The sequence below is a fragment of the Centroberyx gerrardi genome, chromosome 3 (genome assembly GCF_048128805.1).
Source record: "Centroberyx gerrardi isolate f3 chromosome 3, fCenGer3.hap1.cur.20231027, whole genome shotgun sequence".
NCBI classification, from domain to species: Eukaryota; Metazoa; Chordata; class Actinopteri; order Beryciformes; family Berycidae; genus Centroberyx; species Centroberyx gerrardi.
This window is the reverse complement of record NC_135999.1, coordinates 34923596-35189664: the sequence shown is the minus strand read 5'-3', so window position 1 is coordinate 35189664 and position 266069 is coordinate 34923596. Positions and strand designations below refer to the sequence as shown.

General features: G+C 40.9%; 2 protein-coding genes across 5 annotated transcripts; one reads left to right on the top strand and one right to left on the bottom strand.

Moving 5' to 3' along the window:
* The first annotated feature begins 76776 nt into the window (after nucleotides 1-76776).
* On the top strand, nucleotides 76777-94528 carry pmm2 (phosphomannomutase 2). The gene is made up of 8 exons (XM_071914432.2): nucleotides 76777-76993; nucleotides 78063-78174; nucleotides 81547-81623; nucleotides 83300-83391; nucleotides 86352-86451; nucleotides 87042-87117; nucleotides 92051-92166; nucleotides 93855-94528. The coding sequence occupies exons 1-8, from the start codon at nucleotides 76919-76921 to the stop codon at nucleotides 93957-93959; spliced, it is 753 nt and encodes a 250-aa protein (XP_071770533.1). The 5' UTR covers nucleotides 76777-76918; the 3' UTR covers nucleotides 93960-94528.
* Nucleotides 94529-113946: 19418 nt separating this feature from the next.
* Nucleotides 113947-243944, bottom strand: LOC139917980 (glutamate receptor 2-like). 4 transcript variants are annotated; one of them, XM_078282749.1, is made up of 20 exons: nucleotides 243845-243914; nucleotides 226951-227091; nucleotides 187500-187739; nucleotides 186714-186835; nucleotides 177191-177265; nucleotides 173435-173488; nucleotides 172833-172991; nucleotides 172120-172287; nucleotides 170978-171082; nucleotides 170680-170787; nucleotides 170398-170461; nucleotides 149773-149915; nucleotides 149129-149344; nucleotides 142086-142240; nucleotides 141802-142000; nucleotides 141090-141337; nucleotides 133642-133756; nucleotides 122629-122763; nucleotides 117274-117449; nucleotides 113975-114081 (listed from the first exon to the last, which is right to left on the bottom strand). In XM_078282749.1, the coding sequence occupies exons 1-19, from the start codon at nucleotides 243912-243914 to the stop codon at nucleotides 117279-117281; spliced, it is 2688 nt and encodes an 895-aa protein (XP_078138875.1). In that variant the 3' UTR covers nucleotides 113975-114081; nucleotides 117274-117278. The 4 variants fall into 4 exon arrangements, with proteins under 4 accessions (XP_078138876.1, XP_078138875.1, XP_078138877.1 ...); XM_078282750.1 differs by lacking the exon at nucleotides 117274-117449 and having other exon boundaries at nucleotides 113947-114081; nucleotides 243845-243944; XM_078282751.1 differs by lacking the exons at nucleotides 113975-114081; nucleotides 243845-243914 and adding an exon at nucleotides 118733-118770 and having other exon boundaries at nucleotides 117279-117348; nucleotides 226951-227083.
* Between the last annotated feature and the right edge of the window lie 22125 nt (nucleotides 243945-266069).

Genomic DNA, 266069 nt, shown 5'->3' with positions numbered 1-266069 from the left:
CGTTCACAATAAAGATGACATCTTCTAACGAGTTATTTATTTATTGTTGATTTCATTACACATTAAAGTATTTAAGCTGATATAAACTAACGTTAGACTGTAACAGTAACTTTAGGTAACGTTATAACCTAGCTAACATGAAGCAGGCTTAATGACATAACCTTCTCGTTTAGACTGTAAGCTAATGTGCTATAAAATAAATAATTTATTAACAGAACTTATTCCATACAAAATGTAATTTTCCAGGTGGGGGTCCACCTCCAAACCCTCTTTCAAATGAGGCAGTGATGGTAGCGGACATCATTGGTCGCAACTCACCTACCGTGGTAGGAATTACTGGCGGCGGGGAGAGCGGTGGTCATTTGGAAAGGTAACAGTTCAGTTTAAGGCTAATTAATGACATTACTATTAATAGTATGACTGTACAGTTAACCACTAAAACCTTCTCCAGTGAGCCAGATGAGGAAATGAGGGAGGAAAGTGATGTTGCAAGCACATCGACTGTCAGGCCTCGCAGCCCAGTGAACCCTCCAAAGACACCAAAAGTGTCCAAGTAAGAAGTTATTATTTTTTCCTATCAATTAAATTTTCGCAAAATCTTAATCCAAACATACTGTAAAATAAAGATTATTTTTTACTCTAACAAAGTATTCAATTATATTTCTTATTGCAGTGCAGTTAAAGTTCACATACATTTTAAAACTTTACTAGTTACCGTCTTGTGTGACCTTTTTGCACGCCGCTTAAGTTGCATTATCGCTTGTCCCCTCTTTTTCCATTACAGAAACAACGGAGACGGTCCATCTCTTCTGGCACTCCAAAAGGAAGTTTTGCTTCTCCAAAAAAAGAAATTAGAATCAGAATCAGAATCAGAATCAGGTTTATTGCCAAGTAAAGTTCACAATACAAGGAATTTGCCTTGGTATGTAGGTGCATACAATAAACATGGAGAAAAATAGGAAGTAGAAGTAAAAAGCACAACAAGTACTGTAGTCAAGTCAAGAATATAAATATAAAAAATAAAAAAACAAAAAGAGATATTTACAATACAGAATGTGAAAAAAATATATATAATAAAAGAAACATGTGCAATATATCTGCCATTGAAGTGTAATGGAAAATGGGAAAGCTGTACAGTTAGTGCAGGGATGTGCAAAAAATTGGCCAGAGGAATGTTTACTGTACAGAATGTATAAATAAATAATGAACGCATTGAGTCAGATGTGGAGACTGTACGTTTCTGTAGCGTGTAGTGCCTATGGGGGGAGGGGGCAAGAGTCCGTGTCAGTGGGGATCCTGGGCCTTGTTGATGAGGCCAGCTGCGGACGGGAAGAAACTGTTCTTGTGGCGTGAGGTTTTGGTCCTGATGGACCGCAGCCTCCTGCCAGAGGGGAGTTTTTCAAAGAGTTTGTGTCCAGGGTGGGAGGGGTCGTCCACAATCTTTCCTGCTCGCCTCAGGGTCCTGGAGGCGTACAGGTCCTGGAGAGATGGCAGATTGCAGCCAATCACCTTCTCAGCGGAGCGAATGATACGCTGCAGTCTGCTCTTGTCCTTGGCCGTAGCAGCAGCGTACCAGATGGTGATGGAGGAGGTGAGGATGGACTCAACGATGGAGGTGTAGAAGTGCGCCATCATCGTCTTTGGCAGGTTGAACTTCCTCAGCTGCCGCAGGAAGTACATCCTCTGTTGTGCTTTCTTGGTGAGGGAGCTGATATTCAGCTCCCACTTGAGGTCCTGGGTGATGATGGAGCCCAGGAAGCGGATGGACTCCACAGTGTCGACTGGGGAGTCTCTCAGGGTGATGGGGGTGAGTGGGGCCGGGTTCTTCCTGAAGTCCACAACCATCTCCACTGTCTTTACAGCGTTGAGCTCTAGGTTGTTCAGTCCGCACCAGGACACCAGGCAGTCGATCTCCCGCCTGTAGGCTGACTCATCCCCACCAGAGATGAGCCCAATGAGGGTGGTGTCGTCCGCGAACTTCAAGAGCTTGACAGACTGATGACTGGAGGTGCAGCTGTTGGTGTACAGGGAGAAGAGTAGAGGGGAAAGAACGCAGCCTTGAGGGGAACCGGTGCTGATGGTCCGGGAGTCAGAGACGTGTTTTCCCAGCTTCACATGCTGCTTCCTGTCCGACAGGAAGTCTGTGATCCACCTGCAGGTGGAGTCAGGCACACTCAGCTGGGAGAGCTTGTCCTGTAGCAGAGCCGGGATTATTGTGTTAAAGGCAGAGCTGAAGTCCACAAACAGGATCCTGGCGTAGGTTCCTGAGGAGTCCAGGTGCTGGAGGATGAAGTGGAGGGCCATGTTTACTGCATCGTCTACAGACCTGTTGGCTCTGTAGGCGAACTGCAGGGGGTCCAGGAGAGGGTCAGTGATGTTTTTGAGGTGTGACAGCACAAGGCGCTCAAATGACTTCATCACCACAGATGTCAGGGCGACGGGTCTGTAGTCATTAAGTCCTGTGGTCCTTGGCTTTTTGGGGACGGGGATGATGGTGGAGGTCTTGAAGCAGGCTGGTACGTGGCATGTCTCCAGTGAGGTGTTGAAAATGTCTGTGAACACCGGAGACAGCTGATCAGCACAGTGCTTCAGGGTGGATGGAGAGACAGAGTCTGGCCCGGCTGCTTTGCGGGGGTGCTTCAAATTGAGAACTTGGCCATAGAGAAAAACAATTTGGACATGCAGAATATTTTACTGCAACATAAAATGAGCAAGCTCTCTGAAGAAACAATCACATTTACTGTGGCTGATCTTGAAGAGGTTTAGGCTACAAAAACAAAGATTAGAACAAATGCAAAGGAAAGATGTATATTATTTATTTATTATTTATTTACATGTGTATTTGAGTTGTATTTGTATTTGAGTTGTCTATAAGTTGAAAAATGACCGAAATAAACCAAACTAAACTAAGAATAGATAGGCCATGTATCCACTTCATAACAAATAATTTAATAGGCCTAAATTAAATATTAATCATTAAATATTTATAATCATTCCTGTCTGGGCATATACGTTTCAATAACAAATAAAATTACTTAATTACAATAATTTGTGGAATCATTCTTTATTATAGCCTATTGTTTCTTTTAGCTGAAGAAATTGTTTACTATGGTCTCTCGCACAGTGTAGCCATTGTTTTCAACTCCTTCCTCCCCATCCTCCACGGCCTCTTCAGTGGTCTCATGCTGCTCATCCTCCTCTTCTGCGAAGTCCTTCGATAAGTTGAACAGCACTACACATGCAAGAATGATCTTGCATGCTCTGCCCGGATCCATACGAAGCTCAGCATGCAGGCAGTGGAAGCGGCTTTTCAACTGCCCGTTGACCCGCTCGATAATTGCCCGTGTCTTGCATAAACTGAAGTTGTAGTTCTCCTGTTGTGTGGGGAGACAGAGAGAGAGAGGGGACCGCATGGTACTATCAATTATTATCAATTACATTTAATCAATTATAAATTGAGGTCAAGCATGCAGCTGAACAAGGCAGGCCTACTGTATGTTACAATTTGGATACAATTAGACCACTTGCCTGAGATCTGTTGGCAGGATTTCTGAATGGTGTCATTAGCCATGAACGACATGGATAGCCACTGTCCCCAAGAAGGATGCCTTTATGCCTCCCTCCTCAAACTCCCTTGCGAGGATGCTCTCATCCAGTATCCGAGCGTCATGGGTACTGCCAGGCCATTGTGCTACAACGTTGGTTATTTTATTTTCATGATTGCAAACTAACTGGACATTGATTGAATGTTGATTTTTTCTGTTAACAAATTGATCTTCATATTGTACGGGCGCTGGAATCCTGATGTGGATCCCGTCTATCACCCCGCACACTTTTGGGAAGCCGGCAACATTAAAGAAGTGCGCTGCTATCTCATCCTCCTCTTGTTTTGACGGGAACTTCACCACGGTGTTCAGCAGACGGGTAAGGGCGTTTGAAACTCGGTGAATGACGCGGCACACTGTTGACCTGTGGACATGAAATACCTCGCCTATTACTGACTGGAAAGATCCCGTAGCATAAAACTGTTGGGCTTTGATAGGGGCAGGTTTGGTTATTAGCAATCAATAATTAATAATCGTGAAATTATTAATATTCATAGAATTATTGACGGGAGTCAATATTAACGGGGCACCACCCTGGAATCAGGGACCAATAACCGAACCTTCAATACAGTCTCAAAATGGCTGTTCACCCCCAAATGACAGTGGTTAAGTACCACTGTACATTTATGAGTGAACAGTGAAGGGTGAATTCGTACACAGGCCATCACAACCAGCCCTTATTGCAACACATATACACAAGGAATCACAGACAACTTCTCTTTAAAAGTATAACAGAGTTTATTTAACTTTAGCAATATCAATCAATAATCAATAACACTGCAGTTAATCAACAACTATTATACAACTATAACTATAGGTCTAACTAGCAAGCGTGCGTATGTGTGTGTGTGTGGGTGTGTGTATGTGTGTGTGTGTATGTGTGTGAGAGAGAGAGAGAGAGAGAGGGGGAGAGAGAGAGAAGGCAAGATGGCGGACGTGACCACGTGAGTGGGACGTCTCGCGAGAGTTCAAGATGGCGGCTGTGACCGCGCAGTTTGAACAAAGGGGCTTTGGAACCAAGATGGAGTTGGAGTTAGGCAGTTAAACCAACACCATCTAATTCTTAGGTAGCAATGAATGTGTAATGAGATGTGGGTGTGTGTGGGTTAGTAAGAGAGAGAGAGAGAGAGAGAGTAAGGGGGAAGCACTCAGGGTAAACCTAGAGATTCTACTCGCCGTCTAGAGACACAACAATAGCCTTTTACCACACAGGAACTCGGGGTACGACTTGGAAATAGTACGATTTGGAAATAGTATGCCGGGTTACTGGTCTTTGAACTGGTAAAATGCAGTATATTGGCTCTATACAGTGGCTACTAACATGGATGCAAGCTCAGCGGCATGCAATTGAACACAAATCAGCTTTACATTAACACAATCAAATTAAGCAGCAAGCATAATGATTGAGGTATTATTCATACAGCATAATATGGACGCGGCGGTCCGATGCGCTTCCCAATACGCACAATTACAGCTTCTGATCAGTCAAGCTTATTTAACACACCTATTCTAGTCTCTGCCCAGAACCAAAGCCTCTTACTTGGGAATCACTCTCGAGTGATTGGTGTGTGGTTGAGTCCGTCTTATCAATCCGAGGGGGTTTTCCCAGGCGAATCTGCGGGACCATTATCTCTCCGTGCACGGAACAACGGCCAGCTGGCTTTCCTCGTAGGCAGCGAAAGATGTCAGCCAGGAGTCGACCTGATTGAAGAAACGTATCCTTACGTTGTCTTCTTGGAGGGAAGGAGTGTCCGTAGCTGTATTCTCTTCCAGTCCACTTCTGCAGGTCTGCTACACGGCAGTGCGTGTAAGGAGTTAGAATGCCGGATGCACAAACAGCTAATCTAATCCTTCTGGATCCAACAGTGTTACGGCTAATACTAAACAGTCTGGTCTCGTCCCACGAGTTGAAGACTGCGCCTCGGCTAAACAAAAGAGCAGTTCGAACGTTTCAGGTACCACCTTGTTTAGCAACGGGGTCGCAATAAGGGGCGATGAGGAAAGGTATCTCTGGAATTTATACTCTTGGTGACGTCATGGGGACATACCGGAGCTCACCCGAGTCTCGTCCAATGAGAGACCAGAGGTTGGGTTTCAGCCAGTTCACACCTAGGTGTGAACTTCAGGGCCTGTTGGAATTTTGGCACTGCTTTCCTTTGTTTAAGGTCCCAGCCCAGCGGGTGGGCTCGAGTTCAGGTTTCTGATTCCCTTGCTAGGCCGGTGTTTTAGGCCTTTAATCTTACATGTAGGCCTTTCCTTTGTTTGACCACATGGCCTGGCCCAACACAAGTAAGTAATTACTCCATGATATTTTTCTATAATTACATAAATAAATCTGTCTAGATGAACAAATCTAACAGTAGTGTATCTTTTTGTTGTCTAACAATTTGTTTCAGGTGATAACAGCATGTGCCGTCCTCCATAACATCTGCCTCGGGGTTGGCGATGTCATGGCACCAGAGGATGAGCCTGAGGAAGACATGGATGAGGATGAGAGTGAGGAGTTGGAGGCAGCAAGTGGTGCTCCCTGGCGCAACCAGCTGTGTGCGGAGGTGTCCACCCTGGAGGAGGTGCCCCCTGACCATAATTATTTTCAGTAGGCAAGTTAAAGCACTAAACTGTTATAGTCCATCCTCCTGTGACCTCATGATCCCCTTTTAAATCACTAAGCTTCCTGAAAACACTATCTCAGAGTGTGATGTATGATTATCTCCACCCATCACAGTCCCAGTCACAATGAGGTCTAGGTATCCAACAGGGGAATCAGGGCGTGGATGCACAGCTATGTCTTATCTAAATTAGCAGAACTCAGTTGTTATTCCTACTTTGCCCTGTACACCAATGATTTACTTAGAAAGCCTTGTAGTAATTGTATTCTACCAATTGAGTGGTAACTGTATTTTGCCAATTGGGACAGACATCCCTGCCCTGATTCCCCTGTTTAACACCTAGACCTCATTTTGACTACAATATGATTGGTGGAGATAATCATATCACTTTCTGAGATGCAGTATTTTAAGGAAGCTTGGTAATTTAGGGAAGGTAATGAGGTGACTGTTTGTTTGTTTGTTTGTTTGTGTATTTGAAGGACTATAAAGCTGAACAGCAGCACAATATATGGCATATTCTTACATGGCAGTTAAGGTTGTATTTTGTATAGCACTGAGTGTCTCTTATTCTTGTCCCTTTTAGAAACATCTTGGAGACATGGCAGCCGTCGATTGCAGCATGCCAGCCCTGCAAACCCATCTCACTCCTTGGACGATGCGATGGACAGCCCAGAGGCATCCCAAACTCTTCTGGAGACCGCCCCAAATGATGTCCCGCTGACAGAGGGAGAAACACCAGGGTAACTGTTGTGGCAGCCCGTCCATGTCGCCGTTTATTAGTCAAGCAGCACCATCAGACTCCCTGCTCAGCTGACCACTGAAAAATTTAGTGTTTTTAGAAACATTTCCAAAATCAGTTCTTTCCAGGCCATTTTGTTGCTAGTTTGTTAATTGTTCAGTGTTTTTATTACACATTTTTATTAGTTCACTGTTCCTATTTACCAATCTATACATATGGCTTTAGTTCAATGTTCGTTGTTCCTATTTACCAATCTATACATATGGCCTTAGTTCAATGTTCATTGTTCCTATTTACCAATCTATACATATGGCCTTATTTCAAAGTTCATTGTTCTATTTACCAATCTATACATATGGCCATAGTTCGATGTTCATTGTTCCTATTTACCAATATATACATATGGCCTTATTTCAATGTTCATTATTCCTATTTACCAATCTATACATATGGCCTTAGTTCAATGTTCATTATTCCTATTTACCAATCTATACATATGGCCATAGTTTGATGTTCACTGTGCCTTTTGACATTCCAATTTGCATCAATTGCATGTTGTGCTGTGTAAATAAAATAAACAATTTTAAATAAAATATTTATTTAACATCAGAATTCATACTTTTTTGTTCATTGTTGAATTGAAAACAAGCGATCTGCTCTCACCCCACTCTCCTCTGCACGCTTTTCCTCCGCCTCCCTCTGGAACTTCATATCCTCCCTAATGAGCTCCAGCAACTCGTCGTCTGCCCTCCTAGCTCGCTTTGGTGGCCCTGGCTCAGATGCTCCTGCCTCAGATGTCCCTGCCTCTCCTTCCTCCTCCTGCTCCTCCACTGCTGCACTTGGCCCTGGTTTGTCCTCTTGGATAGAGGCAATGAGAACAGGGGAGGAAATGGAGTGCCTCTGTCCCAGCACCTCATACATGGGGACAAACCAGGGCCAAGTAGCAGCGGTGGGTTCTCCGCCGCCAACTCCCTCTCCTGACCCTGGACACTTGCAATCCTAAAATAGAGGATAATCTTAATAACATGACAGTCAAAAAACAATGTCACAACTTCAAGGCACATTTACAATAATGTCTTTATTAACTTCCATGATTGTAACAATTATTATTGCTTTCAAGTTACTATACAATATGCAAAATGAGAAAGTGGTGTTTTAGTTTAACAACCATTTTTATTTTTTTAGGCACTACAAATTTTGGCAAAATAAGTTTTCCAGCTGGTATGTGTTCTGATTAATTGTACAGCTCGATATAATCCCATGTCATTCTCTTTTTATGCCTCCGCGCCGGCGACAGCCGTGGCCGGAGGCATTATGTTTTCAGGTTGTCCGTCCGTCCGTCTGTCCATTCTTGTGAACGCGATATCTCAGGAATGCCTTGAGGGAATTTCTTCAAATTTGGCACAAACGTCCACTTGGACTCAAGGATGAATTGATTAGGTTTTGGCGGTCAAAGCTCAAAGGTCAAGGTCACTGTGACCTCACGTCCGTTCCATTCTCATGAACGCGATATCTCAGGAACACCTGGAGGGAATTTCATTACATCTCGCACAAACGTCCACTTGGACTCAAGGATGAACTGATTAGAATTTGGTGCTCAAAGGTCAAAGGTCAAGGTCACTGTGACCTCACAAAAGACGTTTTTGGCCATAACTCAAGAATTAATACGCTAATTATGACAAAATTTCACACAAATGTCTAATAGGATAAAATGATGAAGTGATGACATTTTATATCCAAAAGTTCAAAGGTCAACTTCACTGTGACATCATAATGTTTTGCTTACCACTGTAGCTGAGAAAACGATCTTGGGTCATTCTACAAAAATGGTGGAAGTGCTGTCACTTACTTTTGCAGACACCAAAATCCTTTAAGTTGACCTAATAATCACATTAATTATATATGTTCAATAAATAAAGACTGTCCTTGCAATGATAAAACAAAGTTTATTGGCGGAGGCATACAACCGCGAGGCGGTTATTTCTAGTTTGGACTTACCTTATGAACTGAGGTTGTGATACATTCTCTACTGAAAGACTGATGATTTTGGGGGTTGAACTAAATTAAAAGACTAAAACTAGGCTAAATACCTTCACAACCAAATACAACTTATTGGCAATACCCAGGACCCCAAATCACAGCCTTTCTGTTTGGAAGTGGGAATGCATCATACTTGTCTAATGTCACACAGGCATGACAAATCTACTAGTCTATTCGTAAAGTAGATTTGAGTTTGTACCTGCCCCTCCACCTATTATAACACACAGACCTACTGACATACTTACATACTTTCTAAGCATCATTAACTGACCATTTCTTAGAATCAGTCTAGGCTACATACTTTATATTTCTTTCTAAGGTTAGAAATTTTCAATTTTTTTTATATTTTCATTTTTCTGTTTTCTATTTGCTTTCTCCTCTTTCTCAATTTCATGTTAATAGTTATCCAAATGTTTGTCCACAATGTCATGAAATATGCATAACATTTCTATGCCAAATTCAGCTCTAAATATGATAGACCTAGGCCATTTAATAGTATAATTAATAATAATAATAATAATAATAATAATAGTATTAGTAATAATAATAATAATGGGTAGGCTATAATTCAGAGCCGAATTGTAATGAACTGTAAGTTATTGATGTATGAGATTGCTTTTTTTTACTGTTGTTTTGTTGCTTATGTTTATATATTTGTTGTTTAAATAAAATAGGCTATAAAAAGACCTAATAAAAATATGTGATCACAAAGGTTAGCTAATTAAAAGATCGACTAGCTGTTTATTAAATGCAAAAAAAAAAACCATGACAATGAATTTAAACCATTTGAAACAACGTTAGATTATAAGCGTTCATTTTACAAATATTTTACTGACAGTGCAGTCATTCTTTTACAACATGTTCTAGGCCCTATAAGTTGTTTTTGATATGATTGCGGACAAGTCGTCCACCGATATCTTCCAGGATGACAGGAGCAGCGGGGTTCTCATCCACCTCCAGCACCACTTCTCCTTGCGTCGGAAGGGGGATTCTCTTTTGAACACAAATGTTGTGCAACACCACAGTAGCAGCAATGATGACACAGATGCATTCAGGATGCATTCGCATTTCACTGTGGAGGCAGTGAAACCTAAAAAACAAGCATCAAAAATAGGCTAGTCAATACCATTTCACAATATAGGCATAGTTTCATTTAGTTATAGCCAAAGTCAAGTTTATTTATATTGCCCTTTATCACAAGCATGTCTAAAAGGGCTTTACCATATATATCAGGGCAAAAAAACAAAAAAACACTACATCACTATAGACGCTATAGACTATACACATTGCATATACCATACTGGTCTTTTTTATTTTTGTTAATGGTGTTTATGCCCATAAACTAGTTACTAACGTACGTTTGAGCACTCCAATGCAGCGCTCAACAATATTCCTCGTTGTTGCATGCTTTGTGTTGTAGTTGCGCTCTTGTGCAGTTCTCGCTGCGGTGACAGGTGTCATTAGCCACCGCTTCAGTGGGTATCCACTATCTCCGAGGAGAAGACCATTCACTCTCCCTGCCTCAAATGCCCAATGAAGGGCACTCTCTCTGAGAATGTGAGCATCATGGGTCGACCCAGGCCATCTGGCAACGAGGTCGACAATGGCCATGTCCGAGTTGCAGACAATTTGTACATTAATTGAATGGAAACCCTTTCGATTAACATACAAATATTCATAGTCAGAGGGGGCTTGGAGACGAATGTGAGTACCATCAATGCACCCAACAATACCAGGTAGTCCTGATTTTAAATAGAAGTCCTGCTTGGTCTTTGCTGCTTCTTCTTGGGTGGGTAGGTGAATATAATGCCTAAGGCGGCGTTGGAGAGCCAAGGACACTCTTCTAATAACCCGGCATGCTGTTGTCCGATGTACATTAATCATATCTCCCACAGTATTTTGAAAGGCCCCGTTTGCATAAAATCTGAGCGCAATCAGCACCTGCAGGGCGGGGGGCAGCGCTGCGTTTCTGTCCGTTACATGCTGTAGTTGAGGGGAGAGCCCTTCGATTAGCTCAAACAGGGCTTGCCTGCCAAAGCGAAACCTCTCAATCAGCTCACTGTCTGAATAGATGTCCAGTGGGTTTGTCTGATAACGGACGACTCTTTCTCGTCTTAATGCCCTTTCATTATTTATCCTGTAAACAAGACGCGCTGCCATCCTTGTTTTTCTTTTCTGGTTGTGTGATCATTATTTTTTCCATTACCATTACCGTTATTTTTTCATATTCCATTATTACCATGGATACTAGTCTGACTTTCCAATTTACACCTGCTCCATACTAGGCGTAAAAGTTACACCCAGGCGCAACACATACAGGGCTTAAGTCTAAATGGTGCACTAGTCATAACCTTAAGTTGGTCATAACTTTCAGTTCTAAGTCGGACGTAACGTTACACCCAGGCGTACGCCCAGCTGGTGCACTCGGCTCCTGGTCTCTCAGCTCCTCTGACGGACGATGACAATGACGATGGCAATGACGACGACAATCACAACATATTCATTGATTGTCTAAGTACTTTTAGTGATGAGAATGATGATTTTTTTCAGTGACCTTGACAGTGAAAGTGACACAGACAGCCAAACAGACAACTTCAATGATCTGCCAGAAGAACTGGCTCAATGGGCAGTACAATGTGGAGTGACACAAAATGCAGTTGACCGCCTTCTTACCATTGTAAGGAAACACATCCCCACCCTTCCAAAATGTGCAAGAACCTTGCTGAAAATATCACATTCTGCATTCCGTGTCAAAAAAATTGGTGGTGGGGAATATGTACATTTCGGAATTTTGGATCATCTGTCAGGCAACGAAGAGGGACTACTGTCACAAAATGACAGTGTCATGCTCCAGGTCAATGTAGATGGACTGCCATTATTTAAAAGCTCTGCAACACAGTTATGGCCAATTCTGGGCAAATTCCCCTTTGAAAAGGAGCCTTTTTAATTGGGGTTTTTTGTGGAGACAGCAAACCACATGATGCCAATCAATACCTTCAAGATTTTGTGGAAGAGGTTGCCCAACTGGAACAAGGGTTCCCTGTTGGTGGGAGGTTGTTCCACCAGTTCGTAGAATGCTTCATCTGTGATGCACCAGCAATATCCTTCATCAAGCAAACTGAAGGGCATGAAGGGTACAATGGGTGTGATCGCTGCGTTCAGGAGGGATCTTACTTGAAACATAAAATGACATTCCCTGAGACATGCTGTAGGCGTCGAACAGATGAGTCCTTTGCAGAACAGCTTGATGAGGATCATCATAAAGGCCGCTCTCAACTGAGCACTTTGACCTTGGGAATGGTGACACAATTTGTTCTCGACTATATGCATTTAGTTTGTCTTGGTGTCATGAGGAAGATGCTAAATTTCTGGGTCAAAGGGGACCTCAAGTACAGAATTGGGTATCAAAGTGTCAGAGCCATCTCCGAAAAACTGCTTGGAATGTCAAGATACATACCATGCAAACCTGCACGAAAGCCAAGAGCGCTCTCTGAGTTGGACCGATGGAAAGCCACCGAATTCCGTCAATTTCTTTTGTATACTGGTCCTGTTGCATTAACAAGCGGAGGAAAACTGCATAAATGAGCATTGGACTCAGTGAAGAGGTAAGTGACTATTTAGAATTGACAATTAAGATTAATAATTTAAAAAAATTGTTTAATAGACTGCACATAGGTATCTTTGGTAATGTTAGCTATCATGTCTTTTTATTTAGCATAATAGCTAGCAAGATAGACTTGTCTGCTTCATATAGGTAGATAGATAGATGATAAATAGATAGATAGATGATAACTAGATAGATAGATGATACATAACTAGATAGATAGATAGATAGATAGATAGATAGATAGATGGATGATAGATGGATAGATAGTCATAAGTTTGAGTTTGTCTGTTTGTGCACCCCTGTTACAAAAGAAGAGATCATTGTTGCTCTAACACTGGGATCATAAAATATAGTATAGATTGCTTAATTAATATTAATATAGTATAGATATAGAATCATGGGTTTTAATACTTTCAAATGGTGCATGACTAGACTGATTGATGTGTTCCACTAGCCAGAATAAGAATGAGACTTCTGGTCTGTTTTATTTTATTTTTATTATGCTTTTTTTTTTTTTCATAATAAAAGCATAATTTCTATAAATCAACAACACTCAAATATTGATATTCTGCACACAAAAAAACCCCCAAAACAAAATAAATTAAAGCTGCAAGCAGCGATGATCGGGCCCTTGCACCTTTGTGCACGTCGGGGTGTGCCGCAGCCTTTGGCAGGCTTTGAATTTTCAGTATAAAACATGCCATTTCCTTTTGCCAGTAGGTGGCGCTATGACTATGATTCAAAATTGGCCTGTAGATGTCTTCAGGCCATGACTCTCATCAAACATGTGAAGTTTGGGGCAGATTTGACCATGTACAGTCGAGTTACAAACCACTTCCTGTGTTGCCAGTAGGTGGAGCTATGACTACGATAAAAATTGGCCAGTAGATGTGTTCAGGCCGGGACGCTCATCAAATGTGTGAAGTTTGGGGCAGATTTGACCATGTACAGCCAAGTTCCAAACCACTTCCTGTGTTGCCAGTAGGTGGCGCTATGACTGTAACTGAATATTGGCCTGTAGATGTGCTCAGGCCGGGACACTTATCAAACATGTGAAGTTTGGGGCAGATTTGACCACGTACAGCCGAGTTACAAACCACTTCCTGTTTTGCCAGTAGGTGGCGCTATGACCATAAGTGAATATTGGCCTGTAGATGTCTTCAGGCCGGGACGCTCATCAAACATGTGAAGTCTGGGGCAGATTTGACCATGTACAGAGTTACAAAGCACTTCCTGTTTCATGGCGAAACATGGAAATTCCACGCCTCGCCACGCCCACGCCGTTGGACGAAAACTCAAGCTTTTACCAACTTTTCATCGTCAAGGTCTGTTATATACGCTGAGCAAGTTTGAGGTGGATCCGATTAACCTCCTAGGAGGAGTTCGTTAAAGTATGACCCCTGTAAATGGCCAAAAATGCCACAATAAATGTAAAATGGCTGACTTCCTGTTGGGTTTAGGTCATGGCACCCATTGAGTTTTTTTTAAGTCTGGACATGATACATGTGCCTACAAAATTCCGTACATGTACACGTAGCGCGAGGGGTATTTTTTTAAAATTTTGTAGGGGGCGCTATTGAGCCATTTTGCCACACCCATGCGCAAGATGCATAAAATATGTAATTTTTCACCACTCTGAGGCATGTGCAAAGTTGCGTGCGTTTTCGAGTACCTTTAGCCCCTCAAAAATGCGATTCATTCGGGGGAAAAATAATAATAATTCCTTGCATTACAATAGGGCTTTGCACCGGTCGGTGCTCGGGCCCTAATAATTAAGCAACAAAATGAAACTATACAATCTGTACAATGTTTTCCTATGATAGAAATTGTTGGAATCATTTTGTTGAAAGTTCCCCATACAGAAATTTGTTATTTGTGGACTACATAGGCTACACAGAAACCCTGTACCGGTCACCTTGCTACTAACATTTAAACCACTTGGGCCTAGTGTCCAATTTAGTCAGAAAATGTCAGTTTTACAGTATGGCGGACTTTGAGGGCCTGCCATGATTTTTTAAGCCACTTAGGCTTAAATGTTAGTGTGTTGTGCAAGTACAGTTATGTAGTGTTTTGACACTGCGTATGCAATACATAGGCAATGAAAGGTGACCTGTGTGTCCAATTTAGTCTGTTCTGTAGGTATTCTGCACAGTGTAATGCAGCCTTTAAAGTTAAAAATTGCAAATATTAAGGCATTTTTCATTATAACTACGATATCAAATATCTTATTCCTGAAATAAGTGAGGACTAAGATAAGGACTAAGAAGGATTTTATGATTAAATACAAATGATTGGTTTAATTAGTTTAAAACAGTATTTCTGCACGTTTAAAATCTTGCGCTTTTATTTTGAAGGTGAAACACCCAAACTGGAAGTCTTATTTCAGGTGCGTTCACATTGCGGAGGGGTTTCAACCAATGGCTGAATTAAGCAATGAGTATAGGAACCAAAATTAGACTAATAGGCGCCTTAGAAATGGAGAAGGGTCTATCTGCAGCCTGCAGACTCACTACAAGACACGCCCCCACCGGCTACCTCAGTACAAGAAACGCTCCCTGAGAATATGGTGGCCGAAATGGGTCGGACAGTGGAACTTTGCAGTTCCACGAAACTGGCCAAAACCTGTTTTGTCGCCGATGTGCATTTCCTTTTCAAAATAAAAGCCCCTAGAGGCTGGCACAAAAACACAGTTGTGAATCGTTAAATCTCTGTAACTAATAATTAATAATGTAGCAAAATGTTTAAGAGGACGGCGTAGGCTGTTTCTGACTGCAGAAATCCCCATTTAATGTCCATGAATCAATTAATGCTGAGGTGGCATAACAAATAGAAAGGTAGGGGGCATGCAGAGTTTTATTAATAATATAATTTCCTTGTCACGTTGATATAACAGAGTACTTTGCATAGAACTTGGAATTGAAAATGTCAAATAAATTTGAAATAACAATGTAGAGCAAAAAAACCCAAAACATTTCTTAAGTTTAAAAACCTGTGGTTTACAATTGGGCTAATCCTAAATAACTAAAGAATAACCCCACCACCAAAAACCAAATTGTGATTGAAGTAGTCTAATTGTATACTTAAATTCACTGATAGAGCTCTTGATACAAGAAGTAAGAATATACAGCCCCCACACTTACAATGACAATAGGTTTCTTCTATACATTTTCTTATCCCTCTCCTGTAGATTCAATTTCACGCCCATTTCAAGAAGGCACAAAATGTAGTTTTCCCAGCCACACCAGCTGAATGTGTACTTTTTTCCTCTTTCTGTGTGAATTAATGCAGTTTATACATCAACAGCATCTGCATTGTCACTATCACAGTTTCTTGGAGGGGGTTCTGTGATTAACATGTTTTTATTTATTATCAACAAGAAGTTTCACGCAGCTTTACTTTGCAGAAGGCAAAAAACATATAATTTCCTATGAAAACGATTGTTTTTCAACTTGCCATTGATATAGCTTGCTAACCACATATCATAGCATCAGAGTCAACTTAGCTATGTTAAGTTGCTAACCAAATAGCAGTCTTTTGATAGCCAGTTAGCTTCTAGCGATCGCCTCTGCCACGAGTTTGAAATACCCGCCCACCGAAAAGCTGTCGTGATGAGGGGGCGTTTCTTGTACTGACGTAGCCGTTGGGGGCGTTTCTTGTACTGACTAGTCGGTGGGGGCGTGTCTTGTAGCGAGTCTGCAGGCTGCAGATATGTCAGACCAGCAATATGTCATCCAGAGTAGGCTCTCATCACCACGCCCCTTTTTCGGGGAAAACAATCCCGCGTCCCGCGTAGACGGCAACAGTGTAAACACTTTAAACAAACCGGTTTAAATTAATAACGCTAGTGGCTGATGTTTTACATCCCAGAAGCTGCCAAACTTTTCTGCGATAGCTTTGTTTTGTTCGCTTGACGACGCATGCTCTAGCTTCCAAAAATAACGCCTCGAAGCACAGTGTTGGAAAATACTCATTTTGCAGCTAGCACCGGCTTGTTTTTAGCATTGGAGCTAGCTAGCCAACGGAGACTCCAGATAACATCACTGCTGTTTTTATACTATCAACATGCCTTGTGAAGACTCTCTGCTGCTCACACGCACTAACAGAGAGGTTACTAACCTCAAGAAAGATATCCGTAGGCTCTCTGCGGAGCTGCGGAAGAAGGACTCCATGCTGTCCAGTTATATCGACACGGCAGCCGCACAGGCTAGGAAGATCTCGGCAATAAACTCCGCCATCTCGGATACCATGCTGTGGGATCCAATACGCCCTCAGCCATCCTCTTGCTCGACCCCCAACCCACAGGAAACCTGGTCTGAAGTGGTGGTCAGGGGTGGAAGGAGGATGGGGGGACTGGCCGTGTCTCCCCCACCACTCCACCTAACAAATCGCTTCGCAGCGCTGCCGGATGAAGCCCCGGACCACCCAGGTGATGCCGGCGAAACCTGTACGGATCCAGACCGTGTCCCCACTGGAGCGTCTCTCGATCCCGCTCACTGTCCTGCGGCATCTGCTCCTGGTAGACCCAGCGGTGGTAGTGCGAGAACCTCGGTCAGAACTGCGCCGCACATCTCCTCTGCTGCCACTGTCCCCGCGGCGGCAACCACTCAGCCGCGCTCTCCGGATCTTGGCCATCAGTGCCCACCTTCGGGCAGGGCTGGATGGTCCTCCAGCTGTGGTTCTGGTGGTTCTCGTGCTGACCCCTCCTCTCACTCCACTTTGGCGAGGCAGCGGGCCAGTTCTGCCGCAGACACGCCGGCTCTCTCCACATCCCCTGGTCACCAACAGCCAGGTAATCTGCGCTCTTCTCTGCCTCCAAATAGCCAGGTAAGCCCTGCGACACCATCCACAGTAGATCCACAAATCCTGGTCATTGGCGACTCCATTGTCAGACACGTCAGTTCCAGGTTGGTTAAAATGTACTGTTGCCAGAGTTCTGGATATAGCACAAAAGGTGCCATCTATCCTTAAAAGACACCCTACTATGAAGAGACTCATCATTCATGCTGGAACGAATGATATCTCATGTCGGCAATCTGAACTGCTGAAGGCTGACTTTGTCAGTCTTTTTAATATTATTCGTACATCCCACGCTGGCCAGGTTTTTATTTCTGGTCCCACTCCCGTGTCTCGCCGCGGCATCGAGCGCTTCAGCAGGCTGCTGAGTATTCACACTTGGTTGCCCTCAATCTGTGCCAAGTACGACGTGGGCTATATTGACAACTTTAATCTCTTCTGGAATCGTGACGATCTTTTTACAAAAGACAGTCTGCACCTCAGCGCACGGGGGTCACGCGTTCTGACAAACAACATTCTGTACGGTCTTCATCACACGTGCGTCCCCTTGGCCGACAGTAAATGACATAATCAAAACAACATACTAGCGGTGGACAGCTCCGCCTGTACACTTGATTCCATTCACTGCAACAGCCCAGATCGACCTAGTTTAAATAAACTTCCCTGCAGGTCTGCTTCTGTACTCCCACCTGCAATTCCTGCCATGATCTCTGATAGGTCAGTTAACGTAAACAGAGGTATTTCTAAAGCTAATTTGGATAACCTCATCCCCATCATTCTCAATCATACTACCTCACACCCCAGGCCTACCTCACATGCTCTTAATTTTGCTTTACTGAATGTCCGTTCCCTGACCAACAAATCATTTATAGTCAGCAAACTTATTGAGGATAATGACCTTGATGCTCTCACAAATAATTTCTTCACACTGCGTGAAGCATCACCCCCCAATTATAACTTTCTGCACTCTGCAAGGCAGGGTAAACGAGGCGGGGGAGTAGCAGCCATTTTTTCTGATTCTTTAAACTGTCTTCAGGTCTCACTTGGAGAGTACCAAAGCTTTGAATATCTTGCTGTCAACCTACAGTGTGACATGTCAGTCCTGCTCCTGATAATGTACCGACCACCTAAATACAACTCTGAATTCATGAATGATTTTGCAGATCTGCTATCAAATATCTGTATTGATTACACCAAATTAATTATTTCTGGTGATTTCAACATTCACATTGATAATTCCACAGCTTCCACCACAGTCTATTTTAATGAGTTATTGCAGTCGTTTGATTTGACCCAACATGTCAAGGAGCCAACTCATCAGCACGGACACATACTTGACCTTGTCATTTCCATGGGTACTGATATCAGAGTAACCGCTGTCAACGATGTTGCACTGTCGGACCATTACTGTGTTTTCTTCAGTGTACTCTTAACCGCTGATCGAGCTATCACCAGTAGACATGTCAAGAAACGGTATTTCTGTGAAACATCACTGCAGTCTTTTCTAACTCACTTTCTTAGTGCAAAGTCCTCCTTGCTGCCTTTATGTGAGGGCAGCAGTTGTGATGACCTGGCCGATCGCTTTAATTCTCTTCTGCTAGACAGTATCAATAATGCTGCACCACTAAGATCTAAAAAAAATTCTAGCAAATGTAAAGCCCCGTGGAGAAATGCTGAGATCATAAAGCAGCTCAAAAGAGACTGCCGAAAAGCCGAGAGGAGGTGGAGAAAATCAAAACTACACGTTGACCGGGACATCTTCAAAAACACCCTTAGGAACTACAACAGAAGCTTGAAACAGGCCAGAAAAGAATTCTTCTCAACTCTTATCAACACCCACAAAAACGATTCAAAATACCTTTTCTCAACCATTGATAAACTCATTAGCCCTTCCCCTGCTGTTTCTTCTGATACTTTCTCAATCGCCAAATGCAATGAATTTGCATCATTTTTCAACGACAAAATTCTTAACATCAGGGGCAATATCCCAATTGCCAACTTCACTGCCAACTATGACATACCTCCACCACTGCGTGCCAATGGCCTCAAGCATTTCTCCACTGTAGACTCCAGAGATCTCACTGATGCTATAAATCGACTTAAGTCCTCTACCAGCCCCCTTGATCCATTTCCAGCATCCTTTTTTAAATCTGTTTTTAATTTTCTAACAGATGACATCCTGTCAATAGTAAACTGTTCTCTCCAGACTGGTATCTTTCCCCATTGCATGAAAACTGCTGCCATTAGACCACTTCTAAAAAAGAATAACCTGGACCCAAATGCACTTAGCAACTATAGGCCAATTTCCAACCTCACCTTCCTGAGTAAGATCATTGAGAAGGTTGTATATCAGCAACTAAACTGCTATCTCATAGATAATAATATTTATGACAAATTCCAGTCTGGCTTCCGCACGTCTCATAGCACAGAAACTGCTCTTTTGAAAGTTGTTAATGACATGAGGATCAACACAGACAATAAAAAAACTTCAGTCCTAATACTCCTAGACCTAAGCTCTGCATTTGACACAGTGGATCATGGGATCCTGCTGGAAAGGCTAAGAAACTGGGTGGGTCTGTCTGGCACGGTCCTTCAGTGGTTTGAGTCCTACCTGCAAAATCGCCATTTCATAGTCACACTTGGGGACTTCCACTCCAGCAGACACAAATTACTGTGTGGGGTCCCGCAGGGCTCCATCCTGGGTCCTCTCTTATTCAACCTATATATGCTTCCCCTTGGTCACATTATCAGCAAACATAACATCAGCTACCATAATTATGCCGATGACACGCAGCTTCTCATCTCACTATCCACTGATGACTTCCAACCCATACACTCCCTAGTCAGCTGCTTGGAAGAAATCAACCACTGGATGGCAGCAAACTTCCTTCAGCTGAACAGGGAGAAAACTGAGATTTTGGTTGTGGGTCCTAAAGCCCAGAGACAGTTAGTCTGCGAGTACCTGGAGTCCAGATCACTAAAAACAAGTGACCAGATTAAAAACCTAGGAGTTACCATGGATGGCGAACTCAGCTTTAAGGATCACATCAACAGCATCACCAAGGTTGCCTTTTTCCAACTCAGAAACATTTCCAGAATCAGAGGCTTTCTTTCCCAATCTGACTCAGAGAAACTCATGCATGCATTTGTCATGAGCAGGCTGGATTATTGCAATTCTCTGTTTATCGGTCTTTCAAACAAAACAATCCATAGATTACAACTTATCCAGAACTCAGCCGCACGAGTTCTTACCAGGACAAAAAGATCAGACCATATAACTCCAGTCCTCCGGAACCTTCACTGGCTACCTGTTGTTTTCAGAATAAAATTCAAAATCCTTCTGTTGGTTTACAAAGCACTTGCTGGTCTGGCTCCACAGTACATCTCAGACATGCTGTCAGTTTATAACCCCAGCAGATCTCTTCGGTCACAAGGAGGAAATCTCCTCCATGTGCCTAGAGCACTTTCAAAGTCTGGTGAGATGGCATTCAGTATTTATGCGCCCAAAGAATGGAACAGTTTGCCTACTGATCTTAGACTTGCTCCAACACTGTGTTCTTTCAAAACCAAACTAAAGACCTTCCTTTTCACTCGAGCATTTTCTTAAATGAACACACTGTATTTGTACATTATGTTTGTTTGCATGTGTGTATGTAGGCTATATGTGTTTTTATGTGTATGTATGCATGGATGTTTCTGTTTATTTGCACATTTCTGCTGTTTTATTCTGTTTTTATGTAAAGCGCTTTGAACTGCTTCTGTATGAGATGGTGCTATACAAATAAAATTGAATTGAATTGAATTGAACGCTATGCCGAAGAGTTGCTGTGTAGTTGGTTGCACCAACAATAAATCCAAAAACGTTGATCTCCGATGTGTTCCCCTGCCATGTCCTAAAAAAGATCCTGATAGAAGGGCTTTATGGCTCCAAACTATACGAAGGGAAGACAGCGGGAAGCTATGGGACCCTGCATCTCCACACACTTATATCTTCTGAAGAACGGAATGTCCACAACATCCAATACTTTGGAACACTTTACTGAATGAAAGCTTCCGGGTTGTTATCTTCCTGTTACAGAACATGCACTCTACCCTAACACAGTGTAAGCTCGCCCCCTACTGGATCGTTCGTTTGTAACAGATACCATTCTTCTACATCAGTATCAAACAAGGCAAGGAAACGTAGTATTCTTCTTAGCAGGTATCATCAATATTACTTAACAGGGTCCACATGCTAGGATACCACAACACTTATGTGTGTGGAAAACATTTCATATCAGGTAAGAGCTAACTTAGCTAACATTATGTCTTATTAACAATTATATGCTATGGCCAGATAGCTAGCTATAAATACTATCCCTGTGTTTAGATTACTGAAAGCCCATCGCTACATTAGGCTAACACGTTAATGCTACCTTAGCTAACTTTGATGTATCGTGATTTCAGGGTTCCAAATAAATGAGACTTCATCCTGATTACGTGCCCTGTATTTTCCCCCACCGAAGACAGACCCTTTCTGTTTCAAGAAAAGTCAGCCATTTTCACAGTGCCAGAAAGCGAGCATCGCGTGTAGTGCCAACAACCAAAAAGAGTACGAAACTCCGCAAGAAATCCAATGAGGATGGAGGAACCTCCGTTTGTAAGTCAAGTGCCCCTGCTTTGTCTGAAGGTCCTGTTTGTGAGCCAAGTGCTTCTGCTTTGTCTGCAGGTCCTGTTTGTGAGCCAAGTGCTTCTGCTTTGTCTGACGGACCTGACGTTGATGACCAATGTAATGTTGATGACAACACAGTTGGTTTCCAAAGACCCTTGGCAGAGAGTGAGAGGGCTCAGATGATTGCTGAAATGGATCATCTAAGACAAGAGAGAGATGAAGCAAGAAGAGAGAGAGAGATGAAGCAAGAGGAGAGAGAGATGCTGCAAAGGAAAATTGGACAAGAGAGCGCCTGAGTGCCAATGCAGTGAAAGGGGATGATACTGCATGCAAAGCCATGACTGGGCTCAGCTGGGCAGTTTTTTCATGATTGCACAAGTATCTTGTCCAGTTCATTAAGCCAAGGAGGGCGTTCAAATTGCCCAGTCAAGACCAGCTTTTCCTCACCTTACTGAAACTGCGGCAGAATCCATCCATGGCCCTCTTGTGCCAAGTTCTGGACATGGGACACACTACTGTACAGGACATGTTCACAAGGTGGCTAAACATGATGTACAGTATGCCAAGATCACCTTCCTCATCCACTGGCCTGACAGGGAATATATCTCAACCAGTCGCGGATCTTCTGTGGTTGCACGGGGGGGCACCCGCCCCCCTTGTGATCAGATTGGCCACCCCATGTGCCCCCCCAATTTTCATTGGCTCTTAGTGATGTCAATCATTGTGTGCTTCGAACGCCAGAGAGAACACGAAAGCCTTCGAATTGGGACAAGTGTTGTTGAAGAAGACAGTTCTGCAGCAATATGCACCTTTGAGGTAAGAACACTATATCTAAGTTCTTGAGAATTGCATGTATGTATGAGTCACAACAATGTTTTGCAAACTACTGTTACAATTAATTTGGTTCCGTTTGCTAGCGTTAGCGTTAACGCTAGCTGCTGGTTTGATGGAGCTAGCTAGCTCCATCAAACCCAACCTGTGGACAATCATTGCTTTGTTACAAATTAAGACTCTTTACTTTGTCCTTTTGTTTAAGGTCTTAGTTTGTGTGCACTGAATTAACAGTAGCTACAAGTAGTCATTTGCTTTTTATTGTATGTGTGTAGCAGCTAGCTCTCTAGCTAGCTAGCTATCTAATTTTACGGGCAACTTAGCTTACCCAAGTGTTTGTTGTTCTACGTTAATTCAACATTAGAAGTAGAGGAAAGTATCATTTTCAACCACTTAAATTGAAGTTGGGTATAATAAAATAATAATTGTTTTGTATGTGTTCTCAAGGTAGACTTAACTAACAATGAAACGGAGAAAAGGAGATATTCAAGACTTCTTCATTAAGAAGAAACCTCAGGCTCAGAACAGGGACAGTGCAGGTCAGGCTGAGAGCACTGAAAGCAACAGTGAAGGTCAGGGTCAGCCTGAATGCAGCCAGGGACCATCATGTGTTGAACAAAACTTCCAGGGCCAGACCAGCACCTATGGACCTCCAGGTAGGGTGACCACATTTTCAAACCCCCAAACCGGGACCCTTAAGTGTACCGCACGTTCATGCACGCGCACATGTGTGCGCTTATGCACGCACCATAGGCGTTTTCATCAGGATGGGGGACAATTATTTCAGCGCTTAGCACACCTAGTGACTGCACCTTTTAACACCATGGACAGCGCCTCAGCAAAAAAAAAATGTTTTGTCTCCAAAAATAAACACAAAACACAAGGATTGCACTGGTGTAATATAACATATTTTTTGATTGTCAGATACCTTTCAGCTCTGGTTGTGTTTCACCAGATGGTAGGCAAAGGTCCCCTCCTGAGCTGCCAGTTTCAGATCACTGTCACCAGCGTTTGTCCCGCTGAAGTAGGTCGCAACGATGCTACTACTAGCTTGTAGCCACCACTTATGTTTGGCCGTCTTAATATGATCTTTTATGTCGGCATTTCCACCGTGCGCGACCGAAAATGTACTCTTGCAGTGTGTGCAGAACGCAGCATTTACGTTGCTGGCTACTTCACGAAGAAAAGAGTAAGCCTTCTGGAGGTCTTTAGAAAAGACTTTCTCTTCGGCATGACAGCTAACCGTTAGCGTACTGACAGATTCTGTCAGACAGAGCCACAAGCGTCATAGGCTAGCAACAGCCTTGACAATGACACATTGATTGATTGACACACATACAGACAAATCAGTGTTGAATTCAGACACGCGGTGCATTGTTTATGTTTTTTGATTGGGTTAGGTAATAATGAGCGGGACAGAACATGATAAACGTCTATGTAAGCGCTGAAAACAAGTATAATACTATAATTATTATTTTAATTGTGGTGAAAACCGGGACAATTTGGTAGTGAATGTTGAAAACCGGGACATTTTAGTGTTTTACAGATATTTGTCGGGACTCGGGTTACACCCATCATGAAACCGGGACAATCCCGGACAAACCAGGACGTCTGGTCACCATACCTCCAGGTGAAAATACAGATATGAAGAAAATGATTTAAAATGTAGTCATATTTATACCACATATTAAATAATTTGTTGTTCTGCAGGATTTTACAGTTGCTCAGAATTAAGTGACTAAATTACCTACTTTTAATTACTAAATTAAACTGATGGCATTGTGCACTGTGCAGTTTTTAATAGTATGCCTTTGTTAAACATCTGCACTTTATGCTATATTGTAAAAAGTATAATTTAAATTTAAATGAAATTTAAAATATAGTTAATGAAGTGTTAACTATGTCAATCAATACTTTTAGATGCACCCAGGGAGGAGACTACTGACCCTGATGATGGCTATGCAGAATCGGACGACAGCAGCAGCAGCAGCAATAGGAACCTCCCAGTTCAACCATTGCCTACATTTGCTGCACCTGCAACCATTTACAACACAAACCTGGATGATCTTGGAGAGGAAGAAGGCAGCTGGAATGAAGAATCTAACCAGTTTGCTTGAGTTCACAGTATTCCTGGAGCCATTCAGTGAGGTCTTCTATGAACTGTTCAGATTGTGCAAAATTGCCATGGCCCTACCTGTAAGCACAGCTGCTTGCGAACGCAGCTTTTCTGCATTGAAATTGATAAAAAAAAATCACTTGCGCACCACCATGAACAATGAAAGACTGAGTGACCTCGGGGTGCTAAGTGTGGAGTCCAAGAGAGCCAAGGCCTTGGATATGGATGAGTTCATAAGGTTGTCTAGTAGCCGACATGGAAATCACAAAATACAGTTGTTTTGAAGTGTCTGTACCTCTAAATGATAAGAACTTTGAAATTCCACTGTGAGAATTTATTGACTGCTGCTTATTCTGCTTAAGACTGATTACTATACAGAACACTAAGATGTTTACTGTACAGAGCTGAGCACTAATTACTGATTAAGAGTAAAGAATATTGTTGTTATTGTTCTCAATTTCACTGTGAGAATGTATTGAGTGCTGCTTATTATGTGAGAATTCTTGTTTACTACACAGTTGAAGAGTATTGATTATCATTATTAAAAATAATAGTAATAAATATTGCAATATGTGAAAATTCACAGTGCTGTAAATAGTGTTATTCTTGCACAATACATTGCACCCACTTAATCTGCCTTAGGCTACTGTTGGTGAGCTTACTAATTGCACATAAGAGCCAGATGTTGATGAGAATATCATAAACAAGGGGACATGTCCATCAGAATTTTAATGTTGACAGTGCAAAATGAAAAGGTCATATACACCTTCCTTACAAGGTGAAAGAGTTAATGTAGCCAACTAAAACACGATGAAGACATAAATACACTGTGTAACTGTACAATTTAAGAAAAGTAATTGTTTCCACTTAGTCTAAATGTTGAAGATAGAGGTCGGTGGCAGCCTTCATTTATGTTGTCGCTTTTGGGTGGCCCCCCCAATTTAACTGTTGTTCCCCCCTGTGCCCCCCACCTGAAAATAATCTGGATCCGCCCCTGATCTCATCTACTGTACCGCCAGAGATGAAAGCAAAATTTCGTCATCTTACATCAATCATTGACTGCTTTGAGATTCGTATTGAATACTCCAGGACACTAAAGGCAAGGTAAGTACAAAGAAAAATAGAACTGTGAAATGTGCATGATGTTTATGATTTACATTTTTCCGTAGAAAAGAAATTTGCATAGTCTTAAATATTTCAATAAGAGAGAGCGACCACCACCAGAAGAGGAAGAAACAGCTAACGCAGAGGTAGCTAGCTAGGATAGCTAGCATAGTTAGATGGCAAGTCAATAGCCAAACAGATTATTCATAGGCTTTTGTCAAGAAATAAACTGGAGTAACAGTGGAATTTTAACGTTACTTGTTTCTTTGTAGCAGAAGAGACTCCAGGTAGCAGAAGAGACAGCAGGGGCAGCAGGAGAGACAGCCTCAGCTGACTCTCATAGAGGGACAGAGAGAGGGGCAGCAGGGCAGGTAGTTCCCCCAGAGATAGGGGCAGCAGGGGAGACAGCCTCCCCTGAGGGAGGGACAGCAGGTGAGTTTGACAGCAGAGAAAGGGGCAGTAGGTCAGAGTAGTTTCAGTAGTTGTTGGTGTATGTGGGAAATATTTATTTTGTTTATGCCATCTAGGTGCAGCAGGCAAACACCGGAAATCAGGGTAGAATCCTGAATGGCTGCAATTGCCCCAGTTTAAACACTGGCTTTATGTTACTCCACATGGTAAGTTTAATATTTGGTAGTAGAGGCATTCCATGTGAATTTGGACCCTTTTTCCGACTTGACCTCTCAGATCTTTCAAATGTGTGTACATCAGACTGTAAAGAACAACATATGAAAAATTAAACAAAATAAAAAAGCAGTTCTGAGATAATTCTTAATTTGAATTATTAATTAATAATGTAGGTAGATTATGGATGTAAAAAATTAGAACGATCTGAGAGGTCAAGTCGGAAAAAGGGTCCAGATTTACAAAGAATGCCCCATTATTGCAGTCGTTAGCAAACTTAATGGATTGTTCTTCTACTTTTTAGAGATGTTTTGTCGTGCTTGCAGGCAGCACAGGCCTCCTGTAAAAAATGGTCCTAAAATGAGACCCTTTATGGAGGTTGGGGCTGTCCATTACAGAAAGGATTATCTGGAGCACCATATCAATACTGAGCACCACCAACTGAGCATTAAATGCCACGAATCAATTGCATCAGGTAATTTCTAAGCCTTACTGCAGTCACATCATCAACCCATTCAAATCACATTCCCAAAAGTTTCAGATGCGGTTGAATGGGTAGTGTTCAGGGAGGCTAGAATTAGTTGTCACTTAATCTTTTATTTTTTTATGCAGGATACTCTGTCATGAATGCCTTCGAGCCTGTCATCATTATGGAACATGAAGCTGTAATTGGGGGGTTCAAGTGCCTGTATTGGTTGGTCAAAAATGAGATAGCCCACCACACCAACTATGGCAAGCTGCTAAGCTTGGCCCAGCTGCTGGGCTGTGACTATTTCCTCAAGCTTAAAGTAAATACTTGTGCAAATATTACAAACTTGAATTCATTCAGCCCTTATACATTGATGTAAAACTTGTAATTCTTTCCCAGTGAAAAAAATATAGCATTTTTCCATTTTCTGATTGCAAGGTTGATCGCAAGAACAACTACCGCTCTCATCGCATAATTGATGAGATGCTAGAAATCGTTTCCAAGGTCATCGAGGAGCCTCTCATAGAGCAGATGAGAGCATCCCAAGCCATCAGCCTGGAGCTTGATGAAAGCACAGATGTTTCCCTGCTTCGGCAGCTTGATCTGCACATCAGGTATAACCATATATTTGGCGGACCCCGCTCGCAGTGATCTCTGAGGTTCTACTGTAGTTGGAGTAATAGAAGCTAGTAAAGGCATGAATAACATTATCAGGGATGTGATTTTTCCTGCTTTATCAGGATTACATTTTTAATCGAGATTCCTGTTTTCCTGCTTTCCCCCTTTAGCTCCTTCTTTTTTGAGTTATCTTTATCAAACCCCTTATCATGCTATACTTAATGCTGTTTTTGATGTCATTCAGATACCTGGAGAAAGAGAAACTGGTTTTTAACCAGTTCCTCGACATCGTGCCAGTCAGTGATGGCAAGGCTGACACCATTGTCACTGCTGTGAAAGCTGTCCTGCAGAACAAGCAGGTGCCAACAGAGAAACTCTGTGGGCTTGGCACTGATGGGGCAGCGGTTATGACGGGTATGATAATTTTACTATTCCATGTTAGTGTGTTTTTAAGAAAGAAATGTATATGCAATTTGTCTTGTTGTGTTATTTGACATGTAAACACAGGGCGTGTAAATGGGGTTGCTAAGCAGCTGACCGACAGCTTCCCCATGATTGTTGCCGTGGCTTGTGCCGCCCACCGCCTTGCCCTGGCCTGAAAGGATGCATCAAATGATGTGAAATACATGGCGACCTTCCGGAACCACCTCCAGGAACTACACTTGTACTTCCATCACAGTCCAAACCGGACTGCAGCACTGAAGGCAGCAGCTACCACCCTGGGACTGTCTGACTTGAAGATGAAGGTATATTATTTATTACATATACTATCATTCACGGTTGGTATTTCCCATCTACTCAGTACTAATCAGTACTGTAAGTCTATACTAACATAACACTGGTTTATTATTTCCAGGAGGTAAAAGACACAAGGTGGCTATCTCAGCACCTGGCCATTGAGATACTCCAAAGAAATCTCACAGCTGTGCTTGCCACATTGGCAGAGGAGGCAGAGCTTAAACGATGCCTGGTCACCAAGGGCCTGTACACCTTTTGTGCGACCTACAGGTTTGTGGCATCGGTGTACCTCCAGGCTGACATATTGCCACATCTTGCACGGCTGTTTTCCCCCAGATTAGAATATAAAAGTGTGTTGGGTCTTAGATTGAAGGTGCTCTTGGGGTTCCATAGTTTCAAACAGCAAAGGAGAATACAAGGCACTCTTCCAATGAATTAAAATGCCTTCATTGAAATGGCATGTTAAAACCAGACTTCGGCCAGCATGCCTTTGTAAGGGAGTAGTGAATACAATGCCAAACTCTAGTGTTTCACATCGGAGTCTGGTGTTAAACTTGTTCGTTTGAACATGCCATTTTCAATGAAGGCATTTTAATTCATTGGAAGAGTGCCTTAGATTCTCTGCTGTTTGAAGAGTTTGGGGGTTTTATTTTTCTTTTCTGCTAATTGTAGGTTGCCAGTCCTTACATCAGTGGCCTGATACACCACCTACAAAGCAGGTTCCAGAATCTGAATATCATTGGGGCCTTAAGCGTTTTGGGACCACAGGCAGCTGCGCTAGGTGATGATGATCAGAACAACTCCCACCTTCAGACCCTGGCCAAAAGGTTTCTCCCTGGGAAGGAGACCTTGATACTCCAGGAGTGGCAGTCCTTCAAGGAGCACATGCATGGAGGAGGGGCATTCAAGGTGGGTGAATGATACTGACATATTGCACCGTGATCCTCAACATAAACTTTATATCTCATTTTATGTATTCATTTATCTTTTTGTCAGAATTAGTCATTCTTCTACAGCAGGATCAAAAGTTTTGATAGCCTACAAATCCCCAAATCTACCTAATGCTTATCACTACGCTGAACCTAATACACTTACCTTTATACTTACCTGTTGGGAAATTTCCTATTGTAAATAAACCCAACTCACTTTACACTTATCTGTCATACTTACCTGTAAAGAGAAATCCAAGCAAATCCTAGTACTCGGTCTCAAATTTCTTCATATTTGGTCTTAAAAAAAGTCTTAAAAATTATTAAATTTAACCTGCAGACACACCTTGTTTAATTTAAATAATGTAAATTAACATCTCTTTAAAATTATTTCCCTAGGACAAGAACCAAGCCGAAATAATGACCCTGCTTGCCAGTGAGTGCGACGAATGGGGACAGATCTACCCATTATTCAGCCGTTTGGCAGCAATTGCACTTGTCATTCCGGTGTCAAGCGTCAACTGTGAGAGAGACTTCTCCACAATGAACAGGGTAAGGACAGAGGGCATGGCAGTATGACTGAAGTTGCCGAGATGTGTGCCAAACATTTAACCCATTGCACTTACATGATAAACTGCATAATCTTCTTAACTAAAAGAAGAGTACAAACAGTGTGCTCCAAATGCACCTTTTATTTTCATTCATTTGGCTAATTGTAGTTACCTTCATTTTCATGTCAAATCAGACCTTCGTAACAGGCTGCAAGGAGAGCAGTTGGCTGCCTGCCTGAGGGTCTCAGTGGGCCGAGTCCAGAGGAATTCAACTACAAAAGGGCATTAGAACTGTTTTCTCAAAGCCCAGGAAAATTAAATGTCCAAATTCACGGTGCAAAGTTTGCCAATAGGGATGTAGGGAGAGTTGATCAGTACCATGTCCTCTACCTATAATAGATAATAAATCTGTATTAAAGGCCCCCACGCCTGAAATATGGACTTTTCAAGCCAATAAATGATGTCCTGAGACCCATCAAGTTCTACAGTTTGGTTCGGCCCCAAAAAATGTTTTCGGTCAAAATAGGTCTATTTTTGGCTAAAAGCTTAAATTTTTCTACTACAAAGTTGAACAGGGAAAAATGAGACGATGTGCCCTCCTCATCCAGTATTTATTTTCTAAAAAATAAACCAGTTCAACACAGGTAACCACTTTTGCTTCATTTCTTTGATGGCTCAAATGTATGCTCTAGTCGATTTTGTGTTTTGACCATTTGTGAACTGCTTTAAACTCCGATCTCGTTTACCATGCTTTGTGGGTGTGACTTTTTTGCCATGTCATCACCATTCATATCTATACAATGTGTTTATGATTAAATTGTTTACTAGAGCACAAAATTGTTTACAAGAGCACAAAGTTCTTCATAGATCTAGCCTCTTAATTTTGCTCTCAAAGTGCACCAGATTGATGCATTTAACTTTTTTTTCTTCCAGGGGAGCATGCCCCCAGACCCCCCTAGAGGGTCCGAGGTCCACCCACCACAGTCTCACAAAATCCTGTGGGAAACACTGAGCACTCATTGAGAGTAAAGCCCCAAGTGTACTAGCCGAATATGAAAAATCAGGAACACTCTCCGTGACATCCCAGTGTCCCACTGTGGATTCATTGAGCTGAAACTGAGGAACCTACGGAGAACCCTTCATGATGATCAGCGACGCTATCGCAAGCGGGGGAGGTCCAGTGATCCCTCTGGAGTTAGTATAACACTGGAAGTGATTGCAGAAGGGGAAGAAGAGTCCATCAAGGAGTGGATAACCGTCACCAAAAGGATGAGACCATCTCTGAGAACCTTGCATCTATCAAAATGGGCATGGAGAAAACCTTCACCAACCGAAGGTTCTAGATCACAAGCAAGTCACCAACAGTAGCTGAGATTTTTCAGCAGTACCCTCACTTTGTAGACCTGCCATACTTGGTAAGTATACAGCATATTGTATTGCAGATGCACATCTGGTGCCTAGACAACGGGCATAAATACCCTTTTGTATGCTTTAATGATGCAATTAGCCGTGTTCCATTTCAATATTAAAGGGGAACGCCACCTAAATTAAGAATTCCAATATGTTATTTCCATGGCCTAGGAAAGTTCAATCAGTATTTGTGAGCATGAGCTACTCTCTCTCAAAGCCAGAAACCAGAGAAGTAAGTCTCAAACTTGTGATGTCATCAAGTATAAAGTCTGGAGCTGCTCCATAGACAATGAATGGGAGACTGATTTTGTGGACCCACAGAATGTTTGTTTTCTTTTTTATACCCAAATGAGCCTTATTCTATTGTAGTGTTCTCAGTTCTGAAACAGAAAATGTACCCATATACTCAGAACATTCCCCTGGGTGCTCTGTGTCATCTATAACATCTTTCCCAATTCATTGTCTATGGAGCAGTTCCAGACTTTATACTTGATGACATCACAAATTTGAGTTTTAGCACTCTAGTTTTTGGATTTGGGAGAGAGTTGTTCATGTTTACTAATATTTCTGGACTGTCTTAGACCATAGGAATAACATGTATGAATTTTGAAAATGGGTGTAGTTCCCCTTTAATATCATTGCTGTATTATCTGCTACTTTTCAGGTGGATGCAGAGTTTGGGAAAATGTTTCCGGGGAAGGAAGACCTCTTCCTTCGGAAATGGGAAGGACATATCGTTCCGAAACTACTGAAAGTGGCTACACTTGAAAATGACTGATATCAGTTTGTGATTGAAACTTTCAGAGAACATTAAGATCTTACCAATTTCTTCCAAGTCTGACTATATATTGAGGGCTTGGAGCAAAAGGGGCTTAAGTGACATCTTGGGCGAAAATTAGTTTTATATATCATTTTAAAGGTCTTGATGAGCTCTATCAAATGGTAATAGAATACGGTCACTATAATTTTTACTTTTTTAAATAAAGGCTGAAAACATAAAGGCGTAACAGAAAACCTTCTATTGAGTTTGGTGCAAAAAAGGCGCAATTGCACTGAGCTTGGTGCACAAAAGGTGTAAGTGCAGGTCAAGTGCATTTACGCCTTTAGTGCACTGAACATTCATACAAAGAGCTGCACTGATGCCCTTTAGTGCAGAAAAATGGCGCAGTTGAGGCAAAGAAGACAAAAGTATACTGCAGAACAAGTCTTATTGAGTATAATTGGAGAATTTGATATACCCACAAATGAAGAGGAAAAAATACATTATTCTGATGGTGAGGAAATGGCTGTATAATGGAAACCCTGAGTATTAAATGATAAATCTGAAAACAAAATATTGACCAAATGCATATTTGCCCATGCTTACTGTTAGCTAGCTAGCTACTTAGCTTGTATGGTAAACAAAGCCCATGAATGCTAACGTAAGCTCGTGCTAGCAAGCTAGATCGCATTAGCTAGCTAGCTCCCAGTTAGCTTGTGCTGATGATTTGGTCAATGTGTGTTTCTAGTGTTTGCTTACCATACAAACTGCTAGCTAGCTAGATTGTATGTAGCCTAATCTGGCCACAGGAGAGCTAGCTATCTGAATAGACATCACAACCATACTAACCTCTATGAAATACATAATTTTATGGTGTTACATTTCCACCACCCTTTTGGGATGTGATTAATTGTTTGTATATCTGTATTTTTTGACAGGAGTAAAAAGCTTTTGATCCACGCTAAACCTGCTTTCTCTGTCTATGCTGGGGCGTAATTTCCACTGGGGACGGGGGGGACATGTCCCTCCCTCTTTTCAAAATCCCGTTTGTGTCCCCCCCACTTTTTTAACCACAAAAATTGTGCTTAATACGCTACTGTTTAGCCAGCCGTCAGATTCTGGCTGAGAATGTGAATTGAGCTGCTGATTGTAAGGCCCTGATATACTGATATACAAAAAAAATTGCCACGGACGAGTAGCGGACACGGACAGCCTGCCTACGCAGTTCTATCGGGTTCTATAGTACATTTTGGCGTCTGTCCAGTGTTGCCAACTTGGCGACTTTGTCGCTAGACGTAGCGACTTTTCAGACCCCCCTGGCGACTTTATTTCTCAAAAGCGACTAGCGACAAATCTGGCGACTTTTTCTGACCATGGGAAGCAATGTTAATGTGTTGAATCCCAAAGCATTTGGCAATAAATTGGTACAGCTGATGCCGGTTTTCTCTACTTGCTTGTCTAATCCAGAAAGGTCTGATGATCACAGCGCTTCCCACACAGAGCGTAGCTCCCTCCCTCCGCTGATAGCAGGGACTGTAGGATAGGGTCCACTTGTAATTGCTACCGGCGTATGCCGAAACTGGCCCGGGTGGGCGGAGTCAGCACTTATATTAAAACGGGCTACGCCGCGGCGTGCATAACAAGTGCAGCATTATATATTGATATGCAAATTATCGTATGACATCATCTGCCGACTTCTAGCGACTTTCTGAGCAGCCAATAGCTACTTTCCTTGGAAAAGAGTTGGCAACACTGCTGTGGACACGGATGTGTTCCACGCATGCGCACTTGAAAAATTGCTCACTGAATGAGGCAAAAGACATGTATTTTGAGTGACACTGTGAAAAGGTAGAACCAAAGCCTATCTAATCTCAGGTATAACCAATACTCATAATAAAGATAACTACACACTAGACTTACATAAAAAAGCTAACACATTCATTGGCAGTGCTCTTATAGTATTGACAGTGTGTGACTTCTAAAAAACTTCAACAAAAAAAGTTTCATATTCTTTGATACATTTTGTATATGTTTGTTGTGATTGAAGTTGCAAATGACACATTATCTATCGATAGTGCCACAATAATGTACCATAGATAGGTCAGTCCTATTCTTCAAAATATATATATATCTATAATTGAATAACTCAACATGTGAAGTTCAGTAAAGTTGTGGGTTAAACAATACAGAAAGTAAGACAGTTTTTCTTATGCATATTTAGTACTATTCTGGCAGAATTTAGCATGATGACCAACTTAATTATTTCCCGGATTTTATATTGGTTACTGTAGTCCCTAAATGTATGTAGAAATGCAGGAAATGGGATTCAAATCGCAAATTTTTTTCTGGGGGAGTACCCCCAGACTCCCCATTTTATTGTGTCCCCCCCACTTCTCAAACCAAAGTTACACCCTTGTGTCTATGTATTTCACTTCTGCATCTAAAGAGCAGGGGGTGTGGCTGACACACGCACGCGCGCACACACACAATGGCATGTAGGCTATAAAACCTATAAGATATAGTATACAAATTAAAATTATCAAACATTATTTACATGATGTTCTAAGTAATGAGTGGGAAAAGCTGATGATTTGAGATTGTAAATAATAATTCATAGGCTATCTATCAATTAGGTAAGGAACAATCAGATGAGGCTCCAGTTGAGGCACAAGTTGAGGCAGCCGTAAGTGCAGATGAAAAACAGCTCCGGGAGGTGCTAGCGGCCAGTGAGGTGCTAGAAACCAGGGAGGAAGCCAGAGAGATGCTAGAGGCCATGGAGGATGCTGGAGAGATGCGAGAAGAGTTTAGAGGATGCTTGAGACCTCAGAGATGACCAGGGGATGATGTCAGAGAGGAGCTAGAAGCCGGGGATGAAAGGAGAAAGAGGAAAAGGGAACCTGACAATTGGCAAAGGAATCAATGCAAGCGCTTAACAAATGCTGGCCTGAGCTACATAAACAGCAAGAAGAAGTCAGTGCTAGCCAGGGCAGTAAAACCAAAGGATTGCACGACATGCAGATACAAGTGCAACGCAAAGGTCGGAGAACCAGAGAGGCAGGACATTTTTAAACATTTCTGGGAGATGGGAGATAAAAGTAGGCAGAGGGACTTTGTCATACATCACATCGCAACACAAGAAAAGGGGGAAAAAGCAGGATTCATGCAGACAGAACACCTTAATATCAATCTAACTGTATATGGAACAAAAGAGTGTAAAGATTTTTTCTTGAAGACACTTGATATCTCAGAAAAGATGGCCAGATCTTCACTTTCAAACACTACAGGAGATGGCATATGTGGAAGTCCTAAAGGTGGAAATCACACACCAAAAAACAAGATTTCAGATGCTGAGAAAAACAAAGTTAGAGAGCACATCAAGTCCTTTCAGACAATAAAAAGTCACTATTGTCGCAAAGACACTACTAAGGCCTATCTTGAGGGGACGTTTAATCTAAGAAAAATGTATGAGCTTTACACACTGAAGTGCATTGAGTGGAAAACAACACCAGTGAAAGAAAGCATGTACAGGAACATCTTCATCAGTGAATTCAACATAGCATTTCACATCCCGAAGAAGGATGCCTGCAGGCAATGTGAAACATTCCAAAATCTCCCAGAGCATGAGAAGGCCCTCCAGATTAAAGAATATTTGGCACATCAGTCAAGAAAAGAACAGTCAAGGGAGCATAAAAATAAAGACAAGGAGACAGCCCAAACTACACCGTCACTAAAAGCCATTACATTTGACCTTGAACAGGTGCTCACGACACCCTGGAGCAATGTGAGTAGTTTATTTTACTCCCGCAAACTCAGCACCTACAACTTAACTGTGTATGAACTGGACACAAGGGATGCACACTGCTTCATGTGGCATGAGGGAGAGTGGGGGAGAGGGTCATCTGAGATCAGTACATGTGTCTATAACTACCTTCACAGCCTCAGTCCAGAGGTGAACCATATCATTATGTATTCTGATACATGTGGGGGCCAAAACAGAAATGTTGGATTTAGCGCCATGTGCCTTCAGGCTGTCCAGGACTTTCCTCTGCTCATCATCGACCACAAGTTCCTTGAGTCAGGACACAGCCAAATGTGTGACAGTGTCCATGCAGCTATTGAGACAGCACGAAAGAGAGTGCCTGTGTACTCTCCAGATGGATATTACACTCTTGTTAGGGCTGCCAGACGCAAAAAACCTTACGAGGTCCATGAGCTTAACCACAAGAAGTTCATAGACTTTAAAATTGTAGCATCAACGACAATAAAAAACAAGACGAAAGACGATGAAGGGCAGCAGGTCAGCTGGCTCAAAATGAAGTGGATGCGCTACATGAAGCAAGAAAAGAATGCCATCCTGTTCAAATATAACGTGGATGCCTCATTCATGAGACTTGTGGTCAATAAGGACACAAGATCATCAACATCATCTCTACCCACCCTGTTTCAGAGTCCTCCAGGGATCAGTGCCGCAAAGAAAAAAGATCTTGTCACCTTATGCACAAACGGCAGCATCCCACAGGCCTATGTGGAGTTCTACAGTTCTCTTAAGGTTGAAGACTGAATGCTAGAGACTATAAGAGACAATCAATTATAGCTGTAGGCATTGAGGCACAAAGAAGTGATGCTTAATTCTAACATTTAAACTGTAAGCATGACACATTTTTAATAACATGGGTTTCCTGGGGTTACTTACATGGGGTTAAATGAATTGATATAATTAGTGTAATGGTACAAACTGTTTTTAAATATATATTCATACAATGTTAATGATAATCGACAATTCAAACATTTAAACTGTGAGAATGACACGTTTTTTTAATAACATGGGGTTCCTGGGGTTACTTACATGGGGTTAAATGAATTTATATAATTAGAGTAATGGTACAAACTGTTTTTAAATATATATTCATACAATGTTAAAGATAATCGGCAATTCAAACATTTAAACTGTGAGAATGACACGTTTTTTTAATAACATGGGGTTCCTGGGGTTACTTTCATGGGGTTAAATGAATTTATATAATTAAATAATAATAGAGTAATGGTACAAAATGTTTTTAAATAGGCTACATATTCATATATACTATGTTGTTAATGATGATAAAAAAAATAAAAATTTTAGACTTATTTTGGCTTGTTACTCTGTCTCTGTTCCAGTATCACATATTTTCTGAATGTCACTTACGCCCTTAACAACAAACAAAAAGTAATAATATGTTGCCGCACAAAAGGCGTAAGTGACGTTTTGGCTAAAATGTAATAGTTTTGTAGTTTTTTTTTAATTATCTTTTAAAATATGAATTCCTTGAAGCCTAATCTCTATAAAAGTATAGATTGCTCAAATATGTTGTTTTTAATTAAATAATTACAACCAATGAAAAGTTTGTTTTTGCTCTCCTGTAAAATGTCACTTACACCCCTTTTGCGCCAAGCCCTCGATATCATGAATATCTGACAGAAAACAGGGAATCCAGCACGTTTGTGAACCTGAACTCTGGTGGCCAAAGGCAGTATTACATTAAAGTAGACAACACCACAGAATAAAACTGAATTGATCATTTCAACATGAAGAGTCCCATAAAGACAAGGTCCATTTCTATATGCCCAAATATCTATGAAATGGTAAAGGTCTCAGGCTGATAAAAGCATGCCCACATGTGATTTTCTACTGCTGAAGATATACCACAACAATAAGTTTATAACAATTTATTTTGACAAATGGCCTGTTTTTAAGTTATTGATAAGTTATACTGGTTGTCCATGCAATCCTACAAAAACAATAAGATTTTTGTCCAGATTTTTTCCAGAGATACAGACATCATTGATCATTAATGTCTCAATATCTACTTGGAATGTAAAGTCCCAGCTTCATTTGTGCTCTTATAGGTAGTTAAGGAATTTGTACATGGTAAGTAAAGTGATTCTGAGGAACAGGCCCGACAGCCTGGTCCATTTCCCATGGAATAAGTCCTGTGTATTCATGAGCAAACCACATCTCCCTGTGAAAGCCAAACTTGTGGGCCTATCATCTCTGGCTGGCAAGAATTAGGGACATGGGAAGCAACCATGTGGTGAATTAAACCCTTCCAGCAGCAGAGATGAGTGGCCCTCTCTGTCCATGGCAGTCATCCTCTTGTGTTTGAAGCCCACCGCTTTGCAGCGTCTCTGCTCTGGTCCTCTGGAAAGCTCTGCAGTGGGAAAAAATATTTGTAATGTATATAATAGCTGTCTTGTTAAGATGGCAATGGTTGTGGTTTGCTGACCCTTTGTTGTACATACCTTTGTGCCCCAAGGGCTGAGCGCTGCTGTACCATGCCAGGCTAACGCCTGGTTCACACAGCACGTGTAGCGGCCAAGTACCGTGATTTCGTGCGCGAGTCGCAGTTGGGTTGTTCGCACAAGAAACGCATTTCTCTGCACCGGCCAGCAGCTCTCCTGCTGTACAGGAGGAGAAAACCCTGTGGAAACAGCTGTCGGCTACTTACATTGTGCTCCAATAGCCACCAAAGCTTCATCTGTTCACTGCTGTCCTTGTAGAAACAATAATGACAGCTCACTGTACTTTTCCACATTTGGGATGAACTTTATATCTTCAATCTTCTTCACTTTCTCCCTTTCTTCACAAACTCCCTCATATCAAAGCTGTCATGTTTATTTGTTTTCTCAGCAAGAGTCGTGACTTGTGATCAGGCAGTAATTAGGAAAGCCTAGGGGACCTAGATATCTCTCTCTCTCCCTGTCTCTCTCCCTCCCTCTGTCTCTCTCTCTTTAAATAATGACATATAGGCCTAAATAAATTAAGTAGCCTATAAATAAACAAACCTAAACATGTATCCTTGTTTACTTTTGTGGTAATTCAATAACAGACGCAATTTTCAAAAGGCAAGTGATAATTCAACACCAGATAGATCATCATCCTACAATGTGTTGCATCAGTGCAGATGGATTCATCAACAACAACAGTGAAGACCCTGTTAAGTTGATCATTTAATATATTTGTGCTTCTGTGGTGATATAATGGAGATATGACCATCTATAGTGTATTTCTAGAAAATAGACCAGACGGCGAAACTGGCGCTCCAGATCGCGAGCCGCGAGCGGAGCTCCGCGCCGCACCGCGGCCACTGTGAACGACCTGATCCATTAACATGGGCACCGAAAGGAAGCGGCCTCCGCTTCGGGGCCGTTCCGGGGCCGTTACGCGGCCGTTACGCGTCCTGTGTGAACCAGGCGTAAGGCAGCTGAGCAAGGGGTAGGAGGGCTGTGGTGTGCTGGGAGCAGGCAGGTGGAACTGGACAAAGGCGCAGGCAAAACTCCTTGCAGGACTCCTCCAACACATTTAGTCCCTATAGAGACACCGGTTCGATGCTACATCAGCAAGTAATAGTGAGATAAAAGGTTACAAATCAACATAATGTCAAATAAAATTGCCTGAATTGTGATTTGAGTGCATGCTTCATGAAAAAGGGGAAACATAAACATATCAGATAATAATTCTGAGTGTGTCTTGACAATAACTGCCTAGGCCTGCTTACTGGGGTCACCATGGCTATTGCCAATGTATTCACGACGGGGAGGTGGGCATACTTGGTGGTGGTCGTGGGGTGGGTTTGTTTGGGAGACAGTCAAATCATGTGGGACCGAAAACTGACGAACACAGAGAATTTGCAATACAGATGTCATGTCACCGAGGACATAACGTTACCTGTTTCCCCTCCAGTAAGGAGACCCTGGCTAAAAGTGACAAACTGCAAGGCCATAAAGTAACTTATGGCACCAACTCTTGACAATACATTTATGTTAAGGTGATGCAAAAAGCACGTCATAGTTGGTGATATCAGGAAAAAGACAAATAGTTACAGTGAGCTTGTTAGCTAACTACCACTACATGTTTGCTACATAACGTTATATTTCGTTGGCCAGCACTTTATTTTAGCCGTTACAGCACAGCCGTTGTAAAAGTAATGCAATGTCTTTCATTACACAACTGGCTAGTCAGCTAGCGCTACACGTAGCCACCACGGCGACTCAATCTCTGACGTTTACTGCATAGGATCACCTAGTCAAGCATTAGTGTTAGATTGGGCATAAAGTTTATCAATCATAATTTGATGACAAGTAATCACAACACATACAAAATTTAAACTCACGTGAGAGAGACCTGTTACATTCTGCTGCCGCCTGCCGCTGGAGCCGAGGCGCTTCAAGTTCAAAACGCGCTACTTTTACTTTGAAGGCAAAGTGGGCGGACCCCGCCTCCTGAACTTCCTTTATCCAAGTTTCATTGTAGAAGTTAGGACATGGCAAATCAGCAAAGCTCAGTGCGACCAAGTGCATTGCACTCCTTCATGAAATGCAGCAATGAAGGAGACAAAGGTCCGTGCATGAAGTATAATTCATTTGCAGTTGTTCACGTTGTATAATGAAAAATCCCATTTTTCGGGGTATTTCCTAATTTCATTGTCCTAAGACGTGCAATGCAATTCAGCGCGCCAAGCGTCAGCTTCTTCCATTATCCAACTTGTACAATGAAAATTGAACAAGGAAGTCGAGAGCCAGAAACAGAGACAGCTCGCCTTCAAAGTAAAAGTTGTGCGTTTTGAAGCGTGTTGGCTGCAGCGGTCAATTTAAGGAGAACTAAACTAAATAAATAAACAAATAGCCTAAATAATGAACATAATTCATAACTGTTAACGCTTCGCTCATTTTTCTTTTACACACTTTGGGGATGAAACGGGATGAAACTATGTAAAAGGAAGCAGAGGCGGCGGAACCAGCCCCGGGGATTTTCAAAGTAAACGCACCGAGACGCACTGAGACGCATGGCGCGTGCCATGTGCTGGGGCGCTCCCCGGGGGCGCGCTGTACTATCAACATCTTGATCCATACATTGTGGTTCTTATTGGATGGATACACGATTGAATAGAATTACTTTGGTTAGTCTGAATGTAAACGGCATTCAGAATCCAATCAAAAGATATAAGATACTGGTGTATTTAAAATCTCTTAATTGTGATATTGCCATGCTGCAGGAGACCCATCTGAACTCTACAGAATCTAAAAAGCTAAGACAGAGATGGGTAGGGCAGGTATTCTCCTCTCCTGGTGGTAAAGGAAGCAGAGGTGTTAGTATCCTAATTTCTAAAAATATGCCTTTTAAACCCTCCAGTGTACACTATGACCATGATGGAAGATATGTAATTGTTTCGGGCTGCTTACAAAATGAAAAGCTGACACTTGTGAACTTGTATGCTCCAAATACACTACAGTCTAAGTTTTTTGCCTCTCTGTGCCCAATGATATCTCAGTCTATGGAAGGTCCTCTCATTATAGGTGGAGATTTTAATTCTGTTTGTGACCCTGTATTGGATCGATCCAGTCCCCCCCTCCCCTCAGACAAACAGACATCCATGGCCATGAGGGAGTTTCAATCTCAGCTTGCTGTAACAGATGTGTGGCACTTGGTCAATCCAGATGCTCGAGAGTACTCTTTTTATTCTGGGGCACATAACTCCTACTCTAGAATAGATTACATTATGATGTCGTCAAACTTGGTTCAAAATGTTCTTGAGATCAAGATGAATAGCATTGTTGTAAGTGACCACGCTGCAGTTTCTGTCACATTTTTCCCCTTGGCCAACCCCTGCAAATCTAGACAGTGGCGACTCAATACATCACTTCTTAAAAATGATAAATTTATCTCTCTCATAAGAAATCAAATTTTGGAATTTTTTGTGTTAAATCTAAATTCTGTATTATGTGTGGCTACAGTCTGGGAGGCCTTCAAGGCTACCTGCAGGGGCTGGTTTAACAGCTTCTCCTCAGCGGAGAAAAGAAAGCGTGGTGAGGTAAAATCTGAATTAAACATTAAACTCAAGAGATTAGAGGAGCAGCACATGCTGGATCCATCCAATTTAGATTTGAGGAACTCACTCCTCACCACTAGGGCAGACTTGCAGAGGCTCATACATGAGGAGACAGCATTTGCTCTTTTCCGTTTGCGCAGATTGTATTTTGAAACTGGAGACAAGGCAGGGAGGATGCTAGCTCATAGATTAAAGCAAATAGAAAATAGAATTCCAGCAATTAGAGACGAGAATGGTACGTTACAATGTGACGCAGCTATAATTAATCAATCTTTTAAAAATTATTACTCCAAACTCTATGGTACAGTAAATAATGCAAATGAAGCTGAATTGGACCGTTTCTTTGAAGGCTTCAGCCTTCCTAGAGTCAGTTCGGTTGATAGGGATGTGCTTGATGCCCCTGTTACACGGGCTGAGATTGAGATTGCAATCATGAAGATGGCTTCGGGAAAAACTCCAGGGGACGACGGCCTGGGAATCGAATTCTACAAGTGTTTTAAAGAGCAGCTTTCTCCATATTTACTGTTGTTATTTAATGAAATATTGGAATCTGAATCCATGCCTCCCTCTATGTGCAGGGCCATTATCTCTTTGTTGCCAAAACCAGGTAAAGATCCAGTTCTGATGGGTAACTACCGTCCTTTAAGTTTGTTAAATTGTGATTACAAGATCCTGGCTAAGATCCTGGCCCTCCGTTTGGAGAAGGTAGTCCCATCTATAGTGCATCTAGACCAAGTAGGTTTCATTCCAGGTCGTCTGTCCTCAAATAATATGCGGAGGGTTTTCCAGATTATGCTGGAAGCTAGTTCCAGTAAGTCTCCAGTCATTGCAGCATCATTAGATGCTGAAAAAGCCTTTGACCAGATAGAATGGCCCTATTTATTTTATACGTTTAAAAAATTTGGTTTTGGCCCCAAGTTCATTAGCTGGGTAAAAGCTCTTTATAGTGCCCCATTTTCCTCTGTTAGAACTAATGGATTAGTCTCAAAACCCTTCTCTATACAACGAGGCGTTAGGCAGGGTTGTCCAGTCAGCCCCCTACTCTTCATTGTCGCCCTCGAACCATTAGCATGTGCAATCCGTTCTAGTGGTGACATACACGGTGTGAACTTCCATGGACACGATTTTAAATTGAATATGTTTGCTGATGATATTTTGCTCACCTTAAGCAAGCCAGCATCCTCTATACCTGCAGTTCTTAATTTGGTTAATTTATTTGGCAGTTTTTCTGGATACAAGATCAATTGGAACAAGAGTGAGGCAATGCCACTTAACTCTTACTCATTTAAATCTGATCTAATGGGCACCCCTTTTATTTGGAAAACAAATGGAATGAAGTATTTGGGAATCAACATCATATCTCCTATTATTAAAATCTTCAGCCTTAATGGCCCTGGCATCCTCCAGTCCATCAAGGATGACATCAACAGATGGATAGCCTTACCACTGTCTCTATGGGGTAGAGCAGAAATATTGAAAATGAATGTTCTACCAAGACTTACTCATATCATTGCATCTATTCCTCTTAGATTTCCTCAAAGCTGGTTCAGAGACATCAAATCCCTTTTTATTCGATTCCTTTGGAATAATAAAAAGCCCAGAATCGCTTACAAGAAATTAATTATACCCAGATCCAGGGGTGGTCTAGGAGTCCCAGATGTATTTCAGTATTATCTTTCATACAATGCAAAGTATCCATTGACTTGGGCTTACAAGCCCGACTCTCTGGTAGGCAGCTGGGAATGGCTGGAGAAGCGCATCATATCTGGAAATAATAAAATATCCTTGGCATCATTGTGGTACTGTCCAAGACCACCACCTCTATTGGACAACACTATTATTAGGTTTTCATGCTCTATTGTGAAGCAGCTACACAGGAGATTTAGCATCGAGGGGCTTTCTCTTCCATTCTGTCCCATCTGGTGTAACCCCATCCTTTCAGCTGGAGGATGTACCTTAAGTAACAAAACTTGGCAGAGGCTTGGCATTACAACAGTCGGACAGATCTTTAGCGATAAAATCTTACCATTTCAACAACTTAAAAATCAGTTTGGCCTTTTAGATTCTTTCTTTTTAACATATGCACAACTATCGTCTGTTATAAATAGGAAATGTAAAGAGGGAGCTGTGCCTGCCTCATGCTCGGAGTGGGATCAGCTTTTTAAGAAGGCAACATCGTCAAGAGGTGTGGTCTCAAATATTTATAGCTTAATGTTTAGGGCTGCCCCTAATGCATATTCTTCTGTTCAGCTGGCTTGGGAGCATGACCTTAATATATCCTTGACTGCTTCTCAGTGGAATACAATTTGGAGGTCAGCTTTGAGCTCTTCTAAATGTGTGAGATTTAGGATTATACAATACAAGATTCTGAGCAGAGCATATATTACCCCTGTTAGATTATCCAAGATGGACGACAAACACCAAGGTTTATGCTGGCACAATTGTGGCAGTCGAGGTTCATTACTCCACCTGCTTTGGGACTGCCCAGCTGTTAAAACACTCTGGTTAGAAGTCACATCCCTAATGTCAGAGTTTTTTAATGTTAATTTCCCTGTATGTCCCATAGCATGCCTGCTGGGCCTAAAACCTAGTGTTGGAGTCACTGTTGACCGGCTCTGGACACTGGGTTGCTTGTCTACTAAAAGACTAATTCTTTTAAACTGGAAGGAACGTAAGCCAGCCTGCTTCTCTAGGGATTCGTGGCTGGAGGAATACCTGGACTACCTGGATACCCCCCCCCCCCCCCCATATTATCTTTATTTCTGTTTTGTTATGCAGTGTTGTATTACCTTGTCCATTGCGTGTTTTGTATAATGATGAAAATGTACAATAAAACTCTTAATATAAAAAAATAAAAAAAAATATAAAAAAATTCAGCGCGCCAAGCGTCAGCTTCTTCCATTATCCAACTTGTACAATGAAAATTGAACAAGGAAGTCGAGAGCCAGAAACAGAGACAGCTCGCCTTCAAAGTAAAAGTTGTGCGTTTTGAAGCGTGTTGGCTGCAGCGGTCAATTTAAGGAGAACTAAACTAAATAAATAAACAAATAGCCTAAATAATGAACATAATTCATAACTGTTAACGCTTCGCTCATTTTTCTTTTACACACTTTGGGGATGAAACGGGATGAAACTATGTAAAAGGAAGCAGAGGCGGCGGAACCAGCCCCGGGGATTTTCAAAGTAAACGCACCGAGACGCACTGAGCCGCTGCAGTCATTTACGTAAGTCAAACTTTTATGTGTGTTTGTGGTCTTGTTGTGTGCATGACTTTATCGATTCTGCTGTAATGTGTAAGAGTACATTGATTTAGTTTTGGATTTAAGCACTGTCTTTTAATTTACTAGATGATTAGAAGAGATGGTTAATCTTTGTACAGTGCACATGTACTGTAGCTCATACTGGTCCCATAAAATGAATTCTTCATCATAAATCATTGTGGTATTGTTTTGTTGGATTTGTATTCATCAGTGATGGTGTACACAACATGGTCTAAGTCAGTAAAAAATGCAACAATTCATGAAATAAAGTTAATTTTAATTTTAATTAAATCCTCACTATGGCTGTACTGAAAATTGAAGACCTAGATATGGTTTTCATATTGTGAATGTAGCCATGTTTTATGTGCTGTGTTCAGAGGACTCACCTCAAACTGAAACATTAGAATGTAAATTGATAACAGAGAGTAATAAAGACCAGCTTTCATCAGAATATTAATGTGACAGGTGTAGGTCAAAGGTCAGGGGACACGCCCCCCTCCGGCGTGCGAACGTTCGCGAACCCCCGCCACCCTCCCCGTAGGAACTAGGGTCAAAAGGTCAAGGCTACCAGACACAGTCCAGACACCCACCAGACAGACCCCCCCCCAACTTCAAGTTCAAGTTCTAAGGCACACTCCGGACCCCCACCGCACCCACCCTGTTACCCCCTTCTCCACCCCCTTCTCCTCCCCCTCCGGCTCACCGCATTTAAGGCCCTCCGTTTCATGAGAGGCAAAGTGGCAAAGTGGCAAAATGGCAAAGAGAACTAACACGGGGGGTTTCATCTGCGAAGTACCTGTGACTACGTTTCAAGAATCGCCGTTGTGGTACGCTCCTAAGAAACGTGTCATGTATTTGTGTAGGACGTAGGTACCTCCTTCAGAACCGCTTCGCGAGGAATGGAGCCTGGGATCGGGCGGAATTCTGGGGTATGTGTTTAATTACACCGTCAGTGAACTCTGCTTTTATCATCTGCCGAACGGGGGGTCTTTTGGTCCCGACACGGTAAAAACCACGTTCACATCCAACGACTGGGGAGTGATGAATCTCGTGGTGACGCAATGCCTCAAAATGAAAAACGCGGCTTCAATTTCCAGTCAGTGGGCCAGAGATGCAGAAGAAACAACGTTAGTGGTGAACGAGGAGGAGGAAAATAAGGAAAACATTGACCCAAACCCAGCCGGCAACAACGATCAGCAAGAGGAGGAGTCCTGCAACAACAACAACGATGAGCAAGAGGAGGAGGAGCCCAGCAACAACGATGAGCAAGAGGAGGAACCAGGCATACAAAAAACGTTCAGAGCTGTATGGGAGACTAAGAACATACCTACCGCTAAATGGTATTACCGGGTGAGCTGTCATTTGAATGCACTAGATGAGCCCGTTGGACAGTTCGTCATCGAGCGCTTTAATTCCGAATGTGGGGTGTTTCAGACCGCGCTATGCGTACCGGTCAATGCCTGGTTGATAATGTTAGAAGAAAGCGCCTCAAGGATTACGTCTCTCTTCCAACACAGCCGTTCCTGGAAAGAACAAGTGCTTGTGAAAAGATTTCTCTCCTTTTCTTAGACACGCCCCTACACCCTACAACCCCGCCCCTCTTAGCATTTATAACAGGGTTTTGTTGGGGCATACGAGCACAGAGAAGAAGAAGAAAAAAACCTACAATGTCACTCCCTCCCACACCACCGCCATCCCCGCAGGCCGGGAGTTCGGATAATTGTGACTGTCTCAACCCGGGGCTGTATCATCCTTCTTCAGCAACTGAAAACTCCTCATCGTCTTCTGATTCTGATTCTGATTCTGATGCACCATCACCGGTAGCAGCATCACCAGTAGCACTACGGGATCGTGATGATCCGGACGGGTTGCTGACCTGTCTATTTCTGGACACGGTGAAAGCCGCGGTGGTTAGTTTGCTGGGAGCGGTTTTACGCAGATATAGAACAGAAATCTGCTACGGCTGTCAAATTGACCACGGGAGTCAAAAACATCACAAATGCCTGCAGGGACTACCTGAGGGATTTTACCTATCCCACTACAGCGAGTTGATAAAAAGACTCTGGACAAAACGTTTTATCCCCTCCATCCAGCGACTACTCAAATCACACAGCATCAACGTAACAGAATCCAGAGTCCGAGGCGCTACAGAGACATTTCTTCACGAACTAAAAACAGAGGCCTGTTTAGAAGACAGACTTAATGAGATTTACAATTCACATATCGGAGAAGACAAAAACAAGCTTGAAAAACTGGAAGAAGCTTTCGAGTTTTGGCAAGGACTCGAATCATCATCTTCTCAGAGAGATGGGTAGCCATATTACAAGAGTGTTTAGAGTGGTAGAGGAGTATTTTTTAATTTCAGAGTTACAGGGTCTTATAGTTCGAGTCGTTGAAAACAAGGTAAATGGTAGGCCTAGCAAAAACGTTAAAGTAACTAGACTAGAAGAGATTACGGAAATTGTTCGGTCACAGTCTCAGTACACACCGTGGGAACTGCTTGTACAAACAACATCACGTTTATGTGAAAAGTCGGTATCTGAGAGGTTTTGTAAAATTGTTGAAAACATGCTCCTACATTCCTCGAAAATGAATGTGTTCCATCTAATTACTATTTACGCGTTGTTTATCGACGCTGTGTGTTACCGCTTAAAAAACAAGCAGCCTGTGAACACCATGCATGAATTGCAAATATTGCATAATGTCATTCGCTGTAAATTTGGATCCGCAGTTTTGACTCATGCTTTAAAGGTGATCAAACATACATAACCTGATGACCGCTTGTTATGTTTGATGTGTATGTACTGTTTGTAATGTTTGATGAACATGTATTGCTTGTAATGTTTGATGAACATGTATTGTTTGATGTTTCTGATTGATTTGATTTTTAAAACATGTAGCGTTTGACTTTTATTGTTTCTGATTGATTTAATTTTTTAAAAACATGTAGCGTTTGACTTTTATTGTTTGATGTTTCTGATTGATTTGATTTTTTAAAACATGTAGCGTTTGACTTTTATTGTTTGATGTTTCTGATTGATTTGATTTTTTAAAACATGTAGCGTTTGACTTTTATTGTTTGATGTTTCTGATTGATTTAATTTTTAAAACATGTAGCGTTTGTAATGCTTGATGAAGACGTAGTGTGTAATGATTCAATAAAATAAAATAAAACACTGAAAAAACTGTAAACTTGTCATTTCCAAGAAAAGGCGTCCTGAAGGAGAGATGGATTTGGGGAGAGAAATGAAAAATATGTATTATGACCCTGCCCATCCAGGTAGTTTCGGGGGAGTGGATCGGCTCCACAGAGCCGTACGAGATGAAACGGGGGTCAAAGTAAACGTCGAGAGGGTGAAAGATTTTCTATCTGAACAGGACGCTTATACTCTGCATAAGCCCGCCAGGATACATTTTCCCAGAAACAGAGTTTTCGTGCCGCGACCTCTAAATCAGTTTCAGGCAGATCTCTGCGATATGCAGGCCTTGGTCGAGCATAATGACAGGTTTAATTATTTATTAACGGTCATCGATGTATTTTCAAAAAAGGCTTACGCGAGACCCTTAAAGAAAAAAACAGGATCCGAGGTCTCCAAGGCCTTTGCCTCTATTTTAAAAGAGAGCGGGACGCCTGAAAAGTTACAAACTGATGCGGGAAAAGAATTCTTTAACAAAAGTTTTGAGGCCTTGCTGAAGAAACACAGCATTAATCATTTTGCTACAGCCAGCGACCTGAAAGCATCCGTGGTCGAAAGATTTAATCGTACTTTGAAAACTCGAATGTGGAGGTATTTTACGGCTAAAAACACCAGACGGTACCTAGACGTGTTACAGGATTTGCTTGAAAGCTACAATAGCAGTCATCATAAAAGCATAAAAATGCCTCCTAATCAGGTGACATCGGAGAACACCCCTCAAGTTTTTCAAAACCTGTACGGTAGTGTAGGGAATTCGGCGCTTAGGGGTAGTACTACAAAGTTCAAGGAGGGAGATCTGGTGAGAATATCCAAACTGAAAGGAGTGTTTGATAAAAAATATGAACAGAGTTTTACGGATGAGTTGTTTACAGTGGTCGAACGCATACCTCGTCTCCCCCCTGTGTACAAACTGAGAGATTACGACGGTGAACCTATCGAAGGGTCGTTTTATGAGGCAGAGTTACAAAAAGTGAAGGTTGCTAAAGACAAAACATATCAAGTAGAAGAAATTCTGGGAGAACGTAAACAAAAAGGTGAAAAGTACATCTTGGTGCGCTGGAAAAATTGGCCGGAGAAATTCAACAGCTGGGTCAGGGCTCGTGACCTGGAAAATGTATAAAAACAGTAAATAACCCTCTCCGGGTTTCATACTCTTTCAGGAAGGATAGCAAATAGGATATAAAGTCATAGTCATGGATCAATTGTCCGGCGATGGGTTTTATGTGACCCTACCCTCCAACGCCAGCCACAAGGTTTTTAAAAATAATACAAGTTCTAGTTTCCGGGTGGATTTAGCGCAGCATATCGACTTAGAGGGTCCGTGGCAGGTTGCCTTGACTGAGATTTCATACCCGCACACCTGGTTTAACATTCCCGCAGATTTGGCCTACTTTGAATGGAGGCCAAAGCCTGTCAACCCCGGCTCAGAGAGCGCGGGCCAACGTCAAAGGTTTAGAGGAGGTTATTACAACAGCCCGAGTCAACTCAAGGTGGAGCTGGAGGCCCATCTTAGAAAAGCTGGAACTGATATTTATTTAAACTTTAGCGGTATTCAAAAGAGATTTGAATTTCAGGCAGGAGGTCAATATCATCTAAGCTTTTTTCCGCCCTTGGCTTACATGCTGGGCATGAAACCGGGAGAATGGTTCAAGTTCGACGAAAGGATGGCTCCCTACCCCACGGATATAAAGTCCGGGTTCTATCAACTGTACTGTTATAGCGACGTGGTTCGTCATCAGATGGTAGGAGACGCTTACGCGCCGCTCTTGAGAACGGTCGAAATACGAGGGACGTACGGCGACATAGTCACACAGTGTTTTAACCCCGCCGACTATCTGCCCGTGGCGAGGAAACACATTGAAAACATTCACATTGAGATCAAAACGGATCAAAACATTCCTGTAAACTTTACCTACGGGAAGTGTATTGTGAAACTGCATTTTAGACCCTCGTCTAAGATATAGAGATATAAAATTAAAAAATGATTCTGAATGATCCTCAACGTTTTGTGAGCTATTATGAAAATCAAGTCGGGGGAGGTCTCGAGGGTTTTTATGGAGCCCCTGTAATGTACGGGAGAGGAATAGGATCTATATTTTCAAAATTATTTCGTTTTGTATCACCCCTGATGAAAAAAGGTTTTGCCCTCGCAAAACCTCATCTTAAATCTGCCGCCCGAAACATTGCTTCGGACGTATTTGGCCGAGTCGTTAGTAAATTCGGTCGAAAGACAGAAGGTCAAGAAGGTCAAGAAGGAGCGGGTGTTATGATTCTGGCTAGAAGAGCGAGGAAGAGACCGCCGGAGCGCCGTGTAAAAAGAGGGAAATCAAAAAAAATAAAATCAGTCGAAAGACGCGTGCCTAAAGGAAGGAACTCGGTAGGGAGGTCCGGAGATATATTTTAAAAATGGCTCTTTTACACGAAAAATCACCCGAATGCACCATGACGGAGTTGGATTTATTCTCAGCGCCCATGACGCAGCTGTCTATCGAAGAAAAACACTACACAGAAGTCATGCCTATAGCGGCCATTACTGATAGAGGTCCTATTGAATTCTTTATTCCCGGAGACGGTGAAAAATACCTAGATCTCAACGATACTTTGCTACATCTCCGCCTGAAAATTACCAACGCCGACGGGACAGACCTGGCTCAGGACACCGCCGTGAGCATCATTAATTATCCTCTGAATACCATTTTTTCACAATGCGACGTAATTCTCGGGGACAGACTGATATCTCAGGCCAGCGCCACTCACCCGTACAGAGCTATGATCGAGACCCTGCTAAACTTTTCAGAAGATACGCTAAAAAGTCAATTCAGCGCAGGGTTATTTTACAAAGACACGGCCGGCGCTATGGACTCTGTAGTGATTAATAACGGGCCTAATAAAGGGGCGGTTCGGAGAGGTCGATTCAGCGCGGACTCTAGAGAGTTTCACTTGCTGGGTCCCCTTCACTCCGACATATTTTTCTGCGAGAGGTTACTTTTGAACTCTGTGGATTTGAGAATTAAGCTGACCCGGGGAAACGACGCCTTCTGTCTCATGGCAGCCGCCAACGCCGATTACCGTTTAAAAGTACTCGGGGCTTCCCTGTTTGTCAAGAAAGCCACAGTCTCCCCCGCCGTGCGTTTAGGTCATTCGGCGGCCTTGCTGAAAGGTAACGCGCTCTACCCGTTGTCACGTATTAATGTGAAAACATACTCCATCCCCCAGAATTCGAGAATATGTAATCAAGAGAATCTATTTCTCGGGACCATGCCCAAGTACCTAGTACTCGGAATGGTTAACCACGAAGCCTTTACGGGGAGAAGTGACTTGTCACCTTTCAATTTTATCCACAACGATGTGGAATACTTGGCCCTCTGTCAGGACGGCAGACAGGTCCCCGCCAAAGCTTTCCAGCCACAATTTAACAACAACCAGTCGGTCAGAGAGTTTTACAACATGTTTACAGCCACGGGGAGACATCTTAAAGATTTACCTCTCTCTATCGACCGAGAGGATTTTCAACGGGGATACGCCTTATTTGTTTTTAATCTAAACCCGGAAGAAGACAGCAACGCCTTATCACCCGTTTCCAACGGAAATTTAAGACTGGAAATGAGATTCAGAGTTCCCTTGCCGCATACGACCACTCTTATTGTTTACGCCTGTTACGATTCTATTTTGGAGATAAACTCCAAACGACAAGTGTTGGTGGATTATTATTAAATTTTATTTTTACTAAAATAATAAGGCAAATTCAAAATAACCCTACCCCGATATGAATAATCATCAATTGGAAGGTCTCTTGCGTCATTTACTGGGAGATATATTCTGCGGCGTATGGGCCTCCGACGAATTACCGTTACTGCAGAGGACATTTAAGCCTCCGGCCTATTTTATTGTAAACACGGACCCCCGTCATCGGCCCGGACAGCACTGGCTCGCCCTAACTCTGGAGGAAGACGGAAAGGCTACCTTTTTTGACTCTTTTGGATTTCCCCCTGATTATTCCTATTACCCTAAAAGCATCTTACAATTTTTGGAATCCGGTTCAAAAAATGCAATTTTCTACCACGAGAGAGAGCTTCAACACCCGCTATCCGTGGTATGCGGGGAACACTGCGTTTATTATTTATGCCACAGGGCCAGCGGCCTATCCTACGAACGTGTGCTATCTTTGTATCAAGATGATTTGATGAAAAATGATGTTGTGGTATCAGATTTTGTGAAAAGATATAGACGTTGTGTAAGGAATCAGTGTGCAGGGTCCTTTAACCACGTCTCCTGTTCTTTAAAAATGTTTAACGAGTGTCATAATTTTTGAAAAAGTTTTGAGCGTCACAATTACATAATAATGGTGTTTTACTAAAAATGTAGTCTTGTGTTTTACTAAAAAATGTAATTGAAACAATGTTGGAAAAATGAAAATGCAGACATTTGTCTTTTAAATAAAAACATGTTCTTTATTGAACAAAAAAACCCCAAAACATTTGTTGAAACTTATTTATGAAACATGTAGCCAATGCGGGGAAAGTACAATTTTCCTCTTTTTCTTCTTCTTTTTCGGTCCGACGTCAGAGGCAGATTCAGACCGTTCTAAGTCCGAATCTTCCGAGAGGTCTTTGAGCTTTAGAATATGTTGACGCGCTTGAGTATTAGTCACGGTTGAAAGAGGTATTTTCAGATCAGACAGCGCCCTCAAAAACACATCCCAACCTATCGGATGAGTTTTACGGGCGGATGTTTTAAGGGTGGATGTTAAATGTTTCATTAAATCCATCATGTGCGATCCTCTGACGGGGATATCTCTGTAGATAAACTCACCGTCCTTGTTCCATCCGGTCGCTCCTTTTGACTCTAATATTTTACGCATTATATAGTCCGTATTCTTCTGAAAACGAGGATTAACATTCCCGAGTACTTCGTTAAAGATATCTTTGTGGGAACTTTCTGAAGGCGTTTCAGTCTCCTTGGGAAGACTAAGAGTAATTTCTCTAGTTTCACCTTCCTTTTGTTTCTGGAGAATAAGATATCTTTGTAGGAGCATGTTGTATTTTTTAATTTTCTCGTCGGGTAATAATCCTTTTTGATTCAGAATCTCTCTCATTTTATCATCCAGCTCATTTTCGGCCTTTTGTCTGATATTTTCAGGACTCTTTTGCGTTTCTTGTAGACGGTTTAGATGCTCGGGAGAGATCATATACATTTTCTGCATTTTCCTTTTAGGATCTAGGAATGAGCCCGCTGACGAGTTGACCCACAAATGGTAAAACAGAAGTGAGTAGAGGCATCAAAAATCCTCCTTTTTGAGTCATTATTTTTCGTTTCTTGCTTAGGCCGGTATTTTTATTAGCCAACAGTCTGATGTGTTTCTTGTGTCGTTTTAGTTTTTTGTATTGACAACCGGTGAGGGGGATGTTTCCTTTCAAAAGATTATGGCTGATTTCACTTAAAGCCTGTATGACATCGGCGTGGCATCCTTCTATCGTGGCTTTGCGTCGACTCGGAGAACTGTTTGCCAGCTTTCTCAGCAGCGGGAGGTTTCTCTTCAAACGTACAGACATCTTATTATTTCTTCTTCTTAGGTAAATACACGCAGGACGGTTCTCCGGGTAGTAGCCCCGATCTTAGTCTAAACTGTTCTGGACAGGTGGGAGTCAAGTCTAGCATTAAATAACCATGAGGGTTTTTGGTTGCATCGTCATAACTTTCCATAAAAAAGGCTTTTTGTCAGGGGTATATCTGATGAGCCAAGATATTCATCTGTAACTTGTCACGAGGATTTTTAAACAAGATGAGATAATTACTGTTTAAGCTGATGGTACGGCTGTATTTACCTTGGTGAAAAATATTCTGCGTCAAAAACATGACGCTCATATTTCTGTGATGTCTATACTGTGTAAAGATTTTTACAATTTCAGGATGATCAGCCGCTTGAAAAATAACATCGTCCAAAATAACCAGGTGTGTTTTCGCAGAAGGAAAAAGTTGTTCATCTTCAAAAGAATCAGGTAGTCCGTGAACAAAGGTTATCTTTTTATTCAGCTTTTGTAATTCAGCATACATGGGTTGAAAAGATGTATAAATCCAAACAATGTTTTCAGGTACAGAATCCATCACATATTCACAGTTTTCCACTACATTTTTTACAAAATAAGTTTTCCCACTACCGCTGGGGCCCACAATCAGACAGGAAAAAGGCAACCGCAGCCTATGATCAAAATCAATTTCCTGTATTACACCAAGGTGCAACATTTTTTTTTTTACATTTACAGGGTTAGTAACCAAAAATTAGTAACCAAAGGGTACAGTTCGACCGTGGGATAAGAGGCGCCTTTTGTCATACACCACTCTGAACTTTTTGTGAACTGTCGAATTTTTTAGATGAAACCCTTTTTTATTGCGCACAATGTTGTGCTGTGGGGCTGATAGCACGTTTTCTTCTTTAGAGTTTTCAATGTAACCTTCTACCAACTCTTTGATACTGTCAAAGTTGATCCGTTCGCTACATTCGCGCGTCTGAGTGATGCCCTTAGCTCGCAACACTACTCTTTTGTTTACAGTTTGATAAGCATAACTTTTGGGTCCCGCCGCCACAAATTCCTGTATGCTGTCACCTTCTAACTCATCCGTCAGATCCCCCATATAATTACCCAGTTCAAGCGGCGTCTGCCCCTCTTTTGTGACATAGACCAGGCTATCTGTATCGTAGTACAGAACCCTGTCTTGCAAAGGCTCCATAAAACTGTACAGCTTGAGACGCCCGTAGGCGGTGGTGAAAGCCGCTATAAACACATTGTTCGCCTTGCTCGGGGGCGCGATACACCGATCACCGTGACACCACTGAAGCAGGGCCGTTCTGTCGTTGAGGAAGGAGAAGTACTTGACTTTGTATTGTTCTGAAAACATAAACTTGAAAAATTCTTCAGGCTCGGTGATCAGTACAGTTTGGGTCAGATTACTTCTCTGTGCAAACTTTCCCCAGAAGCTGTTGAGACAGAGTTTAGCCACTTGTCTTTTGGCAGGGTTTAATATGATTTTAGAAGCGTCTAACAAAATGCCCTGATTTGCCTGATAGTCCCTTATGTATTTTTCTCTGCTTTTTTCATCTACCAGCGCCTCGTGGGGGTAGCCTGAAGCTTCCTGCTTTCCCTTGAGAAAAGTGTGAATGTATTCGACAAATATAGATTGGCTATATCTCTCAAAGTGCCACACCTCTGTGATCTCTGCGACCCTATATCCCATTTCTAAGGCCTTGTTAAATTCAGGAGTGACCCAGACCCCCGTCAACGCTCTGGCCTCATCATTATGTGCACAAGCACCCTCTTGAAAATTCAATTCGGCGCACGTACGACAGAGAGTAAACACTAGTTTACCTTTTTCCGTTTTGTAAGGTAACACGGGGAAAAATAAGCCTCTAGGAGGGTAGACAACCGCCCTGATCAACCCGTAGTAAGCCTGAGGCTCTTTGAAATCTTTGTAGATTATTTCAGGGTGTCCTAGAGGGTAAGGATAGTTACAGTTTACATAGGGGTAGAGAGAAGTCACGTCTACGTACTGTATAGTTTCATCAGAAGCGGCCGTGTACCTGAGCCGTACCGCGCACGTCCTACCTCCGTACAAAGCGGCTCGGGCTGAGAGAGGCTGAGGAGCGTTGTATTGTTTTAGAAAATCCTGCAATCCCCGATCTGATTTTTTCATCTCTGTCCAGTCGTGTTCTCTCATCACTACCACTTTTACACCGTGCACAGATTGTAGCTTTTGTAATTTATCCTCACACGCCTCGTGCAAATCTTGATAGCTACTATGTGTCAGAGGACTGCTGTCAAGAGGTGAAAAACAGGACGGACAACCGTGGTAAAAACATCCCAGAAACTCCCAGGCCCATTTTTCACCGTCAATTTCTGCGTACCCGTCTACAAAAAACCTCCCCAGCTGTTTTTCTCCTATATTCAGAGCGTGTTGAATAGGAATGTTCTCTGTGAACCTGACCCACTCTAACCACTGGATGCCGGCGCTTGAATATGTTTTAAACTGTTGTCTGTAGTCGTCGGGCGATGGTATGGCGAGGGTATTAGGAAGTAAGAAATTTGTGGCAAAAACCTTCATGCACGCTGAGGCGATTGTGGCGCAGCTGAAGGGGTCAACTTTTGTTTCTTTCATGTACTCTTCTCTAAATATGACGCAGGCTGACATGAGGATGTCTGTGTCATTTTCGCAGTAAACTTTAGCTTCCTTCTGAAAATCAAAAGTCCCGTGAAGAGCGACGGTATCATACCAGGTATCAAATTCCTGTTTTTGCTTTTCTGACATTCGGTCTACTCCGTACAGTTCACGAGGGGGGTAGGGGCCCACATACTTTAAATTGGCCTCTGAACTAAAGCGGTGGGGGAAAAACCCTTTGACTTTGCTGCTAAAGCCTAAGGCCTTTGGCATAGCGGCTAGCGACATGAATAAAAATGACAGCGAGTCTATGTATTTTTGTCTGTAGTCGCTATCGCTGAAGCAAATGACTTTGCTACCTTGCATAATTAAGCTGGGCTTTACACCCAACTCGACCATGGCGTTAAGAACAAGATAGCTGTCAAAACCTTTAGAATTGTGCGCTATAAAGACAGATTTTGCGTATTTGGGCTCCCTGAAATGCAGAACAAAGTCTTTGGCGCATTGGAGCCCTTCAGAGCACCACGTCTCTCCCTCGAGCGTTTTTGTAGTCACTAAAAAGGGGATGTGAACGCCGTTTTCGTCCGGAAACGTTTCAAAGTCATAGAATATTAAGTTCTGGTTATAGTCTTTCTCGGGGAGCAAACACTGTATGTAACATTCGTGTTTGTCGTCAGACTCTGACAGCAGTTTCTCCCCGCAGATTTTACATTTCTGCAACGGACACACGTGCGGTTCGGTTTTCTTAGTCAAAGCTACGTAGTATATCAGGCCGCAATTTTCACATTTTTTATGCATTTCGCAATCGCTGGCATATACTTTGGCATTTGGTCGCCATTTAGGCTTTTTGTGCGCTTCCATACAGTAAAGGGAACGACACGTCCTGTTGCATTCGTTACATGTTGTAGGTTTTAGCTCATGCTGTGTACAGTCAGAGTCAAAGCATACTTTACAGTATTTGTAGCAGTGGTGATTCAAAACATTGTTGTATCCTGTGTAACAATGCTCGCACACGTTCTTTACTCCTAGAAAGGCTTTGAGATTTCTAATGCCGTAGTAGTGATTTAGGAAGAGAAATAAAAACAGTGTAGACCCATTAGACTGCTTTTGAAAAGACGTCTGGAATTTAGAGAGTGTTTTTGAATCATCGGTTCTGTAAAACACTACAATTTTGCGGTTCAAAATCTGTTCAAATTTACAGACGTCGTTAAAAGTCACAGCCGTCTGTGCAGTCAACCCCGCTTTATCCTGAATGTCACTGCCGAGCGCAGCGGCGTCCCTATCACTGAGATTGGGCCTCATAAGATGAGCCAAATTGATGGCAAAACAGAGTTGATTACCGGGGTTTTCTACTACGTACAAACAGCGAGCCTTTTTTTTAAGGATTTCACACTCTAAAGTTTTTTCCAACAATCTTCTTTTACCGCCGCCTCGTGGGTTGTGAATTACTTGAGCGACTAATTCTAGAGTATCGTCCGTTGCTACGGACTGGTTTGATTGCACGAGTCTATCCAATAGGTTCTGAAAACCGTTTCTATCCGTTTCTTCGCCAAAGGTTAACATGTGGGATACGTTATTCTGTAACATTTGACCTCTCAACTCCATCTGGATGACGTCTCCGTGCATGGCGTGTGAAAACGCTCTTGCCGTCATATTGTTTATCTGGCCCGCGACATTATTATAGAATGCAACGAAATCTACCTCGGCATCACCCTCAGAGTGAGGAAAATTCAGAAGCTGTCTTATTTCTACATTATTAAATGTACTACGCGTTACCACCCGCGGCTCTGCGCGCTCAGCTATGTGAGGCTCTGTGCGAGGCTCTGTGCGAGGCTCAGGCGTCTCTTGTTGCGAGTTGTTTACATCATTTACATCATTTACATCATTTATATTTTCACCCCCTTGCTGTATCTGGTATTCTGCGAGAGCGTCGTTTATATCGTTCAAACAATCTGTTTCTGTTTCTAGGGCGACAGTTTGTGAGTGGTCCGGTGCATCGAGGCTTGCAATAGCGTTGTTGAGGGGCGTAAATAGGTCAAAAAGATCGTCTACTCCTTCCTGATTTAGTTGGCCTATTGCATTTAGTAACGGGACAGGCAGTTCTTGTAGTGGGTCAGGCGCATCAACTTGATTAATTCTGAAAGATTCTGTTAAAGCCCTTAACTGTCTAAGGTTTGGTTCTGTATCTTCGTTTTCACCCATGATCAAATGATTAAAAATGTCACACCTTGGCTTACAACATTTTACGGTTTAGAGGCCACATACAGGAGCTTACTTATATCACAGAAAAAGTAGCTCATACTACTGAAAACATTGCTCGTACTGCTGAAAATATTGCTCACGGCCAGCAGACAGTCCTGCTTAAAGGTCCTCCTCCGGGGCCTCCTCCGGGGCCTCCTCCTCTCTCTTGTTGTCCTCTTTGCTCTTCTCAGTCTCGCTCTTGCCCCGTCGCTCTCTGTGTCTGCGTGTGTGTGTGTGTGTGTGAGGGGGAGGGGTCATGGGGGTGTCAGGGGAGAGAGAAAGACAGAGAGAGAGAGAGAGAGTTTTTTCAGTTCACATTTCAGTTAACACTTTTCGGAATTTCCCTCCGCAAAAGAAAACTTACCGCTTCTGTATGATCTTCCACCGGAAGAAGCTCTGGAGATGGAGGATGACGAAGAAGAAGAAGAAGAAGAAGAAGAATTTTCACACAGCTCTGGTTTTGAAATCTGCGGTTTTTCAGGATTCACATGCGGTGCTGGTAGTTCTTCAGGAATCACCGGCACTGGTTCTGAAATCTGCGGTTTTTCAGGATTCACATGTGGTGCTGGTAGTTCTTCAGGAATCACCGGCACTGGTTCTGAAATCTGCGGTCCTTCAGGAATCAGAACCGGATCCTTAACGCCCTCCTCATCGGGTTCCAAGGAATCCCATGGTGTGAGACAGTCGATATCACTCAGCTCTATGCGTGATGAAACAGAATATGATAAACATGAATATACTATAATAATAATAATAATAATAATAATAATAATAAAATATTACTTACCATATTCGCTTTGACAAAGTTGAGAGAATCCGCGGAGATTCGGGACAAAGGGATTTGTGTCTGAAAGGTTAAAAAAGGTTTAAATAACTTTGACTTTTTTATCTTGACTATAACTTGACTTTTAAAAGAATAACCTACCCTCTAAGCCCTCAGCATCATGGTTTGTTCTTGATGTTTGAGATCTGTCCCAAGGTCCTGAAACTGCGAAAAATAAAATATTTACATAAAAAAAAAAATACAAAATAAAAAATACATATAGAATAACATTAATGCAACAACTAAAATAAGTTTCTACCGGGTGCCATGGTTTTCTCTGTCTGTCTCTCTGTCAGTCAGCCTTCTTACTGCTAGCTAACTAACATTTAGAATTTATAGGCCTCCAGAGAAAAAGCCTAGGAGGGAAAAAAGAAAGAAGCCAAACAATAAGTTTGTGGAATAAAAAAGAAAGAAGCCAAACAATAAGTTTGTGGAATAAAAAAGAATTAATCTTGCCTCTTTCTTTTTGTCTTGCGTGCACAATTGCTTGTTTCAAAATGTTTAGTTTCTCTGGGAATATAGCCTGGGAATAAAATGATGGTCCGTCTTACGTTCCTATTCTGACCTCAAAGGTCATTTTGATTTTGTAGTCATGCGCAGCCAGTCAAAAGTTAAAGGAAAAGAACCCCATGGGGGTTAAGAAAGGAATGACTCTTACCTCATTCTTTTGTCTTGCGCTCAAAAATGTCCTATTGATCTCTCGTATCTGTAGGTCTGCTGATTCAACATTCCGTGAATGTTTAGTTTCTCTAGGAATATAGCCTGTGAATAAATTGTCGGTCCGTCTTACATTCCTATTCCGACCTCAAACCTTTTGATTTTGTAGTCATGCACATCCATTCAAAAGTTAAAGGAAAGAAAACCTAGGGCTTATGAAAAGAATTAATCTTACCTCATTCTTTCGTCTTGTGTGCAAAATTGTTTGTTTCAAAATGTTTAGTTTGCCTGGGAATAAGAAATTGTGCTTTGTCTTACGTTCGAATACTCATACTTTACCCCTGTATCATATAGGACTGCTGTTTGAAAATTCTGCTAATGATCTTCGCGTATCATTAGGAGACATCTGGGGACTAGTCCGCATCACACGCATTCATATGAGAGAGAGAGAGAGAGAGAGAGGGAGGGGTCATGGAGGAGTGGTGCTTGAGGTTTACACCTCAAATGCTGAGGTGTTTATTAAAGGAGTTTATTTCTCAGCGTTTGGCCTGAGTGTACGTGGTCGGCTAAAGTCATGCGTTTGATTACGGAGCAAATGACAGACCTATGGAGTAGGAGAGGGTGAGAGGGTGGGTGCGTTGGGGTCCGGAGTGTGCCTTCGAACTTGAAGTTGAAGTTGTGTGTGTGTGTGTGTGGGGGGGGGGGGGGGGGGGGGGGGGGGGGGGGGGGGGTCTGTCTGGTGGGTGTCTGGACTGTGTCTGGTAGCCTTGACCTTTTGACCCTAGTTCCTACGGGGAGGGCGGCGGGGGTTCGCGAACGTTCGCACGCCGGAGGGGGGCGTGTCCCCTGACCTTTGACCTACACCTGTCACATTAATATTCTGATGAAAGCTGGTCTTTATTACTCTCTGATAACCTATAGTTCCTTTACAAGACAGTTTCAAAATGCCTTAATGTGTTACTGAGTTCATTCAGTGAAAATTCCAAATTACAATAAATTATTTGTGTACTTACTGTAAATGTGTTGCATTTAATTACCACCCATGATTCATAACAATACACATCCTTTATTTGATTCTAAGGGGGGGAAAACATCATTCAACACATTATTTCTTTAAGTTAGCAGGTATTTATAACTCCCTCCACTTATTTAAGACATTTAGCATTTTAATAGGCTTTTAACAATGGCAGGAGGGGGCACAATACACAAGTAAAATTAACATTATTTAATGAATTGTTGCATTTTTTACTGACAGAATTAGACCATGTTGTGTACACCATCACTGATGAATACAAATCCAACAAAACAATACCACAATGATTTATGATGAAGAATTCATTTTATGGGACCAGTATGAGCTATCATCTAGTAAATTAAAAGACAGTGCTTAAATCCAAAACTAAATCAATGTACTCTTACACATTACAGCATAATCGATAAAGTCATGCACACAACAAGACCACAAACACACATAAAAGTTTGACTTATGTAAATGACTGCAGCGGCTCAGTGCGTCTCGGTGCGTTTACTTTGAAAATCCCCGGGGCTGGTTCCGCCGCCTCTGCTTCCTTTTACATAGTTTCATCCCGTTTCATCCCCAAAGTGTGTAAAAGAAAAATGAGTGAAGCGTTAACAGTTATGAATTATGTTCATTATTTAGGCTATTTGTTTATTTATTTAGTTTAGCTCTCCTTAAATTGACCGCTGCAGCCAACACGCTTCAAAACGCGCAACTTTTACTTTGAAGGCGAGCTGTCTCTGTTTCTGGCTCTCGACTTCCTTGTTCAATTTTCACTGTACAAGTTGGATAATGGAAGAAGCTGACGCTTGGCGCGCTGAATTGCATTGCACGTCTTACGGCCGAAATACATGGGACACGGACGTGGCGCGACACGTCTGCCGCAGAATGCCCGCAGCAGAGCGCGTCCAGTATAATCAACTGAAGCTGCTACACGGACCACGGAAGCCGCGCGCGCCCGCGCGGGCATCGCGCGGCTCATCTCTAGTTTTGTGCGTCTGGTCTATTTTTTTCCCCTCAACGCGCGGCTACGCGGCCCTCAAACAGGTAAAAACTCCATAGAACTGTGTAAAAAACGAGTACAATCTGTTTAAAAATGATTCAAATAAATACCTCATTGTACCAGAGGCAATGTGACGCAGCAGAGCAACCTTGTGGGTGCTTTTACATTGCACATTAAAATAAATCAATCAAATCAATGTGTATCCATGATCCTGTAGTTAAAACGATCTAGTTAATTAATTCAGTACCAGTTAATATAGCCTACACTTCCAAACCCTGCATAACCAACTGCATTATCACTTGGCAAAACTCAACTTGATATCTCCTCAGAAAACCACGGCTGGCACACAACCACACGCTACAAAGACGGAGGCTGCGGTCGAATAGTCAAAAAAATACGTCCTAACTCCTATTCCTAACCACTGGAAAGATGTGAAGGAGAATTCATAAGGACTTAGGAAAAGACAACCGCGGTGCTAAGAGAATCCGACTGCACTTACACTAGGCTACGTAATTATGCGACGGCGGATGTTAATGACGTGAGTCTGCCGTGTGAAACTACAATGTTCCGGAGATGGACTACTAAAAGCGCATCTTAGATACTTCGCCCCGTGCGTTCTTACCGTGTTGTTTCATGCAGGCTATATAAACGTGGACAACCCAGTGAAAAATATTACTTCATCACCAAGGTTGTAATTGAAATAAAAAAGGAATATAGGCTACCAGTCACAAAAGTGAAACGAAATGGTTGTCACATTGAGAATGGTTGCTCACCCTCCTGTCCACTCATATTTATCGACATAAATCCCAATTAGTATGATTGTATGAAAATTATTGTTAAATTCATGCAAGATAGGCATAACTTGTTAGGCCTACAAATCTGCTACTGTACATATCATCATTCTTAAGTTTCAAACATGTTGAATTAAAAACATCATCTGGCTAAAAACGTCTCATATCCCTTTTTCTTGAAAGACAGACTTCTGTGTTATGGTTAATATGCTGATTATGATCTGATTATAAGCCTATGCATATAATAGCTTAAGAACCACCACACAACTCAGTAAACACCTTGAAATGTTGACTTGATTGTGCTTTGAAGTTGTTATGGCTGATACAGGCCTTTATTAAGGCAAGGGTTTCAGTATCTGTGACTGAAGTAAAATTAATTAATGATATTGCTAAAGGCTGGCAATACAACAACGCTCAGAATGAAGAAATAACTAATGCAAACTGAGCATAGGTTACGCTACAACGTTAACTTCACTTTGATCATTTTACGACAGCAGCGTAACGTTCATAGTTCGCCTCTATGGGTTTAACAAATTGTTGAAAGTTCAAAACATATAAGCATATTAGCAAGTTATGGCATAAGATGGAACATGCTTAATAAGCAACGGTAACTTGCTTGATGATCTGCGTCCCTTGTCGGTCATGATCGTTTGTTTTCGTGAACGGCCGAATGGTGCGTCGTTGCTGCCGCAAAGAATTGTGGGGGACGGCATTATCTCCTTTCCTTTCGTAAAGGATGGTCCAGTGTATCCTATGCTAAAGGAGCTAAGTAAGGAAGCATTGAAGCACCTTTCCTTAGCATGTAGAGAATTCGAACAGCTCTTATCATGGCTGCCACTTAGGTACTTCCGGGTCATTTCACTCAGTTAGGAACCTTCCTAAGCAAAAAAGACTATTCGACCGCAGCCGGAGTCTGTGTAGCAGGTAAAAAAACCGCCCCGCCTACGTGACGCGTCACGTCCGTGTCCCATGTATTTCGGCTGTTAGGACAATGAAATTAGGAAATACCCCAAAAAATGGGATTTTTCATTATACGACGTGAACAACTGCAAATGAATTATACTTCATGCATGGACCACGGACCTCTCTCTTCCTCACTATTGTTTGTCAGTATGCGTCCATGACTAAGTAAGTTTGTCAAACCAACTTGATTGCTTTATTGGTTAAAGGGGAACAATGCAATGTTTGTAATGTGCCATTAGCACTGAATATGTTCCTTAGTTGTTTAACTATTTTCCTTGACTGGTGGATTGTTAATTATTTCAGTATGGGCATATAAAGGTGAATTCTGTTTGTGTAATGCATATTTCCTCAATTGTGTTAACTTAATGGCCTATGATGCTGTTCTTTGTTATGTTAAGTATATCCATAATCTTTGTTCTTCATGCTAATGCATGTTAAGTTTATGCTTGTGTTAATTCATTAATTGACTCTATAATCAGTAACACTGTTTTTCAGCAGCATATATAGTCATGGTTTCCTACTGTATTCAATTTATGTTTCTTTTCTGTTCTAGACACCACTCATTACTGATGCAGTTGCAGGGGGTTACAGAGGTACAGAGGGTATTGTTGGCAATGGATGTCCATTGTCAACAATATCCTCTGTACCTTAGGATAGGGTTAGGATTATGGATGTATGGACATATGGACATACATCCATTGCCAGCAATGTCCTATGTACCTCAAAGAGTCAAAAGCATCTGCTCTGTCTGCTTCTTACACAAGCCGCACAGAGGCTGAGCCTCCATCACACCAGTTGATAATTCCAGTTAATTCAGTTCAAGTACAATGGAAGTGAATAACATCAGGATTTATGGTGCACCACCTGGGGTTTGAACTCATGACCCTTGCCTCCGAAGGCAGTTGATGTGTATGTGTACATTGTTGCGTTTCTCACAGTATGACTTTATGAGTGCTTGGCTTCAAAGCTGATGAATTTTAGAGAACTTTGATGGTCCTAATGTCCAAGTTTATCTTTTGCCACTGTTTATGGAATCTGCTTGAACAAAGGAGGCAGTGGAAAAACTTTACAATTAAATTGAACTAATTTTGTCAAAGTGGTAGCCTGCAATATAATTTACTACTAACTCAGCTGCAAACAGGGAAAACACGCAGAAAGGGCTAGGGCAGAGATTCCAACCCAGAACCTTGTCACTGTGAGAGGACAGTGCTGATAACAGGATTTGAACTCACAATCATGTGTACTGTAGACCTGTGCCTTAACCACTAGGCCACTGGTGGTGTTGGCATTGCACTGTGGGGAAACAAGACAAAGGGACACCAATGTTTAAAGTCAACTGAATGGGACTAAGCCAGTGTGTTGTGGCCATTTAAAGTTAGAATATTGCTATAGGTTACAATATTATTATATTAGGTTACAATACCACCAAATTTTGCATGCTACCTCAGAGTTGACCTGTGCACATATGTGTAAAGAGAAATAAAAAAGGATTGTGACCTCATCTGATGTTAGCTATGTGTGAATGCAGCCTAATCAAGGTTATATTACAACACCTGTGAAGCGGAGTATTCATGGAATGATCTTGTCCAATCAAATTACTTGACCGGAACTAACTGTTGTATAAAAGAGAATTGCAGCATGGCCATGGTTTGCTTAGGCTACAACCAGATGGAAAGGTAAGTGAAATTATTACAAGATAAAGTTATTTAGTTGAGATAAAGTTTGTGTTACTTTTAATGATCTTTGCTGTTGGATTGTTTTATCTGTTTTTATGCACTTACTATCTACTCTGTAGCACTTTGAGATTTACTTGTAATAAAAACTGCATTTCAAATTAAATCTTGCATTGATGCTATAGATATGTACATAATTTTAACATGTTTTGAATGGCTTTAACAAAGCAGCAGAGCACAGAGGTCTAAAGGCCCTGACACACCAGGCCGACGGTCGGCCGTCGGGCAATGTCGGGCCGTCGGTAAGCGTCGGTGTCACTAGTTTTGGCGGTGTGTCCCGCACCGTCGGCACTAGTCGGACCCTGTCGGCGTCTTTTCGGCCGATTGAGCATGTTGAATCGGCGTCGGAGCCCGTCGGTGAGAGAGATCACTCTGATTGGTAGTTCGTGTTTTGCCTCTGGATGATTGGACTGATAAATTCCTTCAACATGTGGAACTGAACAGGAAAGAGCCGAGCGAAATTTTTTAAATCGGAGGTTTCATTTATCTCCAGCTCTCGACACAGGTTCGGGAAAGCCCCTTGAGCCTGTCGCTGGAGTAACGTTATTCATGATTTCACCCATCTAGTGCGGTTTCTCCTTATTTTTCGCCTCCGCCTCTTCCTTTCTTCTTCCACAACCAAAAGACCAAGGGCTGACAACGCCAGTGCCATTTGCAACTTCTTATCAGACATATGGTTATTTCCCCTCACGCAGGCGCAGAACGTACGTGCTAGTTGGCCGTCGGGTGTAGTCTTTGCAGTGTGTTCAAGTGCAACTTTTTGGACCAGACGCAGGCGACGTGAGGCGACGCAACAGTCGGCCTTCGTCGCCGCTGGTTCTTTGAAGTCGGTTTGGTGTGTCAGGGCCTGAAGGCTATCTTCACCTCGTGTCTGACCGCAGTGCTACTGTAGCAGCTGTGTACTCTCTCCTGCGTTTTGTGAGGAATGGCACTCAATTAGGCTCCTGTCCGCCATTTACAGCCAATTTGGCGGTAACAAGCTCCAGAAAATACTAAAACAAAAATTGAACTCGCTGCTGGTCCTAGTTACAAAGCTAAAATTGAGCTTGCAAAGTCACAGATAAGGTGTGCTCAACAAATTAACGTCACTCAAATTACAACCATGTCATCAGAAAGCATTTGCGGTGGAAACTGTGAGCTCATCTCAACATACAGAGTACATACAACCGACTTACCTATAAAAAAAAGTTATAACAGGTATTAAAGGAGCTTATTACATAACGTTATCTTGTTGCAAAGTTTGGGCCGCATTTCTAACATTACATGAACGCCATTCAAGACTAACGTTAGGCTAAGCCTATTAATGTAAATGGTAAAAGTGTGGAAAATAAAGCCTTTATTTAAACTGATCCTATCTTGAAATTCTGGGACTGACGTTAAATACACTCAAATAGGCGGAAGATGGCCGCCATGAGTAACAAAGGCTGAGGCAGCTCAACCAGCTCATCCCAAATTTAACATATTGGCTGGGAAAATGATGCTCCATTAGGTTTATATGAATGTGGTGTCATTCAACAAGATAACAACGGCGATTGCATATTAAGAAGAAGAAGATTAACTAGTTCAAGCTTAAAACAAAAGGTGAGCCTTATCTGGCGGGCCTTTGCCATTGTTTCTTTGCAGACGCCGTGTACGCTACACTTACTGCTGTGCCGTAAAAGTTTGGAGTTTTTGGACTGTTGAAATCTGGAACAATGCCCAAAAGTGGACAGCGGGATTCTAAGCGAGTCCGAAGCATTTTGACCTCAAGTGACTCAGATGAAAATGTTACTTTTACTGCTGAGGACCGGGAGATGCTGCATGTTATCTCTGACCAACTTCAACAAAAATCAACAAAAATCGCTGAAGGAAGACGTTGCTAATTTGGAAAATGTAACAACAACCTTGGCGAATGAAAATGCAAAACTCAAAATGACGCTGTTGGACCTCCAGTGTAGAAGTATGAGGGACAACCTACTAATTATGGGAATAGAAGAAAGAGAGAAGGAAACTTACGAAACATCGGAGGCCCTTGCGAGGGCATTCATGCAGCAGCGACTTGGAATTCCGGAGGAAGATGTTAAAAAGATCCAGCTGGAACGAGTACACAGGCTTGGGCAACGTAAAGGACAAGGTAAACCAAAACCTCTAGTTGTTAAATTTACCAATTCCAAACGTAGTCCTGGGTCTCAGTAAAAAACTGAAGGGTACAAGTTTCTATATGAGTAATCAATATCCAGCAGAAGTGGTTGAGAAGCAGCACAAGCTCATTCCAATTATGAACTCCTTGAAACAGAAGGGACAAAAAGCTCCCCTGGTGGTTGATAAACTCTATGTGAACGGCGAACTTTACAGAGGTGACGGACAATAACCGGTGTAACAACAATACAGAGAAGTTGAGGGGCTATGATGTCACCGTTCTAATGTGTTTTAGGATTGGTTAGAAAAGTTGTTTATGCACCATCTCCAGAGTAACGCAACCACATGGTGAAAACCGTCTTGGGGGTATGTTCAAGACTGTACTGGATGAAAGGTTTGATTTGGATGCTTCATCTCTCTATTTCATCCTCTCAATTTTTTGTTAATTGTTGGAGCTTTAGTTTATATTGGGACTGAGAAAAGGCAGTTAACCCATGGGAAAGTGGACTGCATTGGTTTTATATTATGTGTTTTGTGTTAATGTTTTTGTCGTTGATATTTCATGTTGGTGCTTCAGGCTCAACCATAAGGAAGAACTTGAAGTTTTGTTTTGTTTTGTTTTGTTTGTATTTCTTTTGGATTAATAAAGACAAGTTAGAGCATTAGCACTTAATGAGTTAGCATGGTTAATGAAGAAAGAGGAATTGCCAGCTATAATTGTAATGGTCTGGCACATTGTAAAAAACGGCGTACTATTTTTTTCATGGCTTAAGGAAAAAAAGCAACATATGTTTTGCCTCCAAGAAACTCATTCTACTAAGATATATTAAATAATTTATATAAATTTATTTTTCACATGGTCAGAGAAATTCAAAGGTGTTATAATTCTTTTCAAGAAGCAATTTAATTTTCAGTTGTGATCCATATGCACAGATTCAGTGGGAAGATGGTTACTTTTAAATGTAATAATTCAAGGAGAAAAACTGTGCATTTTGAACCTGTATGGACCTAATATAGATGACCCCACATTTTTTGATGAAATATTTAATACGTTGCAGGATATAGAGGGGGAAATTATTATGGTGGGCGACTTTAACATTGCTTTAAACAGCACGGTAGATCGAAAAGGAAGTCCTCCAATTAACTCTCACCCACATGCCCTTAGGAAGATTTATGATCTTATGGATGCTTTAGATTTAGTTGATATTTGGAGATTTAAAAATCCAAATTTGATTAGATACACTTGGGGAAGGCAAAACCAGGCAAGTAGAATTTTGTATTTTTTTATTTCCTTTTCTCTTATATCCAAAGTAATTGGTGTATCAATAGAGGGTAAACTACAGTCTGATCATAATTCTATTGGATTAAATCTTTCAGTACTGGAAAATGTACGTGGACCAGGATATTGGAAGTTTAATCAGAGTCTTCTCCAAGATGAGGAATTTGTTGGCAAGACTAAGAGATTCATTAATGATTTTTTTGTACATAATATTGGTACAGCAAATCCTTCATTAATCTGGGAAGCATTCAAATGTAGTTTTAGAGGACATGCAATTGCTTACTCTTCTTGGAAAAAAAACCAAATGAAATTGAAAGAAAAAACTTTAACAGCAGAAGTAGAGCAGCTGATTCTAAATATTGATAATTCGGCTGATGCATCTAGAGATCAGCTAAATTATTTGAAAAATAAACAAAATGAACTATATGATTTAGTGGAAAATCGCCTGCTAAAAAGCTACGATTATAAAAGGGCAGGGTGGATGGAGAAAGGGGAAAAGTGTTCAAAACTTTTCTTGAGCCTTCAACATAGAAATCATTCTAAAAAAAATATTTCCAAATTAATTTAGAATAATGGAGAAGTATTGTTTACACAGACAGATGTTTTAAATGAGATAGAAAATTATTTTGCTAAGATATTTTCATCTCAGTCATCACCTCCGCTCAGCTCTCAAAACGTTTTTCCACAAAATTATGAAAGAAAGTTAATTTCTATGCAGAAACAGTCATGAGGGTCTGATTACAGAGGAGGAACTTTTTTCTGTTGTAATGGCCTTTAAACCAGGGAAAACACCTGGAATAGATGGAATACCCATTGAGGTCTATCAAAAATTACTTGATTTGGTTAAAGAACCTTTGCTTTCTTGTTTTAATTTCTCTTATAGTGCTGGGTATTTGTCTGACTCTCAGAAAGAAGGCCTTATCTCCTTGTTACTTAAGCAGGAACCCAGTGGCCAATTCAAGGACCCTGTGAATCTTAAGAATTGGAGACCAATAACACTTCAGTGTTATGATGCTAAGATACTCGCTAAATGTATAGCTCATAGACTGAAGAGTGTGCTGACAAGCATTATTCATCAAGATCAATCGGGATTTCTGCAGGGTCGTTATATTGGTAATAATATCAGACAGTTGTTGGAGATTATTGAAATTTACAAGTTGAATAACAAAACTGGGTTAATTTTTATTGCTGATTTGGAGAAAGCCTTTGATAAGGTTCACTTAGATTTTATTTTTAACAGCTTAGGCTTTTTTAATTTTGGTAAATCCTTAATTAATTGGGTTAGAGTATTATATAATGACACCAGTTGTAGGATTATTAACAATGGTTATATTTCTAAGTCGGTGCCCTTATCAAGAGGAGTCAAACAAGGATGCCCTTTGTCACCATATTTATTTATAATTGCTATGGAAATACTAGCCATTAAAGTGAGGTCTAACGTGGACATAGAGGGGCTTGAAGTTGAGAATATGCAAACAAAAATTTCAAAGTATGCAGATGACACTAGTTTCCTACTAAGTCCAAAACCTTCTTGTCTGCAAACTCTTCTTGAACTTTTGGAACTTTTTTCACAGTTTTCTGGTTTGAAACTAAATTATGAAAAATTTAAAATTCTTAGGATTGGGGGACTGAAAGGTACAAATTATAAAATGCCATGTAAATTACCGATTAGCTGGACTGATGGGCCAGTTAATGTTTTAGGTATTGTGATTCCAGAGAATTTAGAAGACCTTTGTACAATGAATTACAATAATAAGTTGAGAAAGATGGATAAGATTCTACAACCATGGAAGGGAAAAACATTAACACTCTTTGGGAAAATTTCCCTAGTTAATTTCTTGGTTGTACCGAAATTTTTTTATCTTTTTATGTCTCTCCCAATTCCATCACAGTCCTTCAAGTTTTATGAACAAAATATTTTTGAATTTCTCTGGAGTAACAAACCAGAGAAAATCAAAAGAGGAGTTCTTTATAATAGTTATGAACATGGTGGGTTAAAACTATTAAATTTGGAGGCCCTATGTTTCTCTTTGAAAGCCTCCTGTGTTCAAAAATTTTACTTGAATGAAGACTGGTATTCATGTAAGTTACTGGAGAGTACCCATCTATTGTTTCAAAAAAGATTATACTCCTTCCTACAGATTCAGCCAGCTCATATACACTGTGTGAATAAATTGATTCGAAATGTATCCATGTTTTTAAAGGAAGCAATTCAGTGATGGCTGTGTTTTCAGTTTCATCCTCCAGAAAATCGGGATGAAATCCTACAGCAAATAATATGGTTAAACTCTAACATATTAATTGAAGGGAAACCAATAATTTGGAAGAATGTATTTGATCATGGTGTTTGGTTTATAAATGATATTGTGTGTGAAGATGGGAAACTTATGAGGTATAACCAGTTCACTGAAACGTATGGTACGATCTGTTCCCCTCATTCATATAATCAATTGATCTCTGCTTTAGGAAAAGATTGGAAACAAAAGATTAATAGTGGGATGACTAAGTTGTTAGTATGCCAGCCCGCTACAAGAAATATAAGATGGTTAGAAGGAAATAAGATAAACAAAATTATTTATAAATTTTATTTAACCTCTAGATCTGTAAGAGTTATTCCATATGGTACCTATAAAAAATGGGAAGACACTTTTGATTGTCCTATACCGTGGAAACAAGTGTTCAAATTAATGTATAAAACAACAGTAGACACATTTATAAGATCCTTTCAGTTAAAAATAATTTATAATTTTTTGTCAACTAGGAAAATGTTAAAGATTTGGGGTATTGCTGAGTCAAATGAGTGTCGTTTTTGTTTTACGGAATCTGAGTCAGCGGTACATCTTTTCTGGTATTGTCATGTTGTGTCTGCCTTTTGGAGGGAGGTTCAAAAGATGTGTAATGCAATGAAGCTGTGCTTTCAACCAGATTTTTTCTCTGTGATATTGGGTGATGTTACAGAGACAAGCAGTTATACTATTAATCTGATTATTTTGTTAGGGAAAAGATTTATTTTTAAAGCTGCTGATGTGGATTCCTTGAATATCAATCAATTTAGAATGTTCATTAAACATCATTTTATTCTGGAAGGATATATTGCAAACACAAATGATGATGTTAAAAAACATTTAGAAAGGTGGGAAAGGTTTATTGAAGCGGAAGGCTGGTAAGAAATTTTGTATTTAACTAGTGTGTAGAAGTGTAGAATTTGAAAGTTTTTTTTTTCTTTCTCCTCTGTTTTGTTACTTTTTAGGTTGTTAGGCCTACTGATGTTGTGATGATATATGGTATGTGTTTGTGTTTATTATTTTGGTTTGTTTTAGTGTGACTTAGTGTGTTAAGTTTTGATTTGTGTTTATTGTTTGTTTGTCTTCTGGTGATTTATCTCATGTTTTTTTGTTAAATAAAAGTAAAAATAAAAAATACACTCAAATAAAAATTCCGAAATACCCTCTTTTCGGATTAACCGAGGTTGTACATTTTTTACTAACCTTAAATATTCTTGCTATATTTTCGAGGGTGATGTCCACATCCCGAATGTGGATTGTCCGTGGTCCACGCCAGAGGGTCGCTTTGTCCTGCTCGTAATGCTCTTAAATTATCTTAAAGTCGAGATGAAACGGCATTTCGAGAGTATCTAACTTCTGTATCGTGACGTATTTCTGAGTGAAACAGGAAAGACAGGCGGGACGTAACGTTGGGAGGAATTTGATTTGAACGTTGAAAAGTGGGCGTGTCATAACACCCGAAGACACACCGAAGTACCGTGCTGTTGCTAGCTAGCTAACTAATGAATCTTAGCTCTGTGCGCTAAAAGTTGAAGATTGATTGATGGGTGGATGTCATGATATTATTGGTTGAAATTGGTTGAGTCCTGCTTACGTAAGCACACGGCATATTTTGTTTTACAGGAAGAAAACATGATTGAATTTTGATATAAGAATACAAAGAAATTGATTTTTTGTATTTTTTTTGGCATATATTGTTAAATAGGTGCACAATATGACCGGAGATGTGATCTAAAAGGGTTAAAAAGGCATTTTTCATTTCATCTCGACTTTAACGTTGTTACCGGCGCCGCTGGAGGTTTGAATGAGCTTTGGTCTCCGCTGGGCGCAAATGAGCAGTAATTTGAATTCCGCACGCTCTATTTTGAGCGGCAGGTAGTGACCTTTCAAAGTAAACCGTTAACTTTTAAACGGTAATGCTAAATAATAGCAATTTATTTCCATTTTATTAACCCTCATCCTACCAACATATTTAACATACAAGGACTACCGACTGGGGTCCCTGGGGACCCCAAGAATAAACTACTGTAAGAAACAACCATCATAGCAAAATGTTAACTTATTTCTTGTCAAAACATTATTAGTTATGTAATTAATGTCATCTGGAAAAAAAACCCAAAACAGATTATTATTATTTTAGGAAAGTTACAGTTAATTTGCATATTGTGTAAAATGAAAATATATACTTTTCTTTAATACAAATTGCAGCTTTTATCCCAAGTACAATCCACATTAGTACTTAAAAGCTTATTTACCATCCTTTGATTCTGGTATCATTTAGTTTTCAGTAATTTCAAGTAAACATTATTTGTGTTATATTTATATGGCGAAACCAACCGGGGTCATTTTGACCCCAATATAAAATAATTGAAATAAACCCACAGTCATTCAAACTTCAACACTTTTTAATTTTATTTGTCTTTCAACACAAAAGTAGATAGAGACCTTGGTCTCAGTATGACCCCCTGTCAAAATAAAGGTTGAATAAATGTAATTCAAATTTAGATTTTTCAATTTGTACATAATGTCAAATGAACGGTGTTTATTATATTGTATTTAGGGTCGTCGACAGAGCACATGAGGAAATCTGTGTCTGCTGCATCTGTGTCTGTCTCCTTCAAAATGACTGACAGAGTGCCCCTACCCCCCTGATAGTGTGTGATACTTTAAATTAGGACCCATGGCAAACATGAACTCAATAAATAGTTCCATCTATTAAAACTGCATAGGCGGAATTGGGTGCTTTTGACTGGGGTCCCCCAGGACCCCAATACATTGGTATTTTTAAAAAGCACTAATTAAAACAGAAACAGAAAACAATGATATGAAGTCATTAGGAACAAATTGATTGACAAAGTCATGAAAAATTGGAATGATAGAATAAAGCACCTGTGAGATATGACAAAAAGTATACCTCTGGGGTCTGCGGGTACCCCAGTCGGTAGGATGAGGGTTCATAAACATTTGAAACCTGCTAAAATGTGAATGTGAGGTTATTATTTTCAGGCTTGTTTTTGAATTAAAAAAAATACTAATTGTTTTATGTTGATAATGTGTTGTATTTGTTACAAAATATTCACTGTAATGGTTCAAAATGTAAAAATAATTATTAAGCACTGTCCCATGGTTGATATCTCTGCTGTACCACATCGGTAAACATATTTTTCATTCCATTAATGAATCATTAAATGATTGACAAACAGATAAACACATTTTTTCCCGTTGTCAGAAGGTCTCCTTTTATTAATCATTAATTAAATTAAATGTCAGCTGCATGTCACTATACATTGAAGATGGTACTACTTTTATGTCTAAGAAAACACTTTCAATAAAGTGACACCTGTCTGTTATAGGCTATCTCATGGGTAGCAAAAGTCCATCACAGATATTTTGACAAATACTCAGAGGTGGAAAGTAACAAGAACAACAAGAAACTCAAGTAGCCTACTGTACTTAAAGGACAATTTCCATACAGCCAGCAGATGAAAATACTAATTGTAGCTTAACTAGTAAAGATTCCAGTGTACATAAATGAAGCAGGCACAGTAGGCCAATGACATATGAATTGTTTACATAATCAGAAATGACCTTAAATTATATTCAACAAATTCTTACTCCAATAAATGACACAATCAAGTTATAGGCACATTAAATGGCAATTTACAACAAACAAGTCTCAATGCCACTTGACTAAGTTATCAAGTTGTTAGCAAGGTGACCTTCATGTTAGCATATCATGCACACATTATTTATCCACTTATACACCTACAACAGTAAAAGGGAACAACAGGTCTCCAACTATCATAAATAATTCCAAACTAACATAAACAAATTAGAAGTAGCCTACTTACAAATTAATGGACGCACATAAAACCCAATACAGCCACACTGTTGGTCCCGAACACGTTCATGCAACTCTCCAGAACAACTGAAGTATCATAAAGCAAATCTATACTGGTTATCAAGTTACTGATTGGCTGTCTCATGCTCCTGTAAACATAGCTGTCCAATGAACTAACAGAATACTCAAAAGAGGGGCTGCACCAACCAATATAATTGTTACAGTCAATTTAGACTGAAAGCCTTTACATTCTCTGTGTGGGTCTGTGTTAAATTTGTATGGACACCAGCTCATATAAGGAATTGATGGGAATGAAAGGACAGATACATTAGCAAAACAGACTATAAAGAGTGCTAACACTGAGACTGACAGATTAGCAACACGGAAGCCAAAATATTGAATTAAAAAGATGTAACAAAATGAAAGGAATATTAGGAATATTCAAAATTCATCCAGTAGTTGGGCATAGCTACTCAATCTAGAGGGCTAAATAGGAAGGAGAGGCCATCTAGGCCTACAGGGCTGAAGAATAAAATTTCAGTATTATTTGATTTAATATCTCTTCCAAATCATCTGTATTATTAGTAGATATTATAAATCCCCAGTAGACTTACACATTCCAGATCAATGGGTGGCGGTAATGCACCCTTAAGTTGTTTGTCAACCGCTAATGCATCAAATCGAAGAGGAAGAAGAAGCAACGACACACTTTCAACTCACATCAACCAATCACTGAGAGGTGACGGTAGCGTTTACCGGCTCTGGCGTTTACACGTCAGTGGGTGCACTCGTTTGAGGACACCCGGTACTCTCTCGGTCACATGATGCATCAGCGTATAAATACCAGTGGTTGTGGCAAACCAACCCCGCCTCTCTGTCGCTAATCGACCCTAGCTTCTCCATTCATTCCCCTGATAGTCCACAGTACTGGGGATGATCAGCCAGATAATAACCAACTGAATTCAGGGCAGATAAATGTATCTTATAGATACGACCTGAAGTTACAATCTAAATTCCTGATGTAGTTTAGATTTAAGCATATATTTGTGTAACGCAACAACAAGGCCTATTATCTGTGATATTTTTGAGTTATTCTTAGAAAACCTATTGTATCTAAATGGAAACGTACGCGGACTGCGGATATTTGCTACATTTGGCAAGTGGATTGTGGATTGTTTACCATGGAAGTATTATCTCTCTCTCTGTGCTCTCCATTTGGGCTATTGTTTTGATTGATGCGACCGCCCGTTATATATCTCCGCCCAGCCGGTAGGTCATCGACCGACCGGGCGCCCATAATCGAGCGCACCCAGTCTGTCCTGTCTTCCGCGTGCAGCCAACAGCTGCGGAACAGAAAAGAGTCAGGGAAAACGGAGGGAGACTGAATACAGAGAGAGCGCGAGAGATCTGGGAGGAGAGAACTAGTCTGGGCACAGAGAGGGAGAGACAGAGATAAATTGGGAATAGAGAGTGAGAGAGAGAGAAGGTAGAGAGAAGATGAGTGAAGCCACCTTCGATTCCAGCACGCTCTGCCTCTTCGATGTGGACGGAACGCTCACCGCCGCGAGACAGGTAGTCAGTGTGTGTGAAACTACGCCAAACTCCATTCGAAAATCTGGCAATTTGTTGCCTGGCTATTGCATGACTCGTGAAACATTAGCGTAAAGATTATGATCTACTTAGCTTGCTAGTTATCTAGCTAACAAAGCAAAAAAAAAAAAAAAACACCCAAAATTCAATTATCATTGAATTTTTACTTGACTTTACTTGATACCCTACCACAGTTCTCTCAGATAAATGATTTGGTGGATTACTTTAGCAAACTTTGTCAACTATAAATGTCATTGCTCCTGTTCAATCTTGGTCCAAATCTACTACAAATACTGACCCTTGGATAAATGATCACTGCTGCAACTTAAAGAGGGACTGTAGGAAGGCTGAACGAAAATGGAAGTCAAGTAAACTACAAGTTCATTACCTATTACCTAATTTGTACACAGCCAATTCTCCAATGGGCCTCCAGGATGGCATCAACCCACTACGCATATAGAGCCAGGGGTTACAGAGATACAATACCCATAGAGATAATGCAGGACTATGACAATACCTATACCTACCTGGTGCTTTAGCGCACTTAGGGCAACAGACTTTGATGTGGGGCCCCGGTTTCTACTCCCAAGGTTAGCAAAAAGTAGGCTCTTTTGTGTTTAGATTCACAGAGCTTAGAGAAGCTTATCACGTGCTAGTTATTTTTAAGAGTAGAATAGAATCGATTCAGTCTTGATGGTGCCTTTTTTTCACAGCACTGCATTGTAGGTGTCCTATACAGATGCAAAATTAGAAATTTACTTAGGGCTAAATGATTATGTCTAACCTTCAATGCATAAACTGATATCATACATTGGGGTGTTTAAAGTTTTGCTGAAACATTTATAAGCCTAATATTATTTCTGTGTGTGCAAGAGATATTCTCTGTGCCTGTCTGATTTTATTTTATTCTTATTTCAGGTATTGCCATTGATACACTATACACTATATTGTGTTTACGTTATATCCATTAATGGCATTGGTTTTCTTTGTTTTTCCTATCATACCAATAAAATATATTTGACATATTTGATTTGTGTGTGTGTGTTTTCAGCGAGTTACTCCAGACATGGCAGAGTTCCTCCAGGTGTTGAGGGGTCGGGTTCGAATTGGAGTGGTGGGGGGGTCGGACCTCCGAAAAATCCAAGAACAACTGGGAGACGATGGTGAGACAGTGACACATCAATGGTGCATAGATGCAGACGAGTGGTCTGCATCTGTGCAGATCGCTATAGTTTAAGAGCAATCAACTAGTTTAAGATCGACAACATGTTGATTTTAATTGATGTTTATTAACAGGGTTGCCAACTCTCACGCTTAGGACTTACGCTTTCAGGTTCCGTCTCACGCACAAATCTTACGCCAGTTTTGAAATATAGCAAGCACTTAAAATATAACATTTAAAATACAGTAAGACTCAGTCTGAGCAAAGTGAGTAGGCTATTCTAAACACATTTGCTAGCACACAATATTGTTTCTCTAAATGATGAAATCAGATTGGCTCATAGACAGTAAGGTCAGACTGTGGATTGGCTCCTTCTCTCCTGCAGCACTGCTGTGTGTTGCTTTCTGTGCGCGCGGCACTTTCTGAAAATACGGAGTTCTCCAGACAGTTAGAGGTAAGAACCTGCAGCCACAGTTAGCGTATTACCCGGGATATATGGTACAACTGTTATACAGTGCTAAGGCTGTGATCCGTGCTGTATCATATGGAATTGTCACTTAATGAAGAGCATGTTGTTGCATTCCTTAAAGCAACACTAAGCGATTTTCCGACCACTAGAGGGTGACAGAAACCGCAACACATTTTGTAAACACACACAGCAAAGCTACTGGGCAACAGAAGCCCTTAAAGGAATAGTTCACCCAAAAATGAAAATTCAGTCATTATCTACTCACCCCCATGCCAGTAGAAAATCCGGTAAAGTTTCTTAGTCCATAAAACAGTCCCGGAGATCCCTGGAAGAAGTACAATGCAGCTTTCTCAAACAACATGCAGTTGACGGAGACCTGTCTTCAGACCATGCTTCAGACTTAAAAAAATAACAGAAAATAACCACAAAATGGCTCCATGCAGCTCTCCCAAGATAATCCAAGTCTCTTGAAGCCAGCAGATCCCAAATTGACTTGAAAAGACCGACATTTACACCGTTATTTCGCTGAAATCGCCATTCTAGCTGTTATGTCAAAATATGTAACGTGTGCACGCACCCCGACCTCGATAGGTAAGACAAACTCGAATTAGCAGAAACAAGACTTCGGGTTTGGCTGTTTAGCCTTCAAAATAAAAGCGCAAGATTTTTAAATGGGTAGAAATACTGTTTTAATCCAATTACTTTGTATTTAATCCTCAAATTCAATAAGTCAACACCCATATTACTGATGTCATAATAATGAAAAATGCCATAAAATGCGCCATTATTAACTATAAACGCTGCATGTATTACACTGTGCAGAATACATACAGAACGGAGACTAAAGTGGACATCAAACATTAATATGGGTGCTGACTTATTGAATTTGACAATTAAATACAAAGTAATTGGTTTAAAACAGTATTTCTACCCATTTAAAAATCCTGCGCTTTTATTTTTAAGGCTAAACGGCCAAACAAAACGTACCTACGGTGAAATATCGCCGGTTACCAGTCTCGCTTTGCCAGATTTTTCTCCCACTGAAGGTCACGTGTCCCACAATGACAAGTGAAGTGGTAGGTAACAAGTTTACAACTTTTTTTTACTTAAAACATTTACTCGCTCACTTCATTGATTCCGCCATTGCCAGAATTTTTTTCAGGGATGGGAGGGGTAGTGCGCCGCTTTCAAACAGCGAGGGAGGAGACAAGCTAGTTTTAAAAAACAGGAAAACCTACGACTCATTACGTCTCACGGAAATCTCCACGTAGCACATGTTAGTTTCAGGATTGGTTACAGGGTCTGAAATCGCTTAATGCAGGTTTAATGAGTCAATCTGAACTGCGATTTGTTCTGTATTTCTCTATTTAAAGGATGAAAGTGAGAATACAGTTATAAATAATAATGAAACCAGTTTCATTATAAAACGTGACGACAGGATAAATCTGATAGAAAACACTAGAGCCAGTCAGCAGCAGCTTCTCTCTCATTTGGAAACTGATAAATTTTTTTATCCATTATCTCTTGGATGACTGTGCGACTTAACCCTGCACTCCTCTTGGAAGAAGGCTTTATATAAAAACAGCACGTTAACAGTGATGTAAATAGGTGCGCGTCCTCTGACGCGTTAAAATCCGAAAGGACGCAGTAAACTCACTATCGACGTGTCCAGGGGACGCACCCTATTTTTTCCTAGAAAATAGTCTCAATCATCGCGGGAGAGACTTAATGCCCTTGCTGGGCCTGCATCCAATGCCACTTTCGCCGCACAGATTTCATTTCAACAAGGCTACAAACTTGGTAATTGGTAAATAAACTCACGTGGATGCTGTATTCACTCATGTCGATGATGACCCGATGATGCTTTACTGTCCAGGGGATGCGCCGTGTTGAAAAAAAAAAAATCCACCGGCCGCGATTTTCTCACCGTCTGCGCATGTATCTCGCGCATATCTCCCGTTTTGTTCAGTCGCAATGAGTGAAAGGAAAACGTTTTAAAATGCCACCAAAGAAAATGATCAAACATATTGCTGGCCAACAAACAATTGCAGGTAGGGATGTATCCGAATCCGAATCCGTTATTCGGGAAAGCACAGATAGGCTAATGCGATGGAAACAGATATGTCTTCTACCCGAAGTTGCTCGTTATTATTCGGGGGGAAAAGCCATGATTGACATGTCTGTGCGTCAGCCACTATGTTTCTTCAAATCGATTCATATCATTGTGGATGGCCACAAGATAAAAATGCCCATTCTGTTTGCAACATAAGACTTTGATTTCACTAACTAGTCGTTTCATTTACTACACATTAGAGGTCTGCAACCCGACCCAAACCCGACGGGACCCGAGACTGTAACGCACTTGGTCGTGTCATAGCTTACATTAGCTTTGTGCTTGTTAGCTTTAGGGAAGTAGGCTAACGTTACTCCTGGATATAGTTTAATACATCATGCTGGATAGCATGACAGAGCAAGACAACGTCAGTATTGGGTAGACTGGGAGTAGTTGGTAGTAGCCTACTCAACCTGTTGCTGTAACTCTAACTAATTCAAAGGGGCTTTATTGGCATGGGAAACATACGTTTACATTGCCAAAGCAAGTGTGAAATAAAAATCTGAAAATTAAACAAATAAAATCATTTTATTTGTTTAATTTTCAGATACATTTTCAACATACATGAATATAACCATAATTATAACCATATAACATCAACTACAATTTGTCAAAAAACACAAATTTTATTGGGGACCCACTCAATTTCCCTGGGACCCACTCAAATTACCCCCTGTGGGTCCTGGGGACTCACTACATTGAAAACCTATTTACATCACTGGTTAACCAACTAACACAACAGCCCAGGTTTGACTCTGTGTGTGTGTGCGTGCGCGTGCGTGTGTGTACAGTGATCCAGAAGATGGACTATGTGTTTGCTGAGAATGGTCTTGTGGCCTATAAGAATGGACAGCTACTCTCTATCCAGGTAAGACTCACTTCATTGTTTAAAAAAAAAAAAAAAAAACTTCAGCAGGTGATTCTCTAGATGGATTACACTTAAGAGTCAAAGAGTTTTATTAAGATTAAGATGAAAAAAAGTCTCACTTAGACAGTCTAACTTGTTTTAAGTAGATGCATTGAATGGAATTATGAATTATGATGAAGCGAAACTTGGTTAGTAACTCATCTGTTTTTACACTTTATTAGTGAAATGGAGACCCATGTTAACATAACACACTGCACTTCTATCTCACCATCTTTGAAATATATCATAAATATCATATATCATATACGCTATGGATCTCTGCCCAAACAATAGCAGACTGCTTATCAAGGGAAATATGCAACACCTGCACTTCTCAGTCTCACCCAGAAGATATCTTACATGAAAAACAGATTATTAGTCAATACTTAGTATGTCAACATTTGTCTCACCTGTGAGTTGGAATAAAATTGCTCTGCATAACTAACTCCAGTAATTTGTATGTAGGCCTGTTATATTATCATTATTATTAGTGGGTTAGCTGGAAGCTAGCACACTCCCACATTCCCACTATATCCCACATTATTTTTATTTCTTTGTTATTCTCTCCAAAAATTTGGGACAAACTACTTCCACATACTTTCAGCTAGAGTCTGTTCTAACTTTTAAATGTCCAGGTACTTGGAAGGATATGTGTGGATGTATTCAACTTTTTGATTTTCTTTATACTTTTTAAAATGTACTTTTCTTTTTTAATTTTGGAATGTTCACAAATGCTAGACTGAATTGTTGCATCATTGGCTGAAGATAAAATAATTCACTCTAGCTGAACCTATTAACTTCATAGTCAATGCACTTCACAGACTTTCTCTACTGCTGCTCTTAATACTCCTCTTACTATCACAACTTCTCCAACTACTCCTCCTTCCACTCCTCCTACTAGTAAATCAACTCCTACTGCTACTACTCCTCTTTCCACTCTTACTCATACTAATATTCCAACTACTCCTTGTCCCCCTTCTTCTTCAACTACTCCTACAACTACTATTCCTCATCCTCCTACTGCTCTAATTACTCCTCCTCCTACTAATTCTCTTACTCTTACCACTCCTACACCTACTCCAACTAGTGTTCCTCCTCTTGTTCCCACTACTACACACTAGTCCTCCTCCAAATAATCCTCCTACTCCTCCTAGTTTTTACTTCTTCAACTAGTCCTGGCACAATACAGTGCGCCCTAGTAATCACCTAGTTATTGCTACCCTCTGTGTCAATATTCCTTTATAGCTGAGTGGTTAGCGTTATTGTCTGTAGCTTGGGAGATCCGGTTCCATTCCCACTCTGAGTTGGTGTGTTTTTCTGCATGCTGATCAAAGTGCTTCATAGACTTACTTTTAGCCTCTGCTACATCCCTCTGAAACACAATTTTTATGATTTGTGCTTTTAAAAGTATAGATTTATTCCCTTCCACAAAATCCTACTATTTTTACTTTTCTGCTTCAATTCAAGGTTTTATGCTCCTGTATTTTTTTTAAATGTTAAGTATTCTTGTGTGTGTTGATAATCAAGTGATTCTTTTCCTAAGAAACATATTGCTTAAGGAATACATCCAGCTGCTTTAAGCAAGCCCATATGTTTTCTCCAAGAAAAGTTTTTCTAGTTCCTATTGTTGTTTTCAGTCCATCCAGGCCCATATGGGAGAAGAGCTACTACAAGATTTCATCAACTTCTGTCTCAACTACATGGCCAAGATTAAACTGCCTAAGAAGAGGTATACACACACACACACACACACACACACACACACACCAGAGTCATGGCCTCTACTTGCTGACTAAAGCTGGGTGATATTTAGGGATGCTGCGATCGATCGGCCAGCAATCGGAATCGGCCGATATTCAGTATAAATATGAGATCGGAGAATTCCGATAATGCTTTATAGTCGCCGATTGCAAAAAACGATCGATGACGCAAAACACGTGAGCCATGTGCGTTTGTTTACATAATGGTCTGCACTCTGCACCGCTGTCCGCGGTGCTGAACTGGACGACGGTCGAGAACAGAGGTTTGATTCTCTGCCCGAACCCGAGCCGGGTCGGGTAGGAATTTCCCCTCCATTCCTGTCATTCAAATTTCTCTGTAATCCGCAAAGTCTGATTGTTAATTCCTTGTGTCAATTATGTTTTTATCACCAGTCAATCAAAGGTTACGATTTGAAATGTGTCGGCACCACACTCGCTTTGCGAGTCCTTTGCGAGAGGAAGTAGGCTATTCAGTAAGATCCTGCACGTAATTCTGAACAGATTTTTTTCACGTTCTGAACAGAACGTGCACGGGCTCGGGTAGGGTCGGGCTTGTTTTTTTGGGCCCGATCTAAGGTCTGGTCAAGACCCTAACAGCGGAGAGGCAACTGAAAAGTCTAATTTCTCTCTCTCTTAAGAACATTCACTTAGGCTATACAAAAACAAAGACTGAAACAAATATATATCTTCGGAGGGTGTCTCCATTTATTTAACTCGACTCAACAACACAGGCAAGTGGCAACAGTCTGAGTCTTGTGCTTCAGTTATCTCACTAAATCATGTTGCGCTACCTAGAATGCACATGGTTTTGTTTACATAATGATCAAGTAAATATTGAGGTAGAAAAAAAGAAAATGTGGATACTTTTTAACCAGGACTCAATTTGATGGATGAAATGTATGTAAAATGGAAACTGTTAGACCTATAATACTGCTATACCAGCTGCTATAACAAAACAAAAAAACTATCGGTATGGCCGATCGGTATCGGCAGATATGGCTCATAGACGATCGGCTGCAAAAAACGTTATCGGGGCATCCCTAGTGATATTGCCAAAAAAAAAATATTGACATTGGCATACCTCAATATCAATATTTTGGTAATATTTTTGGGCACAAAATAAAAAATAGGGAAATTGAGTAAATATTCAAAAATCTAAAAAGTATGGTATGCTTTGGAAAATAGTCGGTAGTAATGTAAAATATATGAACAGTTTAGTAAATGGGCTAAAACATGCCAAAACACTGGTGTGGTTCTTTAACTGGACAGGGTTTTTTTGGTGTCTCTCCTGTGCTATGGTTAACTGGACGGGCTCCAGGCATATAATATTGAATATTCTGTGTGCCAACTGTGTGAAGACATGTTATTTTGTACATGCTTATGAATCGGTCTCCTATGCGATTCTCATTCCTTCCCTACATTACTAGACATACAACCTCCTTGCATGCTGTGGCTAATTTCTCTCTCTCACTGATTTAGTGCCTGTTTGGTCCAGTGTGGCTCCTCACAGCAGCGTAAAGAGGAAATTAATATTTTTATTTATAGATTTATTGACCTGAAACTAACTTGGACTTGTTATACAGTAATTGTAGATAATGAGAATGAATGAATCCCCATTAAATAGTGACACCATTAAAATGAAGCATTGGATATGGTCTGATTTTCAGTAACACTGCAATCACTGTTGTTAAAATGTGAAAAATAAATAAGAAAATAATTCTTATATTCCAATTGACAAGCATGTAGATGTTAAATGGCGGAATGTGTTTTAAATGCTTTCATGAGTACGAGGTTCATGACATTTACTTAAAGGATAACGCTGGTGTTTTTTATTTTTTTTATTTATTTCTTATAGTCAACAAATCCTATGAAAATAACAAAATCAACAATGCGTTTGCTCTACTCCCGTTACTTTCTGACTTCCCACGTACCGTTTTTAGCCTTCAACCCGGAAGTCATTGGCTCCAATTGTAAGCTAAAAACCTTGAAATACAGCTCACAAAGACATAGTTTCAATTTTAAAAATCGCTAACTGTTACCACGAAAAGTCAGGCTATTGTAGTTATTACCAAATCAAATTCAAATGGGAACAAATTCTTCATTACGCCGGGGACTGTTTTTGGTGCTATGGAACTACTTTCCTCCAATACTCATAATAAAGATAACTACACACTGGACTTACATAAAAAAGCTAACACATTCATTGGCAGTGCTCTTATAGTATTGACAGTGTGTGACTTCTAAAAAACTTCTAAAAAAAAAAAAGTTTCATATTCTTTGATACATTTTGTATATGTTTGTTGTGATTGAAGTTGCAAATGACACACTATCTATCGATAGTGCCACAATAATGTACCATAGATAGGTCAGTCCTATTCTTCAAAATATATATATCTATAATTGAATAACTCAACATGTGAAGTTCAGTAAAGTTGTGGGTTAAACAATACAGAAAGTAAGACAGTTTTTCTTATGCATATTTAGTACTATTCTGGCAGAATTTAGCATGATGACCAACTTAATTATTTCCCAGATTTTATATTGGTTACCGTAGTCCCTAAATGTATGTAGAAATGCAGGAAATGGGATTCAAATCGCAATTTTTTTTCTGGGAGAGTACCCCCAGACTCCCCATTTTATTGTGTCCCCCCCACTTCTCAAACCAAACTTACACCCTTGAATATGACACATAATTGGTATTATGAGTTTTTCACCTGACAACAGTGACATTAATTTTAGCACCTTGGTTTAGAATCAGACCATCAGGGGTGGAAAAAAAAGCAATTAATTGCCTTAATTTTATACTAGAGAGCATCCAAATTATTTAATGTGTTTTGTTACATTTGAAATTGTAGGCAGAGTTATAAAGGATAGTTTTCATCTGGTTTAGACTTACAGAGACTTAATTGTAATTTGTAATCCATTACAGGGGGACATTCATAGAATTTCGTAACGGCATGCTGAACATCTCACCTATTGGACGGAGCTGTACACAGGAGGAGAGGATAGAGTTCTACAAGCTAGATCAGGTAGTGCACACAAACACACACACACTCACAATGTGTTAGATTTGTCTGGCTTGGTTAGAGCTCTCACACAAACCAGGGATGCTGGAAAAATACTAAAATCAGAAATGTAAGGCATACTTTTCCTATCTTAGAAGTGTATTTTTCACATGTGGGACAGTAAGATTGTAAGATCTATACCAAATAATACAAAAACAAACTTGCCTACCCAGCTTTAAAGCAACTTTGTCTAAGAAATTTTCAAAAGTAGCTGCTACTGCAAGGCTGGCCTGAAGTTGGTTCTATGGAGCATAAATGTGGGAAAAATGATTCCCACATTTATTATCATTTAGGAGTTATTGGCCAAAATGTAAAAATGTAGCACCATCATCTGGCCTTTCAGTGTAATTTTTGTTGCCTCAGTAGTGGGGGAGATTTTATCTACCAAATTTGGTTGATCTAGGACTGATGGCGTCTGAGGTACAGATCATTTTAGGTCAGAAAAAGAAGATGAAGAAGAATCCTAACAAAAACATTACGGTCTCAAACCTATGGACTTGATAAACTGGTCTTGTGTTGGAGGGTTATGAGTCTTTGTTTTGTTCCCCTAATAGAAGGAGAAAATCAGGGAGCAGTTCGTATCAGTGTTGAGGGAAGAGTTCAAAGGAAAAGGACTGTCATTTTCTATCGGTGAGTCAACTGTACAACTAACACTAGTAAAAACCAATAACTGACTAACTTTACTTACCCCTAACCCAAAAGACTGTTGTTTCCCAGCCTTACTACTATCTACATACCTACATGACTAAGTCCTCAATCTAACCCCTAGCATTCAATTCTTATCCACTAAATCAAATCCAAAGGTCCGACGTCGTCTTATAATGATACCAGGCTAAAGTCTCGGTAATCTGTATTAATGACAGCCACAGATACCAGGAATACCAGGAATTTTGGCATTTATTGTTAAATAGGTGTATATTATGACATGGAAAGTCATTTTTCATCTCATTGTGACTTTAAAGGATAACACAGGTGTAATTTTAGTTTTTTCCTCACCATTAATGTCCATGAAAAGTCTACACCCACCAATGTATTTACCACAGTCAGGAGCTACTACTGTCTGTCCTACTGCAAATTTGCCCTACCTCCCAGAAGTCATAGGCTTCCATTGTTTTCAAAAATATATGATAAACAGCTCGCAGAGACATACTGCTGTCTTAATTAACGTAATCCATCATTTTAAACAACACTTGTATTTTTGCCTGCCATGGCTTTATAAGGCTACAACCATTGCAGTTGCAATTGTATCAAAAGTAGTAGGGATGCACCGATCCGATACTTGGTATCGGTATCGGGCCGATATTGGCCTAAAATGCTGGATCGGACATCGGTGGCAGTGAACATTATAATCCGATCCGATCCAGAGCAATCAGTTCGAGCCCCCGGAGTAATAAACGGGCGTAGTCGCCTGCCGTAAAACATGCCTGAGTTTGCACGTGATGCAACACGAGTGAGTGAAGAAGTTGGAAAAAGAAAGCGAGCGTGCAGGCAATGTGCTGATGTAAACGTCGTAATGTAAATGTCAGCGGTTGGGAATTATTTAGCCCCAAAGGGATGCTAGATGGCTATGCCATTACTAGCGTCCCAAAGATCTTTATCCAACTCACTTTACCAAGAACTTCATCTGGCGACGCCTTCCAAACGCCTGCTCCTTAGCTCAAACTTACATCGAGTGTCCTTGGGCTTAGTATCATATACACGCCACCATAAAGGTTTCAATTAAGTCTTCCGTTTTCACAAAATGAAGCTTTTTGGAGATGGGGGCTAAAGCTAATGCTACCGCGCTGATGACGCTGACGCGACCTGTGCGTGCGTCAGCATCAGTGACTGTCAACACTGTCAGTGAACGGAGGAACAGCGGCCCGCCGCTGCAAAATTATTGCCGCCGCTGCTTCAGAATTTTATGAAACGTCATGAAGTCGCAATTACACGACTCTGCAGAGGGCTTTTAATTTGAAACGACGGATACAGGAAGTGGCGACACCCGGCCGAGGCGAGAGGGAGAGAGAGAAAGAAGAGAAAAAGAAAGATAAGAGAGAGAAAGGTAGATTAAAAGGCTGTGTTCACACAGCGTTTTTTGATGTGGAAAAAGCGCTGCCTGGAGCGCTTTTTGTGAGGAGAAATAAGAAACGGATCACGGCAACGTCACCTGATGTTAGCTGAGCAGCTGCTAGCTCACTAACCAGCTGGTTAGCTGAGCGGCTGCTAGCTCACTAACCAGCTGGTTCACTTCTAGCAGACAAAACAAAACAGTGTTGTGCAACAAGCAAAGGCTTACCAGATTTTTCCAATACATGTCCAGTATAATCCATACTGCCTTTAATATCGCTGTTGCAGTAACGGAAATTCACTTATTACAAGTCCAATTTCTCCACCGGCACTTTCACTTTCTCCACATTTGTTGTTGCTATGGGAAACGGCCGGCGTCTCTGTCATCGCGAGTGGTCGGCTGGGAAAAAGCGGTTCACGTCACCCGGCGCTTTTCTGAAAAGTTGAACATTTCTCAACTTTTTTGACGAAAAAAACGCTGCTGCAGCGCTTTTCGGGAGCGGCCGCCTTTTGTGCGCCTTGCGGCCGCTTCCCATTACTTTTAATGAGAAAAGGGCGCTGGCAGTTGGGGAAAAAACGGTGTGTGAACGCAGCCTTACTTCAATAAACGTAGGTAAAATAATTGCCAACGATGTTTATATAAGCAATGTATTAAAATATTCCTGATTGCATTTTCAGATGAGTTTGTGAAAATATTTCTCCAAGAAGAGAAAGATGCCTGATGTCGATGAGGAAGATAGTCAGGTAACGTTACTTTAGCTAGGGAGGGGCTCAAGGTTCTTAGCTATGCCCCGAAGTTTTGAAGGGAAAGAAATGCCTTCTGGTTTTAAAATATATAACGTTAGTGGTGGCTACTACAATATTTTAATGTTCTTACTGGTTGCGTGATCAAATATTTGTGATGTGAGAGAATTATCTAACGTTACTCATTCTCAAATGTAACCTTATTAGACAAGTAGACAGGCGGGAGTAGTGGAGGCGAGTGGAGCAGGAGAGCAGAGTGAAGCAGGAGAGAGGGCAGAAAGTGAGGAGAGTGGAGTATGTTCTAAAGTTTGTTTTGCAGTCAAGTGTCAATTTATTTTATATTTTTTAATTACCTATTGATATTCACTCCGACCGCGCGCACCACCCAGGTACAACAAAACCCTTTCCCCCCGCTGCTAAAAAAAATCCTAGAGGAAACACTGTGGTTGTTTCAATATTGTTTTGTAGCAGTATGCACTGGTCAGTTTATTGCTCTTTTGCAGTTTTGTGAGTTTTTTTGCACTGTATTCCTATATTGCAGCAGTCTTTTATATATCCTAGGAACGTCATTCCTATTTTGGTCAGTTCTTTTGCCCTGCTGCTTTTCTTTTTTTTAACAATAAAATTATTGTTCCCATGTTATTTACATGTTGTATGCAGCTGTGTAATTACAGAAGAAAAAACGGGGTCAATATCAGATTGGTACTCGGTATCGGTTGATACTCAAAATTCTGGTATCGGTATCGGATCGGCAGTGAAAAAAACAGTATCGGTGCATCCCTAAAAAGTAGTTGTAATTCACCAGATTTGAATGTGAAGAGATCATTGTGTGTATTTGCATATTCATCTGTTTCCACTGCATGGAAAAAGTGAAAATAGTCCCCATTAAACTTCATAATTAGCTGTGTGATAAAGTCATGTTAGGAAAAAATGCAGTACATGTGTGGTTCAGCATGATAGGAAACAAGCACAGATCCTGTACAGACCCACGGCACGTGTGTTCAATTCTATGCACTGAAGCACTGCGACACAGGTAAATTACCTAATTCCACTAAGGTTACTTAAATACCACAAGATCACGTCACCTCCCGTTAAAGTCTGTAGGGCAGTGAAGACGAGTTACTGTCTGCAAATCCCCGTTACCAACTGTGGAATGTTAAGTTTCACTTTTGTTTTCACACCGGGAGACTCTGTGGATTGAGTTCAATGCTGCTGGTCTGCTGTCTGTACATCTCCAAATGACAGACATGAGGTGATGTGCACATCAGGCGCATTAGAGATCGATTTAGAACCATTTCTATACACTGACCAACTTTTGATTTTGTGCCTCTGTATGGGAAACACTGCATCTCACAGTCAAAAACTTCATCTGACAAAGTGCATCACCTCACTAAGCATTACCTGACTGACTGACCTGAATTTGCCTTGTGATGCCCTCGGCTGCGACGTGGGAAAAACTAAGATGACACCAGTGTTATCCTTTAAGTGCTCTTGGACAGTATGACATGATTACGGCTCTAGATGTTTCCAGTCAAAGTGACATACACTGCCCTTCAAAAGTTTGGGGACACCTGATTGAATGTACTATGCTTTTCCCACGGCGCAGCCGAGGGCATCACAAGCCAAATTCAGGTCAGTCAGTCAGTCATTCAGTTAGACAGTCATTCAGTCTCTCAGGTAACGCTTAGTGAGATGTCGCTTCGTGAGATTGCGTCTAGACGGCGTCTTTGACTAAGAGATGGCCTCTCGCCTATGGGCTAAATGCCACTACACTGCAACTAAATACGGTCGTCACTCCTCATTGGAGTGCTTAATCCTGGTAAGTTCACACAGTTTGGTTATTAAGGAGAGAACCGCATTCTACAACCGAACTCACTACCTGAAAATTCAGGTATTATGGTTTATTAAGATCTTCTGGATACATTGATGCCTCTGGTTACTGGTGTTAAATACACAAGTGAAATGCAGGCAATGGTAGCCGCCATATTGGTCTGAAGTAAACGTTACTATGGTTACAGACATTATTTACAGCCATCGCAAGATCGGAGAAGTGGAGTGACTCTTGTTACCCGTAGATACAGTCTGGTAATTTTACTCCGCTCTACTCCAGTATGTACTATACATATGCGAATTCACTCTCATTCATAAATTCGGTTGTCACTATTTATTGCACTAGTTTGCACCGAGCCCCACTCTCTTCCGTTAATTTACATACATCCACGTCTTCCGTTGCCCTATAAACTTTATGGTTAGGTACCGTTATTACCTGTGGTATTTAAGTGACGTTAGTGTAATTATTTAACCGATAACCGTGTCGTAATACTTAAGTGCATTGAATTGAACACACGTGCCGTGGGTCTGTACAGGATCTGTGCTTGTTCATTATCTTAAAGCCATTTTGATCTAAAGGCTTATGCTTAAATGCTTGAAATTGTTTCTTAGACAAATAGTGAAGTAGATGCCTATGTATGAATTTCTTTCCAAAGCTTTTGCCTTTGCATCAAGGCAAAGGGTGGCTAAGAATCTAAAATATAAGATAGTTTTGATTTGTTTAACACTTTTTTGGTCACTCCATAAATCCATTTGCGTTATTTCATAGTTCTGATGTCTTTACTATTATTCTAAAATGTGGAAAATAGTAAAAATGAAGAAAAATGTGGTGTCCCCAAACTTTTGACGGGCAGTGTACCTGTACTCCTTCTGAATGAGTTCACTCATTTAATGTGAATGACCCCTCCCCTCCATCATGTCTTCCTGTCTTTCTCTGTAGGAGGTCAGATTAGTTTTGATGTGTTTCCAGACGGTTGGGATAAGAGATATTGTCTGGGTATTGTAGAGAAGGACAACTACTCCACCATTCACTTCTTTGGAGACAAGACCAAACCTGTGAGTATGCTGAATTATTATTAACTCCCACATCAAAAAGACTAATTGGTAATGCAACATTCACATAAACTACCACACCAAATCACAATTAAGGGTAAATTATACTTCTGCTTTGACGTACTTCAACATAGGTGCCTATGGCGGTGTAAGCATTTATGGTTCTGCGTCGGTGATCAATATTGAAACCCGTGGAATGGGGTTGATGGAGAGTGGAGCAGAGCATTTTTTTTACATGCAACTTATTATAAAATTTGCATACTTGTTAGTATATGTTTACTAAAGACTAACACTGTATGGCGAACCACATGGAAGTTAGGGGACTATGACTGAAGCTGTAGCCAGGGCGGAGTGTGACAGAGTGGGGATAGGAGAGCAGAGTTTTTATGGTATAAAAATAAAGCATTATGTATAATACATGAAAAATGGAACATTATATGTCAGTTGTTTTACAATAAAGAGCCATAAAGTCATAGTATTTACATTGCATGGTTTGCAACCCTTAAAGCCCAATGCATCATTTTTGATACATTTTTGTAACTATTGATAGGAATGTCATGTCAATGTTTCCTTTTTTTTTTTTTTTTTTGCAGATATGTTTTTTAGGCTCCCCTTAGGCAGGTCTGACATTGGCTTAATTTCCATGCAAGTAAAAACGGTTAGGGTTAGAAAGGGGGTTAGAAAACGGGGTCTGCGTACCACTGTTCGTGGTGTCAGTAGCTCAAAAATTGACAGCCTACTGGTAAAATCTGCTTTAAAAAAAATTGAAATGGTGAAAATCCATCATGGCAAACTTGTATCCTAGGGCATCCATAGGTCCTGTGTTGAAATCGTAGTTGATGTAGCCGGATATGTGATGTCAATGTTACTTAGTGTAGGAGCAATGAAACTTTCAAATTTGATCTTTAGCTATAACACCACCATCTGGCTAATTTGCATGAAAGTTGATATGCATGTTCCAAACTTTTAAAGTGATTGTTTGAACCCAGTTTAAGTTATGAATCATTATGTGAAAGGCCACATCCATATTAACCAAATACAAACATCATATTACAATTAAGATTGTGCCCTAGAACATATGTAGCAAATTTAATTTGTTCACCCAGATTCAAATAATAAATTGTGGGCATTTGTTGTGTCTCCTATGGGTTGATTTTCAAAATCATTTGCAAACAAGCTACCTAAAGTCATTTGAAAATATATGTTAAATTTTATGATTGGGCCAACAGTTATAGAGTTATGACAGTTTTTGTAATTTAAGCACTTTAAGTTAATCGGTTAATCGTGGCCAAGCTATATATTCAATCATATTTATAGAGCAATTTTCCAAAAACAAATTCAAATCCATAGTGGTACGCTTTGGTGGCTTTGGTTGTAGAGCACAAGTGGTTTCATATATATACCTCTGCTGTCAGTTGACTTATGGTGTAGGTGTTATGGCCTTAAAAGCTAAAATGTTTAGATGTTTAATTATAGTCACCATAAGAAACCACCTGCTCAGTGCTGTTGCTCTGGGACTTACGGTATCTAAGCTGTGAACACTTTTACTAGAGAAAAATAACAAAACAAACAAAAAATCCCAAAGAAATACAATAGGGTTTCTGCCCTATGAGCTTGTCAATAGCTAAGCTAATGTGTGTGTGTGTGTGTGTGTGTGTGTGTGTGTGTGCGTGCGTGTGTATGTATGTAAGGGAGGAAATGACTACGAGATCTACAGTGACCCTCGAACCATCGGCCATGAGGTTTCGTGTCCAGAGGAAACAAGACGAGTCTGTGACCAGCTCTTCTTCTCATGACAGAGAGAGGAAGTGGAGAAGGAGTCGAAGATACCCAACAACTATCAGGAAGTTATTTTCCTAAGAAAGAGAGGGGAAGAGGGGAGGAGAGGAAAGCCATCCTTTAGATTACTTATTCACCTGTCAAGGTCTATTCTTCAGGTTTAAACACAAACGTAATGAATTTAGTGCGAAAAGAACCAATTTCACCCAGCCTAATACTTTTACCACTGACTGGACATATACATATAAATAATATGAAGTAATGAATATCTGTCAAGATGTTTTTTGATGATGCCATGGAAGCAGCTGTTTATGTAAACTAACAAGCAAATCTGACCAGAGGAGGAACTTTCACCCTTGTATTCTCATTTTAAAGTGTGTGGTTTTTTTTTTGTTTTTTTTTAATGATGTTTTGTAGCAGATGATCATCTCGTCTTGTTGAATACAAGGAAGGATTGGGAAGAAATCCACTATGGTCGTTGAAAATTCATAACCATGTTAAATGATTACAATAATTGAACTGTTGCTTGCTTTTATCTTAATTAGATACTACTCAATAAACCCAAGAAAATAGTACCACAAATCAATGATAGTGCACTGGTATGTTTAAGTGTGGTGAAGTGTCTCTGAGGACTGACTGACCTGGAGGGATGGGAATTGCATTTAATAATATTGCCGATTAAATGAAAGTTATGCAACCGACTACCCGACTAGTCTAAAAAATAAGCCAGGCCAAACTGATGAAATTTGAGATCTATTTCATTGTTATTATTCACACACACACTGCTAACCAAAATTTTGATTAAAACACCCAATTCGTAAAAACACATGGAAACTAACTCATAAGCTTATCATTAATACTTTTCGCCATCTTACGCCTTCTTTACACAGCTAGTCATGATCAATTTCCACAGGCTTCTTTACAAGTACAATATACAGTATTTACACTGTGGGAGGGGGATCTGCAAGAAAACTATCTCATGCAGCAATAAACTTAATATGGATGATTATTGTGTGATATTGTTTCAAAACTAGGTCATTTACACGTTCGGTAGACTCAAGAAGTTTCCGTTAATATTGTATTTTTGCCTGCTTGAATTGAAATGGTCTCCAGCAACCTAGCTTTGATTGAAGTTTTCCCTGACTTCAACCCTTACAGAAAAACCACATGAATTTCCCATGTGATAATATGTTAAACATGTTGTCACATGCAATCATGTTATCATGATGAACATGTGGAGCACCTGAAAATGTTCCAAAACTTTCCCAAGTGTAAAGCACATGTGTCCACATACTGCCCATGCTGTCATGTGTTTCACATGGGATTTTTCCACATGTGAAATTCATGTGGTTTTTCTGTAAGGGAAGTAGAAGGCAGTTTCCCGCTGATAGCCATGCTTCCATGCTTCCATGCACACTATAGAATAGGTAATGGAACACTTGTGGCATGATGGTCTGGGCAGCTCTCTCAGCCTCCCTCCTCTCCCTGTCTCCCTCACCCCTCCTCTGTATCGATCAGCAGCTCTCTCAGCCTCCCTCCTCTCCCCATCACATCATCCCTCTGCTGCATCGATCAGCAGCTCTTTCAGCCTTCCGTCCACTTCCAGCTTCCACTTCCGGAGGCCGTCCTCCCCCTCTCTTTTTGGGGGCAAGATTTCATCCTGGCCTTCCCTATCCCGAGAAGTCCACCCTGGTCCAGCCATGGGGGTCCCGCCAAATCATATTAAATAAATAATTTTGTGTTCAATTATTTCGTGTTTCTAGTCTCCCCGATTACAATGGCAGTGGGAACGTAAGTTCTAGGGAGACTCACCTTGCACACCGGTTCTCAATCGCCGTCCAGCTGCAATGCCAATTAGTCCACACAGCTTAAAAGCATGCCTCTTGCTGTCCAGCCATGGGGGGCCCACCAAATCTTATTCAATAAATCGTTTCATATTTACTCATTTCATGTTTCCAGAGTCTCCCTGATTGAAATGTATTTGCTACAGCAGAACCTAGTGCAGGTTTGCCCTACCTCCCGGAAGTCATAGGCTCCCATTGTTTTAAAAAATACATTAAAAACAGCTTGCAATTGCCTTAAAGCTGCAATAAGCGATTTTACGACCACTAGAGGGTGACAGAATCTGCAACACATTAGTAAATACAGCACAGCAAAGCTACTGGACTACGGGAGCCCCTAAGGACAAACCGTGCCTAAAGGCTAATAGCTAACTTAACCGTACGTACAGAGAAGTGTCGCCGGTTACCAGTCTCACTTTGACAGATTTTTCTCCCGCTGAAGGTTACATGTCCCACAATGACAAGTGAAGAGGTAGGTAGCAAGTTTACTGCTTCTTCGATTCCGCCATTACAAGATTTTTTTCAGGAATGGGAGGGGGTGAGCACCGCTTTTAAACAGCGAGGGAGGAGACAAGCTAATTTTTAAAAAATGAAAAGCTACTGAATGTGCTGGGAGGAGCTTCGAGTCGGACCGGATTTTGACAACAAGCTTTAGAAAAGAGGTGAAAACATCAACACAGCTGGCTGCTGTGTGGATATTGGTTTATATCATTATGTATCAAGGGAGTCTCCACATATCGACACATTTGTTTCAGGATTGGTTATAGGGTCTGAAATCGCTTATTGCATGTTTAACTATAATCAGGTTCACCATAATCAAGTTCGCAGAGGACACCACGGTGGTAGGCCTGATCAGGGAGGAGGCGCAGCACCTGGTGGCGTGGTGTGCTGATAACAACCTGGCCCTCAATATTAAGAAGACCAAGGAGCTCATTGTGGACTACAGGAGAACCAAAGGCTGCGACCTCACCCCCATTTACATTAATGGGAGTGTGGTGGAGCGTGTGTCCAGCTCCAAGTTCCTGGGCATCCACATTTCTGAAGGGCCTCTTAACTCCTCCACCCTGGTCAAAAAGGTGCAGCAGCGTCTTTACTTCCTGAGGAAGAAAGCTCACTTGTCTCCCCAGATCCTGGTGAACTTTTACCGCTGTACCATTCAGAGCATCCTGACCAACTGTATCTCAGCGTGGTACAACAGCTGCTCTCCGACTGTATGGCCCTGCAACGGGTGGTAAGAACTGCCCGGCACATCACCGGTACCCAGCTCCCCTCCATCGAGGACCTCCAGTGCAAGCGATGTGTGCGGAGGGCGCGACGCATCATTAAGGACACCTCTCACCCAAACCACAGACTGTTTGCCCTCCTTCCATCTGGGAGGCACTACAGGGGCCTCCGTTCCCACACCAACAGGCTCAGGAACAGCTTTTTTCCCTGTAGCTGTAAACCTGCTGAACTCTGGTCCACGGCGTTAGCCCCCCCCTTCACCAAGGACATTATGACATCCCCTCTCTCCCGCCAAGAGGATACCTGACTCACCATCCCCCCTACCCGCACATGAACCACTACTGGACTCTAAATACCTCAGTAATATTCAGTATATATATTTTTGGCACTGCCCACCTGTACATACTATACAGATGTATAGTATGTACAGTGTTTATTTTTATTCATTCCCACACCCATATTTTATATCCCGTACCCATATTTATATATTTTTTTGCATACAATAATTGCACTAGTGTACATACATTCCACTGTACATACTGTATATTCATATTTATTTACACCTTGCACTTTATAGTACTATTTTGCACTTTCTGGTTAGATGCCAAAGTGCATTTCATTGTCAAAGTACTTGTACTCTGTGCAGTGACAATAAAGTTCAATCTAATCTAAAAATCTAAAACTAATGTAATGCATCATGTTGAACAGCATGTGTAATCAGTTTTTCCTAACATGACTATCACGAAGCTAAGTACCAAGTTTAATGGGGACTATTTTCACTTTTTCAATTGCTGCGCAGTAACTTCTGGTGGGCAAGTACGCATAATACTCTTCACATTCAGTTCTACACTGATACTGCAACTGCAATGATTGGGGCCTTTAATGGTTTTCATCACATGTTCACTTCCCATGACTCATTGAAAAATGCATGCAATGTGGTTGAAGATGGGCAACCTAACTGAACCTGATTGAGACATCTCAACCACTCGGTTGAAGTATGCTATAGCCAAGAAAATCCACTAGAGGGTACGTGGTTCAACTGAGCACACCTCTTTTCTCCAAGTACCCCTGGCTGCAGCACGCGGAATGGGGCGGGGTCAGATATAGGCGGGGCTGGACATCCGATGGGCGGATGGGGAGTATGGATATCCTAATGTGACAAACAGCACCATCTGTTGGACAAATGCAAGGGGTACAAATACAAATCTGGATTCAACTAAGTATAATGGAAACATAATTATATTTAAAACAACTTTCCACTAAATGCCATTAAATGCATAAATATATTTTATATATACCTTTTTATACCACATGTGCAATGTGGTACTACTATGAACATACAGTATATACTGTCCAAATAATGTAGATATATGGTAGATATATTGTTTCTGCCCAAGTCACATGCATATTTTTTTATATTCAGTATATTCTAGTGTATTTAAGTTTATTGTCAGTGTATTTTATTTCTATACTATATCTGTCCATTTTGTGTTCAAATTAAGTTTCAGAATAGTTTATTAAACATGCTCTACAGAGCCAGAGTGCCGAAAAAGGGCAAAATAGAATGATATAAATAGCAAATACAGTAAATATATAAAGCAATAGCAAGTGTACAATAAAAAAAACCAGTAATTGTAGCCATCTATACAACAGTGAAAGGCTATAGCTGTTGCATTATTTTCCTTTTCACATCTTTTTGACTAAATTCAACTGCGCTCCTAAAAAGAGGCACTAATTTTTAAGTTTTCTTTTTTTACACATTCCTCAAAAAACATTACATAGACTCAAATTTGAATTTGAACATAAATGGGTCCATCATGTTTTCCCAGCCGTCTTGGTCCATCGTGTTGCTGGCTTCACGGAGGTTACGTACAGCTGCTTCTCTGTCCAGTGGGGCCATGGAAAGAATTGGGGGTGGGGATGACTTTTATCTCCCAGGTTCTTTGTACAGCATCACCGAGACGCTGCCATAGCACTACTGATAAAGGGGTGCTTCTCCTACAGGATAAAGTAAGAAGAGAAATGTTACAATTATAATATAATACCACACCGTACTTAATTGTACATGAAGGAAAGGATTACTATATAGCTGGATCTTTTAATAATAAATATAGGAATTCATGAGCAACTTTGAAAATTTTCTAACATGTGGCAGCAATTTGAGAAGAAGTTTGGGCAACCAATAACTCATGCATATGGGAACAAGTACTCCAGTGCCCTATTGCATTGCTACTGCGCTGTACATTTAGCTGGAGGACATTTTTCTTAAATAGTAAGATTATAGTGCTGCTGCTGATTTGCAACAAGGGGCTTTGAATGTGTAATTATGACACACACAAACTTTGCACATGCAACACTATCTAAATTTAGACATGTCAGTGGTACAAAATACATTTTTCCAGTCAAACAGCTGCAGATGAACAGAAAGAAGTGCTGAAAATTTCAGGTAAGGTACAACAGATTGCATATCACATACTCCATCCTCCTCTTCAGAGCTGAGAAGAACCCTTTCTTCTGCGGCTGTCCTCTCTGCCATTGGGTCCTCATTCTGGAAGACACCAGAGAAAAGGAATTACTACTGCGGTGGAGGCAACAAACTGTGTGGCTGTGGAGCGCATCCTTGGAGATTTTAAGTAGTTTGTATGTTTATGAAATTGCATTTTACATACCCATCCTAAGTCGCTGCAGATTGCTATTTCCTCCACGGCTTTACTTCTTTTGGATGAGTCATCCTGCAATATCAAATGCATGTAAGAGTCATTGATCACTATGCATGAACTTCATGGTGCTCCTGGGCACCAGCGACTCAAGTGCCCACCCGCCGCAGCCGCAGGCACCATGGGCAGTCACTGAGACACATTGTGGGACAAGAAGTTAATGTGAGTGATTTTTTGGTCACTGTTGTCCCAAACTTATGTAGGCCTACTGTATTATTGCAATTAAATTTATTTTATTTTTTTAATTATGAAAGAAAAAAAAAAAAAAACATCGGTTGCTTGGTGCCCCGGGAGTCTTGGTGCCCCTGGGCACTCGCCCAGTTGCCCATATGGTTAATCTGGCCATGTGCATGAGGGGTCCTATCCCATTCAGCAAGGATTTGCTTTAGAAAGTGCAATATGGATGCTTTGGGTGCCCCAGTTTCTATTTCCATGCCCCAAATTCACTTACTCATTCATTTTGCCATAAAAAATGTCCACTATCTGATTCTAATCAGATAGTGTTATCTTGTCATAAAAGTAGGTTATTTGACTATTCACTTCACCCTCTGATGTCACCAGCCCCTAACAGGTAACTAGTGCAGCCAGCACTTCAAACAGACAAATACAATGGGGCCCTATTGGTGTAAATGTGTGAAGAGAAGGACACAAACCATAGATTAAAGCCAAAAACTATATACATTTAATGAAAACAGGTTCAATAGACATTTCTTTATCATTTTAAATACACTCTTTCTATATATTTTAATGTTTTCTTTGAATAACACTGACAATATACTGTATGATGATAATATGAGCCAACAGGCTGCATGACACAATATTTTCCAAATGATTTAAATGAAAAATTTGACTGAATGAATTGGAAAAATCAAAGATGAATCATAAATTGGATCCTAAATGAATAATCAATTATATACAGTATAGAAATACACTGGGGTCCTCCATATTATATATAGCCTAATGTTGTTTTTCCATTCAAATCAGTGATATAAAGATGACATTTAGCCTACTATTTATCATTCCTACTTTTAAGATTTATCTAGTTTCTCCACAGGATACATTAAATAAAGTGATATTCTTCATACTATCCTAAGTAGGATACAATTAACATAAAGGTTACAATTTCCATTCTTGGGGAATGATTTAATGTGCACACACAGGGCTTTAGTTTTAGCTGGTGTCAGTGACCTCTGTCTACAGTGTCCCATACATTTGAGAAGAGTAAGACTGCTAAAAGTGTGTCTGCTTTACTGACATACTCACAAAAAAGGTGGAATCCTTCCGGAGAAGAAAAAAGGTAAGATCTGCTTTTAAGTATTGAAAACCACAGAAGAAGGAAAATGTTCTCATGGATTAGCAACTAACAGTAAGCAAATTAGCTAGCTAGTTGGTTCCCAGCTGACGGTATATCAACAGTAAACCATAGTAGGCTGAAAGAGTGAGAGAGAGCAAGGGAAAGATGGAGGGAGGGGCAGGAAGTGGAGAGAGAGAAGAAAGTTAATGAGGTAAACTCACTAAACTATTGATAGCACATAACATATCCACTCATGGCAATGCGGGGATTTAAGCGGAGTGTTAAAGATTCAAAGCTGTCGGGTATCGAGGACTCAGTGGTCACATTCAAAAACCTGGGTTTTGACACAAGTTTCAGTGAATCATACTCCCAATTATGTGCAGATTATGTGTCAGATGTGTACAGATTTGTATGAAATTTGTATGAAATTTTTAAAACCAACAGATTGATTTAAAAAAATATACACAACCAGAGAGGAGGAACTAATCACTGAAATCACCTGGTGTAGTGTTTGGTTGGACCGAAAACCTGCACTATCTCGGCAGTCCATCGGACATGACTGGAGACCACTGTTCTAGCAGGACATTTTATATTTCAGGGTCATTTGTGCAATGGTGTGGCCTAACCCTCAAACCCTGCACACAGTTTCACAGTCTGCAAAGTTGTTTGTTTAGATTTTAGCCCCATGGAGCATAATTACCTGGGGATATCCAGTAGTTTGTAATAATTGCAAAGTTCATCAATAATTTTACTTCATACAAAACTGCCAATTCCATTTCAATGCAAAGACTGGTTTCATTGTTGAACAATAAAACTTTTGTTTTGGATTGACTGACATTCAATGAAAAATGGTTGCCAATCACACAGTTGTTGCATGTCATACTGTTTTAATCTAATTTATTAGAGATTTTTTCGCTGTGCAAAATTTTATTTTTTCCCATGGTGATATCGGTATGGCACCAACATTGCATCAAAACACATCTGATTCCAGTTATGCTATTGAACCACAGTTCATGAACACACACGTTTCTCCAAGAGTGCTCTCCCAAAGTAGCACAAAGATAATTGCATCATATCCTTTGTAAAAAAAGAAAAGAAAGCGAAGGACTATTAAATGAGGCCACTTGACTCAAGTGATTAACTTTTAACAGGAGACAAACCTAAGACAAAAACAAGTTTTCAGCCCTATGGGCTTGAACCCCTAACTACTGCAATGTAGTGACCAGATGCCAACAAAACAGCCCAATCCACTTACCACCAACACATCAAATAAATCCAGATGCATGAGACCAGAATAAGCTTTAACCACCAATGGGGCCTTCGCAAAACTCGTTTCTTTACCAGCTTTAATAGAGGACATAAGAACATACTAGGGTAAAAGACATGTTATAAAACAGACCCCTACCCTGAGAGAGCTTTTATAACAGTTTAGAAACACAACTTGAGGTATTATGCTAACAGAGGAATGGGTAACATGACCTGAAATCCATATCACAAAATTGTCACATTTACCTCGATAACAATAAATGAAATGATAATTTAACATTTACAAGTATTGCATTCTCTGTTAGCGTCATGGCCAAAGTGCCATTAGTGCCATTGGCCAAACTTTATAAATATCACTTTATTTAATGTATCCTGTGGAGAAACTAAGTAAATCTTAAAAGTAGGAATGATAAATAGTAGGCTAAATGTCATCTTTATATCACTGATTTGAATGGAAAAACAACATTAGGCTATATATAATATGGAGGACCCCAGTGTATTTCTATACTGTATATAATTGATTATTCATTTAGGATCCAATTTATGATTCATCATACAGTATATTGTCAGTGTTATTCAAAGAAAACATTAAAATATATAGAAAGAGTGTATTTAAAATGGTAAAGAAATGTCTATTGAACCTGTTTTCATTAAATGTATATAGTTTTTGGCTTTAATCTATGGTTTGTGTCCTTCTCTTCACACATTTACACCAATAGGGCCCCATTGTATTTGTCTGTTTGAAGTGCTGGCTGCACTAGTTACCTGTTAGGGGCTGGTGACATCAGAGGGTGAAGTGAATAGTCAAATAACCTACTTTTATGATAACAGTCTTTGGTACATATAAATGAAATTTTTTGGTGATTGGTCTCCTTACTTTAACAATGACAGACATACATATACATACCTTTTGGATTTTTAATTTCCTATTCAATTTCCGCCTATAATTCATGTGTGTTTAAGTGTATACATTTCAAAGATGGACAAAGGTATTGATGAAATCTTTGCTTTATTGCATGCAATAACCGTCTGTGAACATCCAGTCCAAATTTGGTGACATTCTGATCATTATTTCCAGAGATACATGTGATAAGGCAGACGCTGTCCCTTTTGGAGAAGCTTAAATTTTCACTATTTTCGGTTTTGGGGAGGATCCAAGCATCAACCAAATAAACACATTTTGCAGTAAAATATTTTTATACAACCATCCATTTCAAAAACTAGACATATTAAAGTTATGAAAAAACATGGTTGTGCTTTGTTCTACCTCGGGTAGTGGTATCTCAAAAACTAAAGCCTTTTTTGTAGATTTGTTCCTCTACTATTTCTCTTGTAACGGTTGCAGCACGGAGCCCATTTTAACTTATTCCAAAATCATATCACCTCCGGCCAACCCAGTTGGTTCCGTTAACCACATGGGACAGTGCCCGTGCTACTGGAAAAATGGCATTAGGTTGGGGTACAGTAGAGATTTTGAGGGTAGGACGGTGCTGCTGGCAGACTTCAAGCTACCAATGTCAATCACTCACGCACTTGCATGTAGTACTACAGGTTAGAAGGTTAGATTTTTTAATTATGTTTTCATAGCCTATGTATGAGAATAATGTTGCAAGTACGCTTGCAGTTCGGTAACCCAATTACATTTTGTGCAGCCGTGATGACTTTTTAGTTGCCCTCATTAGAATCAGATAGTGGACATTTTTTATGGCAAAGTGAATGAGTAAGTGAATTTGGGGCATGGAAATGGAAATAGGGGTCGGACATCCAACCCCGCCTTTAATCCGACCCCACCCCATTCCACGTTCCTCTCCTTTATTCTAGCAAGCTGGCACCTAGCAAACAACTTCAGAAGTGCTCCTGATATGTGGCTTTGTTTGTGAGAAATTTTCAATGGAAGATAAGATAAGATATTATTGATTTGTTATATTTATTTTTTCCATCTGTCCTTGCAATATTCCTGCTCTGGTACCAGAAGATCCTCTGGAGTCTGATGTGGAGGATCTGAGTGATAAGGATCAAGTAGATGATCCTGATTATTTTCCCAATCTACTGTAAAATAAGTGAATGGAGATTCTCCTTTTGAGTCTACTAGTGCAGTGCCCGTTCAAAACGTGCCTGTCCGGAACGGGCCAATTGCTGCTTGCAGCTTTCTCGAGAACCGCGCGTGCCCGTACCGCTCGTGCCCGTAGTGCAGCTTTCTCGAGAACTGCGTGTGCCCGTACCGCTTGAGCCCCGCTGCTGCACAGAGCGCTGTCCGCTTGTTTATTCACAATTTAGTAATATTGAACGTGTCGCGTGTCCAAATTGCACCAAATCCGACACTGCACGTCCTTGGGTCCCCAGCAATACACCCGCCAAGTGTGAAGTAGATCGGACGAACGGTTCTCGAGATGCGAAGGACACACACACACACACACAGACAGAGATTCCTTGCTTTTATAGTAGGATTAAAATTGTTCAGTACCTACCTTTACCATAAACTGACATCTCAACCATTTGGCAGAGGTTGCTAGTTCAAAAACTGTTTGGTCAGTGTTAGGATGGCGAGTGGGTAGAAGAGGAAGGCACAGGCTGAGGCAGGCTTCAATATCACCACGTGGGATTTATTGTGGAGAAACCAGGAGTATTTACAAGATGAGTTGTAAAAAAAAACACAAAAATGAAAAATACTCAAAATGTTTTGAAAAGAAAAATAAAGAAATAGATAATGAATCAAGAAAACTACAAAAATAACAAAGGCAGAGCTAAGCTATAAACCAAAACATAGGCTAAGCCCCTGACGTGGGCCCTATGCTATTAGGCCAGCAGTCCTGGTCCCAATTCCTGGCTGGAGCGAGGCAGAGTGAGCGGGCACCCATGGGTGCTGGCCTCCTATATACTCTAAGCCCCTCCTATGAAGACAAAACATAATTAGTCTTCAATTAATGCAACAATACATCAAGGGTCTGATTCAATACAATTATTATTACGTTGATATAACTATGTGACACACATAATAAATTGCAATGACCCTATCATCAGTCTGATGCATAAAAAAATAGATGTATACTTTTATCAATTTGGACCCCCCTCTACTCAACCACACTTGGCACATTCCACTGTCACCCCTCTCTACAAATGAGGTTGGACCCCTCCGCCTCAGTTTCGCACTCTGGGTCTAAAACTGGAACTGCCAAGTGCAGGAGAAGAAAAATACACGGGGTAAGAGTAATTTGCAAACTGTTTCATTAAACATGATAAATAATGAAATGTCTCCGCTTCTTTATTTAACTTTTGAATGAATTATATAATGTATAAAGATTGCGGAATTACGTCAACAATGCAGGCGGGAATGTTAAATAACGCCAATGCCGGTAGGCCTCCCAGTATGGCTGGAACACTGCAGTGAGACACAGACTACAATGAAAATGCGAGAATCTAACAATCAAAACCAAAACACAGTAACACTTAACTAACATCTCTTAGTGGCGCCAAGATGTAATCTATGGTAAAGGAATGAAAGTTAATGCAAGTAATGTTTGGCGGTGTATGTTAATATAGGGCATCGGGCATCCCCGTGACAGTCAGTCAAAACACAAAACATTGTTTATTGTTACTATTGACCCTGGGCCCCGTTCCATAAAGCGCGCTAAGAAAAGTGGGGATTAAAATCCAAAACCTGACTTGAATGAACCTAACAAATCAGTCGGGGCTAAAGCGGTTCCATAAAGCTCAATTCAAGTTCACGCAATCAGACTAATTCAAGACAGGTTCAAGTAGTCAAGATAATTGCGTGTGCACGCCATTCTTAAGCAGCCCGAGAGGTCGATCATGGATCAAATCGATACACCATGGCAAAAAGCAACGGTAAAGAGAGAGAGGCGATGTTCACGGCCACTGAGCGGCGCTTATTAGTAGAAATATATGAAGAAATGAAACATATAATAACCAAAAAAGGTAATACAGCTGCCATAAACAAAACAAGAGAGAAAGCCTGGCAAGAAATTGCTGATCAATTGAATGCGTAAGTAGCAACTAAGTTAAAATGTAATAAAATATTTTGATACAACCAAATTAAATCTTGGGCACAATGCATTCAAACAGTTAGTAAGAACAGAAAACCTGTAGGTTATTAAAATATCTTATACAAGAATACATAGCTATCAAACCTCAAGGCTGCAAATGTATATATGTTCACTCGTTTAATATATACGCAGGGGTTAAAGTGGGCCGGAACGATCCGGAACGATCCGGAACGGCGTTCCGGCACCTTCGATTACACTGACACTGACAGCGCACGAGACGAGACAGCAGCACCGTGCAGCAGAGAGTTATTCAGACCATCTGAATAGAGAGAAATATACACAAATCTATTATATTGTAATTTTTTCCCATGCATGGTGCTCAGAGTAATCTCAGTCCGCGGCTCTTCTGCGTCTCTCCCTCTCTTCTCGCGCCGTGCACACGCAGGCAGGAGTGAGAGTGAGTTACTATGGTTACGGGGACGCTCTGTGTCTGTCGCTCTGAAACTTTCTCGCGATTCCCAATAATAGGATTTTAGGTTAGTATGCCTATGCAAAATCATGAATGTAAGCACCTCAATGCTGAACTTTTAAACAGCCACCACCAGCACACTTAACTCCTGCAGAGGAGCTGAACAGGGGGAGGCCAGTCATTGAGGGAATAGAGGGGGGAACAGCATCTGAATCCATGCCACCTAGTACTCATCAATGAAAGGACACGCCATGACTGACAAAGAATGACACATGGGTTGAGGTCCTTATTCAGAGACCTTTACTGTATTGATTGAAAAACCATACACCCACTAAACACATCTAAGTTTACTTTTTGACATTGTTTTAAATGTATTAACCAATACATTAACCAATACATTTTTAAACATGGTTTCCTATCTGGCAAATAGAGGATAGAGGCATATGGATTTAGATACTACATTTCTGGTCAATATAATTTTTTGCAATTGTACTGTTAACTATTTATGTAGCTATTGTCATTCTATTGGGGTAATTTAGATTGAGACATATTTTATGTAGCATAAGCCTAAATGTTTGATATCACATACCATATAATTAAACACGTAGGTCTATATCTTATCATTTATCATTGTATAATTTATTTTATTTATTATTTATTTAAGTTGATTTTCTATGAACTTTAATTTTTTGACTGATAGTGGTTAATAAAGTAAAATAATATGGCAGCACGCCAGAAAGTCAGTGGTAAAATCATGGCTTTCCCGTGGGGTCAGTGTTACAGGAACTCTGGTTAAGCAACAACTCAGGCTTAGCCTGACAGTTAGCCTGCCCCGGACCAGGTTAGTTTCCCAGCATAAGTTGCCATAGTAACTGGGCTTGAACTATGTTGAACTTGCTTTATGGAACCGAATCAACTGAAAATGAGTCAGACTAACCGAAAGAAGCCTGGCTTATTTGGTAAACTCGCTTTATGGAACAGGGCTCAGGAGTATTAAAAAAATATATACAGTATATATATTTTTTTGTTGTTTATTTCTTGGTGAGACCATTAAAGGGGTAAAAAAAAAATACAATGCACCTGTTGTTTTAAATGATGGATTCCATTAGTAAATGCAGCAGTCTGTCTCTGCAAGCTGTTTATAATGTATTTTTCAAAACAATGGGAGCCTATGACTTCCAGGACCAGGAGGTAAGGCAAACCAGCAGTAGAACAGACAGTACTAGCTTTTGACTGTGGCAAATAAATTGGTGGGTTTAGATTTTTCATCATACATACATACATAAATTTTTGATCCATCAAAAATTGAGCCCACAGTGCGTTGAAATGATTTAAATGGTACTTTTTAGTTATTTTTTTCCGTATCTTCTCATAAATATTGTGTGTGAAGACATGTTGTAGATGACATGGTAAATTTCATCCATTTATCTTAAAATGTATAATTTTGGCAATTTTCTTTTTAATTCTGTGGTCATTTCATAATAGAAATGAATGGGAAATTTAGCATACTTGAATGAAAATCATTTAGAGAGGAACCACATTCAAAACAATTTTTTTCTCAAATCCTGATTTTTTTTAAATAAATTCCCAAACTTGAATATGCTCAGAATCATTCTCTTATTATTTCTTTCTTTCCCCTGACTAAATTGTTTTGCAATTGTTTTAGATTTTATATAGGCTTACAAAGAATTCTGAATGAATACTAAAAAATGTAGACTGAGCCCGGTCGCCGTATTGCTGCTTGCAGCTATCATCTCTTTTCTAAAGATCTGCATATGCATTTGGCAATTAAACTCACTGTCTTTATTTCCATCTGTACACCACAGGGTTTACGTGACGACTCCATTGAACTTCTACCCTTGAAAGTCTTCATCTACATTTGCTTTTTACCTGCCTATACTGCTAATACTGATAATACGTAAAAGAAAAATCAAACATAAAGTACAGACAGATTATAATTGATCTTTATTTGAAAAAAAACATCTAAAAAATAATTCAGTAGCCACACATTCCATTTACAAACAGTGGTGGAGAGGGAGTAACAGTGGCTTATACAGTATATACAGTCATTATACCTGTCAATAAGCAGTGGGACATATACACAGATCGTCTTAATAAATGCAGTATTATAACATGATATCCAGACATCTTGAATTTCATTTTGTATCTTCACCAGACCAGAAATACAATTGAGCAAATGCTTCCTCACTTTGTGCCTCATTCCACGCAAGTGTGTAGTCAAGAAAAATACACTAAACTTCAAAATTTCAAAGTATCATGTTAACATTATTAGCATTCTATGTTCTGTTTAGTGTTGGGTCCAGAGGTGGATCAATTCAGAGACTTGTTTCCATATTCTCAGGGTATGTTTGCAGGGTCAAGAAATCAATTTAACTTTGTGTCGCAACAAGTTGGAGAATTACTCAGCATTGGCGAAGGTTTGCACTCTCCGAGTGGTTTCTAGTTATTAATATTTTTGGCATTTTAGAGTTTGTCAAAGCAATTAATAGCAATTTCAGCCCATCACTTAAATTGAAACATAGAATAGACATGTAATAGAATTACTTTTTGGAAGTGTTTTACCCAACACTTAGGAAGGTGAACTGTAGTGAGTTGAAGACAGTATAAAAGTGGAGTGGAGGGGTTATACATACCCATTTTGGAAAACAAAACATAGTACTCACTACTAATTACTTAATATTTCAAGAAAACAGATGATTCAGAAATGTACAGGTCTAAAAATTGATAACAGTTTAATTACTGTTCCATGATGAATTTTGCTTTGATATCAGACAGTCCACTGCCTCCCAAGTCAGTCTTCTGATGTACATGAATGTTAACAAACCTTGGCACCAAACCTTATGTTTCACCAACAAAGTGCCGTGTTGAACGCACCTCAGGATTCACCATGGGCGCCATGTTGGCAACTTTTCAGCCAAATTGGTTTGTTTTGGACACCATGTTATATCAGGGAATAGTTTTATTCTCAATTTAGTAGTCATTGCAGCCCTGATAGTTACAGTCAAAAAGCCCGTTAAGAATCCAAATGAAAACTCAAAGTGAGTTCAAGGCATAAGTTCAGGAGCCAAACTTAGAGCCAGGCTCATTAAAAGATACCCGATACCCAGATGTGGAGCTTGTTCTGCCTACTGGACCACAGTTCAAAGTAAAAATCACCCCTTGGATACTCTTACACTGTTACATATCATGATTCTGTGATGTTCAATGCATTCCAGGAGTTATTTTTTTAAGTGTTGTAATTTACTTTTTTTCGTGTACCCACTTTCCTTAATTTCCTTAATTTCCCAGAATACTTTTTGACAACCCCCAGAGAATGTGCCTGAACGTGCAGATGTTGTTTGGTCAGCTGTTGGTCTTACATATAGATCAGACCGGCACATACGTCACAACTACACCTCTACTTGAGGGATAGAAAGTGGAAGACTATTGGTGTGTTTTCATCAGAGGAGTTTGATCAGTCCGCTTAAGTATTTGTTCACTAAATTAAGTAAATTAGGAAAGACATGTTCCTAGATTACTGTGCGACCCTGCCTGAATTTGAGCATTCGCAATGGAAAAATTAAGGTTTATTGGTCAGCCTTCATCACACAGCCTCAGTCTCCCTCCTTCAAAGTGGATCAATGACCCAACTCAGTGACCAGACATTACATATCTCGACATATACACCTACTTGATCGAACCAGGTTAGTAAAAAGTAAATGCTTCATTATTTTGGTTTTGATGGCAATCCTGTTTACCTATGCTGCTAACTTGAATTAAGCGGCCAAAACCACAGGTGAATTTTGAAGCCAATAAGGAAGTGGCTGAAAACTGCAATTCCTCTAACGTAAATGCTGGCTCCAAAAAGACTCCAAAAAGTCAATGGGACCACAACCCAACTTCTCATAGTGGTCGCTTGTCCAGTGATCGACAGGTCGCCGATTACAGGCCAATAGCAGGCGGAGCTGTGACTCTGTAGAAACCCTCAACTTCGCTCTGGCTGCACCGGCTCCAAAAAATGTCAACATGGTGGTGATCGTAAACCCAATCTTTTGGCTTCAAAACGGCCCTTCAGAAACCTATGGGTGACATCACACTCACTACGTCCATCTTTTTTACAGTCTATGACTTGAATAAGTGACTCCATTGTCCAATCAGCCACCCACTCAATAGCTAGATGGCAAGCTAGCAGGAAACTGCTAACGTTTCTAAGAACTGGAGATCAGGATTTTTACACTTGTTGGAAGTGCAATCACACAGCAACTTTTCGGTATGTTTTTCAATCTGTTTAAACAATGTGGTATGGTCTCAAAGCTCACTAACTCACATATGGACAATACTCTTCAATATGGATGATCGTCTTCTTAGGTCGACAGAGCAACAGTAACAGTGAGAGCAAGAAAGCAAGTCACGCCCCTTATCTAGAGGGGTCTATAGAGGCTACAGTCAGTGGAGAAATTGGTATTGCTTCCTCTTCTAGGATGGATTTCTCCATGTATGATTGTTGAACGTCGGTGCAAAATGGTAAATCTAGAAAGAAGTGAAGTTTTAGTCACACACACATCATCTGTTGATGCTGGGCTAAAGTAAAATCCAATATTATATGTAGAATCTGCAGTCTATGCTTGCATTGTACCTTTATTAATTTAAATTAGCAAGATGTTTTAACCCCAGTGGGCTTTGTCAGGTCTGTTGAGTCTAGTAAGAAGCCCTTGTTCCTTGATTCTGCGGGGCTGACACCAAAACTTGACATTTACCGTTGAAGATAGTTGAAAATTGTTCTGCTATTCAACTCCATTGTAGCTGCGCTGGAAATGTCATGTGTCATGTCACATTGATGTTACATGTCTACGGTTTGACTAGTTGTCCAAGGGAGTAAGAAAAATACACCACCAAACAACAAAATGGACCGAGAAATACAAAGTACATTGCTGCTTTTTTTAGGGTGGATTTTCCCTTTATCATCTATAGGATAGTTCAATAGAATGGTTCAGAGGATTAGATATAGAGGATTAGATATAGAATTCACATAGTGGATTCCTAAAGAACTTTATGACCAGCGATTAAAGGGCAATGCCACTGTTTTTGACATGTGGGTCTAAGGCTACACTGATCCGTCAGAAAACAGACAGAATTACTAATGGATAGATTTCTGTCCGTTGGGCTGTTTTGGAACGTCGACGTGTTCGCTGCTATTTTAAAAAAAAGTAGGACGCCTCTGATTTGCGGTGACGAATCTGTCCATCCAGAAAAAGTTCAACTGGGTTGAACTTTCTGTCTGTCAAAACGGACAGTTGAAAAATCTGACGGAAACGGATGCGTCATCAGCTCTGCCCGGACAACAGACAGCTCTCATTGAAGATGGACAGACACAACGGATCAGTGTGGCCACGGCCTAAGTCATTTTTGGAGTGTCCATTGGCCCATTAGGACTATATTAGAGAGCCGCACACACAGGCAAGCAAGACATAAGTAGCTCTGTAGTAAAGCAATTGGCAAGATCAGAATTGATTAGTATCATGGAAAGTAAAGGGAAAATAGGGTCCATGTGGAAAATGGCTGGAGTTATGCTTTAACCATGGTTTAAGAAGCACTGACTTGTTTGGCATCTCCTTCCATGGTTGATATATGTGGGAGCCATTTTGTGTTAATTCATCATCTGGAGATATAATTTTAAACATCATGAAAACCCCATGAAAATTACCACACTGTCACAACAAGAATGATATGGAATCCATATAAAAAAAAATGGAAGCAGATACCTTGACATTTTCCAATTCCAGTCTATTTTCTTTCTTTACCAGGCATTTATCACATTGTGGGAAAAGCTTTTTGCTGTTTGTCCTAATGACCTAGCTTCTTGCCAGCAGTACTCATTGGTTTACTGAGGTGAAAATACAGAAAGATTTTCCTATTAAAGCTGCCTGGTTAAGAAAAAAAAAAGCAGACTGAGCCTCCTTTAAGCATACACTCAATATAACATGAATCTTCTTCTACATCAATACTGTAATTAATATTGTTAATATTATTCTTATTACTATTATTGTTAAACACTAAAATACAGCCAAGCACAAAGCTATAGGCTGACATCTTCATCTTAAACAAAAAGCTAAAATAAGCAAAAGTGACATGCAAACTTTCTATTGCCGCTCTCTTCATCCTCCTCCTCTGACTCCTACAGCATCTTCATTGTCATCATCAGTGCAGTGTATTTATCAAAAGGAAGATTTTTGTTCACAGTTTCTTTGTCCATCTCATAGCAGTGACAGCTCCTATTGGCTCAGGTTTCAGTATCAGCAGCTGCCATTGGCTGTAGGCTGAGCATGGAGAGCTCTGATTGGTTCTCAGTCTGTTTGGCACCTCATCCAGTTGGCTTCAGAACTCTCATATGGCAACAAAACAGTGTGCGTGCATGTGTGTATCTGTGTTAGTGTATAGGTGGTTCTTTGTGTGTGTTAGTGTGTGTGTGTGTGTGTGTGTGTATGTGTATGTGCCAGTCCATGCATTAGTCGGGTTTTAAGTCTAAGAGTCTCTACTAATGAGGGATTTTCAGGCAGAAACAAGGAAAACAATTAGCATCAATAACATCATTGTCACACTATCTGTTATCATAGTTACTATTATTTCATGGATATGAGTTTTCAGGATTTCAGTGTTTTTGTACACAGCACTTCCATTCATTTCAATGGAGATTCTGCTTTTTTACCCCTGTGTTTCCTGATCACATCCCTGATTGATGTCATTGTCGCGTGAACATCAGCTTTGTTATTGTCCTTGTTATTTACACGAGGCGTCTCCATGGCAACACTGTTTATTCAAAATATCGTAGAAACCAGCTGTCTGTTTTGTTTAGAAAACGGTCCACTGTGCTTGATAGTTTGTTTGTTTTTCATCATTGTGGAAACCACCAGGCCATTGGTTGGTCAGTTCATTGACTTATCGGGTGGGCGGGTCTTAAGATCCATCCAATTTTGTCCAATCCTGATATTAGGGGGTGTGGTCAGGAGTCTTCAGAGAAATATGATTAGCAAAACTGTGAACTGAGAGTTGGGGTTGATTAGTTGACTCATCCTTGGTGATTAGTGATTGGCTAATGGAGTAAATAACAAGCATTTCCATTCACTTTTTGGGTGTCAGGTAGGATGTGGGGTGTGTGTTGATTGGCTGTAAGGCACTGGCTCGGGCGTGGTCAGGACAGGTCGGTCATGCTGAGACTCATGGGTAATCCTGGGCGGAGGTAGGCCACCGGGACACGACCATTCTCACTGGTCGATCCTGTGATTGACAGACGAGCTTTGGAGCGCATTGCATCTGTAAATGTCATCTATACAGAGAGAAACATATGAACCATGTTATCATTTTGAACCCATAACCCTAACTAGACAGACAGCCGCTCTTTGTGGCTAACCAGTCCTGTAACATCAGAAAATTAACCGATCATTATCATCATCATGTGATTGACAGATGGGACTGTTTTGAAGGTAACCTAGAACAGAAACATAATGCAATATTACTGATTCATAATGGTTAATTTCATTATTAACCAGTAAAGGGCCACACACCCTGGACACAGTAACTGATGCTCAGAATTTGATGCCTATCTAGTACATTGTAGGTGTGTGTGTTTTAGTAATAACGAAAAATTCCTTACTGAAAACTGTACTGTCCGTCTGAAAGTCAGGTGACATTCAGAAGGACAATACAGTTTTCTGCTGACTCGTGTTTAGCTATTCAGAGACACAATTTGAATTATAATCAATTTATGTTTGTTTTTGATAGGGAATACAGTGCTAGGCCCCATGTAATGTCAATGATGGCTAATAGCTGTGTGGACACTGAAGGCAGTATTTTCGATTCCCAGTATGTGCCTAAGCCTGCAGCAGCCTAGTGTTGGTAGGCTAACTTCAGAGCGCTGTTTACTCCAAGAATCACCCTCTTGGAGCATATAGATGTCAAATGTAAAAGAAAATGGTTGCCATTTTACATCCCTCTTGGTAAGCATTAAATTTATTTCAACTGAGGACAAAAAATGGCACATGTGAACAGTCCCTCTAGTCACAGCATCACAGCACACTCCGAGTTTGAACGAACCGAAGCCATAAAATGCTATGCTAAGAGGCTAAACAAATTACCAAACTGCATCCCTCTCACCAAAATGAACCAGGGAAGCAATCCATCCTAAAATGGAATTTGCATGTTATTCAGATCATGTTTGGCAGTTCAATCAGTATTGATCACAAATCAATACTGAACTCTCCAAAAGAAGTATTTTTTGGGTGAAGATTGCCTTCAAAATAAGCACCCAGATCATAATTGGCCTGGCACTTATTACTAGGACTGGAATCAATTAAATAAATTCAGGAAGTGGAATACCTTCCAAAGTCAAGTCGTCAAAAGCTTTGGGCATGAATATGCCCGTCTTAGCCAACTTATTAAAGGGCCATTTCACCCATAATATAGATGAACTCTATAAAAAGTTACCCTTTCAAAAGATGTCTTTCCCAATTGAATGAAAGTACCTCTGTTATCTGGCTGGGAAGATGTGCACTTGACTCACATGCTAATATCTGCAATCTATGTTGTTCCAGCCTTTACTGAAAAGTATTTAATTATATAAAAGTAAAGTATATAAAACATTTTAGCTTTACATTTCCAACAGTATTCCTCTATGAGAATTTAGACCACGCAGTGTTTTCATTTTCATCATTTCACTGACCTGCATAAACTACATGGACTAAAGTTCTTCCTGCATGGCTTGTTTAAAGAAATGTGTGAGATTATGTGCATAGTAAAACAGCTTTGTTTTGGTGAAGTGCCCCTTTAAGAGAAAAACAAAATAAACAAAAAGCATCAATCACATCAATCATATAGTAGACATTATCATTCATATATGCAACAAGTCATGTAGCATTATGTTAAGCAAGTATGAAGCATGTTGTGTATGTAAAAGCCATGTAGTAGGTTATGTTTGTATGGTACAGTATAGCCAACAGTATGGACAACTAATGGTAGTCTATGGAAGCATTCAAGACAACTAGGAACTCTTAGGACAGTGTGATGTCAAGTGATGCTCTCTAGTGACATCACCATCCTCTCCTTGTTCATCCCACTGGCTTGGAGGATGGAAACGTCTCACTTTCCAGTTGTCTTGAACACACTTTTTGGTACTGCGTACTGTTATTCTTTGGTGCAGTACAATACCGTGTCAAACACGACATCACGGACCTCATGACATCACCACAACAACACTGTTGCGGGAGAATGATTGGCTAAATGGGTGACTGACATCACTACAGCTTGGTGAGTTGAATGAGTTGGATTCGGTGCACTGAATTTGTTCCATTTGCAAAATAGCATCATTTTGATGGGCTGCTGACACCTCAGCTGAGCAAGTGTCAAGTGTTTGATGATGCTGCCAGTTTAAAGCCAATCCAAACCACCCCGTCCTCTAAATGAAAGTCATGGTGCTAGATGGTATTGGCTAATGAAAGACTGACATTAGTACAGCTGGGAATGATTGGCTAATGAGTCTGTCCACTGAGAGGATGATTGGCTAGAGAGAAATAGAGGAAAGGAGGAGGAGAAACAGGAGAGCACAAGGAAGAGAGAAAAAGGAAGAGAAGGAGAAGAAGGGAGGAGCAGAGGAAAGGAGAAGAGGAAGAGAGGAGTGCAGTGGAGAGGAGAGGAGGGGAAAGGAGGAGAGGAGAGTTGGACAGATGAGATGAGGGGAGAGGAAAAGAGGATTGCAGCGGAGAGGAGAGGTGGGGAGAGGAGAGGAGGAGAAGTAGTAAGGTGATGGGTGAACAGAGGCAGGGAGATTCACAGCCATAAACAGAGTTAGTCCAGTAGAACTAGTGCTGCATTCACATTGTGGCATGAAAATAAGCCAAACTAGGTAGTATCGCCACAATGGATTTTTTTTGGGTGAAATCATCTTACTGCACTGGCAGATAATGTTACTGGTTTCAACAAATTTGACTTTTTTTTTTCAGGATAATGTAGCCTTCATCATATTGGCATGAATCAAGTGAAATTTACTGAAACCAGCAAGATTATCTGCCAGTGCAGTGAGATAATTTGACTAAAATATCATGAAATGAGCATTTTTTGCAATGCAGAAGCTAGCACTACCTTATCATTTTTGGAAGAGAAGACACAAATGTTTTCCAAGAGCAGTTTAACAAACGTATGTAGCTTCATTTGGCTAGATTTTTCCACATCTGTTGTGTCTTCAGGGCCGACGTAGAGGGTAAAGTGTTGGTGGACTTTACTGTTGCTCTCCTATTGAAAACAATAAGCATCAGATTTGCCGTTGTACTGTGTACCACCATAATGTGAAAGCAGCATCAGAGATGTTGAGTGCTGGTGTGGAACAATGCATGGGCTTCAAAACCCAAAAACAATGTTAGATATTCCAGACAATTTCATGAGCATACCATTGAAAGGTGCACTGGCTAAACTCTGTCTATGGCTCAGAGGTGAGGTAGACTGTAGCCGTGAATCATCTCTCTCCTACCCTTGTTAGATCTTGACGCTCTCGATGCCGTAAACGTTGTAGCCTTCTTTATAGGTGGCGTAGTTTGGCTGGTGGCTGGGGGACTGCAGGTTGAAGTTGGGGGGGTGTTGAGGGGAAGACAGAGTGTGTGTGTAGTTTCCTGTGTGCTGGGGGGACGACAAGGTGTTGGCTGCCACCTTTATAACAAAAATAAAGTTATTATCATTAATTGTATGATGATGATGAGTAGTCGTGATCCTTTTATGACTACTAGTACTAATGATAGTAATAGCGTGAGTAGTGGTAGCATTAATAGTAGTTAGTAGTCATAGTGGTATGAGTTTGTATTAGAATGGAGAGAGAGACAGAGAAAGGGAGGGAGGGAGAAAGACTGATTTTGTAGTTCTGTGTGCTAGGGGAATTGCAATCAAATAAAGAGCAACAGTGTGTGCGAACTCACCCCCCAAAAAAACAGTAAAACAGTAAGTAAAAAACATAAATTAAATTGGGTTGTTTTCTGTAAAATGTGCTTGCAATATATGAATGTTAGCCTCTTCACCTTTTTGCTCCCTATACATGGAAACAGCAAAAAATAATAAGAAATTAAAGCTGCAAGCAGCGATGATCGGGCCCTCGCACTTCGCGCACGTCGGGGTGTGCCGCAGCCGTGGCGTCGTTACTGGACACCGACCGGTCGACGCGGTTCTGAATTTTCATTATAAAACATGTCATTTCCTTTTGCCAGTAGGTGGCGCTATGACTATAACTGGATATTGGCATGTAGATGTGTTCAGGCCGGGACTCTCATCAAACGTGTGAAGTTTGGAGCAGATTTGACCATGTACAGTCGAGTTACAAACCACTTCCTGTGTTGCCAGTAGGTGGCGCTATGACTATAACAGAATATTGGCATGTAGATGTGTTCAGGCCGGGACTGTCATCAAACAGGTGAAGTTTGGGGCAGATGTGACCACGTACAGTGCAGTTACAAACCACTTCCTGTGTTGCCAGTAGGTGGCGCTATGACCAGAAGTGAATATTGGCCTGTAGATGTGCTCAGGCCGGGACACTTATCAAACATGTGAAATTTGGGACAGATTTGACCACGTACAGCCGAGTTACAAAGCACTTCCTGTTTTGCCAGTAGGTGGCGCTATGACCATAAGTGAATATTGGCCTTTAGATGTGTTCAGGCCGAGACACTTAGCAAACGTGAAGTTTGTGGCAGATTTGACCATGTACAGTTGAGTTACATAGCACTTCCTGTTTCGTGGCGAAACATGGAAATTCGACGCCTCGCCACGCCCACGCCGTTGGACGAAAACTCAAGTTTATACTAACTTTTAATCGTCAAGGTCTGTTATATACGCTGACCAAGTTTGAGGTGGATCCGATTAACCTCCTAGGAGGAGTTCGGTAAAATATGACCCCTGTAAATGGCCAAAAATGCACAAAAATGCCACAATACATTCAAAATGGCTGACTTCCTGTTGGGTTTATGTCACGGGACCTATTGACCTTTTGTTTAAGTCTGGGCATGATACATGTGCCTACAAGATTTCGTACATGTTGGTGAAACGTACCGCGAGGGGTATTTTTTTAAAATTTTGTAGGGGGCGCTATTGAGCCTTTTTGCCACACCATGCGCAAGAGCCATAAAATATCTACTTTTCACCACTTCTGAGGCATGTGCAAAGTTTCGCAACTATCCGAGCACCTTTAGCCCCTGAAAAATGCGATTCATTCGGCCTAAGAATAATAATAATAATTCCTTGCATTACAATAGGGCTTCGCACCGGTCGGTGCTCGGGCCCTAACAAGGACTGCAAGCAGTCATGGACGGGGCTGGCCAGATGTAGCATTAAGAGGAAAAAGAGAGTTACAGCAAACAGCGCATTTATTCAGCATCACCCAGGACTTCAACTCAAAACCTTTGACACCAAGGGCAAGTCATGAGCTTACTGAGCCATCTGCTGGTGGTTTGAAGAGAGGGTTGAAGAGAGGCGTCACACTATAACTGAGGCAACCAGCAGGGTGCATGATAAGATCTGTCCATCCATATTAAGGCAGATTTCAAACTAGTGTCATGTATTTCGTTTTCAAGATAAGATTCTGAGAATTTGCGTACTTTATCTAGACAACATAGAGATGTCTTTAATTTATTTATACAAGTATGGAATGCTCCATGAGCGAAAAACTGATGTTTAAAGATGCTCTATTTTCCATTGACTACAATGGTTTCCATAAGGGCAGAATTCAAATCATTTTAAAAAATTCAGTTTTTCAGATAGAAGTCTGACATTTTGTACATTTCATCTACCAAGACAGGAACATATTTTCTATTTTTTACATGAAGATTGGACATCGAGTAAGCAGCAATTTACCGTGGCTGTGTACAGTACCATTTACAGTCAGACGTTTTGATGAGCTGTGGGCTCAATTTTTGATTAAATGAAAAACCCAACGATAATTTTATTTGGGCAGGTCTAATGATGCTCTGTAGTGATTTTCATGTAATTTGTGCAAAGTATGTGGGACTAGTTAGATTTAATTACTTTTACAGTTTTTAATAAAAACAGAGTGGTGGACTTCATAATTTAGTTTACTTCATAGGTACCAGTGTATGAAAGTTTTGTCTTGTTTGGGCCGATAACCTCAGAAAATTACAGAGCTGTAACATGTATTGTTGATTTTTTATGATTTTTTAAACTTTTAAACTTTAGACCGCTGCTGTAGCGCCACCATCTGGAGTATTTGCCGGCAGGGGCTGGCCCCTAAATATGCATAAAGTACGGCTGCACTATTTTCACAAAAATTATAATTGCCGATTAACTCCCTTGATATTGTGATTTTTAAAAAAAAAAAAAAAATTTCTGGCTGGAACCTTCCTTGCAGTTACTGTGGTGCTGCTGGTTATGGCCATACAAGCAGCACTTTGTACCAGAATTGTATTTTTTCCTAACTTAACATCAGGCCAAGACGGCAGGACTGCTGATGATCACATTCACCGATGTAAAAGCAAAAAGCAAAAGCTAACAATATAATTTATTTTTATTATGGACTGATGAAAATACATCAGGTGAACAGTTTAAAATACATTTGAACAAAGAAGAAACACAAAAAAAAGGTATTGTTATAAAAATAAACTTTGTAGAAACTGCACAGCCTAGCAAGCAAACCTTGCATTCATAAACCAGGCAGGCAAATATAGACAGCTGAAGCCGTGCGCGTCATCTACCAAGGCTACTGTGTGTCTTCCCTTACACAAAGTTGGGGCATTAACTCACAAGTCAGCAAAGTTTTGTGCATTCAAAGAAGCTGATGCTATGCCCACAAGTATAATAAAATAACAATAGTTGATAAGCAACCCAGGTTCTATAAGGCGGAGTGCGCAATTTTTGAAAGAAAACATTTAATATATTCAGTGGTGTTGGAGAACGAACTTGGCAGTCCGAGGGAGAAACGCTTATTACTCTCTCATCATTTATTGCATGAGCTCAAAACTTTGATAGATGATAAATTACACATCTTCATGAAAAGTCATGGAATGGTCACAGCCATCCCACAGACCACTGTGGTGGCTCTTGATTTCATGTGATGCTAATAATAGCGAATGATTTCTAAGCATGGCTGATTTTAAAAGTTACATCTCCCTCCTGGGAGATGTAACTGTAACTACTGTCTAACTCTGACTAATGCACACTAACCACCAGGTAACTTCTGCAAGTTCTATTGACGGTACTCGCATTCGTCTTGCAATATCCGACAGCTACCCTGTTCTTTCAGCACCGTATGTTAAAGTCGTACGGTAACTTCAACTACAGCAACTACTGCACACCGAACTAGGCACCGTAGGACTGGATAGCATCTGTACTCGTCTGTGTATTTATTTCCATACCAACAAGCAGAGCAATTCAAAGTGAGTCCTACTTCTGTTTTGCAGGGTTTTTCCTACATTTTCCTACATCTTGGGCGAGTGTCTAAGTGTAAGAGTAAATGTAATTTTGAGTCGCCTAACACATTTTTTTACAAGTGAATTTAAATCGGCTCAGAAATGTATTTAAGAGGGATGCAAGAGTGGATTGTGATGCAATAGGCCCTTTTCACGTCATCATAGTAACAGCTAAACCGGTGCATTACAACTTCCTGTGGCAGGTTTCTTTTTGCGACTTATTGACAAACTGATCCAACAAAAACAGCAAAATTGTAATGGTTACTAGCACTAGATACATAATAACATAGTAACAAATTAAAAATTTTCGCCAGGTTGTGGAGTGATTTTAAAAGAAAATATGATTTTGTCCATGTCTGGAATGTGTCCATGTCTGCTTGAAATTGTGTGGATAATGGCTATCATCTTTCATGGAATCAATGTAAGAGATCCCAGCCACTTATAAACATCCATGTTGGGAACAAATTAAGTCATGAATTAATACTTATGTGTCAGTTCTGGTCTCTTAGCCATGGAAATATGAATACAACTGGATTTTAAAAGCTAAAGCCTGCCATAACTAGGACAGTGTTGTGTTAGCCTATGCTGAAAACTGGTGTCTATAAAAGCATAAAATTGGAATAGAAGAGGTTTGGGTGTTAAATTGGCTGTGATAACTGCACGCATTTGCGCCACCATTTTTTTGTGTTCTGTGTGAATGTTGGGTTAGGCAGGATAAACTTGAATATATACATTTCCTTACACATGTGCTCCCAACAACATTTCTGCAATCAGAGAAGATAAAACAATTTTTTCCTCAATCCGAGCTGGTGTTCCATAACCTACATTCTTCCGATGTCACATTCCGTTCCAGGAAAATTATTCAGAGAGCACTGAAACTGGGGGTGTAGCTGAAAAATCATGTACAATTTTTTCAAATGGATAACATGCCGCAAGACAACATTTTTTATGATGAAACCAGAGGCACCCCTCTCCCCTCCTCTAAAATGATCTGTTCCTATCTCTTTAATATATTGCTGTCAAATCAGTGGTGGATATGCAGTCAAATGCTAGCAAAAAAAACAACAACAACCAAAAAAACAACCAAAAAAACAAACAAACAGTTAAAATCAGTTACAGTTAGTTATCAGTATTCCCAATGATCTGCCTGAGTGCATACACTTTTTGACAAAATCTTAAAGAGTTATTTTCTGGTAGACTTGTATGTGATGTTTCAAAATCAACAGAAGGGGAGAAAATAAATCTGCTGATTGACAGCAGCTCATTACGGCTATAGAGTATAGTGCTAACAATATATTTAGTGAGAATCCTACATGTAGCAGCTTTGATAATAATAATAATAATAATAATAATAATAGTGATAGTAATAATAATAATTAATAATAACAGTTAAGAAAGTAAATTATTTGAAAAGAAAATATTACCTTCATTTTCTTGGCTTCAGCCCGGCTCTTATAGCAGAACTCAACCAGCGCCACCATCATAGCCAGACCCAGGCCTCCAACCAGGATGTAGAAGACTCCAGCTACGTTACTGAGAGACAGAGCACTGGTCTTCTCCTGGTCCACACACACACACACACACACACACACACACACACACACACACAGAAAGCCAGCCACCCACAGAGAGCAGTGTCAGTGGGGTGTTAAGGTGTAATAGCAAGACTCAACCTCTAACACACACTACCAGTGTAACCATGTCCTGTATCCAGTGTTTAAATAAAAATATGTGTAAATTAGTGTGAAAAAACTGTGCGCATGCATGTGTGTGAATGTGTGTGTGTGTGACTTCACTGGCTGATCATGGTCAAAAAGTTAGAAGATAACTTAATTTCATCCAATGAGACTTTCAAGTATTCCCTACAAATAATAAGCTTCCACTCTTGTCAATTATTAATCTCAGACTCATACTGGAGCCACAGCCTTCTAATTTACCAGACTAACCTTACTGTGTGTGGGACAATGACAGTGTTACAAACTACAGACAAACAGTCTAACCTTGCCTGGTGGACAGACAGAATGGTTTTGACAGGGTTTCAGCTCCACAGACAGACAAATATCAGTACCCATACTACTATGGCTATGGTACAGTATCAGTGCTACAGTATCCATATTGGTCCTGTTATGTTTAGTAATCTCAGAATCCCTTGGTTTTCTGTTGGAATACTGAGCAGGTTTGGATTTGTTTGTACAGTACTATTGTGACCACTGGCCTGAAGAGCTAACGGGAGGAGCAGAATCTGCCACAACACAAAACCCATTCAGCACTGTCGTATGCATTCAATCTGCTATAAATTTGAGGAGCTTAATGAGCAGAGATAGGCGGTGTGCACCACCCTCTCTGACACAACCATCACAAAGCTGAATGATGCCAGAACTATGGAACTCACAGATGACAACTGGCAGACTATTGAAGACATGCTGCCTGTGCTCCAGTCTCTGAAGAGTGCTATCACAGCAGCACTATGCAGCGAGACCCATGGGTGCATAAGCTTGGAGCATCCTGTGACAAACAGCCTGTTGAGCAGGCACCTGATACCCAGCCCTAGAGAGTCATGGAAGGTTTCCGATTTCAAGGAGGCTATGATGACCTCACTGAGTTTGTCTCAAACACTTCAGCCAATTCCAGTAACTGCTGAATAGCTGTGCTGTATATTAAATAAATAGGCCTAATTAAAAACTAGGCTTATATTAGCCCACTGCATGGTTGCTGGCAAAATTAGAATAGCCCATACATTGAATAATTAATTTAAAAAAAGTTGATCACACTTTAAAATAACCGTCTTTAATGGTGAATTTATCATTCTTAACATTAGTTTGTTATTAATTGGTAACTATTGAATATTGCATTTGTTAGGATTCTGCTTCTTTTTCTCCTGTTAAAAGTATCTGGAGCTCAGAAACCATAAGACCCACAGCAACCAATCAACCAGATGTTGGCGCTATAAAAAGCCATTTTACATTTTGGCCAATAACGTCTGTGTCGTTTGACTTAGAAACAAAATTGGTTTTTCCACAGATTCCTTGGATCAAAAATCAGGTGTACATAGTGTAGTCCGCCTGCATTTTATGAAAAACTGTTTTTGTGCTACTTCTAGGATAAACAGTAGAACACAACTCAAAAATCCAATAATTCTCCCTTTGATTAATAGAACGAAGTCTATCCCCTTTTGTTATAGGGTGGTTAAGGGTGGAGGAATCACAACCATGATACTCCTTGAAATGTCTAGCCATTGCATGTAAGTCATTACCTGTGTCTTCTGATGCCATGAGATCACTCTGTGAAAAAAGTGTGAAAAGAGTGAAAAAAACCCCCCAAAATGTTATCAATTATTTAATGCAAATCAAGTCTTCCTCCATTGTATTCAGCTTCCACATTCCAAACCTCACGAGATCCGATTTCAAGGAGGCTATGATGACCTCACTGAGTTTGTCTCAAACACTTCAGCCAATTCCAGTAACCAATAGCTGTGCTGTATATTAAATAAATAGGCCTAATTAAAAACTAGGCTTGTATTAGCCCACTGCATGGTTGCTGGCAAAATTAGAATAGCCCATACATTGAATAATTAATTTAGGGAGGAGTCGCACGCTGTCGCACACACAAACCTAGCTGAGGTTTGAAATGCAGAAGCTGAATACAATGGAGGAAAACTTGATTTACATTAAATACCTAATTAAATTTTGCTTTCTTCCACTCACAGAGCCATGGCATGGCATCAGAAGACTTGGATTATGCTGCACGAGCTGTATGGAGAACATTTATGGACTCTTTTGCCCTTTTTGAGGCCTAAAGGGCCACTTCCCATTTACTGCAATTGTTTGGAAGAAAGCTTGTCCGGCAGTGAGCCTGGTGAACTCCTGGTATTTTGTATGAAGAAAAAACACTCATCTGAGTTTTTACTGGCAAGAGGATAAGTAGATAATGATATTCCGCTAAGTCTTAACACCTGAGCTTATCATGGGCGTGAATTCACAAGAAGCATAAAATGAACTCACCAGTGCTGTTCTACTACACTGGTGAGTTATTGGACTCAAGTCCAATTAAAGCTGCAAGCAGTGATGATCGGGCCCTCGCACTTTGCGCACGTTGGGGTGTGCCGCAGCCGCGGCGGCGTTACTGGACACTGACCGGTTGATGCGGCTCTGAATTTTCAGTATAAAACATGTCATTTCCTTTTGCCAGTAGGTGGCGCTATGACTATGATTTAAAATCGGCTTGTAGATGTCTTCAGGGCAGGACTGTCATCAATCGTGTGAAGTTTGGGGCAGATTTGACCATGTACAGTGGAGTTACAAACCACTTCCTGTTTTGCCAGTAGGTGGCGCTATGACTATAACTGAATATTGCCATGTCGATGTCTTGAGGCCATGACACTTATCAAACATGTGAAGTTTGGGGCAGATTTGACCATGTACAGTCGAGTTACATAGCCATGGGCGGAAATTACGGGGGGGACAGGGGGGTCCGGACCCCCCCTTCCTGGGAAAAACAGAGAGTTGTCCCCCTCAATATATCATTGTAAACATAACTATATAATTTTAAATAATATAATAATATGCATTGAAAGCACTTGTGCTAATTATAGACACAAAAAAATGCGTTTTTAAGTTTCGAAAGATTGCCCCCCCCCCCCCCCCCTTCTCATATGCCTCACAGTGGTTTGGTCCACTGCCTACCTGCCTTTTGTTCGCTCCATTACCTCGCGGTTGAATCTTGTGCGTCAGCGTGTTGGTACGGAGCAGCCGCGTCTCCTAATGCATGTGTGTGTATGGAGGCAGGAGGTCTGTCCACAATTAAAATCCTCATAACTCACTGAATTTTCGACCGATTTTCAAGCGGTTTGGTTTGTTACAAATGCCAGACATGTATTTATGATACAGGATACTTGGTTAAATTAAAATGCGGGTTTTCATACCAAAATTATCTTTTGTAGATGGTAACAGTAATATTTCTATAATGTAATAGGCTATTTAAGATTAACTTACCCTACGTAATTAGGTTCTAAGTATATTCTTTTTTTCTTACTGCATGTAAAATGGCTGCCACTATGTAATTTTGTTTATAATTTTGGAAATAAATGAAAACTTAATTCTTAAAAAAGACCCTGAAGTAAGTTTCTGGCAGGCTTCATAGCGTTCTGGACTTTTACACATTGACAGCAAAACATTAGAGATCTGCTTTTTCGGGAAAACTAAATCTAATTAGGCATATATTAGCTTTAGTTCAGTTAATAGGTGTTGCATCTCACCTACTACTGTAAATAACCTGCATGCTGTGTGTGTGTGTGTGTGGGGTGTGTGTGTGTGTGTGTGTCTATTTGTCAGCCAGCCAGGTCAGTTAAAATGGCAGAGAAAAGAAAAACAGACATCCGATCATTTTTCAGTGCACCGAAACGCCAAGTAGAAAGACCCCAGTAATATCAAAGGCAATTTGATAAAATCTTCATAAGAAAGGAATGAAGTGCTTATGGAAATGTTTCATAATGGACCTCTATATACATTTAATACAACAGTACTTTTGGCGGCACCTTTGGTGTCCCCTTCAGGAATTGCTCTTGAGAAATTTTTCTGTTTATTGTCCCCCCCAACAGTGAAATGAAATATCCGCCCTTGTACATAGCACTTCCTGTTTCGTGGCGAAACATGGAAATTCGACGCCTCGCCATGCGGTTGGACGAAAACTCAAGCTTATATTAACTTTTAATCGTCAAGGTCTGTTATATACGCTGAGCAAGTTTGAGGTGGATCCGATTAACCTCCTAGGAGGAGTTTGTTAAAGTATGACCCCTGTAAATGGCCAAAAATGCCCAATAAATGCAAAATGGCTGACTTCCTGTTGGGTTTAGGTCATGGCACCCATTGACCTTTTTTTTAAGTCTGGACATGATACATGTGCCTGGCAAATTTCGTACATGTAGGTGAAACGTAGCGCGACGGGTATTTATTTGAAATTTTGTAGGGGGCGCTATTGAGCCATTTTGCCACACCCATGTGCAAGAGCCATAAAATATAAAATTTTTCAGCACTTGTGAGGCATGTGCAAAGTTTCGCAACTATCCGAGCACCTTTAGCCCCTTAAAAATGCGATTCATTGGAGGGAAATATAATAATAATTCCTTGCATTTCAATAGGGCTTCGCACCGGTCGGTGCTCAGGCCCTAATAACAGATCCTTCTCAATGGCAATGGTACCCAGTGCTGAGAGTCGACCCTGTCCTGTTGTATTCCTTGAATACGTCTTTATTTGTTTAAGAGCTGAGAAGGTCCTCTCAACAGACGTTGGAATTGTTACAGCTAAACAGGTGAGTGCGTAAAGTTCAGAAAAGACAGGCGGTCAACAGGACTTTTCCTTGGAAGCCGGGCATGGCATACACAATGGTGAGTTCGGTTCTCAGCCACGGCAGGTTGAAAAGGGACCCGTGGCTGTGCGTAAAGTTCTGGAAGGCCTCATCTGGAAATATTTCCTGGAATGTTTGGAAACGTTGCGCGTCAAGGAGAGAAAGGAATGCAAGTTTCTTGTGGTCTTTAAATCTGTTCCTTATCTGCCAGAGAATATTGTCCAAAAAGTTAAAGTTTTAAAATGACACTGTGTAATATTTGGTATTTTGCCTGAATGTCCTCTTGCGCATGAGCTCTCCTCACACTTGGTGCACTCACAGTGGACTCATGTCACCAAATCGCTGTCTTTCCCTCTCACCGCAAAACTCATTGATTCTGGCTAAGCAGAATTGGATATCCAGGGCTATAAGATTTAGATTTTCATGAAGCATCTTTATTATTATTATTATCATAATAATATATATATTTTTAAATGGTTCAGATCAAACGGTGCAAATGTCAGGCATGCTCATATCAAGCATAAAACATTCATAAAATCCACCACAAACTGGAAATTGTTGAAATTCCATAACAAAAACAGCTCATAAATGCAATTAAGCTGTGCAAACTCTAAAGTTATTTGGGAAATCATAGGCCTTTGAAGGCACAAATATTTGCAGCCATCTTGAATGAAAGACCATTCTGAATTAATAATGTGAACCGCACTGGCCTGGCTATTTTTTTTTACATAGTTAAAGACGTGTGAACTACTTTGAGCAGGAGAAAGGCATCATTTCTGACAGTCTATGTAGAGGAGAGGCTATATAAGATCAAAAAATATTTATTGTAAGGAAATGTCAAAGACAAAAATGAAAGTTGAAGCACCAATTCTTTATTAAACAAGCACAGATCCTGTACAGGCCCACGGCGTGTGTTCATTTCAATTCAATGTAATGCACTGAAGCATTGTGACATGGTTATCGGTTAAATTACCCCATTCCACTAACATTACTTAAATACCACAAGGTAATAACGTTACCTACAGTTTGTAGGGGAGCAGAAGACATGTTATCAAGTTACTGTTTACAAATCTCGTTCTACACAGGCGAGTTTGGAGCAAATTGTGTAATTTTAAGTTTCACTTTAGTTTTTACACCGAGAGACTCAGCTGAAGAAAGTTTAGTGCCATCCAATCTTTAATTACAGCAAGACATTCATGCAGAGTGAACAAATTAAATTGTTGAAGGAATAGTTCACCCAAAATTGAAAATTTAGTCATTATCTACTCACCCCCATGCCAGTAGAAAATCGGGTAAAGTTTGTTAGTCCATACAACAGTCCCGGAGCTTCCCAGCTGAAGTGTGTTGCGGCGGTCTCCAAAACAACTGAAGTTGCTGGAGACCTGTCTTCACAGTTCAAAAAATAACGGAAAATAACCATAAAATGGCTCCATGCAGCTCTTCCAGCATAATCCAAGTCTCTTGAAGCCAAAAGATCCCAAAGTGAGTTGAAAAGACCGACATTTACACCATTATTTAGCTGAAATCGCTACTCTAGCTGTTGTTTTCAAAATACATCACGTTTGCGCGCACCCCGGCCTCGATAGATAAGACTAGCTCGACTTACCAGAAACAAGATGTCCGGTTTGGCTGTTTAGCCTTCAAAATAAAAGCGCAAGATTGTAAATAGGTAGAAATACTGTTTTAAACCAATTACTTTGTATTTAATCGTCCAATTCAATAAGTGAGCACCCATATTAATGTTTGATGTCATAATAATAAATTGAATTGGACAATTAAACGGACGCTGCTCTCTCTCTAGTATAGAGTGAACCTTGCTCGACCAAGGTTTGTAGCAATGTGTGTTTCTAAAATTTTGCTCTGTGTGAGCTTATATTTATGGAAACCATGAAAGGCAAGGTGAAGAAAAAAAAGTGGCCAATAGTAGTGGCCAACTCGTGGCCAAATTATTTTTTAGTCGATTCACAGGGCTAGTTTTGCCTGTGAATCGATTAAAAAAATAGCTAATTATTCGCACCGTTTGCTGTGATTAATCGCGATTAATCGCTTTTTTTTCTTAAGACTGAAGCTTGTAATCGTACATATTTAAACATAGAATGACCAAATAAATCACTAAATCACCAAGTTAATGTAGAATCAGCACAAAAGTACACTTTAAATCAAATACTATTGTTTAATGGCAGACTCTCCCCTGTGAACTACAGATCAGTCATTTCCATCAAAATTCAGCTTAAAAGGCATATTTCTGTATATGCAACTTTTATATAACTGAAATAATAACAAAAGCTACATGTTCAAGTACCAGCTGAAACTTTCCACCCACAACTCCATCCTTGTCCTTCTCCATCATTAGTCAGGATGGCTTGGCAAGTCAGCCACTGCAGGAAGTAAACAAAACTGAGCAAAAAAATCCACAAGCGCAGATCCTGTACAGGCCCATGGCATCCTCTAGAGGCCTATTGACAGGCCCATGGAGAGTGTGTTCAATTCTATTCAATTTGATGCAATGCATTGAAGCACTGCCGCACGGTTATCAGTTACATTAACTAATTCCACTAACATTACTTAAATACCACAAGGTAATGTCACCTACCGTTAAAGTTTGTGGGGCAGCAGAAGACTTGCTATCAGGTTACCGTTTAGAAAATTCTGTTACTAACACGTGCGAGTTTGGAGCAAATTAAGGAATTGTAAGTTTCACTTTCGTTTTCACAACAGGAGGCTGTCGGATTGAGTGAAAACTGGTCTGCTGGTCTGTGCATCGCCAAATTACAAACATAATGTGATGTGCACATCAGGCGCTTTCGAGATCGATTTAGATCCATTTCTATACATTGACCAACTTTTTATTTTGCCTGTGTATGGGAAACAATGCATCTCTCAGACAAAGACGCCCTCTGCCCTCGTCTGCACTGTGGGGGAAAAAAACGAAGCTGTGTCAATTGAGTTAATTTTTTTAACACGTTAAACATTTCAAATGAATCTCAAAAATGTACGCGTTAATTTTCACAGCCCTACATAAAACCAATTGCAGCCATTGTTCTCTCTTTTCTTTCCTGCCGGCTTCATAGAAGCCTGCAGAGAAACACGCAGACCGGCCCAAGGCCTGGACTGTCCTGTCTGCTCCAAAATGGAGTGAATACATGCAGCCTATCCTCTCTTCCCTGCAGAGCAATTGCAGATGTGAAAGGAAATGCCCCTGCTAAGAAAGCAGAGCGACCAGAACCAGAGGCCTACACCAGAAGCTTATCCTCTCTTCCCTTGAGAACAAGTTGCAGATGTGAATGGGAACTCCCTGCGTAATGGCAGATGGCGTGCTGAGGAGCAAACAAAACTCTCTCTTTCCCTCCACATGCAACTGAACAATTCTTTTTGCCCTGGGAAAACCAGAGTTTGAAACCACAAGCTTTGAACCGCGTGCAACGCAACAAACCAAGCAACTCCAAGTAAGGTTGCAACAGCTGCAACCATATCTACAGTGCTGGAAAATACAGCCAAATACCAAAAAGTTACAATATTAAGTAGAGACTTAAAATACACAAACTTTGGGGTTGCGTGATCTGACTTCATGATCTCACAATACTGAATAACTATCATTCTCAGATTCCACTGAGTTTGGCACAACCAGATTCAAAACCTCCACCATCTCTTAGTTTGTCTTGGTGCCAAAACCCAGAACAAAGGACAAACACACACCTACCTGGCTATGCACCCAGCATGCTCACACATAGCCCATAGCCAAAGACATACACATGCATACACACACACACATACCTTCACCCATGTTCACGCATACACATTTTAAAACTCTTATTCAATCAACTGTGTGCTGATTGTAAAAGGTTCTTCTGTCTGGATTACATAACACATGAATGAACCAACCTTTGCTGTTAAAGACCTCTCCTTATCCTTCAACCCTTAGTGAAATGATCAGTATTATGAATTTAGTGTTAACTAAAGGTGTAATGTTGTAGTTTAATTAAGATTAACTATTAATATTGCAATTTCACTAATAATTATCCAATTATTAGTTGAGATCCCAAATTGATAGTTAACTTTATGAGACTGATATGAGACAGATTTTTAGATATTGTAGGAATCACTTGTGCCACCTTATATTATTATAATAATTCTTCATAATCACTGCCCCTGTGTGTGAAGATATTACTATATATTCCTTACATTAATATTCCCTACATTGGAGGACATCCCCTACACCTGTGTAACTTTACAGTATGAATAGACACTAATTTATGTTAGACAGACAGACTAAACTTAATGAGTGTTAAATAAACAGACAGAGACTAACTTAACTGAATGTTAGACAGAACACTATACACAATATAGAACAGTATATGTGGGCCTAACTGTACTAGACAGACAGACAGACAGACAGACTGTATTTTGATGTGGTTTTAAGTTAATCTTAGTTAACCTTTGTTGTCATACCACCACTTGTTTTTCATCTTATCTAGCTTAGACTTACTGTGTTAGAGTTCTAGACAGAAAATTTAAACGTCATACTCTCCTGTATCTACTGTACTAAACTTACTGTGTATGTTAAACATGTAGACAGTGTGTTTTTAACATGGTTTTATCTCCATAGAACTAACCTTACTGTGTACGTTAAACGTGTAGACAGACAGTGTGTTTTTAACGGGGTTTTATCTCCATACACATATAGAACTAACCTTACTGGTGGAGTCCTTGAAGCCACACTCTCCTTTATCGTACCACCACTTGTTTTTCATCTTGTCTAGGGTTCCTTGCTCATTCAGTTTCAATACCGCAAGGTTTACTGGCACTCTTCAATGGGAATAACATAAATAACATCATTATCAATGTTATCTTATGTTATTAGTGGGGCAGCGGTTCTCAAACTCTGGTCTGGCAACCAAGGCAGGGCCCATGACCGACTTGAAGATTGAGCCCAGGGGTTTTAATTGACAATTAACACTTTTTGAACTGTATCTTCCAAAAATGACACTAGCTTTGCTGATATGATTAGAAGGGGACAATTCCTAAAACTTGGCTTGATAATGATCAATCACTTTACTTTCAGTGACCATGCCAAAATGTGTACTTAGTGGATTTTGGGGGATACAATTTTGGAATAACTGGAATTTTATAAAATTTTGTGCATCTATGACAATGAAATGTTTCAGTCTTTCTATTTCTGCTCAAAGGTTAAAAGCCTTTAATATGTTTAAGTGTAGAGATTAGAGGGAAGTACAAAGTTACAACCCCCAGGAGGGTTATGTAATGTTACTAAAGACCATTTTATTTTATTGCTGTAAAAAAAAAAAAAAAAAAAAAAATGAAGGTCCTGGTGTCCTTGTACCATGTGGGTCAGTATGTTCTCTGAAACTGTCTCTAATGTTTTTTGAGTATGTGGATTGGGTTAAGCACGATGTGGGTTACGGTTAAGCTAAGGGCTAGGGCTATGCACATTAGGTTTAGGGCCACTCTAATGGGTTGGCAGGAATATTAGGGCTCTTCTATTTGGCTCCTGAGACAGAGAATGAGAGGCACTGCAGTGAAAAGCCTTTCTGCTTTGTCTACACCAGTTGCCCGCCAGGCTAGAGCCATAGATAGACAGAGTTTGGCCAGGTTGTACAAACTCTTTCCATCAATAGCTCTCCTCCTGGCCAGGAGGGAGCGATAAGCGCTGCTGCGGCCGTCTGGTCTGAGGTCACCTGACCCTAGCCCTGCCCTTGGAACCTGCGTGAACACTGACCTCAACCAGATGGGCTGCAGCGCATCGCTGGAGGAAGTAGCACAGACAGCAGCACCACCTATCGGTCAGGTATTAAATACTTAATAAGTGATTTATTAATTAACTGTTTATCAACAAATTCTAACATTAATCAAGAGTTAATTATGAATATTTATTGTTATATAATCTGTTCATGTGGGTAAGAGTGTAACTCTCTTACCCTGCGCCTGATTTTGTGTTTGCTTACAGCGCTGTGACTGTGCTGCTTCCTCTGATTTCTTATTCCTGATACCCAGTGTTACCTACATTACCTCACTGTCTGTGTGTGTGTGCTTTAGTGTGTGTGTGTGTGTGTGTGTGTGTGTGTGTATGTATTAACCTTGCTCTCCCCTCCTCCGCTGCCGCACTCTCCCTTGTCATACCACCACTTGTTTTTCAGTTTGTCCAGCAGCCCCTGCTCGTTCAACTTTAACACCGCCAGGTTCACCGCGTTTCTATATGAACACAGTGGCTGTTAGCGGTTAGCTTGTTACCATTAGCTCACAGATCCCCCTTGTAGCCAAAGTCAATCTGGTGGATGGCTCCTAGTGGTTTGCATGTTGGCATAAAGTCGTAACATTGGGAAATAAACACAGAAAGGAGACAGCTGGAATACTCTTAGCAGCAAGCTTATTAGTATTAGCTTTTTAGCATTAGCTCTAATGCTTCCTAGCATTAGCTATAATGCTTGTTAGGAGCCAAACTCAACCTGCTGGATAACACTAGCAGGTATTATGTAAACAAAATCTCTTAGCTGGTGTCACCACATGTTTCTTAATGGAACCACACAAACAGTTCACTGGTCCCCATCACAGTCAAACTCAATTTGCCTGGGTGGCTGCCAGCAGTAATCATGTTAGCATTAGCTCTTAGTCAGGTTCACTGATTTTATTTAGGGACCACATGTAGATAAACACAAGGGCTTTTAGCTTGTCAGTATTTGCTCAGTGGTCCCCCTCACATCCTAACTTCACCTGCTGGATGGTTCTGGCTAGTGGCTTGCATGATACCATTAGCTTTTGTAACAATCAATCAGCATCATGGCAAATGATGGGATGATTTGGTCCAGGTCAGAAATAACTGGAATTATCCTTTAAACAGTGGGAGGTGACAGGTTCACACGCATACTTTGGTGAGGCAGTTGAATGGCTCATAGCAGTTAACTTGGTAGCATTAACTCTAAAAATCCCCATACAGCCCAAGTAAACCTGAGGGATGGATGCTGGCATTAGAATGTAGGGTAATTAACTTTAGGTTAAAATAAAATAGTATTAGTATTATTTATTTTAGTTATTATATCAGTCAGAAATTAATTTGATTAGCAAATAGCACTAGCCATTCACTGCTATTACTGTGAGAAACATCACGGTAATTAATCAATATTTAAGGAGCAACCTATTAGCCATTCAGTCACTCACATCAGTAAATCAGAATCTTTACAGCTTATATGAAAATAAGCACGAGTTGTGAGCACGCTGTGATCGTAATTAGCTATTAGCACACTGTAACCTGGATTACTGATTAGCACACTGCTATTGACTATTAGCAACAGCATCAATATCTCAGCACGACCTTAATGGATAATTCAGTTTATTTTCATCCTGGGGCTTATTTTCCTAGTTTTTGCCATCATTACGATTGATTGTGTTGAAAATTTCATCGCTTACTTCACTGTAGAGCTTCATGCATCCAGGTCGCTAGCAGCTGTCCAATACACACACACACAGGGCCAATGGTAATCTCCAACAGTTGAATCCAAAAACCGATTAAGACACGTCCTTTCCACACAATAACATTCACACTGCAATGGGACCTGCCTACTTGCACTGTCCAATTATCCATTGCCTGAAACTTGTGTATATTGCGGTATTAGATATGTTATTTTAACTAGCATGAGCTCATTGGCAAGTAGACCATTGATGCTGCGTTCATTGGATGTTCTGTATACGAACTGCCGATTGTGAAAAAACATCATGTCAACCTCTTGGTAATAATAAGTAGGGTGACCAAACGTCCCGATTTGTGCGGGACAGTCCCGCATTTTGACATATTGTCCCGCGTCCTGCAACCAGATGGAAATGTCTCGCATTTTAAATAAACTGAAGCTTGAAAATTAAAATCTATGAATTTATATTATTATAATATTGTCATTTATCACCATTTATGTTGCAAAGAGAGTCGGCGCAGCAGTGTTTCCCCTCCTCCTGCTGTCAGGTCAGAAGTAGGACAGTGAGTTGCTATGGTTATGGCGACGCGCTCTCTCTGCCGCTCTGAAACTGTCGCACACTTCGAACAGTTCCAGAGAGAGAGAGAGTGAGAGAGCGAGAGAGAGAGACATCTACTAACCACTAATCACTGAAAAAATCCTTACATTTACATTAATTCACCCCTTAATTAAGGCAAAATTCTATTAAAATTAATTAAGGGAGTTATTAATGGAGGAGAGCCCATCAAAACCGCCTTAAACACCCCTTAATTTACTTACTTTCTAATTTGATGTAAAATTCAGGGACACAGGAACTTTACATTAATAACTCATTAATAACCTGTAAACCCTTAAAAAAAACCTTAATTACCAGTGTCTCTGTGAATTAACCCATGAATAAATCCCTTATAAACCCATGATACTAACCTTACTTTTTTAAAGCTATGATATTTTTAATGTATAATTAATGTTTATGTAATGAGAAATTAAGGACATTTCAGGGATAAAATTAAGGGGTTTGGTTTGGTAGTGGAGAGAGAGATTGAGAGAGAGAGAGAGAGAGAGAGAGAGAGGGGAAAATGAATAAATGTTATTTTGAATGTTTTATTACAATATAGCACAACATTTGATGTCGTCTTGCCATTCAAACAGTGAGTTTTTTTAGGCCTGGTATTGAATCTAATTCAGTGAAGTTGTAAAATTCTTCCATTATTGTCAGACTAAGATAAAGAATATAACGCGTCTGTCCTGCAATTTGGTCATTTGGATTTGGTCACCCTAATAATAAGGAGGATATGTGGGAATTTTTGTTAGGCTCTGATATCTCCCATCTGGAAATGTGCTGCAAGCAGTGAAAAAATAGCAGCAAATTCACTGTTGGTGGTCCAGGGTATGAAAAATCACAATTATCAGTTATATTCACTAATACAATCAACCACACTCACACTAATACAACCAACCACACTCATAAGCGAGAAATATCTGCTGTACTTCGTTTATGGTTGATTTTAAATTAATAAATGCAAATTATTTTGGATGTGGGCATTCCAACACGCAAAGAATGCTTTCAAACTGAAGCAACAAAATCCTGTTTTTTTGCTTCTTCTGACATGACTTGATTGTGTGAGCAATGCTAAAAAAGTTTCAAACGGACTATTATAACTAAAATATAGTGATAATTGTTCAATTGCACCTATTTTAAGATATGTGGAACTGCAGTGTTATTGGGTTGAAAGAGTTTTAATCGCTTTTTGGATTCAACTTTTGGAGATTACTGTTGGCCCCGTGTTGGACCACAGCGCTCCTGCCGACCTGGAGGTATGAATACTCTACAATGAAGTAAGTGACGAAATTTTCAACACAATCAATCATCATGATGGCAAAAACTAAGAAAATACGGCCCAGGTTGAAAATAACTGTAATTATCCTTTAAGGAGAGCTATGCTAGGGGTTAAGATAAGATATCACTTTATTAATCCCCTTGGGGAAATTCGGGGAAATTATGAAGTGCAACATTACAGGGCTGTATACAGTGGGCAGTTAGTTCAGATTTAATAAAGGGGATGGTGGGCTGTTAAATCATATTTTTTCCAAACATTTTCACTAATATCTGTAGTTAACATTGGTTGCCTGTGGGCAGATTTTAATATTTGACTGAAAACGTTTAAGGCACAATGGGGTCTGTCCTGCAGCTACCTATTGGACTTTTTAACCCCTTATGAGCCGGAGCTTAGCCTGAGGTCTGGTTTCCAGTATCATCTTTTAAATCACGTACAGGACACTTGTACAGGAAAGCCTTTTTATAATGTCCATTTTAATGTCCTGTTCTATCCCTGTTGTCTCCCTTTTTATTTTTATTCTCATTTGTAATGGTTTTTTTTATCTACTCTTTTATTGTTTTGATACAATTATCTTATTTGCTTGTAACATTTGATTGGAAAAGTGCTGTATAAATAATGTTATTCTTCTTCTTCTTCTTCTTATTATTATTATTATTATTATTATCAAGGGTGTAAAAATGTAACCATTTGTCCTTAACATACATCAGCTTTAACATTGTGGCTGGGGTCAAGGGGTGTAAAGGAGGATCATTTAGACTCTGGGTCCTAGTTTGACAGACGACATTTACTCAGATTGGGTCCCACATGACCAGAGTACCCCTGTATTTTAATGAGACTACATCTACTAGTTTTGTGCAACATGACCAGAGTACTAGTATGTTTTAATGGGCTTGGCTTCCAGGTGCAGACTATCCAGCTGAAGAAGTTGAAGAGCCCTTGACGTAAAGTTAAGAATATTATGGCAGAGGGGAATAGGGGTGAAATAGTATTCAATGATGTGTGGTATTTAGTGCCTTATTTAAATAAAACAAGCTTATCAAATACGAGCTTAATGTATTATGTAGTGCTTAATGTAAGATGAAGCTTATTGGCACATCTAATGTACTCTAACTATATTATATGGTGTCAATGTGTGACCATGAACCAGGCCTGGGCTCAGTTCATTTCATATTTGACTGATTGAATTGCAAGTAGCACCTGCAATTTACTAATGATCGTGTAATCATTCCCATTTATTTCTTCATAGGTTGGATATGCCAATTTTCACATGCCAAAAGGTTTTGACCCTTTGAATTTCCTGGGTATATTGAACTGAATCCAGCTCTGATATTATTGACATTATAAAATCAAGCATACAGTCTACTTGTAACAGTACCAACTTAATGTCATGAAACAGATCATGCTAGGAGCAGAGACATGGGAAAAGTGGAAAATTAAATGTTATTTGATGGATGCTTTTATCCAAAGCCCATTACATTACTGAATATTAGCATGTGTGAATTCAATGAATAATTCAACCAAAATTGAAACAGTTTCAGATCAGAGTATTCCTAGCAAATAGTGGGAAGTGAAGAAATGATTTTTGTTTCGTCAAGGCTCTTCCTGTTTGTGTCTCTGGTTCTACCATGTTTTAGTACAACCATAGCAGTCATACATCAGTTAGGTTTGACTGTGAATATAACAAATACAATTACCACAACTGTGATTAAATATACTATGCTTTTGCAGTTGAAAGGTAACTTTCAGAGACAGACAGGTAGAGTGACAGAGAAGTAGAGAGGGAGAGAGAAAGGCAGGACAGACAGACAGAGACAGACAGCCATCAGGCTAGTTTGCTGAAAAACAGAACACAACAGTGAGAGACAAAAACTGAATGATCAGCATGCAAGCGCACATGTTCTCTTTCTCTCTCTCTCTCTCTCTCTCTCTCTCTCTGGATCATCATCTGCATTTTGATATAAACAAGAAGTGAGTGTGATCTAGACAGGAGGTTGTGTTTTCCATCTGAGGAGTTTGTGTAATATTCCTATATTTTATATTCACAATATTTATTGGGTAAAAGTTTGATACATAAAATGCTTTTGGAGAAAATAGTTTATAATTTTCTATACATTCTATATTGATCTTGTTCATAGGCTTGAGTAATATCTTTACAAACTGATGAGATATTGACTGTTTAAAACCCCGGTCCATAATTTACTTGGCTGCCTAAACATCCAGATAAATTCTTGAAGGGTTTTTTTGGATGGAAAATTAGCTTTTGTCACATTTCATAACCCATTGTAACTGAAAATACAACTCTGTTTTATATTTTTTATATTAACACCCATTTTAAGTGTAACATCAAAACATACAGACTGTCAGTCATTGGAGCAACAGCTCTGTCAATCATTTTCAGAGATTAATCATGTTTTAGCAGCTTTCAAAGCTAAACCCACTAGTAGTAATTTGACTTACTGACTGGGGCTTCAAGCAGTTTTTGCTAATTCTTTGTCACTAAGATAAATTGATCGTCTGATTGCTGTGTTAATTCTAATGATGCTATCTCCCATAATTTGTCTGATGAAAATAACGTAGCTGACTATACAATAAAACAGGGCTCTGTGAGGTATTTGGATTATTGGATTATTCCTTCCATGTTAATATTTGACACAAATTAGAGTAAAAATAAATATCTGATTACAATGCTGTTCATACCATTTTTTTTTTTAATGAGATATCTTTCTTATATTCACCACACACACGCGCACGCACACACACAGACACACACACACACACACATACAAATACAGACACACACACAGCAGAAAGAGTTGAAGCCATAATCCTTGATTTGAAACGGCAATTATGATAGAGGGCATTTTAGTGAAATCATTGTGAAAATACCTTTTAACATTCATCTAATTCATCCAATTTTTGAATTTTTTTCAGCAATGCAAGTGAAAAGGGATTGTGGCTTAAACTCAATGTTTCACAAATCATAGATAACAAGACTCCCCTTAAAGCCTAAACCCACCCAGATCCCGGTCTTAAAGAGCCAGATCATCCAAAACACTTTCATTTCATGAAAGTGATTCATTTAATTTTGAATTTTGATATTGTATGAAGTTGAAGCAGGGCGCTGCTGAAAAAGAGCATGTGTGCTCAGTGAGCCAACCAAAGGTCAATAAAGGTTAAATAAAAAAAAATATCACTGATTTCATTCCTCTCGTACCACTTTCTCTATGCTTCAGAGATCTGTTGTTAGATGAAAAGCTTGCAGTCAAATTATCCTCACTAGATAGTGAGGATAGAGATTTAATGTAAACGGTTTGGAGAAACAGTAAATGTTTGAGTTTCATCCTTGTACCATGATGTCATGTTTTAGTGTGGCGTGAAGAGACATACCCTTTCAGTTATAAAATATAATTATAATAATAATAACAGAGACAAAAACGGTAGAAACTCTTCGCCCAATAGGACTTTTTGAGTTTTTTTTTAGGTGAACTGTTTCCTTAAGACCTGCCAACCCAAAATGTTCAACTTGAATCCCACCTCATCCCCCACTCCCATGTAGTCATGGCAACCACCACTAGCTGGTGACCAGAGATGGTAACCATGGTAACGATACAAACCACTGTGATGATGTCATCAGGGTAGGTGGATTATTATAACAACGAGTAAGCCGCCATGCCCCATCCGCTACACTCCCATACTACACCACCCACTTGGCACTAAGGCTTGGGACCAGAATACAACACTCCCCATGTTTCCATACTCCTGAGCAGGGCTTGAAATTAGCAACCAGTAAAACCATTAAACACTGGCAACCAGCCAAATGCTGGCAATTTTTTAACCATTATGGCAAGTAGCCAGGCTGTCTTCAATATTAGTCTATTCTAAAAATTACTTTGGCTGTTAAGAACTTAAAAATGGCTACTGAAATTTTGAATCCACTGTAGCTGATTGACTAAAAGGTTACATTTCATGCCTTGCTTCTGAGCATGCAAGCTGGATTTGACACATTTATGTGGATGTTTCTCTCTACTTTTTGACATTCTGTCAGTGATTCAATTGTAAAACGTATTGCATTAATTGTAAATATTCCTTGGATAGAAATTGTTAAAGGTATGGTGACTTTGAATATGTGGTGAAATTGGCTGTTGGAGTGGTGAGAGTTACAGTATGCTAGGTAGCATGCTAGTAATGTGAATGGGACACGGCTGTTCAGGTTGGGCAGCATTGTTATACTGATCCACCCACCTTAATGGGGATCCTTTTGGAGTCGCGATGCCATAGCCTTTGGAGTCAAGGTTCCCTCCTACTTTCATGGTGTCACAGGGTTTCCTCTGTTCGATATACTCGTTCATGGTAGATTCCAGCAGGTAGGCATATTTCCCTTTGGACTTTCTGACGCGAAGGACACCCTCTGCAGTTTTCTTGACAAAGACGGAAGGTTCTGCTGATTTCATATACTGCCACATCTTGTCAAACAAGGCGATCTTAGAGCGCTGGAGATGAGATAGAAAGACAGAGAGACACAGAGAGACATAATTAATACAGCAGCTGTAGTGGAGAGTAAACCCACTTAACTCACTCATAGTTACCCCACCTTTTTAGCTAATATCAATGTTTATGATACAAAGATTTGTTTACATTGCAGTAAGTACTGTACGTTATATGAAAATATGTCATATTTTTTAAAGCTGGGGTAGGCAACTTTGGAGAAATGAGCAAGGATTTGACTCCCTCCCTCCCTCCTATAACTCTTTCCTCCAAACGAGGCTCAGGCGTGTGCGTGAGAGTGGGAAATTCCAAACATTTTATGCAAAACACAGCTCTGCTAGCTCAGTCTAGTTGTAACTACACCATTTGCCAGCAAAAATTGTTTTTGTCAGTATAGATCAGCCAGGATATTGTATGGATTGGCAGTCTTTGCCTGTCTCTGTCTGTCTATCCATCTATTCACCCCTACCCTGAAAAACTCCTTGGTTGATCCAGAGTCCAGGGTGCCATATGCTATCTCTGTCTGTTTAGCCAGGTCTTCAGCGCTTTCTATGGGCGAAACCATCCTCTCCACAGTCAGGAAGGCAGCCAGGTTGGCAGTATAGGATGAAATGATGATCAGAGTGAAAAACCACCACACACCTCCCACTATACGGCCTGATAGAGACCTGCAGAAAGACAGACAGATAAATAGAAAGATTGGAAGGAATATGTAGTAAAAACAGAGTCACATGGGTAAATTGCCATGCCAACCTTGGCGAGATGTCACAACCCTGTCGCATGAATGCACCCAAAGAGAACCAGAGAGAGTTGAAGATCCCAAACTCATTGGTGGATTCCGTTGTCAATGGCAATGCTCCATCTTCTGGCTCCTCCAGCTGCCACTCATAGGGGCTGAATCTGGACACCTACAAGATTAAATATAAATCATTAATGCAACCATTCAGCTGAGTTCCTCTCCTTCCACCTCCCTGTTACACTGCACCCACATGAAAACATACTCCCTCACTAGAAGCAACACAAAGTTGATTCTTATACAAGAGGATGCACATTGAGATATTACCCTGATTCTACCCTCCAACCATAAAGTAACATTTACAACTCAGGATACAGTTCAATTTCAATTTCAATTTTATTGATATAGCACCTTAATTACAGAATCCAAAGTGTACAGAACAGAATAAGACATATACAGCACAACCAGAAAATGGTACAAAAGGGAGAAAAGACAGGATTAAGCACAGTTAAAAGCCAGGCTAAACAGATGTGTCTTCAGGAGTTTCTTAAAATTGTATACTGATTTATCTGACCTGATATGTGATGGAAGGGAGTTCCACAGTTAAGAGGCAGCAATGGATAAAGCTCTGTCACCTTTAGAGGATAATGTAGACCAAAGGATGACTAAAAGCCCTTGATCAGAGGATCTAAGATACCTAGCAGTGATGTATTGCATATATATAAATATAGTAAGAAATATATAAATATATATATATATACACACACACATATATATATATATATATATATATATAGATTAAAGTAGGTAAAAAATGAAATCAAATGAAACTAAATGAAAACTATATTGGTCTAGTGAATCTACCGTAAATAGCCTAAATAAATAAATGTATTAAATTTTAAATGTTTGTAATTAGGCTATTATATAATTATTATAAATAAATCTAATTGTAATCTTTCAGGCCATCCAGACTCCTTTTGCTGATGTATTGGAGAGAAAAGATGCACTTCTTGGAGCTGTCAGTTTGTCGAAGTTCAAACTCCGATGGCTGAGAGATGGTGGTAGAAAAGAGCATGTGAAGGAGCTTCTGATAGCTGAGTGTCGTGCGACAGCTCCTACGGAGGACCCTGCCATACCTGTAGTGCCCACGACATCAGCCAGCCATGAAATGGACTTTTTGCATTTGACGCAGAGCCTGAGGACAGCTACTCAGCAGAAAAAGAAGTGACAGATTATCTGAGGTCAGGAGGATATGAGGTTGAGACCCTCAACCAGTTCTCAAACATCAAAAACATTTATATGAAGTACAATACCCCGACCCCATCAAGCGCGCCTGTGGAGTGGCTGTTAAAATATTCGCCTTTGGCTCTGGATATGTTGCTGATGTCTTTATGTCATGTGTTTTTCCCTTGTGCAGCTGCTCTTTAGGCGATTTGCCAGGGAAATGTGTGCAGTTGTCCCGCACTGTTTGGCTGATTCTTGGCTGCTCCTTTGTAGGCTATTGTTCAATAGAGCTAACTAATAATTTGTAATAAGTAAAGAGTAATTGATTACATTTTCCAAGTAACTTTCCCAACACTGCCCACAAGGCTGTGTACTCTCTTCTCTGCTCTTCTCCCTCTACACCAACAGCTGCACCTCGGCGCATGACACGACCCTCATTGGCTTAATCTCAAATGGTGACGAGTCTGCTTACAGATAGGAGGTTGATCAGTTGGCATCATGGTGCAGCCAAAACAACCTGAAGCTCAATGCTTTAAAGACAGTAGAGATGGTAGTGGACTTTAGGAAGAGCCCAGCCCCAATCACCCCCCTCATCCTGGTCGACTCCCCAGTCAACACTCAGAGGAGTCACTCAGATTCCTGGGCACCGTAATTTCCCAGGACCTCAGGTGGGAGCAGAACATCAGCTCCATCATGAAGAAAGCCCAGCAGAGGATGTACTTTACGGCAACTGAAGAAATTCAACCTGCAGCAGAAAATGATGGTGCAGTTCTACACAACCATCATCGAGTCCATCCTCACATCCTCCATCACCATCTGGTTTGTTGCTTCTACTGCCAAGGACAAGTACAGGCTGCAGCGGATCATCTGCCCTGCAGAGAAGGCGATCGGCTGCAACCTGCCTTCTCTCCAAGAACTGCACACCTCCAGGACCAGGAAGCGTGCAGAGATGATCATGGCTGACCCTTCTCATCCCAGTCATCTCAACTTTGTGAGACTCCCCTCTGGCAAGAGACTGCAGTCTATCAAGACCAGAACCTCATGACACCATAACAGTTTCTTCCCATGGCAGTGGGGCTTACAAACAATCCCTGTCTTTCACTGACTTTCTGAGCACAATTCCATATTAATTGTACATCTGTAAATACATAGTCGTATCTATCATATTTTTATTCCCTGTATAGTGACAGACGGTTTAGCAGGATGGAATGGTCAACTGTATCAAAAGCGGAGATAAGGTGAAGAAGAAAAAGCACTGCACAGTTTTCAAAGTCTGCAGCTAAGGGGAGATCATTGGATACCTTTAGGAGGGCGGACTCTGTGCTATGGAGTGTTCTGAACGTGGACTGGAATTTATCAAATATATTGTTATTTAGGAAAGACTGCAATTGATTAAAAACAACTTTCTGTAATACTTTCGAAAGGAAGGGGAGTTTGGCGATGGGTCTTAAGTTACTAAGGGTCTACATTTGTTTTCTTTAGGAGGGGCTGAACAATTGCACTAGTTCTATAAGAGGCTAAAAGAGCTATGAAGGAGTGTCGCAAGCACGGCGTCAGACCGACCAGAGTTAACCGCGGCTGGGCGTTCACTCGTCGAGAGCTAGACGGGAGCTGAAGGGGTTTAAGACTGACACAGAGCTGGCTTTCTTTCTCCTACACATGTAAGTGAAATACCAATAAGGGTCTCAAATTGTGTTACCGAAGTGTTTAACTATTTTTTTTAGGACCAGTGTGGTTTATATCTGCAGTTATGTGTAATGGCATAGTTTATGTAGTCAGCTACCTGTACAGCTACTAAGCTATGTTACCTAACCTAGAAAATTAGCTTCACTTACAGTACAGTTCAGTAGCCTACATAGCTGGCTGCCGACAGAGAGTGGAGCAACAGAAGAGAAAGAAACTATAGCGACTTACATTAGTGAGTAAACCATGGCTTTCCTTCTGTCCAGTGTGTGTGCAGGTTGTAATTGCGTCGTTTAAGCCCTGTGTCCACCATAGACCTGTGAAAAAAGCGCTGGCACTGTTCTTTAATTGCCTACGACCCAAAACAGGTACCTCACCTCTTTTTAGCGCTGAGCGCCGTGAGCGCTGGACCTGTTCTCAAGTTGAAACTATGTCAACTTTTCTGAAGCGCACCGCTCATCAATGTCACTTCAGAGTTCTACCAACCAATGAGGATGAAGCAGGGGCGGGACTAAGAGCCGGCATCCTGCCGTTTTGTAGCTACCCTTAACTAGGCTAACGTTTAGCATAGCAACAACACCAGGAGATGTCGTCTCAGCTCCCCACTCCAGAGTTCACCTGATGCTGCCAAAGCGCTCAGCACCGGCGCTTCAAGTGCTCAACAGGTCAGTTGGTGGACACCGCCCCTTAGTCCACATCAGCTTTAGGTGGAAAGGGAGCTGATTGCTGAGTTTATGGTGTTAAATACGACTGGAGTTATGATCAAAATCAACACAGATAAAAGTGCAGCGGTGGGGGGAGGGGTGGGGGGTAATGACGGTAACATGCTGTGCCCCACAGTACACAGGTAATGTGGTTATTGTTGCAGCCCTAGTGAATAGTAGATTTTATTCACTTGAAAGGCCAGCCAAATTTCCTCACTCTGTCCATGAAGAACTCTAATGCAGTCGCAGCTATGTTGTTGTATGCAGCATTTAAATATGTGAGCTGGACTGAATAGAGATGTATTTTGGGACCCATTAAAGCTGTCCTTAGTTGAAGATTTTATATTGTACCTTCTGAAAATTCACAGAAATATATAACACATACTTTGCCTGCGAAACCGTCGATACCACCAAAGATGACCAAGTTGTATGTAAGAAAGCAATGGAGGAAGATAAAATTAGTAAATTATGAATAAACAAGACAAGTGTGCCCAGTAAACCTCTGTGACGGGCTGTGAGGAGGGGGTTAGGTTGGTATGAGGAGGGTGTGGGTGAAAGGGTGTGACACAGTGAGACTGTCCCCGAAAGATATTTACAAGGAATTTTCAGAGCTCAATATTGTGGCTTGGTTAGTTATAGCAACAATTCCACTTTATCTTCCTGGATAAAACGCACTTTGTTAGCTTATGATTGGTGTCTGTGTGTTGTACATAGTGTGGACTTCTGACACAGTACTTCCGACGGATGATGCATCCTATGCTGGTCATTCTCGATAGGATGCCAGCTGTATCGACTCTGTGCATTGAGGCCTTTATTCTGGACCACTGTACACGGTGACCCTCTGCTTGGAGACACCCCTTCACAATGTGGTACCCTGCACGCGGCAGCCTGGACTTGGTGTCCCGTAGTTTGTCATCCAGAGCTTCATCGGTCATGGGGGAATACAGACTCCTCACCGACAGGTCATATTCATACATCCTCTTAAATACTCTTCTTCTCGAAACTCCAAGAATGTGTGCAACACTTGTGGCTGGTGAAACAAAGTTCACAAAAAGATTTTGAAGATGTTCTTCTGTCACTTGGAGTCTCAAATGTCCGGAGAGGCCAATTAACTTCCCTACAGAAGTTGAGGGCAGAGGTCCATTTTTCATCTGCATCAAATTGTTCAATTGTTCCAATGCATCATGGACTTGACTGGGAAAGCTTACATTTTCTACTGAATTAATTAAGCTCCACTCTTGAGGCACAATGTATTCCAAGTAATCTAGGTCAGGCGGGTCTGGCTGTGCACTCCTGAGTGAAAATATCCTACTGAAAAAAAACACATTTTGATCAATTAATAGCTTTGATTTAAATCTGTCATTGAACGCTCAAATAAAAGTCTCATGCTACACTATTTATCCAATTTAAAAGACTAAATTAGGCAATTTGTCAAGTCATGGCTAATCAACTAAAGAAATGATTGCAGAAACAGACCTAACATCTGTTGTATAGGGCTGAAAAAACTGGGAAAAATACTGAATAAATGTGGTATTGCCAATGCAATATGATTTACGCTATCACTTTTTTAAAGTCAAGCTTCAGCTCTATATTCACTTTACGTGATTAAAATATTCTATGGAACAATACTGCAACAATAGATTCCACCAGTATGTTAACTGCTCTATATTGTTAAACCTGAAATAAGCAATACCAGACCTTATAACCAATCCTGAAACTAATGTGTGCTATGTGGAGATTTCATTGAGACATAATGATATAAACCAATATCCACACACACGGGCCAAAGCTTGTTGTCAAATTCCGCTCCAGAACAAAGCTCCATTCAGTAGCTTTTCATTTTTTTAAACCTAGCTTGGCACCTCCCTCACTGTTTAAGAGCAGCCCTCATTCCCTCCCATTCCTGAAAAAAATTCTCGTAATGGCGGAATCGATGAAGCAAGTGAGTAAACTTGTTAAACTAGTAAACTTGCTACCTACCTCTTCACTTATTGTAACCTTGTAAACATGTAACCTTCAGCGGAAGAAAGATCTGTCAAAGCGAGATTGGTAACCGGTGACACTTCTCCGTAGGTATGTTTACCTTAGCTATTTGTCTTAATGCATGGTGATTTGCAGTGTATGTCTTTTGTAGGCCTCCGTAGTGCAGTGGCTTTGCTGTGTGTTATTTACAAATGTGTTGCAGTTTCCGTCACCCTCTAGTAGTCTGAAAATTTTGCTTAATGCAGCTTTAACATAGTACACCTTCAAATTCTTGCTCATTTCTCCAAAGTTGCCTACAGCAGCATGAATGCAGTAATAATCAAATTCAGTTTCAAAACCTAACATACAATTCCAAATTATGAATTACAAATTCAATGTAATTAAATTAAATTTCAAAACTTTATATACAATTTCAATTTATTAAGTAATAACTTTTCAGTTATTCAGATGTACAAAAATTCAAATTCAGTTCCAATTCAGCTCAGAGTACTCCGATACGAGCCGCTGCTATACTGCCGGGGTGGGAGGCAAAGCTGCTGCAAAGTTCCCACCGTTGGCCTGTACTTGGTTTCTGTCTCCAGTTTCACAGACTGGGATAACAGGGCAGCTTGAGACTTTCTCTTTTTTCACCTAAACAGTCCACTGAAATCTGTTTCTGAAAGTATTTGAGGTGAGAAATAGGCAAAGCAATTGCTGAATCTTGATTCATTTTAGATCTACAACGGCTAGTTTAAAAGTTTGTTCATGAGGTTTCAGAGGTGGCAAGTCATGATGGATGCTTCTGATTTGCATATTGTTCAGGTCAAGTCTACTATATGCAAATGTGGAGTGGCCAATGTGACATGCTACCTCTCGAAACTCGCTCCGCTGCTACAAGCACACTTTGCACGGCCACTTGCATACAAAATTAATGGGAAGTGTGGAAATTACACCCCTCGCCAGAATTGATCAAAACGTACCATAAGGCCCTTGACTCACTGTCACTCATTGTTGTCACCTATTCTTACTATCCTCATCATGGTGCATACAAGCTGTACTGATGTGGCAAACAACAAGTAGGATCTAGCATATCTTACCTCATAAATGATCTCATCTAGAAAACACCAACACATTGCAGGCAGAGCCACTGCTGATTGCCTTTCACCCACACGTTTCTGGTTAATAGGCCCTTTTCACATTCTGTGCATTACAACTTCCTGTTGCCAGCTATGGCCTTCACTAAATCGCTCCACAACCTGCCCAAAATGATAAATTTGCTACATTATGTAGCTAGTGCTAGTAACCATTACAATTTTGTTGTTTTGTTGGATTGGTTTGTCATTAAGTTGTAAAAAGAAACTTGCCACAGGAAGTTGTAATGCACCGGTTTCTCAGCATGGAAGCTGTAATCATGACGATGTGAAATGGGGATATTAAAGCTGAAACCACACACGCACACACATGCGCACTCACACACACTCCCTTACCAGAAAGAGTACAACACTGACTCCTATATAGGCAAAGACAATGCACATCCAGATCTCATACGCCAGTGGGTCCAGGAAGGAGAAGACTCCTGGCTTCGATTTCTGTGGCTTTTTGATCATGATGGAGATTCCCAGAGACATGAAGGGTTTGGAGAAGTCTATCACCTCTTCACGAACAAGGGTGATAGTCAATGGAGCTACCGCTATATCGGCTTTCTATTGGAGAGAGAGAGACAGTGACAGAGAGTGTGTGACAATGCAATATCTACATGAACTAGAGTCTTCTGTTGGAAAATGGAGAAAGAAACACACTTCAGGGCCAACTCAACTTTGAGCTTTACTGAGTTTTTCAAGTTTTGTAGATTTTATGTCTTTCAACAAAAAACTGTGGTAACGTATCTTGTTACAGGCCGCTTATGTATTCATTAATCTGAAATGTATCACTAACCTCACATTAAGGACACAGTAATGTACAATAAATAGCCAATGAAACAGATATTATAGTAGATTACTCAATCATTTACTAGTAATTACTGTTTAATGTACTTGTAAAGAAACTACAATGAGACAATAACAAGTGGATACTTTACATCAGAAGGTGTGTGTGTGTGTGTGTGTGCTTAGGTATGTGTGTTTTATCTCACCCCATACACCAGCTCTCCAACCATTCCATTCCAGATCTTGGTTTCTGCATCTCTTGCTCCATATTTCCCATCTCCCACAATTCTTAGCTGGTAGCGTATCCCACAATGCTTTGCAATCTCCGCGGCCAGATCAACGCAGTAGCCTTAGTAACATCATAAAAAAAAAATAATAATAAACACAGGCACACATACACACCTAAACAGTGTTGGACAAAGTAACTATAATCAGGCCAGGATATTTTTTTAAAGCATGTTTAATCCAATTACAGTTATTATTAGGGATTACAGTTGCATTTTGGATTATTTATTATACATATGAATATCCAGTGGGTACAATGAAAAAAAGCATGTCAAAATTTTGGCTCAGTTTTGTTCTTATCTACTGTTTTTGTAAAAGAGCAGACCAACTGAAAGCCACATTCAATGGACTGCTGTCTGCAATCCCTTTACATTGGTGCCAATAGGCCTATCTGGCATCAATGGAACAGCTTCTGGGAGTTTGAGGAGTGAAAAGTAGTCAGCCATCTAGACTAGAAGAAAGCTAAACTCTTTCAGCGCTCCTCTTTCAGGTGGACAAAATAATGGATATACCTACCAATATATGAATATTGAGTATCTAATGAGTAGGGCTACACTTTGCCTTCAGAACAGCTTCAATCCTCCTCCTCCTGCTGTCATACTACATTCTGAACTGTGTGTAGTGGGATATTGGCTTTCTTCATGATACAAAGCCTTCAGATGAAGGAGTTGGAAATATTCCCAGAAGGGTTCAATGATGTTTAGATCTGCTGGTTGGGGAGGCCCTGGAAAGAGTTTGACTTCATCCTACAGTTTGTGAAACCAATCTTAAATTCTTTTAGCAGTTTGTATAGGGGCATTATCATCTTGGAATAAAGGAACATCATGAGGGAACAGTGTTTGCACCCTAGGGTGCTCCTGGTCTTGTAAAATGGCCTCATATTCGTTGGCCATTATACAATCATGCAGAGCAATCATCAGACCTGATGACTCCCAGTAGAGGGATCCATACCATTACAGCTCCACCACCATGTTTACCAGTTGACAACACAGATTGTGGGTTGAATACATTTCAATGCCTCAATTATGCTCCCCCACCACAAATTGAAATACCTTCCTCCGCCACTAATTGAATTACATTCCAAAGATTGGCTAACAGTTTAGTTTCAGTAAAACAACTTTGGTTGAGTTTAGGAAACTAAAACAACTTTGGTTAAGTTTAGGAAACTAAAACAACTGGTCATGGTTAAATAAGAACGTTCACTAAAAATGAAAATGTGACCCACGATAGAATTGTCCCCCGCAAATGCTGGGATTTGAAACCCAGTCGCCGGCATTGAAGGCAAACGCGTACGCCCATCCAGCACCCCCGACCACAACACCCTTACTTTCCACTGTGCTACTTCAATGTGAACTTCAATGTGGCACTTATTCCTGTTAGTCGTGTCCCCTTCATTTAGCAGTTTCTTGCTGGGAATACGTAATTTTACGTGCCACCAACACATAATTTGGTGTTAACAAGTGGTGTTCGTTTCACTTTTTTTTGTGAGATCATTTTGGAGTTAGACAGGTAGACAATCTAACTGGGTTAGCCTTGTGTCAGCATTAGCTTGGTAGCATGCTTGAACATTAGTGAGAATTTTTTTGCACACTTTGGTAGTACACTGCATAAACATGGCCTAAGTGTTAGAAGAAATGCTGAGGTAGCCTTGTGTATTAGCCTTCTTGTACATTAGTATAGGCTTTTTGTTAGAATTTGCATGCACATTAGTTTGGTAGTAGCCATACTTAAAGCCTGCACAAATAGGTCCTCTGTGTAATCATGTGACTTACTGTAGTTAGATAAACATTGAGAGTGGCTGGGCAGCTTAGAACAGACAAATAATTTCTTCCTCTAATTTCCTATATACAGACCTGCAAACTCATAAGAGGTGAAAAAGGTGACATGTTTGTAAACCACACTCCTGTAGGGGGGTCTGGGGGCATTCTCCCCCAGAAGAAAATGTTTGTGATTTTAACATGTAAACAAAGCATTCTGGTGCACTCTGAGAAGAAAATAAAGGGAAAAGACAACATTTATCTTCATTCATATCATTTATCTTTATTTTATCGAAACTCCGTCAGTGATGTGATCCGTCATACGAAATATGACATATGCTCGATTTAGTTGCTATATAGGCCATATCAGCGTGACATCACAACAACAAAGAACTTACTTCCGGGTGGATAAAGTCGGTGGTGCTGCATCGGTGCTACAGTATTTTTTGTGTTATTTAACCAAAGTAAGACCCCTTTTTAAGCTCTTGTGATTAGAAATACACAGACATTATGTAGTTCTGGCTGTCCACCGAAAACGAGACGTTCCTGATGTCGTTGCTGTTGATATTTGTTAGTGTATAACCTAACATATCTTAAATATATAGCCTATTTAAGCATGTGTCCACAAACTACTGTATTTTACCAAAATGTTGAGAAATGCTTAAAAGTTCTGTTTTGGCCACTGTCTTATACAAATTAATCATAACTTTCTGTTTTTATTTTATATTATGTTATATAGCCAAACAGTGACAGCCAGTGACACAAAGTAGGCTATGTTAGTGTGATTCAGCGAGCAGAAGTTCAAATTCAAGTGCTGATCTAACAAAGCAACCTCAAACCAGTCATTGACTGCGTTTACATGGACTTGAGTATCCCGGTTATGATCGGGTTTTTGTAGTATACTGTTTTTGTGTTTGCGCATGTAAACATCATATCCCGATTTCAGAAACCTGGATAAGCCCTTATCCCGGTTTTGAGAAACCCGATTATGCTAGCTGGAGTACTCCGAAAGAAACCGGGATACTATTGCATGTATACATCTTATCCCGGTTTCTGACCACTGCCGACTACCTGCGCAGGCGCGGCTTCAGCCAAGTGACGTAACAGAAAAACACAAACAATGGCGGCAACGAGAGCGTCTCACTTCTGGAGCGATGAGGAAACGGAGTTTTGTCTTTCGGTGATGAAAGAATTAAATATACTTGGCAGTTTAGATGGGAGAAAGCATCGAAATGCTGACCTATTCAAGTCTGTAGTATACAGACTACAGGACGCCGGTTTCCCAACATGTACAGCGGAGCAAGTCAGGTCACGGTGGAAAATACTAAAGGAACATTACTACGTGGCCAAACATCAAAACAAAACAGTCAAATTAATTTCAGGTTAACAGTTACAGAGGAATATCAGATTAACGATTTCAAAATTGCCGGTTTGTGTTGTAAACGTCACAGGCGCCTGCGCAAATAGCATGCAGTAATCAGTAACCGGGATACTAGTATTTATCATGTATACGGGGATATGAATAACCAAATTTCTCTGTGTTCCATGTAAATGCCATATCCCGAATATGATCAAAACCGGGATAAGCCTCATAACCGGGATACTCAAGTCCATGTAAACGCAGTCATTCTTTAGTGTTTTGCTTTATAGTAGAAACTGTGGACTGTTCGTTATTTACTTTCAGAGTCGATTGTAAAGCATCTTGACTGTAAAGCAGGGTATGATAGCAAAGCCAGATCACAAACCACTGCGTGTGTTGTGCTACTTGTGCTGTGCTAGAACCGCGGTCCATTAAAAACCGTGCGGATAAAACATTTGTGGCACTTTGACAATAGGTTTTACTCGTGTAACAGAAGAGGGCTCAAGGATTTCAGAAAGCTTATCATGTTGGCAAAATTTCAGTCAGGAAACCTTACCTACATGAAGTGAAAGATTTTACCCGAACGGTTTTTAATAGAACGCCTTTGGACTGGCAGTGCAGTGCCAGTCACAACGGAGCTACTGCTGTGCTAGACCCGAACGAGACTAGCAAAACCGAGAGACTGTATTACTGTCACTCTAGCAAGCTTGCACGTTATGCTACCCAACAGCGACGTTTATAATTTTTATTACTGACCTGTAAGAAAATGCCTGCCGCAAAACCCGGTCATGAGTGGTTGCTGCCAGCCTGTCCCCAGTTCTGTAGATGCAGACGGCCTGTAAACTATTATCTGTATCCACCGATTCCGCTTTTCCGTGCTTTAAAACTGAAAAAGCCTAAACCTAATCCATTATGTACCAAGCTATATTTGGCATTACAGCCCCAAACACAACCTGATTTCGGCATAATCGCTAATGTTTTGTTTAGCTGACTCGTATTTACCGCTGCTTAAAACAAACGATTTCCGCTGCCAACAGGTGCGAGTTATCCACCCGGATATAAACAATGGGGTAACGTTATGAAGAATTTATCACAACACACTTCAACTTTGATTTGGCAAGGTAACGTTACTTTAGCAACTAGTTACCAAACGTTAAGTTAGTTAAACAGCATATTACGTTAGCAGCAAACGAGGCTTACCTCAAAACCAGTGTCCATTATAGTTGTAGTACCGCAAGATCGTGGCGGAAAAGACGACAAAGCAGTTATCTTAGTTCTGACTGGCCAAATGACTGCCAGACCGCAACTGCTGGTATGAGAAGACTCGAAACGTGTCTCACCAGAGATGCTCTATAACAACAACTTTCTGAACCGTCTCTGGTCTCTACGGAACCCGGGAGTGGCCATTGGGAGAGAAAAAAAGTTATATTGTGCGCACGATTTACTGTAACGTGCGCACGTTTTAGTTAAATCGTGCGCACGAGATACAATTCGTTCCCTCGATATCGTGCGCACAATTTACTGTAACGTGCACACGTTTTAGTTAAATCGTGCGCACAAGATACAATTTGTTCCCTCAATTTCCTCTTTACGTGCACATGAATTGCCAAAACGTGCCCTCGAAATAGTGATATCGTGCTCTCGATATATATAATACGTGCGCATGTCACAAGCTACGGTACGGAGTTATTACGGTGATGTTTTTTTTTTAAACGTGGCGCTGCCCTTGGTGTGTTGCAGTCACCTGCTGTGTTTACATGGCCTGAAGGTAAGCTAAATATGTTGCAATATTTGGGGTATATGCCTATTCAGTGTAAACGGATAATGGATATTAACATACCAAATACTTATTATCTGTGATACCTAAAAGATACCTTTTAGTTCATTTTTTTCCTAAAATACACTAGCGTTAGCAGGTTAGCTAACGCTAACGTTAGCCTTAACTATGAGTTGCAACCAGTGTGGGAAACCCGTGTTAGGCTTTTCAAATACCAGCTACTGATGTTGGTTGAACCCAAATTTAAACCTTATACAATGATTGTTAACCTGTTGAGTGTCTGGGGTTAGCGGAGGCAAAGATACCAGCCACAAGTATGACTGACAACGTAGCTGACCGTGCTAAATCTCCGACCTGTTTAGCTACATTGTGAACAGACGTAAACGGACGTTATCCTGACAAGAAGCTAGGATGCCTGGATTTTGTTAGATTTCAATGCACCAGAAAATGCCCATCACACCAGATTTGCGTTGAATACAGTTTTTACTTAAAGCATATGCTTGGCCACGCTAGCGGTAACATCAGTCTAAAAGGTAAACAAGTTGGATGTTTAGCACGGTCGGCAAAATGGACCTGCCAGTTTCCAGATATACTACTGCAAAGGTTGATTCAATAGCGTACAGATGGCTGTTATATATGCGGAACTGGCCTTTGACTCAAAGAGAGCAGGCCAAGTGTGACAATCAGCATTGAGTAAGACACTTGACTGCCTACATGATTTAATTTTAGCCTACTGCTATGTTTGAGCTGATGCTATCCAGGGAATAAAAGGTGTTGAATGAATAAATTACTTATGCACTGTTGTCAACATACAATTTTTAAATACCTTGTCCATATGTAAATCGTTTATTTTATTTTTTTTATTGTCAATGCTGTACTTTGAAAGTAATATTGATATTGACGTTTTTCCCCATTTCATTTAAAATATTAATCTCACATCTTTCAGCATGGACCAGGGATTAAAGAACTTCCTAAGGCACAGAAAAATCAGTGAGGAGTGCATCCAGAAGCTGGAAAATGAAAAGGTAAGCCATTTCATTTACATAATGTGTGTTACCAGTTCTGTTTATGTAATAGATTTAGTAACGTTAGGTGTAATGTTTAATAGTGTGGAGGTCACACTTGCTGTTATGCTAATAATTACTATTACCTTCTCCCAGTTGTTTTCATATGCATGTCAGAAACATGGCCGCTACTCTTCTTCTACGCCTCTTCCCTTTGCGGCGAGCCCCCAATGGGGCTAACGTTTTACAGCTCACAGGGAAGAGGCGTAGAAGAAGAGTAGCGGCAATGTTTCAGACATTCATATGAAAACAATTGGGAGAAGCCACACAAAGGTGAGATTTTATATGAAGCCAAAGTGCCGCAAAGATTTTCTACGCAGTTTTTAATGGAACGAATCAGGACTGGCACCCACGCAGTTTAGTGCCAGTTTGAACATAGTTTGAAGCTGCAAGACAGAAAGTTTGCAAACAGACTTTAGAATTTGAGTGCGTTGGGAACAAGCATCAATGGGGGATGAGATGTCTGTATGTTGTGAGGACAGTGATTGAGAGCGAGGTATAGCGGCAGGGCCTAGCGAGACTAGCTTAAAGTGGTGTTTCAGTACAGGTCAACACAAAATAACAGATTTGTGATCAAATGGATCCTACCAGAGCTTTCATTTAATTAAAAAATTCATTCTGATTCTGTTGAATCCAGGTAGTGTGTGCAACCAGATCCCTGACAGGAGCGTACATACCAGTTGATGAACTACACATCTCATCTTAGTCTGCACTCACTTATGTCTCCTAGCTGTCTTGTGTTTGACACAATTTCATTTGCCAGTGTCATTAAAGAATTGAGAAGAGCAGTACAGAAAGTTTTCGGCATGAAAATACTCGCACCAGTGCAACTTTATTTTCAGACCTGAAATTTTTAGAAGCAAATTGCTTGCACGGTAGAATTCTGATATGATGTAATCACGGCCAGATGTGACATACACATAGAAGCAGTTGCTCTCATAATGAATGTAAGAATATGAAAGTTGCCATCTAATAATGCCTCCAATTATATATCTTTTTCAGATTGATACATCTGTAATTCCTATAATGTCCGACAGTGACCTGGCCAAGTACCTCCCTAAAGCCGGGGATAGAGTGAGTACAGTGGCTTTCTGCCGGCAAGCAAGCATGTCAGTCAACACCAACTCAAGGAAGGACTCTATTCTGACAAGGCTACGGCGGAGACTATTGCCAGCGGAGGGGGAGGAGAAGACCCCTAAGAGAACGATGAATTCGTGGGTAGGGAATACAAGTGCACAAAAACAGGAAAGACATGTAGAACTTGGATGGATGGACTTTGACGAAAAAGAACAGCACTACAAACAAGTAAAAGAAATAAACGGGGGTGGGACGAGACACCTTACAGTAGATAAAGGGAAAACTGTTGAGGAAATCAAAAGCCTAGCAGAAAGCTTATTTTTCCCTAATGGTGTGTCCAAGAAGAAAAAGCTTTCATACTATTCAACAGAAATGCAATCATCTCAGGTTGAAGTCAGCAGCTTAAGCACCATCGATCAATTATATGACAAAAGCAGAGTTAGAATACTGAGGCTGAATCTCTGTACTAAAAAAAGGACAGAGGACCTGGCCACAGAAGTTGTTCAGATCAATCTGTGCTCGACACCGGTTGTGGATCTCACAAACAGTGGGCAAGATTTAGATCAGGTGGTTGGTGAAGACATTGATTATGAAATTATAATTGGGGCAGCAGAAAATGACTATACACAGTTAGACGATACTTACCCTTGGGATGAGCTGCCAATACATATCATTGATGAACCTGCTGCTGTAATGCCAGACCCACTGAGAAGCCAGCACCAGCAGACGCCAGGTGATTCTGTTCCTGTAACACCAGAACCACAGAGCCACCAGCACCAACAGACGCCAGGTGATCCTGTTCCTGTAACACCAGAACCACAGAGCCACCAGCACCAGCAGACGGCAGGTGATCCTGTTCCTGTAACACCAGAGCCACAGAGCCACCAGCACCAACAGACGCCAATCGATCCTGTTCCTCTAACACCAGAGCCACAGAGCCACCAGCACCAACAGACGCCAGGTGATCCTGTTCCTGTAACACCAGAGCCACAGAGCCACCAGCACCAACAGACGCCAATCGATCCTGTTCCTCTAACACCAGAGCCACAGAGCCACCAGCAGCTACAGATACCAGGTGATCCTGACCCTGAGGATATGGCCTCCTTGGGTACTAAATCTGAACACACCCACACCTTACTCTGAATTCAGTTAATGCTCTACATACCCACATGATAATCAAAACTAAAATGTTATAATTTCCCATAATGCTGTTTTGAATGAAATGTAGCTTCCACACACTAAACATGCATCCATCAGTAGCCATGAAGTCTTCCAGGGCCTTGCAACTGGCCAACTATAAAGTCAATCACATCTTCTAAGTCGGCATATTAACGGTGGTATAGCTCATTAGCTCTCAGTATCCTTGTTAGTTGCCTCTTTCTGACAATAATGCCCCGTAATGCAAGGGTTGTCAGTATGTCCTGATAACTCATACCCAAACCAAAATAAAACCTAATCAACGAATCTCGATCCATTAGCACATGAACCAACAGCCTAACAAAAACAGAAGTAATAAATAAAAAGAAAAGGCAAAATTCAAGAAAACAGAGGCTCTGAGTCACAGTTGGTTGAAATCAGCAGCTGTTTTTTTTGAATAACTTATGTGCCGTTTTAATTGTGGGAATAATTGTTTTGTGCGTACAAATTATGCTCGTGGGAACGAAAAAAAACACAAATCAAAGGAAATTAGATCCTCTCCTTTTAATGTCATATCAAGGTCAATTGTACTGTTACTGGTCCTGTGTCCATGGCCAATTTTTCAATAAGCTGCTGGTAGCTACTTGACTGTTCTAAGCACTTTTATATGAATGTATTATTGAAGCACAATGTCTACATTTTATTACTCTGGCAGGCTTAAAGGTTCAGTTGCACATGGTCTTTAAACTGTGGCAAAACATGCCCTTCCAAACTCCTTGAAAGCACACTGGATGTTGAGCAATGGAACAAATGCATATTGCAGTCATTACTGCTGTGTTTCTATAACATAAAAGTTGTTCCTATATCCTGATAACCTTTACCAAAATCCATTCACAACCAACCAGTGATGAGTGGCATTACTCTTAATGCACACCTTACAGATGTGCTTTGATTCAAATCAAGCACAGAATTTGGTCTGCAGAATTTTTGCTTGGATAATACACATTATTCTTCAAAATTATGTGATTGTGAATTATTTTTATTTTTATTTTCAATAGTTTTGAATGTTCAGTGAATAACATTGTTTTATTGCAATTTTGGAAACCTAGGCAAAGTTTTTACATTTGGAGTGTGAGGGTGGATTTGCGCTTCCATTCTCGACTTTTACTGCACTGGGCTATATCATCTGTTGTGGAACAATTATGCCATTATTAAATGTGCAAACAAAAAAAAACAAAATTTTCTGTTTGTGTAGCCCTACCCAAATTGTGAAACATGCCACCCCTGCTCCTTTATATTTTCGTCAAGATATAGCTGTTGATGTTTTCAATACAGAGGAATCGATCAAAAGCTTGTTTTCTGATTTATGTAGAGGTTTAATCTAATACTGTTGTTGCTTGTTGAGTTATTTGACTGTAAATTCACAAGTTATTTTTTCTGTGCTCTGTGGCTTTTTTCCATAGACTGACAGTTGTTCAGTTGTTCTACTATCATGGATCTTATAGATGAATGTATTGCAGTTTTTTTGTATTGCAAGTTTAATATTGGTTAATTTTAAAAGTTGCATCCCAGACAGGCAAATTCAGGAAATGTGATGTAATTTGAGGGACATGTAAAAATGTAATACATTTTTAAGTTTGCAATGTTTGCCCATGGCAATTTTTGGTCTTAGTCCTGCAGAAATTGTAGAATTTTCCACTATAAATTGATACCAGTGGGAATCATAATATTTGGAAATGTATGTTAACATTTTATTACATGGTTTACGTTTTTTTCATCCACACTGTCTTAATTTTCAGTGTTATGCATTTGTTTACATTACAGATGAATCTTTGAATGGCTGAGTTAACAAGAATGTTACACCTTTGTAAATAAAATGCCATTGACATTCATTGTTCATTTTTAATTCTTTTAATATCTCACATTCTTTAGAAATTTGACATACATTTGTGTCTCATCTCAGAGTCATAAGATGGAGCATAACTATACATCAAAGAATCAGTTGAGTTGAGAAAGTGGATCTACCTTCTCTATTAATCTGTCAGATCTTTATGCAAGTTTATGCCAGAATATAATTGACAATCATCATGACAGTCAGGTACAATGTCACTGAACATGCTTGGATTACCCTCTAGGCAGACGTCACGGAAGTGACATGGTCAAATCACTCTAGAAAAATTGAAAACAAAGCACAGCAATCCTATCTGACTTTGGGGAGTATTAGTGTGTGTGTGTCAGTTTTCCCCTACATTCATCCAGTAGCAGTGGCATCTCACAGCTGGAAAACTGTCTCCACAGTTACAAATATGTAAAGACAATGATAATTCCTTCTGTTCTTAATGCTACTTCACAAAATCATATGTGGTACTTCCAGACCAGTACATCATTGTAAAGGTATTTAAATAAGAGCCACAACAGGTACTGGAGGTCATCCTGAACTGGGAAAGACAGTGAATTCTGTTGTGTTTACTGGTTCCTAAGTGTGTGCCATAAATCTCCAAGATGGCGCTGCGACCAGTCGCCACGGTGTGTTGGTGCGCTCTTTTTTGTTTGTTTTTAGTGTTTAATTCCGTTTATTGTGATTCCACTCGGACTATCTACACGAGGGACCAGATACTAAACATCAGGGACTCGACAACATCGGATTTATGTCCCAATTTTCTCGCCTCATCCATGGATTTACGGGACATTTTGGTCAAAGGCGCTCTAGCCCTTGGCCAAGCGGTGTTGCGGAGACGGAGACGGAGAGGCAAGCGCGCCAGGGCCCTAGTGCGCTTCAGGGAGAGAGGATTACGCACGCCTCTACCAGGAATACTCCTCTCAAATATCCGCTCACTGTGCAACAAAATGGACAAATTGCGTCTTCTTATCAGGACACATAGAGACTTTTCTCTCTCTTCTGTGTTTTACGGAATCGTGGCTGTGTGATTCTACACCGGACTCCACCGTACAACTACCCGGCTTCCAGCTCCTACGCGCAGACCGCAACCCGAAGCTTTCACACAAAACAAAAGGTGGAGGGATCTGTTTCTATATAAACCAAGACTGGTGCAACGATGTTAAAGTGATTTCACAAACTTGTTCTCCTGACCTGGAATCTTTTCTCATCAGCAGACCGTTTTATTCTCCCCGTGAATTCACTTCCTTTATACTGGCTGGCGTTTACATCCCCCCGCAAGCTGACGTGCAAGAGGCTCAACGCCAACTCGTCGAACAAATATTGGGAGTGGAGAGAGGGAACCCGTACTCCCCAGTTATTGTCCTCGGGGACTTTAACAAGGGCAACTTAACCCACGAACTCCCCAAATACAAACAGATAATTAAATGCCCGACCAGGGAGGAGAAGACTCTGGATCATTGTTACAGCACTATCAGCAGAGCTTATCGCGCAGTCCCCCGCGCGGGGGACTATCTGACCACGCTCTTATTCATCTGATCCCGACATACAGGCAGAAACTAAAACTTTCTAAACCTGTTGTGCGGAGAACTAAGAATTGGGGCAACAGAGAAGCAGTGGAGGAACTGCGTGACTGCCTGGATAACACAGACTGGGACATTTTCAGGACTGCTTCCAACAGCCTGGACGAATACCCAGAGGCTGTGACAACATACATCAGCTTCTGTGAAGACAGCTGTATTCCAACACGCACCAGGGTGAGTTATAACAATGACAAACCCTGGTTCACAGCAAGACTCAGACAGCTGCGTTTGGAGAAGGAGAGGGCTTTCAAGAGTGGAGACAGGGATTGGTTTAGACTGGCTAGATACACGTTTGGCAAGGCGATTAAGGAGGCCAAACGACTAAGACTGGACTCTAAGAAGCTGGAACAACAAGTCTCTGCCAACGACTCCTCGTCAGTCTGGAAGGGCCTACGGGAGATCACAGACTATAAAACCAAATCCCCACACTCTATGAATGACCTCAGACTTGCAAATGACCTGAATGAATTCTACTGTAGATTCGACAGACAATGGAACAGTCCTGACTCTGACCCTCACACCCAGCCCCCCTCAACAGCTTCTACACCTCTTCCTTTCAGCCAGGACAGAGACACCGCCCCCCTCCAGACCCAGACACCCCCAGACAGCCCCTGCCCCCCCCCCTAGCCCCATCACACCTCTCTCCATCCTGGAGAGAGACGTTATCAAGCTCTTTAAAAGACAGAACCCCCGCAAGGCAGCTGGACCGGACGCTGTCTCACCCTCCACACTGAAGCACTGTGCAGACCAGCTGGCTCCAGTGTTCACGGACATCTTTAACACCTCACTGGACGAATGCATGGTACCTGCCTGCTTCAAAACATCGACCATCATCCCCGTTCCCAAAAAGCTGAGGATCACAGGCCTTAATGACTACAGACCAGTAGCCCTGACCTCTGTGGTAATGAAGACCTTCGAGCGCCTCGTGCTGGCCCACCTCAAGGCCATCACCGACCCCCTCCTCGACCCACTGCAGTTTGCCTACAGAGCCAACAGGTCTGTAGACGACGCAATCAACATGGGACTCCACTTCATCCTCCAGCACCTAGACTCCCCCAGCACCTACGCCAGGATCCTGTTTGTGGACTTCAGCTCCGCATTCAATACCATCGCCCCAGCTCTTCTCCAGGACAAACTATCCCAGCTGAACGTGCCTAAGCCCACCTGCAGGTGGATCACTGACTTCCTGACAGACAGGAAGCAGTACGTGCGGATGGGCAAGCTTGTCTCTGAGCCCCGGACCATCAGCACTGGAGCCCCACAAGGCTGTGTGCTCTCTCCTCTACTCTTCTCCCTCTACACCAACGACTGCACCTCTAGCCACCCTTCTGTAAAACTCCTTAAGTTTGCGGACGACACAACCCTCATTGGATTAATCACCAACGGGGATGAGTCCGCCTACAGGAAGGAAGTTGACCACCTGGCTTCCTGGTGCAGCCAGAACAACCTGGAGCTGAATGCTCTGAAAACTGTAGAGATGGTTGCAGACTTCAGGAGGAGCCCAGCCCCAACCGCCCCCCTCACCATGTGTGACTCCCCAGTTAACACTGTGGAGTCATTCAGATTCCTGGGAACAATAATCTCCCAGGACCTCAGGTGGGAGGAGAACATCACTGCCACCACCAAGAAGGCCCAACAGAGGATGTTCTTCCTGCGGCAGGTGAAGAAACTCAAAATGCCGCAGAAAACGATGGTCCAGTTCTACACGGCCATCATTGAGTCCATCCTCACCTCATTGATCACCGTCTGGTACGCTGCCTCCACCGCCAAGGACAGAGGCAGACTGCAGCGGATCATCCGGTCAGCTGAGAAGATCATCGGCTGCAACCTGCCGTCTCTACTGGACCTGTACAACTCCAGGACCAGGAAGAGAGCGGGAAAGATCATCGCTGATCCTTCCCATCCCGGTCACCACCTCTTCCAAAGACTTCCATCCGGCAAAAGGTTCTGGTCTATCAAGACCAAAACCTCACGCCACCTGAACAGTTTCTTCCCCATGGCAGTGGGGCTCACAAACAAGCCCCCTGCCTCTCACTGACTCTCTACCTCTCATATATATACAATGCTTGTATATATGTTGTTAATATGTTGTTAATATTTTGTTAATATTTTGATATTTCTTGTATTTGCTATATTTATGTACCTATGCACTAACCACACCAAGTCACTTTCCTTGTATGTGCAAACATACTCGGCATAATAAAAGAATTCTGATTCTGATTCTGATTCTGAACAAGTACTGAGCTGGTTGAACAGATGGTATTTCACAGTTCACAGTTTGTTCTTTATCCTTATTGTCACAATGACACACATTACTCGTTGTCATTGTGTGTGAGTGCGTGTGTGTGTGTGTGTGAGAGAGAGAGAGAGGGAGAGAGAGAGAGCATGTGTGCATGGCCAGTCCGAGTTTCATACACACCACTCCACTCAAAGGTTAATTTAATACTAATCAGCACTGTAAAAATAAGGCTGGCCATTGATATTCCCTCTTCAAAAGAAAAACAAACTGTCAGAGCTATGATATAGAGAGTATGATGTTGAGGTTGCTGTGGCCTTTACGACTACACAGTGCCATTTAATAATTTCCAGGACAACAATATAGACCTATGTTACCTCACAGAAAGATTTACCAAGATTTTAGACTATTTACAAATCTACACACACAAACATACCCACCCACCGAAACGCAAAAGAATAAGTCATACAACTGACTCTTTGTAATGTCCAGGATTGTGTTTGTATCAGGTTTGTATACACAGTAGTGGTAATGAGGGGTCTACACTTGCTTATTCCAGTAATTGGGCACGGATGAGATCCCTCAAAGACAAATACAAGTCAAGAGCTTGTGATCTACTGGTTGGGAACACCAAACCTGATTCTTCCATGTAAATTGAGCACAGATCAAATATGTCCTCATCACATGGAACTAAAGTCACAAACTCGCAGCATTCTTTGCAAGTAGCCAGGTCATCCTCATTGACTGGAATAATATGGTCCTCAGTGCCCCACAGATGGGATGCCAGGTACATGACATTAGGTATTCCACTTGGTACGTTGGTGTTTGTTGAGGGTCGGATGCGATGGGCGTTCCAAACATCACTTATCTCATTTAAGTCTTCCTGCAAATATAGTTGAGGGGGAAAGTTGAGAGAATTAATGAGAAGCCTATAGAGCACCAATCTGTCAGTAACCAGAATCAATGTGTCATCAATTACAAATTAATTATGTGTTGTAACAAATTATGTGCTCAGCTGTACATGTTAGCCTATGATCATGAAGGGCTGGTTGTTCTGACATGGATTAAGTGTAATACTAGACTAAGATTTCATTTTCAATGGAGATCTCTGGAGATCTTTATCCACGTCCAAGCAACCAGCCCCTTATAATCATAGGCTAACATACTGTTATGTACCACTAAACATATGTATAAACATAGATTATGAACAATGTGAGGCAGAAAAAATGGCACATAAAACATCAAGTGGTCAAATCTATGTAAATTATCCACTGGAAAGTAGCCACATCCACATAAAGTTTTGATAAACCCGTTTTTACATGGGTAGGCTATGTGCCCAAGAGGCCCTTTTTCTAGGCATACACGTCTTATGTTCTCACAATTGTAATTTTACTCGTCTAGTGTAGTGCATGAGGTGAAATCTTCTGTAACATGTACGACAAATGTCAAATCAGTGCCATGGACAGCGGTCAAACATATTTCTCAATCTATGCAGGTGGTGGTAAATTAAATGTTTTTGGGGAGGCTTTGACATATGCAATCTATATTCTTTCCCCCACTTTTTAGGTTGGTTTGAGCTCTCTCTTATCCTTGTTTGGTCTTATGTGTGTAGGCCTGGATATTCCATTAAAAATGATGTTCCACCTCTCCAGAGTCAATGTACATGTGTTAAGCTTTTTTTTTTTTTTTTTTTTTAATTAAAGGCTTGTTAAAACTCTCAGCCAGTAGGCTATTGCCTATGATATGATCAGTGTAGTCAGTGGTGTTTGATGTCATGTCCAATCAGCACCACGGACAGTGGTCAAAACGGTGTCTGTTAACCTCTCTTCCCATCACCACCAATGACAACCACACTCAAACACGCATTCTCTCTCTCTCTCTCTCTCTGTATCTCTCTCTCTCTTTCTCTCTCTCTCTGAGTTTGATATCCTGGTAAATGCCCATGCCTCCATATTCAATCTAAAGTGTAGATTAAGTGGCTCATATTACAATATTATGAGTGTAAGTGGAATACCTGAATGATTGCCATGAAGCAAAACTGCACCAGCGCTTTGTCCAAGAAATCGCCTGTGAACAGTCCTTCATCCTTAAGTTCCCCCGAGAAGCTGGATCCAGTGTTCGATCCCTTCTTTTTGCATTTGGCCCCACCAGCTCTCGATTCTCTGATTTGATGTGCTTCTTCCTGTAATGTAGCTTCCGTCTCCAGCTCTGTTATCTTCATTGTTTCGCCGCAAATACAGTTGCATGTCTCTTACTGTCACATTCTCTGTACCCATATCAGTCCGTAAAAGCCTCGGGTAACCTCCGACCTGCTCTATCACTTCCACAAAGTAGCTTCCTATGACTTTAGGGTTGCTGTTGGTATAGGCTGCTTTCAACCAAATAATCCTACGGGAAAACCTGTCTATGCATCCATTAATGCATATTCCATATGGCTTGAGTTTGTCCTAAGAATCCATATGCCAGGGCCTTGCAACTGGTCAACTATAAAGTCAATCACATCTTCTAAGTCGGCATATTGACGGCGGTATAGCTCATTAGCTCTCAGTATCCTTGTTAGTTGCCTCTTACTGACAATAATGCCCCGTAATGCAAGAGTTGTCAGTATGTCCTGATAACTCATATCCAAACCAAAATAAAACCTAATCAACGAATCTCGATCCATTAGCACATGAACCAACAGCCTAACAAAAACTTAAATAAAAAGAAAAGGCAAAATTCAAGAAAACAGAAGCTCTGAGTCACAGTTGGTTGAAATCAATGGCTGGGTTTTTTGATGCGGGAATAATTGTTTTAATTGTGGGAATAATTATTTTGTGCGCACTAATTATTACGGAAAAAACACAAATCGAGGGAAAGAATTGTATCTCGTGCGCACGAATGGACTAAAACGTGTGCACGTTACAGTAAATCATGCGCACGATATCGAGGGAACGAATTGTATCTCGTGCGCACGATTTAACTAAAACGTGCGCACGTTACAGTAAATCGTGCGCACGATATAACTTTTTCTCTCCCAATGGCCACTCCCGGGTTCCGTAGAGACCAGAGACGGTTCAGAAAGTTGTTGTTATAGAGCATCTCTGGTGAGACACGTCTCGAGTCTTCTCATACCAGCAGTTGCGGTAATCATTTGGCCAATCAGAACTAAGATAACTGCTTTGTCGTCTTTTCCGCCACGATCTTGCGGTACTACAACTATAATGGACACTGGTTTTGAGGTAAGCCTCGTTTACTGCTAACGTAATATGCTGTTTAACTAACTCAACGTTAGGTAACTAGTTGCTAAAGTAATGTTACCTTGCCAAATCAAAGTTGAAGTGTGTCGTGATAAATTCTTCATAACGTTACCCCATTGTTTATATCCGGGTGGATAACTCGCACCTGTCGGCAGCGGAAATCGTTCGTTTTAAGCAGCGGTAAATACGAGTCAACTAAACAAAACATTAGCGATTATGCCGAAATCGGGTTGTGTTTGGGGCTGTAATGCCAAATATAGCTTGGTACATAATGGATTAGGTTTAGGCTTTTTCAGTTTTAAAGCAACCTAACGGAATCGGTGGATACAGATAATAGTTTACAGGCCGTCTGTATCTACAGAACTGGGTACAGGCTGACAGCAACCACTCATGACCGGGTTTTGCGGCAGGCATTTTCTTACAGGTCAGTAATAAAAATTATAAACGTCGCTGTCGGGTAGCATAACGTGCAAGCTTGCTAGAGTGACAGTAATACAGTCTCTCGGTTTTGCTAGTCCCGTTTGGGTCTAGCACAGCAGTAGCTCTGTTGTGACTGGCACTGCACTGCCAGTCCCAAGGCGTTCCATTAAAAACCATTCGGGTAAAATCGTGCGCATGAATGGACTAAAATGTGCGCACGTTACAGTAAATCGTGCGCACGATATAACTTTTTTTCTCTCCCAATGGCCACTCCCGGGCTCTGTAGGGTCTCACTCCAGTCTATGGGAAATTGTGCTAGCCACTTGCTGGCAGACCTCATACCTGAGACCCCCCCCCCCAAAAAAAAACAAAAAAAAACTCATCGGATCTACAGGATTCACGTGGATGACATAATTCAAAACGGCAAATTTCGCCGAAAAGCGACTAGTTTGCAGGTATGTATATACACTGTAATTACACGAATAATTACTTGGGTTACCAAATTGACCTCTGCCTCGTATTTTTCCAATAAATAGTTTATAGTTATAGTTTTCCTTATCAACTCGACCAAACTGACTACTTCCATTTTCTATATAACTACTACACAATTTCATGGTTCTTTCTTGGAAACTCCAAAAGATATTACATATCAACTCCACCATTGAACTCTTCCTCTATTTTCCCTGTAATAAATAGAGGAAGGCAGCAATTTTTTGCCCTGTGATTTTTTATGTGATTTTGTTTTACTCTTTAAAGTCGTTAATGTGAATGCTGGGAGTGACAGTGATAGCTAATGTCTGTGTGCATGATGAGACATGAAAATGTTTTACCAAAGTTAAAAATCACAGATGGGAGTGGTGCAGCTTGTTTTTTTAACGCTAGGTATCAGATGTTAAGGTTTTTTTCTGAAAAGAAGCCTCACATTAAAGGAATAGTTCAGTTCAATAATTCAGTCATTATCTACTCACCCCCATGCCAATAGAAAATTGGGCCAAAAAGTGACATTTTTGGAGCTTAGCTAGTCAACCATGAGTATTAATGAGACCAGATTACATTATTTGAGTAAATTGCCCTACAGCACATATCACATCTCATTACATCACACAAAAATATTAGGGATGGGCATGTTCATTTTTTAGCAGCTTTATATTTTCATATCTATTGATCCCAAACTCCCAAACATATTGTGCATTATCCATTCTAAAAAAGAAAACAAAAGAAAAATTCAAAGGTGGATTTCAATTCCATTTTAAAGGAATAGTTCACCCAAAAATGAAAATTCAGTCATTATCTACTCACCCCCATGCCCGCTGAAACTAGGATGAAGTTTGTCCATACAGCAGGCTCTGAGCTCCACAGCTGAACGATGTAGAAGCCTTCTCCAAAACAGTTGCTGGGGACCTGACTTGACTTCACGGTGAAAAAAATAACGGAAAATAACCATAAAATGGCTCCATGCAGCTCGTCCAGCATAATCCAAGTCTCCGGAAGCCAAACGATCCCAAAGTGACTTGAAAAGACCAACATTTACACCATTATTTAGCTGAAATCGCCACTCTAGCTGTTGAAAAGTTCATGTTTGCGCGCACCCGAGATACGAGAATGAGGAAAACTATGGCTACATTTCATTCCAGAGGGCTAATCCCTACGCCCTACACCCTGTGAAGTCACTTCCCTTCGTAGTGAAAACTCTGAAGGGCCGCAGGGAGTAGAGTTTCCAAGTAACGGTCGTTTGGAATGCCCTTCGACGTCATTTTTTGGGGCCATCGCATATGTGTCAACAAGGCAGACACTCATCAGTGTTGTGAGACTGTCCACAGGATAAACTGCTTTCACCAGCCATTTATCCGTTTCGCAGTAAGTTATAAACCTACTGGGTATGTCGAGTCAAGAAGATATGTTGTTGATAAAGTTAGTTACTTACACTTGTACGTGAACTGTTCGCTGCCGGTCGCCGCCATTGTTGTCGTCGGTTTCTTGATTAGGCTCGTGACGTCGCAAAGAATTGTGGGAGCAAAGTGACCATCGCCTGCTCACTTCGAAAACGACCGTTACAAAGGGCCCTTTGAAGGGGCGAGTTTTACACACTTTGGATTGGAATGCCCTTCAGTATGGCGGCGGTGGGCGTGGCCCTCATTATGTTCACTTTAAAGTGAAGAGCCCTACATTTTGAAATACAGCCTATATGTGTAACTCTTTTTCAAATTACCAGAAACAAGACTTCTGGTTTGGCCGTTCAGCCTTCAAAATAGAAGCACGAGAATTTTAGCTGTCAAAATAATAATAAAAAATGCCATAAAATGTGCAATTTTTAACTATAAACGCTGCATGTATTACACTGTGCAGAACACATACAGAACAGAGACTTAAGTGGACATCAAACATTAATATGGGTGCTGAATTATTGAATTTGACAATTAAATACAAAGTAATTGGTTTAAAACAGTATTTCTACCCATCTACCCATTCTACCCCAAATCTTGCGCTTTTATTTTGAAGGCTAAACGGCCAAACCGGAAGACTTGTCTCTGCTAATTCGAGCTAGTCTTACCTATCGAGGCTGGGATGCGCACAAACGTGACGTATTTTGAAATAACAGCTAGAGGGTTAGGGTTAGGGTTAGGTTTCAGCTAAATAATGGTGTAAATGTTGGTCTTTTCAAGTCACTTTGGGATCGTTTGGCTTCCGGAGACTTGGATTATGCTGCACAAGCTGCATGGAGTCATTTTATGGTTATTTTCCGCTATTTTTTTCACCGTGAAGTCAACTCATGTCCCCAGCAACTTCAATTGTTTTGGAGAAGGCTTCTACATCGTTCAGCTGTGGAGCTCAGGGCCTGCTGTATGGACTAACAAACTTCACCTGAGTTTCAGCTGGCATGGGGGTGAGTAGATAATGACTGAATTTTCATTTTTGGGTGAACTATTCCTTTAAGTAAGCAATCAATCAATCATTTGACTACTCGTGCCCATCCCTAAAATACACACACATATACACACCTTCATATTGGTCATTGTCCTGAAACTGTTCAGCATTCTTCTTCAGCATCACGTAGGGGGCTTCCTACACATGCACACAGACACACACACACACAAGCACAACTTAATCCATTTTATTTTTGCTTTATTGTGAATAATAATGTGTGCATTTGCCATATTACCAACATGATGCTGCTGTTGACCAGCTCACAATTTTATACTTTTTACCTGAACTGAACATTTACAATGAGTTTTGAATCAGTTTCATGAGGACAAAATGACTCCAAATGTTTATTTTATTACCAGTATAGTCGTAACGATGACTGTCTTGTTTTCCATGCCCATGGTGTCATTAGGGTAAAGGTCGGACTTGGTCACCACCATCTTATCCACCTCATTCCAATAGCCAATCTGCGCGCGCGCACACACACACACACACACACACACAAGGGGTTGCACTTGTTCTAACTAGCTAAATGCAATCATGGGATTCACAAACACTGACTCTACTGTTACTGTTACTTATTGTAAATAGCTAGTCTATCTACATGTATATGTTCATGTGTATGTATCTTTGCATGTCTATATATCTATCAGTTACCTTAACAGGTCCGCTGTTTTTCAGTTCCATGATGGTAACTGAGTAGTTCACTCTCTTCCCATACTGGTCGAACTGAATGTTCCCTGTTAAACCATCCACACGCACCTACACACACACACACACACACACACACACACACACACACAGTCATATTAAATAGCAGTTTCTATTTTGAATTGATTGAACTGAAAGTGTGTTGACCCCAGCCATGTTAGAGAGAGTTGTGCCATGAAACACACTGTTGACCAATGACATTGACTGTTGCTGTTGAGTTTAAAGATCATGGCAAGAGCTAGTGGCCACCTGTTGCAGCAACTGTTGTTATTTCAGCACTCAGAGAGTGTCTATATTCAATAATGCATTATCTTCCCCCTAGTTTAGCTACACTGATCTTGATCTCAAACCATTTCTGTATGGATCTCGCTTTGTGCACGGCTCATTGTCGTCATGAAACAGGAAAGGGCCTTTCCCAAACTGTTGCCACAAAGTTGTCTAGAATGTCACTGTATGCTGTAGCGTTAATATTTCCTTTCACTGGGAATCAGTAGAGTGCATACCATTAAGGCTAAGTCCTAATCTGCATTTCATCCCCTCTCTCTTTCTCCTGGTATACGCCAAGCTCAGATTCCTGTCGGACTGCCAGATGGTGAAGCGTGATTCATTACTCCAGAGAACGCATTTCCACTTGTCCAGAGTCCCTTAAAAAGTTCTAAAAATGGTCTGAAGTTGATCTTCCAAATCTTCCAGTGGTTGAGGTTTTCGCTGTGTGGAAATAAACCTTTTGCCAAGCAATTTCAGCCCATGAGGATAAACATGTTTAACCTGTTAGCATCCCCTTTGTGCTACTGTTGCTATAGTTTCAGCATCAAGTAATAGTATAATAATAGTATAATAAAGTTTTATATTACTGGAAAGTAGTCAAGACGCCCGTGCACAGCCGCTTATAATCAGGTGCTGGTTGGTCGCACAAGTACAAAATAGTCCATATAAAGAAATGATCCAACCGCACACTGTTAGACTTTGCTGACAGTATACTCACATCTTTATTTAACTCCAGTTTGCTTATATTACTGGCTCAATAAGAATGGAGAAAAAAAATGTCTCTACTCTCCTCAGTGGGCGGGATCTTTTTTCACAGTCACCTGTTTAAGGGCACGTTCTATCTCCACTCCCTGGGCCCAGGGCACTGCGGGATTGGCCAGGCAGTCCCCACTGTTGCCACGGCGACTCATGTCTATTCGCTGCTTGTGGAGGAAACGGAACGCCTCGGTCATCACCTGGACAGCATCATATGTAAGGGCTGAGGTGTACTGTAACACACACACACACACACACACACACACACACAAATTAAAATCATGTAATAATAATAATAATAATGATAATAATAATAATAATAATGATAAATATTATAACAAATGCTATATACATTTCATACAGTTGTGTACATAAAGTCTTGTAAATACACAACACAGAAGAAACTATAGAAAATAAGGCTACTGTATTGCAAAAAAAAAGGATCTCATCCACATGGAAGGCAATGTTCTCCCTGGCTAATCAGCAGGGCAAGTATCGCCTGGCATGATGGATCCAGCCCTGGATGGATCCCTGGATTCTCTTCCTCTTCCTTATCCTCCTCCTCTGCTTACCCTCACCCTTCCACTCCCTCTACCTCTCTCTGCAATGTTGCCATCCATTCCTCAAAACAGGAGACCTCACCTTTGACCAACAATTTAGCAGCTAGTGCTTGTACCTGCAAGTAGTCAGTGTAGCCAATTGGTCATTTCAGGTGAGCATTTTGAATGGCAGTGCTTTACATTTTGTTGTAATAATATAATCAATGTCTTGATCTTACCCTGATCCTAGTATCAGCTCCAGGATACTCCTTCTCTTCCAGAGCTTCCCATCGTTGGTCAAATTTTGCCACTACAGGGTCATCAAAATCTACAATCTGAAAGCCTGACACATTCGCTCCTCCATACTGGATTTTAGAGAGATCACCATCTACGAAACCCTGAAAAACACAGACAATAACACTAGATTTCACTTATACCTTTTCATTTAAATTAATAGCATTATTTTATATTAATTTCAAATGCTATGTGTTAAAATCTGAAACCCCAGACACATTGGCTTACCTGTAAATCACTGAAAAGTACAAGGTACACACACACACACACACACACACACACACACACATGTACACACACACACATACATACATACATATACACACAATTACATGCACACACACTTGGGTTTCTTCATATATGCAATTTATTTCAGGTGCTGTGATGCTCTAAGCTGGCACTAGTCTTAACAGACGAATAAACACACACACCTCAATCACAATCAGAGAAGCTACTTACATTACAAACAGAGTTTGGTCAAGTTGTACCAAGTCATATATAGAAAGTGTTTGGTCAGGTTGAACCACAGCCACAGATAGAGACTTACCAAGTTAGCGATGATATAGTGGTATCCTTTCACATGCCTGCCAATTGTGATAACCTGGTGGAAAAAGATAAGATAAGGTAAGATAGCACTTTATAAATCCCCTTGGGGAAATTCAGGTGCCACAGCAGCAACTGGCAGAACAGTACCAGGGAAAAAACATGTACAAGAAGATAATAAAAGAGAAAAGGTAAATATAAAAACTATAGAGACAGTGCAAAAATGCAAATGAATGCAAATACTACTACTACTACTACTAATAATAATAATAATAAATGTGTATCCGTATATATACAGTATACTGTATATATACATGATCAGTGGTCAGGAGTTCAGTCATTAGTGCCGGTGAGGGAAGGGGAGGGGGGGCTCTGAGGGGCTAGGGTCCAGGTACAAGTCATTGTGCAGGATGTGGGGGTGTGTGTGTGCGCTGGGTCGGGGCAGGGGGAGATGACGCTGCTCTCACAGAAGTGGATGTAATCTGTGATGCAATGGGAGAGAGCCTCAATACCCTCCCCATAGTCCTTCTGGAACAGCTCCCAGTCCGTGGTCTGGAAACAATCTTGAAGGGCCTCCTCAGCCCAGTCCTGGTGGTGGCAGACTGCTGCCTGACAACAGGCTTGTACGTCGGTACAAGGTGTATCAGGTTGTGATCTGATCTGCCGAGGGGGGGGAGGGCAGTGGAGCTGTATGCTTCCTTCACATTAGCATACAGCAGGTCCAAGGTCTTGTTCTCCCTTGTTTTGCAGGTCACACACTGCGTGAAGTTGGTCAGGGTTCTGGAGAGCGGGACTAAATGATTGAAGTCCCCATTAATTGTCATGAAGGCGCTGGGGTGATTTGTCTGTAATCCTGTGACTGTAGAGTGGATGACGTCACTATAGCGTGCCGCCACTGCCGACGGTGGGATGTAAACAATGCATGCAACAGCAATGGCGTGCGAAAACTCCCGGGGCAAGTAGTATGGCCTCAGACCCACAGCCAACAGCTCAATGTCTGGAGTACAAATGTGTGCCTTCACAGTAATGTGTCCTGGGTTACACCACCTGGAGTTAACGGCTAGACCTCCTCCTTTCTTCTTACCGCTTTGTTTCTCCCTGTCCGCCTGCACTAGCGTGAAGCCGGCTGGTTCAACCGAACAGTCCGGTATATTCCCATTCACACTGCTCTCCCGGTACTGACGTTGACTGTTCATCTGTCTTGTTGGCCAGCGATCTCACGTTCCCCATGACCACCGATGGAAGGCAAGGTTTAAATCTCCTATTCCTCTCCCTCTTATTCCTCACCCTCACACCGGCTCTCGTTCCCCGACGATGTCTCCTCATCTCCGCTGGTATTCCTGCTGGCGCTTCAGGCTGCTTTAGCCTGAAGCGCAAGAAGCGCCTCTTGCGTATAGACAAGCATTGTCTGTCCGTCTAAAACTTTGCAGATAAATTACTAGCACTAAGCATGGACCTAGAACGTTGAAGTAGTGCAAAATAATTCAAAGTAGTGCAATAAAATGGAAAGGTAAACAGAAATTAGAAAAAGTAGAGAAAAAGTGGGAGCTGCTATGACCTGCCACTCAACGACGGCTCCATTTTACCGTATCAAATAATAATAACATAAAAACCGTGCAGTTCTCTTGTATAACTTTACTAAAGAAGTCAGTGGGGAAATTTGGCAGGAAAAAACAACTGAAACTGCAAAGTGATATTTTTTTACTTGTAAGTGAAAGTGTAGTTTCAAGTCATGTTTTCTGTTATAAAGTGGTTCAAGAATTTTTTTTTTCTTTCAATTATCATTCGATATCATTTCGATTATTATTTGTTTTTGTTTTGTCTTGGCTACCCTTGTATTTCCATGGAATTATAAAGTTTATTTTGAAAGTAATAAATACATATTTAAAAAAAAATGGTGTAAATTTAATATACTAACTATTATTCTGTAACTATTATTTCAAAATGGCTTTAAATTTGGTGAAGAGCGCAACATGACTTCTTTAGGACTTGAAACTCAAAATTTGGGACTAGACTTGGGACTTGTCAGTCTTGACTTGACAAGGGTGTGGTCAAGCCTTTGCGTAGGACCAGTAACATATTGTGTTAAACTAAAAGAGGCAATCAGATCCAGAAATTCCAGACCATTATCTGAACAGCACATGAATATTAAAATCTCCCAGTATTATAAACCTATCATATCTGATTGTAACCAGAGATAGCAGTTCAGAGAATTTAGAAATTAGGACCCCCCCTCCCCCCCCAAAGAAAAAGAAAAAAACCACACACACGCCACTACACACTTCGAATCTAAGCATTATCCACACAAACAACTTAAGTCACACTGACAAGCATATTGAAGCTGAATGGAGGCTATAATCATAAAGAACAAAATAAGAATATTATTATGTAGGCTGAGGCTACAGTATTAGTCTATGTAGGCGATGCAGTTATGGCTCATAAAATCCTGCCGCATTTTCATCTGGCATTCTCATATCAATATGAATCCAACTGAAATAACATTTCCAAAAAAAAAAGAATTGTTGACCAAATCGGCTGGGGTTAACCGTTTTAAGCCTGTTGCCTAAACATTTTTATTTATACAGATCAGCACCGTGTGTTCACCAGCAGCCCAGCGGCAGAGAAGACGCGCTCTGACGGGACAGAGGTCGGGGTGTAGAGGCAACACTGCATTAGTGCTGTCAGCCTGGGAATCCTACCTGGTAGGCTTCCCACCAGTCCAATGGATTTGTATCAAGTGGTGAAGGCATTTCTTGCAAGTAGCTCTCCACTACGGTTTAATGGTCATTTGCGCAGTTGGACTAACTGGCTGCGATGACACAATTCAAACAGTTGTTAGCGGTTAAAGGATAAGGCTGGTGTTTTTTAATGCATTGCTTACTGTCAACAAATCCTATGAAAATAACAAAATTAGCAATGATTTTGCTTTGCCAACAAGTCTCGTCCATGTAGCCGGTGCCCAATGAAGCCACGTCCCAGCAGCCATAGAACTCCATTGTATTAAAAAAACGGTTAAAAACACGTCAAAGAGCCATGCCGTTGCTCTGGGCAACATATTTCATCATCGTGATGCACCGGCCAGCTGACTTTTTCCTCAAACAACTTAATAAGCCGACTGTAAACACGTTTTCAATCTCAGGAAAGTAGTTCCGTAGCGCCGAAAATAGTCCCCGTCGTAATGAAGAATTTGTTCCCATTTGAATTTGAATTGGTAATAACTACAACAGCCTGATTTTTCATGGTAACAGTTAGCGATTTTTAAAATTGAAACTGTCTTTGTGAGCTGTATTTCAAGGTTTTTAGCTTACAATTGGAGCCAATTAATTCTGGGTTGACGGCTAAAAAGGGAACGTGGGAAGTCAGAAAGTAACGGGAGTAGAGCAAACGCATTGTTGATTTTGTTATTTTCATAGGATTTGTTGACGGTAAGCAATGCATTAAAAAACACCAGCCTTATCCTTTAAGGTTAATCGACGTGATACATAGCAAACAATAAATCGATCATCGATTTTTGTTGAACATCCCTAGGCGGCGTATACGCTGTGTATGTCTGACAGTGGATAGGGATATTAAAATGTACAATGTGTGATTGTCATGTCACTGAATTACTATTAGGGATATTGTTAATGACCACCAATTCTAGTAGCCATTTGAAGAATATTGATCGGGGGTGACCGAACTTTGTGCCAGCAGGGGGAGCCAGCCACAGAGAGGAGGAAGAACTTTGTCTACATGTGAGTGAAGAATATTGAATAGTAACCTGTTCCATGATGTCTTTGACTTTGTCTTGTTCACAGTCCAGGATGATGCGTCGTTCCTTACGGATCTCCAGGTCCTAAAATACAGAAAATATGATAATATGAATATGAATAATGAAGCATCTGATCAAGGAATGAAAACAATATAGCAACTCACCTAAGAACAAAACAACACTTCAGAAGGATGTAAATGGACAATACCTTTTTCAAACCATGATATACATGAATGACTGCACTATGTATGGCCTCTGACTAACACATACAGCATGGGTGAAAAATTATATTCTCTACAATATTGGTATTAATGAGAAAGTGACTACACTACATTCCTGGCAGTTATGTGATACTTCTAAAAAGCTACTGGCTATGTAACTTGAACAGTTTCTGCAATGTAAGGTAGGCTGAATAAAATGCTGTATGCTAGGTCCGAGTTCTACCATTTAACAACCTCCATCTAAACATCCAGAAATCAAGTACATTTACCCAAGAAGGATTGGAACAGCATGTATCACCAACCATCAACAACTATATAAGGTGTGTGTGTGTGTGTGTGTGTGTGCGTGCGTACATTATGGGGCAGATTCCAAAATCAATGTAAATAAATATAACTGCATGGCAGCAATGCACCGGAGTTCACTACATGAGGACAAGAGATGGGAATGACCTGGTTGCTATTGATACATTTTTGGAGCATATGGAGTTACAGTTACAGCTGGAATTCTTTCTTTCTTTCTTTCTTTCTTTCTTGTTCTCTGCTAAAAGTGTCTGCAGCTCAGAAACCAACCGTAAGTCCTACAGCAACCATATTTGGCAGGTGGGCTCCTATGGTCCCCCACTACTCAAAAGATGTCTGTACTCTCAAGATGATGTCTGTAAAGCCATGTGTAAATTGATTAATGTAGGACACTAATACAGTTATAATATTCTTTCTGAGGCTTTCAATATGGGTTGAACTATCACCTATGACCAATCACTTGTCCCTTTGTTTTGTTTCCCCACTGTGGCACACCGAAGTGGAGGTTGGCAGAGTGGTTAAGCTCAGGTCTTCGGACCACATGGTTGTGAGTTAAAGTCTCTGAAGAGCTGTGACCATTTTGAAGTTTCATGAAAAGTAAATCAACACTAAATCACACAGTGCAGAAAACTCAAAGCAGGAGTATGACATCATCTGTCAATGGCAAAATACCTGATTGGCATCACTAATTGGGGTGTGGCCAGAAGTTTCAACCCATAGAGAGCAGTGCAGCAGTTCTCTGGCCCATGTGACTTACTATTGTTTAATTTGTTAATGGAGAGCACTACAATGTTCTACAAAAGTAACAAGCTAGTGGTCGTTACATTACGACCAGATGTCAAGGAGCAAGTCAAGCACAGCAAACTGGAATAGGTTAGGATGAAGACAATGATGGCTTTGATTCACATCATTTTTAACCAGCACTAAATAAATTACATTGAAGCTCCATGACCGGTGATGTCTTCATTTGTAGGACATTTAAGATTAATTCCTAACAACTTCGTTCAAACAGACACGCTTTTACTCTGAAACATGAGGTACGTCCTGTCCGGAAGTTAGAGCCTGTCCTGTCCACAACCCCTGCAACACTTAACTCCTTTTCTGTATTGACAAACTCAAAGCAAAAAGGAAAAATGTACTCTCTTTCCTTTTCTGTGGTGTTAACACAAATGCAAATAGCAAAAGGCAGTAAAATCTTTTTTTTTAAATTTATTGCACTTAAATGAGTAAAACAATATGAAGGTACACGCATTCTTAATAGAACTTTAGTGCAATGTTACCTTTCATCTTATGCATTTAAAAATCCTAGTCATTGAAAAACCCTGATGAACTTACCACAACATTCAAAACAAGGGAACAGAAATACTAATGCAATTTATTGATTGACAGACAGTGAATTGAAGTGCATTTGATGGGTCCAATTACAAACTTCATATTGAACTTTGTTGAGCTACGTCCAATCAATGTTCACTGACTGAGTTTGGTTTTGTTTTTTAGGGGTTCAAGCACGTAGTGTTGGAACCCTATTGTATTTGCTGGAATTCTATTATTTCTTTCTTTCTTTCTTTCTTTTGTCTTTTTCTCCCCTAAAAGTGTCTGCAGCTCAGAAACCGTAAGTCCTACAGCAGCCATATTTGGCAGGTGGGCTCCTATGGCCCCCACTACTCAGGCAAGGCAGCCCATGCACATTGACCAGATGGTGGCGCTATAACAAGCAACTTTACATTTACAACCGTCCTCTTTCAAAGTTGTACAACGGTTATTCATAGGCCAAATGGTTTGGCTTTTATAGACCAATAAACTTTAGGCCTCTGCCTAGGGTCCCCGAAACTCTGGAAACACCACAGGCACAACTGCTGTTTGACAAAATCATCCAGCAGCCTACAGCTGCATAAATAAATAAACCTTAATAGCAAAAATTATATTTACAGTAACAAGGGCTGTTTGCAGGGCAACAGTGTTTAGAGACTCGTAAGACCTCTGTCTGTGTGAAAGGTGAAATAGCCAATCACATGCAACATGGACAGAACCAGAGCAGCATATTTAAGACAAGATAAAACTATACTGATGGGGAAATTCGCAGCAGCAAAAGTAAGATGATTCAGCGAGGAAAAATAATAGAATATAATTACACAACTAGAATAAGCAATATAAATAGTAATAAATAATAAAAACCAAAGCAGTAGTGGGAAAGAAATGGATTGCTAACATCAAGGTTCTTCTCTCAAGAACTAATAATTATAATGAATAAATATGAGCCATTCAAAAACATAACAGTGAAAAGCAACGCTGCTGCCAAGGCTACAGAGGACTGCAGCAGGAAAACTGCAGATAGTGTAAATGTGTAAATAAATAGGCTTATCACTTCCCCATCATTAAGACACAGTGGGCATACTTTTCATTGATACAATATTGTGTCATCACATTGAGGCTGTGGAGGCTGTGTTTTCACAAAGTCCACCTCATGTTCCTCAGGGTAGTGATAAGAATGTGGATGCAATCTATGGTGCAAATCACTCTTGGAAATCCTATGAAAAAAAGTAAGCACACTTAATATGCAACAGTACATTTAATTAATTATTGCTAACTATAGTGAACTAATGTCAGCTACCTATCTTTTATAGCCAGAGAGGACATGGCCTGGAAACGCTACAAACATTCATATCTCTGATCTAATAAATCATCAGGGAAAGAAAAAAATGTTCAGAGAGGGTTTGAATTCAGTGTGGAAGCTGAGTTATCTCTCCCTATTATCTTTTCAGTCTCTCTTCACTGTGAACTGTCTAAAGGGCACTTTCCCCCTAATTAATATTAACATGTAATCCAATCTAGAAAGTACAGGTATAAAATGGAATGCGACTACTTAAAAAAAAGGACAGAATGAAATTAAGCAACTTTGAAATAACAATTAAAGGACCTCACAAAATTAGTTCATTTGTTAAGCAAGATAGTTTCTATTTCCATTTTCTAGCAACTAAGAAAAAATGTTTTTTATCCAAGATAAGAAAGCACTCAATATTTCTGGATTATGCCACTTGATATGTACAAGTGTAATAATAATAGACTCCATATAGTGGAAATGCTGTGGAATAAATGCCCTTGAGACTGGTTAAAAGCCCCTTTTTGCTTACAGTTTCAATAAAATATTAAACTTTCTCATTGGTGTCTGTTCCATCCCTTTAATTTTATTTATATGGCATTTAAGTTACAAAATAAACATGAACATATGGTTAAAATCCCGTTTCTTGTACAGTTTCACAAAATGTACTTTCAGAAAGCCTGAAAAGAACAATTTTGTAATCTAAATTAGACTACTAGTGAGAAATAGTCCACAGCCTTATTTCTTCTACTTTCATTATTAGGCCACAGCCATGGTCCAAAATTATTATGATTAGGCTTATTTTCATTGCAATCAATGCTAATTCTATTGGAACAGTTTAGTATAGGCAAATAAAATTGTGTCAAATTGTTATAAATTAATAAACAAATATCATTACTGTTTTTTGTGTTTTACTCTGATTTATGGGTATAGTGTAGTCATAATGAGGGACCGTTGGGGCAAAACCTTGTAGAAAATCCCACATTTCAGCTGGGTCAGAGGATTGTAACGCCAGTTAAGATGGAGCTGAAGCTAAGCCTGAAAAATAGCCTGACTGCGACCAAGCTAGCCTGAAAGAATAATTTCCCAAGCATATTTAAACCTGCTTTGTGGAACTGAATTTCCTGAAAATAAGCCTGGTTTACTGAAAAAAAGCCTGATTTATCTGTTATCTGATTTTAACTGTTCTTTAGTTCTAAGTATTTGTCTCCGCCTAGTGCTATGTTTTGGTAGTACAGTTCACGTACAGCATATAATCAGGTCAAGTGACAGGAAGTTCCTCTTTCCTTAGGGTCAAGAAGCAATGTGGTCCTGTGTTTTTAGTTTGTTAGCATACAGTATGTATCTGCATCCATTACTTTCTAGCAGTTTGAGTGGCAATGCCAGTGAGTGCTGACTGTACTTTCCATCTCCCCATTCCCACTGGGGTGCCATACTATGTACTAGCCTTGTCTTTTCTCTTGTTTGTAATTCGTTACATAGGTTTTTAAATGAATGCCTATGTTCCTATGATATGTGTTGTGTTGGACAAAACCACGTAACACGTCATGTCATGTTGAATGCTCAAAGCTAGAATGAGCCCCGATTTATTCTTCACCTCCCAAGCACCCCTGCATACATGAACTGCAGTGCCCCCTAGTGGAGCACCTAACATACAGGTACATAGACTGTGTAATAGACTGAGAAGCTATTACTACATCTCCCTTTCTTTGAAACAACAGAACTCTTTCATAACATGTTTTTTTTTTTTTTTTTTTTTCAAACAAACCTATATTCCAACAATGGTGACGGAACATATACAGGTCAGGGTGGACTACCTGAACCTGTGGCTGAGGGTCTACGGGATTATTCTGCCCACAAGAGACCCTTCAGTGTTAGGTACTGTTAATGTGGAAGTCCATTAAGTATGGTGGGGGGCGGCGCATCCTCTCAGGGTACCGACGTGGAGAAGTTGGAGGCGCCGCTGCCCTCGAGGGAGCAACTCCCAGCTGTCCTGGTGGGTCTAGCTGTCCAGGTGGGTCTGGGATGGCAGGATCTGTTAGGTCCTCGTTGTCTGGCTGAGTGAGTGTGAGGTCTCTGCGATTACGCCTTACTGTGCGGCCTTGCACTCGCACATACTAGGACCGAGGTGTGTGTGCCCACTGATGCACGGTCCCTTTTTGTTTAGAGTCACGCACCCAGACAGTGTCCCCCGGGTTTAGGGCTGGGAGGGGTTTGGCTTTGTAGCGAGCATCGAAGTGAGCCTTCTGCTTCCACTTGGCCTGCTGGTCTACCTTCGAGAATGCAGCTAGGTCAGGCCAGGCTGGTGTGAGGAGCGACGGATGAGTTGGCACCGTCGTGCGGAGTCGTCTTCCTTGGAGGAGCTCTGATGGGCAGTAGCCACTGGCAAGGGGCGTGGAGCGGTAGGCAAGTAGTGCCAGGTAAGGGTCAGGTGATTTCCTGAGGAGTTGTTTGGCTGTACGTACGGCGCGTTCTGCTGCGCCATTGCTCTGGGGGTACAGGGGGCTGGAGGTCACATGTGTGAAGCCCCAGGCCTTTGCAAACAGTCGGAAGGTGTCGGAGGAGAACTGGGGTCCATTGTCTGTTATTACCTGCAGGGGGACACCCTGGCGGGCAAACCAGGACTTGGTGCGCTCGACAACTGCTTGTGAAGTCGTTGACAGTAGTTTGGCGATCTCAATGAACCTTGAGAAATAATCAAACATGACAAGGTACATGGAGTTATCCAGTTGGAAGAGATCCGCCCCAACTTTCTGCCATGGGCCATTGGGGGTCTCCCCAGGGAGGAGAGGCTCTGGAGGTTGCAGTCTGTATTGTGAGCAACTCTGGCATTTTTCAACAGTCTCTTGTAGCTGCCTACTAAGTCCTGGCCACCAAACAGAACACCTGGCTCTTTCCCTGCATTTTGTGATGCCTTGGTAGCCAGTGTGGAGTTTGTCCAAGATGTCGTTTTGCATCGACGCAGGGATGACTAGCCTAGTTCCTTTAAGTAGCAGGCCCTGGGCTATTGTGAGGTCTCCAGAGACGGCCCAGTATGTCTTAAGGGCGTTGTCTCGCTTAATGTCCTCCGGCCATCCTTTAAGACAGTATTGCACCACCTGTCTTAACAGCTCGTCTGCCTGTTGTGCTTGTCTCAGTTCTGTGAGGCGCCCCTCTGTGATGGGCAGTGAAGTGAGTACGGAGTTTATGTACCCTTTGACCTGCTGCTCTTCTGCGTTATCCTCGGGTGCGCGAGAGGGAGTAACTGGCGCCCTGGAGAGCACGTCTGCAGTGGCCAGACTTTTACCCAGGACGTGTGCGATAGAGAAGTGAAACCTCATGAGTCTCATTCTGAACCGCAGTATGCGGGGAGACAACTCATCGAGGTGTTTGGTCTTTAGGAGGGCAAGGAGTGGCTTGTGGTCAGTTTCCACCTGGATCGTTAACCCCAGTATGAAGTCCTTAAAGCGTTCACAGGCCCATGTTATGGCCAGAGCCTCCTTTTCGATTTGAGCGTAACGCTGCTCGGTGGGAGAGAGGGCCCGGGAAACGTATGCGATGGGGCGCCAGTCGGATTCTTGTCGTCGTTGGAGGAGGACTGCCCCCAGGCCATAAGAGGAGGCATCTGCAGAAACCTTAGTCTCATTGGAAGGGTCATACAGCGCCAAGCCTGGTGGGGTTGTCAGCTCGTTCTTTATGTCATTGAAGGCTTGGCATTGTTGAGGCCCCCAGTACCAGGCAGTCTCCTTGCTCAGGAGGTCTCTAAGCGGCTTACTTTTCTCTGCCAGGTTAGGGATATATTTCCCCAGGTGGGTGACAAGGCCCATGAAGCGGCAGACTTCTGGAACGTTCTTTGGTTCTGCCATCAGCATGAGGGCCCTGACTTTATCAGGGTCGGGCCTGACTCCGCTGCCGTCAATGATCTGTCCAAGGAATTTGACCTCGGCCTTTGAGAACTCACACTTCGCGTTCAGGGTGAGACCCGCTCGATGCAGCCTGTCCAGGACAGCCATGAGCCGTGCATCGTGCTGTTCCTGGGTTGCAGCAAATACAAGGATGTCATCCATCTGGCATACGACACCCTCCAGACCCTCCAGGAGCTGGGACATGCGCCGCTGGAAGTGTTCTGGAGCCGAAGAGATCCCAAAGGGCAATCTCCGGAAGCAAAAGCGCCCAAAGGGGGTGATAAAGGTAGTCAGGAGCATCGACTCAGGAGAGAGAGGAATCTGCCAGAAGCCTGACTTTGCATCAAGCTTTGTGAAGATCTTAGCGTCCTTCAGCTGGCCGAGTGTGTATTCAACACATGGCAGGATGTGGAGCTCGCGGCAGACATTTTCATTCAGGTTGGTGAGATCAACGCAGATCCTCACTTTTTCTGTTCCATTGGGGACCACCACCATTCCGGCACACCAATCAGTGGGCTGCTCAACGCGTGAGATGATGCCCAGCTCCTCCATCCTGAGAAGTTCCTCTTTGACTCTGCCCATGAGGGGGAGAGAAACTCGCCTTGGAGTAGTCAAGGCAAAGGGTTTAGCATCGGGACTGAGGACAATGTGGTACTCCCCTTCAAGTTTGCCTATGCCCTCAAAGAGCCCAGGGAAGTGTCTTTTAGCCACCTGTTCCACACTGCAGGAGGAGGAGTTAATGCTGCTGATGTCGGCTCTCTTAACCAGGCCCAGGGCAGTAATGGCAGGGCGGCCTAAAAGGGCTGTGCAGAGGCCACGGACCACGTAGATGGCCTGCTTTGAAGATTGTCGGCCCACTTTTATGTTGGCTGTGAACTTTCCCCTTACATCCAGTTTGATTCGACTAGGGCCGTAAAGTGGTTTTGTTGTGTGCTGCAGGGGCTCCGTTTGTAGACACTGATAGAGTGAATCTGATATTACAGTGACATCGGCACCTGTGTCTAACTTAAACTGAATGTTATGACCACCCAGGCTGACATCTGTAACCCACGGCTCCTCAGCATCGACCTCGATAGAGCCAAGGAATGCAATTTCATCGTCGGGGTCCTGTGACACCTCTGAGAGTACCGGGCGGGACCTGCAGACCGCAGCAAAATGACCCTTCTTCTGGCAGTTCCTGCAGGTTGCCTCTTTTGCGGGGCATGATTGTCTATTGTGTGAGCTCCTGCCACACCACCCACATTGCCTTGAAGTTTGAGTTTGGAATTTCTGACTCATCCCAGCCTTGATGTCGTAATCAGTAGGGTGTGATCTCAGGGTGCTAGCATTTTTAAATGGATTTCCCTTTACTGCTACAGCGTCCACCGCCTGCTCAATTTGGCTTTCATTTTGAAGAAGGCTTTGCTGTTTCTTAACAGCCTCATTTTGAAGAGTGTAAGGCCTGGATCCATTTGCAATTTTTCAGATAACTTAGCTTCTCTGAGACCAACAACCAACCTATCCCTAATGAGCTCGTCACGTATTGGCCCATACTCACAATGTTCAATCAGCTCATATAATGCCTTGATGAAGCTATCAATGGACTCACCCCTCTCTTGGACTCGCTTGTGGAATCTGGCGCACTCAAAGATCAAGTTGCGCCGGGGGATGAAATGGTTGGAAAGTTGCGTTTTGACGGTATCATAATCCTTCAGCTGGGCAGCCGTGATATCCCTGCATCTGATAATAGACTCTGCCTCTGGCCCCATTGTGTACAGTAGAGTGTTAACTTGCTTCTCCTGCGACTGTGTATCCAAGCCCGATGCCTGGCGAAATCGTTCGAATCTGCTCAACCAAAGCGGCCATTCCTCTGGGCGAGTGAAGTCGAAATCCGAGGGTGGGGAGATCTGGAAAAAAGCCTGATGGCTTGCTTGTGGTGGATCCGTAGACATGCCGAAACTCACTGAGTGGCAGGTATATAAGGAAAGTAAACTGCTGGTTCCTCGTCTTGTAACCACACCTACAATATGTAACACTAGCGCATCTATGGTAGCTTTAGCATCTCTTTGTCTATGCTAATAAATGTCTCGCCTGTTACTAGGCTACTCACTCGCCTGTTGCGTGGTTAGTTGGTGTTACCAGCTCGTAAGTGCACGTTCTTTGTGGATCCGCTTTTAGTTTAAATTAAGCCACTTCTGATACCATGTTGTGTTGGACAAAACCACGTAACACGTCATGTCATGTTGAATGCTCAAAGCTAGAATGAGCCCCGATTTATTCTTCACCTCCCAAGCACCCCTGCATACATGAACTGCAGTGCCCCCTAGTGGAGCACCTAACATACAGGTACATAGACTGTGTAATAGACTGAGAAGCTATTACTACAATATGCATAGAGTGTGTGTGTGTGTGTGTGTGTGTGTGTGTGTGTGTGTGTGTGTGTGTGTGAGTGCACATCTCTGTTTGTGTTTTTAAGAATTTATGGAGTGTGCACCTAGAACAATGCAGTAAATCTCATTTTTGTGAAAGCTGAATGTGTGTACGTGTACCTGAAACAGAGAGCGATAGGCTTCATCTTTCCTCTCGTCTTTCAGGTTTCCTACATTTATTGCTGTGACAACCCACTTCTTCTCTGCTGCGGTGTCCAGAATCACCTGAAGAGTGGACAGACCTACACACACACACACACACACACACACACACACACAGATCCTTGTACTTCTACCCTCATGAAAACCATCCATTGACTACATTCATTCCCTACCCCCTAACCCTAACCTTAACCCTCACCATTACATGACTAACCTTAACCCTTACCCTAACTTTATCCTTATCCTAATTCTAACATTAACCCTAAAACCAAGTCCTAACCCTAAAAAATGCTTGCATTAACCAAGGGACTATTTTTTTTCATCCTACTTTGGTGCAGGATTGATGGGGTTTGTCACATAGGGCAATACAATGCGTACTAGACATTTATTAAAGTATGTGAAAGTCAATTTAGTGTACTTCTCTGAATTATCCTGATAAGGTTTACCCATCTGGTAAACAGCACCAAGAATTATTCCAATTGGACCAAGGTCTGATGAATACCAGAGATAGTATGTTCTCAAGTTTCTCCTGTTGATAGTATTCAGTAGTTGAATTTTGCATAGCACTTAGCGTAATAGCAGTGATAATACAATTAGCAGTAGTGCCCTTTAATATTAATAGTAGTAGTACATGCCTTGACCTACTACACAAATACATTTATTTCACTTGCAGTACTGCTAATAGTATAGCAGTACCAATGCTATTAGTATAATCTATGTTATAAATAGTAGTATTCTCATTACCTCTATCGCTGTCATATAGATAGGCAAATTTCTCCCATTTGTAGTACTCCACTAATGACACCAGGGGGCCTTTGATGTCTGGCCTCATCTGAAGAACAAACTGATTCATTCCTTCTGCTGGGAATGACGGTGTGATGAAGGAGACATGCAGCGTCTCACAGAAAGATGTGATGGTGTTGACTGACTTCTTGTCATAGAAACCAAAAATGGCGTAGACACCTCTGGAGAACTGGGAACAAACTGGAGAGAGAGAGAGAGAGAGAGAGAGAGAGAGAGAGAGAGAGAGAGAGAGAGAGAGAGAGAGAATTAGTTTCATAAAAAGTTGACTGAGATAGCATGATATATACATATATATATATATGATATAGATAGAAAGAGAAAGAGAACAACAGAGAAATTTGTCTTAATGTAACAGAGTTGTTACATGTATAATTACTTACTAATTATTTTAGTTTGTACACCTGACAGTTTTCTTCTACCTCCACTGACAATTCTGCTGTCATATAGGCTACAGTATGTACAGTAAAAGCCCCACCTCCAGCACCCCTCCTCCTAGCCCCTATAAACTTCCTGTCCCCCTTCACCTCTCCCCTTTTGCTGTGTTCCCCTATGGGAGAGGAGCTGGAGTGCCATATGAAGTTGGAGGATTTGATTTGTTTTTCTTGTTTCATGTCAGAATAAATGGACGTCAGGTCCAAAGACATCCTGGTTTTGGGTCCTTCCTTCACCTTCCACACAACGCAGAATTTCACCGGTTACATTAATGAAGTGGAGCCTAAAAGACCCCAAAACACAGACACAATCAGCAGTCAAGGCTTAGGTTAAATATTGGGAAAGGCAGGGTGTTCTAGTGCTAAAAGACTTTAACTTTAGCTCTCTGTAACAATACTCAGGGCCGGATCTACTAACATGTCGCAATTCCAGGTGCAGCGCAAAGGCAATTGTGGGTGCAATTCATACCATCAGTGCAAGGTATTTACTAAGGTAGGGAACGCAAATGAGCAGAGGCCCAAATAATTAATTAGAATTGTGACTGCGCAAATATAAGGGCCAAACAATGCACACAATAGTCAGTTTGCTGCAACTTAATGATGGGCAAAACCAGAGGATATTTCTCCCCAGTGGAAGTGGAAGTGTGGGTGGCGGAGAAAATCCCAAAGAGCTCTCTGCCGTAAAGAAGAGATGTTTTGCCAGTGCGTAAAAAGGCACTCTGGGACAACATAACAAATAAAGTGAATGCAGTTGGGCACCAGAAGCGCGATTTAGCGTAAATAAAACATTCACTTTTAATTGCTATTACTGTTGGAGTTGGCCTTTCCAAGCTCCAATGAAACCATCAACGTAACATGAGACCCTCTGGAACAGCCAATTCTGAGTGGCGGTGTACTGGATAGTACACTGGTGGGAAATAGTAGTGTCGCACGAGAAGTGATGCGGCGTTTTACGTAACATCCGGGTACTATGTTAGTAGATGCTAATGCTAACTACCATCGCCGCGTTAGCATCGTAGCTAAATATTAGCCCGTTAGCTTTTGAGTAGTATTCTACAATGGCAGACACAACATTTTATCCCAAGGATCTTACAGTATTGTGAGTGTTACTGTGTATAAACAGTTTGTGCTTATGTGATCAATCAACATGATCAGCACACGCTTTGTTGTCTGACATCTGTCAGATGACAGTAAAATTGAGTACAGTTGCAAATTCTGACCAGAGTAGCTGCTGACATGCTAAGTTATCACATATAGCTTTAAAAAGCATGTCATTTTCAATGTATCTGTGAGTGTTATTTGGGACATCACATCATGTTTTAAATACTGGAATAGAAGACACCTTAAATCTCTCTCAGCTCAGGGTCCTGTTCCTCGTACGTGGATAACAGAGTTGGATGACTGCAATAAATCCCAGTAGGTCCCAATAGATAGTGCTATTGTAATAAGACAAACTTTTAGAAGAGAATGGCAAGATAATTTGGTGATTGAAAGGTTTAGTTGAATAATTTCCATAATGAAAAGAGTTAAATACCTAAATACACTAAAAGAAATAAATAAATATATATATAGTATATATATATATATATATATATATATATTACAAAAAAAATGATGGAGATTTGTCATTTAACACTATTTGTCATTTTAAACATCATGAGCACTAATTGCATACATTTAAATGTATTCGATCAAATTATTTAACTTTTCTCAAAACTCTAAACATAAATCAACAAGGGCACAACAAGCACCCTACACAGTTCTCTAGTATTACAGTATTGATGCGTGGGGTGAATGTGTTTAGGACATTGTCAGATCAAATTGTCACCTCCCTACTAGCTAGTTAAGGGCAGGCTTTATGCAGCTTCTCCAGCATAGAGCAATGGACAATGAGTCACTAGCAGCATGACTCAAGAAAAGATAAACTTATGTTTATGTCGCATGACATACAAAATAAAATAAAGATGCTCGCCTTTGTTATTCTTTGTCAAATTATGCATGACATGAAAGAAGCCAAACTATTCACTGTGATAGTGGACGAGACTGCTGACGTATCTCAACATTAGCAAATGCGTATCTGTCTCAATCTTGCATTCCAGGATGCTATCGAGACATTGAAGCAGTGCAGACACGATCAGTGTAGTGAAAGATTTAGTCAACTTGAGTAGGGACTCACCAAAACGGCTTACATGGTTTGAGTTGTTCCGCACAATGAGTTGAAAAGTTGTAAAGAGTCTGCAACCATTGTGCCCCACATGCTGGCGGGTAATGGAGGGTAATGTGGCAGATCATGCTGCCTCTGACACTGTGGTCCATACTACACAGCACTGATTCACAGAGTAGCCTGGAAGATTGCTAAGGCTAGCCTAGTGGGTGCATACACTGGCTTAACTCTATAAAACAAAGTAGTGATCTCCTGTGCTATTTAAACATACAAGTTTTAAAAACAAGGCTTACAACAAGTGATTAAAATAATGATTAAATATTTATTTTGTCTTTCACACAGAAAATTGTTACCATTGCAGAGAGTTATTTCTGTGCTGTGTTTCTCTGCTCTTACCGCCCGCAGTACTTCCTGGTTAGAGAAAGGGCACGAGTACGGCGATGAGGTGCCCTTTTATATGCCTGTGTGGGAGATAGCGCATGCGCAGTGAGCTACACCTGAGCTGTACCAAATGATGACTGAGATGAAGTCATGATCATGTTCAATGTAATTATTATAGGAAATTTTGTTACATGTGTTAATTTGTAAGTTTAATTGTATTGCCTAGAATGGTATGGTCCAGTGGGAGGGGCCTAGAGTAGATAATGGCTGGTTCTAGCTCAGAGTATCAGTCGCTGGGGGGCTGCTGTGCTGGGCAGACCTGTCCCATACCCTACCCCTTATATTTGTTTTGGTAAAGGCATTTTTTTCCCCCTTTTCTAGTTTTCTTTCTTTTTCATATTTGTTTTTACACAATCCACTGTAATGGAATGGGGTGTTCTTGTGGTTGACCATAATAAATGGGATTGCACTTCAGTCCTACTACCGAGTTCGCCATTATTTCCGTTTTTGTAAATTTATAAGAGGTTTTTTCTGTCCAGCATTTTTGATTGCCAGTCGGCATTCTACCCTCACTCAGAGCCGGAGTGTGAGAATCACTTTTTTTATTATGAGATTGAAATTCACTTCACTCTCTGTAATGTGGGCAGCAACCCAACTCTGGAACGAGTAAGGTATCAGTGAACTAAGTGAAATAAACCCAGTTACATCATGTATTTAAAATAAAAAAAAATAAATGGAGGGGGGTGGGGGGTCATCAGATCCCTTCCTCTCCCTCTACCTCTCTGTGCAATGTGGCCATCCATTAATGTCCAAAACAGGAGACCTCACCTTTGGCCCTCTGCTCGTATTTGTAATTGAACAATTTAGCAACTAGTGTTTGCACCTGTGAGTGGTCAGGGTAGTCATTTGGTAATTTCAGTTTAGCATTTCAAATGGCGGTGCTTTCCACGTGACTCAGGAAATTTTAGTTATGAAGATTGTGCCATATGTACAGAATTCTGTGTAGTTTTTCAAAAAGTGTGATTTAGAATTGCAGTCTGGATGAAAAGCAGAAAATGTGCTTGTATTTTTGCAGAATTGGTTTAAGAGTTTGTGACATGAGTGTTTTTGTCATTGGGTCTCAAGCTCCAGAGTTAGTGTGTAAAAAATTCAGAAAAACTAATAAACTAAATTCTGTTCCTAATGATAGCAGCCACAAGCTAGCTGCTGCGCAAGGTGTCATGTCCCAATGCCTCCCAGTATCTGATGTAGAAATGGCAAAAATGGGTAATTGCCATCAGAAATAAAGCCTATGATCTCATTGAGTCCAGTGAACATTTTAAAACAATGAGTTTGCAGCAAACATTTTCAGTGATGAAGACTATGAACGGAATATGAAAAGATACCCTCTCCATCTGGTGCAACCGGTTCAAAAAGATATAGCCGTATGTTACCACCAAAACCATCTTCCTCACTACTGTCCCTAGATCTACTGACTAGTAGACTCTCATTCGTCCCCTTGGTCTTTTAATTTAAATTTTCTTGTCCTTCTCCCTAGCCTCTCTCGATTGTTCTATTCGCCATCATTTATTAATATTTAAAAGGTTTTATTCTCTGTCTTATTCATTGATATTGTCATTTATATGTTTTTGTGCATCTTATTTACTATGTAAAACATCTTTGAGCATTTAGAAAAGTGCTATACAAATAAAATGTATTATTATTATTATTATTTATTATTATTAGTATTACTAACACAGTAGTACTGTGTTCTGCCAAGACTTCTCACCATGTATACAAATACAATGCAAGCCAGGCACGGTTGAATCTGTCTCCTTTGACAGGGCTCATATAAACTATGAATACTGGAAAACAGCAATTCAAAAAGCATGGGGCCTCCTGGTGACTCAGTGGTCTATGGCAGTGGTTCTCAATTCTGGTCCTCAGGACCCGCATTGTTTTCCTGTGTTATAAGTGTTAAAGTGATAAATGTTATAGTGTAGTGTTCACATAAAGGGAGATTCAGGTTGTGAAGTATTACGTAATTTCAATCAGGAAGACTACTTATCATTCACTCATGCTTTCTCTTTACCCAATCAGAGTTGGTGAACACTTTCCCTCTTTTCCAGAGAACCAATCAGAGTTAGCCGTCACTTCCCTCTCTTTTTCAAAGAGCCAATCGTCTAAGTGACGGGAGTATATACACGTCACCTTCTATGCTATTGCCCTTCTCTCAGATCTATGCTGTATGCTGCTGTCATTCCAGTCGCTGTGCTTACCTTCGTCACGTCGTCCTACCACGCGCTGCTGCCTCATGTTTTTCCCCCGTATGGTTCCACGGAAGTATCGGTATGCTCCCGTCAACATGTCCGCATCAGAAGTCGATCAAGATCCAGGAGACGTCCTGGAGTCGCATCTGTTTCCATCCCTTGGAGAAGCGCCCGATCAGCGATCGCAACACTGCTAATTTGCAGTCCGAAGCAACGCCATTGGTCGCCCTTCAAGCCGTGAAGCAATCACTCTATTGCCGGGTAGGCGCATGGCGGCCTATCATATCCCCTCTCAGTTGGCAGATTCGGATCATTCCTTCGCACCCTTGGAACTCTATCGCTGCGGCATGTGGCACAGGCGGGATCTCATCAAAGCGCAAGCTCATCATTTTAACGGTGATAATGAAGCCGCGGCTTCATTCTCGAGGGCGATCATCCGCGAGCGTAATTATGCCTCCGTGTTCCGGGATTCAAACCCTCAATATCCTGTAGTGCGATCAAGCTCAAGACTCCGGTCTCCGGCCGATCAAACTTCATACAGACTTTATTTTTGTGCAGTCTCGCCCACTTTCCGTCTTGTGAAGTGGTTCAAGATTCATTGAGACTGCATTTCAATGATCGTGCCATCAGCCAATGGGAGTTGTCTCAAGGAGAAAGGAGGAAGTAGCTAACTCAAAGGTCATTCAAAGATTGTTAACATCAGCAAGACTCCCAACTCCAATCGTTTCATGCTTGATAAGCGCCATAGACTCAATTGGAGGATTTAAACATAATTGCATTCAATTTCAACTCTCCTGCCTCAGCATACTAAGCAGGCTACTCATTTTCATATAAGTAAAGGAGTCTTTCTCCTAATTCTCCTTGCCATCATGTCATTTGAATTATTTTATTATATGTAATCTAGCTTGTACTTGAACCTATTTCGCATTATATCAGTGAACCGTTCTAGATGAATGAGATAAGGTTTCGAATGAAAATCTGGTCTGTCACATGTGTCAGCCATCTTGTCGGTCACATCCTAGTGTGAACATAGATCAGTCATTTAGTCCGAGCTGCCTCATCTAGCAAGCATTCAGCCTGGTAGTCCAACCTAAATTCCAGATGCTATGTCTGATTGCTTAAAATATGAATGCATAAGGTTTTCCTCTGCCTAACTCTCGATGCATCAGGCCTGATCAGTCCTCTATGCTCGCTGCTCAGGTCTCAAGCCCCCAATATCTGGTGAGTGTCATGCTTCTCACTGGTGGTGGCATTTCTAAGCACTCGCATTTATTAAAAAATATGAATGCATTTCATTAGTATTTAGTCTCACATAATCAATGTGTCAATTCATTACATCTATTTTGTATACGGTTTTCATCTGTCTTTCTCCAGTTCATTCGGCATTGAATTAATACTGTTTGTCCAAAGCCTTCATCAGCTAATGACTCAGTGCAGTCAACATTGAATTAATACTGTGTAAGTCTTCAGCCTTTCATCAGCTAAGGACACAGTTTATCCAGTATTGATTAATACTGTCTGTCTTCAGCTAAAGATTCAGTTCAATCAACATTGAATTAATACTGTTCCGTCTTCAGCTATTGATCCGGCTCATTCAGGATTGAATCAATACTGTTTTGTCTACAGCTTTTCATCAGCTACTGACCCAGTTCATTCAGCATTGAATTAATACTGTTTTGTCTTCAGCCTTTAATCAGCTAACGACTCAGTTCACGTGCCATTTTGTCTTCAGCTATTGATCCAGTTCATTCAGCATTGAGTTAATAATGTTTTGTCTTCAGCTATTGATTCTAGTTCATTCAGAATTTAATTAATACTGTTTTGCCTTCAGTTATTGATGCAGTTCATTCAGCATTGAGTTAATACTGTTTTGTTTTCAGCTACTGATCCAGTTCATTCAGCATTGGGTTAATACTGTTTTGTCTTCAGCTATTGATCCGGCTCATTCAGGGTTGAATCAATACTGTTTTGTCTACAGCTATTGATCCAGTTCATTCAGCATTGAATTAATACTGTCTTGTCTTCAGCTATTGATCCGGCTCATTCAGGGTTGATCCGGCTCATTCAGGATTGAATTAATACCGTTTGTCTACAGCTTTTCATCAGCTACTGACCCAGTTCATTCATCATTGAATTAATACTGTTTTGTCTTCAGCCTTTAATCAGCTAACGACTCAGTTCACGTGCCATTTTGTCTTCAGCTACGATCCAGTTCATTCAGCATAGCATTAATTGTGTTTGTCTTCAGCCTTTCATCAGCTACTGATCCAGTTCATTCAGCATTGAATTAATACTCTTTTGTCTTCAGCCATTGATCCGGCTCATTCAGGGTTGATCCGGCTCATCCAGGTTGATTTAATACTGTTTGTCTTCAGCTTTCATCAGCTATGATCCAGTTCATTCAGCATCGTATTAATTCTTTGTCTTCAGCCTTTCATCAGCTACTGACCAAATTCATTCAGCATTGAATTAATGCTGTTTGTCTACAGCTTTTCATCAGCTATGATCCAGTTCATTCAGCATCATATTAATTCTGTTTATCTTCAGCCTTTCATCAGTTAATGTCTCAGTCCATTCGGCATTGAATTAATACGGTTTGTCATCTGCCTTTCATCAACTAATGACCCAGTTTATTGCCTGCGACGACCTGACGAACACTGCCTCGTTGAACTACCGCGCCTCGACGTGCGAGAAACTCAGGTTGGTCTGGAAAACCACGGCCAGGAGCATCCATGCATTCATGGAAACACTCCCGCCCAGGACTCGAGACCGCTACTCGACCCTCTGTTGGGCCCTACGGGAGGAATACTCACTGTACACTGACCCAGCCTCCGCCACCCTTGGTGCCTTCAACATCATGCAGAAGAAGCAGGAACCCCCTAAGGAATACTACCGGCGCCTGAGAGCCGCGTATTTCCAAGGGCGCAGTGCTCCAGGAATGGAAGAGGATCCGGCTTTTAAGTCCTTGTTCCTACATAATCTCCATGAAAGCGTGCGCCATGACGTCACCATGCACTGCAGGGTGAACAACCTCACCATGCAGGCGATCCGGAGGTATGCACAATTGTCATGGGAGACACGTGTGCGTCCTGTCAGGAAGTACGATAACGACGCCCGAGTCCTGGGGGTCCAGAGCTCAGAAGTCCCCTACTTAGCGCTTGAAGGCAACGAAGTGCCTCGCCCTAAGGGAACCGCGAAAACCGGCCCCCAGAGGCGCCATTCGCCTCGCCAACAGGGTGAGCGACAGGACAAATGGGAAGGGAACCAACGACGACCACAAAGACAGTTTGGACATAGACAACAAAACTCCTTTCAGCAAAACCAAAAGGTTAGCTTTGAGAAGCACTCCAAACAAGAAGGTAAGTACCAAGGTAAGAATGAAGGTAGAAAACCCCAATCTCCCAAAAGAGAGAACTCGATGGAGAGATTGGAGAGTCTGCTCAGGAGATGCATAACAGAGACGGTGAGACAGCTTGAGACGTCCCGTCAACCGCCAGCACTGCCAGACCCGTCCACGGGGCCCGACAACAGTCCTCAACAGTCCTTCTTTGGCATGACTAGGCCGAGCGCCCCCCCCTCCTGACGCCAAGGTTTACCTTGTAGGTTGGGGTAGGGAACCAAGAGAGCCCAGGGCTCTCCCCGGCGCCACCACTCCAAACGTCCCGCATCCTCCTTCCTTAACCTTCTTGGGCGACCTTGTCCGCAAGGGCAACGCCCGACGCATATACACCTCCGTGGAAATAGGGGGGGGGGGTGTAAGCACCCTCGCCTTGCTCGATTCCGGTTCCGAGATCAGCTTGATGTGTCCCAACACCTTTGCAAAGGTCGCCAGAGCGATGCTTTCCCTCGGTAAACCACTCCAAGTCAAGTCCTGCAACGTTAGCATCACCAGCTACACTCAGAACAAGTCGCCCATCACCAAATGCTTGCCGATGCTCATGCCTCTTTCGGAGCCTGATCCTGGCTCCGAGTCTTCTAGGCCGCCCGTGGGCCCACGTACGCCGCAGGCTGGCAGCCTGAACCTGTTTCACAATCACAGGTCTTTCTTGTGCTCGTTGAAGAACACTAACGCAGCACTGTACAGCCCCCATGTGGTCGGAGGTGTACACCTCAACGGTCTCACGACCCCGGACGTGCTCCTAGCGCCCTGGTCCGAGAAATCCGCCATCAGTCAGGACCTGCACAACGATCTGTGCCGACCGAACCCTCCGCCAGCCTTTGCACAGCGAAGCCACCGCCTCCTTTCAGCAGAGTCACCACAGACTCTCTGTAAGGTGATTGGAGTATGCGCCCTCTCTATCCAAATTGGGAGAAAACAGGTCGAACACTCTGTGAGCGTGGTTCCTCAGCTCCGTCCCCCATTCTTCTTAGGGGCGGACCCTCTTGTCAGGTTCGGCGCCCAGCTGGACACAGTCAACCAGGTCCTGTGGTCCCAAGCTGACGCTGTAAACTATCCCCTGACCGCTGAACCAGAACATATAACATCAGGGCAGACCATTCCCCAGGCGTGTCAAGTTGCCAGCGAGCTTGATGTGACGATCCCCACGCGAACAGCAGGTGTCCCCATCCGCCTCAAGACTCTTAAAGGAAAGAAGATGCCTGGCACACAGGCATTCTTTCAACCTTTGCCCCATTTCTGGGAACTCCACTTGACAGTCTGCGGCACGCCCCTTCTTGAGTTGAACAGTCGTTCAACCTACCTTCTGGTCCAGATCCACTCCAATAGGAGGAAGACGCACCCCAGTAGGACCACAAGGGAGAGTCGCATGCCCCAACTCACTCCGCCGGCATGCACTAGCTCCTAACCCTATTCCCCTCCCCTGGTAATAATCTTTGGTAAAACCCTGCAGGGTACCATAGTCGCGGTGAACCTCCACTCCGCTCTCCTCAACAACACCTTGCATGCCTTAGAGACTCTGTCAAAAGTTGTCCAGGAAGACATAACCTATGGGTAGTTAGAGATTTGATGCAGGACCTCACTAGGGAAGTAAGCTCCTCAGTCAACAGTCTGAGTGGTGGAAGAATTCCATCATATCTGGTCTCCCTAGACCTTGTTGAACAAATCCTAAAATCAGCTACTACCACTGTTGTGCAACCCTCACAGGTACATCTGGCATATAGTCTTGGCAGTGCAATTTCCTATTTTCGTAGACCCTAGGAACTTCAACGACAATCAACGATGCCCTTCAACAGCAGCTTCTGGCTGAAGGGACTAAATTGGTGCAGTTCAGTCTCAAACCGACTGGACTCACCACCATATCCTCCTTAGTGGTTGGATCATCACGGCTATTGTCGCACACTTCATGTATAAATACATCCGGAAGCTACGAGCCAGACTGGACTCCCTCCTATTCGTGTCACCACGACTCGCACACCAGTCTGAGACTATCACACTGGCCAGCTCCAATCCTTTCAAGGAGTAAGCCACTAACCACCTTTCCTTTTCCTTTTCCTCCCTTTTCTTAGAATTCTTTATAGGGATCAAAAGCAGCAAAGAATTGTGTTGGGGTTAATACATTGCTTACCTAGGATGTGGATGCCTGTGTTTTGATGTGTTTGTTTATTGTAGTTAGAAAAGTAGAAACTCTGCCCAGACGTTGCCTCACTGTCTGCCCAGACACCAGAGCCCTCTGTGAACTTGTGAACTCTATGAACTGTATGGACTGTTCCCATTCTCTCCTATCCTCAGGAATATATGGACTGCGTAACCCTCAGGATTACCCCACTCTATGAACTGTCCGGCCCTTGAGTTGCTCTAAAGACTGCGGCCAGCAGCCCACTCTTCAGACCAAAGGGGGGATGTTGGGCCAGGCCATGTGGTCAAACAAAGGAAAGGCCTACATGTAAGATTAAAAGCCTAAAACACCGGCCTAACAAGGGAATCAGAAACCTGAACTCTAGCCCACCCGCTGGGCTGGGACCTTAAACAAAGGAAAGCAGCGCCAAAATTCCAACAGGCCCTGAAGTTCACACCTAGGTGCGAACTGGCTGAAACCCAACCTCTGGTCTCTCATTGGACGAGACTCGGACGAGCCCCGGGATGTCCCCATGACGTCACCAAGAGTCTAAATTCCAGAGATACCTTTCCTCATCGCCCCTTCTTGCGACTCCGTCGACTAACAAGGTGGTACCTGAAACGTTCGAACTGTTCTTTTGTTTAGCCGAGGCGCAGTCTTCAACTCGTGGGACAAGACCAGACTGTTTAGTGTTAGCTGTAACACTGTTGGATCCAGAAGGATTAGATTAGCTGTTTGTGCATCCGGCATTCTAACTCCTTACATGCACTGTATGAGTAACCGGTGCGTGTAGCAGATCTGCAGAAGTGGACTGGAAGAGAATACAGCTAAGGACACTCCTTCCCTCCAAGAAGACAACGTAAGGATACGTTTCTTCAATCAGGTCGACTCCTGGCTGACATCTTTCGCTGCCTACGAGGAAAGCCAGCTGGCCGTTGTTCCGTGCACGGAGAGATAACGGTCCCGCAGACCCGCCTGGGAAAACCCCATCAGATCGATAAGACAGACTCAAACACACACCAATCACTCGAGAGTGATTCCCAAGTAAGAGGCTTTGGTTCTGGGCAGAGACTAGAATAGGTGTGTTAAATAAGCTTGACTGATCAGAAGCTGTAATTGTGCGTATTGGGAAGCGCATCGGACCGCCGCGTCCATATTTATGCTGTATGAAGATACCTCAATCATTATGCTTGCTGCTTAATTTGATTGTGTTAATGTAAAGCTGATTTGTGTTCAATTGCATGCCGCTGAGCTTGCATCCGTGTTAGTAGCCACCGTATAGAGCCAATATACTGCATCTTACCAGTTCAAAGACCAGTAACCCGGCGTACTATTTCTAAGTCGTACCCCGAGTTTCTGTGTGGTAAAAGGCTATTGTTGTGTCTCTAGACGGCGAGTAGAATCTCTAGGTTTACCCTGAGTGCTTCCCCTTTATTCTCTCTCCCTCTCTCTCTTACTAACCCACACATACACACACCCACATCTCATTACACATTCATTGCTACCTAAGAAGTAGATGGTGTTGGTTTAGCTGCCTAACTCCAACTCCATCTTGGTTCCAAAGCCCCTTTGTTCAAACTGCGCGGTCACAGCCGCCATCTTGAACTCTCTCTCCCTCTCTCATCTCTCTCTCTCTCACACACACACACACACACACACACACACACACACACACACACACACACACACACACACACACACACACACACACGCACGCATCCATACGCGCCATATGCTGTTTGTGCCTTTATGCCTGCTAGTTAGACCTATAGTTATAGTTGTATAATAGTTGTTGATTAACTGCAGTGTTATTGATTATTGATTGGTATTGCTAAAGTTAAATAAACTCTGTTATACTTTTAAAGAGAAGTTGTCTGTGATTCCTTGTGCATATGTGTTGTAATAACGGCTGGTTGTGAGGGCCTGTGTACGAATTCACCCTTCACTGTTCACTCATAAATGTACAGTGGTACTTAAACACTGTCATTTGGGGGTGAACAGCCATTTTGAGACTGTATTGAAGGTTCGGTTATTGGTCCCTGATTCCAGGGTGGTGCCCCGTTAATATTGACTCCCGTCAATAATTTTATGAATATTAATAATTTCACGATTATTAATTATTGATTGCTAATAACCAAACCTGCCCCTATCAAAGCCCAACATGCCGTTGCATCACCAGCCTTTCATCACCTAAAGGCCCAGTTCATCTGGCATTGAATTAATACTGTCATGTCATTTTGAGATGCTGATTTAACTAAGTTAGTCCTATATTAATACTGTTATTTGCCCCACATCAGTATTGCCTCAGTAAGTCTTAGTGTAATGCTGTTTAGTCAGTAGCCCAACATCGGCTAATATCTCAGTGGTTATGACATTGCTTTTGGTGTCCCTCTCAATTTTCAAAACTTTTATTCTTCTTTTGGGGGGGTTGTCTAATGCCTTAATTTATAAGGCGGCAATTCATTTTATATCTTCTATGACTGTATCCTAATATCAGTACATATTCCATGTTTTACTGGCCTTCATCTACCAGTGTATATCTTGTGTTGTACTGTCCTACATCTATCAGTATTTCCATCCAAGGGGTTTTCCGCTTCCGTTCAATGGGGGCAGTGGTCTTCTACTGCTTATTCTTCATCTGTTTTGCTTGATCATTCTGCAATATTGTCTGTCCAAAATCTCTCCAGCCATAATTGATTGGTAAGTGAATCGTGCATATCATTGGTGGTGGTTTTAAATATGCTCTCCATGCTTACGCTTTTACTCCGCCTCTTGGAGTAGTTTCGAATCTAAGCAGGCTTCCATTTATCTGCACTCTAAGCTGGCCTTTATCTACCAGCACCCCGTATCTCTAAACTGGCCTTCATCTACCAGCACCCCGTATTTCTAAGATGGCCTTCATCTACCAGCACCCTGTACCTCTAAACTGGCCTCTATACCAGCACCCTGTATTTCTAAAATGGCCGCCATACCAGCACCCTGTATTTCTAACCTGTCCTACCTAGGGCTGGGTACCGAACTTCGATACTTTTATGGCACTGACCGAATTACGTCGGTGCTACCGAGTACCGATTCACATAAAATCAATCAGTGCCAAATTTCGGTACCTGAGAGCGCATCTGGGTGAGAGAGTAGAGAGAAAGAGAGAGAGCGAGACTACGAGAGCGAGACTACGAGAGCGAGATTACGTCACCCCTGCAGCTTGTTGCTTGTTGTCAGGGCAATGGCGAGCCGAAAGCGGTCCCAAGTGTGGTTACACTTTTCAAAACTTGACGCAGACAACTCTCGCTGCAATATTTGTGATGCGAAATGCAAAGCTGGCCATGGCAACACGTCTAACCTGAGGAAACGCCTGGTCAAACAAAAAATATTTCTAAAAGCTGAAGAGTGTAGCCTACCGTATTTGATAGCCTGAAAGCCAAGTCCCCCGCAGCAGCCGCAGCTAAGGTTAGCCTGCAGCCAGCGCCGAAGAAGTTGAACCCTCCATGGACGACGAAACTTTAAGTGAGGCATTGACAACTTCATCGACATGTTCAGGTAATTAATTAGCTAGTTGCATAAGTTGTTGTTGGAGATAACTGGGCTTTTTTCATTGTCTTGGCTGACGTTAGCTTAGCATTTTTACTAGCGTTATCATTATCATCAGCTCGTGAGTCGTGTTGTTTACACTCTTGCTTTCATTGACAGGTCACCCTGTCCCACTCTCAACCCGTCCTCGTGTCACGGTGAGAGCCGCAGAGGTTACACCCTTCACCCTGGCGCAGAAGACGTTGTTACCCCGCCAGAGAGTCAGTGAGTGCCACAGGGCAGAGACCGCGTTCATTGTTAACCTCGCTGCTACGACTCCTAGATCTTGGGAAGGATATCAGATGTGCTTCCTCCGAGACACACACAACAGCGTTCTCACGCTATGCCCTGGTGGTGACAGACTGTGACAGGTTGGAGGTTGTAGGGATGGGTTTGGGAGGGGGGAGGGAGGTAGGGAGGGGTTTTACTTTGTGTGGTGTGTAAAATGTTCTAAATAAATAATGTTCTAAATAAATAACAATGTTGAAATTGAGAAGTTTGGACTTATTTTTTACAACTGAAATTACATTTTTGTTATTACAGAGAGAGTAAAGTACCGAAAAAAGTATCGTTCAGGAACTGGTATCGAAGTCAAGGTATCGGTACCGGTACTGGTATCGAAATTTTTTGAACGATACCCAGCCCTAGTCTACCAGCGCCCTGTATTTCTAAACTGGCCTTCATGTACCAGCTCCCTGTATTTCTAAAGTGACCTTCATCTACCAGCGCCAGTATTACTAAGCTGGTCTCATTTACCAGCAGTCATTATTTTGTAAGTCAGCTTTCCTCTTACAGCACTAGCCTACTGGTTATAGCCGATCTACCGGCATAAGGTTTATTTGGCGAGCTCCTATTCACCTCCCCTTAATCATCAATCATCATTTTAGGTGACCTTAAATCCAACATTCTCTCATTGTCCGTCCTTTACATCTTTAGCAGGCTACTGTTCTAACTCTAGAACATATTTTTGGGGGACATCCTAATTCCTACGTCTATCCTGGATGTACTCCTAACTTCACGAATGGGAGGAGTTCCTCCATGGAGCTTACACCAAAGTTTACATCTTGTTTTATGTCATGAATAAACTTTTAATTCGAGCATTCATCCTAGTCTCTCCTGATTGAAGTATTACGTAATTTCAATCAGGAAGACTACTTATCATTCACTCATGCTTTCTCTTTACCCAATCAGAGTTGGTGAACACTTTCCCTCTTTTCCAGAGAACCAATCAGACTTAGCCGTCACTTCCCTCTCTTTTTCAAAGAGCCAATCGTCTAAGTGACGGGAGTATATACATGTCACCTTCTATGCTATTGCCCTTCTCTCAGATCTATGCCGTATGCTGCTGTCATTCCAGTCGCTGTGCTTACCTTCGTCCCTCCACCACCCCATCACCACCAATGTCCAGGCTCCAGAGGAACTCCCCGGGAGGACATCCTAATTCCTACGTCTATCCCGGATATACTCCTAACTTCACGAATGGGAGGAGTTCCTCCATGGAGCTTACGCCAAAGTTTACATCTTGTTTTATGTCATGAATAAACTTTTAATTTGAGCATTCATCCTAGTCTCTCCTGATTGAAATATTCATACATTTTATTTATAACACATTTGTTTTCCCAAGATGATGAGAAAATTATCTTTAAATCTTGGGATAACAAAAATTGTTTTCTTGAGATTATGAGATAATTTTCTCATTATCAAATAATTTCAGGAAACATGATCATTCTGTGGAGCAATGTCAGAGGAGCACTGTAGGAGGAGCACAGATTTTGATCACTATCACATAATCAAGGCCTGGTACAGGCTAAAATAGCATTATGCCTTGCCATTACAGATAATATAGATCGAATACTTCTGTAATTCATATATGGCCCCCTAGTGGTTTTGTTGCATGTTCTCAATGATTGTGCAAGCATATGCAGACAGCAATGTCTCATCAGTCATGTTGTATATTCTTCTGAATAATATGAAATTTGTTAATGGCCGATGTTCCCCTTAACAGTCCCACAACACACATTACACACTTAAACTTATTAAAACACAAACGTGTATAGAACCATCAAAGAATAAAATAATCAATTGAGTTCAGTGTGACAGACTGCTGATTGCCATGGAGATAAAGGGGTTTTTGGCAAGCCAAGGGATTTTAGTTCTCAACAGCTTTGATAAATGTGAGGTGCAAAGAATTTTGGATGATACTTGGCCTTCATTTTCTGTGATGTTACCATGCAATGTAGGTTTGGGGAATGTCTAGTCAGCAGAATCAGCCCTATAGATTAAAACCACACTGAATATGGGGTTTTCATAAGAGCCCTAAGCAGGGACCTACTGCTAGACTGGTAGACAGGGTAAAAGTTGCAATAAGCAAAATTTTCTGACCAGTAGAGAGTGACAGAAACTGCAAGACATTTGTAAATAAAGCCACTGCACTATGGAGGCCTACCAAGGACAAACATCGCAAAGCACTCTGCATGAAGGCTAATAGCTAAGCTAACCGTACCTACTGAGAAGTGTCGCCGGTTAGCAGTCTCACTTTGCTAGGCCTTTCTCCCGCTGAAGGCTATGTCACAATGAATAGTGTAGGTAGCAAGGTCACTAGTTTACTAAGTTAACTTGCTCGCTTTATCGATTCTGCCATTATGAGAAAATTTTCGGAAATGGGAGGGAGTGAGGGCCGCTTTTAAACAGCGAGGGAGGTGCCAAGCTACTTTACAAAAAAATTGAAAGCAACTGAATGGCCCAGGAGGAGCTTTGTTCCGGACCAGAATTTGACAACAAGCTTTAGAAAAGAGGTTAAAACACCAACATAGTTGGCCTGCGTGTGTGGCTTTTGGTTTATATCATTATGTCTCAATGAAATCTCCACATAGCACATTTTAGGTTCAGGATTGGTTATAAGGTCTGATATCGCTTATTGCAGGTTTAATCAGACCAGCTTTATCCAACTCAGATCAGTATGATCAAACTGAGATCTGCTTAATAAAACCAGTTTAATCAAACTCAGATAAGTGTTGTAATCCAAGCAAAGACTGGGACCAAAGAAAGTGGAGTATTATTCACATCCAATAATAATAATAATAGTGGGCCAATAACAAACATCATGGTAAAGGCTGTTCATCAGTGCTTTTCAACTTGGAGGGAAAGCATTTTGGGATGTTCAAGTGGTTCTTTCAGATTTGCTGCTGCATTTGGAATTAAGAGACCTAACACACAACGACACAAGACTAAAATATTCCAAGTGTGTTGATACTGACGACCAAGAGTAGACTCCAGTAGGTAACAATACCAAGGATGCAAATCTCTCCCTCTCTCCTTGTGTGTATGTAGGCGTATATTTAGTTGTCCTAGTTTGATGACCTGGTTCTTTATTCTCGCAAGAAATAAAATGTCCTGTTTCACCTCTCCTTGTGTATAATATTACATTGAATCATACATAATGTTATATAATTATATATGATATATAAATTATATAAATTATATAGGATCATATATTCTAGTGTATGATCTTGGATCCGCTCAGTACATGAGGTCATGCTTTGAGCTCACATTCTGACATATGAATATGACTCAAACACAGATGAAAATCCCCCCAGATATACTGCACTGTTGGCAAGTATAACTGACAAAACTGAGTAATGATGTCCAGAATCTCGAGAGAAATACGCCTATTCACACATTAACCGCAGGGGGACCCAGACACCATGCTCCTTGTGTCACCCTGAGGCCGCTCCTCCTTGGAGACAGACCCTCCTTAACCCTCGGCCTCACCTGGACTCCTCACCCCGCTGCAGACCTCCCGCTATTCCAATCTCTTTGGTTTCTCCCCCAGTTACCCTTATTATAGCGTTAACATTTGTATATCCCATTATTTGCATATTGTGAAAGCGATTCATAAAGCACACCACAGTGCAAAAAATACCACCTGCTCTAGTCAGATGGTGTATTATAGAAATTAATGTTAACTAATGAAAATAAATGTCAATTATTTAATAAACAATAGATAAAGTTACATTGTGTCCCAGGAAATTAATCATCATTGGACACACGTGGAAATGTTTAATAAATATGACTCACACACTGGTTTTACAATCGATCGATTGATCGATTATCGTTCTCATTGCGGTTATAAAAGCCAGTTTTCATCTGTTACGATTTGGTTTATCATGGCCAACATTGCAATTGCAGCAGTAGTGCATGAGGAGGAAGAGGGTTTCTCTGCCATTCTGACACATCTATGCAGCCCATGGCAGTGACAGGTGTGGACAAGGTGTTAAATATGTAAAGGTAAATTAACATGTTGGTTTTGACTGGCTGTCACCCGGGCTACAGCTGAGGATAACACAGCGGTAATGTGGTTCCATCACAGTATTCACAGCTGTGGTAAATTTATTAGTTAGGTAAAATTACCGGGCCACAGATTTTGCTCACTGCTATTCTGTTACTGCAGAGTTTTATGAATGAGCCCAATATCTGTTCTTTTTGACACCAATCTACGTGTCATCATGTCCGGCCCCCTTCTCACCCACCATAGAGGAATGGTGGTTCCGTCCACGAATGGCTTAAAAACTAATGTGCTTCCATCAAGATTATATTTGTGGTCAATTTTGATCTGTTTTGGGCCAGGGCATCCCTTCTCACTCGGGATGCACCCCACCAAAACGGGATCACAGTTTTTGTCGGACAACATCTGCTCATGCATCACAGCCTAACAACACTGTATGGTAGGAAATGACTCTCCCCGTTCACCCACTCATTGTGTTCAGCAATATGGACTCTTTGGTAACATCTAATGGCACCCATAAGAACAACACCGCCAAACATGTCTCTTCCGACAGAATGTATGAACTGGCATTTTCACCAAGTAGCATTACAGTTCAGAAATGTCAAGTGAAGAGGTAACATATCCCATTGCAAACTGTTACAAATGTTTAGAACATCCCACAGAGAGACAGAAATATTATACAGCAAGTCACGTAAAAGATGGAATCAATAGATGCTATTGGCTAACCCAGAGGTCTAGCAGCTCAAGCTGTAGCTACTGCTAACTAACTTTACCCAATACCCTTAAGTCGTTTACTAGCAACAGGTTCAGTCAGAGACACTTGCACTCAAAGGAGTTTGGACCATTTATAGCACAAATGGTTATACAGTTGTATTTGGCAGAAAAGGCTCTGCTCTTGAGAATACTCCCCAAATGAATCCAAGCAGCATGCGAGAGATTATGCGGAGAGCACAATAAACCACCAAGGCATAGTAGACATATATCATTCAATAATATGAAAATCAACATAAAACCAGACATAATTCAGAGATAGCTTGCACAAGCATCCTGTGTACAGATAATAGCAGGAGGAGGTTGGGGTGGTGGAGGGAGTTTTTGCATCGACTTAGGTCAACAGCAGTATTGGCATGAATGATCAGCAGAGTGAGAATGTAAGCTGTCAGAGCGCCTCATTGACTTGTTTGAATGTGATTGGTGATTGAGAGTCAGCTGGTACTGATCAGCTGGATAGGACAGCTGATAGCCAATCAGCAGACAGCATGCGTGACTTCAGTGTTCTGCCTGAACTAACCCGATGCTCCATTTGTTTGTCAGCATATTGCTTGACAGATATTTATTTATGCGCAGCAAAGCTGTGGTGAGCTAATGTTTGCTATGTTGCATCAACAAGAAACTTTAGCTAGCTAGCTTGTGTGGCTAACTTTAGCTATATGCTATATCATAGGTTGCTTGTCCAACAAATGTAATGCCAACTCTGCATCGGTCTTTACGTTTTTCAGAGTCCTAAGCTCCCTCCACCTTTGAAATGGTGCACCAAGGTTCACTTGGGTTTTGCAGTGGGCTTTGTCATTGGCCTTTTTGGCTTTAGAATGAGGCTTTTTAGGCCTTTTTTGGGGGGGGGTGTGTGGAGCATTTCCACCAAAACAGAGAGTACAGACTGGACTGCTTGTTTAGAAAAGCTTGAAATCTCAGCAGCCATTGAGGTAACAGTGGAGTGACTTGCAAAGCCCCACTGATATATTATGGTTATTTTGTGCAAAGAGCCAGTAAAATATTACTGATTGTTCCTCTAAATCTATTCCCTAGCACATTCCAGTTTTAAATAGCATCAGGTCTAATGGTCATCATACATTATCAGGGTTTTTCCTGCATAGAAAATTATGAGGCAGCCGCCTCGATCAAATTGCATGCCGCCTCGATCAACAAAACTTGTCTGCATGAAACTGAAAAAAAAAAAAAAAAAAAAAAAATGTAATTACCAGCGGTTAGCTCGGTGGATTTCTGTTATTTGTAACTGCAATGGTGGCATTACTCCACTGTGCTGCTGTATCGTCATCAGCACAATAACCCTCTGAGCTCTACCTAACTCTCACAATTAACCATAGATGGTTAATGAAACTTTTTTTGGAAAGAGTGAACATAACCACGCATTCAACATTGCACATTCATTTGATTTGAATAAAAAAACTTAAGAACAGACTATACAGGTTTTTTATTTTAATTTTCTTACTCGGGGTATCAGACAGTGGGTGCAGCCAGTGGTGAAGAGGAGGCTGAAGAAGATGACTGTGCGCCTGGCACCGGCGTCTCCAATGTGCCCTATGCGCCACGAAACCACAACGCATCATTATTTATAACCTTGTGACATCCAGTCCAATTGCTTAACACCTTGAATTTGTCGCAATTAATTGTGACAAATTGGGGCTCTGCTAAAAGACTGTAATGAACTTAATAAAGACTAATTCACACCATATGAGCCTATAATTAAATATAGATGCCTTTTGGACAAACAAAGAAGCCTGGAAATGAACCGAGTGTAAAGACATTTTTGCTTTATTTCACTACTTTGCCATCTTCCACTGTCTCTAAAATGTGCGCACACATGGCTTGAAGTTTCTGTAGTGGCATGCACATTCTCAGGCCAAGTTTGTTTTTATAAATCTGAAAATCTGTGTGGCGCATGCACTTTTCAGGCTGGTTTTGTGCACACGCAATGTTTTATAAATGAGAGGAGGCCTTGGACTACAAGGAGTGACATGAAGCAGTTTTATAAAATGAAAAGTAGGAGGCTGACATGTCCTGCCTCTGGTTGTGAACTGGGTAAATGAAGTGTTCAGCTACCCTGTAACTAGGCCACTTTTTGCTGGTTGTGAACTGTGAAAACAATGGCTTTTATTTTATATTTATGTTTAACTGCCATGTAACAGGTCCCCTTTTCTGAACTGTGTACATGAAAACAGTGGGGGTTTTTATGTTATATTTAATTTTATGTTAAACAGAGTCCCTTTATTTTCTTTATAATAAAGTAAATAAATAAGTAAATAAGTAAACACAAATGTGATATAGTTCTTCACTCAGAATTATAGGAATTCCTAAATTCATTGCTTGAAGACAGTGGTGCTTGAGCCAGATGAAGGCACGGTGCACACACATGCACACAGACACTCTATCACCCAAAACTGTGAGTAACGACTGGTTGTTTCATTGAGTTATTCTCTTTTTGACGGGTTTTGTGGATATTGTTTTTCTGCTACAAGGGAAGAGAACTAACTTGGCTAGACTCTGTCATGTTGAATTTTGATTGGGTGGATTACTTCCTTGTTTGGATTTTTTTCATTTGGATTACTGGAAAAACCCAAAGTGGATCTTTTGTGACATTTTGAACTGAACTGAATTGAACTGAACTGAACTAAAAGGAGCAAAGCTCATGTTATTTAATTTTGAGAGAATACAATTACTACTTAAAAAGAAGAATTTTGTGTTGCTTGTGTGTATTTCACTTGTGTGTTTATTGCTACTTTCATTGCACACTGCATTTTCTGGTTAATCGGGTATTTCATGCTTGATTATTATTCTAAGGGTTCATGTGAATGTGTTTTGTACATGCATCCTTTGTGGGGTCTGACCTGCAAACTGACTCAGACCAAACAGTCAATATTTTGTCAGACTCTGCTCTGGCTGGCACCCCAGTTAAAAACTTTGTCAAACCGCTACAACGTGATCACAATTAAAGTACCACCTCTGCCTCATTTTGAGCCAGGAAAAACCCTGATTACCTGTACCTCCTGTTAGCACTGTTAGAAACCTGGCTAGGTACCGATGGCCAGGCTGTACTAATTGAGGCCTCTCCATCCAGCTATAATTTATTATACTCATTTAGAAATGGCATCTGTTTATCCTATTACATAGTCCAGTGAAGTATTGGAGGGTAATTTAACTATATCTCACTCATGTTTTCATGTCATCTATCATTAATGAACAGGAAGGAATAACAGTAACCAGGGCAAAGGACACTAAGCACTAGAGTCTTTCTCCACATAACATCATGAACAAAGAATACACATGCGCGCATACACACACACACACATACACACACATCATGCATATGACACACATTTCCAACACAAGGCAACAGAGATCACTACATATTTAAAGGGACTATCCACCTTAAAACAGGATTCATCTAAATTCTTATGACCTTGTACAATTTGTACAAATTGAACAAGTATAATGCAAATGCTATCATGTGAATTGTGTTTTAGGGTGAGTTTTGTCACCAATTGGTAAATTTGGCCTTACTGTTCTTAAGGTGGAGTATAAGAAAAAATATTCTGAATTAACTGTCTAAGACTGTAGGAAACACTTGAATTGTGTTTTCTTGGTGGGTTTTCATGACAGTCTCTACATGTTTTGGGGTTCAGCTATGGAGGAAGATGAGACATTGACTCCTACACACTCGGGCTGTGTGTGTGTGTGTGTGTGTGTGTGTGTGTATGTGTGTGTGTGTGTGCGTGTGTCTGTGTGTGTGTGTATGTAGGGCAGTGAAGAAAAGAGAAGCCGTCGGCACAAAACGGCTGACTGAGCACCCTGCCCCCAACCTAACACAGCCAGTCCAGAATGACTGCTGTTTGAGTCAACAATCTATCGATGGGTTTGAATAAGAATGAATGGGAGGCAATAGCTGAAGTGATGTTTTTCAGATATATTGCTCAAAATCAACTCATTTTTACAGTAGCTCCAGCCAGTCCAGAATGACTGCTGTTTGAATCAGCGATCTATCAATGTGAAGAACAACAAAAGATGGGAGTGGTACACTGGGCCAAACAAAAACAAAAAACAGTGTGAGTGGAGTTGAGGTAAAGGGTAAAAATCAGGTGCTCTTCAAGGATGGGGAGAAAGAACAGTGAATAGGCTAAAAAACACTGACCAGCTTACGTCCTTCTATTAGGCAGTCAAGCAGGGATCCGAGGCACTCTGATTTTAAAGGTAAAAATAGTTTAGTACAACATGGATGATGGATAGACCAACACATTTTGAATTAATAAAGGGTTTTCGTCAGGGTACACTAGTGGTCACATGACAAGGTCAACTTTGACACTTAGAACCACATGCACAGAAAAAACACAATGAAAAAAGACAGAAAATATATTGTTGAATTGTCTGTAACTTGACGGTGTTACAGTAAAAAATAAATGATAAAAAAAAAAAAAAAGACAGAAAAAACTGGGTGTTCAGCAAAATAACACAAAAAATTGAACCTCGCTCATTTAAAGATAAGGCCAAGATCATGATCACTACTCATCATAGTCATAATTCAACTACAATACAGAAGAGTTCAAAAGCATAGAGAACATAATAGAATGCAATAATGAAGGGAAAGGCACTCGTGGAGCTTCTCACAGTGCAATCAATAAAAAACAGCACAGACAAGACCAGTGTGAATAAATATAGACTATAAGTAGGGAGAAAAGTCTATTTCCTCAGTAAAACCTGGAAACAAAGGAATGTCCTCTTTACCTCAACTCCACTCACACTGGTTTTTTTTTACCCAGTGTAGCACTCCCATCTACAAATTAAAAAAATGACGGAGACACCAAGTAAAGAAGAGAAGAAAAAATGCACACCTATGTAGTTGAGGTGCTGGCTTGCAGGTTATAAAGGATGCTTTATCCTGAAGAAGGCATTATGTGCTGAAAGGTCAATTAAATTAAAAGTTTTGCATTGGAGTTAGTGTGCGGCTTCTCCCTTGTTTTGATGGAGACACCAAGTAACACATTTTTCTTCACTAACGAACAAGGTAACAATATCATTGTCAGAGAGTCTATTTGTCATCAATCCGAGAGACTAACCACCGTTGCACAGTCATCTTTTCACATTTTGAAAAACGCCTGGAAAAAGACAAGAAACTAGAACTACACGCCATCACACTCTCTGACTATTGGAGAGAGAATACGATCCCCAGAGGTCTAAGAATCATGAACGATTTTCAAAATTAAGCAGAAATTTTTTTAAATAAATGTTCCCTGGGCTTGATTTTACTTTTAATTGAAAAAGCTAAAAAACAAAGAGAAGAGTTACACAATCAAATTGAGGAAGTGAAAGAAAAACTATCTTGCATGCCATCTGAGGAGCAGCATAGCAAACAAACAGTTGGCCGAAAGAAAATGACATTGAAAAATTCTCAGAAACCTTGGAACAAAGTAAAATTCTAAAGTTTAAACGAGACCGGCAGGACTATAAAGAGGGGACGGTGTATTCCTGGTGTCGCACTCCAACTTCTAATAGGAACAGGTGAGCCCATTTTGTTTCCTTCAGTCTACCAATCAGTGCTACCAACAGCCAGGATGAGGAGGCACTACCATCAACCCCTGCTTTTTTAGACAATGCCACAGGCACAGTGCACTAAAAAGGAAAATGACACAGGGTAGAATGACGGCCTGAGAATTATCACCTATGACCACAAAATCATCGTCTGGCCCAAACTACAAGATGGTTATTATCTCAGGGTGACAGGAGAATGAGTTGCTCCAACGTATCCCAGAGAGAGAGACGGGCCATACAGTGGCTAAGAAACAATGATGACCTGGTTGTGAGAGCATCAGACAAGGGTGATACTACGTTTGGGGATCAACTCTACAGACAAGTCAAGGGCTGCCCTTGACTTGTCTGTAGAGTTGATCCCCAAGTGCGTGCAGTGTATGCCCCCAATTATCCTGGGCTATATTTGGGATTTTGGGAGGAAAGGATCTCAGCAACCGCTAATTGACTTTCACCAGTACCACAACACTACCAACTCTAACATCAAACTCAGAATACGCTTGGAATACAGCACCACAGAGCTTAACTTCTTGGACCTAAGAATCACTGTTGACCAACATGGATACCTGCACACCTCTATTCATAGGAAAAGCACTGACACAAACACTATTTTACAAGCGGACAGCTTCGACTCAAAAAGTCTTATCTCCTATATCCCATATGGCCAGTTCCAGAGGCTAAGGAGGATTTGTGACATTGAGAGTGATTTCGTTCAACAAGCCAAAGACCATAGATTTGAACAGTGGGGCTACAGTAAAAAGGTTCTCAACCAAGTTTTGACCAGAGCTAAACGCCTGGAGAGAAAACATCTTCTAAATAGGAAACCTTGTGAACAACAAGCCCCTAAAATCTATTTCACCACACAGTACAGCAACATGGCCTATATGCCATCAGACGCATTATCACAAAAAACTGGGACATTTTGCTTAGTGACCCCTTTCTCTGTACAGTCTTCTCTGAGATTTTCATTTCAGGAGAGCACCAACACTCAAAGACAAACTTGTGAAAAGTCACCTAACCCCCTCCCTCTAAACCCACCAATTGGCTCCCTAAACCCACTGGTACCTGGTGGTGGTTCTTGTAATAACGCCAGTAACATAATCAGAGACAACACTTTTGTTGATATGATCAGCCAGAGGACATTTCAATGCCGAAACAACATTCGTTGTTTATAGACTAGAAAGTGAGTATGGTTGTTTTTACAATGGCCGCACAAAACGCAAGCTGCGTGAGACTGGCTGAACACAAATACGCCATCAGGACCCCCCAACTATCCCATGGCACAGCACTACAAGTCACACTAATCCAGACCCTTTAAAAGACATGGTGATTGAGGTAATCCCACAAAATGGAAGGGGTGGTGACAGACTTAAACATCTCCTGCAGAGGGAGACTTTTTAGATCGACATTCTCAGGGCCACTTCCTTTCCACATCTCAATGAGGAACTTCTCTCCTTACTGATAGTACATATTTATTCACCCTGGTCTTGTCTGTGCTGTTTTTTTTTTATTGCACTGAGAGGCTCTACAAGCACCTTTCCTTTCATTATTGTATTCTATTGTGGGAGTGTTCTCCATGCTTTCAAACTCTTCTGTATTGTGGTTGAATTATGACTATGATCCCCTTACATGATTTTTGTGATGGCTTTACATTGTGTTATTTCGCTGGATTGCAGTGAGATATTTTTTGAGTGCCTTTCCCCCATCTTACTGTAGAATCACTCTCCCTGTTTTTTGATTACACTGGTGTTGAGTAGTGATTATGATCTTGGCCTTATGTTTAAATGAGCGAGTCTCAATTTTTTGTGTTATGTCATTTTTTTCTGTCTTTTTTCTGTGCCTATCCTCGTGTTTTTTCTGTGTATGTGGTTCTTTAAGTGTCAACGTGGACCTTGTCATTTGACCTGCTCATGTGACCACTTAATTCATTTTAAATAGGACAGCTGTCCATGTTGTTACTAGTGTACCTTGATGAAAACTCTTTTCTGAATCGAAATGTGTTGGTCTATCCATCATCCATGTTGTAATTAAGGATTTTTCCTTTCCAAATCAGAGTGCCTCAGATCCCTGCTTGACTACCAGAAGGACGTCTCAGTAAGCTGGACAGTCTTTGCATTTTTTAGCCTATTCATTGATCTATCAATGTGTTTGAATGAATGAATGAATGGAAGGCAATGGCTAAAGTGATGTTTTTCAGATATATTGCTCAAAATCATGAATCCTCAACCAATAGTGCTCATTCCACATTTAGCTTCAAGGTCTATTTAGGGTGCTTATCATTATTATGGAATTTTGTTGATAGCCCCAGTCAGTCAAGTATAATCCCTGTTTGGATCAATGCTCTACCTCTTATCCCTATAATTATGCAAAATATGCATAATTTTGTAAGCATAGGAAAACTTCATGTACTTCATAAACATGCTTTGGCTTTATTATTTTAAAAACACAATAAAAATTGTTTTTTAAATACATTTCTAAAGTTAAATATAATAACATACTGAACATGTTTGTAAAATTTCACAAATTGACTGTTAGTGTTGAGAGAGTGTGGCAATTAAAAAACAAAAAAACAACAACAAAAAAAGTAATGTTAAACTAACACCTATGGTCTGCTGTGGCTAATCAGTCGTGGAAAGATTTATATCTTTGTGCAATGGAACCTGGCACTAGCTGCAGCCAACAATTGCCCTGCGGTGGCAGAAATCGCATCTTCTCTACCTGGGCAGTTTTCATGGGGGGTGGTCTTTGCCGTCACTTCTTAGAGAGTCTGACACACTCTGGAACCTTTGGAGGGATGTTTGTGGCCGAGGGACTTCCACCATAATAACAATCATCCTCCCATGTAAACTGCCCAGGCAGAGATGCCATTACAGAGCGAATGGAGCATATCTGTATGAAACTGTATGTTCGTATGTATGTGAGTGTTGGCATGGTAATTCTAGCAAAGCATACCACTGAAATATTAGCAAAGAACAGAAAACATTTATTAACCACTACCTTACTGACAGTACTGACAGAAGACTGTGTGTGTGTGTGTGTGTGTGTGTGTGTGTGTGTGAGTGTGTGGAGCAGAAGCAGCATGCTACGAAGACACACATACACAAAGATACAGTTTCACATAGATGCGCTCCATTCGCTCTGTAATGGCACTGAGGCAGAAAGGCACACTAATTCTCACACACACACACACACACACACACACACAGCTCCTGGCTGTGTGTGTGTGTGTGTCTGTGTGTGTGTGTGTGTATTTGTCCCCATGGACAGAGCTACAGTGCTCACATCTCTATCTTTTTCCCTGCCTGTCTTTCTTACTCTTCTTTTCTTGTCTTTTCTTTTCTTGAAGGTTTTTATTTGCATTGCTGTGTAAAGCAATTGGCCCCAGAGGAAATGCAATGTTTTGAATTGCATGGACAACACCAGAGGTGGGAGACTGGGGTCACATGACTTGACTGGAGTCAGACTTGAACGATTCAACAACTTGAGACTTGCTTCACTATAATTCATAAAAGGCTTGACTTGACTTTGACTTGGTATTCATTACTTGGGACTTGACTTGGACTTAAGAAAGATGACTTGAGACGACTTTTTATTAAATATTTGCATTTTTTTAGCTCTAAATATTAACAGTATGAAAAGAGAAGCGTGCATCTTTTTTTTTTTTTAAGATTATTTTTCCCATGGCGCAGCCGAGGGCATCACAAGGCAAATTCAGGCAAAGTCAGGCAGTCAGTCAGACATCTGTCGCTTTGTGAGATGATGAGCGTGATGATGAAATATGCTGCCCAGAGCAACGGCATGGCTCTTTGACGTGTTTTTAATTGTTTTTTTAATACAATGGAGTTCTATGGCTGCTGGGACATGGCTTCATTGGGCACCGGCTACATGGACGAGATTTGCTGGCAAAACAAAATCATTGCTGATTTTGTTATTTTCATAGGATTTGTTGATGGTAAGCAATGCATTAAAAAACACCGGCCTTATCCTTTAAGTAATGTTAGTGGAATTTGGTAGTTTGTACCATGTCACAGTGTGTCAGTGCATAGAACTGAATTGAACTGAACACACGCGACATGGGTCTGTACAGGATCTGTGCTTGTTTTGGGTATTTTGCCTTTATTGGATAGTTCAAAGTAGAGACAGACAGAAAACATTGGTAGAAAGAGAGGGATGACATGCGGCAAAGGTCCCGGGTTGGATTCAAACCCAGGACGCTGCGGTTACATGGTACGCGCCCTAGACCACTGAGCCACCAGCACACCTGAAGCTTGCATCTTTGCTATAGCTAAAGATCATGATGATGATTGGTGTTTATGTCCAAACCAGGTTGTGTGAATGTGCAAACTGCCACGAACGCACCATGATGGCACTAGATGTAGAAAACTATGTGTAGATTCAATACTAAAAATCTGTTTGCACAAAATTGGAAACATAAGCAGTCTTTTCTTCAGATTTTATAAAACACTGCTTCTTCACTTCACTTCAAAAACCGATGAACACTGCTTACGTGGTGTTTATGTATTGGGCTATTTATAAGTCTCAGTCATCTTGAAACTGTGCACACGTACGCGAGCCTAATGCCCACTCTCACAATTAGCCATAACTGGATGTCAACACACCTGTTTAACCTGGTTTGGACATAAACACCAGTCATCATCATGGGCCAAAAAAATCCGACTCATTCTCTCCTTAATGTTGCATGGGCAACGTCCTCTAACAGCGCCAAAGCAGCCACTGCATTGTAATGCACAGTCATTATGCACCACTATATATTGTGAGCCATAATATAGCATAGAGTATTAATTGATGAGTATAGGTCTAAATGTAAAAATCCTGCTTGTAGAAAAAAGGATAAGGACAAAGATGAACTTCTTAGAACTTTCTCAGCACTCAGGAATAGGAAGGTGAAGTTGGGGGTTCCGGCGATGACGTCATGCTGAGAGGACTGAAGGCACGTTGCTCTCCGCCCAAACCTTCCTAAATATACTTATTTTATAATTTTTTATTATATTTATATTGTACTTATCAATTTGCAGCCAAACCAAGTATACGAATCGGTACGCCGTTTATGAACATGGCCAGTAAAGAAATGTCATCGGATGGAGCCGAAAAAGGCCGCAGAGAAGTGTTTGCTGACAAGCTAACAACGAAATTGCTAACAAAGATGGCGACGGCGAAGCTAATGCCAGCCTGCCAATGGATGTTACCAATCTGGCAATGGAAATCACCACAAAGTCTCAGCCATGATGGAGGAGAAACTGTCCGAGGTTTCCAACAAGTTGGATGTTATCACGACAAAGTTCGAGCAAGACTCCCAACGTTTAGTGGAAGCTGAGAACCGCATTTCCAATGCCGAAGATATTATTGCTAGTTTGGAGACTAGGCTGATGGACACTGAAGGAAAATGAACTGCCCTCACTCACCGGATGGATGACCAGGAGGCGAGATCCCGCAGAGATAATATTTGGATCTTCGGGGTGAAGGAAGGAATTGAAGGGAATAATGCCTTAAACTTTTTTGAAACTTGGTTGCCTAAACTTCTCAACCTGGAGACCAAAAAAGGAAGAATCCGTCTGCATAGATGCCATAGAGGCCTCGGCAGACCTAAGGCTGGTGTGTCCCGGGTCGTAGTCATGAAGCTCCACAACCCGGTCGAGAAAATGAGAATTTTGGCATCCAGTGTGAAACAAAGGCTTGAGTATGAGGGAGGCAGGATCTCCATTCGGCAGGACATTCCACTGAACGTTCTACAGCAGCGGAGGAGCTGTTTGCCAACAGTTGATTGCAAAGAAAGTCAGGTTCAGGATGCAGTTTCCAGCAGTCCTCCGCTTCACATACAACAAGGATTTTTCGTTTGGCCCAGCTAATGAAGCTAGGAGCATTGTGGATGCAATGGAGTCGGTGCCGTAAGTAGAAGCATGACGATGAGAGTTTATTATATATTATATAATATTATATAATATTATTATTATTTTTTTTTTTTTATGGACCTGGGTTCAGACCAGCGGTGGCTAGACTGATATACAACAACTGCATTAATCTTTGAAACAGACTAGTAGCTGCTGCAGATTATTGGACAGTACTCCATTCTGTAACACCAGATAAACTGTTGGCAGTTCCTGAAGGTTTGTGGTGGGAGCAAGCGAGAGTTCGTCTTCACTTGAGAAGCTGTGGATAGTGGTAGACGTCCGAGTGGGTTTTGTCTCTCAGCCGCACGGATCCCCGTAATTTGTACACCTACTTTTCTGTGGGTTGTTTGTGTTACATTCATGTTGGTTGTAAGTTTTTCTACATTTGTTGGGTTGATACTTAAGTACATGTTGTGGGTGCTTGCATTGTGTAGAGGTCGTTTTGACTGTTCTGGTTTTGGCCTGAATGTTTTTGTTTTTAAGATGATAAATAACAGATAGGTCCATAATGGAAATATACTTTCTTTCTTTTCCCACGCACATGGTGCTACTATATTGCAGGGCAGGAATTATACTACGGCCAAACGGCCAGTGCCGGAGTGTGGCCGTAATGCCCCTTCTAAAATTAACTATCCACACGGCCAGTTTGGCATGCCCTGTTTTGAACTGGCCGTTGTGCCCTTAAAAGAAAGTTGCGGATTTCCTCATTTAAAACTACATGCAACACAGCAAATAAACAAACTCACGTTTCCCAGTGTCTCCGTCATCATGCTGGACATCAACAGTAGCGCGAGATTATATATGTATATATAAATATATGTGTAAGGTTAACATAAACATTAAAAGCTAATTATTAATTAAACTGAGAGGGAGAGAGAGAAGCCATCGCTAACTGCTAAGCTATCGCTAACTGCTAAGCTAAGTAACTAGCAGATCTGAAAAGCGTGTAAATAACTGTGGGATTAGCGAGAAAGTCGCTAAAAGAAGGAGAGAGCTATGAGTGCTTGAGCAGAACTAGTGTAAGTTTAAATGTACAGCGGGTAATTAGCTTAATTAACCGGGTTGAGAGCAGCAAAAACGCTATCATTTGCAGTAGCCTGCATATGAGGCGTTTAGGGAACATCGGTAAATTGTAGCGTCTACCGCATGTGAGGTTTAGGGGACATCTGTAATTTGTAGCTACAGAAAATAACCTGGGTTACACTTACGTTATCGTGTATTACTGGACATGTAACTAACTTTGCAGTCTGAGCCATCTTACATATGTGCTGTATCACACTGCAGCACTTAATTTTTCTATTAGGATATTTATTTTGTTGAGGAAAAAGGACTGAAAAAAGGATTTTAATAACCATTTGTTGTGGCCTTGGTGCCCTACATTTTGGCCGTGATGCCCCAATAAATTTGTATTTATCAAAGGCCAAAGTGGCCTTGCCCTAAAAATGACTTAATTCCAGGCCTGATATTCTATAGTGTAAGGATTACATGCAATGAGCACAACTAAGTATATTTCACTTAATGTGAAAGGGGTAAATTATGTGATTAAATGCAAGAATATACTATCTTGGCTTAAGAAAGAAAGAACTAACATAGCACTATTGCAGGAGACCCACCTCAATGATAAGGAGCATGAAAAGCTCAGAAGAGAATGGGTTGGACAAGTATATTATTCCTCATTTTCAACAAACAGAGAGGAGTTGCTATCCTAATAAATAAGAAGACACCATTCACTCTAGATAAATATATTAAAGACCAACATGGTCGTTATGTTCTCATAACAGGTTTTTGTATACGGTGAAAATATTGTGATTGGTTGTATTTATCCTCCAAATGTTTATCAAAGTGAATTCTACTCAAAATTACTAGCTCAAATGTCCGCTCTTTCTTCTCCCTATACCATATTAGCAGGTGACTTTAACTGTATCATGGATCCTAAGGTAGACCATAATCCTTCTGCTAAGACCACCAGGGCCACGAAAGAGGTATGCTTAGACTTATATCTTTTTGACACTTGGAGAGTTCTCCCTCCTACAGAAAGGGATTATACCTTTTATTCTCACCCTCATCAAGTCTCTCTCGAAAAGATTCTTTTTTTTACCTCAGGGCTGGTGCTTGATAGGGTAGAGAACTGTGCTATAGGTACTCGCCTACTATCTGATCATGCTGCAGTTACCCCACTGTTTCCTCAACCTCCTTCATGGCACTGGCGTTTGAACCCATCTATTTTGAGTAGCCTCTCTTTTGTGACCTTTTTAGAAGATCAAATTGAATTATTTTTGTCGCTGATACAAATCCCTCAATACTCTGGGATACGCTCAAGGCCTATTTGAGGGGAGCTATCATTTATTTTTGTACAGCTAGAAAAAAAGAGGCATTAAAGCAACAGCTTTGTTTAGAAAAACAATTAGTAGAACTTGAAAAGCAGGTAAAGGATAATCCTTGTTCAGGAAAACAGAAGCCACATGATCAGCTCTTAATCAACTGATTGCTTTGTATGCGGACGACCTCTTATTGTTTGTGACTAAACCTCAGGAATCCATCCCAGCTATAATGTCAGTAATACAAGCCTTTGGGTCTTTCTCAGGGTATAAAGTTAGTTTTGATAAAACAGTAACAATGCCACTCAGGGATGATGAGGGCATACCAGATTTACCAATTGTAATAAATAATATTTGGAAATGCAAGACCCCCTCTATCTTTTGGTAACTGCAAGGTCTTCATTCTTAAGCTAGATTTTTTTTACCATGCCATATAAACTTTGAAAAAGTTTCTATCTCCTTTGCCAGTGTCTTTGAAATATGTACTGGTAGCATTTGCATAGGATAGAGGAGCTGGGTTAATACATTCATTTTTATCAAATGTATCCTACCCATGCATGAACTCGGCAAATCAAACCATCTGGTAAGGTCACTCCTGATACTTTTAAGTGCTGTTTTAAAGTTCAATCTTAAAATGTTTTTGATATTGGAAGTAATAGAAATCCCTAAATATGTGAATCCCAAGGTAGACCAAGAAAATGGGAAGTCGGGGTTCACAGCTATCTTAAAGGGGGACCAGGACCTCCCGAGGCCTAGGGATGTGCTCCCTTTGTATTAATGGGGGAGCTCACAAGTAATAGAAAAGCACATTCTAGGTCAACAGACAATCCAATACTTAAATATGCTATTAAAGTTTGGCAGGAAATGGTACACTTTACTGGTAGAAAGGGTATTTCTTCATATTTAACACCACTCATGAACAACAGGGATTTCTCTCCAGGTATTAAAAGTGCTATGTTTCGCTCTTGGTATGATAAAGGTATTAGAGTGACAGGAGACTTGTTTGATGACAACAATGTACTTAGGTCTTTTGCAGATGTCCGAATTACTTATGGGGTTCCACAGAAAGACTTTTTTGCTTATCTTCAAGCTCGTCACTTTATCAATACAGACTATAAATTAACCCAGGATATATCCATTCTTGAACCAATTGAAAAAAATATTAACTACACAAGAAAGAAAGGTTTTATTTCCTATTTGTATGACAGTGTGTTGAGCCATACTGGGGAAGATATAGATAAAGTTGTTAAACAATGGGAAAAGAATCTTCAAACTATTTATGACAAGAATATTTGGGAAGACTGTAGCCAATCCTCCCATTCACCTTTTCTTTCTAATAAATTTAAGGAGATGCAATATAGGATACTACACAGGCAACATAGAACACCTCACATATTAAACAAAATTGACCCTAGCAGATCCCCTCTATGTATTATGTGTAAAGTGTCAGTAGGTACTTATATGCATTGTTTCTGGGACTATTAAAAAATTGCTACGTTCTGGTCATGTATAGCCAAGGAAATAACTTCAATTTTGAAATGCAATATCTATAAAGATCCAGGGCAGTTTCTACTTGGGCTACCATCCACAGAAGGAACCTTAGATTCTTGTAGATCCAAACTGCTAGGTAAACTTCTCTTCTTAGCAAGAAAATGCATACTATTTAACTGGATCCAAGAACAACCTCCTACGATAACACAATGGTATAAGGAAATCTATAGAGTTCTTCCCATGGAATGGCTCAGTGCTAAGTTAAAAGGTAACGAGATCAGCTTTATGAATGTCTGGCAGCCGATGATAAATCACTTGCCCAGCGATCTGAGTGATCTAATTCAAAAAGGCAGTGACACACTAGACTGGAGACCACCTGACTCTCTTGTGCAGTTTACCCAATGAGATGATTTGCATGTAAACAAAATATGTAAGGGACAGTGTATACCTGTGCGTATTATGTGTGTGTGGTTTTTGTTTTTTTTGTTTTATCACTATTATTATTTTCAATTTTTTTTCTTGCTCAGGCCTGTTATGTGGAATGTCTTTTTTGTTTCCATTGTGAAAAGTTAATAAAAATTTGATTCTAAAAAAAAAAAAGGAAGGTGAAGTTGTTCTAGAGAGGATGTTGGATTAGTAAAACGGCAAGTTTTTGAACATATTTTCTATCATTATTATTACTGACCAAAAGCACAATTTTTTAGAAATCTGAAGAACCAGTTCCCGGCCACTTCTTGTTTTGGAGAAGGCTGATATGGAGTTGCGCCAGCTATCTTGCTGTGTGTGTTATGTGGACATACAAACTTCACTGGTGTTTTGACCGACATGTGCGTGAGGACAAACTGAGTGAAGTTTAATTTAACTACTATTCCTTTAAGTATGAATTTCTACACACTTCCCACAATCCTCTTCTCATATTCAGAAAGAACTATTCTGTCTACTCTGTCTTTAACCACTCTTGTCAGCATCTTATATAGACTATTGGAAATACATGTCTCATCTGGATGGACCTTTTGGTCACAATTCACAACCCTGTGACATGGATCCTGGCTTAAATTTGCTCTTCTAAATCATTCTTAGCTAGTTCATTGTAGCTTTAAAAACATTTGTTGCATTTATTGTTTTTTTAAATGCAAGCTCAGGATTATACAATTCTTGTGATGATTTTACTAACAAAATAACATCTTCCCAGAGCAAATATCTAGCTATCTAGCTATCTGGCGCCAACAGCCAGCTCTTGCCTTGACAGCAGAAACATTATCGCTAACTTAGAGCAAAATGGTGCAGATAAAAGTTGAAATAAAGTTGAAATAAATTGTAGTGGCAAATTCCTTTATGTTATCACCACAAATGCACCAAATAAAGTACAGTGTACTTTAATTAAATCTAATACGTTCACACTTCACAACGTACAATTCAAATCAATAATTGATCCTCTATCCTCTATAATACTTAATCCTCTATCCTCTGTGAATCAGCACAGAAAATTACATTTCAAAATAAATTAGCATGTCTATACTGAGTGATTTATTAAGAAGAATATTTGAATTTAGATCAATTTTTAAGACAGCATGTGTTTGGTAGCATAGCTTGAGGATCCTACTAAACACTGCATAATACCATGTAGTATTGCATAGCACCGCATAATACAGGCAGTATTATGCAGTTGTATAGTTGTATGTGGTATTATGCATCTGTCTTTCTGTTTTTCTGTTATTCTCTTGTCACTGTCATTACCCATGTTATTGTCACTATTTTTTTCTGGCTCAGGGATCCCTCTGTGACTCGGCCCGCCCAAGGTTTCTTCCATATTTTTTCCTAAAAACGTTTTTTTTCTTGGGAGTTTTTCCTTGAGGTATGCATTGAGGGTCTAAGGCTGGTGGTGCTGGTAGGTTAGGCTATGTAGAATAGGTACACTGTTATGTCTTGCTAAAATCTGTTTTTGTGTGTCTTGCTCTTCTGATGTTGTCCTTGTTGATCAGTTAGATCTAGTTAGGCTCATTCTCTATAAAGTCCTTTGAGACATGCTTGTGATAAAGGGCTATATAAATAAACAAACTTGAACTTGAACTTGTACTGCATAATACCACACAGTACCGCATACTACTGCATACTATCGCATTATAGCTCCTACTGCTATAATACTATCAAAAATCCAGGTCAAAAAAGAAGGGCATAAAAAGAGCACAACAGAGAAAGCTGCATAGCAGAAAAAAGGAAGACATGAGAATGGGAATTACTGGTACATACAAAGAAAACACAACATGTTATATGTTGATGTTTCACTTCTCTGTTTCTTAATTTTTCTTAATTGTGCACTCCCATTTGAAATAAGGGAATATGAGTGGAGACTCGAAACACGATCAGCAACCATACAGATGGATAGCACAGCACCATGACAGCACCTTTTTTTTTTTTTACCGCAACTGAGCAAGAGTTAATAATTGAAGGCAATGAGGAACATAGCTTAACCAAAAAAGTATTTTAACTATGAAATTCAACACTGCCAATAAATGAGAACAATCATAACAGAAAATTGCAGATAAAACCAAAACAAAAGTAGGCTATCTACAGTTGCATCCACACCCACATTGCATCACTGCAGCCAGCTGTATAGGCATTAATTTCACTGTGGAAATTATTCAAAATGGGAGGGAATTAATCCATTTTTGGGGGTGGTTTCTTTCTTGGCTGTAATGAGCCTCTGATGTCTCAGCAAAAAAACTAAACTGAGAAGTCCCCCGCAGACTACAGGTCTTTTATCAAAAGTTTCAACAGCACAAGACTAAAAACACTAACATTATGTCCAGCAATGACATTGATTAATAAGGTATCAGGAATTGCAGCTGCTGGAATGGCGTTCCAGTAGAAGGAGTAGGGACTGCTCTTCCCAAGGTGCTACAGGGCCTGTAAGGCGAGTGGGTTGAGCGGTTGAGGATGATGTCAAGGGGCTGAAGGTCGGGCATGTTTACATTTCCTTACAGCGAGTGATGATAATAATGAGATTATAATAATGAGATGAGATAATGAGATGTTTCAGTTTATTTATATGTTACCAAATGGGAGCTACGACGGCAGCACAAGGCATCGGCTCCTCCTTGGGTGGAATTTTAAATAAAGGAAAAATGCACCCTAAAACACTTTAACACTAAAACACCCTAAAACACTTAACATTTAAAAAAACACTATTGGCGATGTACCTTGCATTCCTGGGTCCATTTTGTTTTTTGGTGGTGTATTTGATGAACTCAGTGTAAGAGTATCTGAGGGTGGAATTTTACTTTATGTAGAGATTGGACCACTGCATATATCAATAGTGCAGGTGGAAGACTTCATGAGAGAGATTGTCTTGACCAGGAGTTGCAGGAGAAGTGAGATGGGCTCAAGGCGGCTCAATGCTGCATGTTAACCCCAGACAGACAGGTCCCAGACGGAGGGTGGAATATTGTACCTTATCCTCCACCTTTTTCATGAAAAACTTTGCAAATTGCTCACACTGTGCATGCAAGGACTCTAAAAGATAACTAGGGGAGGGGGTAACAACATAATTAATAACACTAAAAAGGACCATAGAGTTATGGTAGTTCTTGGAAATCAGGTTAGAGAAAAAGGTTGCTCTCTCACAACTGCTTTCTGATAAGACTGCATTAATCCTTTTAAAATCTGAAGGGAGATTTGCAATTTGTTAGCCTTAGAATCTGAAACGAAACTGAACGAGATTAAAAGATTCCGTAATAAACTTAGAAGCAAGTGTGTTTGAGGTGCAGCACACATGAATGTTATTAATTAGTGATAACACTCACAAACTGTCATACTCTGGCATAAGGAGTTCAGAGAATACTTGAATAAAATTGCCATTCAGCTTGAGAGGCCTATAAGCTAAAACACACAGTAGAGGGACTTTACGTTTACCTTTTAAGTAATTCCAAAACTCAAAACTTCAAATTAAAATTACGAGTGGAGATACAACATTTAAAACAAGATTTGTGTATGACCACTAAACCGCTACTAGAGAAGCAGGGGAGGTGTAAATGGAGCAATCAAACAATGGGTCTCCATGCCCCCAGTCAAGTTGCTGTGGCCATAAGAAAGTCCAAGCTATTAGCAGTGATAAAAATCAAGACGGATGAAAACATATTAGAGATGGATCTCAATTTGAGTACACAATATGGGTGCTAGGTCCTGGGCAGAGCAAGGACTGGACTGTAATGTAGGATAAATCAGGTTCCTGGTATTAGTAGTGGTCAGCATTGCAGCAGGTCTGTTTCCTAGGATGACAGGGCTGGAAAATATCTCATTATGGCTGGGGATGACTGAGGAGGGCCGGCAGTTACTGGCTGATTGTCAGGCCATCAATAAAACCTTCTCAAAGTTCCTAGCAAGAGCATAGTACCCTTGCAATTTGGATGCAAACCGTCCCGCTTATAGGCATCCTTTCTCAGCCAGCTGTTAAGTGGTTAGCGGAGTAAAAGCAGGATAAAAACAATTAAACCATAACAGAATAAAATAGTAAAAATAGCGAAATAGTAAAACAAACGGATCCAGTGGTGACAAAAAACATTGTGGCATGCAGATATGACTGAGACTTAAATGAACAACAGCATGAACTGCATGAAGAGCATGTCTGAATGAAAACAAAGATCTATTACAGTGGTAAAATCCTGTCCAGCAGCAGTTCATTCAATAGAGCTCAGTATCAGGATATTATGGATTGATGGACAGACAGACAGACAGACAGACAGACAGACAGATAAATACTTACAGCAGTTGGTGACAGCAAAGCTATTGGCCACCTCCAGGTTGTCTATGTGTGGAGTCAGCCTGAAATCTGCTGTCCCAAACTGAACCATGCCAACTCTGAATGCACTGTACTCCTGATCTGCACCCCTGGGGAATAAACCACCTGATACACACAGACAGACAGACAGGAAGACAAACAGGGAGATGTTGTATTAGAACATGCATAACCCTGCATCCTTCATGACAGATAGATAGATAGATAGATAGATAGATAGATAGATAGATAGATAGATAGATAGATAGATAGTCAATACGAGGAAATAGGCGTGCTAAGATGAATTCCAATGTATGTATTAAGGTACTCTTTGGATACACAGCTTGATCATCAAACAAGGGGAAAAAATTGAGAATTGTGCACTCCAAAAAACCAATGTATATTAAAAATGCCTTTATTGTTATTTTATTATCTTGGCATGTCCAACAAGGAGGATAAAATCATACAAGTGGGGATGTCTAACCCATGCGTAGCAGCTTACGTTGCCTTCATCAGGGTATAACATCCCAACTGGCAAAGGGTTTATAAAAGCCTGGCTCTTAATCAATATGCATTCTTGTGCCCTCCATGATGCATTTTGCGTAATATTTAATTGCCAAAGTTCTATTCCAAAGGAAAGAACGCAAGGATGGAGGCAAGTACTTTACTTGCCAGCCGAGGATGCAACGGATGGTGACTTGACAAGAACAAATGGGGGAAGCCCCAAAGATTCATTGCGAGAACAATGCATCACATCCAAGCAGTGTATAGTATAGAGTACAGAGCCAGTAGAAATATAAAGAAATAGAAATAAACTCCTGTGCGGTGTTCGAACCGGATACTAGCCTACAACATGCTACATGCTAATCAGTATGTACTGCATACTGTACACGCAGGTGATGATTCAGTATATGATTACCTGCGGACCTGCAGATTACAGTATACTCAAACAGTACATCACATGACCAGACCACGCTATAAAACAACACAGATGAAAATTAGCCAACTTTCATTCAATAACATAATATATAATTTAGAATTTATTTATAATTCTATAAGACTTTGTTATTTTGACTACATTAAAACACATACATTATCAAGTAACAGCACTTAATACATTTGGTAGGTTGCTATCAGTTCCTGGGTAAATATTTTTCTTCTTTTGTACAATGCTGTTGTACATTTTCCCCCACCTTTATTCATGTGCCATCAAAACAAATTACCTGGTCAACCCATTCATCAGCTACTAACTCACCACCAGATATGAATTTTAAGTTGCTCTCATAAGTTGGTAAATAATAATTATTAACTGACTAGCCAATCAAGTGGCTACCTGACTCCCACCATGTTATTTGATCATCAGTGGTGCTGTAGATCTGTCATCTAGAATTATTCTTTACAGTCAAACTCTGCTGTCAGGTAGCACTGGAATACGCTCACAAAATACTTTACTCTGTCACACATGAGACTTAAATATTATTAATTGACAAATCGTTTCAAGTCTCCATATCATTTCAAGTCTCCAACAAATGTAGAAAAAATATACATTCATGAAAAGACTGCATTGCACGATCAGATAAAATTCACAATTTTAATCCAGAAAACAAATATACATATGTAGATAGATTCAATAACACATATAAGCAGTTAATTAATTCTATAAGAAATGATACATTTAGTTATGTCCTCATCACTCATCAGTCCCTAGCAGCAAGGCCTAGCTCTTTTATTGACATTGGCAGATCCCAAGGCAGATGCCGCTATCTCTGTGGTACTTCTGCTGGATGCTGGCAAACACTATGGATACTTCCGCTGGCATGTCAACAAATGCAGCGTTCGCGAGTGCCGCTTCCATCAACAGAGCCTCCTCTTCATCTGCATATTAAAATCAGATATACCAGTTTTCACAACAGGTCAAAAAGTGCAAATCGACATTTCAAAAAGAAAGCTTTATTCACAAAAATGTTTTAAAAACATCTCAGAAATATGCCCAGAATGTAGAAGATGAACTTAATAAAACCTTGTAACCTAGGGAAATGGCTCGACAAACTAATTGATACTGTGTTTTAAAAAAATATGAAAGGCAACCAATTTACAACTTATATATTATTACATAACATTACTTATAATTCTGGACTTTTTTTTTAGGCTATGTTTTCCTTTTGTCATGTTGTCCTTTTTTTTATTATATACATATATATATATCTGTATTTTTATTTATCATTCTTATGCCATTGGTGAAGAGTAGCACCTGCCAGTCCCGGTGTCACTTACATAGGCATGTGCCATTGGAGAGGAGCAGCATCTAATCTGTACCAGTCTCAGTTGTACTTGAATAGACGTTCCCTTGGAGAATATGGTGCTCCAAAAAATATAAAACTTAAACACCAAGTGGCTGACAAAAATATCCAAAATGGGCCATGTGAAGCTAGCTGATAGCTTTGGCAGAAGTACCCACACAAGTTAACAACACAGCAGCAAGCTAAAATAAAATACTTGAAGTCACAATGAAACCAAATTTTGAGAGCATCTTGCTTCCTTAATATGATGTATTTTCTGTTGAAACAGGATATTGGGGCAGGACATAACGTGGGGAGGAATCATTCAAAAGTGTAAACCAATGGGATATCAGTTGGGGAGAGAGAAACAGTTTTATTTGATGGGAACTGCCCAAACCAGCAGCACTACAGCCCAGACCAGCAGCACTACAGGTCAAACAAGCAAATAGTAAATATGTTGTCCCCCACCAGTGATGTAGTTCCACCCTTGGGTCAGTCAGTGATTGCTGAGTGTACTTAAAATATGAGTGAAATTGTATAAGCATTTTGGTATGGTATTTGAAATGTAGTAACTGTAATTGTCCTGTTTTTACTCAATACAGTACAAAATATAAGAACTATAATACGCAATAAACACAATCCGTACATTACACAATGTACACTACAATACAATTTCTAATACAATGTACAATATAACATACAACACCAGGAGCGTGAGTGTTATGAATAATATAAATGCTAAATGATAATTGATATATGGTATTGCACAGTAGGTAAGTGGTAATATGATATAAGTAGTCAACACTGACGGCACAGTGGTAGTGCAGTGATGAGTGCAATAACAGTACAACAGTCCAACAACTGTACAATAACTACAGTGTCTTGTGGTTAGAGGTTTGCCCAAAAATTCTCCATTGACTCTCACTTCAACACATCAACCCAGTCTGATGTCTCCAAGTGTGTAGCGTGTGTAGACTATTATGTTACCTATGATAACTTTAACTGTATTGCTTTACCACTGAGTCCCCATTCATTGTCCCCCACATTGTATGATAACTTTAACTGTATGACCTGCTTTACCACTGAGTCCCCATTCATTGTCAATGCCGCCCCCTTGTGGCACAAAGTCAACGTTACAGTGTGACTAACTAACGAACGAACGAACGGACGGAGACCGATCCATAGTCCCCCCTTTGGTGGGGGACAATAAACCGTACTGTTATCAATATATGGTAATAACTAACAAACTAACTAACAAATTAACAGAATTTACCGTTAATAGCTCAAACTTCTCTCGAAGTTTGTCTCCTTCGAGGAAAGCCAATCACGGCAACTTGCTTGGTGAGAGTGACATGATAGCTATAACATTAGTTGTTTGGCTCCAGGATCCTGGCTAAATACAAGTTGTCCACTCAAAAAAACAGTAAACAGGTTGTTTCCATCCTGGAAGCTGATTGGCTGACACCACGTTCTACAGTGAGTAGAGGTGCCCATAAAAGGGGGTGACAACCGTCTCTCGCTCTCCCAAAAATTCTCCATTGACTCTCACTTCAACACATCAACCCAGTCTGATGTCTCCAATGTTCTCTAAGCAGCCTAGTCTGACAGAAAGCCCATGTGGGGAACTCATGGTCTTTGTCGCCATCTGCTGGCTGTGTCGAAGCACTGACATGAATGAGCTCGACCATTTAATTTTTTTTTTTTATAGCCTAGTAAGCTCTTGTAGCCTAAATAAAAATTTAATTAAATGGAAAAATATAGGGCTACTCATCAGGGGCAATAACGGCAATAAATGTATAGATTGTGTGTTGTGTGTGTGTTTGTTTTGACTTACTGCGGTCCCTCTGTCCCAAATGCATCAAGCCAGCCGGCAAAAAACACCGCTGTAGACTGTTAATATACAGAATAATAGTCCAAATACATCCATACTGATCTCCGTTCCAGCGCGTCCCGTCTCCTCTCTCCGCCGCTGTTTTGTCCTCTCTTCCATGCCCACGGGCCACATTGATACTCCCGATCCAAGCCCCGTTCGCCTTGGTACCCATCGGTGCTGAAAACGTCGGGCACCCGGTGATGCATTGGCGTCAAAATCTCGGACGGATCTCTGGGAACAAATCGGCGCCCTGCCATCAGCACTGGCCGCAACCGTGCTCCTGGGAAGCGTCGGCAGTAACTTAAGCCCTCGGCGCACTGAAACCTCCATGCTTGTCTGTGTCTCTCTCTCCGCCGACAGAACAGAGGGCTGTCAGGTGGACAGAGCTCGTGCATATAAATAAATAAACAGCGATATGATATAATTGTATAGATTTTACTTTTACTTTTCAAGCTTCAGTTTATCACATGCATGATCTCCTGATCTCAGCAGAGAAACAACATGGCGGAGAAACTAAACTTAAATTTCTGGCTCTGTGATCCTGTGATTGAGTCCACATGGTTCTCAGGTTCTCATGTCTTTTCAATGTGTGTGTATTGCGTCCAGCCGCCCCCTAGCGGCAGAAAGTCAAATTTACAGTGTGACTAACTAACTAACGAACGAACTAACTAACGAACGAACAAACAAACGAACGAACGAACGCACTAACGGACGGAGACCGATCCATAGTCCCTCCTTTGGTGGGGGACAATCAGCAGCAGTCCAGCTCAGAGCATTCCACCACAGCTATTTTAAGTTAAACCAGCAATAAGCGATATCAGACCTTATACCCAATCCTGAAACTAATGTGGAGATTCCAATGAGACATAATGATATAATATATAATATAATATCCACACGTGGGCCAGCTATGTTGCTGTTTTCACCTGTTTTCTGAAGCATGTTGTCAAATTCTGGTCCTGAAAAAGCTCCCCCCAGGCCATCCAGTAGCTTTGCATTTTTTTAAACAAGCTTGGCACCTCCCTCGCTGTTTAAAAGCAGCCCTCACCCCCTCCCATTCCTGTACATTTTCTAATGGCATAACTGATGAAACGAGGGAGTGAGACCTGGCAAAGCGAGACTGGTAACCAGCGAGACTTCTCCGTAGGTACGTTTAGCTTAGCCATTAGCCTTTATGCATGGTGCTTTGCAATGTTTGTCCTTGGTTGGCCTCCGTAGTGCAGTGGCCGTATATGGCTTTATTTACAAAGTTATTGCAGTCTTTGTCTACGGAAGAGTGTTAGGGCAATTGTAGGTGAACATTTTTGTTTTACCACAGCTGAGGGGAGGGGAGTAATTTTCTGAGAAAAAACTCAGAAATTCTGAGATTAAAGTCAGAAATTTGTGATGAAAAATTAGTTTTTTACAAGCAAATTTCTGATGGGGGGTAGTGAGTGTATACCTTATTTTTGATTGATTGATTTAGTTTATTTAAAGGCAAACTGAGCAGGATTTTGCTGCTTGTGGTTTGTAAACACAACTTTCAAAGTTGACCCCTCCACCCTGCTGTTGCCAGAGCGGTAAAAATCAGTGAAAAAGTACAGCGAGGCAAAACGCCAAGCAGACAAGGCTCTTTCCAAAACGAGTGAGAATCTGGGGTTGGCTTTTATCCATTGGAGTGTATTGAACAGGGTGGAGATGAAGAGCGACGCAGAGTTGGCCTGTTTTCTGTTGGACAGGTAAGTGCCGGTTAGCTTACCTATCAGCTTTTCTACTACAATGAAACGGTAGCTAGCTGCCAGCTCACGTTACACACTAGCTCTGTTTTTTTTTTCTGTTTTTTTAGAGTTCGTAGCCAGCGAGGCTTTTAGATGTAAAACAATTTAGCAGTGGTTTTGAATGCAGGTGGACACACCTGCTGCCAAAAGGTTGACGTCCCGAACATTCAGAAATTAGAAAATCCAGGCAGAAGGCAGGCTCGCTGCAAACAGACTACCAATGGGCCATAAGTAATGATTGAGTATGACAATTTTTGGTTGAGTTTATGCTATTTCAAGGGGGAAAATCCTGCTCAGTATGCCTTTAAGTGTTATACACACAGGGTGCCCAGCCCACATGGATTTACATGACACTATCACTTAGTGACGTTAGCCAGAAGAAATTCATAAAGATGGAAGTCATTTTGCAATACCACACGTTTCTTAGATCAACATAAGCCGGAAAATAGAACATAAAATGAATTTCGTTCTCAGTTTCTTCCAAATCACAAAGTAGATGTGTTTTTCATCTTCAGGAGTATTTACTAAACCTCCCTGTTTCAATGGCTAGTGGTAATGTACCTGACCCTAACTGTGCACGAAGAGATCTGTAACTTCTAGGTAAATTTAACATAACATAGGGTTTTGTAATATATGTCCTTAATTTAGCTTTATACCAGTGGACCATCAGTGGACTACTTTTCTTTATACATAAGGTAAGGAATAACTTAGCTTTCATTTCTTGCAAGTTACACCTTAATCTATTATGAAAAATATAGGATAAATCTGTCATATAAAATAAAGACTTTACTTCATTGGCCCATGGATAATTATTGGAGATTTCCCATATAAATATTTTTCTAGTGAGCCTATGTTCAGGTAAATTTATAAATCTGTTCCATAAACAAATCATTGCACACTTGTGTGACCCCACTTGGTTCCCACCCCATATGACCACAAACAGCCAGATTCGGTGTAAGCTTTTGAACTCCTAGAAATGATCGAATAGCTCTATATTGGATCGTATCACATTTAGTGTGTTCCTGAAAGCCCCAAACACCAGCTGCATAATTTAATACAGGACAGACACAAGACCTGTACAATTGTGTATATGGAAACCTAGATCTTTATAGGCTTTCATTTTGTTCAACACAGAACCCAGTGCCCTACCAGCTGAATCACTCGATACACTTACTGCCTCTTTGAAAGTCAAATGCTCATCCAGAAGCAAGCCAAGGTATTATTCATACTGCTTAGTATAGCATAATGCAAATGAACCAAAGTTGAAAGTAAAAGAGCTTCTTTGAATGTTTTAACCTAAAGTGGACAATTTGTGTTTTATCCTGGTTTATCACAAGTCTCCATTTCCAACACCACTAAGCCACTATATTCAGCAAATTCTGCTTGTCCTCTTCACATTCAATTAGCAAGATAATATCATCAGCATACAGTAATATACCAATAGTCATATCTGCCACTTTAACCCCAAAATTGGAGCATTTAATTTGAAGAAGTAGATCATTTACATAGATTGAGAAGAATGTTGGAGAGAGAACATCTCCCTGCTTCACCAAAAGGCGTGGGGAACCAACCTGTTCTGAATTCATTGACCTGAACACATGCAGAAGGTGAGATAGGTGAGATAGAGAGCCTTAATGGCAGAATAAAATTTCCCATCGACACCAGAGGTTAATAATCTACATTCAAGAAGGTCCCTATTAACCCAGTCAAAAGCCTTCTGGAAATGAATGCATACTAAAACAAAGCATAAGTTGATTGACCGTAATGAAGTCTTGCTCGATTAACAGACATTATTAAATAAATATGGTCAATACAAGCTCTTGTTTTCCTAAAGCCATTTTGCTCATCAGCAAGATTTGCCATTTCCAAATAATTTACAAGTCAAAATGTACAAAAGGTACATGATAGGTCTATAGTTAGCTAATTCAGCCCCACAGCTCTGTTCATATGGGGTTCAAAACTTTGATGAGATATGATACAGAGTCTTCCCTCTTTGTCCTTTTCTTCATCTGCCATTAATGCCAGTAGAAATAGCACAGTCACATTCATTACAACCGACAGTCTATCTCCATTAGCAGAGCAGAGTCTGTTTACTGGAGGAGGACGAGCAGCAGTGGTGAAGTCTCAGTTTCTTCTCCTCCTGTCTTCCCCTCAGCTCTCCTGCGGAGTATTCAGGCTAAATCCGATTCAACAAGAAGCTCACCAAGTGCAGTGTCGCCCAGTGTATCATCCTCTCTTGGGTTATTGGCTAAAGTTAGCTAGCTTCAAGTCTGGTACTGGCTGTGGTTAACGCCACCTCAGACTGCTCCGCCTTAGGACGGGATGTAGAAAATTCTAATCCCCCACCTGCTGTAGTTCTTCCTCAATAGCAAAAGGGAAGAGGATTACATCATTTTGATGTCAGCCCATAGAGATATAACACTAGAGAGGACATTACGTCATAGACTGTGGGATAACCGTCCGCCATCTTACCTGGGTACAGTTTACCAGCAACTACAACAGCTGTCTATGGGAAGCAACCACTGTTGTCCTGATTTGGACCAAACTGCTGCACTAAAAGGACCAAAGAGAACAGAGAAGCTGGCATCAACTTCCACACGTCAGTAGAGTAGAAGATAGAGGCTGATTTATATGCTAAATTTAACTAACACAACTTAAAACACAACATTTCTGGCTAGTAGTAGCCAACAGACTGGAGTTCTATTTGAAACAGTTTGTAACGGTATGTGTTAGCTAGTTAGCTGTTAGATGTAATCTTTACATTTCAGCTGTATGTTAGTTGGCTAGCTCTCTGCTGCCATACAAACACGTTGTTTCTGAGAACAATCAGCACACATCATTCAGCATTATGTCCAACCAGTGTTTATATTCTACTGTGGCAGGTCGCCACCATAAAGTCGCGACCCGCCATGCTAAACATACGTTCTATAGTGTTTTCTATAGTATTTGTATAGTACTCAGTAGCGGCACTGCTGCTGAAAATGCGCCGATTTTTTTTTTATTAATTGCAGGCTATTTCTGCCAAGACGCACCTTAATGATGGAAGTGACACATAGTGGCGCGTGGTGTCAGACAGAGAGAACATTCATTTGCATATCATTCATTTGCATATCTGTATAGGCTACTGTGGATAGAGATGTTTGTTTTTACTGTAGTAGCCTACTTGTTTACATGATGGCATCTATATAAATTATTTCTTTATGGATTGTAATCTTAATTGTAGGCTAAGATGTCATGCCAATAAAGTAAAAAAAAAAATGTGAGGGCCTATGTCCATTATTACCTGCTTAAATTGGCTTAGAGCTGTCACACTAACCACTTAATGGCATTACATTTGCCTTTTATTGTATATTTTACCTGGGTGTATTGTTAGGTGTGTTTCAGTGATGTTGATATTTAATTGCTGCCAACATCTGTCTATTGCTACAACAACAGATCATTTGGGGGTTTTACATTAAAAATAAGCAGATTTTCATATATACTCTTAATACGACAGTACCAAAGAGTACCAAAGAAATCTGAGAATTATAAAGTCTTCTTGAAAATAGGATTCATAGTTTCTGTAAAGTAATGCACCATTAAAATACTTCCAGAAGATAATCTTTATGATTTAAAACATAATTACTTAACATAGTTTAGCTATTTTTATCTACAGACTACAAAAAATGCTCATGTTTGGTACCATTTTAGACAGTCACAGTTGTCTTGCATACAGTGAGCTAAATAAAAAGTAGTAGTGATGTCTCAATAAAAAAATATTAGCATTATAATGGCAGCATAAGCCACTTTCACCATTGATTCCAATGACAGTCAGCTGAGAAGTGTACCCAGGTAAGATGGCTGCCATATGGTCCCATTCCAGAATAGGAATTCTCTATGACATGTCCCCTCTACTGTTATATCTCTATGTGTCAGCCTCTTCCAACTCCAGAAACCGCAATTATGAGAATTTAACACAGAGACTGCTTTGTCCAGTCACCAATACATATTCATATAGTCAGACCTCAAGCTTTTACATGTGCTAAATATTATTTTGTGGTGGAATGTTCCTTTAATGTCCAATTCACTAAAGACGCTGCACAAATCAAGTAATCACGCAGACACACCCACGCTATTAGCTATTATTACTATTAGCTACATCGACTACTTTCTTACTACTAGCTTCAAGCACTACTAGTTTACTAATAGGCACATCCAGTTTACTCAGGGAGTTCGGGATTCATGGTCAGGAATTACAGTAGGCCACAAAGGCCGAGAAGATCAGCCAGTGGCTCGGGATAAAAAGAAAGATGGGAGGAACCCACATGATAACACCAATGGCAAATCTGATATCACCCTTTTCTTCTGACATTCAAGCTCAACCAAGTCACACAAGGGATAGTTAGATCAGATGCTGTGTATTGTTAAATGTCTGTCTCCATGCAGCACATAGCAAATAGCTGGAGGCTTTACTATTATTATTGACTGAAGTCTGTTCAAACCACATACATTACAGAAAATAAAGCAATGATGTTGTTGGATCTGAACAAAATCACACTAATCACTGGAGGCTATAATGCTCATCATTATGTTCACAATATTTATACACAATAATAAAATATCTGAATTAATGTCAGTCATTACAAAAAAATGTTATTTTTAGGTCTGGACAGCTCCACCAACAGGGAAATAGGTGTTGTCTCAAATCAAACCTGCATGCTGTAGAAATAGAGAAAATTATTGTTTTCAGCCCAACCCTCATACAGTATTCACATAACAGCAAAGGATTCAAATACTTCAAGGTTCTACAGTTATGACACTTAATAGTACAGGTGGCACCTCTTCCGCCACACAGCAATGAGTGACAGCCCAGATGGAACAGTATCTGCTTAGTTCTTGCTCCTGACAGGCCTGCAATCCTCAAGCCTTTACAGTAACAGCTAGTTTATGGACATGTCCAAGGCTGCCAAAAATCAATTTTTTTTAGAAAGGTCAAAGATGCAGGCTATTTCCAGAATCAAGACTTCTCTTAGGCCTTTGTTTACAAAGACAACATCAGGGGTGTTCGGTACATTGATTGAAAAAAACATTATAGTACATGGGAGTGTTTATACATTGATGCAGTACTTGGCAGAACCTCTCTGACATCTGTAGCAATTAGGCTGCTAGACATGACAATCCGGTCTTGTCTAGGAAGCATGCCTGAATCATTCATCAGAGTTTCCGTTATATAGCCTACATTTTGCAAAATTATTGCCGCCGCTGCTTCAGAATTTTATGAAACGTCATGAAGTCGCAATTACACGACTCTGCAGAGGGCTTTTAATTTGAAACGACGGATACAGGAAGTGGCGACACCCGGCCGAGGCGAGAGGGAGAGAGAGAAAGAAGAGAAAAAGAAAGATAAGAGAGAGAAAGGTAGATTAAAAGGCTGTGTTCACACATAGCGTTTTTTGATGTGGAAAAAGCGCTGCCTGGAGCGCTTTTTGTGAGGAGAAATAAGAAGCGGATCACGGCAACGTCACCTGATGTTAGCTGAGCAGCTGCTAGCTCACTAACCAGCTGGTTAGCTGAGCGGCTGCTAGCTCACTAACCAGCTGGTTAGCTCTTCTATCAGACAAAACAGTGTTGTGCAACAAGCAAAGGCTTACCAGATTTTTCCAATACATGTCCAGTATAATCCATACTGCCTTTAAGATCGCTGTTGCAGTAACGGAAATTCACTTATTACAACGTCCAATTTCTCCACCGGCACTTTCACTTTCTCCACATTTGTTGTTGCTATGGGAAACGGCCAGCGTCTCTGTCATTGCGATTGGTCGGCTGGGAAAAAACGGTTCACGTCACCTGGCGCTTTTCTGAAAAGTTGAACATTTCTCAACTATTATGAAAGCGCTCCGCTCTGACGAAAAAAACGCTTTTCGGGAGCGGCCGCCTTTTGTGCGCCTTGCGGCCGCTTCCCATTGCTTTTAAAGAGAAAAGGGCGCTGGCAGTTGGGGAAAAAACGCTGTGTGAACGCAGCCTTACTTCAATAAACGTAGGTAAAATAATTGCCAACGATGTTTATATAAGCAATGTATTAAAATATTCCTGATTGCATTTTCAGATGAGTTTGTGAAAATATTTCTCCAAGAAGAGAAAGATGCCTGATGTCGATGAGGAAGATAGTCAGGTAACGTTACTTTAGCTAGGGAGGGGCTCAAGGTTCTTAGCTATGCCCCGAAGTTTTGAAGGGAAAGAAATGCCTTCTGGTTCTAAAATGTGTAACGTTAGTGGTGGCTACTACAATATTTTAATGTTCTTACTGGTTGCGTGATCAAATATTTGTGATGTGAGAGAATTATCTAACGTTACTCATTCTCAAATGTAACCTTATTAGACAAGTAGACAGGCGGGAGTAGTGGAGGCGAGTGGAGCAGGAGAGCAGAGTGAAGCAGGAGAGAGGGCAGAAAGTGAGGAGAGTGGAGTATGTTCTAAAGTTTGTTTTGCAGTCAAGTGTCAATTTATTTTATATTTTTTAATTACCTATTGATATTCACTCCGACCGCGCGCACCACCCAGGTACAACAAAACCCTTTCCCCCCGCTGCTAAAAAAAAAAAGAGGAAACACTGTTCATGGTATCCTCCTCCTTCACGGCACCCTTGTGGGCAGGCTTCTGGACCTGTTCCCCCCACTCACCAGCAACATTCACCCCAAAATGAAAATTCACTCTATTTCACTCTATTGGCGCTTGATCTTCCCTATTTTGCCCAACAAAATTGCACAGATCAAGCGCAATTTTGTTGGGCATAAGCGTATTTTTTCCCACCTGCACCCGTTCGCTATGACATCGCTTGCGCCTAAATGGATGGGGAGAGTACTAGAGGGGAGTGTTGATACAAAATGTCTGGTGCAGTGCAATTTGGTGTCCAAATGCAAGTGTTCTGTGCCATTTTTGTGGCTTTAGTTGATGGAGGCCCATCCACATAGACCTCTCCAAAATCACACAAACCCCTTATGTTATGCTATACCTTTTTCACTTTTAAATAAATTAAAATAAATTCTTCAACCAGTAGACACGTTTCAACGTGATCTCATAAAATTTTGTGCAATGAGCACTAAGTCTGAAATGCAGATTATGTGCTCTGGACACAAATTATGTGAAGATTACGTTCCTCCACCACGAACTGTATACTGTGACACGAAATGTGATAATAGTATTAATTGCACACAGCATTGTCACTTGGTTGGTTAATGGTTAAGTTTAGGTAAGTAAAAAAATCTTTGGTTAAGCTTTGGGTTAAAGGTACGGTTAAATTTAGCTAAATTTTGGATTAAGGTTATGGTTAGGCAACTAAAACAATTTGGTTAAGTTTAGGAAAAGATTTTGGTCTTGGTTAAATAAGAAAAACCTTTGCTAAAAATTAAAACTTGACTCACGGTAGAAATCTTCTTTGTACAAACTGGGAATTGACTCCAGGTCGTCGGTATTAAAGGCAAATGCATATGCCCATCCACCACCCTGACCACAATGCTCTTACTTTCCACTGCTCAATTTCAATGTCACACAACTTCCCGTTTATAATCATGCCTCCTTCATGTAACCCTTTCATAGTGGGGACACATATTTTTCACACTTTTGGTCTATGGAGCACGCATTTGCATTTTAAGGTTTTGTGCTTATTTCATGAAATTTCAAGAGGCTAGCCATGTTAAATGTGCCGTTTACTTGCACATGAAAAATACGATTTTAAAGGAACAGTTAGTCCATACAACAGACCCAGAGCTCCACAGCGGAATGGTGTAAAAGCCTTCTCCAAAACAACTGAAGTTGCTGGGGACCTGACTTCACGGTTCAAAAAATAACAGAAAATAACCATAAAATGGCTCCATGCAGCTCATCAAGCATAATCCAAGTCTCCAGAAGCCCAACCGATCCCAAAGTGACTTGATAAGACCGACATTTACACCATTATTTAGCTGAAATCGCCACTGTAGCTGTTGATATGAAAAAAAAGCTCACGTTTGCGCGCACCCGAGATACGAGAACGAGGAGAACTACGTGTGTAACTCTTACTCGAATTACCAGAAACAAGACTTCCAGTTTGGCTGTTTAGCCTTCAAGTTTATAAATAGGTAGAAATACTGTTTTAAACCAATTACTTTGTATGTAATCATCAAATTCAATACGTCAGCACCCATATTAATGTTTGATGTCCACTTTAGTCTCTGTTCTATATGTATTCTGCATAGTGTAATACATACAGCGTTTATAGTTAAAATGGCACATATGGCATTTTTCATTATTATTATGTCATCAAACATTAATATGCTGCCAAGTTTGAAAGTTGTAAATACATCTCGTCACATATTCAAGTACTTTTTAGTCAGAAATAACAAAATGAAGCCTGAAACAAAAGTAGCTTTTTTTGGTGACTATTTTAGAAACCAAGTGGTACAGAGCTACTTTGTGCTGCAAGGGCAAAATGAAGAGGACACTATTTGCATCAGTTTTGTAATTGATATTACAAATTATATATTATAGTTTATTGGCTAAATGTTGTTGTATATGCTTGACCCCTAAAGGTTAAACAAAGAGTGAGAATGTCACATCAAGGCATCTTGGGTATCATGTAAAATCCAATTCCCCGTTTTTATTTACCACTTTATTGGGTCATTCAGGTGCACTCTACCCGCAATTCACAGTCAGAGACACATACGTCAACGGAGTATATAATACTACTGTATAACCAGTGGTACCACTGGCTATACAGTAGTATTTTGCGGAAAAGGCTGTACTCTTGAGCAGTATGCAAGACATTCTGCGTGGAGCCAATAAACCCCCATAGTAGACATACATCATTCAATATATGTGTAGGAGCCATTTGGATAATATTGGCAAGTTTAATTGTTGCCTGTGGTTTGGTTTATGTCTTAGTTAATTTATATAATTTATAGACGGGTAGAAAATAGATCAATGAAATTTGCATTATGATTGGTAACGTTAAGAAGATGCTTTTATTTTGAAAGGCTTTACCCGTCACAGTTGTAGGGACCTGTGGGTAATTAATATGGCGTCACAGGTAGACAGTTTTCAGTTTTTGTTAGGAAGAGGCCAGCACACAGTTTTTCAACCGCTATTATGGTCTTATTTTTATACGTTGAAATTAGCGTTCTTTTGAAACAACATCTTTATACTGCCACCACCAACCTGCCTGGGCCAACACTACAATCAAAACTACAATTAATGCTACAATCAACCACTGAACAAGGTAAATGGCCTACATCTTCATTCATACGCGGAAAGTGTGTTGGCAACCCTGCTGTGGTGTCTATCGTGGCTATTGTAAGAAACTAGGTGGAACATATCTGTTGGAGGTCACCATATGAAAACCATAACATACAACCAGACTCAGACCCATAACTCAGTGATAGCTTGCACAACATCGTGTGTACAGATAATAGCAGGAGGGGGTTGGGGAGGAGGAGGGAGTTTTTTGCAGCAACCTGGTCTATAGCAGCATGTGGCATGAATGGACAGCAGAGTGAGAGTGTGAGCTGTCAGATTATAAAGGCCGCCTCATTGACTTGTTTGAATGTGAGTGGTGATTGAGAGTCAGCTGATACTGATCAGCTGATGTGTTGTTTGGATGGGACAGCTGATAGCCAATCAGCCGACGGCACGCACAACTTCAATGTTCTGCCTTAAGTAACGTGATGCTCCATTATGAGTTTGTGGGATAAAGTACCAAAGGCATCTCTAAAGTCCAAGAACACAGTGTAAAACTTGGATGGCTCATGCTTGAAATCAATTTAAGTTTTTAGGCAAAATACATATTCATTCATATCTTATCTGGCAATATATGCTTTTTGCAAAGAGGAGGGAATGCCTGTTTCCACTACCCTTGGTAGTATGCAGGCCAGCGGGTATTTCATAAAGACCTCATAAACAGAGAGTAGGAGACAGATATCCCTCCATGTAACTGGATTTTTTGGAATTCTATGGATAAATGCACCTTTCCATTTAGCAGACAGACATTGAAAATATATGTCAGTATTTGAGTAGACTGAGGTTGAGTGGCCTTAGGAGTCTCTGTGAGTTACATATGTCTTGTTACACACACACACACACACACACACACACACACACACACACACACACACACACACACAAAAACACAAACACACACACACACACACACACACACAGACACAGGGTTATGGACAGATCCAGAGACATAAATAGATAATTAGCCCATGTTGTACTAAGAGTTATTGGCTGTAAATATGAAGTGATGTCCTCCACTATCACCTAACTTTACCTACCATACAATCACCAGTTACTATAGCAACGGCCAGGAAGTGAAAACATGGTGGCAATCTATAGTTGCAGTGAAAACTGCAATGGCCAGCTATGGTCAGAAACATCAGCCTTTATGTAAAATGCTCCTGTTGGAAAGGGTGGCAATTAATACATTTTTACACCAAAATAATGGACACCCATGGGGAGAGAGATGTTAGCATCTATGATGGATGTTTAAGCAGACCTACTGTACCTGATTTACCTGCCTGTAGCTATGGCAGTAAAACACCTCAGCACACGCACGCGCGCGCGCGCACACACACACACACACACACACACATACTGCAATGCTAGTATGCTGACAGGCACACACACACACACACACACACACACACACTGTAGTTACAACGTTAGGCTAACTGCTGAAGGTGAAATAAAAAACATTAATATTTCAAATATTGAAATCATCCGAACGCTGCAGCAGCCGCTGTAGCATCTGAAGGCCTCGCAGTAGAGAGAGAGGGGATGAATGGTAGAAACAGAAGAGATATGGACGGGGAAAGGAAAGAGATTGATGAGAAGGAGAGAGGGATGGATGGAGAGGAGGAGGAGAAGAGGGATGGATCAGAAGGAGGAGAAAAGAGAGGTGGATGGATGGGAGAAGGAGAGCGGGGGGAGGGTGGATGCGATGACAGAGATGAGAATCCTACCGATCTGGACACTCGGGGAACCACACAACGCCTCGCGCCATAAGAGTGTCAGCATGAGTAGCAGCTTCATGGTCGTGTACAGGTTCCTTACGCGACGCCACAGAACGGTAACGTTTCCTACCGAACCGACAACTCCATCACATGGGGCGCGAGCTCATAGCGTCAGGCCAGGTTCGGGAAGAAGTGTCTGGAGCTCTGCAGATGCCGTATCCTCTCTCCTCTGAGGCGCGCGCTCCTCCGCTGCTGCTGCTGCTGCTGCTGCTGCTGGACGGGGCGCGCGCGCCGAGGACAGCCAAGGAATACCGATGAGGCACGAGAGACAACCGAGAGCAACCGACAGCTCCACATAAACTCCTTTTATGAGACCAGATACTGACTGTAGACTATAACAAGATAGTACACTAATACAGATAAAACATTCTGTAAGATGGAGGACTAACCTTTCGTAACCATTTTTCTACTGACGAATTATAACTGCATAACTGCATATCATATAATATGCCTATGAATTGTGACAACTATAGTGTTATGATATAGGTGTCAATTTGGCCTCTATTTAGGCACAGTGATTTATAGATTACCTTTATTAATAATAGAAAATATAAGCACAGACACAGATACACACATAGACAATAGTAGCATGAATGCTACTATTTGTATCTGTATTTGTTCAACCAACCAAATTATCAGGGGTCCAAGCATGTAGTGCTGGGAACCCTATTGGAATTGTTAGTATTATTAAGGGTCCAAGCACAACCAGCTGGAACCCTATTGTTTTTGTTGGGATTATTATTATATGGGGTCCAACTGCTGGTGACCCTATTGGAATTGTTCTGTATCTTATTAGGGGACCAGACATGAAGTGCTGGAATTGTTTTCTGTTTCTTATTATGGGTTCACTAATAGAAGCTCTATCTCATCAAGAAAATGTCCCATCATCATCAAACTTGGTCGGCAGGTAGACAACTATACTCTTTGAGCCTGTGTGCAAACATTCACCACAAGGTGGTGCTATATATTTTCACATTCAAAGGGGGCGTTGTGGATCACCTGTTTGTCATAGAGATCTCAAAGTTGCATATTCCTCTGCTGTTGCTGAAACTGTTACTATAAACTTTTGATCGTCCTCAAATTCAATAAGTCAGCACCCATATTAATGTTTGATGTCCACTTCTGTTCTGTATGTATTCTGCATAGTGTAATAAATACAGCGTTTATAGTTAGCATTTTTCATTATTATTATGTCATCAAACATTAATATGGGTGCTCACTTATTGAATTGGCCAATTGGCCAAGTAATTGGTTTAAAGCAGTATTTCTACCCATTTAAAATCTTGCGCTTTTATTTTGAAGGCTAAACGGCCAAACTGGAAGTCTCGTTTCTGGTAATTCGAGTAAGAGTTACACATGTAGTTCTCCTCGTTCTCGAATCTCGGGTGCGCGCAAACGTGAGCTTTTTTTTCATATCAACAGCTAGAGTGGCGATTTCCTGCCCATTTTCCCATAATTGAACAAAATGCCCCTTCCGATCTACATTTATTATTTTATTTTAGGCATTAATAAATTGTAGCAATACGAGCGAAAGTATTTGAGCAACTGCAAAACACAAATGAATTGTTTGCACAGTGCACAGTTGTAGTAGGTGTTGAGTATTGATGGTGTCTGATATCAAACAATTTAGAGTTAGCTTCAATACGAATTTAAAGAACGGGGCACCAGATAGCAGACAATGTCACTGGTCTCATCTGAAAGAATGAATTCCGAGCTTGCTTGAATTTAAACCCAGACAATAAACACAGGAGAGGACTTTATGTGAAAGAATATATTTATTTCTACTAAAGCACACTCAATAATCAGTGAAATCAATAAAAGCATATGAGGTATACAATTGAAATGTGGTGAATGAGTAACATGAATAAATGAGCTTATAATAGTGAAAATGCAAGCAACATACACAATTGCATAAATTGAACGATGGAAGATATAAACCAGCTAAGAAGCGGGACTAAAGGGGCGACAATATCTGAACATTGAATAAGCTGAATAATCAATAACGGAGTTATACTGACTAAGCACAGACTTGCAGAGCGCTGAGTTGCTAATCATAGGGAGACACTAAATGGATGATATGGAGTGTCATGTAATGGAGTAACTATGTGTAGTGTATGAGTGATGCCCAGCGGACAATGATCATACATACACCACAGACGGAGACTGGAGGAAGACGAGGCACGCAGAGTCTGGGAGGCTGTGAAGAATCTCAGCTTGACGGGCCTGGTAGGTGATGAAGATCCAACGACGATTCTGAGTTGAACTCGGCAGGGCCGCAGCAGGGCAGAAGAGCAGGCTGCACACTTGGCGAGTTGGTGGTGTGTGGGTCTCAGGGCTGACCCACTCGAAGTTCTGGATGAATGAAGTGCTGGTCTCTCAAGGTTTTCGCCGACCAGCGGATCCGATGATTGTCGAATTTGCGGTTTAGCTGAATAGTCTCAGCAGGCATAGGACACACACGCTGCTTGGTGTGTGTGTTTGTCAGGAAGATGCGGCAGGCACACTTCACCAGTTGGAAGGTGAAGCAGATTTTCTTCTTGGCTCGTGGAGCTGATGTTGAATCAAATCTCGGAGACAAAGTCTCAGAGACAAAGTTCGAAGGCAAAGTTCAGAGGCAAAGTTGTGTAGATTCACTGTAACGTGTTCATGACCATGTAGGTGTGAAATCCGCATTGGGCATGTGTGCATGTGGTTTTCTTATCATGTGTGAGGGGGCGTGTGTGTGGGCTGGTGTGTGTAGTGTTACAGCGGGAGAAATCTCATTTCCTATGCATAAAACTTTAGTTTTGTCTCCCAGTTCTATGCAATATACTTTGCACAAAATAACAGACATACATTGAGGTCCATCACAATGTGATACCCAAATTTTCATGAGTCTGTATCACGGATTTCTTCTGCTTTTGGCAACATTCCATTGGGTGTCACTTCAGACTCTCTGGCGCCTAGGGCTATCAGAGACAGGCTGTGTGTTGGTGTTTTATGGTTGCTTACCAAGTCTGTTTCTTGGTACCATCCATGAAGAGTGAACATGGAGTGATTTACCAAGAGGTCAGTGGCCTCCTTTACGATCCAACCACTTTCCTGATCTGTTATCAGGGAAGAGGCTCACACAGGATGCAAGACCTTTCCAGATGTGTGATGATGATGATGATGATGAAGGTGCATCCACTACACAGTGCATTGCCCCTTTCTCTGTCCTTCTCACATGTGGACGTCCCCCCCTCACCTCGCCCGACAGCTGCGCTATCAACAGAATCACAGAGCAGGAGGACAACGAGCCAGGGAGACCTACTGTGATAGGTATCGGTTAGTTTAATAAATATAGTTGCAGCCATTAGTTAAACCTGGCAAAAATCACATATCCTGCAATTATTTCTTAGCATGTAGACTGTCAATGAATCAGTGTAGCTAACTGAAACTTGGACCAAATTGACTATAGTTTGATGCTGCTGCTAATATTGACTTTCTCAGCCCAGTAGCCCAGATTCTCTCATTTGCAAACATTATTTTTTCATTTTACATATTAGGCTATACAGTGAGTGGCTGCAAGATGCCCTCGAAAGCAAGAAGGGCGAAAGTAAAAGAGAAAGTAAAGCAGAAGGCAGCTAGAGGGACTCATGACAACAGGTGAGAGGCAGACTGGGGAGTCAGACGGTGGCAGGGCAGCTAACTTACCTTCATCATGCAAGGAAAAAAATAGATTTAGTGACTTTATCTTAAAATCTATCCAATAAAGATTGTTACATTTTGTTTAGAGTCTTCAGCTTGTACTATTATGATAGAAATATAATAAGATAATTGAGTATTCATCACTAAGATATATATATATATATATATATATATATATATATATATATATTTTTTTTTTTTTATTTTTTTTTTTATTTTTTTTTTTATTGTATTTAATATTTAGTACAGGCAGACAGAAATGCAGAGAGATGAGGGGGAGAAAGAAGAGGACAGTGAGACAGAAAGACAAGAGATGGAAGCAAATATAACAGATGAGTAAAGTAAAGGGATATAACAACGCCGCATTGCTGCACTCCTAAAACACAGATTCTTCCACAGACTGTTTGACACTATAGATGCCCCTTTTTTTCATTTGAGCACCTGCCCCTGAAGAACTCTCTGCACGTCCCTGAATATACTGTACATGTATACTGAGTTTCATGAAGATCTGTTGGCAAAAAAAAAAAAAAAAATGGCAATAAATCATTATATTCATCCCATGCTGTTGAAGGCCAGAGCCCAGAGTGGTGATAACTGCCTAATTCACATGCTTCAGTATATTCTTAAAGACATGCTCCACTTGCCTAAACTGTCAAAAGCAGCTTTGCTACTTGGTGGTGGCAATTGGTAATTATGGTAATTATTTCATGTGTCAATAAAATTTTTCTTTCTCATTTTTTGACAGGCAGCCTGCACTACTCACAACTGATTGCATAGAGCACTGGGTTTGTTATCACAAGATTGCTGGTTCAAATCCGTTGGGTTACTGGTTGGATTCTGGCTGTAAAAAGTTAAGGGAACAATCAGTAATATTTTACCGGCTTGTTGCACAAATTAACCATAATATATCGCCAGTGTTGTTGATCAGTGCCAGTCACTCCACTGTTACCTCAATAGCTGCTGAGATTTCAAGTTTTCTAAACAAGCCATCCGGCCCGTATTCTCTGTTTTGGTGGAAATGAAAAAAAGTGTGCATCGGCAGAAATGCATTTGTTTAAAAAGATCTTGCGCATTTTCAGCAGTGGCATCGCTACTGAATGACTATAGAAACACTATAGAAAACGCTATAGAAACTATTTTTAGCATGGCGGGTCATGATTTTAATGTGGCGGCCTGCTAAAGTACAGTATACGTACAGTATAGGGGAAACACTGGATAGCTCACCACAGCTTTGCTGCACATACATAAATATCTGTCTAGCAGTATGCTCACAAACAACCTGTTGCTAGTAAGCAGCTATACGGTACTGGGTAAAGTTGGTTAGCCGATAGCATGGCATTGCTAGCTATGAATGAATGAATGAATTTATTTGATAATTGCTTCCATCTTTTACTTGATTTCATATATAATAGTTTATAATGGGATATATTACCTTTTCACTTGTCATTTCTAACTGTAACACTACTTGGCTAGGTGATAGACCTGTCTGTTGTGAAAACAGCAGTTCATACTTTGTCAATTTCAGACCACTGTAGCTCACATGGACAGGAGGTGTGAGAGAGGTTGGGGCAGAGCTGGGGGCTTTGGTTGAGACTTGTGGAGCAGGACACACGTTTGCCGATTTTATTATTTATTTATTTATTCAACAGGGACAAAACACATTAATCAACATTTCAGTTTCCACATTAATGCAGACATCCCACCTCTCCCAGAAGCTCCGGGAGATGTGATATGACCACGCTCCCTGACACCCGCGAATGATGACAAATCTCCCGCAAATCCCCGACCCAATCCACAGACGACATTAAAATAAAATAAAATAAAATCCCCCTTCTTTCTCCCCAATGTGCTTCACGCACCCTGGTTGGTCCCTGTTCATGTCAGTCTTGTTAGCTGACCCGTCACAATTACACGTGGGAGGGCTTACCAACCTATGACACACGCTTGACTTCCCGAGTCTGTCTGTCAAACTGCTCGCACACTCCAAAATATCAACATGCCAAGCCTCCGAAAAAGTAAGTATAAAGTAGAAGTATAAAATCCACTTCTCATCTGATTAGATGAAGGCGTACCTCTGCCTGAAGCCTGTAAAAAACAATTCGAGTTTTGTGATTCTTCTGTTGCCCACAGTGGTTTGAATGATCGTAAACGACACATTGAGGTGAGTCAGGTCAGGTCTCGTGCAGCATGGTATAGGCTAGAAAACGTGTTAGATTACATGCCTATACAGTAAGTCTGGAGTGGTGAATTGAAAACTGATTGTTGTTTGATACAAGGAACCAAGTTAGATTAAATTGCTTTAACATGAAAGAAGGCATAACATACCTGAAGAGATAAAGAAAATAATAAATTATTGTGTCAAATTATATGATCCTAGCTTATTCAGCTTTGTTGCCTATCAATTTTAAGTGGTTCATTATTAAAATGAAAAGTACAATCCTGTACCATTTACAGAGAGGAAAAACAGGGCATAGGCTACTTTATGAGAAGAGCAGAAAGAAATTAACCTAATGAAACATGTATTATTGATTGCAAAGGGAAAGAAATTAAGAATTGAAGCACCTAAAGCATTTATCAGAGATAAGAGCAGCAGACTGCACAGAGCATAGAGATAAGAGCAAGAACTACACAGAATAGAGAAAAAAGCCTGCCTCTAACCACTAACCCTGCACTCGCCGCATATTGTCAGGTCAATCACACACCTCCCTGAAATCAGTTTTTCTAGGGTGGGATGTCTGTCAGTGTAAATGTGCTGTGTGTTAGCTAAGGAGCTAATTTTCATCCATAGTCCCTGGGTGGGTTATAACAAAAGAATGACACTCCAATAAATACAAAAATACAATACAATACCAGGCCTGGAATTAAGTCATTTTTAGGGCAAGGCCACTTTGGCCTTTGATAAATACAAATTTATTGGGGCATCGCGGGCAAAATGTAGGGCACCAAGGCCAAAACCAATGGTTATTAAAATCCTTTTTTCAGTCCTTTTTCCTCAACAAAATAAATATCCTAATAGAAAAATTAAGTGCTGCAGTGTGATACAGCACATATGTAAGATGGCTCAGACTGCAAAGTTAGTTACATGTCCAGTAACACGATAACGTAAGTGTAACCCAGGTTATTTTCTGTAGCTACAAATTACAGATGTCCCCTAAACGCCTCATGCAGACTATCGGTAGAAGCTACAATTTACCGATGTTCCCTAAACGCCTCATATGCAGGCTACTGCTACTGATAGCGTTTGTGCTGCTCTCAACCCGGTTAATTTTGCTATATTCTTCATTACAGCGGCTAATTACCCGCTGTACATTTAAACTTACACTAGTTCTGCTCAAGCACTCATAGCTCTCTCCTTTTAGCGACTTTCTTGCTAATCCCACAGTTGTTTACACGCTTTTCAGATCTGCTAGTTACTTAGCAGTTAGCAATAGCTTAGCAGTTAGCGATGGCTTCTCTCTCTCCCTCTCAGTTTAATTAATAATTAGCTGTTAATGTTTACGTTAACGTTACACATACAGTGTTGTGCAAGTTCACACTTCACAAGAGCTAGCTCAAAGTTCAGTTCACACAGATTAAAATGAACTAGTTCACGTTCATAGTTCACAATTTAGAATTTTGAACTAAGTTCACAGTCCCAAAAAATAAACTAGTTCACGTTAATTTCTTCAGTTTTTTTAAAATGAGCTGCTCCGAGCTATTCTTTTTCAATAGAACCTCCTCCTACCCATCCATCCCCAGCCCCCAATCATTGCCACTGCCCACTTCCAAACTAAATGAATTACTGTATACTACTATAGAATCGCAGAGATTACTTTTAAAAGCCAAGAAAAACCAATGTGAGTATATGTTTTACCACTTAAACCAGGGGTCTCAAACTCAATTTACCTGGGGGCCGCTGGAGGCAGAGTCTGGGTGAGGCTGGGCCGCATCAGGTATTCCACAAGAAAAGCTTTGTTAAAAAAATTCCAATCTTCTCAAATGTCTTTATTTTTATTTTTTAACACAAAATAAGATTTAAACGTCTTTATTAACAGTTCTTTAACCTCAATGGGTTCTTCTGAATATGAATTGTCCTGAACATGAATGGAACATTGAAGAACATGAACTGTTCTTCTGAACATGGCTTCTCTTGCCTACTCCTTGCTGCTAGAGACCTGGCAGTAGTCATAGAAACAAAAAAAACAAATGACATCATATAGAAATATATGTAGTGTTCATCGTGTGAGGCAATGCAAATAGCGCGATGCAAATAAAAAATAATGACCCACAAATAACGGTGCGACCCTATAATTGGTCCGGGTTACCGGGGACTGTTATCGCCGACGGACAGGTGTCGCTATGTGACTGCAGACTACATTAGGCTACATTGAGTTCCTTACTTTTCTTTTATCCCGCCGCGTACGCATCACTTTGATTTATTTTGTCAGAGAGAGACATATATACGTATAATGTCCCGCTGGGCAGCAACTTTAAAAACTTTTTTTTTGGAAGTGTTGTGAACGCAGCGCGCTGGGACGAATGTCCGCGTGTGCCCAATAGAAACGAGGCAGCCAGCCAGGCACGGAAGAAAACTCTCCATGGCAACGCTGCTGTAACTTTCACTCATTGAGAAATGTTTCTCTGCTTGCATCAAGCCCGGTCGATGTCCCACCCCCGAGAGCCATATACCCCACCGTGATTGGTAGGTTCGTTCAGCTCCGCACACAATACTGTAAAGTGCCATCCATATAAAACTCGCGGGCCGCGCTAACATTAAACTTTCATATTAAGGTGGGGGCCACAAAATATCGTCTCGCGGGCCGCAATTGGCCCGCGGGCCGCGAGCTTGAGACCCATGACTTAAACAATGTGTCACATTATGCAGAAAGTGAAAAAAAGAGGTGCAGTAAAGGTATACTGTAGATGCAATGGAAATTCGCCTGCATGAACCAAATTATGCAGCAGTTCAAAAACATAAAATATATTCATATGCTTCCAAGCGAGCTGGTACAGGCTCCACCACTGGCTTCATTACAGTTGCTTGCTGAAAGATGTGCTATGATTTCAGTTCTGCAGAGCACACAATTTAGAGTATTTAGAGTACTTCAGCAGTACTGGTAGCTGCGTCTGAATTGCCAGTTGCACTAGCTATGCCGGGTGCCGTAAATCCTCAGGTGCCGTAAAACACAGTGCGTGAGTGTCGTTAACTCTCGCGGGAGTTAACGACGCTCACGTTCACGTTCATAAGTTGCAAACGGATACGTTCAGTTCACCGTTCACCATAAACATGAGCACGCTCAATGAACACGCTTTTTTAGCGCGTTCATGCACAACACTGTACACATATATTTGCGGGAGTGGGAGAAATTGCGCGCTACTGTTGATGTCCAGCGTGATGATGGAGACACTGGGAAACGTGAGTTTGTTTATTTGCTGTGTCACATGTAGTTTTAAATGAGGAAATCCGCAACTTTCTTTTAAGGGCACAACGGCCAGTTCAAAACAGGGCATGCCAAACTGGCCGTGTGGATAGTTAATTTTAGAAGGGGCATTACGGCCACACTCCGGCACTGGCCGTTTGGCCGTAGTATAATTCCTGCCCTGCAATACATTAATAGGCTACATTACATATATTACAAAAATACATAAAAACAATGACAAAATATAAAAGCAGTGCCAGTGATGAGCTGTTATAATTACTCATGATTGCAAGATTGATTTGATTTAAGCCACATCCTAAGTTTGTGTTTAAAGGTAAGGTAATTAGTACAACCTCTTAATTCAATAGGTAGACTATTCCAGTAGTGGGTGGCTCTGACCAAGAAGACTGTTTGCCCAAAATTGCCGTAATGGTATTGCACTACACAGTTGCTATTAGACAATAACTTGATTATATTCTGTAGCATGGGCGAGCCAGGACAGGCTCACTTTAAGAGCCAGAGTCTCTGGTTTCTACCCCTTCAAACGTCTGTCGTGGCATGTGATGACACCCTATACCAACTGTTTAACAAGTTATGTAACCACTAATACAGGTATGTTGTTGGAATATTGGACTGTATGTGTCAAATTCTCTATACACAATCTGTAGTAACCCAATGACCTTTCTGTAGTCTATATAGGTTGAAGTGCGACTGCAGGGGTAGGATTGCTGGTCCTGACTAACGGTCTCCAGAGGGGGGATGTTTTCACCTTTGTGCAATCTGCTTAAGGTAAAAGTGGGTAATGCAGGACAGCTTTCAACCAAACAGCCAAAACCAGCTTTTGCTGTTTGGTTGACCTTATCTCAAAGATGGAGCTTTTACCCTGTCGGCTGGGACATTTTAAGGCCAGGATATTTTAACAATGTTGTAAATAAAAATGTGTCCTTTTGTATACATGGAAAGCCTGGTCTCTGCTTGTCATTGTTGAATCTGTGTGTCTGTTTTTGAGGAGAACTAATTATTTGGGTGAAAGGCCCAAGGTGGCATAGTTGGTCTACCCGATCACACATTACCATTAGTTCTCAGTGGGATATATGTAAGCGTGATGATATGGTAACATATTACACTGAAGTAGGCTGGTTTTAAATAAATAAACATTTATTTAAAGTAAAAGTTCTTCTTTTTTGGTAAAATTAAAATGGCAACAGGTATTTCCACAATAGCCTGAAACACAGGCTGACATCTTTAATCTCTTCAAACTAAAATTCTGAATGTCACTGCAACTTCCCGAACACAAACAATTTAAAAGAATAATTTAAAAAAAAGAATAACATTTGGCCGCTGCCCAAAATAAATAAGTAATAAAACATAACGCCTTTCAGCAGTCCAAACACAGGCTGGCATATTGAGGCTAATCGATTATCTCTTCAAAATAAAATTCTGCATGTCACTGCAACTTCCCGAACACAAACAATCCAGTGTCCATTGTCCAACATAAATAAATAAGAAATAGGCCTATAAAATGCTCAGCAGTTCAAAATAAATAAAAAAGGTTGTAGCTTCTAAAGCCTAGAACCAAAACTGGTGCCAATCCACTAAACGTATAGGCCTAACGTAATGGCCTAATCTTTAGACTTTTTCTTCGCACTGTGCAAAAATAAAATAGCATCCACTGTGCCAGGATTCAGGCGATTCCGCCTCGCCTCTATAATGCGCCCTGCTGCGCTGAATGAGCGCTCGCTCGCAGCACTTGTTGGAGGAATGCACAAGATTCTCCTTGCAAGGTGCTGCAGCCGTGGGAATTAGCGGTCTTGTTTCTCCCAGAAAGAAAGCAAATTTTCCTCTGATGACTACTCGAATTGAATGTTTGTGGAGCAGTACTCCTCCACTTCATCCATCAATTTGGGTGTCTCATCTTCCCATTCTGTGAAGTCCACCTTCTGCTTTTTTGCTCGTCCGCTGTCATGTCCACCTACAACAGGAGATATTAGGTTCATTAACGCACAGTGCGCATTTACGCACGAGGCACAGCAGCGTAACTTGATTATTTAAATCTTCAGACACGCCGACAGGATCGGTCAGGATCTAATGTTAATTAATGTTCTGTGTTCTTCTACACATCCAAAAGGTCCGCTGTTACACACACAGCAGCCTATACACAACAGTACTAAGTTATCAGCGGTATAACCGCCTAATGCAAGTTAAAAAATAAAATTAATCGTTAGGCTAAATTTACCTTGTCCTGCCTTGTCCCTGTTGATGCATCGGTGACTGAGGTGCCTTCTCCTGCATTCTGGCTGACGCTGGGTTCTTCATTTACAAGTGCCCGCACTTGCCTTATCACCTCCTGTCTGTCCTCTGGAGTCAACATTTTCAGTGATTTAAATCTGGGACAGAGAAACGTGGCGACCTTGTGAGTGGGAGTTAGGAGCATCTTCTCCTCAAGCAGGCTGGATGTGTGAGCATGGAGGACGACTATGCATGCTGGATCTCCAAACTTGGGCTCGCAGTGTTTCTTGAGTTTGAAAAACCAGAGCATCACCGTGTGAATTGCGTGGGTATTTCTCTCCTTCCAGCTCGTTAATGGCTAATTTGAAGAGAGTGAAGAATTCGATCAAGTGCATCAGCTAGTCTTGAAAGATGCCCTCCATCCGATGCAGCTGATCTCTGTCTTCCAGGAGCTGTCTGATGTCACTGTACTGTTTCAGTACAGATTCCAGCATGTGGACTTTGCTGTTCCAGCGAACTTCACACTCTTGAATCACAGTGTACGCTAAACTCGCAACAGCCCCTGTTCTCTTCAGAAATGATACGAGGCTTTTGCAGTTATCTAACATTTCCACCACATCTTTTTTTTTTTTTTTATACTTTATTTTTTCTGTTTTATAACACAGTAAACATGAGGTCACTCAGTTACATTGGATGATGTACATAGGAGTTGTTAGTCATAGAATGGTACACTTTCATTCACTCAACCACATCTTCTCACTGAACGTGTGTCTCAACACCGTGTTCAGTATGTGTGCGGAGCACGGGATCCAGTGGTAGGTCCGAAGTGCAGCCTTTATGTTAGGGCCCTGATCACTGACGAAAACTATTTTGTCCGCTGGTATTCCATAATTCATCAACACATTGGTGATTTGGTCATGGATATTTTCGCCGGTCTTTTTGAGATGACTGTCAAATTCCACTGTAGCCAGAATGCGACTCTCCAGGTGCCACTTCTCACTGATGTAGTGACATGTAAGGACTGTATATGCCATCTTGTTGAATTCGTCTGTCCACATATCCGTGGTAACAGTAATTCCACCGTCTTCCATCACTTTCTGGATGACATCAGATAGTTTCTCCTTATCTGCAGCAGCCTGTTGCTTTGCCCTGTCACACACAGTTTGCCGATGGGGTATGATGGCATCAGCGTCAACAGCACCGTATTTAGCTCCAATGTTAATTAGTGTCTGGGCCACCTGGACGAATCCTTTGCCGGTGACAATATCAAATGGGCGCATATCCAGGCAACACAGGTCCACGCAGTCATCCACGAACGTGGATTTAACTTCCAGTACTCTTTTGCTGTCTCGTCGGAAGTGGGAGGTTAAGGTGTTTGTCTGACTTGGCTGGCTTGTTCTGGCTTTAGCACACACATGATGTACCATGTTTGAGGTACCAGTTTTGTGGCTATCATATACATACAGCGCTTCACAGCTGTTGCATATGACATACCCAGCACTTGACTCGTCATCATGGTTAAGTACTTCACTAAATCGCTCCCACACTGAACTTTTCTGCCCTTCCTTTTTTTTTGTTTTTAATTCTCCTTTTTTAATTTTCTCTCTGATCTTTTTTGCTTCCATTGTTGTTTAAAAATGGACCCCGCAATTTGCGCACAGGCGCAGTGAGAGTCATGGTGAGAGTCTAGTCGGCTAATTCGTGCCTGACAAAAAATGAAGCTTAAAATATGTTAACATTTTAGAGAATGTAATTAATATTTTCCTCATTAATGATGCATTATTTCACCCACCCGCAACCCATCCGCTATTAATCAGAATGTAAATTTTTATTACCCGACCCGCCCGATCTGCAGATTAACCGCGGTGCCCGCAGATATCACTGCAATCTGCACATCACTAGCACGTGCGGAGCAATTAGGCGCGGAGCGAATCAATGTGCTACACGCAGTTCTATAATTAAATAGTGAAAAAAACAAAAAAAACATTGTGCCGGTCAGTGCTGATATTGTGGCCGGCCACCACAAAGTTTTCTGTGTGGGAAACTCTGTAACACATTTGCAAACAGCTGTTCATAAGTACAAAATGCATTACAAGATTGCAAATTGTTGTGCCCACACGCATTTTGCTTTTCAACTTTAGGAATTGTAGTAATATTTGCATATTTGTGGGAAAGGTTTGGAAATCACACATTTCATAATACAGGTAGAACTAATTTTGGCAGAGTTGTGTTTACTTATATTGTTGGCTAATTGCAGCATTTCTTCTTTTTCAGTGAATGTTGGTGTGAATGTGGCATTGTAAGGCCTGCGCGTGCAGGTGCATGCTGATGCAACTGTATCAAGTAGGTCCCAACTATTGAAGCATTATCAGGTGAAACATGGCCATTATGGGCATAATAGTCATTATCCATGTGCATATTTAAGCTGCCCTTGCTCTTTTAGAACATGGAATGCTCTTCTTATTCATTTAAATAGATTTCACGTTACTCAAACCAGACAGAGACGATCAGGGTGTTGTGTATTTAGCTGTCATCTTTGTCCTTGTAAAGATATTGCATCTGAAAGAGATTATTGGGCTCACATAAATGCACACCTGAAGAAAAATGAAATAGTAACTTGCATGTTTTTGGATTGCAATTTGGAACTTTTAAATCTCACAGGAGTAGAAAACATAATTCTTATTCACTAATAGATTTTAAACCAGAGATTGTGACATCTACCACAGTAGCTTCTCAGGAATCCTCAGAAAATGCTTCAGATGATGATTTAGGCGAGGCATGCACTGATGCACAACCAGATTCTAATACTGATGCCACAAAGGACCTTCTAAATGTAATTGAACACAGCTTTGCAGCAGCTTTGTTGAAGCTAGAACATTTTTCCCATGTACCAAGTACAGCAATCAATTATTTTTTACAAGAGCTTCACCACCTAAATGGCTCTCTATCTAGTCCCCTCAGTGATAATGTTTTAGGTGACATTTTTCAGAAGCACAATCTCCAGGTCGACAGATCTATCATAGAGGAAATAGCAGCTACTTTGTGCACAGTGAACCCTATACATAAAGCTATACAGAAGGGTGGTCCATTGAGTTCTGCCTATCAATGTAAGCAGTACTATAAGGCTAACTTTAATGTTGTTGAACCAGTTGAGTACATTTTGGATGCTAAAGAAAATAAAACCTTTCAGTATGTCCCTGTTCTTAAATCCCTGCAAGTGCTTTTGAATAGGAAAGATGTTTTGGACAAGATAGTTGGTACTCACAGAACGCAAGGGGAAACGGAGACCAAAAAAGACTGTATAGGTCTTTCAGGGACGGCCAACATTTTAAGCAAAACGGTTTCTTGTCAGGAGAGGATTTGAGAATATCTATTGGTTTATATGTGGATGACTTTGAAGTCTGCAACCCTCTGGGCACCTCCCGTAAAAAACACAAGCTCTGTGCTGTGTAATGGGTGCTGAGTAACCATCCCCCAGGCTCTCATTCCTCATTGTCCTCCATTTACTTAGCCCTTTTGTGCAAATCAGACGATGTTAAGACCTATGGGTATGAGAGAGTTTTAGAGCCACTGCTAAATGATCTTAGTTTCTTGGAACAATATGGCGTTTTGGTACATCAGTTAGGAAAATCGCTAAAAGGTACAGTTCAAACTGTTGCAGCCGACAATTTAGGAGCTCACGGGTTAGGCTTTGTTTTGTTGTTTTAAGTTTCATAGGCCATTATGTTTGTCAGTTTTGTACTGCAAGAAGCTCAGACTTCCAGTTGCAAGAGGTGAGATCAGGGGCTTTTAGCCTCAGAAGGAAAGAGCTTCATGAAGCTCATGTCAGGTCAGCTGAAGAGAGTGGCACTAGCTGTTTTGGAGTGAAAAAAGCTTGTCACTTGACTAAAGCACTTTCTCATTTTGATGTCCTTACTGGCTACCCTCCTGACATTGCCCATGATGTCTTTGAGGGCATTGTACCTATTGAACTTGCACAGTGTCTCACATTACTAATGTCAAACAAATGCATCACTGTGGCAGACATTAACAATTCCATTCTACATTTCCCCTACAAGTGGACGGATAAGACTAATAAGCCACATGTTTTGCCACAAAATCTCTCAAGCAGGAAAAGCATAGGTGGTAATGTCCATGAAAATTGGAGCTTGTTACGATTGCTTCCATTTCTTATTGGGCCCCAGATTCCTGAGCATGATCCAGCATGGCAGGTGCTATTGGACTTAAAAGAGATCATTGAGCTTGTGGTTGCCCCAGTCCACAATGATGAGTCCATTGTATACCTAGATAGCAAAATCTCCGAGCACAGACAAAGATATCAAGAGCTTTTTCCTGAGGCTAGACTGCTGCCCAAACACCACTACTTGGAACATTACCCAGAAATTATTAGATTGTTTGGTCCTCTTGTGGGGCTTTGGACGATCAGGTTTGAGGCAAAGCACAGTTTCTTTAAACAGGTCATTAGACACACCAGTTGCTTTAAAAACGTGCCCCTCTCGCTGGCTGTGAAACATCAACTAATGATTGGGTACCACTTGTCATCTCTAAGTCTTGATAAACCAACATTGGATGTCTCAAATGTATCTACAGTCCCACTAGATATTTTGAAGGAGGACATAGCTCAAGCTGTTAAGCACAGATATCCTGACCTATCTGAAATCCAGCTTGCAAAAGATGTTTGGAGCAAGGGGATAAACTTCAGAACAGGGATGATAGTTGCCCATGGGTATGAAGGTGGACTACCTGAATTTGGGGAAATTCATCAAATGTGCATTTTGCACCAGAAGTTGTTTTTCATTTTGAAAGAGCTGTGTGGACGTTATAGAGAGCACTATAGAGCCTATGAGCTGAGTCCATCTCCCACACGAGAACTTGTTCTTGTAGAAGTCTGTGAACTTGCTGATGATTACCCCTTGGCTGACTATCTAGTTGGATGTGTGCGGATGGTGACCTTAAAGAGGTCAATCTGTGTCAGACACTATGGGTGCTAGGCATATGTACATTAAAGGGCCATACCGTTTTTTTTTTTGTTTTTTTAATGTTTAGCCCATTTACTATAAATCACATACACTACCAGTCAAAATTTTGGACTCACCTGATAGAATTGACTATGTTTTTCATTGTCTTAAAGCCATTTTGAAAGGCTTATGCTTAAATGCTTTGTTTGTTTAGACAAATATAAATAGTGAAGTTGATGCCTATGTATGAATTTCTTTCCAAAGCCTTTGCCTTTCCATCAAGGCTACTAAATGGGCTACAACACAAAAAAACACAGATATGGGCCTTTGAACATATTGTGGTCTTGCATGGGGTTTTCATTTTTCATTGCTATTGTAAAATATCTGAGCATCAATTGAAGAGTTGCATTCTCATACTCTTCTCTGATAATAGAACAGGAATGACAAAGTGTGCATGTTGCTTTGCAGTAAGCCCCTTAATTACATACTTTTATATCTAAAATATAAATTACCCAGACTTATGTTTGCATGTTTACCATTGGGAAAGGAGTAATTTTGAGAATTTGTTTTAAAACTGAAGTGGCAATACGCATTTCACGTCATTCAACTTTCACCTCTTGAATTCATGTAGGCTCTACAGCTTGCATCATGTGTTCTGTTGTGTGTTTGTGTGTTTTCACAGAAAGAGAAGTTTGACCATGACAACCTCAGCGGTTCTCAAAGTCATCCTGGGTGAGGACAGCTGAGAGTGGTGTTTGCCTGTGGCCTGCCTGAAACTGTGACTGAGCTGGAGAATGAGATAAGGAGGCAGTGTCAAATACAGGACCCCTTTCGACTTTCGAGTTTATGAACTTGACTTCCATGGAAGAAATACAGGACAAAGCTACAGTCAGTGATACACATGTCCCTCAGACTTTTGAATGCTGCTGCTGGTGGCTGTATGGACAGTTCCCCATTAACTCCAACATACGTTCCTAGTCACCCTGATGGATCTCTTTCTTCTGGTGACGATACATTCATACTCTCCTCTCCAGAGTCCACTTCCTCGAGGTCTTCTTGGCCAGACATCTTCCGTGTTCCCCGCTTTTCATACGATGCAGATTTGAAGCTCTGCTTCAACTCTGTAGGCCAACAGGGCCTACAGGGAAAAAGGGACACTGCTGATCCCTGATCCAAAGCGCAAGTCTGACATACTTGAAGGGTTGATTCAGGAGATAGTCCAGCACAAAGTCTATGTCACAGATAAGGAGTTTGAAAAAGTCGCAGAGGGGCCTTTAATGGACGTCATGCGCATGCGCGACTGAGAACGCTTGACTGCAACGTGGTGCGGTAGATTTAAACAACCAATCAACCAATTATAAGTGTTTATTAACAAATCCTGTTAACAGGTGTTCATTTTTGTCTTGGTTGAGATATTTTTTAGCAGACTGAAAGTTACCGGCTTTGTTAATGGAGGACGGAACACCAAGTCCTTCCCCAGGTGATCTATCCACAGGTGAAAGCGCAAGGATCAAAACCTCACGCCAGTCTGCTAAACGCTACATCTGGGATTTGGATAGCCCAGAAAATGCTCATCTTTCGCTACCACAAATGACCTCTAAAACTATGGAGGTGCTCGAAGCCATAAATGAAAAACTTGAAAAATTGGACATACTGGTGTCATTACAAGAAGACGTTCGGGAATTGAAGGATATAACAAAATTCACCGCTGATGTACTACAACAGACGCGCGATGAAGCCGAGACGCTGAAAGGAAAGGTGAAAGTTTTACAGTCAGCGGTAAACTATGTCTCAAATGAGAATTTCAAACTTAAAGAGAAAATGCTGGATCTTACAACCAGATCCATGAGAGACCATTTAATCTTAAGAGGGATCCCTGAGAAGAAGGATGAAAACGTGGAGGACACTATTAAAGCCTTCTTTGCCAAGGAATTATTGTTGGATAATGAGACTGTGAACCAAATCACCTTCCACCGAGCGCACAGGCTGGGAACGGTGCGCGCAATAAGCGGCAGAGGTGGTGGAGATGGCACCTACAAAGACGCATTACTCAGCAAAGGGCATCGTGCGATTGTGGTGAAGTTTGAGCATTTTGTGGGCAGTGGTGGCCTAAAGGTTAGAGAAGCGAGCTTGTGACCGGAAGGTCGTCGGTTCAATCCCCTGGACCGGCAGGATAAATCTGGGTGGGGAAAGTGAAAAGCAGCGCTTGCCCCTCCCTCATTACCACCACTGAGGTGCCCTTGAGCAAGGCCCTTAACCCCAACCGCTCCAGTGGAGCTGCTCAGTGGCCAGCAGATTAGACTGTGGTTGTACTGATCAGCTTCCAGGTGTGAATGTGTGTGAATGTGATCAGGGCGTTCCTGAAAAAGAGAGCATTGCTCTCAGTGAAACTCCCTTGAATAAATAAAGGTTAAAAAAAAATATAAAAAATTTTAAGCATAAATAGTTCATTCTTGCACAAGGGTGAAGACTGGCTGGAAAACCCTATGGAATAAGCGAGCAGTTCCCACCAGAGATTGTAGATAGGGAACAAGCTTTTTCCTGTGCGCAGGGAGCACAAGCTAAAGGGAAGCAGGGTAAGACTAATCGTTGACAAATACATTGATGGCAAGCTCTACAAGGATAAAGACATTACCCCTTGGCTGTTTCCACCCACCGACATGAACATACTTTAGCGTTCCACTGTCTGATTAAACATAGTAGAGGGCATGCTGCACCATATCAATAAAGTCGGTAAATACAGGGCTGGAGAAACAAGGGACTATAACTTTCGAAAGCGTAGCGCCATTAAGTTAATGATGTCGGCCATGGATTTGGTTGACGTTTGGAGGATAAAAAATCCAGATTTAATTAGATACACTTGGCGCAGAAATGCAATGGCTAGTAGGATTGACTTTTTTTTTATCTCCTTTTCATTAGTTTCTAAATTGTTGTAAAATTTGCACTTGCAGAATTTAATAAGGGTGCTAATTACTGGAAGTTTAACCAATCACTGTTGGAGGACGAGATTTTTATTTCGACAACTAAACAATTTATTTTAGAATATTTTGCTATTCCACCAAAAAATTCAACGGAGGTTCTGCAGCAGTTGTTATGGTTTAATGAAAACATTTGCATAAATAACAAGCCTCTTTGCTGGTCATTATTTATTGAGAAGCATATTTATTTTGTCAATGATATCGTAGATGTCAATGGCAATGTTTATGCGTTTAATAGTTTTATTGGAAAATATGGGGATTTATGTACAAGTCTCTCTTACATGAAGGTAGTGTCTGCTGTTGCATTATCTTGGAGATCCAATTGCTCAGGAAAACACAAGAAAATGTAAATATTTGCTGCCCTTGCATTAGAAATTACACTTGGTTGGTGAATTGTAAAATCAATCGTGATGCGTATCAATTTGCTCTGAGCTCTGAAAGCATTATTTCCATTCCATACCATTTTCAATCATACTGGGAAAACGTGTTTGATATGCCACTTCCTTGGTTTAGAATCTTTAACTCCTTTTATAGCACATCCTTTTCCACCTATTTATGGGGTTGTCAGTTGAAAATGTTTTATAAGATATTACCTACAAGGAGAATGCTGATGAAAGCTTTTGTACATTTTGCTCTGATGAGGAGGAGGATGCCATACATTTATTTTGGTACTGTCCACATGTTGCATCCTTTTGGCAGCAGGTGGCGGACTGGTTACTTTCACAGGCTATTTTCTTGCCTTTGTCCCCTCTCACAATTATGTGGGAGTTCATGATGACCAAAATACTTTATTGAATACAATTGTATTGCTTGGCAATTGCTTGACTTTACATATTTAATACTCCAAATAAACAGTTATCATTGGCTTCATTTATTTCCTTCCTCAAACATCACTATTTGTTGGAAAGGCTAATTATGAGAGGGAAAGGTAAGGGACTTGCTTTTACTGGTAGATGGGAAAAACTATCAGTTATAAAGGCATGGGATTTTGAGCTTTGATATGTCCTGTTTTTGTATTCTTCTTTTCCTGTTTTTCACATTTTTTTGTTTTTTTTGCCTTTTGTATTGGCTTTATTTATAAAAACTGTAAATGGCGTGTATAATACTTTATGTTCTGGTCTTTTATGTAATTTTATACGTTTTATGTATAAGCTTATATGACTATACCTGCATTTGTTTATATCAGTTAGACTTTCTCTACCTTTTTTCTTCATAACTGGGCTGTGATCTCCATTCTGTCTAGTTAATATACTTTGTTTTACATTTGTTATGTTTACAGTATTTTTCTTGTCTTTTCTGATGTCTCTACATGTTTATGTTTTTTTTTCTGTCATTTCTGTGTGTTTTGTGTTGTATTGTTATTTTTGTTAAGTAAATAAAAAAAAAAAAAAAAAGTCGCAGAGGGGCTCATCCTGAGACATCCATGTTTAGCAGAAAGAGGCTCAGAAACTGGGTATGGGGGATGGAAAACAAGTCTCAAATACAAGTTGTCAAACTACCGCACACATCTCCGGAAAATTGGATGTCCTGAAGTTGCTGTAAATGCCTTGAAGCATAAACCAGATGGGAAACGTAGTCCTGCTTTTGATGTTAAGAGACTAAGAAGAGGTGAAGTGGCTTACTGCCCCTCCTATCCCCCTGGAGAGAATGACCAGACCCTAGAGAACATTAGAGTTGAACTCCTTTCAGATGTTAAGAAACGCAACAACAGGGAGACTGTTGGGGCTAAAATGGAGAGAACATTTGCATTAAGAAGATACGAAGTCATTCGTTGTGCTCCCATGATCAGCGATTTCATGATGAAATGGCCAGCTCTTCGATGTGACTGAGGTTAGTAAATGGTCTTCTGTACTAGGGTTGTTGTGGTGGGCGGTGTTCCCGGTGGCATGTGGTCTTGGAGTCATCCTGGTCTTACTAGCCTCACACCGGGAACACCGTTATTTTTGTAATCAAAAAAATAAAAGTAGCCTACATATTCAGAGCTTCCATGTTAAATTTAGGCTACTAAATGATAAACGAACATACAAATAACACTGAATCACTAATATGACGGTGTTCAATTAATGTGCAACTTTTTGTTTGTTTTGTTTTGATGAGCATTACAATTAATCATAATTGACTGATAATCATATTATCATTGATATTTTACCAATAATTGAGTATACTCTCCAGATTACAGGTCACTCATGTGTCTTAATTATGGTGGAGGATTTGGTTCCCCCCCAAAATATACTACTTCTCAGGTATATAGTCATTAATAGTACTGATTAATTGCCTTCTGGAACTGTCTGATGGCTCAGTATAAGACAAAAGTGTTTCCATTAGAATTTTTCTGTCATTTGGGGAGTGATAGTCTCGCTCACAGACCCTTGGATGTTATATCAAGGGTCTGTTAGCAACATATCCAGATTCTGTGTAGAGGGGATGTTGACATTAAAAAACGTTGACCTAGAAGACCATGATTCATGGTTGAGGGGGTGGGGATTTTAAGCCACAGCGTCATCACAGCATGTAAATAGAAATGTAGGAAGCATGCGGAAGTCTGCATTAGTCGGCATGGCTCATTTGCATCCATCCCAAAATAAAAAGTTGGTCAGTGTATAGAAATTGATCTAAATTGATCTCTAATGTGTCTTGTTTTGTTAAACCACACACGCATCTTCAATAGAACACCTTCTGCTCATTTTAATCATTGGAGGGCATATTGAGCCAGGTTTTGTTTAGGTTAATACTGGCACTGGCGCATTTGTGTTCAAATGTTGACAATATGAAGTGAATAGTAGTACTAAATAGAAAATTACAAAAGTGTTTGGGTGTGGAGTTGCTCTTTAAAGTCATGCTGTACAATTGGCAACTGTGGCTGAAAAAATCATCCATATCAAAGTATTAAGTTTAAATATGAGTCTGTTGTTCTGTCATTTATCCTTGAGTATGATATTGA

Excerpts from the sequence above, each read along its gene's own strand:
- pmm2 (XM_071914432.2), top strand. The coding sequence starts at position 76,919 with ATGAGTGAAGCCACCTTCGATTCCAGCACGCTCTGCCTCTTCGATGTG. Across the intron at positions 78,175-81,546 it reads AGAACAACTGGGAGACGATG|TGATCCAGAAGATGGACTAT; the intron begins GTGAGACAGTGA and ends GTGTGTGTACAG. Across the intron at positions 92,167-93,854 it reads TTGGAGACAAGACCAAACCT|GGAGGAAATGACTACGAGAT; the intron begins GTGAGTATGCTG and ends TATGTATGTAAG.
- LOC139917980 (XM_078282749.1), bottom strand. The coding sequence starts at position 243,914 with ATGAAGCTGCTACTCATGCTGACACTCTTATGGCGCGAGGCGTTGTGT. Across the intron at positions 173,489-177,190 it reads TCAAAGACATCATGGAACAG|GTTATCACAATTGGCAGGCA; the intron begins GTTACTATTCAA and ends TTTTTCCACCAG. Across the intron at positions 171,083-172,119 it reads TAGAACGTGCCCTTAAACAG|GTGCGTGTGGATGGTTTAAC; the intron begins GTGACTGTGAAA and ends GTGTGTGTGTAG.